The following is a 281,679-nucleotide window of genomic DNA, read 5'->3' as shown; positions in this document are numbered from 1 at the left end:
CATGAATCCCTTTCTGAACCACACTGAGGCATCATGGTGGAGCACATCTTGCTTTATCTGCACGGCTGCTGCTTTTGTTGCCTGCTTTAGTCTTGCCCATCCTCTGGAGACAAGTGAGGTAAGGTACAAGTGCATGAGGGAAAATAGTTTATTTCAGCCCAGCTTCCATTCCTTATGTTTTGCTGAGTAAGTGGAGCCACAGGAGATTTTCTTATCTGCCAGGAAGGGCACTGTCCTGAACATAGGCAGCCTGTCCCACCATGTATGTATTCATTGCCACTAAAGCTTTGGTTTTCAAAGTGAAGGCCAAAGTGAGACACTTGTTGCAATGCATGCAAAATGCTGGTGAACATGAGAGATGTCACAGAAAGAAAGAACATGCGGGAGATGACATTCTTTCCTATTCTGGGTAGTATCCACTGCTGGGATCCTAGTTTTCCCAGCAAATGCAGCCCTTGGCTGTGGCAGTTGCAAAGAGATAAAGAAGATTTGTTTCTCTGTGTCAAGCTGGATGCACTGTGCTACTGGAAGCAGGAATATGAATGAGCAGGAGCTGTCATATGTAGCAGCAAGGGCAAATGTCTTTTAGACCTTTGGACTCTTAACTAGAACCTACAAAAGCTTTCCTGCATGCCTGACTCCATTTTCCTGTCCTTAAACAGGCCATAATAAAACTCTCTGCCCTAAAACACTTCTGAAAGTAAAAAGAGCTGCAGAAGGGCTGCAGCAGCAGGCATGCATATAACACCCTGCACTGTTTACCTAAGGCCCACCCTTCTTTCAGTGCACGCGGTGCTGCCTACCCCTGGAATTCAACTGCTCTTCAGCAGCCCACAACTGCACCACAAAGAGCAAGCGGTTCAAAGGGAACATCAATGTATTGCTGCAAATCTGCAAAGTAACAATTCACTGTTACTCCCAGAATGAAATGAGAGGGAAATACAAGCCAAAGAGCAGGAATTTTCAGGTAAAACCTGATTTGGATCTGACCTGCTGGCACGAATGAAGTTCCCTGTATGTTATCTCTGCTGCTCTTGGTCACCCTGCCAAGGTATCAAAAAGAGTTTGTAATTGCTTGTAGACACTGAAAACAGAGCTCTCCTGATTTTTCTTCAGTTAATCTCACCGATACCTATTACAGTTGGAAAACACAAGTACTCTACCCTCCCCGCCTGTTTTGACATAATAAAATTGAGTTTGACCTATATGGATTTGCAATTTGTTTAAATCACTGCCAGGAACAGAACTGAGACACCCTTTTTTCTCCTGAAAGAGACTCTAGGTCTGAGTTTACAGAACTACAGTTGCACGCTACAGTTTCATGTTGACAAGAAATGCATCAACTACCCCAAGGCAAAAGCTGGATCAAACTGATAGCGTGCCAAATCAGCCACAACAGTTAGGTGGCACTTCAAGGGGCAGTATGGCTCAGAAGTTGTCTGGAGGTCTTCTTCTACTGTCCTACTGATGATGCTTCACTGCCACATAGAAAGAAACCCAAGTTTGGTACAGCAGATTGATCTTAAGGACTGAAATGGTGCTAAGGAGTGAAAATGAAATGAATAGGTGATTTCAGGCTCTGAAACTTCTACCCAGTCCTCCTTCTCCCTGCCTGCTGGCAAGAGCCAGGCCTTTCATGGGAAGGCTTAAAAGAAAACCTCAAAGATGAGTAATGAGAGCTTGAGAGTGCTGCCTTGGGGTCAAGACAGTGCAACTTGGGAGGGGGATGGCTGCTCAGGTGCCATGTGTTGTCTAGGTAAACCAAAAGCTTCGGTCAACACAGTGCCAGGTCCAATAAAGACCATCAGAGGCACAAAATGGAGCTTATGCAGAAGACTAAGTGTCTCTGAAATGCTGGCCTGCTGTCCAAAATTGCATCTGATCTCACTGCTGGTTTTTACTTTAGAGTTCAGGATGTTCAGGCCCAGAAGCACCTCAATATTGAGCAGGCTGAGCTGTTTTTAAGTCCAGATGGAATCACAAAGATGGAGCGTCCTGCATGTCCACAAGCACCGGATCAATCAGAAGCTTTAAAAGCAGGTCTATGGCATGGGGATATGACAAAGTTCCATCACCACTGTGGTGCCCCCACTGCTTTTTCAAACACTGTGATAGTATAGTGGCCTTCCTTCCCCTCACATACATGGGCCTGTGGGGCAAACTGATGGACAAGCTCTTGTCCAGGATGTTTTAGGGCTGAGTTCAGTTCTTTTCTCCTGCAGAGAGGAGATTCAAGCCCCGCTTAGCAAGGAAGTGCCATAACTATGTTCTTCCTCCTCAAGAAAGTTCCCATTTTTGATGCCCTCAGCAGGTGAAGCTTCCCAAGGGGAGGAGGCTACTGAAACACTTTCTCATTTCCAGGCTCATGCAGGGTCCTGGAGGTTTTGCTAAGCTGTGAAGAATGAGAGAGAGCAGGAGCTGATTTTCTTTGCCAGAGAATCAAGACAGAAGTACAAAGCGAAGTGATCAAATACAGTCACAACTTCTGCATCTGTCTTTCCCACAGTTTGAAAGATGATGCCTGTACCGGGTGCCCAGAGCTGCAGAGGGCACAGAAAGATGCCCTGGAACTCTTCAGCACACCCTTGATCACCAAGTGCCGTGATCACTAACCATGCTTTGAAGTGGTTTCTGGCACATACGTGTGCATCTCCCAGGGTACAGAGCACGCCTTAGCCTCGTAAGGCTTGTGGCATGGCCCCTCACAGCCCAATGAGGCAGCTGCACAGGCTCAGGTTTGGGTGGGAAGGGGTCTCTGGAAGTCTTGTGCCCCCTAAGTGACAAGTGGCATCCCTCAGGGGTCTATATTGGCAACAGTACTCTTGAATACCTTCAGCAGCAACAGTGGGATTGAGCGTGCTGTCAGCAAGTTTGCAGATGACATGAAGCTGAGTGGTGCGGCTGACACACCTGAAAGATGGGAAGCTATCCAAAAGAACTTGGAACAGGCTGGAGCAGTAGGTCCGTGAGAACCTTATGAGGTCCAATGGGGCTAAGTGTAGGGCCCTGCTTGTGGGTCTGGGCAATCCCCAGTATCTACAGGCTGGGGCGTGGAGGGATTGAGAGTACTCCTGAGGAGAAGGACTTGTGGGTACTGGTGGGTGGAAGATTGGACACGAGCCGGCAGTGTGCACTTGTAGCCCAGGCAGCCAACCGTATCCAGGGCTGCATGCAAAGGAGCGTGGCCTGCAGATGGAGGGAAGTGATTCTGCCTTCCTGCTCTGCTCTGGCGAGACCTCGCCTGGAGTGCTGCATCCACCCCTGAGGCCCTCAGTAGAGGAAAGACACAGACCTGTTGGAGAGGGTCCAGAGAAGGGCCACAGAAATGATCAGATGGATGGAGCACTTCTCCTCTGAGGAAAAGCCGAGTGGCGGTTGTTCAGCCTGAAAGAGACTGGGCCTTCCAGTTCTTAAGAGGGGCCTGTTGTAATAGGACATGGGGTGATGGTTTGAAACTAAAAGAGGGGAGATTAAGGCTGGATTGGAGGAAAAAAATCTTCAGAATAAGGGTGGTAAAACACTAGCACAGGCTGCTCAGAGAGGTGATGTGCGCACCATCCCTGGAGACATTCAACCTGCTCTAGTGGAAGGTGTCCCTGCTCACTGCAGGGGGGTTGGAACTGGGTGAGCTCTAAGTTCCTTCCCAACCCAAACCATTCCATGATTCTATGACTTCAGGCGGGGCGGGCTCCCGAAGGATGAAGCGCCAAACTCTCTCTGTGCGGCGAGGGGCCGGCCCGGCGCGGCCCGGCATGGCGGCGGCCTCGCCCCCGGGCGGGCGGGCGGGCCGAGCCTTCCCCGTCGCGGAAGGAGCCCCACGGCCCGTTCCGCCTCCTGTCTCCCCGCTCCCTTGCCGAGGCAGCGGCGCGGCTCGGGCACCCGAGGTAACCCTCGGGGTGCACCCGGCGCCGGGCCCGCGGGCACCGTGCCCGCCCACAGCCCCGGCTCTCCGCCCCCTCCGTCGCTCTGGTCCCGTCCCGTCCCCTCCCGGCCGCCTCGGAGGGGCGGGCCGGGGCGGGGCGGTGTGGCGGGGGTTCTTTATGCGGCGGGAAGCCGGCGGCTCTTGGAGCTGCGGGTGGCTGCGGCCACAGAGAGGAGCGAGCCGGGCAGGGGGAGAGGCGAGGAGAGGACCCGAGGAGGAGAAAGAAGGAGAAGAAGAAGAAAACGAGCGGCGGTCCGGGGTGCTGCTATTGTTCCGCACCTGCCGCCGGCCGGGACACGTGGCGCCGCCGCTGAGCCCCGCTCCTCGCACGCAGTCTCTTGACCCGCACGCCGTTGCCCGGCACCATGGGCAGAGGGGTGAGCGGCGGGGCTGGGGGGGGGAAGCACGCTGCCGGGAGTGGGAAATTCAAGGAGCCGGACCATGGCTGTGCCCCATTCCCCTCCGGCTGCGGCGGGCGCGGCTCCGCTTTGTCTGTGTCGGGGAAAGGGGGGTTGAGGGGGAGGCCACGTCGTGGCCGGGGCGGGCTGGTAAACGGTAACGGCCGTTAGAGGGCGTCGCCGGTGCTGCTGCCCCCGAGCAACGCGCCCCGGCGGCCGCCAGCCCGCCCCCCGCCTCCGGGAGAGGAAGTAACGGGCGGGGCGGGACGGGACGGGACGGGAGGCGCGCACGGCGGGCCCTGCCGCAGACATGGCCGCGGAGGGGGCCCGGTGCCGGTGAGCCCGGGGTGGGGGGTGCCAGTTCAAACCCGCCGCCTTCCCCATCGCAGAGGTCTCCCTCAGAGGGGCCTCTAGCCTCACGGCCATGTGGGGCCCGCAGCCCCCGGGGCTGGTGTTATCTGATGCCCTTTTGGAGCTGGGCTGCCGAGCATGGCTGCTCCCGTGTCTCCCTAGGAGTACTTCAGACTTGTTGAGACGGGAGGGCCCGGGGGGGAAGGAGAGTTGTCAAGATCATTAGGGTTAATTTTCCTCTTGGTAGTGGTGATGGTGGTGGGAGGGTGGTGGTCGCCCCTGACTTTGTTGTGCCTGTGCTGTTAATAGGGTGGTAAAAGCCTCGCAGAAGGCCGTGCCATGGTTTCTGCCCTGTACCAGCGTTGTTTCTACCTCCTAGCCCCCAGGGAGGAGTTTTTAGTTAGATCATACCTTTGAACTAACGAAAAGTGAACGTGAAGGCTGTTGAACACAGGAGTGAAGACTTTTTGAGGTTGGATGTTGTGATGAAGCGCCCATGTGTGGAGCAGGAGCACCTCTTGGGTTGCTCCAGTTTTATATTGTTTTCAGAAAGTAAGGACTGGTTTCTGGATTTTACTGTTTGGATGTTTGCTTTTCCCCCTCCATTCAAACACTTCCCTGTGTATCCTGTATAGTTGGAGGTGTGTAGACTTTTATTTACTTTTGGTTTAGACTCATTCCTGGAAAATTCCCAAATTTCTCCGCTCCTCCAGGAGAGGGTGAACCACACAGGGCCTTGAGATGCAGAGGTGGCAGCCTCGTCCCTGCCTGCAGGTGTTCTGTGCTTCCCAAGCACTGTTCAAACATTGACTTGGCTTTACATTGTCCTCATCGGTGTGGTACAACAGGCGGCAATGTTGACATAACTGCCAGAATAGTAGGGGAGCTGCAAGAACACGGCTGAAGGGACAGTTACTTGGAAAAGGGAGTTGTGAGGAGGGAGTGGGGTGGGCTTTTGGGATGTGTTTGTGTGTATTTTTTTTCCTCAGTGAAGTTCTTTTGATGCTTGGCAGCCCAGCATGATGTAGTTCAGTCTGGTGGGCAGCAAGCAGTGTGCGCAGTAAGAGGTCCTCTAAAAGATAAAACACCGAGGGAGGATTTGGTGGTGTAGCAGTCTTCTGGATGCTTTAAATCGTCAAAGAAGCCTTGAGTTGTGTGTGTATGTATAAGGGCATTGCAGAAGGTTTTGGGATTTTTGCACTGCATTGGCTGGACTAATAGGAGATACAGATGCCGTCTTATCCAGAAGAGTGTTAGCTGTGTCTCTTCGATTTCAGCTTTCGTAGGTTGCATGGATAATAAAGCAGCATTTGGCCTGAAACTGAAGTGCCAACACGAGGGATAATTCAACAGTGTACAGCTGCCTCAGGCTTTCTTACAGCAAGTCACAAGATTTAGCAATGAGAATGCATGTGGGTAACTGGGGACCCCCTGAAAAATAGAGATGTGAGAGAGCAAGGCTTGTGAAAAAGGCAGTGTGTAGCTGCAACCCTGAACAGCATGTGCCTGCCCTGAATTAGGGTGCCTGGAGAGGAAACCTCCCTTCCGTGGGAGCCTGGGCTGGAAGAGAAAGTAGGAGTGTTGAGTGTGAGAGAACAAGTTCCTTGCCTCTGTGAGGAGAAGCCGAGCTGGGTGTCTGTTTTACTTTAAATGGTAACGGGACAGGGGGAGGGCTGTGAGCTGCCCAGCTATGTTGTTCAGCCCAAAAAGCAGATTATCCAAGGGGGTGTGTGTAGTGGAGGAAGGCAGACAGGATTTCATTTCTGCTCAGGGCTGCTTGGAAGCTGTCTGCGGGCAGCAGTGTGTTTTACTCCATCTCCCTGGCTGCACAGGCATAGCACACAGTCGTTAGCGGGTGCTTTGAGTTGCCTCTGGGTTTCAGTGCTAACGCTTGAACCCCAGTTATGGTTTTTGCCTGTCAGAAACTAGGGAAGGATTATTGTATAATGGACCAATTGAGGAGAAATGCTACGAATCAAAGCGGTGCTTATCCGGTGCAATTAAGAAATCTGAATAAATTACTCTTCCACCACCTTTCTCATTCCAGCTTTGTGTCACTATGGCTAGAGGATATGCCTTTTGCTAAAGAAAACCCTGGGCCTAGCCAGCCCATGTTTTTGCAAAGTGTGGTGTAATGGGATGAAGGGTTTCTAGCAAGTGGTCTGTCCCCGTGGATTATCATCACACAACCTGGTGGGATCCTGACCTGCTGAAAAGTGCAAAAGGTTGTGCTTCACCCAGGCCTTTGCAAGGGGGAACTGTAGTCACCAGCTCCTATAGAGAACTGTGTCCAGACCACTCATCTTCATGTGTTTGACAACCCCTACAGATGTCTAGTTTGATGGAAAGGTGTACTAATGTTCCAGGCAAAGAACTGTGGGAGATGACACTCTGTAGCTGGCACAGCATTGAAAAGCCAGGAGGGGCTGCTCAGCTGAGCAGTTTGGTACCATTTGGAAAGCCAGCTCTGCACCTGGGTCTTCAGGCAGCTTCTGTGAGAAGTAGAGATGTTTGTCCTAATATCCAGAGAAGACTTAAGGTGTGTGGGTGCTCCTGTTTTTACCCTAATGAGGAAAACGCTTGCAAGGTTTAGATCCCTTGTGTTGGGAGGTAAACTTGTCCTTCCATAATTTGAGAAGTGGCACTGCATCTGCTAGCTGTTGAGTAAAAAGCTGCTTTGTACTGGCCTAGATGCTGGTCAGTTGATGCAGTTGATTAGACTTCTGATTAAAGATAGGAGATTGAATGCAGCTCTTGGGAGGGAGTAAGAAGGATCCAGAGAAGGTATTCACATCCCTTGCTAGGATTGTGTAGGGTCACAGAGTGGTATTTCCAGTCCAATAGGCATAGTCCGTATCATGACTCATCTGGTTAATATATTTACTGAAGACTGTCTCATGAGGCAGCAGGACAGTAACTTTTCTGTTTTCTCTGCACAGTTGATTATAATGACATAAGTACTAGAACAGAGCAGGCCTCCAGAGACAGTGTAATTTGTTTTGGCTCTTGCTTGACGTTTCTTCTTGGATTAGGTGATGTTAGAATAGTGTACTTCTGAGGCTGATTTGCACCCCTCCCTGGTGCAAATGGTTTCCTGGTCAATCAGACCTTGTGTTAAGAACATCAGCCCCAATGGCTCAATTAGTCCAGAGTGGAAAAGCATAAGCTGTGTCTGACAGATAATAGGATTTTCTGGGAGCTGTATGAAACCTCTTACACTGGTAGGTACAAATAGTGTGCTTAAGCCAATGGGGGGGAAACACTCCAAAGCTATGTTGTTTTTTCTGTGGCACTTTTGATGAGTCAGAGTTCCTAGGCCAAGTCAAGTAACAGGGGTGACATTTCTGGTGAGACAGACCTTCCTTTGTGTTCAGGCCATGTGATTATTTCTCAGCAAGATGTGGGTCTGGAGTACCGTAAACCTTCTTCTCATTGTATGGCAGGAAAAGGAGGGAGAGAGCAGGGAAATCCTGCAGTGGTGAGGGGTGGGATGAACCCCTCCTCCCCTGGCAGCCCAGCCAGCGCTAGCCTTTTGTTGAACGGTTGGGCACATCTTGCCAGGAGAGAGGCAAAGGCCCTGAAGGCACAGAAAAGGGGCAGGACTTTGAGGGATGTGTCAAGTTCAGATTTGAATGATGAAGCAGGAAGTTTCATACTTTGTGTGAAATGATTGTATGGCAAGAGCTGAAACCAATGCTACTGACTACTTACCTTTTGCATAAGGGTGAGATGCAGTACTAAAGCAACAGAAGGGAGGAACTCTGAGCTCCAGAAGATGGATTCCATTAAGACTCAGTTACTTGGGTGCTTAAAGAAACAAGTAACTCTGCTTTCTGTCCGGACTGCAGCTGACTGCCGGGGGTTTTGCTCGAGTTTTTCTAAGCAAATCATGCTTAAACAAGAGCAGTGAACCTTTTCATGCTTACCCACTTGTCATTTGTCTCTGTAGCTGAAGGATCTAAATGCCTGCCACCCTGTAAGCTGGGTAAGTTTCAAAGAGCCATGAGGCTTTTAGGTCACTAGGAAGAGCTCACCAAGCTTTTCTTGGGGGAAGGGGGTGAAACTGAAGGTGATGGACTGTTACTCAAGGCACCGGCTCCTTCACTTTCATTAGAAATCATTTATTGCCTCGTGCAGTAGTCAAGAAGCATGTGTTATGTGCAGGACTGTGTTTGGACTTGTCTGCTAGAGCTCTAGCAGAAATCAAGAGTTGTTTCCTTTGGAGACTGAATGAGAGAAATGCTTCATGGTGACTGTTTCTGACTTGCCCCATGGCAAATTTTTGTGATGCTGGCATGCAAGAATCCTGCTGATTTAAATTCTCTGTCTTTCACTTCTTTTTTTAATGAAGTGAAATGGGAGTTTTGGTGCAGGAAAGAGAATGTAAGGAATGCTGACAGTCTGTAGTTGTGTCCTTTTCCTGGATGAGAGGAGGCAAACGGCTCAGCTCCACTTAATTCAGAACTTGTTCCATTGCACAGCTCTATAGCTGTATGCAAGGCTGTGGGAGATGCCAAGCCTGCTCTTACTGAACCGGGCAAGAGAGAGCTGTGCATGTGAGATGTATGACTGTGGCTGCGGTGGTGTGCACAGAACTTTCTCAGAACAATGAAAATCCTCATCCTGATGTAACTGACAGCTGCTTTTAGAAAAGTCATGTTGGGTTTTTTTTCTTTTTTCCCTTTAGTGTCATTTTTGGTTTTGGTTTCTACTTCTCTTGGAGTAAATAATAAAACTTTCCCATGTTTGCTGCTCAACAGTACAGTTCTTGCGTCCTAACAACCGTTTCTGTGTCCAGATAGCTCAGGAATCCAGTTTGTGATTTGAGGTGCTCATGCACGATGCCTTTGAAACCTTTCCTTAATCGTGTTAACAGTTTGACTCTGGTGCCCTTAACTGCTGTTTGATCTCAAAAGACTTCTCGCAGAGCTCATTGGGTGAAAATCTCATCACATTAAACTTGGCAGGGCTGTGGTAGGTCCCACACAGAATGGAAGGAAGGGAAAAGTTGCTGTTGGAGGCTTGCAAGAGGCTGGAAATGTATGGAGTACTTGATGAAGGAACTGCACTGCATGGCTGTGGTGGTGCCTGGTTTTGGTACCTTCCAGGGTAGGGTGTTCAGTTTAGGGTGTCTTGTAGTTTAAGGTTATTTCAGCCTGTAATTCTTCTGTACTTTTTCATCTTTTAAGTGATGTTTATATGTGCTACGTCACAATTTGTCCTTAGGTGCTTGTTTACCCCATCATTACAAGATCTAACTCTCTGCGTGATTTCATGCAGAATTAACCACAACGGAAGTGAATGAAAATCCATCTGAATAAAGAAGCTTTAAGCAAATCATCTGCTCTGTGAAGAGTAAGCAAGATTGAGTGCAGACTGGATTTGCAGAAGGGTACTATGGCTTTGTATACCATTCTCAATGGTCAAACTGCCATAAATTGAAAGCAGATTTCTGTTGCGTAACCAGCCAGCTAGAGTGCCAAATTGAAAAAGAAAGTGTTGGAACTGATCCCACAGATTCGAGCCATCAGAGATACCAGTTTTTATTTATCTTCAGTTGATAGGCTGCTCCCTGCCAGAGGATGTAGAAGATTGAGAGGGGGAAGGAGGAGTTAAAGCCTTGAAGGGAACATACTTGTGCACCCGAGTCTTGGTTTCCTCTGCTCTTTCAGCTTGAGCTGAAGCTTGCACATCAAGACTGACTGAATAGCATGTAGTTTGCTTTCTTCCCAGCTGTACTTGCACAATGTCTGGCTTAATCTGTCAGGGATGCTGTTGAACAGACTTGTCTTCTCACTAGCTTGTGGGTTTTTTCTTGTATTTATTGAAGTGGCTTATCTTTCATAGACTCATAGAATTCTTTAGGATGGAAAAGACCTTTAAGACCATAGAGTCCAACCATTACCCCAGTGCTGCCCAGTCCACCATTAAACCATGTCATTAAGGGCAGCATCTACATGTCTCTTACTTATCTCCAGGGATGGTGACTCCACCACTGCCCTGGGACTTGACAACTCGTTTGGCTAAGAAGTTTTTCCTGATCTTCAGCCTAAACCTCCCCAGGCATAACTTGGGGCAGTTTCTCTTGTCCTGTCACTTCTTACATGGGAGAAGAGATCAGCCACCTCCTGGCTCCATTCTCCTTTCAGGCAGTTGTAGAGAGCAGTAAGGTCCCCCCTGAGCTTTCTCTTCTCCAGACTAAACCTCCTGGGTCCCTCAGTCATTCCCCATCACACTTGTGCTCCAGACCCTTCACCAGCTCCATTGTCCTTCTCTGGCCGTGCTCCAGTGCCTCAATGTCTCCCCTGTAGTGAGGGGCCCAGAACTGAACCCAGTATTTGAGGTGTGGGCCTCACCAGTTCTGAGTGTATGTTCAATCCCCTCATCTGGATCATCGATAATGCTGAGCCCTGGGGAACGTCACTTGTGACCAGCCACCAACTGGGTTTAACTCCATTCACCACCACTCTTTGGGCTTGGCTATTTAACTGGGGGTTTTTTACCCAGTGAAGGGTATGAGCAGCTGTTTCTCCAGGAGAATGCTGTGAGAAACGGTGTCAAAGGCTTTAGTAAAGTCTAGCTCTAGACAACTTCAATAATCCTTAATAGTTTTGTCTGCCTGTCAGTATTGTGTGTATGGTTAGTGGTACTGCTGTAGAGGCTGTTTCTAATGGTATTGTCTTCTCTTTCAGGCTGGAAGAGACAAGTATGAGCCCACTGCTACGTCAGAGCATGGCTCGAAGAAAAAGGGGAAGAAGGAGAGAGACATGGATGAGCTTAAAAAGGAAGTCTCAATGGTGAGAGTGTAGGGCATGGAAAGAGCAGCTTTAAGAATGTTCACTTCCCCCAAAGCCCTGTGCCTAATGTGACTGGTGTGCTGATAACATGGTGTGACTGAAAGCACTGATATCCCTTCTTGTCCCTGCTGTCTCCAAGCCAGTCATGCTGCAAGTGTTTTGGCATCAAGGCAAACACATAGTAGGCCCTGAAACATCACTTCTCAAAAGGCACTTGACACAGAACCCAAGTCTCTGCTTGCCTTGTTACCTGTAGCACAGTCTAAGTGCATTTCCTCACCCAGGCAAGCACTGTCTGGGTAGCAGCAGTGCAGGCTTTATTGTGCTGTCATGTGAGTAAGACTGCTGTTTTCATTCCATCTGAGGAGTGGAGTCTGTACAGCTCCATTTACTGCTGGCCTCTGCTCAGACTGAGCTCAGTATTATTCCTTCTAATCATGTCTGAAGCTGTTGGGAGTGTCTCCCATCCCCATCTGTGAATATTGGGTGATGCTGTACATCTGTCTATGAGCTTCATCCAGCTTAGATCTGCTCTCCTTGAAGATGACGCAGGTTTTGTTTCTGTGCTGCGGTTTTGAGTGTGGGCTTTCACGTTTTTGGACTCTCTCTTAGGATCTTTTAGGGAGAGAGAAATCTAAAGCTTGCTCAGAGGTGAGATTGTGCCAGTAGCAATGTTGACTTATAGTATCTCCTCCCTCCAGTAGAATCTCTTCAGTGAGGCACTGTTCTGCACCAACATGATCCAACTGAAAAGTAGCCTGGCTGCGAAAAGGAGCCTCTCTGGGGGAAGAAACACTGCTTAAGCTGGCAGCATTACTTAAAAATGTGTGAAACTACAGGGTTAATATTCTCTACATTCTGACCTTCCCCCCCAACTCCTTTCCTTCCTGCCCCCAATCCAAAAAAGCCAACCCAACCAAACAAAACTGCTCCAGCAGAAAGAAAACCCAAACTAAAAAAACCCCAACAAAACCCACTGAGGCTTCACAGAGTCTTCTGGGAGTATTAAGGCAGCACTGAGATATAGTCAGTTTGTTTGAAAAGCCATCATGTCATTCCCAAATAATCACAAGAATGCTTAAGATGGGGGACCGCTTAGAGTTGCAGAATGAGATAGAGATTCTCTTCACAGAGAAGATGTGTTAGGGTCCTGCTCTCTCATCAGACTGTTACAAATTGGAAACCTGGGGTGGAGGGTGGAATTGGTGAGTTCTTCCTCACAAACCTGCAGGCACAGTGATTTCTTCTCCCCCCCCAACCCCAACCACTTTCTTGTCTTTCAGGATGACCACAAGCTGAGCCTTGATGAACTTCATCGTAAATATGGAACAGACTTGAGTCGGGTAGGTAGACTTTATTTTCCCTCCCTCCTTCCCTGATCTGAAAAGGAACAGTCTCGGTTCAGAGCGCTTCACAAAGGGAGATCTGGGTGGTCTGCATTTTTATGTTTAATCTCCCCTCCTCCAGTTGAGTTTCCCAGGCTTTGGGAGGACTGTTGAGCTCACAAATAATTCTCTTCATCCTCCCACTGTAGAGCCTGGCTGCAATAATTTAGTGACTTTATCTGAATTGTTCCAAGGTCAAGTTGATTTTTGCGTTTATGTTGGGCTTTTTTCCTGAGGAGTTTGTGATAAAGGCAACTGTTTGTTAAGTTGCAGATGTAGTCTAGTGAGCTAGCACATACCTACAGACTTAATGGTGGTTAGCAGCAGTTAAAATGTTACCCTTTTGTAGTAAGAGATGTGCAAATGGCCTAACTAGCCTCAAAGTCCAGTACGGAAGCACTGCAGTGGCTTTGTACCTTGGCTGTTAGCTTTGCCTAATGCATTTTTCTTTGCATGGTAGTGTGTAGCAACAAGTCTGACCTTACTTTATAGCATCAGACTTGCTTATTCCTGGCAAAGACCTTGGTTTCTGAAAGCTGAACTTCCTGGAAAGCTAATCCAAAGTGTCATCATCTTTACGGCCCCCAGCTTTCACTTGTTCCATAATTTCATAGAATGGGCTGCTCCTCAGATCTCGAGGGCTGCTGCTGTAGCCTTGTCCTGCCCTTCTTCAGTGTTCGTAGCCCTATGGCTCCGCCAGCAGAATTCGGCATACTGTAGCTCCTCTTCTTGAAGAGAATTGCTCCTGCACTTGTGTTGCAGAGCCCTGGCTGTTGTGGAGATCTCCATTACCTCTTAGCATCTCCTTGTTGCTGTGGTAGAACAGGAATGAACTCGAAGCTACTTTCCCCAGTTGGTCTTGCCATGATGCTTATAAAAGGACCCTTTCTTTTAGGGTTTAACTTCTGCACGTGCAGCTGAGATTTTGGCTCGTGATGGCCCAAATGCTCTCACTCCCCCACCGACCACTCCTGAATGGGTAAAGTTCTGTCGGCAGCTCTTTGGAGGATTCTCACTCCTGTTGTGGATTGGTGCTATCCTCTGTTTTCTGGCTTATGGCATACAAAGTGTGATGGAGGAAGAGCCCAACAATGATAATGTAAGTAAAAACGTCTGGTTTACCTCAAAGGCATGCTCAGCAGCCTCTTTGGCTCAAAGCAGATTAACTTCCTTTAAGCATTCAGTCCAGAAGCTTTTCCCATAACCAGGGGAAATTCAGTGTGTGAGCTTAACATGCCTTGGAATGCTTCCACATAATGAAATGAACAGCCAGCTTCCTCTGTGTTGTGTTAACACTAGCTTGTGGACAGCCTTTGTGTACAAAATGTACAGAGACTGCAAGTACCTCCATGCTATCTAATGGGGCACTCAAATACCAAGCCAAATACCATTTATCTGGACGAACTGCCTCTCAGGCAGATCATCCTCTGACTCACTTTCTCTGCTCCTTGTAGCTGTACCTAGGTGTTGTGTTGGCAGCTGTGGTTATCATTACTGGCTGTTTCTCTTATTACCAAGAAGCAAAAAGTTCCAAGATTATGGAGTCCTTCAAGAACATGGTGCCTCAGGTATGGAATACCTTGTTTCCTTGAGATCTGCCAAGCTGTAGCGTGCTCAAGGTTATTAACTGTTTTAAATGTTGACTTCAATTGCAAAAGGCCTGGCTATTCGTGTGGGTTACTAGCTCTTAATTTTGAGGGGTCTGTGAGACTCCTTCCTCTTTATGCTCTGGGTAACTGATACGCCAGGGTACTCTTGGGTTCCACCAGCTTACTAACATTCATAGGACGCTTTCTCTATTGTCTGGGGAGTTCAGTAACTGGTGTGATAAGTACTAAAACTCAGATTCCTTCACAAACAGTCTGTATCATAACTATCTTACTGTCACCTTGGCAACAAGGAACTTTAATATCAAGAAAACAAAAATAGCTGTTTTCCTTAAATAACATGCATATTGGAGATAAATGTCTTGGTACAAGTAGAAACCTCTTAGAGCCATAGCACAACTATTTTAAGATACTCAGATCTTTTAATTCCCTTCTTAAGAGTTCTGTTTGACATAGGTTGTTTCTTCACTGTCTTTCAGCAAGCTCTTGTAGTCAGAAATGGTGAGAAGATGAGCATAAATGCTGAAGGTGTTGTAGTTGGAGATCTAGTGGAGGTAAAAGGAGGAGACAGAATCCCAGCTGACCTTCGGATCATATCTGCACATGGTTGCAAGGTACAGCAGTGACAGACTCTCTGAAAGCTTCATTAAGAAGGGTGATGAGTTGGTCTGGTTTCAAAGAATGTCTCCTATGCTGTCAGTGAGTGATGGAGTGGAAGGGAAGGGGGGAGAGTGCCTAGTATTTTACCTGCTTGCATTGCTGAAGGCATGAGCCTGCTTGTGTATGACAAAATATTCTCTTGCATGTAGGTGGATAACTCCTCACTCACTGGTGAATCAGAACCTCAGACCAGGTCTCCAGACTTTTCCCATGAAAACCCACTGGAGACCAGGAATATTGCCTTCTTTTCCACCAACTGTGTGGAAGGTATGTGACTGTCCTACTTCCTTAAAGTATCAACAATGCTAGTGATTGAACTGCAAAGATAAGCAATGCAAATGGTCTGAGTTCAGTTGGTAGCATACCACGCAGGAGCAGGCTGGAAGTTCCTAGCAAAGGCTTTGCCTGTTCCAACTGCAGTAATGTTTAATGGCCCAAGAAGACTCCACAGCACTGTTCTTTTCTGATCAGACACACAGAGCTATGTAGTGTGTTTTTGAGCATGACTGCCTTACTACAGCGGCATTAAAATGCAATAATGATATCTTATGATTGATAACGTAATACAAAGCAAGACGGTTAAGTAGAGCTGTAAGGAATACTACAGCTGCTGCAGAAAGTAGGAAATTCAAACATCTTTGGCAGAGCTTCCTGTTGCAGCGGAGTATGATGGTAGGCAGTCTTTGTGCTGAAGCCCAGAGCATCTTTTCCCCTTCCACAGGGTGTCAAGCTGTGACTGTTCAGTGATGGTGCGGAGTTCTGTGAGGAGAGGACTCCTATTGTGTTGTCTCCTGACAGATTCTCACCAGCAAACTGTTCTCTGCTTTTTTTTTTGGCCTGTCTTGGTTTAAACCCCCACTTTTCCCCTTCCTGCTCCACAGAGAGATGGGGGGAAGAACTGAAAGAATGTAAACCCAACGGGTTGAGATAAGAATAGTCCAATGACTAAAGTATAATACAAAACTATGACTACTACTGCTACTACTAATAATGATAAAGGAAATAACAAGGGGAGAGAATACAAAACTAAAAAGGGAAGGGGAAAAAACCCAAGAAACACAAGTGGTGCCCAGTAAAATTGCTCACCACCTGCTGACCAATACCCAGCCCAACCTGAGCAGTGATCTGGGCCTTCCAGGTGACTCGCCCCCAGTTTCTATACTGGGCATGACGTGCTGTGCTATGGAATACCCCTTTGGCTAGTTTGGGTTGGGCGTCCTGTCTCTGCTCCCCACTGGCTTCCTGTGCCCCTCCTCACTGGCAGAGCATGAGACTGAAAAGCCCTCGATGGGGCAAGTGCTACTGAGCAACAACTAAAACATTGGTGTGTTATCAGCGTTGTTCTCAGGCTTAAGTTGAAAACACAGCGCTGCACCAGCTACTGAGAAGGAGAAAAATAACTGCTACAGCTGAACCCAGGACACTAACCCTCAAAGAAAAAAAAACCCACAAAAAACAAAATAAGCCAGCCAAACTGAAGGATATTCTTAATCTTTCTCAAGAGCCTGGGGGAGAGAAAATGAGCCCTCTCCTAAAGGAGGGAAGAAGATACTGTCTACTTGAATTTGGCTTCTAATTCCCTGCATTTGGCACTTGATTCCCTGGCATGGAAGGGAGAGGGTTTACAGCTTGACCAGTCACATGAGAATCCTGTGCAACACACACTTCCACGTATTTCTTGTTCTGCTAGAGATTAAGAAGTGCTGCAGTGGGAGACTTTGGCTGCTGTAATGCCTACCTGCAGAATCCTGGGCAAAGTTTGCTAAACTCTAGGACAGGCTGAACAAATTCAGTTTAGTGTGTTTTGGGAAGGGTTTCTGTGTTCTAACACCTCTCTTTTTTCCTAGGCACTGCCCGTGGTATTGTCATTAGCACTGGGGATCGCACTGTGATGGGCCGTATTGCCAGTCTGGCTTCTGGACTGGAAGGGGGCAAAACTCCAATTGCCATGGAGATTGAGCACTTTATCCACCTCATCACTGGAGTGGCTGTGTTTTTGGGTGTCTCTTTCTTCATTCTTTCACTCATCCTTGAGTACACGTGGCTGGAGGCTGTGATCTTCCTCATTGGGATCATTGTTGCCAATGTCCCTGAGGGGCTGCTTGCAACTGTCACGGTGAGTGAAGTTGGGGAAAAAAAGCTTGAATGAGTTGCGTATATGGCTTAGGAGGAGGTGGAATGCTTCATGCTCAGTGTGCATTCGGAGGTAAACACTAAACTAATAGAGGGTGCTTTGTGGTGAGCGTGTAGTGTTAGGCTTTCTAAACTTGGTGTATTCAGACTAGCTGCCCAAATCAATGTCAAGTTCTGCAGCTCTTTATCTAATAAAGATGGGTCCCTAAGCTAGACCTGCACAGAGGCTTGGCTTTGCAGGACTGAAATGAGCAAGACTGGGAGTTCTGGACTTGTCTTTTCTGTGGCAAGAAGGGGCTTTCCTGTTACAGCTGTTTCTACACGCACATGCACACAAGCCCCTCCAACCCTGAAGGGCTGGTGGAGCATCCTGCAAGCTTTGCTCTAGCCTCAGCTTTTGATCTGGGACTTGGCAGAGGTTGTTGTAAATTTGGTTTCCCAAAGACATAGTGTGAGAGACCATAGTGAGAATATCTAGGTGTGCTCAGCTGTGGAGGAGGTTGACAGGGCTAGAGGCTTCCATGCAGCCTGAGGAAACAGAGCAGCAACTGAAGCAAGGAATGAACAGTTGGGAGCTAGAACCAGATAAGAGTCTCTGGCAAAAAAGGGTAACTGGGACTGCTCGTTTCCTACACCAGTAAGTTGCAGCCCTATCACTAAAGCTATTTTGGGCCTTCTCATATGTGGCCTCCCTCCATCTATTTTGAGAATTCCTATGATTAGGGAACTGCAACTTTAACTAAAATGTTACTCCAGGGCATGTTATTTCCTTCCGAATGCCCTGAAAAGTGGGAAACTGCAGCCTGTGAGTCCTTTTTCTGGAAGCTTTATGAGGAAAATGTCATTTAAGCCTAGCAGCTGGGCCTAAATGCTGCTGTTTATTTCGCACTGGCAGGGTGAGCATGGAGTTAGGGATTTGCTGCAGGCACATAAGCGGTTTTATCATTCCATGCCCACAGTGAGTTGGGTAGCACAGTCACATCTAACCTGTCTTACTCCTTGTCTCCAGGTATGTCTGACACTAACAGCCAAGCGTATGGCTCGTAAGAACTGCTTGGTGAAGAACCTGGAGGCTGTGGAAACCCTGGGCTCCACATCCACTATCTGCTCTGACAAAACAGGCACCCTGACACAGAACCGCATGACTGTTGCACACATGTGGTTTGACAATCAGATTCATGAGGCCGATACTACAGAGAACCAGAGTGGTAAGAACATCTCTTTGTGCTTGAGGCATTTCCCTGGGGCTTCTTGTACACCTGTACTTCTAAGAGCCCATGTTTCTCGCTGTCCAGTCCAAGTGAAGTTCACACTGCAAGGACTTCAAACGTATGATCTACAGTGAGCATTAAAAGACTTAAGGTGACACTTAGAAAGCTTGTAATTTTCCACAGTTCTCTTTAATCCCTAAACTCCACATAGGCGTCTTTTGCTCAGAGTTACTCCACTGGAATTTGAGTCTCTTGATTGTTCAGTCCTTTGTTTGTCCTGTGTGTAGAAATGTTTGCTGTTCTGTACTTCAGAGTAGCAGATTATTTTTGCCAAAATATATCTGATGAAGTTGCCCCACCTTAAGTCTTGCTGCAAGTGTGGACAGCAGAGGTGCTGACCCTGGTAATAAATTGACCTGGACGTAGATGGAAAATTTCCCATGTTGAAATAGATGGCTGCTCTTAAACAAGGGTTTTCCCAAAACATCCTGGTTGTGTTTGCAGAGCAGTAGCAATGAATGTAAGACTTCTGCACGAAGTTTCTTCTAGATATTGATAAGAATCTGAAATCTCAATATGCTGTGCAATTGAGAGAGGTATTTACCTCTCCAGAACGGTTCAGTACAACCAAATTCAGGAGTTTCCTAGCTGTCATCTAACTTGTGAAATGTAGTGCTTGCAACACGTTATTAGCATAAATATTTTTCACTGGTGCTACTGCACCCTGCCCCCAACCACTCCAAAACATTGTGCTTGTCTAAGCCACTTTGAAAAAGCTGCTTTATTGGTCTTTAACAGTAGTACATAAATAGTGTTTTTTGGAAGTGCTTGATGTGGGCTTGGCTGCAGTAGAGATAAGCCTGGAAGATTTCACTTCATGAAAGGTGCATTAGCTTACCAACTGACTTGCTGTTCAGTTCATCTCCCTTGAAACCATCTTAAGGGTCAGTGTGAGAAAAGCAGGATCTTTCTTTAAGGACTGTTCCTTTGGGAGCTATTTCGTCCAGTTCCTGGGTTATGGATAAAGTGAGACAACATGGAGATGGAATTCAGCATCCCTTAGTCAGGCCTCTCTGAAAGAATGTTATCTGTCCAAAATTCCTTGGCTTTGTCAGTGTGGCTGCTGCTGGATGCTGCTGTTAGTGAAATCTTGAAAGCAAAGGTGTTCTCTTGCACTGCTGCCGTTCCACCCTCCGGTCTTAAAACAATCAACTGCACATCAAGTACCTGGGAAGGGAGGAGGTTTGAAAGAGATGTAGTGTGCTAACAGGCTCTAAGTGTTCCTGATTTCTGAGATAAAGGCTTCTTGCTCTTAAAACTGTGGGATTTCAGGCTTATTTTTTGAGGGGTGCGTTTTTTGACATTCTTTTACTTTCAGGTGCTTCCTTTGACAAGAGCTCAGCTACTTGGAGTGCTTTGTCCAGAATTGCGGGTCTCTGCAACCGTGCTGTGTTTCAGGCCAACCAGGAAAATATACCAATTCTTAAGGTGAGATCCTAAAAGAAACAGAAGGCCTGTTCCCTACCACTGCCCTCCCATAATGGTAATAAGATTACATCCTGTGGGTGACAGGAACCTTCAAGTAGAGGTATCTGCCACTCTTAGTCTTTACTGCAGTTTGGTACTGTTATAGGAGATGGGACTGGGAAGATACATTTCCCACAGCAGACTCTGGACATCCACTAACAGTCTGTGTGGGAGGTCAGATGCTTCAGACAGGTCTAGGAAAGACAGAAAAGCTTCCCTAGGCATTTCCCAGTGTCTGGCTGTTCCAACAGTCTCTGTCTCTGGCACTTGTACACTTAAAAGCTACAAGCATCCAGTTCTGGGAGCTCAGAGTAGTAGACACCAGAGCTGGGAGAGCAGCAGTCATGAGAGACTGTCTTTAGTCAGTGTGTTCTCACTGGCAAGTCTTGGCTTTTTTAAGCTTTGCTGGTTCAGCACTGGTGCAAATGCCAGCAGAACATCAATTCAAATTCCTGCTTCTGAACTGTGACCCAGCCAGGGCTGAAATTAACTGAATGGTGCTTATCTGTCAAATACTAGTCATGTTGCTTAGTAAACTTCCCAGGGCTGTTCTGGTATTCTGGTAATAGAAATGATGGAACAAACTATTTTTTCTTAGCACTCCTCTGACTGTAACTTCAGGTCATGTTCTTTAGACCTAAGATGAAGAGCTGGAGTTCTTCCCATCTAAGGAAGACTTGGGAGGGGGGAGTTTTGAAAAGTCTTTAGATACCAAAAAGCTGTAGAAAAATGGGAAGAAAGGGGAGGAAGGAGGGGAAGCAAAAACCCCAAAAAAACAAAACCCAGCCAGAAAACACCCCCCCCAAAAAAACCCAAAATTCTCTTGGCTAGAGAGACCAGAAGGGCAAGAAATACTTAGTTTAAAATGCAGCAAAGGCGACTCAAGCAGGACATTGAGTACACACAGATCTCAAGGGCTAAGAACCCCCGTCTACAATCTCTATCAGTGCCAACCTAGTGGGACAAGAGATGGGGACAGATTAAATCTTCCCTGCCAGAGGCTCACTAAACTGATCTTGTGTTAGGGTGGGAGAGCACATGCAAGTGTTTGTATGCATGTCATCAGTCTTCATGTCACGTTTGCTGTTCTTCGTGGCAAGGAATGTACATAGCTGAAGTTTACCTACCAGCTCTCTTTCTCTGGCTGCATCTGGTTATCTGACTTTCTCTGCCCTTTTAAAGGGCTGCTTGCCTTTGGCACCACAAGACTGCTTGTCTCAGAATGGGAAGCCTGGCATTCTGACATGCAGTATTTGTCACTAGATAATACAGTTATTTATTCATGCTCATCCTGTGTTACGTAGAAGCTGAGATGAATACACCTGAGATGAATACATGTTTCTTTAAAAATATCTGATCATCTGTGGTGACTCTGCTGGGATGTACGCATTGATAGTTGTCTCTTTCCCCAGAGAGCAGTGGCAGGAGATGCCTCTGAGTCTGCACTTCTAAAATGCATTGAGTTGTGCTGTGGTTCTGTCAAGGAGATGAGAGACAGGTATCCCAAAGTGGTGGAAATACCATTTAACTCTACCAACAAGTACCAGGTAAGCATGTGCACTTAAGGGAGAGCTGCTATGTGAAGCACTGGTGTAAATCTGTATGCAGTGTGCCTCAAACCTTTTTTGGCACTAAAATCTTGTCTAGCCATTACATGCTTGTAGACTATAAACTTAAGAGCTTCTGGAGCTGCCTTGACACTAAGATGTCAGCTGCTGAGAAAGGACCAAACATGTTTCCAACCTGTGCAGCAGTAGTGCACAGAGAATGGAAGAACTCGAATCTTGGAGTAGGAATGAACTGCTTGAAAATGATCTTAAAAGGTAGAGCTTGGATACGAAAAAGGTCATTGCAACATCTGTGGTTATGTGTTAATGTTAAAGAATGCGTAAGAATTTTCCTTAGTTGTTGAACCTCTTTAAGGTGCAGGTAAATGGAAACTAAAGCAGAATATCACAAGCTGTCCTGAGCTGTTGTAATGGACAACACATTGAGTGATGGAGATTACTTTTGACCTTCGCAGTACGTGTCTATAACACCAGTTTTATTTTTTCCACCCTAGCTGTCTATCCACAAAAATGCAAACCCATCAGAATCCCGTTACTTGCTGGTGATGAAGGGTGCTCCAGAGAGGATCTTGGATCGCTGCAGCACCATTCTTATTCATGGCAAAGAGCAACCACTGGATGAGGAAATGAAAGATGCTTTTCAGAATGCCTACCTTGAGTTGGGAGGCCTTGGGGAGAGAGTGTTAGGTAAGGAAATGCAACCTTAAATTGAAAAGATCTGTCCCTCGTGCTCCTGTGCAAAGTCCCCACAAATTTAGTGGAGGGTTGTACTCTGTTCCTGCAGTGTAACCATAGTGTTGAGTCAAGGTCGCTTCAATGCATGTAGGAACAGTTCTGCTTTAGCCTTTAATCTAAAACGAAGCCTGCAGGGTCTTATCTTGCCCAGCAGCTGAATCCCCTAGATCAAAATGAAGCAAAGCATTTGGGACCTTCAGTCTCCATGGGGCCACATGGATTTGCTCCACTGCATGTGAACCAAGCTGTGCCTGGGCACCTAGCAACACCTATTAGTTATCAGAACATGAGTGTGACTCCTGCCTCAGTAGCCCTGTTATTGTGCAGCTGTTTGCAGAAGCAATAAGCATTTGCTGTCTCTGCCTGCTGATGTGTAAGAACAGAGTAAACATGGATTTGATGTATTACAGGATTCTGTCACTTGGCTCTGCCTGATGATCAGTTCCCTGAAGGCTTCCAATTTGACACGGACGAATTGAACTTCCCTGTAGACAAACTGTGCTTTGTAGGACTGATGTCTATGATTGACCCTCCTCGTGCTGCTGTGCCAGATGCTGTTGGCAAATGCAGAAGTGCTGGGATCAAGGTAGTTTATTCTTGGGTTGACAGTAACTTTGCTCTATGCCTGTGGATATAAATGGCTTTGTTTGCTCTCTGTGTTGCTGTGAGTGAGTGAAGTATTGGTCAGGATTTAAGTACTACTAATTGAGGTTTCATTTCTGAGTTAAATACAAATGATTGTATGTTAATAGACTGAAAATAGAGTTGACTCCAAACTGACAGGTGCTGATGACATAGTGTCCCAAAGCAAGCATGTGATTTGGCTTGAGTGTGTTCTGCATGTCCCCCAGCACTGACTGAGATGAGAGTGCGAAGCACAGGCTGGAAATAGAACTGAATCTGACTTGGGGATTAACAATTTTCTTTGTCTTCCATCCACCTCAATCCCCTGCCTGCTGGTAACAGATCACTACCTGGTACCTCAGGATTGCTCCGTGCCAGGCCTCACTTGTAGAACAAAAGCCACGTGGCCTTTCTGATCTCAAGGGACCTGCCTTTGAGCAGTGTTGCTCTGCAGTACAGGCACGGCTTTCACAGCAATCTGTTTGCATTTCAGGTTATCATGGTTACCGGAGACCATCCCATCACAGCCAAAGCCATTGCCAAGGGTGTCGGCATCATCTCTGAGGGCAATGAAACCGTAGAAGATATTGCTGCTCGACTCAACATTCCTGTCAGCCAGGTCAACCCCAGGTACTGACTGGTGGGGAAGGCCAGAGCTGTTTGAAGAATTAAGCATTTGCCTCCCTGCTTGCCTTGAATAATGCCTCAGCATCTCTCCCTAGACATGAAAAGTTTAGCATCTGCTTAGCCTACCATGTTTTAGCTCTTCAGTGTGTATCATGGGTTATATGAAGAATGCACAAGGCTGTCCTGAGTGTGCGTGTCTCTTGTAAATGGGAAGTAGTTAGAAGTAAGGACTGTACAGAAAGCTGGCAGTTTCTTCCATCGTTTCCCTGCCCCATAGCTGCCTGTCCTGATGGTCTGTCCCTCCACTGGGGCAAGGAAACAGCTGGCTGAGTGAAGTCTTTCTCCATGAGCATTTGCCCTGTCTGGTTCATGTCACAGCACAAGCAGCATGTACTGGCCTAATGTAGCAGACAGGAAAAAAGTATCCGAAGCGGCACAGGAGAGGGGATTGGCTGTTTTGGGACTGTTTTGAGCAATGATGCTGCAGAGCCTGAAATTGTGTCCTCCTGTGATTCCAGATCTTTAAGTAGAGGGTAGGTTTAATTTTGCCATCAAATACGTACTTAGTCAAGCTTATTTGGTGAGGTAACTTACAGATAATGGGAAAACTCTGGTAAAAAGAAAATGGGTTGGTTTAGTCACAATCCAGACTGAATGAGCTACTGAAAGTAAACTGTTTAACTGTTTTATATTGTTCAGAGAAAAGGGCTTCAATGCCTCTTAAACTTGATCACTCAAAGCCCAGTTCTGTCCCTCTTGCTCTCAGACTCTCTTCTTGGTCTGATTGCAGGTGGTCAAAGGGAGCAGGACTAGGACTGGGTAGAGGAATTGACACTAGTCAGTAGCTACAAGCAGAATAAATGTGAAAATGGAATCCCTTCCTCATAGGGGTTAATGTTAGCCTTCCTAGCCTGGTGCAGAACTGAGGCATCCTCAGAAAATGTGCTTTGGCATAAGCAGGCTGTTTGCAGAATGGCTGGGCTGTCTGCATTGCTTAGCTTGACCCAGCCTGTGTTTGGGCTGGAGGGTAGCCATGTAGTTTATGAACTGTGAATAGACACCCTGTAGAATGAAATTGCTTGGGGAAGGCAAGTATTGTGGCTGAATTGTACTCGCTTCTCAAGGGTAACTTCACAACCTAGCAGTGCAGGCTGAGGGTCACTGGGCTGTGTGACTGAGCAGGTCAGCAGCTGGCTGTAAGGGTGGGGAAGGAATTTCCCAGTCTGATGATGTCATGAGCCGTGTGGAGAGTCTCCTAGACCTATAAGGGATGGTATGTTGGGTTGGAGAGGTGGTATTTTGCCGTAGCGTGCAGGGTACCAAACCGGTCTAAATATAACACTGCATGCTTTTGTTGAAGAGTGTGAAATAGTCTGAAGTAACACAGTATGAGCTCTCTGTGAAGAGCCACATGTAGATCATCAGTCTGTTGCAGAAAGGATTGCCTGCAGAAGACCACAGCATCTCTTGTGATGTTGGAAGCCAACAGCCTGAGCTAGGGACTCTTTCTTGCAGAGAGGCCAAGCTGTGGAAACAACTAGTCTGTGCCTTGATTAATTTTAAAAAGCCATAGAGAGAATTAGTCTCTCTATGAATCTCTGGGGCTGTTTGTCTGTTGCTTGGCACTGTCTTTTTCTTTGTGTTTCCCCTGTACCTTTTAAACTTGGATCGTCAAACTTATGTGCAGAGGCTGCCTGAATTAGTATTTAGCACAGCAGGGGCCAGTGTTCCTAGAGCACTGAAGAGCTGTAGTAGGCAAATACAGCTAATGAGAAACTTAGTTTAACTTGTGAAGTAAAATATCACATTGTCTCTTGATTGCAGGGATGCCAAAGCTTGTGTTGTTCATGGCACAGATTTGAAGGACATGAGTAGTGAGCAACTGGATGACATCCTGACTCATCATACAGAAATTGTCTTTGCCAGGACATCTCCTCAGCAAAAGCTTATCATTGTGGAAGGCTGCCAGCGCCAGGTAAAGAGAGGGAGTCCAAGGATTTCATATGGAGAAATCCCCAGTCATATATGCGTGTGTATGTGTGTATATATATATATATATATATATATATTATATATATATATATAATATATATATATACACACACACACATATATATGTGTATATATATATAACTCCTAACCAGTGCTGCCTTCTGAGGTGGCAGGACTTAGTCCTCTGAGTGCCATTGGGTAAAGGGCCAGACTTAGTTCTCAGTCTGTCAGCAGCCACCAGCTGCTGCTGTCAGGCTGCTCTACAATACATAAGGATCTTTCAGGAAAGTATCTTAATTTTGTACTGAGGCTTTCTTCTGATCCTAGAATGTTGAACACTTAATTCCTAAGTGCTCTGGAGGTGCTTGAGAGAGGAGGATTCAACATGTTTATGTATTGTCCAGCATCTCCTTTATCAGAGAACCATGCTGCTCTCCAAGCCTGATCAGAATGGGGAAAAGGGGTGAGGGAGGACAAGGAGAAATTGAGGTCTCCTTCCAACAAAGTGAAGCAGTTTTTTGTGTTTCATCACCTGAAAGATAGGAGAAAGCTTTTCTGCCTGAAACATGTTACATGATGACTTCATTTCAGTCTTTCTATCCCTCTCTTTGTGATTAGGGTGCCATTGTAGCAGTCACAGGTGATGGTGTGAATGATTCCCCAGCCCTGAAGAAGGCTGACATTGGTGTTGCTATGGGTATTTCTGGCTCAGATGTCTCCAAGCAGGCTGCTGACATGATTCTGCTGGATGATAACTTTGCTTCCATTGTCACTGGGGTTGAAGAAGGTGAGTTTATAACTTGTGTGCAGTGGTGGCAAAGTGGCATAATTCAGCAGTGTTACTGATTCCCTCTGGAATAGAGGTTTCTGTAGGGCTCTCCTGTCTGTTGAGCTTATTTCCACAACAAGTGTTTTCAAGGAGGGCTTTCCTCCTCCCTTCAGAAGTCTTCTCCCTTTCCATGGGACCAGCACAAGCCTTTGGGATGGGTAACTGGAGGAAGCAGCTGAGTAACAAAGCTACTTTGTCCTTTTCCCTATCACGTGACCCTAGAGTCATCTTTGCCAGCTGAGTCTTGACACATTTCCCTCCCTGATGGAGCAATAGCTCTCAAACAGGAGCAGAACAGAGGGTGCTTCCAGGGGCTCCTAATGATCCTTAGAGCCCAGGGCTAAATATCCTGCTGCTGTGTGCAGTGAACTCTGATTGCTGTGCCCAGAAATGTTACTCTGTATAGGTGATGCTGTGCATGGAGCACAGTCTCAGCTTTACATGCAAAGGAGCCCCTTCAGGTTGCTGCACTAGCATTTTGCTTTTCAGTGTTAATACTGAAGCTGCCCATGTGCTACTTGGCTGCCTTCTGCTGATAACTAAGAGTTACATTAGTTGTCCTCTCTTCCTTGACCCAGGGCGTCTGATCTTTGATAACCTGAAGAAGTCTATTGCTTACACCCTGACCAGTAACATTCCTGAAATCACACCATTCCTGATCTTCATCATTGCAAACATACCCCTTCCACTGGGAACAGTCACAATCCTCTGCATTGACTTGGGCACTGACATGGTGAATGTTGTCTTTTTGTCTTGAGAAGAAATGTGGGTGTTCTTGGGGTACCCTAAAGAAAGAACAGGCGGAAGGAAAACGCTTAAATAGAGTTTTCTCTAGTGTTCTGATTTAAAATAAGTACCATTTGATAATCCCTGTCTTGTAGCTCTCTGAGTCCGAGGGCCCTTCAGTTCCATGTAAGGGCAAACTGGGAATGGGGAGGAAGGATAAGGTCCTTCCTGAATACTACAGCTATGGTTTTTGGACAATGCTGTTTCTCAGATGGAACATATGGGGCAGGGAAGGCTATATGCAATGGAGAATTGGAACTGTTCTAACAGCAGTCCTACTACCTCCAAAGGTCCCTGCTATTTCCCTGGCATATGAGCAAGCAGAGAGTGACATCATGAAGAGGCAGCCCAGAAATCCCAAAACAGACAAGCTGGTGAATGAGCGGCTGATCAGCATGGCCTATGGGCAGATTGGTAAGCTGGTCTGTTTTCTCCGGTGCTTATTTGAGCTCAGTGGTAGCAGGGGTTATACACCACCCTAACTCAGTGATTGTTCTGCTTACCTTGGTAGGGTTGAGGTTTGGGATGTGTGAACCAGAACCTTGGGCTGTTAAGAACTTGCTGTGATTCTGTCCCCATGCCACATAGCGGTGGCTTGCGCAGCTTGATCCGCTGAATCGCTTTCACAGTAATGTTGTTTAATTGCATAGTGCTGTAAAGGAACTGGCTGACAACCAGCTCTCCTCTGGTTCAGACTTGTTCAGCAAGAACATAGATCCCATTGTTAGTTTAATTAGAAGTAAAGGATTCTCTCCAGCATATCCCTAAACACACAGTATTAGGAGCCTTGATTAAAGGCAGCTACAGAGACGTGCCCAGCTTGCAGGACAGGAGCTCATGCTTAATTGCAGCAGACCTTGGGAACCTTCTTGACTGTATTTTGCAAGGGTTGGGGGTGGGCATGGCTTAATGAGAATACAAAGAGTGTTTTATCATGTGTCCTTGAGTACTGTGCCATCACAGTACGGGGCAGAACAGAACAGAAGTAACTCTGTATGAAGTTGGGAGGAGAAGCTGCTCAGCAAGAGGGATGCAGCTGAGTTTGATGTTAGCAGGAGCTATTTCTATAGCTGTTGCCTGGGAGACTGAGCCCCACAAGGAGCAATTTTTTAGGTGTTTGGGGTCTCATGGAAACTGCTTTCCACTGTAATTGCACTGCACAGTAGCTTCATCAGTCTTATCATCCTTTCTTACCTGTTCAGGTATGATCCAGGCCCTTGGGGGTTTCTTCACCTATTTTGTAATCATGGCCGAGAATGGTTTCTGGCCTTACGGCTTGCTAGGAATCAGAGTTCAGTGGGATGACCGATGGATTAATGATGTGGAAGACAGCTATGGGCAGCAATGGGTAAGTTTTGAGGCACAGCTTAGAGCCTGCCAGCCAAAATACTAATGCCTGCTAAACTTGGTGTAAGTTCCAGAGAACAAAGGCAGCATGTTTGAACCAATGCTCTCTGCTTTGCTTCCTAGACCTACGAACAGAGGAAAATAGTGGAGTTCACTTGCCATACAGCCTTCTTTGTCAGCATTGTGGTCGTGCAGTGGGCAGACTTGATCATTTGTAAGACCCGAAGAAACTCCGTCTTCCAGCAGGGAATGAAGTAAGTCAGGCTGTCCAAGGAGGATGTATTCTCCAGTGCACATTATTCTAGTTCTTCATCCCAGCAGTGTCTGGGCATTTTGGTACAAGTCTTCAACAATCTGGTGCCTTGCGTAGTGGGTAAAAGAGGGAGTGGGGCCCTCTTTCTTGCCATACCTGCCATGGTTGAGACAAAGTGAAATGACTTCTTCTGGCATTGTCTGTGGAAGCTAGCCCACCTCAAAGGACAGTGACATGCTGCATTACACAGTCTTGTGCTGCAGCTGAGCAGCTGATGGATCAAGAGATCTGGTGGCATGAACCTCAGCCTCCTTCTGATTTGTGATGAAAGTTATTGCTGGTTAGTTGCTGACTTGGTTGTGATCTGGAATATCTTTGGAGACAGAAAAGACCTTTGCAACAACTGTGCAATCAGCTTTGATGGCCTGGTAGTCCCCATGTGATGGATTTCTGGACTAGACCAGAGTATCTGTTTCTGTTCATTACCCTGTGGCAACTAGATGGTTTTTTAGGATATCAGCTGGAAAAGTACTTTGTCTCTGACTGCTTTCCTGTTTCTACTAGGAACAAGATCTTAATATTTGGTCTCTTTGAGGAGACTGCGCTGGCTGCCTTCCTCTCCTACTGCCCTGGCATGGATGTTGCTCTAAGGATGTACCCTCTCAAGTAAGTTGCATCATGGTTTTTGTGCAGCAGGCTGTACCACAGAACAGCAGTGCTTGGGTGGGGAGATGGATCCAAGTGGTTATGAGCTTGTGAAGCATGAAACCTAGTTTTAACCCAGAAGAGCTCAGGCTGGAGGGCGCAAGCGATCCTTTGCTATAGTGTGGCACATCAGGGGTTTGATACTCTTTACTGCTTATGGAATGTTTATAGGGAGCCTGCAGTTCAGTGCCCCACTTAAAAAGCAGCACCACCTCGGTTGTACCACTGTGCTCTAGTGCAGCTGCTGTTACACTTACATGGGGTGTTTTTATGGGTAGGGGACTGCATCTCTAAAGACAGTTGAATTGCTCTAAAACATAGGCCAGGTTACTCTTTAACTGATGATGATGGTGTCTTGTGCCTTTTTCTGCCCCCCATAGAAATAGCACTAGTAATGGAGTCTCTGGGAAGATGCTGCATAGTGCAGATGACGAGCTTTCCTAACAGTGTGAAGGGTGCCAGCATCTTAAGCATTGCTCAACAGCATTGCAACATTTCATGACAGGGTTTAGTCTCAAACTATGAACAGCCCCTCTAGCTTCTGTGCCGTGAAACTTTCATGGCAAAAAGATCCTGGTACACCTCGTGTCCCATTCAGAAGTGTCATCTAGAATTTGGTTCTGAAGTGCTGCCCTTTGCCCAATGCCTGCAGCAACTGGATGTTAGCACGTGTAAATCATAAGGGAAATGAGTGCAATTGAAGTGAGCAGGGCTGTGGGCACAAAGGTTATGTGTACTTGGAGGAAATGCTGCTAGATTAATAGGTGGGGAGGTGCTGGTACAGAGAAGCACAAAGGTGCTGTGACGCACCTCATGTTGGAATTAATAGCCAAATAGTGGATTAACCTATTGCAGCAGAAAACTTGGTGGTAATTCTTGGCTTGGAAGGTTCTCAGCTGAACCACAGCTTTGTGGTTGCTGGTGCACTGGCAGGCTGGGACATGCCAGCCTTCCTGCACTTCTCTGTGCCGTGAAGTCAGAGCTCTGCTAGGCACAGAGCATCTTTGCTGCCTGCGTTCTTACTGTCTTCTCTCCCAAACAGGCCAACCTGGTGGTTCTGTGCTTTCCCGTACTCCCTCATCATATTCCTGTATGATGAAATCAGAAAGCTCATTATCAGACGCAACCCTGGTGGTAAGAACATGATGCTAATCTGTGTGTTTCCTTCCCTGCCTCCTCAGGCTGCTGAGCTCTGTAGAAGCTCTGACAGTGCTCAAGGACCCCCAGTGCAGACACTATGCAGTGCTGTGTTTTTCCTTTCTCAACACTAATAGTGCAGTTAGTTCAAATTAAGGACTCGTTGTTCTTCTCCCTGCATTCTTGTGCAGCATACGAAAGTACCAATGCACTGACATAGATGGAAAAGACTTGATAATGCTTCGGGTAATTCTAGACAGCCGGAACAGGGCCTGAAAGCTTCAGCACATCAGCAATTTGGCAAGACCTTTCCATTGTGATGAGTCACTTACTAGTTCAGGTGCTACACTGCAAGTTTGCAGAGCCTAAAAGGACCTCTCATGAACCTTCTAATTACTCTGCTTTAGGACTAACTCTGTTTTCTCCCTTCTTTTCTCTTAGGTTGGGTGGAAAAAGAGACCTACTACTAAAAAGCGCCTGTAAACCATTCCACGCACAGCCCATGCCACCTCTCCACCACCTCCCCTGTGTGCGTACTTCATCTTTGCAAGCGCAGAACTGTGCTTGGGCAGGAGTGAGCTGAAACGAAAGGAAACCTGAAGAAACATGGACTGGAGGAGAAAGCAGTGGGGGAGGTTGGGGTGGGGGGAGTGTCTGACCATCAGTCCATGGGGATGAGAGTTTGAGTAGTTTTATGTGCCTTTTTGTTTTTGTAAAAGGAAACTGAAGATTTTATATGTGGATTTTTACAAATAAAGATGGATTATAAGAGGATGCCCCCACATGGTCTTAGGTGGATGGTTTTTCTCAAGGCAAAAACTGGGTCGGGGCAACCTCCCTTCCCTGCTGAGGGTGTGGTGGTGACCAGCGCTTGGTGCTTCCCTTTTGTATAGAAGGGAAGCAGAGCTGCTTGACCCAGAGACAACAGCACGTGGCTTTTACCAGCACTGGTGCAACTGCCTCTAGCTCAGTGCCTAATGTGATGAACTGCTTCCAGGCACTTGCTTTTCAACGTCTAAAGCTCAGGGAGCCTGCTGGCCTCTCTATCTTGCCTGCTTCCCACTAATAGAGCACTGAGTGGAGAGAAGAGCTGGTGGCTGGATGTCTGCTCTTGCTTGCTGCAGGAGGCTGTGGCTTGTTTGCTGGGCTCAGAATGAGAACACCCTTCCACTGAATGGCACTTGGATCCCAGCAGTTTTGTTCTCAAAATCCTGACACCGATTTTCCTGCTTGCTTTGCCAAGCAAGGGATAATGTTTCCTAGTGTCCTCTGTGCATGCACGTGCTTGCTCTGGCATGGTGCTTGCCCCATCTTGATGCCTGCAGTGGAGCAATGGAAGCGACTGGTCACAGGAACAGGATCCTTCACCTTCCACTTCTGAGGAAGGCATCTCTGGGTTCCAGGTTGGCTCTCTGGGCTCAAGTGAGTTGCGCTGCTTCCCTCTGCCTACTCATTTTACTATGTAATGATGCTTGTCAGGCTTGCTTCTGAGAACGTGGTGGGGGTGCTGGCCTTTTGCATGTGGACAGTCACCATGAAGTCTCATTTCATGCTCCTACTGCTGTTGTGCTAAAGCCACCTTTGGAAACGCTTCAGGCCCCTGGTCCTATTCCTGAACTGCTGGTCTGTGTCCCTGTTAGTATTTACTTCTGCAAAGGATCACTCCAAACTCCAGCACTGAAATGATTGCAGTTAAGACTTCATGTTGTCATCCCTCCTGATTACCTTTTCTTAAGATTACTTTAAAGCCAAGCTCTCTCATGTACTGAACAATATAAATTTAATAGCACTAGGGCGGGGAGAAAAGGAGAGGCCAAGGGTGGCAACTGTTTTAACTTGTCTTGGACACTTCAATGTAGAACCCCTATATTAAAAATAATAAAGTCTTCCATTCACTGGAGTCTGCATATGTGAACAGCTGCATTGATGCAACTGGGCTTGAGGGGAGCCAAGCTGGGAAGGGGAGATGAGGAGCTCTACTGAGGGAGGAAGGAAGAAGGTGGGAGTGGGATGAATTTTGCTGGTGATGATGATGCTTGTTCCACCCAGGCGTGACACTTGAACTTTTTGATTAGTACTTCAGACTTCCTCTGAGTCCTGCTGCGATGGAGTTGCAACATAAGCGTTGCTCGTCTGATGCACAAGAGGAAAAAAAGGAACCTGTTGCTCTTCCCCTTCTATTTCAGCTTTAAACAGCCTTGGCATTGGGCCTCTTGCTAGAATACAAGGTGTGACGAGGGACTCCAAGTGCTGCTGCTTCCAAAGTGCACATGGACAGGCTGCTGATGGCCTTGTTCAGGAGTATTGGCAGGGCTCTCACACCTCTGAGCTCCTGTGCCGGAGCTGAACCTGTGCTTCATGCACACGCTGCTCCTCGCTAGGTTGTCCTTGGGTCTGTAGTGTAGCTGAGGCTCCTTTGCAGCCAGGCCCAAGGCATGTCTTGCAGGAATGTGTTTTGGCTACACTTGCTGCTCAGGAGTAACACCTCACCTGGACATCTCACACCACTCCAGGAGCATCCCTTGTGTTGGCCAGTCTAGTTGCAATCTCCTGAGAGCAAGCACTGACTAACAAAGGAAGCTTCGCCCCACTGTGGCTGCCTTAACGTCCTTGTCTGGATAACAGACTGGGGCAAATAGGGCTCCGATGGTTGGGGAAGGGAGCAGGTAACCAGGGTTGGGGTGGTGGTGAATGCAACATAGGATGTTCTATAATGCCTCTAGATGCTGGCCAACATTTAGAAGCCAAGCAATACGTAGTAATTAGAGACAGTATTTACAGTAGCTTCCCCCTAGCACAGTGGGCTCTTGGCACACAGCTGAGCTCATCCTTTCCACCCTCCGAGTGTGGAATGTGCTGGTGCCAACAACATCTTCTTTAACTGAAACCAAGGAGGAAGGTTTTGCATGATGTGACTCACGCTCTCCTACCAGTGAAGTGACCTGAAACGGAAATGGTCTCTGAGCAGACGGGCACAGAAGGGCCCCCAGAAGGCAAAGTTGACAGAGGGACAGCAGAGGCATGTGGCTGACCCGCACATCTCCTTTGCTGGAGATGGGGCCCTGAGGGTGAGGGCAAGGCATGGGGTATGCAGGATGATGCCCACCAGGCTTTGGGAGCCTCAGCAGACCCCTGAAGAGCAGGGACCTCCTTAGGGCCAGGTGTTTCTTTTTATCCCCAGTAATCCTTTGTTTCCATGAGACCCTCCAATTAGTGAGAAGAAAGGCACCGGTCCCTGCTGGGGACCTGCTCCCAGCACCATTCCTCAAGGGATAAAGCACTTTTCCACCAGACCTGACAGCAGGCAGCTCCGAGCCCCTCCACAGCGGTTGCTGTCCCCTGACTCCACAGCCTGAAACAAGGAGGGCAGAGCACACCCCTCCAACCTGTGAGGCCTCTGACCCAGCCGATTAGCCAGGACACAGAGCAGATTAAGCCCGATTAGGTGGAAACGTATAAACAAACATATTCAGTGAAGCCTTTTGGACATGTTCCCCAGGAACCTGGCTTTGAACACAGCTCCCAGGGATCTCCCTTAGCTCACAGCTTCATACTCCATCAGCTCCCAAACAATACTGATGTCTGGGGCCCCTTCTGTGCTCCCCCATTGCTCCCTGCTGCAGGCTTGCTCAGGCCCTACCCGCACTTGCTTTAGATGTTGCTGTGTCTTCTCCTTTCCTCTCTTCTCCTCCTCCAGCCTCCACAGCCCTCCTCTCTTCCCCTTACTCCATGTGCCACCCCAAGAGCCTCTGGACTCAGGGGCTTTGCTGATGAAGAGTATGGCAGAGAGTGTCTGTCTATGGGAAGTTTAAGCTCCTACAAGGAGGGATAGAAATCCCTTTCATCCCACTCATCTTTTCTCCCATGAGATCTGTCTCCCTTCTTCTTCCATCTGGCTTCCCAAACACAATAATGTCTTCACTTGCCTGAACCTTTTTGAGCCCTCTTCAGCAGACTGGAAAGCCGAAATGGCCACTTTGCCCAGCTCTGGTATCAGCAGCAATAGGATCTTGCATTTCTGGGGTTCCTTTCACTTTAGAAGGCCCCAGATTTCCTGCATGGTACACAAAAAAATCCCCTCTGCCTCCCAGAGGCTTGTACTACTGTCAGGCAAACAGCCAGTTCAAACAGCCCAGAGGGGAGATCTGATTGGGAGGGAGATAAAGAGAAGTGGAATGCCACTGGAACTTTCCTATTACAGTGGAAAAGAGCCGTGCTTCCTAAGGAGCCCTTGGGAAGGTTGGTGCCACATCGGATCCCCAAACCGGTGCAGAGACAAGCCAGAAAGCGAGGGGTGGTTTGAAGGATCGGGGAGGAATGGGAAAGCTCTGTGCAAAGCAGAGCAGCTCCCTCCTCCCCATAGTGCTGCAGAGGGGAGGCTGAATGGCCAGCAGGAAAAAATCACAGTAGGGTTTTTAAATGCAAAGAAAAGGGAAAAAACCAAGGCCTCTTGACAGGATGTCGTGTGCAGGGACTGGGACCGTGGCTGACGGAAACCACAGCTCCATCAGCGCCAACGGGCTGAGAGCAGCCTTCAGCGAACGAGGCCCAAGGTGCGTTGTGAAATCTAACACAAGTGTGGTTTCTATGCAGGGTTATTTACCTTGGTCTCCATACCTGCCGGACTTAAGATACTCCTCTCAGGGTTCACAGCTAAACAGATCTGGGCCTGATGGAGAGATAACAAGACATTGACAGGAGCACCATTACGGAGGCTGCAGCCTCACACAGCTTCTCAGCAGCAGCACCAACCAAAGGAGCTTCTGGCTGTGGACCCTTGCCCAGACAAACTGACCCAGCTGACTTGTGACGGCACTTGGTGACCTGGCTTTCAAACAACCTCCTGAAGCCCTTCATTTGTGCAACCCCTACCTGCTTATCCACACACATACTGGGTGCTATGCGTTAGGTGGTGAGGGTATGGTCATTTGCACCCAACAATGCCAACCTGCAGTATCCATCCCTAAAAATCTGCTCTGGCTGAAGCATGGGAACAGCGTTGTGTTTCTGGTGGATGAGCCAGAGCATCGCATGGTGGCTTCATCCCATGTCTGGGAGGACAAGACAGCACCTGATACAGGATAAAACCAGAGCGGAACAGGCATGAAGCTTGGCTATGGGAGAGCTATTGTCTCGAAAACTCACCAGAGATTTGGAACCAACAAGTTCATACTTATCTGCCCTGTGCACGGCATGGCCGGGGTGTGTTTGATCTCATGGCAGCAGCCCTGCAGTCAGGTTTACCACATCATCAAGCTACAGCCTGAAACGCCTGAGCAAAGCCTCCCCGCAGCTCGGTGCTGCCCCAGTCCCAAAGCGGAGCAGAAAGGGAAGAGGCTTAGCAGGCAGTTGGGTTGCCTCCTCCCCCATTCGGGTGTTCTCCGCAGTCGTTTCCAGCTGTGATGGCAGATCAGCATCCAGGAGCTTCTAGGCTTTTTAGTTCTAAAAAACACTTTCTCAAAGCAAACCAGTGCAACGGGCAGTGGAAACGCGGCTGTTCCCAGCCTCCTCTTTCTCTCATCTGCTTGCCCGCGCACTCTTTACTTCTCTGCTCCTCTGAGGTTTTTTAGGAGACAAAAATAGAAACAAAGAGATTTTTTTCTTTCCATGGAGAGAAGAATATTTCCGAGTGACCTTCTTGTGCGAATTACTCCTAAAGCAGCAGATACTTGCGGGCTCCATAGAGTCATAGAAACAACTTGATTGGAAAAGACCTTTAAGCTCATCCAGTCCAACTGCTCCCCAGCACTGCCAAGGCCACCACTAACCCATGGCACTGAGGGCCTCATCTACACAGTGCATGAACACTTCCAGCAACAGTGACTCCAGCACTGCCCTGGGCAACCTGTTCCAGTGCCTGAGCACCCTTTGGGAAAGGAATTGTTCCTCATCTCCACCTAAACCTGCCCTGGTGCAGCTTGAGGCCGTTTCCTCTTGTCCCATCACTTGTTCCTTGGGAGCAGAGACCAATCCCACCTCACCCCATCCTCCTGTCAGGTAACTGTAGAAAGCGATAAGGTCCCCCCGAGCCTTCTCTTCTCCAGACTAAACCCCCCAGGTCCTTCAGCCGTTCCTCATAAGTGAAGTCTTCTCATTACTGTAGACCAGGGAACAGCTCAGCTGCACTGCTGGCATCCAGCACAAGCTGCTGGAAACAGGGTGATCACCTGGACATATGAAGGCGTGATAGGAAAGAAAACTTAGTACTTGGATGAGCACCCTCAGGATCTGCTGGGGAAGATCCATTTTGGTCACAGATTGAGCAGTCAAGGCAGGATCCTCACTGCCTCCTCTGGAAACAGTCAGTCACAGTTTGCCTGAACCTTCCTCTTTTTCACTCTGGATTTCAGTGTGGTTTTGTAATCAGCTGTCTGAATTCATCACCTTTAACCCTCCATGTGTCATTGCTGGCATCAAGAAACTTGCACTGGTGTCAGCAGGGTCCCTTTTCATACCCTCGTGGTTTCATTTTACCAATGAGGTGATGGGAAATCCCCAAATTGCTACCAAACTTAGAAGAAGAACTAAGCATCTCCTCCTCCTCTCTGTGCGTCATCCTTCAGTTAGCCCCTTGTGTGCACCTCTCCACTCGTACCACGGCATGCACGTGGCTGCTGGAGCTGGAACCCACCTCCCTGAAACACACACAAGTGGTATGAAACAACTGTGCTATAAGAGGGCTTTCCTGCTTGTATTATCCTTATGGACTCTGTCTTCGCTCACATCAGTGGAATATCAACACCTGAACACTCAGGCGAGATCTAGTTGCTTAAATACATGACCACAGATGTCTTACAGGTACAGCTGTATAAATACAGCTACATAAACCCTCTCCTGCCTGACCACCTTTCAGGCTTGAAGAGGCTTGCCCAGTGCTTCACGAAGAGCACAGCAATGCTATTGCTCGCAGGGTGTCAGTGTGGCTTGACCTCCAGCAGCTCAGCATCCCAGCCCTGCCCTAAGGGGATCAGAGCGCTGCCCCTGGATACCCCCCAGTATGGGAAGGACGGAGCAGCCCCAGGGACAGGGCTCTGTTCAAACACGCAGGGAGAGGCAGGGATTTTGTCCAAGGTTTCATGGAATTGCCTGAGTTGCCAGCAGCCCTGGGGAGCAGGTTAGGATGTGCTTGTGGGGCCATATGTATGTGATGGCTCAAAAGCAATGGGGGGAAGCAAAGCCTCCCAAGACAGGTTTGAGAAAGGGACCCTGCTGGAGTCAAGATTGAGGAAGGAAGAAGTACAGGGAAGTCCTTTCCTTTGACAGCATCACCTTTATCAAGCCTCGAGCAGGGAAAGGGGGGTCAGCCCCTCTCTGTTTTGTCAGGCTAACATCTGTGATCCAGCCCTAACAAAGCCTGTCCCACCTTGCTGAGGAACAAATGTGTCCTCAGATGCCATGTGCTGTGTTGCTGTCAGTTCTACACACATCCATGGGGTGAGTTCCTGCACTCACTGTGCATGGTGGGGACACAACCCTCCATTCCCACAGAGGTGAGGCAGGATTCAGGGTTAGGTTTGATGGAAGGAGATGTGGCACGAGCAGGAAAAGAAAAGCTCTTGAGCCCCACAGCAGCCCCATAAGGGAGTGCACAATGCGTCCCACCTCAGGCCACTGGTTCCCCTTGAAGCTGTTCCTCTTCCTGGTGCTCATCCCTGACATCCGGTGGCACATCTTTGGTGCACCCTGGATAGTCACGGTGTTGGATGAGGCTGTTCAGCTCATATCCCTTTCTTGCCAAAAAACGTGAGAAAGAGGATTTTTGCTTTCCTTCATTGTAAAGCACTTGGGAGCAGAGATATTTTTCTATAAATGGCAACTTTATGGGGAAAACGATGTCCCCCTTGGCCTAGGAGTTGAGAGCTAGCCAAATCAGAGATACTCCTCTGTACTCACATCATTCCCAGCTCCCTTAAACTTCCCATCACCAGCCAAGGCTACGCGTTAGGGAACAGAGGACGGGGGTGAGCGGTAGGAGGATAAGGGGCTCTTAGGAGAAGATCAAATCTCAAACCATCATATTTGCATTCATTAGGAAGCAGTAAAGAAGCTAGGCAGGCAGGACAATTAGAGATAAGTGCAAGCAACATGCTGTTCCCAGCCCGAGGTCCTGCCTGCTGGTTAAAGTGGGGGTGCAGCCCAATGCATTCTTGACATTTTGTTCTTCCAACTGATGCCAGGTCAGTTCTTATCACAGATCTCCACGGCCAATGATTTTTCATAGCGGATAACACTGCTGAACTGCATAGGAAAAAATCATGAACCTCTGTCCTAGGCAGCTGAGCAGAATGTTCCCTTCCCGTCCTTCACATGGGGGTATTTGTGGTTTTACCTTTTCCACTCTTCTTCACTTAACCTTTTTCCTGCCTCTGACAGGAATCTGACCTTGTGCATGTCAGCCTGTCCTCCCAGCAGAAGTGGCACATGAAGCTCCCTCCTGAGTGGATTTTGGCTAAGTCTCAAGGATGCTTTTGCTGCTGTTCTTCGTTTACACTGACCTATGTGAAGCTGGGCTTGGTGTCGCTGCGCCGTGTGAGACACCCTCCTTGTTCTGCTCTGAGTCCAGCCTTCTGCTAAAGCAATATTTGGGGAGCTCGGTTCTGTGTGCCGAAGCCGGGGGAGCTGGGGATGCAATCCAACTGCTTCCCTTCAGATTCTGTGCTCCAGGATAAGAAAGCTTTCCAGTCAGCGATCACACCCCGATGATAACGGTGACAAAAGCACACCCTTGCCTAGGTTAACACATGATAGTACTGTTAACGTAAGCAAGGTGCTGCTCTGCCCTCCACCCGTGTGTACAACAGCTTGAGGCTTTTCCAGGACTTCCTGGGATGAGTCCTCGCAGATTAGGCAACAAGGAGCGTGTTAGGTTTGGCTTCAACCTACCCTGGGCTGCGTACCCCAGGGGCTCCCCTTTTGCAGCACACCCACCCTGGGGCACTGAGCATGTTCCTCTGGACACCTTTTCATGTGTAGCACAACTCGCACCACAGCCTGTGCCACCAGGTCTGTATCTGCCAGGCACTGTGCCCAGTGCCACATCTTCCTTTCCAGATCAAACTGGGAGAGCAGCAGCAGAGTTCATTAGTGTAGAGCATCACAGCCAGGGCAACCCACCTGAGCGCTGCTGTTGTTCAGACTTGCAGGGCTCCTCAAGGCCATTGGCAATTGCCCCCAGCAGCAGGGTGTTTGATATCCCCTGTGGGGCACAGGGATCTTGTTCTGCTGTAGCACTTCCCTGCTCCCTAACTTCCGATCCTGGGGGTGGTTTTGGTTTCACCTTCCCTGTCTCTTTGTACTGCTTCAAATCCAGGCAGCAGGGCCTTTCTTTTCAGGTTTCCGTTGAAGGTGATGCCTTCAGGCAGAAACATGCTCCTCATTACCTGCTCTATTGTAACACATATATATTGTGACATATATATTACGTGCATAGTATGTATTTCCCGTCAGCGTGTGTATATATCTATACATACATAAACACACATGTCTACACAGACATACATATACCTCTGTATTCTGTGTTTATACTTACACGCGTGACACTACTTGCAGATTACTAGTTGCTCTGTAGTGCTTTGCAATAGAAGTGATCTCGAAACTGTGATAGCAGGGCATCCAGGAGATGAGCTCCTTGGCAAGTTCCTTCTTTGGGTCTTACCCAGAATAAGTAGGATTATTTTCCATGTTGTCCATTCTTCCATACTGGCAATGATAGGCATCAGCAGCCACCAGTATGAATCTCTTCTGTACAGACTGCTCTACCACAGACCCACTGAGCTGTAGCCAGTCTCATGCATTATCACATTATAGCATCAGATGTCAGCTATATCCAGCCGTGTTTACATTGGCAAGGCTTTCATGGCTTTCCTAGGGCCCGCAGGTCTGTGTGCAGTCATCCTTGACCACACACCTTGGTCCTAACTCCCTTCCTCACAGTGCTGTGGATCCCCAGCTCTACAAACAGTTTCAGGACCCTATTTGCCCATCCATAGCTGTGCTTTTGGAGGGGATGTGCTGTATTGCTTGGCACAGCCAGGGTTAGTTCTGGCTCTCCAGCAGTCCTCCTTGTTTTCAGTTCCTCTGAGGGAGCTGGCTATGCTCTTTTCCTTTCTCCTCCCCTAAAACTACCAAACCTATTAAGCACATCAGCGCCAGTAGGTGTAAGAACTAGGACTATTTCTTGAGGTCTGATTTCCTTGCACCTTGTGTAGTCACAGAGTGAAACAGTGACCTTCTTCTGCTGCTTCCCGTGGCCCCCAAGCTCCAGCGGAGCTTTAAGTGCTCTGTCCTTCTGCTCTGCTGCTTTCTCTGTATGCCTGGCACTGTGTGATCATCAGAGATTACCCAATAATTCAGATACGAATTTGCAGGAGAGGGGCCTGCCTGTGGTCAATAAGGAGGTGCCTTTCTGCTCATTACATGCAAACTGCCTGCCCCTTTTCTCTCCCAGGAAGTGTTTCCCAGCACCTATAACTGATGGAAAGCCTTAGACAAGGGGGGCTTGGAGCAGCCTGCTTTAGTGGAAGGTGTCCCTGCCTGCAGCAGGGGGGTTGGAACTGCATGGGCTTTAATGTCCCTTCCAACCCAAACCAGTCTGTGATTCTGTGGTTCTATGATACAACAGCCTGGAAGCCACAGGACTGCCTGTTCCCAGTTCCTTGCAACAGCAGTACCAGACCTGGGCAACCAAATCACATCCCCACAATTCTTTCCAACCTTACCAGACCAAAGATTTTTTTCCTGGCTTAGATCTGGGCACTGGATTACCCTTGGATGCATGAGCAAGACACAGCAGGGCGATCCTTGAGAGGTTTCCCAGCTCAGCCTGAACACATACCAGTGGCCAATCTCTAGCACTTCAGGTGATAGTCAGCCAGAACTGTCTTGATTTTACAGGAATATGTAGCAACGGGGAGCAGGTAAACAAGTGTCTTGCAGACAGAGACAAAATCCAGCCGGGCTGCATGCCTTCCTCCTGACCAGACAGGCTGTAAGCACATCTGTGATGGAGAAGGAAGCTTCAGAGTGCTCTCTGCACCTCAATCACAGCTCAAGAGCAAGGGGAAGCTGCTTCCGGGCACCAAGTGTGCACTGCTCCAGGTACCACAGTGTGTGAGGACACCAGCAGTCAGATGTCCCTGTGACCTGTCCCCTCTTCTCCTAGACCCCAGAGGAAACTTACTGGTCCAGTGTCTACCTAAAAGCAAGGTTCACTGCCCCGCTCGCTTGGGTGGACATGATACCACTGGTACAGAGCAATGCTGATTTCAGTGGTTTTAACATGAGTTGCTTCTCTGAGGCGTGTGTTGGCAAAAACATTTGATCTCCCAAGCAATATAAAAGCACAGCTGCTTCCTCCAAACTAGGAGGTAAATGGAAGCAAGAGGAGCGAAAGTGTATGTGTGTGTTTGTGCCGCTCGTGCTACAAAGAGATAGGAAATGAGTCTTGGTGCAAAATAAGAGGAAGTGGGAGAAAAACAACACAAAGCAAACGCTGCATCCATTGAACAGGACTTGAATTGGTATCTTGGCTGCTTTTTGACTAACTTATGGTATCACTAAATCCCATTCTCCTCACAGGGAAAGAAACCCTGCAACTGTGCATTGTCAGCGTGACGGAAGAAACAACGGCAGCTGATCCTCGTTGGGTCAGTATTACCCTCAGTCTCACAGGCTGGCCTTTGTTCCCAGAGCAGTGACAAAGGGCTCCCTTCTCTACCTCCCTCGAGTTGCTCATGTTGGAACAGTGTGTGTTCTAAGACTATATTGGCTATGGGTGGCACGCCTCAGCCAGCTCCCATCAGGACCTCAACCACCCCTATCCTTTGGGAGGTGCTCCTCTCATGCATCAGTGCCCTCCACGGAGAGCATAGGCAAAGGCTCATCTCCTTATCATCTGATCAAGCTGTCTGCTCCTGGGAGTCCATTGGTGCTTAAGATAACCCCAGGTAGATCATAAGCTCTGAGCTGACAGGTCTGCAGGTTATCAGGGGTGTGCATAGTGCTCCTACTGCTTTCTGGTCCACATCTCAGGTTACCCTCAGCACCTCCTGAACTTGCCACTCAGGTACTCCGCTCTCCTGGCAGAGCGATGAGTGCAGGAGAAAGAGAGGTGGTGTTGGTGAGTCTTAGCTGGCGTTCATCAGGGTGACCTCTTTCTCCATCTGCATGGAAGAAGAGACTTCAGCAGATTTGTGCAGTCCTGAGAAGGAGCAAGTCACCACTGCTGGGGTAACCCCAGCCTGTGGTGCGTGCTTTTCAAGAAGAGGTAGCCTCTCAGTTGGTGATCTTTGGCAAGAGGCTATGCCCAGCAACTGGCAGAGGGAGAGAATCACAGTAGGGCATTGTGGTGGGTGGCAGGGCTCTTCCAGACAAGGGACTGAGCTGGAAGACACATTTCCCACATTCAGATGTCCTCTGACTGGTAGCCCCTCTGCCTTGGGCCTTGAAGGTCTCCCCTCCCAGCATCTGCATGTTGTAAATGGAGAGCACGCACAGTAGGGCAGTATCATAGAATCACAGAATCAGCTCAGTTGGAAAAGACCTTTAAGATGATCAAGTCCAGCCATTACCCCAGGACTGCAAGTCCACCACTAAGAGTGCACCTGCAAGGCCATTTGACGTGATCCCAGTATTCCCAGTCTGCTCACTCTGCACAGCCGCAGTGTGAGCTATATGTCAGACTTATTCCAGCCATAATTCTAGTGCTATTTATCTTGGATTTCACCTTTATTACATTTCTCATGTCCTTTGTACAGAGGGATGAACCTGTACAGAAACATAAGAAGACACAATATAGGGCCCATGCCCTCATGCATGCAGGTCCTAACATGCAGGAAGACACATTCAGAGACATATACACAGAGCTTCACTTGCAAAACACTGATCTTGCATGCAAAATAGAGCAGTACACATGGATAATGACAGACAGATATGTTTTAGTGCTCTGCAAGTGTCCTTGCCCCCCGAGGTAATCTGGCAGAAGCAGCATAGTACATTAGATTTCAAGTTGATGTTTCGGTGTCCCCCTTTCAGAAAACAGGGCCCCGAGGGCTGCAAAAAGCAGTGTATGGAGGAGCCAACACAGGTGCCACAGCCTTTCCTATACTTTCAATATGTAAAAAGACCTCAGTAGGAACATCACGTGCTGGCCACTGTGTCAGCACAGAGGTCACACCACGGGGAGATGCCTGCTGTCAAATGGCAATCTACCTTTGGCAGCTATGTCTCCAGGTCATGTTTGTACAAGCGTAGCACAACTAAGAGGAGTGGCCTTCCTTGAACAAAAGATGAACGTATCAGGATGGAAGTTAAACAGGTGGAGCTGACCACAGCGGTGAAAAAAAGGGGGCTCGTGATTCATGATCGCCTCCTCTCTCCAGCTCCTCGGGAGCTGAGTTTTCCCCTTTGGGCTGCGTCTGATGCCAGGCAATCACATTTAGCCTAGCACGAGATGTGAGGACAGACCTGCCTCTTGTCCTGAGGCTTCCACAGGCAGCTCAGGAACACAGCTCATACTCTTTTCTGAGGTCTGGGTCCTGAATTGTTCTAGAGTACGGATGGACCAGATGACTTGACATACGTGTAGGGTAAGTTCATGAGGAAAATCAAACGGGAACATAAAAGATACTATGTGTTGCAAGACATCTTTCTTAACTCGTATGTTTTTATTTCCCTTACCTTGTGGGATGCTGCCCAGACCCCCATGAGGAGCTGTGGTAACATGTCCTCTTGTATCAGAGAGTGCACAATGGTAAAGGCTGTGCCAAGCAGGCACATTCTGGGGAGGTCAGCAAAGAAGTTTCTTCTTTATGCTAATAGCAACCACCCATGATTCAGATCCCAGGAGCAATGAGACTGTGAAGCCAGGCAAATGAGACTGTGAAACCAGGCAAAAAACACATGCCCTTATATCTATGACATCTGGGGGCTTTGACCTTCTGCAGCAGGAGTGAAGTTACCTACAGCTTGGCTTCCTACACAGAGTAGGGGGAAGGGCTTAAATGTAAGCTTATTTGAGACTGGTCAAGGGAGAGAGTTTGTCTCCACAGCTTGTTTTTATGGCACACATCTGGAAACAGTTTACATGTGGTTAGAAGGAAGCCTATGCATTATTGTGGTTAAAATGACCTCTTGGTATCTAGTCTCTATTTTAAGTAGGTGATGCATACACATTCTCATGCCAGAGCTCTTCCGTCTTTTAGCTGGAATAGCAGTTCTCTTTCACTGGGATTTACCCGTCTGATGTACTTATAGGCAGCAATCGTATGCCCTCTTAACATTCCGTTTGCTAGACTAAAAATAGCAAGGACCATCTAGGCTTCTTCCATCACCTCCTTCTTTTCCCCCAGATCACTCTAATGCATTCTTTGCACTCGCCACAGTTTTCTCCCTCCTATTCCACCTCCTCTGGATGGTACTTTTCCCCTCCTCAGTACAGGCAATGCCTCCTTGTAATGTCTCTTCAGCTAACATGTTTTCCCCAAGGTCATCAGTGAAGGTATGAAACTAACTGGCGCCAGAACCAGTCCCTAAGGAATTTCATTTGCAATCACCAGCTACTTCATGTTTCAGGGTCTCTTCATTAAACAATTCCTTACCCATTTTTCAGTTCAAGTGTGAATCTCTGCACTCCCCTGCTTTCACAACTTCCCAACCACCCTCTGTGAAACTTGGACTATTTCGTATACCCCACAACTGATGTTTAAAAAACGATCTTTTCTCCCCCAAGCATAAAAATAACTGCAAATACCTTTCCTAGATCTATGTTGAATTTTATTCCACTGTCTATTGCACTTCAGTATCTTTAATCAGTCCTAGTCTGTTCTAGGATAAAAATAAAAGTTGTCCTAAGCCTTTGGCTCTGGAAGTAACCACATCCCTTTTTTTATTCCTAGTTAAATTTAGGTAAAATTGTTAATACTGTGCAATTGTGTGGTCCCCATCCAACCTTCTGGCAAACAGCTTTATTGAACATCAATGCTATTGAATTTATTACCTGATGTGTCTCTGGGAACCTTCTGATCTGAATAAACCTTGCGAATTTTGGCTTGGCCTCTGATGGGACTGTTTCTATTTCCAGACACTTTCAGCTATAAACTTGTGATCCCCTTTCTTTACACCCTCTTTCCTGCAAAGATGAGGCAAACCCTTTGGTTTCTGAGGCATACCTTGACCTTAGCCACACCGTGCAGAGGTCTGATCTCTGGCCTTGTTCTTTTTACCTTTAGAAAGAGCCTCTTTAGAAAGATAGACCTGCCAGGTCTATTGCACCTTGATTTCTGCCAACTGACGTGCCTTTTTTCCCTAAACATTGTGCCCTCTGCAATACAGATTTCTTTGCTGACCGCTCCCATCTTTCACTAAGGGAATTGTTTCACCAAGGAGCCACATTTTCTATGTGCTCTCCCTTCGCTGTCTTCTTGAGGAAACCAGGTTAGCTTTTGTCATGCTGAGTCTCGATGCCTTCCACATACTCGAGACTTTAATCGCCTCTTCGCTTCAGTCCCATAGCTTCTCTGATCATGCCAGTTTTGAGGCTGAAAAATCTTAGATGTGGCCCCATGCTATTTACTCTTCCATTTAATTTATACAGGATCAGTCGGTGAAAAGTCAAGATTAAAAGTTATCTTCTGACACATTGTTCTGTAATGTCTCACCGGTTCCCAAGATCAGGTCAAACACAACCGCAGCTCTGATTAGTTTGCTTCCTCTTTAGTGAGGAAATATGTCACCCAGTGAATCCAGGAATACCTGAGCCCAGCCTATGCTAGTAGTAGCTTTTCTCCATGTAAGAAATTAAAACCTGTGGTAATGACAATCCCTGGTACTTTCTAAACACATTTGACACCTTCATCAACCTTGGATAGTTGCAGCAGAACTACAGCTCTCTTTCCTCAAGGCGATTTGAACCAGACTCTGTTTTATCACCTCTGCTGCTGCCTCCTCCTTCACACTCAAGAATACCATACACAGCCAATGCCACCACACATCCCACTTTGCTCTTCTGAGCAGCACAAATCCTTCAGTCTCAGAGGCCCAGCCATGCCAGTTGTCCATCCTGCCTCCCAGACTGGCATACACAGTTTTATATCCTAGCTCTGCATATTGCTCATGAGCTCCTTGTCTTAGTATTCAGGCATTTCCATTGTTTCTCGCCATTTCCCATGTATACTGGCTATCTGATCTTGGATAGATTATCAGTCTCCTGCTCAAATTAGTACTACACTCCTGTTCTTATACGTTTGTTTAGTCATCTCTGTACCTTAATACCTATGTTCTTCCTCCACCGGCACATCAAAAGCCAGCATGGAAAACACACAAGTCCCAGCTACAAAGCCCGCACATACTCCCAAGTCCTCTTCCCCACGTCTTAGACTAAATCCTGTCTCAGCATTTCGCTCCCAGCAGGCTGTGTTCCTCCACATGCACGCTCAAACTGCCAAGGAGAGCCTTCTTTCTGTGGATGCCTTCAAAGAGACATTGCTGGCAGCAGCTCCCAAGGTAACTGTAATGTCTGAGCTATGGATTTGCTCTTGTCTTTGGACATGTTTCACTGAGGTATGTAAAGTGCCTTGAGCAGTATCTCTTCCATTTCAGTGGGAATCCAGCTCCTTCATTTGTCTCAACATGAAGGGAAATCAGTAGATTATTCTCTTCTCCCGTCAGGCTCTTTTTCAGCTCCAGATCCCCTCTGTAACGTGGTGATGATTTGTTTTAAAGTGCCCCCACTCCTTCAGACATCTTCCGTGGTGCTTCTGGGTGTCTTCAGCTTCATATTGTCCCTTCCCCTTTCCCTTTGCAGCTCCTCCTGCAGCCTCTCTTCCTGAACTTACGCTTCCCTGACCTCAAGCCATTTTCATCTCATCTTTTCATTCTCTTGGGTTGGGTTTAGATTTCCTTATTGCTTTTCCTCCCCATTCCCAGTCCACAAACTTTTTCTTGAATTTCAAATGATGCAGCAGCAGGGAAGAACTTGGTAACATGCCTGATAAGCTCTGCTCTGGTGTTTGCTCAGAAGGGATGATAGGGATGACCTGAGTGCATCCCTTTCTACACTGAAAACCTGAGCTCCCCAAAAGGCCTGTGAGATATCATCAGTATAGAAGCTGTGACCCTAATTTAGCCTGATCCCAGCTCTGAAGTTGCCTGCTGACTTAAAGCAGGAAGAGTGGGCTGCAGCAGCACAAGGCCAGAACATACAGCAGCTTCCACCTCCAGACAGCAATTTCCATTAAAAGCTTTAGTTAAGAATCTCATTTTCCCAACAGGTAGGCAGCTACTACTACTCATATCATACATCACGGTGACAGACAGAGGTTAAGTAACCTGCTTGTTGTTACTGGCAGATACAGACGCTGCTGCTGCCTGCCCCTCACTGGATGAGAGCTGCCAGGGGTGATTTGCCTCTGTTGTATCTCCCCCTGACTGTACTTCCTAGAATCCCCGGTCCTAAACAATTAACTCAGGTGGAGGCAGAAACAGTGGGCCCTAGTCCAAGTGTCATACCTCTCACTCCCTTCTGCTACCGCCTGAGCCACACTTCCCATAGCATTCCTTCCTCTTTCACTTGAACACAATGCTGTTCAGCACGGCAGCATCAGGTAGATTCCTCCTGAGTTTCCTCCGTTAAGTTTTCATCCCAGACAGATAGGGTTGCATTGTCCAGTGCCAGTGACATGATGCTCCCACTTGCTGGGCTGAGAAACAAAGTGCCACAGCACAGCAAAGGACGGCGGCAGCATCACAGGGCTGCCTCCTCTCACCTCCCTTTGGCCTTGTTCAAGGTCATGCTGCATGGCAGCAACACGAATAGAGCTCACGAATGCCACTTCCTTATCCCACTTGTCCCAGGGCCAGGCCTGGCTGGGAAAAAACAACACCCATGCAATGCCAGGGTGGTGGTGTAGAGCTCCAGAACAGGTTAACACTCGTGCTGAAACCCCCACCGCGCACACAATAGGCAGCAAGAGGTGCCAGCTCTGGAAGCCTGGGGACATGCTGTGCTGGAAATGCTGGGGCCCCATCCAGCTGCACCAGCACTCCCTTGCCCGTGGGACTGTGAGTTCCTTCACGGGAAAGCAGCAACGCCCAGCCCCGGCAGGAAAACGCTGATTTACAGACAATACCCAGATGGGATGATTAAGCAGCAGCAATGCATTGTCCAACACGTGAGCTATGCGTGTGTACCATGAGCACACCTGCACTCCCGGCTCTATGTTGTGCTTGTCTTTGGCAAAGGTCTGAGCATTAGGGATGCTTTCCCTCAGAGAGACGAGGAGACAGCAGGACCTGACAGGCTCTACCCCAGAGAAGGGAGATCTGGGAGGGTTTTTAACCTCCCTGAGGCAGCTACCAAATCTATTATAGAACCTCAAGAACTTGAAGGATTTGGGCACCCAACCACTAGGGAGTAAAATAAGCTGCTTTGACTTCAATGGAAAAGATCATGCATCACAGGGTACTGCCAGCTAATGAGAAATTAGTCTGGACAATTAATCAATACACAATCTCCTCCACTAATCATATTGATGGAAGATGAGCTCCATCCCCCAGGAAGGGCAAAAGCCATTGAGCTAAGCCATTTAGCAACATTTATTTATATCCTTGGTGGTTCAATAACTAGTGTCTTGCCCAATAGCATCAGGCCTCTGAGAGCTGGGCAATATTGTCCACCTGGGAAAAAAAAACCCAAACCCCAAACCCTCCAAAACACAACAGGTATTGCTTAAGGGAAAACCAGCCTTTTAGTGGAAATGAACACTTTTAAAGGCAAATGCCTGTAAATTTTAAATTCAAATGCCTCTAAATTTTCAACCACATGTGCGCAGAAAGAATTTCTGAAATACTCTATGCACATTGTCAAAACCAGTCATTTCCTAAGGGGAATACTCAAAAATATATTAGTCATATACTAGGCATATATTAGTCTCAGTGGCACCAGAATGCCCTGCTGTGGAAGTCTACCATGAAGAATTAAAAGCCAATTTGCCCTTCACTCATTCCTAAACCCAAGCCTTCCCTCCAGCAGGCACAAAGTGCTCTGTAAGAAACCTGGCCCTGCAGGTAAGGTATGTTCACACTTGTGTAAAGAGCCTGTGTTGAAACACAGACAAGGGACCATGTCAAACACAGCTGTTTCTGCAGCACAGCTGGTTTCCTGGCTCCCTGATACAAGTCCTGCCCTTGCTGAGCTGCAGTGGTAAAACTATCACTTGACAATTGCAGGTTGTCCCTGCCTGCTGCGTGCGATGCTCAGGCTGTCCCTGCAACAGCCAGCAGAGCCCTCCCATTGCCCCCTCCGCCAGCCTAAGTAACTTGTGGAGAAAGGCATTGGTGCTCGCAAAGAAGCTGTTTACTTACGCAGTTGCCTGCTGGGACTTATTTACAGAGTACTACTGAGAGCCACCAAATCTGCTTGTATAGCTCTGGAGACAGTTCAAATCCTCTGTTCCCAGAGCAGTGATTAATGCTGTATGGAGAGAAGTTAGGATTGAAGATAAAACAGCTTTCAAAACAAGAGGCTCTGATCTCAAACTGAACAAACATTTCCCCCTGCCTGTGTCAGCTGGTTTGATTTCCAATAAAAGAGCAGATTGCTTGGGAAACTGCAGCCATGCCTGTGAATTACCTCCCTCCTAGCCAGAGAGAGCCCCCTCAAGCACCCTTATCCTGCTCTCTCAGTCAGATCGCAGGCAGAGCTCCCTCAGCAAGCAGCTATTGCAAAGTAAGCTCAGAGGTTAAGTCTCCCAGCTCAGATCATGCAGGAACAAGACTACACCCTTTAGAGCCCCAGCTCCTCATAATCCTCACTTACAAACAGCCATAGGGCCAGCGTGTCCTCAGGAGATGCACCTGATCCTGCCGGCAGCAGATCCAAACACAAAGGCATCAATGCACCAGCTAAACTCACCCTTTGAAAGGACTACAGGAGCCAGAACAGGATTTTCTCACAGTCTGAAAGCATCTCTGGACAGGAAAGACTTAATTGCATTGGCAAAGATGTGCTCCATGCAAACAAGGGGCTGTGGCAGCAGCATGCAGAGCACTGTGATAGCAGCAGTGCCTGCATGGTGTGGTCCTCTGAAAGACAGGACCGACCTCCACCCCTGCCCTGTCACACATACTCGGAATGTATGAAACAAAGGGAATTATTATTAACAGCTCTTAAAGGCTGTGGCTTTTAGTCTACATGTAAAATGCATGCAAGAATAGACACACATACGTGCAGGCACACACCGTTGTCATTCATACGCTCATGCTGTGGAAAGCCCATCCAGCCCTCAGCCCTTGCCTCGGGTTCCGCTCAGGTTTAACCTTGTGCTAGCCTTTCCCAGCTGAGCCCAAAGAGAACGCCGCTATTGTGAGGGCCAGGCCCTTTCTGCCATGCCAGCGCACGCAAAGGCTGACGTTTCATAAGCCGCCTGCCATGAGGAGGACAAAGTCCCGTTTAGTGGGCATTGGCTCTGCCTTCCCTCACAGATAGCAAGGGATCAGCTGAACGCGAGGTTGGCAGCCTCCCAGGGCATGGCGCAAAGCTAGCCAAGCATGTGAGGTAGAGTCATTATAGTGCCCTGTTCCTAACGAACTGAAGACATTCGCTTTCATCTCAAACTAATTTCTGTCCCCACTCTTTCCAAGCAGAGGAAGAAAGACACACGCTGTGCCAGGTCCCCTGCTGTGATAGGTATCTCTTCATCTGAAGCTTGTATGGTTATGGTGAGGCCACGGGCCTTTAGTGTCTGAATTCAGGAATAACATCCAGTCAAGGTGTAATGTAGCAACAATAAATAAAGGCTCTTTGGGAAAGAGGGAAGACAAACTGACTTCATTCCATGTGTTTTCCCATCACAATGGCTAAGGAAGCTAAAGCTTGCAAGGGGCAAGTGAAGAAGGCTTGTTCATTCCTTCTTAGGCTTTGGCTGCCCAGAGAGAGTAGCCAAAGCCCTGGTATCTCCTCAGTCACCTTGAACACCAGAAGCAGGAAAGATGAAGCTGTAGGAGCACTCTCAGCACTTTTGTCCTGGTTTAGGGCACAGAGCAGTCAGGCTCATGAGTTAGCCACGATCCTGAGCACATGAAGAGACTTCTTTCTGCTGAGAGTAATCATAACTCTGCAAGATTTTTGTGTGTTTTCATTGTAACTTGACTCTGTGAGCCAGATTCACTTGCAATTCTAAGGAAAAGAACCCACCTATAAACAGTGACTTATGTCTAAGCTGAGCCTAAGTGATATGATGTACTGGAGACACCCTGCTTCTGCTGGGACACTGAATGGAGAGTTGTGCTGGGAAACTGCTTGCATGCTTATGGACCATGAAGTAGTGGAGATGTTGAGAGTCCACAGAGCACTGAGTAGCAAGGTCCTGGTCGTAGGCAGGCAAGACAAGCTGTCTGGTTGCAGAGGGGTGTCTGTTCTTCCACAAGGGTTAGACTGAGACTGACACAGCCTCTGAGCTGCTCAGAGAGAGACAGGAAAAAGAGAGGAGAGGCTACAGTGCTGGGTGGGCAACCATGTGCAGCCTGTGGGGTCATGGGCGAGGAAGGTGGCCACAGCACAGCACTGCAGTACATGCAAGGAGGGGGACACGAGCACACCATGTGCCTCCCATTCAGCCGTGGCTTGGTGTTAGCAGGGCTGTAAGCACAGAGAGCCAGTGTGGATCCAGCCTGGAGCGCACACAGCTCGCTCCTCAGTCACTGCAGTCCTTTCACAGGACGCCAGTGAAGCAATAGGGAAATGGTCAAGGAAAGCTCCTGACAAAAAGCAAGAGCCACCACAAATACATCAGACTGAGCCCAGCGGGAGCAAGCGTGTGCTCTGTGTTGTGCCTTTAAACAGCATTCAGAGAAGTAACAGAAGCCAGTGGCTGGCTCCCAGGAGCCCTGGCTCCCATGGCCAGCCTTGCCAGTCACCTTGCTTTTTGGCTTGCCAAAGCCACAAGGCCTCTGTATTTCTGCTGCCCTGCTATTACAGCAAAGGGGAAGGACTCATTCCACAAGACGCCTGCCCTTGAAAAGAGCAGAAAGAAACCAACTCAACTTTGGCCAGCAAAGACAGGGCAAGCTTAATGCCTGTGTCACATACAGGGGCTGCCTGCCAAAGTGCTTGGAGCACAGACCCTCAGGAATTAAATCCCCAGGGAAATAACCAGTGTTGCCCATCTGTTTTCTCCCAGCCACTATGCAGTGCTTTGTCTCCCCACAGGTCATGAAAGTCAGAGGCTCAGGCATCTCTCTCTGCAGAGAACCTGAACACCACATTGTGGACCTAAGCCAAACATTTTAGCACCTCCTGGATCCTTTAATCTGATGCACCGCACTAAGAGCATCTCAGCTGCTTCCCCCTCAGCCAAGGCCCTTCTGCAACCTGGGGGCATGCCAGCGCTCTGCAGGGGTCTCAGCCCCATGCACCCTTCCTGTCACTGCACATGCCCTTCCAGGTCTTCCCATCCCCTCCAGGTTCAGCAGCCACAGGGCAGAGAGCTGTCCCCTTCCACGTGAGAGAAGGGGTTTCAGACAGGCTTTGCAGCACAGAAACCAGACCAGCTCTCTGCTATCCCCTCCCAAACCTAAGGGGACAAGCTATATTGGTAGAGGACCCCTTCCTAGGTGGCTGGCATCTCTGAATCACACACGTGGTGTATCAGTCAAGTGAAACTAGTCACAGATGGATTTTAAAGTATTGGATGCTTCTCTGTCCCAGAGCCTGTCTCCTCATTTGTGCTGCTGCTTGACAGCCTGCTGCGGCCTCTGCACATCGTGCAGGAGTTAATGCTTTATCTAGAGGTCCAAGGAAGCTTGGTGGAAATCGTGCTAGTCTTGAAATGCCAAAGGTAACTTTTAAACATTTCCTTCCACTCTGAAATGTTGCTCGTAGAAATGTGTTCTGTGATAAGGAAATGGCTCTGGACCCAGGCTAACAGCTGGGGAGATTATTCATGGAAATCAAAGCCACAAGTGTATCACTTTCATCTGTCTTTCCCAAACACTACCTTTATGGAGACCAAGTGCATCACTCTTCTAGCTCTAGGGAGGTGAAGTGACACAGATCTCTAGCTGTGCTCATCCTGGAAAGCCTTCTTTGTTCTCATTGCACAGGATCATTTTCCTACCATGCAGCAGATGTATGTGAGGAACAGCAGTGGCACAGGGAATAATGACTCCCTCTTGTTTAATAATTAACTCACGCTGTCGCCTGGTGCCACACGTTCCAGCAGACACTGCAAGGCAGGCAGGCTGTGCCCGTTGGAGAGCTGAGCACGAGGTGGGGGGTAAGGAAACACTGCTGTCTCCTTCTTCTGCTCACTGATGTTGTGCCCTGACCTGCTGGTGCTTGGGTCTTCCTGTCCCAACAGCTTTTTGAGCACTGTGGGCCCTGCACAGAAACAACTGACAATGTGGTGTGTTATTTCAGTAGAGGACATAGAATTATTTCAAAGAGCAAAGCCAAACTATGTAGCGGGATTAAGACAGGAAGCCAAGTGAAATTCATCTCATTGAGTTCTCCAGCTGCCATCAAGAAGCTCTCTCTTGCAACCCGTCACTGCTTGGTTTGCAAATGGCCGGGAACAGATCTATAGCACAAAGATACAGGTTTGAGAAGTTGCTGGAAACCAAACTTTTCTCAAATGTTAATGCTGGCTCCTCACAACCAAAGAATTTCTGGGGAAAAAAAACTTGTCAGCTTGAAATATTGTTGAAATAGCGTTACCCTTTTCTAAGTATCACAACATATAGACAGTATTTAAAGCAAAAAAAGAAAAAGAAAAAGCTCACCACAGGTTTACAATACTTAATTATTAAAAAACAGAAGGTTAAAAGTTAAATATATTCAAATAGTTCTAAACCAAAACATTTTAAGATTACTGAAATAAAATATTTCAAAAAGGGCTTTTTTTCTTCCCTAGGAAAATATCAGTTCTTTGCAATGTTAGAGATTTTTAACTGTTTCTCCCAATTCAAGATACATCTTTTTCCACCACACCTTGAACCTTTGGGCGGCTTTTAGAGAAGCAGAAAACAATGAAACAGAAAGGAATTTGGCTGGGAAAAAAACCCCAAACAAACCAACATCTCAACCAGAATCCTTTCCTTGAGTGAAAATGACCACAGGGTTAGCCGTGACACTTGCAGCCAAGGCTGAGGCAGCTGCAGTTTTAGCAGCACTTCCATTCATAAACATAGGCCTGAAATGCCAGCAAGTCCCCACTGCCTGGGGCCTGAACTCTGTTCCTGTATCTCTGTCTATTTTAAGGTGTACCCCGTACACGGTCCTTTCAGCTCTTCATGGCCTTTCTAGGCCTTCTCCACCCTCTGCACTCATCAAGCACGAGTCCTGCTGATGGCTTGTGCCTGGTGACTGCTGCTCCATGTCCCTTGGAGGCTGCCAGCCAAGCTTTCCTGCCCTGCTAGTCCAACAGTCTGAAATGACCTTCAGGAGGTTGGTGAAAGTACACAAGCAGATTGAAGCTGGTTGTTCAGCATCCAGGGATTAGAGCAAACAAGAGAAAACAAAGCTGGTTTATCTTCTGCAAGACATCATTGTCTAAAAGTCAGATCTGCAAGCCCCAAAGCAGAAGCAGAGCCAAGTGCCAAGGTAACCCAGACTCAGGGGACTAGAGGACTCCTGTCTGGACTACCAGGAGGAGAGCCAGTGAGATTACAGATCACACCTAACTGGGCACTAAAGTGTGGAACCCAATCAGTGCCCTATCTTTTACAGTCAGTCCCAATGAAATTCTGTATGGTAGCATCATCTTTGATTCAAAGTGGGAGAGACACAGTCCAAACCAGGAACAAACTTCAGTAGTGGGCAAGCTTTAGAAGAGATCCTTGAAAATACTTCCCAACTGAATGCCCTGGTAATGTTCTGGTGGTTCCTGAGAGCCCTGATGCGGATTTTATCTGCCTTGTGACTGCTAAATCATACTATGTTCTTGTACTTACCCCCTGAGTGCTTCCAGAGCACACTGGCTGGGGGGATGCACAACAGCACATTTACACCCCAAAGTCTGCAGGTGGTTCCTTCGGCGGAGGGGTGATTAATCTGCAAAAAGGAAAGTGGGGAGGATATCAACAGATCTCAGGTCCTCGCTTTTTGCTTAGCACCACCACGAGTCCTGCAATACCCCATCCATAAAGGTGGTGTCCCAGCTCAGGAGGTAATAAAGGATTTATGGCTAAAATCCTCCCTCTTCAGTCCTTGAACAAGCAAAAGATGGCTCCACATTCCCTCCCGGGCCCATCAGGCTCGATGATGTGTGACTAACCCTTTCATTGACCAAAGCCAAACCACTTCCCTCACGTGACCTTACATAACTGCTCATCCATTTCGTTAATGAATGGAGCTTGAGAAAATTTCCATTGCCCAAGGCCCTCAGGGCGTGAGCACCGTCTCCACGTTCCGTGTGCCAAGGTGGGATTTTCCTATGGATTGACTGAGTACAGTGATGTTATTTTTCGGCTGCTGTCATCCGCGCCTGGAATGGTAAGCTAGCAGCTGGGAGCCCCTGCCTGAGCCAGAGGAAACAGGACGAGAGACAGGGACATCACCACCATAGCCAGGGACTGCTCCTATTCCCAGGCTGTCTCTGGTCTGCCACAGTCAGGACAGGAAAGTCCAATGCTGGACAGCAGTGAAGAGGCATGATAGGTACCTGTTGGGTGTATCGGCATGTCAAAGGCAGAGACACACCAGCATTTACAGCAGGTAGGAGCTGGAGAGAAGGCAGGGATATCCCAATACTTCTAAAAGCCCATCCTGATGCTTCAGGCTTTCCCATTTTAACTACTTCACTGCAGTGCTGCCTAAAATAGGAATTACTTCTACCATTAAAGTCCTGCTGGTGGAAGGCTGGGCAGGGGAGAGCTCTACCTCTCCCAAAGCAGTGCCATGCAAAGGCAGTTGTAAGTGCTAGACACACGTGATCATCAGAAACGCGATTCATGCTGTCCTCCAAGGATGTACTTTGGAACCAAGCTATTTGTTGGGAGTGCAAAGTGGGCTGCCTGTGGCGTCAGCTACAAAGCTCATGGTTCAGGAATGCTGCTGAAGCTGACAGGATAGCTAGGCTGAACGTGACTGGACTACCATGAAGGGTGGAAGTTGCAGCACCGAGATACAGGAGGATGCTCTTTTCTCTATAAATTTATAGAGAGAAAATGCAAATGCACCCTTAGGCTCTGTAACGCTTGGTCCATGTACAGTGATGAGTAAATATTTAACTGCAGGAAGAACATTCCCTTCCACAGATCGAAGCAGCAGAGTTAATCAGTACCAGACTGAATCCAAGTCATGGGTGTCAAGAGTTCACAGAATCACAGAATCCCAAGGGTTGGAAGGGACCTAAAAAGATCATCTAGTCCAACCCCCCTGCAAGAGCAGGGTAACCTACAGTACATCACACAGGAACTTGTCCAGGCGGGCCTTGAATATCTCCAGTGTAGGAGACTCCACAACCCCCCTGGGCAACCTGTTCCAGTGCTCTGTCACTCTTACAGTAAAGAAGTTCTTCCTGATGTTAACGTGGAACTTCCTATGTTCCAGTTTACACCCATTGCCCCTTGTCCTATCCCTGGATATCACTGAAAAAAGCCTAGCTCCATCATCCTGACACCTACCCTTTACATATTTGTAAACATTGATGAGGTCACCCCTCAGTCTCCTCTTTTGCAAGCTAAAGAGACCCAGCTCCCTCAGCCTCTCCTCATAAGGGAGATGTTCCACTCCCTTAATCATCTTTGTGGCTCTGCGCTGGACTCCTTCAAGCAATTCCCTGTCCTTCTTGAACAGAGGGGCCCAGAACTGGACGCAATATTCCAGATGCGGCCTCACCAAGGCTGAGTAGAGGGGGAGGAGAACCTCTCTTGACCTACTAACCACTCCCTTTCTAATGCACCCTAAGATGCCATTTGCCTTCTTGGCCACAAGAGCACATTGCTGGCTCATGGTCATCCTCCTATCCACCAGGACCCCCAGGTCCCTTTCCCCTTCACTACTTTCCAGCAGGTCACCCCCCAACCTGGGGTTGTTCTTCCCCAGATGCAAGACTCTACACTTGCCCTTGTTAAATTTCATCAAGTTTCTCCCCGCCCAACTCTCCAGCCTGTCCAGGTCTCGCTGAATGGCAGCACAGTCCTCTGGTGTGTCAGCCACTCCTCCCAGTTTTGTGTCATCAGCAAACTTGCTGAGGGTGCACTCAGTTCCCTCATCCAGGTCATTGATGAAAATATTAAACAGCACCGGTCCCAGCACCGACCCCTGAGGAACTCCACTAGTCAAGGCAAGTTCAAAACCTTGAGGATGTTCGAAGTCTTCTACTAGGCCTAGGCAGTTGCTGTTTCTCCCCTGGGATGCTCAAAAGGAGGATCTTTTCACCTGCTGAGAACACAGGATGATTAACTCACTCAAGAACACGTTCCACAGAGAAGTGGAAGGGCTTGAGATGTGGCAAATGGAGTTTGAAGATCTTCCTGTTGCATCCAGATGGTGCTTCAGAAGCCTGGGAGCTGGGCTGGGCTGGGAAAGCCCTGGGGCAGGTCTGGAGACATTTCCTGGTCTGGCAGCACACTGGATGCTCACCTGCAGTGCTGATGACAGAAGCTGTCACTGGTTGTAGCTCTCAGGCTTTGGAAGGTGCTCGGTTCCTGTCAGACCCTACTGTTACACAGCAACACTTTTCCAGTTATTCTTTTTACCCTGTAGAGTTAATGTGCCCTCATCTGCCTCTCCCTCGCAAAGCCAGTCTGTTCTCTTCAGAGATTACACAGTACAAAGAAGGTTGTGAGTACTCATCCCTACAATAAAACAAGCTCCTCCAGACATGATGTAGTTCATATTTTCCTATATAATGTCTGCAGGGCTTGCACTGCGCTCTTGGAGCCTTGGAAAGAGAGCTAGTTGCCAGCATACTTTCTCCCCCCCTGCACCACTGGCTGTCCAGCTGATGAGCTGGGGTCTTGGCTGCTGGTTATCTCTGACTTTTGCTGGTCCTTTAGAGTAGAGATGTCTCCTTGTGGAGGAAAAGAACACTCCAAGAATATAATATTCCTTTTCAGGCCCATACCTCCTCTGGTGTCTCCCCCTTGAGGTTCAAGGTGAATGTTTCCAGTCCTCTGCACCAATCACTGCTCTTTTCTCTGGAGCCCATTTTGCTTGAAAGGACATCGTTTAAAGCTGGGAGGAGAAAGCAGGGAAGTGATTCAGTGTCCAAGTCCATTTGGATGACTGAGCATTGCTCCAGCCAAAGCACTCAACGTTTGCAATTTGGGGTATTTTAACAATCAAAAGAGTCAAATATTTTACCATGCAATTGAAACCTTTCTGTATTATTCAAAGCTCAACTCCTCCTAGAGGAATGACACATCAGGAGCTGTAACGCTAAACTGAATTTTGGCTACAAAAGAAGAAAGCAAAAGTCTGTGTTGCTATTTTTCACCTGGGGTTCAAATCCTCTGGACTGAACAGCCCTCACCAGGCACTGTGAAAGTTTTTCCCTAAAATAAGATGACGGGGGTCAAGGGGCTCACACTAAGCTGATTAGCACAGCCAAAGCCGTATCACATTGCCACAGTGGGGTCATATGATTGATCACTGGGATAAATAATTAGGAAGCTTCCCATGGGAGGGGAGTAACTGGAACAGACCATAGAAGCCAGGGAAAACGGGGTGTAGCCAAGTTCTGTACCCTTTGCCCGCCATAACACAGACCAAAAGAGCAGGGGTAGCTTTTGCTTTGGGTTTCATCTCTCATCGGTTTCCCCTCCCAACACATGTTCTGCTCTACTGACCCGGGACTCACTGCAAGGCAGCCCATGTCACCCTGCAGCCACATGCCACCGTCCCACCAGTCTGCCCTGTTCCCCTCTCCCAGCAGTGAGGAACAGCACAGAAGGCAGCATGCTCATCAGAGAGACAAATGGGCTCACACGGGCTTTGACATTCCCATAGGCAGCGTGGGATGCAGGCCAGGAAGCATTGCAGCGGCTGTCAACAGCCCCCAAACACAGCAGGCACGAGAGCAGCAGGGAGGAGAGAGGTACCAGCCATGCTCCCTCACCCTTCCCTCCACCGCCATACCTCCTCTTCCTCCCCAGGGGAGTAAAGGTGGAGAGGAACCAAGGTGTGCTAAAGTAAATACTCATTTGCATCTACAGCAGGCACCTCCTGGTGCAACCCTGGGGAGTTTTATTCCTCTCTACTTCCAGTGCAGGTGCTTGGGGAGCGAAAGCTTGAACAGTACCCAGCTTAACTCAGCCCCAAGTCATCACCTGGGGCCAGGCTGTGCCCCTCGCTCTGCTGGGGCTCTGTTAGGGGAGTACTGACTGGCCTCAGGGGCTTTGCCCTGTCCATAGCCACAGCAGTGGTCCCCTCAGGGTCTTCCCCCCACTAGTGGAGCTGCAGGATGGCCACCCTTCTTCACAGGCAGAATGCACAGCTTGCGGAGACCTCACTGATGCATCACAGAATGGCTTGGGTTGGAAGGGACCTTGAAGCTCATGCAGTTCCAACCCCCTGCCATAGGAAGGGACACCTTCCACTAGAGCAGGCTGCTCAAAGCCCCATCCCAGGATTAAGGGGAGCACCCCAAGATGGTATGCATTGGTAGGCCTAGGAGGGGCAAGCAGCACCCAATTCTCCTCCCGCTGCCTCTGTACAACAGTATCCTGGGGTGCATCAGGAGCAGTGTAGCAGCAGGTCGAGGGAGCTGATCCTCAAGAGCTCCCTTCCAATCCTAATGATTCTGTGATAATGGTAGCTGGGGGCAGACAGGAGGGAGGCACCACTCCAGTGACCACCGTGGGGCCCCACTGCAGCAACTGGGGGGATTCCCTCAACCTGGTGAGACCTGGGCACCTGACAGGCATGGGAGCAAAGGCAGGGGCTGAGGATTTAAAAGGATAAACGTGAAGGCAAAGAAGCAGTGAGCGACGGGAAGCAAGCACCCAGCCATCCTGAGGAACCTGTATTATAAAACAGGTCTGAAGGCCATCTGCCACCAGCCCTGGCCAGGGGGATGTGATTTCCATGCATGCAGTGCTTTTGCAAACCTTTCCCCCTGCTCAGACTTGATGTTTAAAAAAGAATCCAGCAGCAGTTAACCTTCTCCTTTACCCACAGCTTTACCAGCTCTTGTTTCTTCACTGTTTGTCTTTCCTGCCTTGTTGCAGGCTGAGGTTGTTTGCCAGAAAATAAGACAAAGGCTTGTTGCTGCCAGAATCTGCCCTCCAACAACAAGGAATAGCAGTAAGGGAGCAAGTAGGGACACACAGAGCTGCACACAGAGCAGAAGAGAATAGCTCCTATTATTTTGGTAAGTTGCTGTTGACTTTGAGGCAGGACACTTGGGGAAAGGTAACAGCTGGTGTTAGACAAATGATACAGCTAGGAAAAACAGAGGGGCTTTTAGACACACAAATCCTGCTTCCGAGCTGCAGCAAAAGGCTGTAAATGTCAGCCTAAGCACAGAGGGGAAAGATTTCTTCTAAGTCTCTCTGGGGAAAAGCATGAGGCTCTACAGGGAAAGAACTTGCTCTTCAGCATGCAGCAAAACAGAGGCATGACTAGATCCCTGATCCAGCTCTTCTGCAGTGAGATGATGCTTCCCCACCTCTAGAAGCCAGTGCTGGGTCCATCAAACAAAACCTGTTATGGTGTTGCAAGAGTACTCCTAGCACCTGTGAAGCGCCAGCAGATGCTTTGCCCCACTGCATCGCTGCACACCAGCAGTTTCCAAGTGACACTCAGACTCAGCCTTGCAGTGCTGAGCTGTGATTTACACTGACTCCAGGGATTTCAGGTCAACTCGGCTTTGCTGCAAACATCCATTGTGTTTTACAATAAAAGCAGCAGTTTGCAGGCCCTGGGGAGAGAGATCAGTGTTGAATAGAATTCAGGAACTGCATTAGCACTAAAAGAAGCAGGTGAGTTAGAGAAGGCACAGCACAAGTATCCTGTTGAGCTGCAGCTTAATGATGGCCAGGTAAGCAACTGTGTGCTGCTAGGTTACAGGGTCAAGCAGGAGCTGTATATTGATTAGTGATGTCAAAGTTGCCAGAGGACCTGCCTCATGCAGCAGACAGTGCACACTGTGTTCTGGGGTCTGTATGTCTGCGTTAGGCCATCACTCCCTATTTGAACTGCAGTGCCATTTGCCTTTAGGCAGGAGCCTTGGCTTTGATATTGCGCGGTAGGATTTGCATTCAAGGATAATCACATTGAGTGTCAAGAAGGAACCCAGCCTATAGGCAGCAAACTCTGCTCCTGTGACTGAGGAGGCTCAGCTATGCAATTTCCTATTGCATGCTGTGGACTTTTTCCAACCTGCTGTTTCAGGCCTGCCTCACCCTCTGCTTTCCCTCTGTTATGAAACTCTAGAAATGCTTCCTCTGTGACAACACTTTTGTTTGGGAGACAAAAATGTAGGAGTGAGCATCCCTGCTATCAACAAGCAGGTGTCTTAGATAGCAACAAAAGAACCAGCATCAATAATGGAGAGGGTAGAGAGGGACGGAGATGCAATGAAGTGGAGAGAGGGAAGCCAATCAGCTTAATGAAATCAAGCACAAGGTTAGCAAAGGGCTATTTATAGACTCCAACTGGTTCAGCCCTGTGCACTTAGAGGCTGGTTCGAACTGGCTCTTTAACAACAGTAATAATCATTACAGAAAAGAAAGAGAAAAAAAAGTGAAAGCTTGGAAAATTCACTGCCGGAGGTAAAGCTTTAGAGCCGGAGCTGGCTGGAGTCAGAAGTAACTGCATTACAGAGAGATTGAAAGGTTAATAGGAAACCAGCTGACACTGAAAGGGAACAATTAGAGAGGTTAAGGGGCTTAATATTAGATTAATGGTTGCCTGGAGGAGCAAAAGCAGAGATTTCAGGAAAATGGGAGAACGGTGGGCAGAAGGCTGGTTTTTCATGGACGGAGAGCTCCCATGTTGGCTTCTTGGGTAAACTGGAAGAAGGTGGCTTTGTCATTCCTTGCCAGTCTTGCTCTGTCTCCTGTTTCCTCTTCCTCTCCTTCCACCTGTTTGTCTCTTTAATTCCCTTTGGGTTTGCTCTCCCCACTTTAGTGCTGTCTGTGTGGTCTTGTCTTAGTGTCTTCCTCATGTTTCTCCTCCATCCTCCCACTGTCTTCTTAAAGGTCATAATAACAAAATGATGCTCAGCATTCCTGTGGCTCTTTCATTCCTCTCCTGTGTGCCGCTCTACAAAGGCAGGGGTGGTGGGGATGGACACTTCTATCTGCATTACCCATAACCAGAAGTCAAAGCTACAGAGAAAAACAAAGAAAGGGTTGACAAAGATGACAGGATGACAGGTCTATTCCCCAACTAGATGGACAACACACTGGTAAAGTCCCTAACTACCACCAGCCATTTTAAAAGACTTTTTAGCAGGAAGATGTTGGACATGTTGCAGAGAGTACTGATTAAGCAAGATAGGAACTGGCATGGATCCGTGGTGTCTCCAAACCCTGAAGGGAGGTTGAAGATACTAAGAGGGGATATTCAGCACAAGGAATGAGGTCCTACAAGACAAAGGACCATACATATGCTGCTGCTGTGTGGTGTGCTAAGCACTGAAGAGACAGAAGGTTCAAACACACCTCTTATAGGAAGGCAACCAGAGAAAGGAGGATGTTCTGTAGCTCAGAGGTGCTGGATGTTCTCACAAATCCTTGTGCTGCAAAGAGGAGATAAACTGTTCTCCCTTCCCACACTGTAAGATGAGTAGCAAAGGATTTGGGATGGACTCACTGCACCTGTACAGTGCAAGCTCCCCAGCCATAACCTGACCTGTCCTGTTTCCCCATGGTCACTGTGGTTGCTAACACAGTCTGTCCCCTGAGAGTCCCTGTACCTCAGTGCCAGGAGAGCCTTGTCACATAGCATCACCAGCTGCTGGTCAGGACGGCACTGAGAGCATTGAACTGCTCCTTGCACCACCCTGAGACACCCAGAGAGAAACCCTCCCCTCCTGCATCACCCGTGGCTGCTCAAGGATCTTTCCAAACGCACGTGCTCCTCCCATGGGACAGGGAGAACTTTCCCCGAGTGCCTGGCCCTTGGCGGTTGCTTGTGGACTCTAACAAGCGCAAGCTGGTTGGATCAGTCTGTATCTTACACCACTTTCCACAGTGCAGCCTCCCCTCTGAACATCTCCCTGGCAAGATTAGAAAGCAATGAACTCAGCACTTCCTTCTAGGGCTGTAAAAGCCAGGCTGGGGCTCCAACGCCGCGCAGGCACCTGACACTGAAGTTTCCTCACTTGTGATAATGACAGTGAATGTCCCAGCACAGGTGAGTTGTGGTTGTTCGCACCGTATTAACTCCAAAACACTTTAAATGCAGTGCTCTGGCTTAATGTAACCTATGAGATCACCCATGGGTGTCAGAGGGGAAAAGACCAAGGACAATCCAGCTGGCATCAGAAGGCAACAACCCGTTTTCTTCTTATATCCATGACAGCTGAGCACTGACTTCTTCTTACACCTGGGTCACTGCTGATTGATAGAAAGACCAGAGAGATGCCTAAAGAAGCATTCACTGGATATATTATTTCCTCAAGTCTCTTTCTTTTAAACAGCCACATCTACTTAAAAGCAACAAGCCTGAAGGGACAGACTCTCCTTCCCACCCTCCCATCCTATACAGGTGTATTTCCCAGGTCTAACTTAAACCTCCTTCTTGTGCCACACCCCTGGAGCTGCATTTCTGCTTGAAAAGATCTGCTATCCTCCCAGTGTTGACTTCTGCTAGAGCCCAGGTGTACCCATCACCTCCAGCCCGCAGTGCCCCGGAGTTAAAAGCACATTGCAGCTGAGGATCTTGAAGTGCTGCACGAACAGCCATTAATCCTCAAGCTACCCCTAGGAGCCCGGCCTGTAATTATTTGGCTCACCATTTATCGCTGGAACTCACTGTGCCCGTTCCTCCACCTTGGGAATGAAGGAAGGTAAAACAATACCCGCCGTTTCGTAACAAATGGCAAATTAAATAGAGTGCAGCTCAGGCATTAAGGGAAACGTTACCTTTTCCATAATCACCTCCTGCAGGCAAGACAAAATGTAGAACAGCTATTCTTTAACAGTTAGGTAAACCTGGGCACAAAACTTGAGTGACAAACTCCGAGTGAGACAGCCAACAAGTGGCAGAAGAGTTCTGAGAGCCAAAGTCAGGAATCCTACCTCTTGGCTTCTTGTTTTATCAAGTGAATTGTTTTTCACCACCCCCACTTAAAGATGACCTTCAAAGGAGAAGAAATGCCGCTTATGCCTTTTATGTGCCTTTGTAGTAGATAAAGGAGCCTGTAGGCTTTCAGTCCAAAGGAAAAAGATTAAGTGTTTTTCCACTTGCTTCCTTATTGTTAGAAACGCAGGTCTTCGGGATCCTAAAATTCTCCAGTCTGTCTAAGCCTAGATCATGACAAAACCAAGAACAAATGAAAGACAAGAGGGCAAGAACAGGGCAGAGGAGAGGGGAAATCGAGCCAAACTCACAAGGTGCTGTTTGCGAGCAACAATTGCATAAACACAGGTAACACAATGACGCACAAAGTATCAGTAAGAAATCATGTGCTGCTCAAGAGTTAATTCTCCCTTGGCTCCAGCCAGGGGTGTGAGAATCCCCAGAGGTCAAACTCTGAGCACCCCAGGAGATCTGCTTGGGAAAAAGAAAAGCAAAAAAGAAAAGGATCCTCATACCTTTTTCTTCTTTCTCAAACAAAAGCCAAAAGTGGCATCAGATCTCAAGTAAGACAGACCCAGCCTACAGGAATGGGAAGGACTAGGCAACAAAGGCGAGTAATTTTTATGCCTCCTGTGTTGGCGAGGTTCTTGCAGAGGAATCCCTGGAGAGGAGATGCTGAAGGGAAGGAGCATGGGGATGGGTGGGGTAAGCCGACAATACAAAAGGCAATTACAAAGTTAGGCAGAGGTGGGGAAAGCAGAAGGAGGACAGGGCTGGAGCAAATGTCAGCACGCAGAGGAAATGGTCCCACTTCAGTCCAGAGAGCAGAAAGGTCACTCAGTCAGTTTCTAGCTGACAAAGCTGTCCCCTCTCTGCTCCCTTCCCACATCTCCCTCCCCTACCTGTTCCAGGCAGGCAGCAGGACCACCCCTCTGGTCTAAGCCCAGAAGGCACAGTTCCAGCTGTACCTGTTTAAACTACTCCCGTGGCTGGGACATTTAATTACAGCTAGTCTGCAATGTGCAGGCTTTGCTCTGCTTTAACAGCCTGGGGTCAAAACCTGTGTGGCCAGAGGGTGGAGGGAAGGGTGATGGGTTCATGGTGGTGTTACTGTATTGAAAGAAGCACATTAGGACAGGATCTGCCTGGATGTGGCTGAGGGGTACGCAGACTGTGTTTGCACTTGGTTGCAAGTTATTGGGCACTCCAAGGGCTGAAACCCAAGTAAGTAAAAGCCTTTCCTCAGGAAATCTGTTTTCCCAGTTCTTTGAAAATCCACTCAGATAGTCCCTCCAGAACATTCGAAGCACAGGGCATTAAAGAATAATCTGTTAAAATCACTTCCCTCCTGATCGACTACCTACCAGTAACACTTCACTGCTTACCTACCAGTAACACTTCACTGCTACAGCTGGGTGTACTGAAACCCAGCAGATGTCCAAGAAGTGTAACCAAGTGCAAATCTTGTGGCCACTCTTTCCCTGTGGCAGAAAGTGTGTAAACGCACTCACTGTCCAGCTCACAGCCCCCTCTGGTCATTCATGAGCTTTCCAGGCCAACTTGGTGCCTTGAGCTACAACCACACCGTTCCCTTGTAAAAAGGAGCCAGAAAGGACTGCGAGGAGCTCTGCGGCAAAGCGATGCCACAGCAGCCAAGCAATTGCTGATGCTAGAGCGGTGCCTGCTGGCCGCTAATCAGAAGCACTTTCTACCCAGCCTCACGCCGTTTCTCATCTTTCTCTTTAAGGTTTTATGATTTTTAAGCCAATCCCAATATAATATACTTTGGTATAACTGATGCAGTTTTGCTAATGCAACTCCCTGGGAAAGTTGAGATTCTAGGCAGTGTCATCCCAGCAATCTCCTTTACCTAATGTTCAATGTTAAGATCATAATGCACCTTAAATCACTCATAGCTTCTGAAAAGTCTGGCATTTCACATACCTTTTACACATAGAAACATGCTTAAAATGCCAATAATGCCACTGCTATGCAAACTGGGTGGAATGGGTGCCAAAACCACTGTCCTTATGATGTGCTGGGAGGGACGAATGAAGCTATGGGTAAAACTGCTCTCATCACAGAGGCAGTCTCTTGGATGCTCACAAAATGATGAATACTAAAACAATGAAATCCCAAAGAAATAATCTTCAGAGATATAATAGAATGCTCTTATGACACATTCAGAAATGTATTACAATGTGTTATACTGGACTTTGTCCTCAGCCCAAGGATCTGGAGACAATTTAGGTATGAACAAAAGAAAATAAGTAATGTACTATGTGGTTCCTGAATTTACAGTATGGAAGAAAACAGAGTTCTATCAGAAGACTGGGATCATGTCTCCCCTGAGCCTAAAGCTCTTCCAGCTAACAACACACACCTATCCATACACAAACACACACAGAGCCCTGCTCCTAGGACAGGAGTTTAAAGTGGGTAAGACTGGTAATGGCAAAGGGATGCATCCATCTTCATGGGTCTTCCAGGGGCTGAAACAGTACAGCAAACTCTCTCTTGGATCCCTGTTTTCTCACTGATGGCAGGTGGTGGCCACGGCGTTGGAACTAGATGATCTTCAGGTCCTTTCCAACCCTAACTATTCTATGATTCTCTGTTAAGCAACCTCAGCTAAAGACTTCCCATTCATCACATTTGTTTGCTATTCTTCCACACTTGAACTGTCAGGCTGACATTTTACATCCTCAGCATAAACAGGGCAGATGTAGCTGGGAGGTGGGCAGGCAGACAAAAACAGTGGTAAGGTTGTTAAATGCCTTTCTGAAGAATTGTGTGTTCTCTGCACTGCTGTTTGAGCTTGCCCATGCTGTACATAAACCAAAACATGAAGTTGAATACATATTTTAGATAGACACTGGCCAAATGTCCGGATTGGACCAGCAGCTGCACAGATTTCAACCATTGTACTGTTTCAGCAGATGGAAGCACCCCTCTCCCCGTTTCTGCTGCAGCACAATTCAGTGGAGACTGCTACATCTAGGGAAAATGGACCCCAAACAGTTTACAACCCAGCACAGACACTGATCTCCTGGCAAATACTCTAGTAACTTAAACTGATTGTGCCCTAAAAGCTCCAGTGCATTAAGAGGCTAATAATGTACTTCTTCCCTCCCCTGTGTGAGGAGGTACACAATACACAGATGCACATATGTTCATACATATATGCAGAACATAAACACTTGAACACACATAGAATCATAGAATGGTTTGGGTTGGAAGGGACCTTCAGAGCTCCTCTAGTCCAACCCCCTGCAATGAGCAGGGACATCTTCAACTAGATCAGGCCGCCCAGAACCACATCCAGCCTGGCCTTGAATGTCTCCAGGGGTGGGACATCCACCACCTCTCTGGGCAACCTGTGCTAGTGTTTTATTCCCAGACATCATTGGTCTTCACCTAACAAACAAGCCAAAGCACCAGATTGTACAGCTTATTTATAGAAAACCTTTCTCCTACATGCACTGTTTCTCTCTCCAGCAGAAGGGGAGGACAGGAGCGCAGGGGACACCATCTTCTCTGCTGCCTAAACACATGGAGTTTCACCCAAGCAGAATTCATACATGGATTGCCATGCTGAAACTGTTTGTGCGTTCCGTGTTTCCCTATGTGTGCAATGGAACATCTTGCTAGCGGTTTGAAGCTGCAGCTGGAGGTGAACAGAGCTCTACCTTAACCACATGAAGGCCCCGAGACTACAAGACGCATGCAGAAACACCAAGTCTTAGTCATGTGTGCTCCTTAATCAGTGAACACATCTGAAAGACTTGGTTGTGATCTCAGAGTATCAGTTTGCCCATCTGTAAAAAGACGTCTGCGCCACCACCTGTCTGAGAGCATAGAAAATGTGTTTGTAAATGGTCAAGTGCTATGGTGTTATATTATAACTAAAAAAGAAATCTGAAAGAAAGAGAATTACTTTAAAGTACATCTCAGATTATGTCTAAAAGAAAATGCCAGGGGGCTATGCAAAGTTAATGCAACAAAATCAAATCAAACGTTCATTTACTGCCAGCGACAGGAATCTGCTGAAAGTACTGTCTAATTTCAGAATGCATTAAGGACGGGGAATGACAGAAGATTGTGCAGAAAATCTTGAATTCAGCATTCTGTGGTCTTTCAGCTTTTGGTTTTGTCACTGTAATGAACTTCTGTCATAATTCATTTGGCTCCAGAAACAGAGAACTGAAAAACAACCAGATGATAAATAATTATAAATCTGGAGCCCATTACTAATGATTAGAGTGTTCCAATTCACCATATGCTTGTGTGATACCATAGTGATCAGAAAAGCATCTTAAATGAGTTGTCAGTATGCTTCAGAGTTGAACCAGAGGGCTCTCATACTTAATCAGCACTGTTGAGTAAAACCTGTGCTTCAGAGCCATGACAGAGCCAAAGGAAATAGCAACACCACCCGGACACACAAAGCTTCAGGCTGCCACACTACCACCGAAACCTTCTCACCTCCTTTTCAAGCATGGTCTTCCTGTATCAGTCCTCTGGCTTGGTTGACAGACACCACCACCACCACCAGGGACTTTCCTTGACTAGTTTGGTTGAGTTAGTTATTCAGGTTAGCTTAACAGTCACCTAAAACTGAGAATTTGCAACTGGAAGTGAAACCTCTGAATATGTGTTTCTCAACCAGAACTGGCAGGGAAATGCTAGTGTCAGTGGAAAGGCACGGCTCCTTTTTTACCAGGACTGCAAGATACAGCCTATTGCAGCAAAAGGCAAGCATTTAAAGAAATGATTCAGGGATAAATTTACCCTTTGAGCCCTAAAACCCAGTCTGTTTCGCAGTATTGTACAGAGTTTCTGGACCTTATTTGCATTTACCTCCAGCTACCATTCATTGCTCAGTTGCCCTCGGTTCCATCTCCTGGTCCAACTCTACACTCCCTTCTCCCTTCTCTTCCCCAGGAACCAAACAGGATCAAAAATGTATACTTGAAGACCACTGAATGAAAAGACCAATGAAAAGAAATGGCGAACAAGCCAAAGCAGATATGATAGAAGAAGAAAACACAGTCTAAAAGGGACATAAACGTGAGATTTATAAGGCTAGGAATACATTTTTGTAAGTAGAGAGGCCTAGTTTGTCTCTCTAACTGCTAGGAAAAAAAGGACTCACAGGCCCACCCTCAGATATCCAACAGGGATAAAGCAGAAGGTTCATTATACCCAAGTTTTGACTCAAGTTTTATATTTGGGCCATATAAAACTTGACAACGTAGAATCTTTGAGCATAGGATACACTGATTTCTCCTGTGACTGCACCAGATAAGCCACAGTGGCCCACATGGTGCCCCACGTTCAACTCTACTCACCACCTTTCAAGGAGGAAAGTCCCCTTGAGGTCAACCCTAAGGCAAAGCTCCTCAGAACTGAGGCCATGGAAACATTTCATGTCCTTGTACCTACACCACAGTTCAAACTGCACCCAGAGACAGTGGGAGCACACAAGCTAATCTCCCCCTTTCTGCTTTGGTATTAGTGAATTAACCTGTTACTGCAGGTTGCAAGCCTGTGTTCCAGTAGCAGTGTCCCACATAGGGCATGCCATCAGCTCCTTGCAGTCTGCCACATGTTATCAGCCGCTGGTTTTAAGACATAGACACAAGTCTCCTCAGGAGATAACTGTGCTGTCTGTCGGTGGTCCTGCTGTCCCTGGCTTTTACTACTCCTGGAAGCCAAGTCCTCACAGCTCTGCCTATGGAGCTCTATAGGAAGTTTTAGCTCCTGGGCACCAATGAAGTTTCTTTCAACTCACACAACTGTTTTTACACCGTTAATCTGTCAAGAGATTGTTCCCAGCATTTGTTCAGCCAATGATAAATTTGGGATGGTGTAACTTTCCAACTAGCATAGACAGATCCAGGACTGGGTATTTGCAAACAACCAGAAGTTCCCCTGTGCACATCAGCACACAACAAACCTGCCTTGACACCTGTGGTTTGAGTTTGATGCCCCAAATCCATAACATCAGTTCTACACCAGCAGCTGAGCTCCGATCTCATTTATTCTGGGTTTAATGAGGAGCAACATTTCCTGCAAGCGCTGCTTCTGAAGCTTAAAGACCGTATAAAAAGGAGAGTAAGAAATCAATTGGGGTGTGTCTTTTGACCACAAGTATTCAGCAGCAGCTTCTACTCACTTTGAGTCTCACCATGAGCATGAGATGGGACTGTGGGGTGTCAGAGGGCAGGCTCACTTCTGGAATACAGTCAGCATTTTCTGGACTTCAGTCATACACAAGCCGCAAGTAGCTGTCTGCATCTCAAGTGAGCCTCTACTCTTTGCTATTGAAAACTGCCAAGTTTTGCATTCACTGCAAGATAAAATTTGACACATTTTTCACAGAAAAAAAAAATAATTCTTCTTTAGTTTAGGAAACATTTGGAGAAAGGGACATAGGAATGGCACTGCAAATGCTGTTGCCAGAACTGGCAGGAAGTCACATCAGTTCATTCGCCCAACTGTCTGCCTTTATGTCCCTATGGAGAAAAAATAATCTATTCATCACAAAGCCCAAAGAAACAATAATGCCAAGAGAGCTCTGTGCTTCACTCTTGCTTTGAAAACTGCAAAGCTTATAGCAGCAGATACTGGGAGTTGTAGTTTAAGCCAGGCCAGTAACTCAGCACCACTCGTCTGTTCTCTCACCCCCACTCTGGGTGGGATGGGGAGGAGAATCAAAAGAATGCAAAACCCATGGATTGAGATAAGAACAGTCCAATAACTAAAGTATAATATTAAAATAATAATAATGATGATGATGATGATGAGGGAAATAACAAGGGAAGAGAATAGAAAACTAAAAGGGGAAAGATAAAGTACAATCAACAAGTGATGCACAGCTCTATTGCTTACCACCTGCTGACCAATACCCAGCCCAAGCCAAGCAGCAACCTGGCCCTTCTGGGCAACTCCCCCGAGTTTCTATACTGGGCATGATGTGCTGTGCTATGGAATACCCCTTTGGCTAGTTTGGGTCAGGTGTCCTGCCTCTGCTTCCTCCCGGCTTCCCATGCCCCTCCTCACTGGCAAAGCATGAGACTGAGAAGTCCTTGATGGAGTAAGTGCTACTGAGCAAAAACAGTGATGTTAACTCATCAGTGTGTTACCAGCATTGTTCTCAGACTAAAGACAGAACACAACACTGCACCAGCTACTAGGAAGGATAAAAATAACCGGTACAGCTGAACCCAGGACACTGTGCAAAGTGAGTGGGTAAAAGTGAGACACTGTACAGCCTGTAGTTTTCGGACAGGTGTCAGCCTGGGGTTTTCTACTTTGGATAAAGCTCCAAAATGCCACAAATTACACTGAAGACTTCCAGCAATGGTGGTTAATTAACCCCTGGACCTCCATGGGCTGCAGGGAAATCTTTGCTCTGGTGCCTGGGGCACCTCCTCAGCTTCCTCCTTCACTGATCTTGGTGTCTGCTGGGCTGTTTCTCTCACACATTCTCACTCCTCTGCCTGCTGTTGCATATCAGGTTTTACCCTTTCTTAAACAGGTTACTGCAGAAGTGCCACCACTGTCACTCGTGGGCTCAGCCTTGGCCATTGGTGGGTCCATCTTCTAGCTGGCTGGCATTGGCTCTGTCTGACATCAAGGCAGCTTCTGGCATCTTCTCACAGAAGCCACCTCCGCAGCCTCCGTTCTACCCAAACCTTGTCATGCAAACCCAATACAAGGTATTTGCTGAAATTTCATTTGGATGAGGTCTGGCTCAGCCTTTCATAGGCCAAAGAATGGAATGGCCATCACCTTTCAAGCCACAATGTGCTTTCACTGTATTAAGGAACTTATCTTCTAACTTTCCTAGAGATAGTATAGGGTTTTGCTAATAACTGACTCTGGTAATTTCTTGAGGTTACATTTTAAAAACCAAATACCTATGAAACATACTCAGGGTTGTATTTATTCTGAAGTAGTGTAGCACACAGTTGCATTCTAACTAATCAATCCTTTTTTCAATGGAGACAGGCATCACAGAAGCAGCAGAGATGGTGCTATTTTGGATGTTGCTGTTTGCATAGCAGTTGCAGGAATAGCAGGATTCCTATACATAAAAGGTATGTATAGTACTTCCTAATGGAGATCAACATGCTTCAGGGTTGCTGATCTAACGCTTTGTAGAATGTAATGAAGTTTCCGATTCTGGGATGTATTGTAAACACAGCAGGAAAAACCAGTGCAACCTAGGCAAGGGCAATAGATCCAAAAGGAGTAATAGAGTGGACTTTTTTGCATTTAGACTCTGGGCTCTGTGTACTGGGAAAGGTAGTTCGTATCTGCATATTTCTTCTTCAGACAAGGTGTTTCGTTTACTGTGTGTTTCTGTTTACCAAGTATTTATGGCCTCTCCCATTCCCACCCGAGTGTGCTTTCACTGCCTTTTTTGAAAACATCATAAAGCTGCCTTCAAGATCTATTTATTGTTGGCACTGGCTTATACCAAGGCCTCTTGAATATCTTATGCTGAGTCTAATCTGACAATTTGGTGTGCCCAACTCTTATGTAGGAACTTCTATGCCTCCTTTCAGCCTTTACTGCCACCATCTTGGAGTTCCAGATTCGTTTCTTAGTCCATTCCTACACTGACTTTGAGAATCTTTTTTTCTTGTAAAACTCTGACAGCTTATTTGGAAATGGCAATTGTAGGCTATCACTGTGCATCTCTTGCTGTCACCTTTTTTGGTAAATAGATTGTATGCTAGTTCAAAAAAGAGGTGCACATCATCTCTTCTCTTTGTGTCTGAGAGTCCACCAAACAGGAATACATTGCTTCATTCTAAGTGCTTCTCATTGAAAATTCCTGTTGGCATTTACCACTTCTCTGGGCAGCTTCTTCCAGTGCCTCAACACCTTCACATTAAAGAACTTTTTCCTTATATCTAACCTGAACTTCCCCTGTTCAAGTTTGAACCCATCACCCCTTGTCCTATTGATACAGTCCCTGATGAAGCGTCTCTCTCTGGCATCCAGCAGGCCAGCAACGCTCACCACAAGACAGGCTCAGTACAACAAGCACAAGCTGTAACTGGCTGGGGCTGGACCTGAGCGTGAAGACCAGCTGCAGCTGAGGAGAGGCTGAGGCAGCAAAAGGGGCTGGAGATGGACATGAGCTGCAGCCACAACAGAACTGGAGCCACCCAAGGGCTGGGCCTGAAAAAAAAAAGAAGGGCAGAAACAGAGACTTGAAGCTGCAATTGAGCCCGGCCATAAATGAGCTAGAGCTGGAAAAAAAAAAAAAAAAAGAAAAAGAAGGAGCTGTTGTGGGGGCAGAAACCACTGACCTGAAGCTGCAAATAAGCTGCAGCCATGACAACCAGGAGCTGAAGCCGTTCATAAGCTGGATCTGAACCCAGAGCAGAAACCAACAGGAGCTGTAAATGAGCTGGATCCAAAATTGATCTGGAGATATCCAGGAGCTGTGGCTACAAGAAAGGGGGACCTGAACCAACACACAAACCGACCCAAATCAAAACCCAAACTCAAGTTAAACAAGCAATATCAAAACAAGCAAAACAAAACCCAAACCAGCCAAACGCAACCCAAAAAAAAACCCCCAAAATCAAAATGGGGCCCAAACCCCCAACCTGTGTCCATGTCCACACTGTCGCCGGGCAGGCAGCAGCATCGGCCTCAGCACAGGCAGCCCGGCTGCTTCTGGGGTTCCACACAGCTCCCCGTGTGGCTGGGGCTCCTCTGCTCATCCATGTGTCCGTCCCTGTGCAGGGACAAACACAGCGCAGTCAGCTCCTGGCAGCACAGCAAGGCACAAAGAGTCCCAGAGCTGCTCCCAGGCCAACCCTGGCAGCTCTGCCCGGCCCCACAGCCTGGCCCCGCAGCAGCTGGGGAGGGAGAAGCGGGGCCAGGACCCAGGAATGTCCCTGCTCTCCCAGTACGGGCAGGCGAGAGGCAGGAGCTGGCTGGAAACCCTCCTGCCCCGTGCGGCAGCAGCGGCACAGACCAACCCCGGCAGCCCCAGACTGGGGCCCGCAGCAGCCAGCACCGGAGGTCGGGGTCAGACCCCGACAGCGCCCGCTCCCACCTCCCCAGCCGCCCCTGTGCGCCCTCACCGCGGTGTCCTCTCCACTCCGGGCTGTGCTCCTCGCCGCAGTGGAAACCAGATTCCCCCAGCAGCCTCTCCCACAGTCACCGGTCCCAGCTCTCTCTGGCTGCAGCAGAGCCAGCGCCAGGCTGCAGGGTCTGTCCTCCTGGTAGTTGCTCCAGGAAAGAGCTGGGGAGCAAAAACCAGACACGGTCTGTACCCAGAGAAGGAAGCCCACAACCAGAGCAAGGAAGCAGAGGCAGCTGTGGACAAACCCAGCAGCAGAAGCCAGGCGGAAGCAGTTGAGCCGCTAATGAGCTGCAACTCCCTTTGGTCTCTGCTCCTGCTCTATGGAGACCCCCCAGGACGCTCAGTCACTCATTCAGGCTGGGGATTCCGATGCCAAGGTCATGCCCGGGTGTGCGGGAATGTCCAGCCTGTGCAGCCCAAATCATCTTGGCTTGTCCAGGGCTGGAAGCACTTTGGGTGCGGTGCAGAGAACTCATTGGAGAATGTGTCTCATTGTGGGATGTGACAAATCCAGCAGCACTCGCGTCACATGGGGACATGAAAACACTAAAACGTACCAAAAAGGCATTAATTGCATAACAGAGCATCCCAGACACAGCTCCCACAGCCACGCCACAGCCTGGGCCCCACCGCCACCTACCCCAGCACTACCGGGGCTGCACCACGTCCCTCCCTGGTCCTCTCCGCAGGCCCAGACAGCTCCCACAACCCATGGGGTTTGCGGGGGCATGGTGGGACCCGCAGCTCACCCGAGGCCCCGCTCATGGCAATATCCCCCTTTTCCTCCAGGGTACCCTTGGACCATGCGGTACCTGCTGCCACCGCCTCACACAGCTCCCACCTGGTATTTGTAATGGATGAGCTCCTAGCATTTAGAGCCAGAAATCCTTGCTGCGACATAAATCCTGGCCTCATGCTCAGGATGTGGTTTGATACCAGTTTTACTCTCTGGCCTGCCCAGGCTGTCATTACCTTCTCAGCCAGTCTTTCTGTCATGTGTCACGATGGCACACATCCCCGTGACAGAGCTGCTCGGTTTCAGCTGCAGCACAGCAAGGTTACCAGGATGTCCAGCAGGTCCCGTAGTTACTGGGCTGTTCTCATATCAACCCATGGGGCTTACATTCTTTTGACTCTCCTCCCCATCCTGGGCAGCAGAGAAACAGGGAGGAGAAAAAGTAGAGGGCTCAGGAAGGGTCCGTGCCAAGCTGCCACCCTCAGGACTTACACAGAAAGTTCAGAAGCCACCACAGCAGCAACAGCGTCCCAAACCGCATGTCCTCACACGGCCTGGCCATGCCTCCAGCCTGCTGGCTCAGCCTCGGCTCCATCGCTGCTCCACTCATGGCACTCTCCCCTCACAAGCACTCTCCTCTCGCAAGCACTGCACCACACACGGGCTCCCTCCTCTCACGAGCTCTCTCTTTTCATGAGCTCTCTCCACTCACGAGCGCTCTGCACCATTCACAGGCACTCTCCACCCATGAGCACTGTCCACTCATGACCACTATCCTCTTACAAGCACTCCCCTCTCATGAAAGCTCTGCACTCACGAGCACTGCAGCACTCCCAAGTGCTCTTCATTCGCAAGCACTCTCTGCTCACAGGCGCTCTGCACTCACAAGCTCTGACCCACTCACAAGCGCTCACTCTCAAGCATAGCCCACCCGTTCGCTCCCCTCTCCCTCGCGGGCTCAGTCACAAAGCGCCGCCTGCCCCTCGCCCTCCGCTTCTTCACTGCTTCACTCACTCACAAGCGCTCCCCGCGCTTACAGGCGCTGCCCAAGTAAAGGCAAACGCTGAGGTAGCGCCCTCGCTCTTGGAGCTGGGTCCGCCCCTGAAGCCAGCCGGGCCAAGGTCAGCGGAGGGGATTTCACACACCTGCGGCCCGTTCCGGTGTCTTCTTGGGTTTCGGCTGGCAGAGAGGAGCTGGGGCCGAGGTGATGCTGCGGAGCGGGGCTCTGGTTGGAGCGGTGCAGCTGCAGTCGCAGCGAGCGGCGGCAGCGCACGTTGTTGCGTTGCTCGGACAGCAGGGGGAGCTTCAGCCCTGCTGGCTGGAGAGCTGACATGAACTCACACTGAGGCGCCAGCGCTGGAAGAGAGCTCTGGAGAGCGTCTCCTGCAGCCCGTTACCCAGGCAGGGCCAACTGGTGCACGTTACACGGGAACGGGTTTGGGAGCCCCACAGGTTAGGGGGAGAACAAGTAGCAGCAGCTCACCGCCTCAGAGAACGATGGCCACCCAAAGCCCAGCCTGGTGTTCGACACCGATGGTCCGCAAAAGCCCGCTGTTCTCTTTGGTACCTCCTGAGGGGTGGTCTCGGGGCTAACCCTGACCACGCTTTCCTGCTTCACCCTAGGCTGGGCTGGCTGCTGTGAGGGTGACCGCCACACCGGGGCTCGGGGCTCAGGAGTTGGGGGCTCAGGAAGGTGCCCTGGGGGCTCCTACAGACGATGTGCTCGGGGCTGTCGGAAGTCCTCGGCCTTGTCGGCCATCTTGTGGTACAGGGCCACCTGCCACACGGTGACTGCAGGGAATGTGCTGGGGACACGGTGGCTACAGTGACCACAGATATGGGTGATCCTGGAACACCCTGTGTTCGGGTGTGCGAGGCCACGGAAGCCCATGGAAGTCATCACACACACGCACAGTGCTTTCCTCCCCTTCAACAAGTGCCAGGGTTGAAGTCAGACAGGACCAGGTTGCCCAGAGAAGCTCCATTGATGGAGAGCACTGGAATTCTGACTGCCCATAGTCCTTAGCCACCTGTTTTCATTGACCTTGCTGTGAGCAGAGGAGCTGGGGGCTCTGAGCTCCAGCAGACCCTTCCATCCACAACCAGTCTGTGATGGGTTTTGGTTTTATTTCTGTGCTCATGCAACTCATTTATACCTGCTCAGAAACTCTTGTAGCCAGACTTGGAAGTTTTGATGTTTGTCTTGTGTAGTTTGGAGGTTGGGCAGGGGTTGCTGCCCTCTGAACTGGCAACAACCCTTGAGGTGACGCTGCTTGCATGTCCTTGGCCACAGGCTGATGAGCAGCTTTGCGAGGAGAGGGCACAGTGAGCTTACATGCACATTAAAGGGCTTTGTGTTGCAGATGTGCTCTGTGTGCCTGTATAACCAGAACTGCTTAGAAGCAGCATGTTCTGCCTCCTGGTTATTGCGGGACTAACATGCTTTTGCTCAGATCAGCCCAAGGAGTCCCCACCCCTCTCCCTATATGGAACAAAGGAAACACCAACTCTTGACTTATTATGGCACTTCTTGTTTTGCTAAACTAATGGGTTTGGAGACAGAGGGGTTTTTGGTGCTGGTAACTCCCCACCCCAAAGAGCTTCCATGGTTCAAAAAGCTGAGCAGTACCTCCAAATGCTGTGAGAGGATGTCAGTGGTTATAATGAGAGACTTGCTGCATCTTTAAGAGTTGCTAACATTAGGCTGCAGTTCTGAGCTCTTGTGGAAACTGTATTAGCTGCATGAGGGAAGGACTACTCCCAGGAGGCCAAAGGTTCTCTTAACACTTTGAGAAACTAAAGCATCTGACCAAGGATACTGGCATGAAGAGAAAGGGGCAGCTGCCACATTTTCCTCCACACTAGATGCCTGTGCCAGTTACATACCCATCCTTCACTGTAGCACTAAAATATGAACACAAGCAAGGCATAGCCTGAAACCTGTTTAATGTCTTGTACTTTGAGCCCAGCTCCCTAGCAGGTAATGCACATGCCCCTACCCGAGCAGCTGCTAACTGGAAATGGGAAGTATTTTTGTTGGGGTTTGGGTTTGCCCTCTATCTTTGGCACCTCAGAGCTCTGTTGAAAGCCACTCTCACTGCAGGTGGCTAATGCTACCCAAAAGGTAAAAAAAGGGCATGAGCTCCCAAGGTCTCCAGGAAAGCACATTCTGAATCAGGACATCACTCCCTGCGCCTGGGGCTGAATGCTGCTCTGTGGTGGGGGGCATCTTCCTGCTCCTCCAAGGAGCTCATTCCTGCCCTCCACCCTGCTCCTGTACAGGGAAGCTGCACTTACAAGGGGACACAGTTGGGTTTCTCAGTTCACCCAGGCCAGAAATTATCTATCTAATCAATCTATCTAATCCACCTCACACACTTTCTGCATGGCAAATAATTTGTATTTAACATGCTTAAAGTAAACCCAAGAAGCCACATGCTGACATACTTAGGCTCTTATGCCTGAATTATACTGGGGAGGCCCAAATTTTGTCTTCAGAGGATGCCTGACAGTGCTTTGGAAAGACAGACTGAAATGGATGTGCTTTGTCTTAGCTAGAGTAGCTCAGGTGGTGAAAACAGCCTTGATTAGTATTGCATAGCCTACTGGAGCTTCAGCCAGGCAGCAAACCTAGATATGACACACTGTACATTAAATAGGTTTCAAAATTTATTTTGTATTCATGCATTTACTGACACAGGCAGAATCCACATGCAACTTGTAGAAATAAGACACCATTCCTCCTTGTGTCTCAGAAGTAGGTCAGAGGATCGTCTCTGGTTTTGCCAGTCTGGAAACCGACAAGGCTGGGACCTTGGTTCTCTTGAGGAAGGCTCTGAAACACCTTTAAGTGGACATAGTCGGTATCAGAAACTTGGACCTAGAAACCAAAACAGTGGGAAAGTGAGGATCATGGGTTCAAAGCAGGTTCAAACAAAAGGATACTCTTTATATACTTGGAAGATCTTTGCTCAGGAGCTTTTTAGGTGTATGTCCATTTTTACTTCAACAGCTCTTAACCCAATTATATAGTTGTCGTGGTTTAAGCCCAGGCCATAAATCAGAACAACGCAGTCTATTCCCCCCCAACCTTTCTTCCTCCTGTTCCCAAAGGTATGGGAAGCAGAATTGAAAGAATGTAACTCCCATAGGTTGAGGTAAGAACAGTCCAGTAACTAAGGTATAACACAAATCACTACTGCTACCATCAATAACAATAATGATAAGGGAAATAACAAGGGAAGAGAATACAGTGCCACCCACTGATACCCAGCCCGACCGAGCAGTGAACTAGGCCTTCTGGGTAACTCTCAGTTTACATCCTGGGCATGACGTGCTGCGGTATGGAATACCTCTTCGGCTAGCCTGGGTCAGGTGCCCTGTCTCTGCTTCCTCCCAGCCTCCCCTCCTCCCTGGCAGAGCATGAGACTCAGAAAGTCCTTGGTCAGACCAAACATTTGAGCAGTAACTAAAAACATCAGTGTTATCAGTGCTGTTCCCAGGCCAAAAGTCAAAACACAGCATTGCACAAGCTACTAAGAAGGAGAAAAAATGACTGCTACTGCTGAACCCAGGACAATAATATTAACGGGGAGTTTAATGCCTTAGGCACAAAGAGGTTGTTACATACTTTCTGGTAGCTGCAACATGGCACTATGTTTGTTTTGGTCTGGATTACATCTGAGCTCTAAGCCTTCTGGCAAAATACTAGTGATGTGGAAAATTCAGAAGTATAACATAATGAATCTTGTCACAGAGCTCATCCCAGTTAATGCTAAAATGAGTAACTGTTTCCTGTCACTTGCCAGATTGGGAAAGAAGAGGCAAATAATCCATTTTCAGTGTCATAAATGGATTTCCTCCCAGTTCAGTAACATGTCAATCTTCATTTCTGAGCAGTTTGGTCATGAGGCTTAGCATGGACAGCAGACAAGTATTCTACATTGCCTACATCAGCAGTAAGATGGCATGAAGGGAAGAAACGCAACTGGGCATGACTTCTGGCTTTACTGCAGCCTTCCTGTAAATTGTTCCTCTTCATTACTCAGTACTTTGCCCACAAAAGCACATCTCACAGGACCAAGGGAAGGAAAAACACCACCGATGTAAGTACAACTCAGACTAGTCATATAATAGATAGTCTGTCAATATAATTCATGGTGCCCACAGAGCAGAAATAACTCTTAAGAGTTATTTTCAGGAAGGGCTTGGGAAAGAGGAAGGTTTGGCAGTATCTGTCCTTCCTGGGTTCAACTAAATATGAGAAGTGTGGAGCAAATGCTCATAATGTCAGAAAGCCAGTCTGCCACTAAACAATGCTTTCGAGCTGTCAGTTGCAAATATGCCCAGCTGAAAGCTCCTCAGATCCTTGGGTAAGGTTTTCTAGTAGAGGATGATGCTATCAGAGGGTTCCAAATTAAGCATTACCCATTTTACCTCTGCAACAGAAAGGGGGGTTTGAAAGTACAGGAAGAACTCACAGGCAGGCTGTACCTCTGCAGCATGTGACACAGAATCAGAACATCAACACACATGCTTGCATGAAAAACTAGTCTGCAGAGTATGGGATGCTTGCATTACATTAAAAAAATCACTCTAACCATCCACCAGAGCCTCAGACTGACTTAAAATTCATCATAATAAACACAACTGGAGGACAGTGACCCACCAGGAATGCTACTCTGCCTTGAAAGGATACAGGAGGGCAGAGCTGAGACTAAATATTTTGAGCTGATAAGACAATCCGTAGTCTTTAAGATGATCCTAAGAAACTGACTATTCACATCTGAAGCAGCACAGTGAATTTTTTACAAGTTTTCATATTCCTGTTCTACAATAGTGCCAAATATAGGAATTTTATAAGCATCTGTTAGTCACATCAGGTGGTTTTCTACTAAATTTGCTTCCCTTTCTTGTTATAAGCCACTATGCAAGTCACCTACATTGTTTAACTACAAACCGTAATTACAAAGCTCCTGTAACATATACAAACCTTAATAAAGTAGTTTATCCCAGCAACCACCTGAGTCTTATATACTATGGCTTTAAAGATGCCACATGTCCTGTTTTCCTTGCTTTCAAATTGTGGCTTCACCTGTAAAAAGAAAGGGAAAAACAGTTGGCAGGTTCATATTTCTTTCCTATCTACCACTCCAGTTTTCATCCTTTCAAACCACACCCTTAATGAACTAAACCCAGAACCCCCAAAATAATTCGATTTACACCAAGACCTCCAGCCCTCTCCCCCAGCATTGGCTCCAGCATTCTTTAAAATTCCCCGAGACTTAAGACTTTCTAGCTGATGTAGTTCCTAGGCTATAGGGTTCCAGAAGAAACAATGTTTTGTGCTGACAACATTCACACTCACAGCTCAGATATTTATGCACAGTACCCAGTTTAAGCCCTGTGGATCTTAAAATATGCAGTTCAGATACCTACAGACTGTTGACACAGATATTTCAAAAAAAGTGTTTATAGTTTTTCCTGAAACACACAAAGTGTAGGGCAAGATTTAGGTTCAGCACCAATTACAGTCGTACTGTCCTCTCAGAGATTAAATAGTCCTATAATTACTAGGCTGAAAGGGCAGGGGACTAGCAAGTGAGAAAGGTGTGAGCAGCAGGGCAAGTCTGGCCCCTGATCCTATCAGGCACCACAGAATGGTTTGGGTAGGAAAGGAGCTTGAGATCCTCCAGTACCAGCCCCATGCCATGAGTAGGGATGCCTCACACTAGACCACGTCACCCAGGCTCAGTCCAACCTCGCCTTGAACGCTGCCAGGAATGGAACATTTACCACTTCTTTGGGCTGCCGGTGCCAGCACCTCACCGCGCTCACAGTAAAGAACTTCTTCCTTATATCTTACCTGAACTTCCCCTGTTTCAATTTGAACCCATCACCCCTCATTCTATCGCTACAGTCCCTGATGAAGAGTCCTTCTCCAGCATCCCTGTAGGCCCCTTCAGATACTGGAAGCTGCTCTGAGGTCTCCACGCAACTTCTCTTCTCCAGGCTGAACAGCCCCAATGTTCTCAACCTTTTTCCATACAGGAGGTGCTCCAGCCCCTGATCATCCTCATGACCTCATCTGGACTTGCTCCAACAGCTCCATGTCCTTCTTATGTTGAGGACACCAAAACTGCACACAGTGCTCCAAGTGGGGTCTCACGAGAGCAGAATAGAAGGGCAGGATCGTAACTATTTTACTATAGTTGTTATGTCACACATATATATGTGACACATACACAGTTGTCGTACCACATGCATGTGATCACAAATACAGAAAGGCAACTGCAGTGAACACAACCTGAAAACCTAGTCTTGTAGAAAGCATAAACAATCCTCTGCAGGCTGAGTAACAGCCTCTCCTTTGCACATGACACCCATGCCATCAGCCTGATGCACTCTGGAAGTTGGGCAGAGGAGAGCATCCTTGGCAGCCTCCTCAGGCAGACCCTAGAAGGGACTGGCAGCACCTCAGAGCTTCTCACCACCCTCCTGGTTCACCACAATGGAGACTGGCTTTCCCAGCACATCCACCTCCAGAGCGGCTGCCACTCCCATGGCATTCTTTCCTAGCAAGCAGGTTCCCAGAAGCACCCAAGGAACATCCAGATCAGCTACTTCCACACAGTCAGAAATTATCATCATATTCAGGCTCCTCAATCTCTTACTCTTCTGCCAAGCAGCTTCCCCAGGATTTCTGTCCCTGGGAACTAAGAGCTGTACTTTAAACTCAGGAGCTCCTGACTCTAGCAAAACAGGGAAACTTCCATTTCCAACTCTCTTCCAGCTGGCTGGGCTGGGAGGCTCCTAGAATGCTCTAGCTGCAAAACTGGCAATTTTTGGTACGTATTAGTCTTCTCTCAGCACAAAACAAAATGAAAGGGAGTTCTCTCTAGTTTTACAATCTCTCCCATACTACATCCCCCCATTTGTTATTTATGGAGAGAGCCTTCAGTATAACTAGGCAGGCAGACAGCTCCCAGATCCTCAGATGGAAAAATGCAACGTTCCTAAGCTCTTATGTAACAGGTCCTTAAACCCAAAACATTCCCCAGTTTTAGGCAACAGCTCTAAACGAAGAAGACTGAGTAAATAACATTGCCAAGATAGCTAAGGGTGACTACAAGGGAGACAAGGCAGAGGCTTAAGTAAATAATTATGCAATCGCAAGCGCAGATGGACCTTGGGCATCCCAAGGTCTACAGGTGCTCTTCACAACTTCCCTCAAATCATATGAGCTGCTGCTTTGCTTAGCAGAGCAGAAAATCCCACACAATTGTATCATGAAAGGGTGACGCTGTTATCTGTCTGGAAGCACAGCAGGATTGCCCCAGCGTAAGGTTTGTTCCTGCAGAATATTTTCCTTACAGAATTATATGAAAGCCTCTGTTGGAGGGGTCACACACACACACCCCCCCACCAGTGAGAGCTCTCTCCTGTTTTCAGCACAAGGCAGAAATTTCACCTTGCAGAAAATAAACAGCAAACACTCATTTGTTTTCATTTTCTTGAGGTTACTGAGAATAGAAGAACACCAAAATCAAGATCAGTCCTTTTCTGGAATCACACAGGAATCTGTACATCTGCATTTCAGGTTCCGTATTTGCCTGTACTTTGTGAGCATTAGCATAGCCTGAAACCAGCATTCACATTTTGAAGTGCATTTTTGCTCAGTGACAGTTGAGCACCGTAGTTTCATCTCTGATACACACTGCAATAGATTAGGATCTTTTGATCACCCCTAACACAGCCAAGAATTAAAACCAAAGCTCAGCATCTGGCATCTTACATTGGCTTAGCAAAGTGTTCAAAGGAGGCCCTTAAGGTACTTCACAGACTCATTAGTTAATTTGCACAGTCCCCAGCTGGCATGAAGCATTGCCCTTCCCATCCTACCCTAGGAAACAGGAACTGCAAATATGCAAAGATGCCACAAGTCCCTGCCCAGGGTCTCCCTTCCCGGGTAAAGGGGAATTCCTATCTCTGCAAGGGCTGCTCCTTCAACCACTTGAGCCTGCATAGCAGGAACAGTGATACTGCTCCTGAGTAATTTTATGTGTCATAGAATGATTTGTGTTGGAAGGGACCTTAAAGATCATCTAGTTCCAGTCTCTGCCACGGGCACAGACAACTCCCACTAGACGAGGTTGCTGCAAGCCCCATACAACTTGGCCACAAACACCGCAACTTCAGCTGGCACCATGAAGTGAGAGGACCAAGCACCAATACTTGGTTCAAATCAACTCGGGCAGCCCCAGCTGTGACTGACCAACAAAACCCTACAATGGAAGGTGACTCAGAGCAGATGGGCAAAAGTGACGTGCCAATGAAACTCAGAAAATGCAGGGTGTGACTGACCACAGCCTGTGCAAAGGCTGACTTTATCTCAACAAAAAGGGGACCAGAAAGTATTTGTTTTAGATAAATAGCTATACCAGTTGAGTGGATCAGCTGGTGGTGTAACTCTTGAGTTCATTAAAAGAATATGAACACCTCCCAAAGGTAGGCAGACCAGTATGGGACGAGTGAATACAGCACTCTGCCTGATGATGAACTAAAGAACTTTGAAGACAACAGCAGGTTTGAACTGGCTTCAATCCACATACTCCTTCCTGGTGACTGAGGATGTCTAGTGTCATGACAATGAGTATACTAGAGTGACCACATGGAGATCACATTGGTGGTGTCACACCAACTGCTGTATTCCAACTGCTCTATTGCTAAGATTAATGTATCTGTATTGTGCTACAGGTGTATTTGTATCACTCTGCTAAATCAAAAGCCTCATATACCATCAAATAGTATCAAATAAGTAAATTAGATATGAAACAGTATACCCTCCATATGTGGAATATCTCAAAGAACCTGGTCGGAGTATTCTGACACCAGCCTACACAGCCTATTTACAGATATCTCCCAGTGGCTCTGGCCTTCCACAGACACAGCCCAGCTCACTTCAAGTTTGGTTTCATCATTGCCTGGTCTCAGCCCGCAAAGTAGCAGGAGACATGGAATGGTGCTGGTGCAAACTCTGTCCTCTATAGCACAGCAAGGGAGGAAGCTGGGAGCCCTGCACATAAGGCGTGTGCAGCAGTATCGGCCAGTATGTTCATCTTCACTACTTCCTATTTTTATTTCCTCAAGGAGGGCATAAATTACACTTCATGCAGTTGCCAAAGAGGGATAAGCAATTCTTCAAGAGCTGGGAGGGTGAAGGTGATTGGTTGGGTGGGTCACAAAAGGAGCCTTCCCAATCCCCTCCCACTCCTCAGGACACACTTCATACACTTTTATGAGCTACGGCACTGCAGGGCATTAGAGGATCTGCAGAAGTGTTGCTCACACAGCTGCTTCCAGAGCGTTGACTGAAGCAACCAAACATCATGCAACTAAACTCATGCTGCCAGGCTCACTAGCGGGCTCTGCATCTTAGCTGTGACTCCAGAAAACAATCCAGAGATAAAAGCAGAGAACATGCCATTTATCCATAGCCTTGTCATGTATGTATCTTTATTGCATACTACCACATGGTTTGTCCTATCCATGTCCTTCAGTGAGGAATTAATTCTGCCAAGGACAATCTTCCCCTCTCAAATATACCAACTTTAATTTCAAACAAGTGACCTCAGTGCTGGCATACCACAGCTGGCCTTTGAAGTACACATCAACATTATTAACTGAAGGAAGCCAGTTTTACTACCCCTTGCAAGGATGAGACAGAGAAGTGGTTCACCTCAGTCTTACCAGAGCACTACCTATGAAGAATGCTGAGAAAATACTGGCAGGCAAGGGAATTCACACGTTCAGCACTAGCTTCTTCACTTTAAACACTGGATCATTATCACCACCTGGTCTCCCAGCCTTTACACAAGCTTCTGCCCTTGGCAGACATTCATCTTTAGATAGGTCACAACTCACCTGGTTAACCATATGCTGGACTTCTGGAGTAGCAGGCTTGGTCTCAGATAAGCCCCCAGGCATCATAGTGGCAGGTAACTTCTCTGAAATGCTGGGTGGTTCTGAAGAGGGAAGTTTAGTGCAGTCTGAGCAGAGTCAGCAGGCATCTCATATATATACATACACATGTGTCATGGAATCATATGACCTGTAACACATGGAGCCTACCATTACTTAACTGGAGGAGACAAATGGGGAAAAGGGGGGAAAAAAGCAACACAAAGCACTGATAATACCAAATGTAAGAACCACTTTAAAATCTTAAGTGTGTACAGGCTCCATGTCAATAAGAAAAGCAAACAACAGCCCCCAGCTACCCGCATCTTAAGACAGTTGGTTTGGGCCACAGCTAGAACTTCTTGCCCCTCCACCCATGTGCAGGTGATTAATCTCTGTGCTTAGGAAATGGATTAGAGTCACACCCGGTATTTCCCAACACTATTCAAGATCTGAAGAACACATGCAGTAATTTCCTGAAGTTCTACTCTCTCAATATCCTTGCAAGCGAGAATCAGAATCAGATAGCATTTTAGTTTTAGTGACTATACTACCCCCTGCCTAACCAGAAAGGTGCCAAGGTAGACAGCAGAAACAGAAGGGGAAAAAATTAAATCCTAGGTTCAAATACTGCAAATAAGTTATTTCTACCTCTTTCACATCAAACCTACAGCTGCAATCATAATAACAACTGAATATGCAGTACTATTCACAGGTTTTTATGAAACTCTTGTGCCAACTTCCCAGCAGACAAAGTATGATCCCTCTCACTACAGCAGTTGTGTGTGCACAATAGCTGCTCAAGGTATTTATATTTCATACAGAGCTGAAATTTGTAACAGTTACAGTCAAACATATGACAGTCACATTCGTGACCATACATGAATGTACAAAGCTCAAAACACAATCTACTGCCGGCAACTGTCAGCAGCCCTACTTGGTAAGGAAGGACCAACACCTCAAGACCACAGAAAAAACCTGCTCCTCTTCAGTATTCCTGCCACCCCCCTCTCCAACAAGTGAGAGGAATGCTGTTCCAGAGGTAGGACCAGAGAAGCAGCAAGAGACAAGGCAATCTTAGTCCCTAGGGGTGGGTACATGGGAGTATGTGCTGCACACAGGCAATGGGCATTTCTACTGGAATCAGCATTAGGGAATTTCCTAGGAACAAGCATGTTCATGGCCACAGCAATGGTGGATGTGTAGCACAGACTTATCGGTGTCCTAACCAGGTTCTCAATGCTCCTCAGATGACAAGCAATGCAACAGACTGTAAACAAATCCTTCATATCTAACTTCAAGGCCTGTTCTTGGTACAAAGGACCCAAGATTGAGAAACTGGGGCTGCAGAGGACCTAAACTCAGCAGTATATAGATCAAAGTAACAGCATGTTACCGATAAAGATAGTGCAGAACTTCCCAAACTCTGAACAGCAGTGATTGTGTCAGGAAAGCGCATGAAAGGCATTTGAGAAAAAACAGTTGTCCTGAGAAAACATCTTTCTGAACAAAAAGTGTTCCCAGCCCTTGCAAATGAAGGGAAGTCTTAAAACTGTGATTCTGCCATATTCTCCAAATTCACTGATTGAGATCAGGAGTTCCTCACCACCCAGTTCAGGGAGTTAACAATTCAAGCTGATGAGCTCAAATGCCTTGCATTGCACAAGACCCTGCTGATTCACTCAATGCTGATCATCTTCCAACATGTCACTACCATGCATCTTCTTCACACGGGAGGACAGATAAGCTAACTAACTGGAAGAGCCAGCTCACCTTACTGAGGCCAGAAGCCATGAGATGTTTCAAGAACCACACGACATCAGTGCTACACCAGGGTGTTTTATAAACCTCTCCACTCACCAGGATGCGGATCTAACTCCCTTGGGAAGGGATGCTGACAAGATCCCCATGGCAGCACTACTTCCCAGGAGAACTCTTGATTCTGATTAGTAGGAAACACACATGAGCACAGACTAAAATAATTCAATTTTAACCGTCTAGGTGAGAAACCAAGAATGTTAATGTTGTATGGAAATTATTCACTGGCTATTCTGTATTTCTGGGTGATCCAGTGATATTTCTAAAATTTGGATGCAGTACTCATCCTGCACGTGTAGTTCATGAAGTCACTCTGAAATCCTGATGTTTCAAAGACCTGCTATCAGAGATGATCAGTGGCAATGGACTATCTGAGGCAACCTCATCTACACCTCTCTCTAATTATTAAGCTTTGGATGTACTGAAACAGCATTTGGAAGACTGCTTTGAGAAGAACAGCCATCCCCATTCCATCTCTTGCACAACATCGACAAGCCAGGGAGTGTCTACACTTCGGTATTGGAGACCTGTTTAATGTTACATACCATTTCAGCCTACATTCACCACTGGCACAATGGCAGCTTCTCTTCACATAACCGTACTGCTCTTAACTTGGAAAATCCATGCTGGGTGAACACCACTTTATAGTCCTAAAGCTGAGTAACATCTTGCACTAGCCCAGTAATGAAGAATTAAATGTCTATAGCTTGCAGGCCACTATTCTCTGGTCCTGTATAAGCAATTTTAGGAAGCAGAAGTTACAGGCAATAAAAACATGAGTACAATACAAAGCAAACAAAACCCAAATCCCACGGTTATGAATTTATGAGTTATTTTTAAATTAAGAAATTAAGAAATTAAGAAATTAAGAAATTAAGTCAGCTCTGTAGGAATGATTGTGAAAGCTAAGTCAGTAGGTCAGTCTTCTGCTTTCACAGTGACAAGGCATGTAATTGTGACTGGATGAAATTACACAGTCTGCACCATTTTAAGAGCTGCCAAAAGAAAGCAGCCCTCTGTCTACCAACTGAAGATCTGTTTGTCATCATCACAGTAACAACAGCCTTGACTTCCAATATGCTGCTCTGCAAAAAAGGTTCCCCCTCCTGCTACTCACACTGATTTCAGATTTCTAATGCTGTACATCAGGAAGGACTAATAGCAAGCTGAACTTCAGCAGCACAAAACTGTCATATCCCAAAGACTGCTGAGCCTCTTGTACCAGTGAAGAGCCGCTTCCCCTCAGTGTGCTCCAAGACAACCAAATTCTATCCTTAAAAACTTTCTGTAAAGAGGTTACCTATTTCATCAGTCTCCCATGCCTACAGGCTGCAGAAGACAACAGCACTGAGTGCCAGAAAAAACACATCTCTATTTCACAGAAGGAAAAAAGCAGCTCACACTTGAGAGGACTTCCCAAGCAAACAGGATCTGCTCACCTGTATTTACCAGGTCCAAGCAATGGGAAAGCCCCAGCAGTGGGGCAAACCACCTGCAGGAGATCTAGCCTTTGGGGAGGGGCATCAGTTGTGCCTTTACTTGCAGAAATAAGTTAGAATCAGGAAAAAGATGAAATCCTGATATTTGTGGGGTGTATTCTCATATGACATCAAGCAGCCCAGTAATTTTGTGACTACCTTGATGGTACAGTTGAAGCAGGATTCAATTGCAGATTAAGCACAATCCTAGAAGGGACAGGGGTCACTAGACAGAGATTTTACCTGCCTTTGTTTAGTATGGCCCACAGGTCTTACCAGTGCCATTAGCATACGAACACAAAACATCCCCCTTCACAGGCAGATCTTAAGTACTCAAAAAAAATAGTAAAGTCATTTTCTCTTTCCCTGTGTTCCAAAGCATGGCATGCAGTTCCAGCAACTCACCTTAATGTTCCACTACGTTCAACAGCAAGACTCAAACAGCCTCTGATCCATGTGATTTGCCATGTACTGTAAGAGATATCCCTCTGTGCTCAGAGCAAACTAAACAGAGTAATTCAGCTTCTCAGTGCAAACCTCTGTATACATGCTGCAAACACCTGCAGAAGGGAGGTTTGGGACTTAGAACTTACGGTGTCAGAAGTTCTTCATATATAGGTTTGTATAGGTCTACTTGTTTGGCCTTATATTCAGATGAAAAACAGTGCTACATTTGGGTTGGGTTTTTTTGGTTGTTGGGGTTTTTCTCATCGTTTTCTCATAACAAATGCTAAACTGGGCTACTGAAAAAAGAGAGAAACAAATCTGGGTATGTATCACATCCATATCACAGGTCATTTTCACAGCATCTGCTTAAGTGAAGAGTTTTTTCCACAACAGCTGAGCAAACATCTGGATGGGTAGAGGAGGACAGTGATTAATTCTCATTGCAATCTCTAGTTTGAACAGAAATACAAGCATGAATTTCGAGAGTATCGATGCCAACTGTCTGTACACACTGGCAGAAGTTTCTATCATACAGCTGACTTGAAGGGAACATTTATCCTGCAGTTGTAGATCCAGGCCATGGACAGAATAAATATTTTAGACACCTATGTTAGAGGTCACTATTGGAGTACCGACTTTTTAATCAAAACTAGCTGTTCTCAACATCTCATTACTGGACCATCTCCTGTGCAAATTAGGTTGGTAGCAATTCAGCCCACAGTTCTGAGCAGTATTTGGCTTCCACTTTGAGGATAAACAATTGTAAGAATTTATCAGTTGAAGAACAAACATGTTTTCTGCTTTCAAGAGTTGCAGAAAAACAATGAGGATACTTCGAGAGCAAGACTAGCATTTCAAATGGAGTAAAGTTCTGCTTAGAGCAGTTGCGGTATCTTGGGTTAAAAAGAGAAAAATAATGAAGTTTGAAAATTAGGATTTATAGCCTCAGAGACTTAAATTACATTTCTGCCCCATTCTCAAAGGAAAGTGAGACTTAATGTCTCTGCTGCCTAAAAATAAATGCCACCAAGTCATGTGAGCCTCTACTGGACAAACAACTATAAACCAGATGATGCTGCACAGGTTTTTGCCAGCTTTCCAGTAACACAGGTACATTCCTACATTTACTTCCCACCACCCCATATATGCACACAGCTTTTAGGGAAGTGGGAGTATACAGTAATTTTGGTACTGTTACTGAATTCCAAAGCATTTGTAAGATGGGGACTGTATTTTTAAGATTCTTCAAGTTAAAGGGCTCTTAAAGACTTAGTGCTAAGTAATAAAACCAGCTGGCAACCACATAGACCTTGTTATGTGACTGTCAGCCAGTTAGTTAGCAAAACATAAAGGTATAATTACAGCAATTCTGCTTTCCTCATACTTATCCACTTTTAACTGCAGAAGTGTTGCACTAAAGCTTTCTAAATATACAGCTATGGCCAGAAGCAACAGGACCAGGTATGCACAGCTATTTTGCCAGTTTAAATGCAATTCACCTATGGGATTACTTTCAAATTTCAGAAGGAGGGATAGTGAGCTGCCTCATTCCTGAATGAGACTTTTCTTCACTCCAAAGTGGTCTTAATTGACACCATGTTCCCTATTTAAAGAAAAACTGCAAAACTTGGGAATGCAGACCAAAGGCCAGTATGCGACGCATGCTGCCTGTCAGCATTGTGGGAGCACTGGCAAACCTGCATCCACATGCAGCTCTGAACCAATGCTGCCAATGCTGAGCAGTTCAGAACAACGGTGACAGCTTCTTCCTTTCAGGGCTGCTGAACTTAGGCTTGCTGATGATTCTGCAATGTGTAATTTCCTTTCAGATTTTAGTGTATTATTTGCACAAAGGCACCAGTTCAGGGAGAGCCCTGTCCTCCCTGCTCAGAGGTGGTTTTTACTGTTTCTTTCTCTCTAGGACTGTTGAAGCTGTAGAAGTACAAGAAAAATGCCAGTTTCGCATTCCATTTGAAAATTATTTTAATACTATAAAATTCATTTGTTCACATATTTTGTACAAAAGATGAGTTGTTTTCTCTTAATTACAGGAGAATCATTTCAATCTTGAAATTTCAGCTAAGTAGGTCCAAAACAAAACAAGACTGGGTTCTACTGGTTCTGGAGGGTCGCAACACAGCTCACCCAAGGTCTCTTTCCAGTTTGGCTCTCATGGTTATGGACCAACTTGATGGAAAATACCTCACATCATTGACTCTTCGGAGGCTTGTAGTGAATTCGGCAACGTTCATTAAATACCTGAGACACCAAAACAGAAGAGCAAAAGCGAATCAGCCCTCCTCCAGGAGATGAGAAAAACTTCAGACAGCTCCCTCTTCACTTAGCACCCATCTCAAGCTACCCAGTCCTGCTGTACCAATAAATGGTACTTACCAAAGCATCTGTCTCCATTCACCTTCTCTCCTGGCTCTGGTGAATCCAAAGTTTGCAGCCTGATGCTGGGGGACTGCACAGCACTAAAGGTGTCCTCCCTCAGATAAGGCAGGCTCATAATCTTGGTAGTCTGTTGTCATCAAAGATGCTGATGCCTTTTTTCTTTTATTTTAAAGGAGGGAGGGGAAATCACCAGTGGAAGGCTACTGACCAGCTGTGTTCTGTAAAGTTCACTCTGGCATTCAAATCTGGATACTGTACTCTTCTCTTTCCTCAGCAAATGCATTTTACATTGCCACAATAGCTAAGAAGAGGTGCAAGGGCTCTTGGAAGCCACGTTCATACTGTTAGTTATCTGAGAGCAGGTCCTGATGCTGCCTATGCAGAGGGCACACTGCTCTTGCCTCAGTCACCTCTGCACCTTCTCCGAGTTAAATTTAGTATACAGAACTAGAGACTGAAGATCACATTTATTTAGCTTGAACTCTGGGCCTTGTCAAGCAGACTGCTTACCCTAACAAATGTGACTATTTAAAGTCAGGCAGTCTGAATCTAAAGTACAACACACAGGCTCACAAAGTTACAGGTGCTCTGTACAAGCAATGTGGTTACTGTTTTGGCTCTGAACTTTGTCCAGCACATGTCCTGAAAAGCGACACGAGCACCACCTAGCACCAAGCTGAGGCAGTTACCAGCTCCCCACCAGCACTCCTGTTTTCAAGGTGTCCAGGCCTTTTCAGATCCAAATGCCTATGACTGTCGGGAGATCAAGTTTCATTAACTCTCCCACTGGCTTCACATGCAAAGTGAGTGTGACAGTGATTTTGGGGAAGCTATGTATCACTTCATGTAAATACATTCTTTTAAACTGTATCTTCCTAGCACCTTCTACAGCTGATGTCCCCCTTCAGAGTTCAGAACCTCTGGCAGCTTCAACAGAAGTGAAGTCTGGAGCATGCATCAGCTTTAGAATTGATTCTTACCAACTTCTGAGTCATTTTCAACTTGTTTTCAAATGTAATTTACATTAAGAAACAGACACGTATTACAAACAGCTTCATACTGCAGAAGAACGAAAGCTGTGATACAGTTTCTTTCACACACACAGACAGCATGTCACATTATGTTACCACAGGCAGTGGACACCTCTGGATCAGTGAAGAATATGCAGTTGTCTGAGATCAGTTAAGCAACAGAAGGAAACTGTAGAAATCAAGAGCCATAAAGGCTCTTATTCAGAAGCATTCAAATTCTTACTAAAATAAGCAAATTGCATCATTTTTGTCTACTGTCTGTCAAAAGATGTTTTAAGGGTCACTGGGAATACACTCTAAAAGACTGTAAGGGTCTCTTGCATCCAACAGCACACCAGTTTGCTTGCTATCATGCAACCTTTGAAAGCTTTTTTAACAGTAACTCCGCAGCATATGGAAGGAAGATCGACGCTACAGTCCTACTAACACTGCCTCCTACTATTAGGATCATTGACCCACAGATCTCAGTGTGTTATTCAGGCCACTCAACTCCATTGTCTATCTGTGAAGAGCTATTCTCATTTTTCAGACAGGAAAGACAGTGCCTGAGAAACCTTAGCATTCATGTTACTATGCAGAAACTTGACTTTGATGTCTTTTACATAATAATATAATACACTTCAAGGATAAACTCCAATGGGGAGGTGATACCTCCCAGAGGCTGATGGAAGTATCTTGTTTTGGAAGCCAATTCCTTGTTTGGCATTAGCCAAACAAAATTCTGCCGCATGCATTTCTATCCAGCAGCATCTTTCTGTATGTCACTTTCGCTACAGCTACCCAGAGCAATGTTGGCAAATACCTCTTTCCTAGCCAGATTTTTCCAGTCACTTTTCAGTTGGTTAGGGTCACTGTAAATACGTAAATGTACTTTCCGACTAGAAGTCTGCAACAGTAAAAAAGAGTGGAGGTCCTCACCTGCAAACCAATAAGCACTTCCATGTTACAAATTGCATTCGGTCCTCTACTATGACTGATTCTAATTCCTTCGGTGACATGTTTTTACAGGCAGCTAAATGAGACATTTCTGGCTGTATTCAGAGGGAGACAAAAATCCTTTTTGCATTTGGAGAGGGAAAGAGGTTCTCTATACACTACTGAAAGCTCTGAAAAACTACAACAAACCAGAAGAAGATGTGAAATGTGAAATGCTGTAGTGACAGAATAGAGCCACCTCAGAATTTAAGCTCAGTGTCAAGATCACTTTATAACAAGACAGCATCTGGGGCTATCAATCCAGATGGTGGCGTGCCCCCTCTCTTGACACATGAGAGCAACAGCAAGCCTGCCCTTTGAACCTTTTCCTGATGGAACTCCCTGGTGCAACTTCCACAGCCCCCTCTTCCTCTGGCCTCTGCCCAGAAGCACCATCAATACCACACAGCCAAATCTGAAAGACTCATCTCTCTGACACTGTTGGAGGCCCAGCAAAGCTTTTCAGATAGGCCACCATGGAAAAGTCTACAAAGTACTTAGGGACTGGGCAAGGAGGAGAAAGGGAGCTGCACAAGGAGTACTCCACAGTCCTTCCTCCCCCCTAAACTAGATGCTTTTCTTTCCTTTGCAGTGCAGAACATCATCACTATTTTAAATGACTGAGTACCTTCCAGCTTCTGTCGTTTACCACTTCTTCAACATTCAGTTCCGACTGCATCAATTTCAACTGCAGAAACAGATAAAGAAGTTATTGTCAAACAGTAGACTGTGTAGTCTTCAATATTTTCCACTATTCCAGCTTCCTAGATCTGCAGCCTTGAGTTGTCATTCTTCCACACATGCATTATTAGAGGAAGCTGGCAGCAAAGCTAGGACTGAGCACAAGTCTCAGAATCAGATTTAGAATTCAGATCATAAATAGATCCTCTCCATTTCCTTTACTGTCTCCTCTGTGTACTGACCAAAAAAGGGTCTACAAGAACAGATCATGTATGTTCATGATATATGAACCAGTTAATACATTATGTGATCACAGTAGGACAGATCAGGTTTACACAGATGCAAAAGCTCCAGCAAGAACTACCACAATATACAGTTCTTAAACACGCACTTACCATAAGAAATGTAAGAATCTCTTTGATTTGCACCCATCAGAAAGCCCAAGGGGCAGGTGTGACAGTTGTGTTCGGGTAACCTGCAGTAATCTGACCCTGCCATGAGGCCCTGAAGCAAGGGATTTAAGAACCATCTGCCTTTTTTTGCCTATAGTTTAGATGTATTTTTGTTGGTGTCTCAACAAACTAAGGATCAGTGTTTATCCATTTTAAACACGTGGCTCCAGTTAGAGGTCGTGAACAGATGCAAGCCAAGACAGAAATCCCATCAAAAACATTCCAAGTAAAATGTCCAGACACACACAACTACTAGAGTTGCTGGATGCACCCCTACCTACTCAGCAGGACTTCAAACTGAAATAACAATCCCGAATGTACAGAGTAAAGAGATAATCCAGACTAGTCTTTGTAGAAGAACCACTCAGAAGATCCTTAGCAGTTCAAAGAAAAGTTTTTCCTGCTGGCGCATGTCAGTGGGTTTACAATCATCTTGACTGTAACACTGTAAGGAAGAAGTTCTTTACTGTGAGGGTGGTGAGGCACTGGAATGGGTTGCCCAGGGAAATTGTGAATGCTTCATATCTGGCGGTGTTCAAGGCCAGGCTGGACAGAGCCTTGGGTGGCATGGTTTAGTGTGAGGTGTCCCTGCCGATGGCAGGGGGGTCGGAACTGGATGATCTTAAGGTCCTTTCCAACCCTAACTATTCCATGATTCTGTGATTAACTGCCTTTGACATCAAGCTTAAGCAAAAATATTTTAGCCTTTTCCTTGGAGCTGCAGAACTGAACAGCAATATAGTATCAATCAATATGGCTATACAGTGGAATTTGTTGTTGTTTTTAAAGCATAACCTGACATTCTGTCCTGGGTTCAGCTGTAGCAGTTATTTTTCTCCTTCCTAGTACCTGGTGCAGTGCTGTGTTTTCAACTTTAGCCTGAGAACAACGCTAATAACACACCAATGTTTTATCTGTTGCTCAGTAGCACTTACCCCCACCAAGGACTTTTCAGTCCCTCATGCTCTGCCAGTGAAGAAGGGCACAAGAAGCCAGGGGGAAACAGAGACAGGACACCTGACCCAAACTAGCCAAAGGGGTATCCCATACCACAGCACATCATGCCCAGTATAGAAACTGGGGCGACTCACTCGGAAGGCCCAGACTACTGCTCCGGTCAGGCTGGGTATCGGTTGGCAGATAGCGAGCAATTGTATTGTGCATCACTTGTGTTTATTGTTTTCCTTAATTCCCCTTTCAGTTTTATACTCTCTCCCCTTGTTATTTCCCTTATCATTACTATTGGTGGTAGCAGTAGTGGTTTTGTGTTATAACTTAGTTACTGGACTGTTCTTATCTCAACCAGTGGGATTTACATTCTTTTGATCTCCTCCCCATCCCCAGGGGAGCAGGGGATAAGAAGGATGGGAGTTAGCAAGCGGCTACGTGGTTCTAAGTTACCGGCTGGGCTTAAACCACGACATGTTTTAATAAGCTTTACTAATTCACTTGCTAAAGCTGCCAATCATTATGCTGTATGGTTTGCATTTCCAGGATTTATTTGGTTGGCTATTTTCTAATAATTCATTTAGGTAAACTAAGACAATAACAAATTAATACAATAATCAAATGATGTTTCAATGTAAGTAGATTAAAAGATTTAGCTGCTAGACTGACACTACTCCAAGTTTTCTTATTCAGTGACACAGAAGTAAAAATTTTGGATAAAGTCCTCCAATTTGTACCATTAGCAGGATGAGAGAAATATAAATGAGAAAGCAGGTCTGTATTGCAACCAAGTGAATATATATTTGAAATGCATAATCTTAAATGTAGGATTTGTTCTGTCAAGACAGCTTACTGGAGTTGCAGAGAAAACACCACTCTCAGAGAACTGAAAAAATCCAAAAAGGGGATGGGGGAGATGCACCTCATAAAGTGAAAATTTGAGGTCATCTCATCAAAAGCTTTCTGGGATGTTTCCAAATCATGGATTGCTCTTAATATTTAAAATCACTTCCAACTATTCAACATTATCATTGCAATCCTCCCAGTGATTTCAGTGATAGGTTCTGGGCTCAGTAACTAAATGATCTGAGAAATCGGCTCTGCAAACAACATTTGAAGAAAATACCAAGCTACCATTCTAGTTTTCCAAACTAGTATGGATGCCTGTTAGCAGTTCCCTAAGTGAGGCTTTAAGAATAAAAGCACTCACCTGCCACCTGGTTCTTAAATCTGAGCTCACGACAGAGCACTTCTCTGAAAAGCGCAACAACAAACATCTCATTCACTCAGTGCCTGGGAAAAATCAGATGCTTGAGTTCAAATCATCCCCTCAGGAAGTTCATTTACTACAGCTGCATCAGCATCCAACTGCTCTTTGAAAGCAGGGGCTACAAGTGGCTCCTCTTGGAAGCAGAAGGATAACTGGGGAGGTTCAGGTTAGATATAAGGAAGAAGTTCTTTACTGTGAGGGTGGTGAGTCACTGGAACGGGTTGCCCAAAGAAGTGGTAAATGCTCCATCCCTGGCAGTGTTCAAGGCCACGTTGGACAGAGCCTTGGATAATACGGTCCTGTGTGAGGTGTCCCTGTCCATGGCAGGTGGTTGGAACTGGATGAGCTTAAGGTCCTTTCCAACCCAAACCATTCTGTGATTCTATGAGGTAGCTCAGCACCACAACAGCAAAATTTTAGGACTGGTCTCTTCAATTCTTTTATTATTGCAGCAGGGAAAGCCACACCCAGCACACAGGACCATATATATGTATATGTGATGGTGGGATATCTGGCTGTTATGAGAAGAACTCACCCTTGTATTGGAAACCCTGGTTATGACAGTGCTCAGCAGATAAGGCTCACTAAACTGCTGAACATAACACACACCTAGCCAGTGTAAGCAAAAAATGAGAAAGCAATAAGCAAGCAGTCTTGTTATGTGATGCAAGCATATGGTGTGGAAAAGAAGCACACATGAGCCATACAGAGCAGGTCTGGAAGAGAAATCAACGGAACAGCTCACATCCCAGCTAATCTCCACTCCTAGTACATATGCAGTACCTTTTTGCCTATAAAGGAGAGCCTGGAACAGGGGCAAGAGAGTGGGGTTCCCTTCTCCACTTCTGATGCTCCATCTAGATCACCTCTGGTGAAGTACACTTTCCATCCAGAGGCCAGAAGGCTGAGAGGGTGTTTGCACATTAAAATTCCCTATGCAAACCCAGAAATCTCTCACACACCATCATAAGGTACTCAGAAAATGAATCCAAGAAATACTAAAGAACGACAAAGTCAGTTACGTGGAATTCAAAGTTGCCTGAAAGCTCCTCTTAGAGGACAGGAATTCCACTTAATACACCAAGAATGATGCTTCTTAGGGTGACAGCTTCAACGCTGCATAACTGTGTGGTGCAAGAGTCATAGAGGAAAGCCATATTTCATTATCTTCTGGTGTTTGCATCTTAGCACCCATACTTGCTGTTTGCAGATATACTAGTTTTACAATATCTCAAAGGTCAAAATGAGCCTTCAAGCATTTTAAAAGGACTAGGCAAGCCATAGTTAAGTTATATGCTAAGTGGTGTTAGCCAGTGAAGGTTAGAGCCCACCATGGGGAAGTACATAAGTTTCTTCTATGGCATTTGTGTAACAGGATCTCAGAAAATGCTCCACTTGCAGGATAAAAGCAGCTCTGTCTTGAGGGCTAGGGGAAACTGTTCTCACATACCCAGCCAGCAAGAACCTTGGAAAAGACTGCCCAATCCAGATCCACTTCAGGTTCTCTCCATCACACTGGTCTTCCCATTTGCGAAAGATCAACTCTTTTTCCTCTCTAAGTAATCTCTACAAAGCTCCACCACTCACCTTTGTCTGCTCTTTCCTGAGTTGCTTTAATAACGCTGCATCATCCTGGGCCTTTTCCCTCTCTTCTCTGAGAGTTTTCACTACACTGGAAGTCTGAGCAATGCAGTTTTTGATGATTCTCTCCCTGCTGGTATGAGCATCCATCAACTAAGTGGGGAGAGAAAGAAAGTCACAACAACTTGGCAGAGAATAAAATACTCTGATTTACAAGTTAAAAGAAAGACTTTCTAAAGTCAAGGCATTGCTGTGCCTATAGAAAACCTCCTGATTCTACATTAGAAGTAACACTGTTTTTAGTAACAGGTAATAAGTTGATCAAAAGTCAAAGATACACATGAGCAGGAGTCTTGCAAAGAAAGAAGTGGACAGGGCTAATACCATCCACTGAGGCCTGAAGTGCACCTCAAGTATCACTAGTGCAGAACAACAAAGTTCCCCATGTGGTTTTAAACTGAAGTAACTGTTACATGCATGCAGTTTAGATGTATAGAGATGTCAAGCATGCCTGTTATGGGTATATAAAGCACTGGTGAGGCTGCACCTCGAATCCTGTGTTCAGTTCTGGGCCACTCACTACAAGAGAGATATTGAGGTGCTAGAGCAAGACCAGAGAAGGGCAATGGAGCTGGTGCAAGGCCTGGAGCACAAGTGTGATAGGGAATGGCTGAGGGACCTGGGGGGCTTAGTCTGGAGGAGAGAAGGCTTAGGGGGGACCTTATTGCTCTCTACAGTTACCTGGCAGGAGGATGGAATGAGGTGGGGTCGGTCTCTTCTCCCAAGGAACAAATGACAGAACAAGAGGAAACGGCCTCAAGCTGCACCAGGGGAAGTTTAGACTGGAGATGAGGATCAATTCCTTCCCCAAAGGGCGCTCAGGCATTGGAACAGCTGCCCAGGGCAGTGCTGGAGTCACCGTCCTTGGAAGTGTTCGCACACCATGTACACACACTGGCCCTCAGTGACACTAGAGGATGGACTAAATGGTGGAACTGGCAGTTCTAGGGTTGGACTTGATGATCTTAAAGGGCTTTTCCAACCTAGTTGATTCTGGGATTCTAATATATCAGCGTGGTGGTTTCCATAGAAACTGGGGATGCTTTACTAGCCTATGCACATAAAACATCCGTAAGAGGGCAAACAGCCAAAAGAGAGCACACTCACAGACTGGTACAGCTCTTTACACGTCTGGCTGGCATCAATCTTCCCCACAAAGGAAGCTGTTGGAATCGTAGTGTTTAATTCGTGGACAATTCTGTCATCGATCGTCCTCATCACCCTGAGAAACTCCTGTATTTAAAAAAATAATAATCATATTTGCTTATATACCTGAGAAAAACCTACTACAAAAACCGTGCCTTAGAAAACTAAGTGGATTGCTCACAAACAGCAACAAAAAGCCCTCACCAAACGCACATCTGAAGTATGTGCATGCAGCGTATGCAGCAGTATGCGCTGCAAACCGACTAGTCTCCTCAGCAGCAAAGGCCAGAGGGGAGACAGAGCTGGTGAGCGCCGAGCAGCGCGCACCCCCCGAGCCCCCAGCCTCCCTCTGGTAACCCCCCCGCAGAAGCTGCTGCGCAAGGCCCCATCCCCACCGGTCCACGCTTCCAGACGGGAAATTGGGCACAACCTGCACCAAAGTTCGAATTAACTAAAGGAAACGCCTTCATTAGGGTACGGTATTTAAAGAACGGCCCAGCGATCACCGCCGTCCGCACCGCACGCGGGACGCTCCGCTCTCCATTAAGAAACGTGCGGGCGCTCACGGCGGCTCCATGGCCCGTCCCGCGGCCCCCTCTCGGCAGGCGGGCCCCCCTGCTAGAGGGCACCGCTCTCCCTCGGCCGGGGTAACCGGAAGGCCAGGCCGGACCGGGCCGGGCCGGGTCCCCCTCCCCGCCGCCGCATCCCGCCCGATGCGGGGAGCGGTGACCTCGCCGCCGCCCCCCAGCGGGGTGCGCGCTCCCTCAGGGCCGCACACGGCGGTGCCCGGGGGCGGCGGCAGCGCGGCGATGCGGCGGCAGCGCCCGAAATCAGCGCCGGCACCGACCGGCGCGGGGTACCTGGAACTCGGCGAAGTCCTCACAGCTCCCCGCTCCGCCGGGCGCCGCCATACTGGAAAGGCCGACGGCGGCGGCGCCAGCCAATCCAGCGGCGAGGCGGGATGACGCGTAGGGGGGCGTGCCCTGCCCGGCTTCCATGCGCGTTTCGCCGCTCTTCTCCAGTCCCAGTGGCGGCCCAGCAGTGGCGCTGAGGGGCGCCCGCCAGTGTCTGCCCCGCGGGGCTCGGGGGCCGTCAGCGGTGTTGGCAGCCCGGGGATGCCGGGCCCGGTGCCGTGGGGAGCGGGGATCCCCCGGGCGGCCCCGGCCCCGGTGGTGCGGCGGGGAAAGAAGCGAAGCTTTGGCGACTGTGTGTGGGGCTGGCGGCCCCCAGACTGACTGAAGAACGTGAATGGGTTTGCACCTTTCCTTCCTTCTCTGGAGATCCGGGAAAGGGTTCGGTTGGGGCTGTCCGCCTATAAACGTAAACTTTGCAGGAGTGGAACGTATTATGCATAAAAAATGAAGGGCGGCTCTTTTTCATAGGAGAGACGTTTTCAGCCACCATAAAGAAGACTTAAATTCCTGTTTAGAAATGCTCTTTTGTCTTTCAAAGTTGGGGTGGGTTTTGTGGTTCCATTCTCCCATTTAAAAGATAATACCTTCTTTCTACTATACTGATTTGGCCCCTTTGCTTCCCCTGCTTTCTCTTCCAGGTGGGGCTGTTGAACTTCTGGGAAGAAATATTCCCTCAATTCTGAGAATGACTAAAGGAATGGATCCAAATATAAGCAGAAAGCTTTGCATTAAACACCATGAAGAAGGTGAACATCAGCCAAAAAGTAAGAGTTTCTGGTAACAATCATGCTGTGTTTCATGATACAACATACTTAGATATCCAGGCTGCAGGCATATGATCAGGAATTGGACTGGCATAGATGCTAATATTCCTGGGTTTTTTTGAGAGGGAATTCTGATCTTTAGGCTGAAAAACTGAGCATTAAATTCAGCAATAAATCCTTGGGTTTAAACAAAGCCAGGGGTCACTATTTCTGCTTGTGAGAACACAGCTTTCGCTTTGTAGCAGGTCACTAGTATCTTCTCTGGTGTGCAGTCCTGCATTGAGGGTCTTCAGTTGTGCTCTAGAACAGACTCTTCAACCCTGAAGTAAACTATCAACGTTCAGGAGCATCACATGAACTAAAATACTTCTGCAGTTGTTCTTAGTACAACTAGCTCCAGCCGTTCAAAAAATTGTGCCTGCCCTGCAGGAGTCAGTCTGAATCATGGACTTGGTTCATTTGCAAGCATGGAGCTGGTCAGATAAAGCTCAAGCCATTAAACATTTGTTCCCTATGTATGGGACAGTTCTGACAGATACTCTAATCACACTTCCCTGTCAAACAGGCTCCCTTCTCGGTCTGCTGATGCTGGATAGAAGAAGCCTACAGGTCTGAAGCATTTTGCATATGTCTATGTTAAAAACATAATGCAACTGTACTGGGTAAGACCAGAGGTCTCCTCAGCAGTGTGATGGCTCCAGCAGTGGCCAGTAAAGGAGATTGCTTGCATTTTTGTGAAGCCTAACAGGAATGGTGAGCAATAGCAAGGATCTAAGGAGGACTATTGGAAGAGGGCAGACATAGTGTCTCACCCCTGGACTACTGTCCCAGAGGTGGCATTTTTGTGTTTAATGGTCTTCACTGCATTTTTATTTTTCATAAATTTGCCCATTCTCCTTAAGCAAGATGTATTTTTAGCCTCCACATGCTCTGAAAAGGAATTCCTCATCTGAACCATTCTGTGAGAAAACATATAATCATGTATCTGTTTTTTAAACCCAGTGTGTGCTTTTTCCAATGTAAAGTTCCCTTATTCAGTACCCCTTCCAAAACGGGTCCTGGTCATTGTAACCCACACTGTTGATGTTACTTAAGATTCTGGTGCCCTCTGTTGTGCTGAAAGGAGCTTCAATTACAGCTTGTCCAAGCCAGTCTCGTTCTATGATACAGCTGCTTATATGGTGCCCATTCTCTACCTTTGGTCCTCCCCACTTTTCTTTGTGCCAGTTCTATTTCAGCTGTTTCTTAGATGAAGGATTTGTACTTGACATGCTTTTCAAAATGCTGAAGTTGTGGTTTTATACAATGGCATATTACTGCTTTTGTATTTGCCTGTGTTCCTAATCATTGCTAGTAATGCATTTCCCTGACTATTAGTGAATACTATGCCAAAAACTCTATGAAACCCTGAGGACTTGCTCCTCAGCAATAATGGTTAGGTTAGAGTCTGTCCTTTGTGTGTCAGCTGGAATTGCTTCCTGTTTATACTCATGGGCTTTCACTGGCCAGCTCATTGACTTAAGATTCTGAAGCTCTGCGGCTCTCTGCATGCAGCACTCTTCTGTCTGGTTTTCAGTAACTCAGTGCTGTCAGCAAACTGTATCCACCCTACTTCCTAGATAATTTATGATGCCATGAGGCACACATCCATTCAGAATACCTCCTGTTGTTAAAAAACCCCCCCAACCTGTCCACCTTTGCACTTTGTTTGCTGGATTTTAATATCTTATGCATGGAAACCTTCCCCTAGTATGAGTATTTATATATGGAGTTTGAAAAAATGAGCTGAAAATTAAGGGTCTGATCTCTGCTTATGGTTGCTTATGCCTACAGATAAAATTTTACACTGCCTGAAAAAGTTAATATTCTGTGATGTAATAGTGCAGCATATTTGCTTTTCTGTGGCAGTTCCATTTGGTTTATTCTTATTTTTTTAACCTAATATAATGGGAAACCTATCACAGCACCTTAGAAAGCTTAGATGTTGGAGTAGGTTATGCAAATTTAAGGATACAAATACTGAAGTCCTAGACAAGATTTGGCTTTCCTTACATGGCCTCAGTTTAATCCCTATGTACAAGTTTGTTAATCTGATTCTGATAGACTTTTTGTCCCCTAACCAACTCTAGCAATCACACTTCCGCATTGCTCACCCTAACTGGTTTCATTACAGCTGTGGCAATTCAGCTTCTCTGACTATTGGTTTTAGTGGTGTTTTGGCTTTGTGCATTTTGGTGGTGTTCTTTTGGGTCGGTCTACTTTGAGGGTGCCTGGACACAAGCCTACAGACTGGGACAAAAGATTTTTGTTGTGGGCAGGCCATTTCAAAAAAACAGAGGATATACCAGAGACCGTCTCGTAAGTGCCAGTTTTGAAGCTGTAAAAGAGACATTGTCCATGCAGGAATAAGTTACTTGAATGCAATTCCAGCATAACTTTTTCTTAAATGGAATGGGTTTTCACAGCTAAAAAAAACATCTTAGACTGCTGTGTTTGGTTTATTGTCTTATAGATGAGGTGACCTGAGCAATTCCGTATTGCTGAGATAATCTACCCCTTTGGACTTCTTTTTTCCTGAAAGCATGACCAGCATTTATCACTTGTTTCACTAGAACATCACAATCAGCAAAATTTTTACTCTTCTCTCCCAATCCAAAAAGCTTTTTGCAAATACTAGTGAGGTTTTTCTAGCGTTTTAATTCCTACATCAGTCTCCCCTTGTGCAAAAACGTTCATGATATACCAATAAAGTAACTGAAACTCATTTAAAATCTTTATTAGTGAACATCTAGAGCGCATGGGCCAGCTTTGTTCATTCGTGGAATTTAAACTAACAAACAGTGGAAATGCTCCCTAACAAAAAAATATGCATAGTCCAAATTTCCCTGTTGCTGGTGGAGCTGTGTCAATGCTTTGCCCTGTGTGAAAAGTAGAAAATAAACCTGGATCTTCTAGTTTGCGTACCTGAAATGAAGATGAAACTTTAAAAGGAGAAGTCTTTTTTTCCCCAATGATTGCATTGTTTTAACTCCTTGATTTTGCTGATGGGCTGCAAGAAGTCAAAAGGAAAGAGCACCTTCTGTTGTGACAATCTGGTGGGCAGGTAAAGGCTCCTTGGGCCAATGGGGTCCATATAGTGACTGTATGGACCTATTACAAATGCCTCTCTACACACTGCAACACCTGTATACTCAATATAATGGAAATAGCAAATGAGTATGTTTCTCCACAGACAAGACATGAGAATACTCAAAAGTATTTTTAAACAGTGAAGAGATGGTAATTCTGTACCCTTTACCTGCATTAGAAAATAGTTTAGCGTGGATGGAACAAGTTCTCAAATTATTAATGACGGTTGAATTGGAGCACTACTTCATAGAAAAGTTCCCAAATCCTGGAGGTACTGAGCATTCTTCACTTGCATAGAATCTGGCAAGGTATCCAAGCTCAACATGCAGCAGAACTAGGTCTATGATTTAATTTGCATCATATTAAGAGAGTGAGTATAAAGTCTAAGATTCCACGTGCAGCACAGGCTAGTCATGCTTTAATTTTATGTGTTTTCAACACACTTGGTGAACTATTACCTTTGAGGTATTTCTGCAAAGAAGCAAGGAACATTTTTGTGCACTGAAGCCAAGCTAAAGCTTCTCAGCAGCATTAGAATTCAAGTCAAGGAATGCATATATAATCTGTGCACCTTATTGTCAAGTTACTTTGGATAAAAAGCACAGTGGTAACAGAAACAGAGTCCACTACATTCTTCTACAGATGACTGAAAGCAGAAACCCCTCAGCTTAAAGCATCTACATGGGCAGAACCTTAGTTGTGTGCTGCCTTTCTCTGAGGCAGTTCTGAATAACAGTGTTGATCTTCTTTCTATAGCCTACTAAGTGTTATAGAGAAACCTTAAAACTAGCAAGAAGCCTCTCAAACCCAGCACTGTGAACTACTGATGACATTTCTGTCAGCATTTGCCCATCAAAATGAAAAGGATGCAGCACTCTGAAAGGTAACAATGGAAAGGTTTTTTACCATAAGAGACTGAACACTGACAATTCCCAGAACATTTTCCTCTTGTACTGGGGTAGTATGAATGCAAACACTGGAAAGAGAGGAGGACAGCTGCTCTGGGATCCTTGTTTTCACAGCAGCAGGAATCTATTATGTTTCATTTTTGATTTGTTTACAGTACCTCTGACTTCTGAAGACCAGAGTATTAAATACTGACCATATATATTCTAGTGCCTTAACAAAAGGCACATTTAGGTACATTTATTCCTACAGAAGTAATGGGTTTAAGCCAAAATAGTCTCTTTTTCTTTTAACCCTTTCTCACCTGGCATTAAAGCTGACGGAACTGTGCCTTGAAAAGGATAGGTCAGATATTGTGTGAACTGTTGATTCATGTTTTGCACCTGTGGTCTTTTAGGTGATACCTGCTCTTGCTTTGTCACTATCTTGTAGGCTGTAAAAAGGCATGAAATTCTTACAAGCATAAACTTGGAAAAGAAAGCACAATGGAGAGAAGAAGCTACTCAGAGCACATCTGCTAAACCTTAAAGGAGGAGATGAAGAGACCATGTACTGGGGAAGAAAAGCTGTCCCTCTTGGCACTGGAAGAACATAGTCACATCTTTCATGTATGTTACTTCTGTATTCTCATGTTCAAGAAAATTAATACATTATCCTGTAATCATTAAAACCAGAAATACTTTACTTTTCCTAACGACCTCCCCTTGCCTCCAACCTCTCTTCTTCATGGTTAGCAGGACAGGTGAACAAAGTGGACAGACAGGTGTTTCCCACATGTGCTATGCACTCTTACCACTTACGAGAAGATAACTGGGACAGAAAAGGACACCCCCTTCGGTTTCGACTTGTGCATCCATACTTGTAAAAATGAAATAACCTTCACTGGGCAGTCGTTAACTCTCACTCGCTATTTCAGGTGCCTTGAGGAGGAATGGTGCTAGATGTATTCTAAGTTGTTACTGGGTGTTTCAAATATTCCATACATTCCTCTTTGTGCAAGAGAGAACAATTATTTAGAAAGCCCTTGAGTCAAGAATTGCATGACCTGCATCATCAACATCATCAAAATGACCGTAAGTTATTGGAAAGTCTGCTTACCTGCTCTAGGTCCAGTATATTCAGGCCGCATTTGTTTAAGTGAAGGATTACTTTTGTGAAGAACTGCTTCCTTTGATAAAAAGAGGAGGGAGATTGATAGTGAAATGGCATTTCAGAGAACCAGTGTATTACAGATGATAACCTTTTACACCAGAGCTGGTAGTGAGGGAGAATGTCCAAGCAAAGGCAACAGACATAACTATTTTTAGGAATACGGAGCTTCAACCAGGGCTATCAGATTTACTATTCAGAGGCACATGGGTATGGGAAAGTCAGGCACTCCTGCTCTCTGCTGCAGAGCTACTTTTTGCCAAACCTCCTTTAGATTTATTTGCATTTTTTCCCCTTTAAATCATGATCTGTGCTTTTATAGTAGCCCACTTAAAGATCATGTGCCCCAAGTTTTAGAAGCAGCAGACCCTGCAACACCTGCACAGAACAACTCCCAAGAGCCACACACTGTTTGTGCTCAACAGCCTGCAGCAACTGGAGACATTATTTTTCTTCCTCCTTTCAGTTCATTTGGAGGGAAATGTAGATTGGAAGTGCAAAGACTATTTAAAACTATGTTACTTCCCAGGACTGCCTGTTAAGTGGGTGTGAGGACCCCAGAAACAGAAGAGGCATTTGTATCAGTTTGACAGATTATTTTTCTTGAAACCTTCTCCTGATCCTGGTTTTTTTTAATCTTTTTGTTGTACTACTAAAAATTAGCACTATTGCTGAATAAATTAAAAGCCCTACAAAAATGCAGGGTAAATCTTGAAAAAAGCCTTGAAAAGAGAAGCACTAGTGCGTTCCTCCCTAGTACTTTGCCCTTCACTTGGTCTAGAACTAGAAAATACCTGCTGAAGTCCTTCTTTCTATGAACTGCATTTCTGGGTACCACTCACATCGACAAGATGCAACCACTCAAAACAAGTTGTGCAGTCATTCCACCACAGAACTTACAACTTTCAGGTGATGCCACAACCTGGTTCCCTGTAAGGCAGCTGCCTTGAGCAGAGCAGGCTTTCAGAGGTTTGTCTGCTCATTTAGCACTGAATGCAAGTCATACTTAGTTCCACTGCAGGTATGTGAACAGATCTTCCATGAGAGCTCTGGTTCTTTGCCACACCAGTAGGCACACAGGTGGAAACCAACACCAAAAACTTCCTGGATTGTGTGCCTGTGCTCATATATGTATTCAGTGAGACCAAAAAGCACATGCACTTCAGACAGTATTTCAGGCTACCGAGAGAAACTTGTGACTCATGCTTGATGATGGCAGAGCTTAAAACTATCCATCTCAAAAGCACCTGCCAGTGCACTCTGAGCAGAACTGGCAGGTAACTCATCTACTTTTGGAAACAACTATTTGGACTCATCCAGCCGTTAAAAGTATTTCAAATAAGAATTATGTAAAATGCCTCTTAGAAAGCAACACCTCAAAGCAGCAATGGGCACCAGGTTTTCCTTTTATTTAAATTTCTCTAAACTTTACGCTGTTTACTCAAAAATTGGAACTCCAGTCCGGTGGTTTGACAAAAGCTCCATGGAGATGTCATATATCCTTCCATTCTAGCAACTCTGGTATCTCCACCATTTCAGTACTATAAAGACTGTGCATCACTGCATACCTTTGTGTTTTCTTTCAGCTTCCACATAGGCTCCAGAGTCTCAAATAAAAGCCTGAGCCATTGGACTTCGTGCTGTCTCCAGCTCACTCCCAACCACTGCAGTATTTTCTTCGCAAGTAGTTGGCTACTAGAAAGATGATGTAAATCTTTCCCAGAGAGGCAATGAAAGAAACCACCACTTTACTAGTGTGATGGCTTCCAAGAAAGCACTTCTAAACACAGGCAATGGTTTAAAAACCAGCACACGTTTCTGGCCTATGCAGCCAGTTTAGCTGTCTGGAACACTTCTTAATAAACCTCATATTGCCTGATTTAACTGATAGTTTTAGTCTATACTCTTTTAACAGTGCCTGATGGAGAGGAACATACTAAGCCCTTAAACAGTGTTTCCTTTTCTTTCTCCCCTTTGGCTTGGGGAGAGAAGAACACAAGAACTCCAACAGCTCCCTGGCCTATCCTGCACACATGAAACCATGCTGCCTCCTATTTTCACAAGAAATACAGAACACAGCAGGACCTTCACAAAGTGGAAGTTAGAGATGTTAACAGTTCCCATTTGAGCAGCCAGCACATCCTTTAGGAAAGCAAATACTGGCTTCAATGTTCCTAGCAGGGGACACAACCCTTGTGTCAGTTTAAGAGTGCCTCATTTCTCATCTAAACGGAACTTGCCACCTTTTTACAGTCCTTGCCGTTCCCAATTTCGTAGCATCCCTTTTTGACTGATAACAATGAGTGTTCCTGTAAAGTTTCACCAATGCCATTATAAAGTTAATATAAATTCCCCACTTCTACTAAAGATTTATTTTTGTACCTGTGAGCGTTACGGTAGCCACACAGTGACATGTTAGGAAGTAGTGTTCCAGCAATTATGTAGAATGATGCTCAGACTTTCAGCAGCACTTCTCCAGAACAGAGTCCTTCACCTGTGGCCTGAATGTTATTTATTAGATGGGTAACGTTACACTACACGTTTGGCTCTACTAAAATGCAAACAGGTTACTTGCCCTTGGCATACCAAGTAATTCTGATGAGTTTGTATCAGCGAGCTACTGTTCCTTTCATCATTCACAAGTCTGCTCTCCCTAGAATGCACAACCTTTGTTAGAAGTGGATTTTGTTTCTTTTCAACCTATTAATAAGGCTAAGTAAAGCAAGGCCAAGACCTGGTTGCTGGAAAATCCTGATGGAAATATACTCATTAAGCAGCATTTAAAATTCAACTGAGACCTATGAATTAGCCACATTTTAATCCATTTAATGTGTGCCATGTTGATTTTTGTATCGTTTTAGTTTTCAGTCAAAATATTATGCATTACCAGTCAAATGCCTTACACAGTCTAGGTATATATGACAACAAGATTACCTGTGTCAACCAGGCCTGTCACTTCAAACAAACATACCAAGTTTAAAGATTTATACTTATCTGCTCTGAATTCACATATCCACAGCAAAAGTAACAAACACTGGCCAGGCTCCTTACACAGGAAGGCACACCATTCAGCTTCAACGGACTCTCTTTTAATTCACTCATTTAGAGGCAATTGTCATTATTTTCTTGGGGGGCAGGGGAAGAAAACGCCAATGCACCACATTGTTTTCACTAGCCTGGAAAACACTTATATATATATATAGATATATAGATATGTGTATATATATACACACATATGCATGTGTGTACATATATAGGTGTGTGTGTATATATGTATATATACACACTAGTGTATATATACACAGAATATACATATATGAATATACAGAATATATGCACACACACTTTGCTCAGATTTGTTTACAAAATATGTAGCATTTTTATACCATCCAATAAGAGGTACATGATTTTAAACAAATCTTATAGAAATGACATGTTATTGGAAATTTACACGTAAAAAAATCCAGCACAAAAAAATCCAAAAGCTAAAACAAGGTTTTGCTACTAATCAGTGCTTCTATCACCCTTCAAGAAAAGAGAAACACAGTTATTTATATGTGATGTAAAGGCAACATTGAGGGGTTTTCTTGCTCTTTTTTTGTTCCTTTTTTTTTTTTTTTTAAATTAACCACCAAATTTAACCCCCTAAAATTACAAAGAATCAAAGTCCATTTACAGATCAAGTGCAGTAAACTAAATGTTCCTTCAGCACAAAGCAGCACTAGAGAAAGTAAGTGGGAGAGGGAAGGTGGAGGCCAACTGGCTTAGCTAGGGAAGCAGCAGGTGGCTGCTGCAGTATCCACACAGGTCAGAGTCTCCATCCTGAAGCACAGACAGAACTGAAGACTGTACTTAAATAATGGTCACACAGAGCTGACATTCAGGCCTTTGCCTAGCTTCTTTCAGCAGTTTGACAAGTGATTTATATGTTTTTATCATTCTGTATCCAATGGGCTGGTTTTGCTTTTGCAGTGGCTTGTCACTGAGAGGAGCCAGAAGGAGGATCTTGCAGACAGTTCTGCCACTAACTTTTACCACAGGTACATGACACTGCTGTTGTTAGTGGTGATTTTGAAATGTTTACACTGGACAAATGTGGTTCCAAGCATCCAAAAGGGCTTGAAAGAACATAGCCCGATGCAGGGGGGAGCGGACGGCCTGGACAATCCATTGCATTAACAGGAATGGAACCGCCACTTTCAATCACATGGCATCTCTCCAGTTGCACGCAGATTCTGGTGCCAATCTCAGCTGAAGTCAGTGAGGAGTGGCTGGCCTTCGCATCAGATGTCTGTGATCCAAGCGGGTCGCAGAGCCAAGAACATGCTGCTAGCAGAAGGGCAGTCTACAGCTGCAGATGACAGCTGTCATGCAGTCAGCGATGCCTTATAGATGTCACCTGTAGGAACCATGCGTTCCATGCTTATTTATCTCAAGTCCAGTAAACAGCAAGAGGGAAAACTGAAAGGGCCAGGAGGATCTGGCTGTAAGATTATTATCCTTTGAGCGTAGTGTCATTTGAGTTGTTAAATAAGGGCCTTGACCAGGAGGACTCTGGTTTTATCAGGTGAGCTGGAGAAGAAGCTCTTGTCTCATGAAACTCTAACGCTCCTTGTGCTAAATTTTACAAATTCAGATTTCTGTGTTCAGAAGGTAATTTTTCAGAAGATAAATCTGTTCAAGTCACACTGTGTAAAAATGTAAAGAGGCAGACAAGAATTTTTCAGCCATAACTATAATACCAAGGACCAGACTCTGGAGCATGAAGTCAGAAAGGGCTCAATTTTTAAGGAAGGCCCAGCTGGATCATACTGTGCCAGCAAGCAAAAGTGGGAGTAGTTTCTCCATTCTAGAAGCTGGTTTGGAAAGTCATTTGGAAAGTCATTTCTGGGGAGGTGGTAAGAGTGACCTATTCACAGGCTCTTTTTTTGTGGATAGAGAAGAGCAACTGGGAAGTCTCCACAGTGGTCTGCAATCCAGCTTGGGAGCTCAGTGTTGAGAAGGGATAGGGCCAGATGTGTTCAGTATTCTTTAAGAACCAGAAAACATGTCCATTGCAGCTTGTTGTTGCAGGGGGTAGAGAACTTACTCCATTATTTGTAACATGTTCTATATGCCAATAACCCCAGCTGGCACATACAGCAAAGTAGATACATTGCATGTGAAGATATAATGCATCTCTCTCAGCCATCCAAAGAGGCATCCAGGGAAGAATACGGGGAATTAATTCAGCTACGTTCTCAGAAAGTCTGAATGTTTCCCTGGACTGCAGGCACACACTGCAGCAAATAGAAGAGAAAGGCAGCCTTATCTTGGATGCCAGGAGAGGGGGGGCTAGTGGAGGAGGGATTATTTTCCTGTAATAAGAGCAGGGAATATCTCAAGGTATAGAAAGGTGCCTCAACTCCACAAAGGTGACAGTGGAGAGGTTCAGAATCTAGAGCAGAAGGGTGATTCTGGTGACCCCTTGCCAAGGAGAGGGCATCCTGCCACGGAGAGCCAAAAGTTTTCCAGACGTATGTAAGAGCATGTGCACAAGGCAAGCGAATGAGCGCAAACAGGATTATGGAAAACATTGAGAGAATCACTCCACAGGTGGCTTGTGGCTCGACAACAGGACTGGTTAGGTAGAGGAGCACACAGTACAGGGGCACCTCAGAGCTGGAAGCCTTCCATGGGAGCCTCACACTGCTGGAAGATGTACTGTTGCTGGCTGAGATCCACCTGTGGGGCAATGCTGCTGTCTTCATCCTCTGTTCCAAAGTAGTGCTCAATCAGATCAAAGGCCTTCTGATAAATCTCTTGATTCTCATGGCTCTGCAGGAATTCTATCTTGTCCAGGCCTGCAAAGAAAAGCGCATAAAAGTTACAGCTTGGTGAAAGCACATGACCATGACCATTTTCAGTCTGTTGTGAACATCAAGTTCTATGACAATTCTCTTCCCACCTTCAGGAAGAGCAGCTGCCTCTATGTCCTTACCCAACTTACACTCTCCATAACCAAAGTAAAACAGGTTGAACTACAGAGTTCCCTGTAACTGTGTGATGTGTTTCATACTTTGTATCCTTCCACTGAAAAAACAAGAATCAGCAAGATTGAATGCGTAAAGAACACAGCCTCACCTCAAAGAATTTTTCTGAAGAGACCTTTAGGACTATGTTTCCTGAAAGTGTGTTCACAGTGCTCTGGTTACAAGACCATGACTGCAGAATCACGTAACTGCGAGTTGGAAGAGACTTCTGGTAACCATCTAGTCCAACCTGCAGTCCAGCCCAGCACTACTACTAACACCAGGTAAAGTCAGCTGTGCCCAGCAAATCTTCAAAGCTTAAAAGGATGGAGATTCCATTATCTAATCTGTACCACAAGTATATACAATGCAGTTAAACTCATGCAACCAGTTCCTGGGCAGACATTAAGCAGATGGGCAAACTCAGGCCTTGTAGTCAGAAACAAATGAAAAGAATGCAGCAAGCTAAACTATCTTTAATACCTAGGAATGATAATATAATGAAATCCAAGTCTTAGCCACTCTAGAAAATCTTTTAATATTGGGAATTGCAGCGGCTTTCTTGTCTGCTCCTTTTACTAGGTATGAAGATTACAGGAAACAAATCTCTGATACTCTGTAGACATTTCTGTAACACTGACATGAAAAGGGAAGTTAAAACATAGAAGCAGGCAAGAAAAAAAATCCTACTCTGATACAACTCCTCCCTGGAAGTCAAGGTAACCATGCAGGGAACTATGGTTCAAGAAGCCCTGTTCAGTGATACTATCTTCTTCTATACTGCTCCCAGTAACCCATTTTTATTTTTCTTAATAAAGGACTTGCCAATCAACAAGGAAACTAACCTTAAGAGCAGCAGTACCTCAGAACTAGGATGAAATCATGCTGGTACATGCCAGAACCTCACCAGAGCAAAGGCAAACAATGAAGCTGGGGCTGCTGCCATAATTTTACAGGGAAAGGTCTGAAACCTGAACGATAGATTAGAGCATCCAAAATTTAGTTTGCTATGCAGGGAAGATCTCAGTGCCTGAATGACACCCTGGAGGCTCCTTCAGGGTCAGAAGAAAAGATCTGCACACACTGTCTCAAATCTAACACAAAGATAATATACAAATGGAGTACCTTGGCACATGGTGACTCAACAAAAAACAGTTAATGTTCAGGTAATAGTGATGAGGAAGGTAAGGAAATTGGGTATGCTGAAACTCTAACGGGTTTGTGACCATTGCTTTAAGCCCTGACTTCCACTTTAACCCATGACTTCCCCTAACTATATTTTTCTCATACCATATGCTTCTTCAATAAGAGCACAGTAAGGATTAATGCCAGTGTCACTGTGTTTGGATTCCTGTTCTCCAAGCCTCAGGATGTTCTCCAGCCCATTCAATGCTACTTGCACAATCTTTGAGTCCATTACTGTAAGGAGGTCACAGAGTGGTTTGATGCATCCCAGTTCGACTAAACACCTGGAAAACACCACATGAAGCCAAGTGAATTTTCTGCAAAATTATAATTGGTGTAGCCATTTAAACACTTAAAGGCATGAAGGTCTAAGAACAAAACCAATCAGATAAAATAGCAACTTGACTGGAGAAAGTATAGATAGCTATTTGTATCTAGTCAATACACATTTCTGCTGAAACAAAATAACTTTAAGATACCTTCTCTGTCTCTATGTAGAGATTAAATAATTAAATTTTTTATTTTTAATTTATGATTAAAATACAGCTATAGTTTATAGACATTTTCTCTTGATACAAACTATATTAATTTAATGCATTTACAACTTCATGGGTTTGGTTTATGCAAAATTGCATATAATATAATCATAATATACTAGTGTAAGTTGAGCAGGAAAAACAATACACAAAATGCCCATGATGAGCCATTACTCTCCAGATTGCTAATGCATTTTGTTACACTTTACAACTACCACCAAGAAATTAGTTTAAAAGTTGCATTTAGTTTTTTTTTCACATAAGAGAAATAGTTCAGTTAGTTAAATGAGCATTGTGCTGCCGAAACACTTATGTGATTTCTCCCTAAAGGAATGAATGTCTCATTCACAACTCAATACAAAGACCTGGCTCGCTGCATACAACACTGAAAGCATACAGAATGGGGTTTTTTTTTCAGTTTCTAGGTTGAGTTTGACTTCTTGCACAAGCACTACTTCAGTCAATTGCATTGAAAGATTTGAACTATTACATACTTGATCTGTTCAGCAGAGCCTCCAGATGTTGCATTTGTAATTGCCCAAGCAGCTTCCTTCCTTGTCCGAAACTCAGCCGTTTGCAAAATATTTATAAGAGCTGGAAAGATATGGGCATCTATGACCGTCTGCAAAAAGAAGTAACATCTCATGGTTATAACAAAAATAAGAAATAACTTCCTTGTCCTGAGACAGTCAATGTCTATGCTCAGCACAACACATTAAACAATTAAACACTTGTTATCAAGTGGTAAAAATCAGTTTTCAGCTTTGCATTCAAAACCCCAGTTCTGCTGGGGCCTGTGTTTATCCCAAAAGAATTCAAAACGCATTCAGACTGAAGTGACTGCCAGATCTAATGTGTTACTTAATTATATTTTGACAGCAAAAGAATGCCCATACTTCCCTTATTCTTCCAGATAGTAGAGCATTAAGCTAGTAAGTCAGTAATCCACTAAGATCCCCTAATGAGAGAAAAAGACTTCATAAGCCTGTCATACTACATCTCCAGTGGGTGAGACAACAGAGCAAAGAGGGAATAAATTCTAAGATCTCCTCAAAACAAGCAAGAACCAATCTATTTTTTCCTGGTGAAAAGACAATGAATGGTTCAGTAGGATGGTTAACCGCTTAGCTCACCAAACTGATAAAAGTCAAGTGAATATTTAGTCAGCAACTAGTAACGTCCTCTGGAAAAAGCCTTTTGCAATAAGACAAATGAAACTAGTTTAGTTACACAAGTATTAGGACCTGAAGCACATTCATAAGGATCATTCAAAGAAGCAAGAGCTTACAATAACATTTTTAAACTACGGTTTCAAAAACATTAAGTCATCATAGAATTGATAAAGGCAAATTCAAAGAAAGCCAAAGAGAAACTTTTCAAGGGACTCCGCAGAAAATTAACAATACACAGCGCAAAAAGCTACAGTCAATTGACATTGTGATAGTTACCCAGTGAAAAAACCCTGGTATTTATTTTACCCTTCCTGTTTGTCTGGACACCCACAGTGCATCTACTATATAAACACATATCGCCTATCAGTTGTATCCACAGTCCCAGGAACGCTGTTTACCACCGAATCTGCACTTCCAGTACAGCAATCTGGAGCCCTCAAGGAAAACCATTTACACTTCCATCATGCCACGTTATATTAGATTTATACTTTGCAAAACGTATTTAGCAAAAAGCCCTCAACTGAAATCTTTGAACATGAATGCTGGAAGTGGTAGGTCATAAACAGAAGCCAGCTATTAAAAAAGACAAAAGATAAAAGAAAGTATCTTCAAGAAACAGAATGTACTCCCCTTCCCCAATGTATTTTAATAGGAAAACACAATTTTTAAAACTATACAAAAGCAACACACTGTAAGGGTACATGGCATGTGACAGCATCTGCTTCATTAAGGTTATCAGCTCAAGGACCTTTTCATATCAAAGTAAGATAAAAACAACAGGAAAGTAATAAATAAAACACACAGTGACAGAAACCCTATAGACAAGGGATAAGAGACAATCACAAAGGAGGAAAGGCTACAGTCAGTAATCTGCAGAGACCCAACCTGGACTTCCTAAGTTGTAAGACAGGGACAAGTGGGACTGTGCAAAACTTCATAACAAATCTTTCAACTGTCTCACCACATAACCTCCCTCGCTAGCCTGTGTGAGTAAGAGTGAGGTGCTAACAAGTGAGATCGGCATGACTGAATCTGAGTCAGGGATTGAATAAGAAACCCCTGTGTTTGTGGGATCAACAACTAGAGTGGATGGGGGGGGTCTCAGCATGAGTAGCTGTAGGGGTGACTGAGGAGGGAGAGCATGTTTCTGGGGTGCCCAGAAAAAGGTGAATTCAGGGCCAGCAACCGGTGTCAAACCTTGAGGGGAAGGGCCCCTACAACAGGAGCAGGTGAGGGTCCCAGCATCAGCCACTGCAGCAGGATCACAGTCCATAGGGCCTGTGTGCCTAGAGGGCAGTGGGTGAAGTCAAGTGAGGATCTTGACTTGTCAGCTGCAGTGGGGCTGTAGGTCACAAGACAATGTGCCTTGACATCAGCTCCATGCAATGCGGCAATTTACATCATCCCCAAGTGTGGTGGTGGGAGTGAAGGATCATAGTGTACATAATTTACTGGCAAACTGGACTAGGTGGCAAACAGGAGGTCCAGGATCCAGGCATGGACCCTCAGTCCATGGACTGAGGGTCCATGCCAATAATCAAGGGGTCTGTAAGCGTGGGGCTGCTCAAGATGAATGTGTGCATCTGTTTGCTAGCAAGAATGAAGCTGAACTAACCAGTGAATAGGAGTCAACTATAGCGAGTTAAGAGAGCTCACAATCCAGCCGTGGACAACAGATGGGCAGAGAGCCCACAGTGGCATTCAACAGATCTGTGAACATGTATGTATGCATGCTTGTGGATCTAGAGAGTGAGAGGATGCATGTTTTCACTAGTGAACTTCAGTCCTTATCAGCTAGAGAGGAGAAAGGAGACTTCGCAGTCTACACTTCACGTTAGTCCAGAGTTGAGGTGAAAGCCCTTGTAAGAACAGGGTGTTAAGGGATGTTAAGTATTCTTTAATGAAAGAGCTTGATACAGATCTACAATAGGATACACCAGGGCATTAGTATATTACTATTCTAGCTAAGAACAAGTGAAAAATCTCATTATCACATCTTAATTCCTCCCTCCAAAAGAAAACTTTTACATGAGATTCATTTCCCTGAAAAGGGTCTTCTTAAAATCTACTTCTTTATTAAGTACTAAAATCAGAGTATGTTACATGATAGAATGAAACTAGGTCAGTAATATGCTTTGACAGGCAGTAATATGCTTTGAGCCTTCTTAATGCCAGAAAAACCTCAGCTACCTTAAAATACTTTAATTTAAGCTTGTAATGTAGTAGGAGAATTCTAGAACAAAGGGAACTAGTAATGGGAGGGCAGCAGCTGGAGAATCTTGAACAACTTTTATTGTTTTCCTTCTGGCTCAATCAATTTTGAACTCTTTGATTCAACGCAAAGACTGGTGAGTAAAATTTCTCCTCCGAGAGTGGAGAAATGCGCATTTGATCCTTTTCAGAAAGAACTGAATCCAGATCTCCCATCTCTTGGGTGAGTGTTCTTATTTCTAATTCCTCTTATTTCTATTTATATCTCTCTCTTATTCTATCGTATAAAAGGCTACAGGCACCTTGTTTGCTTTCTGCTCTACAGTGAAGTTGGCTGTCTCTACCCAAGCAGAACAGATGTAAGCAGCCTTTCACAAGGCGCTTCACTGAAAGAGAGTGGCTCAAGAAGCAGATTATCAATCACCATACTTTTATGTTTCCTATTGCTTGACATGCAATGTAAGTGTTGTCACCACCTCACCCTAGCACGAGTCCCAGTCAAAGGGACTTAACTGTCCCTCTGTAGTACAGCAAAGTTTTTCAACTAGCAGGCTGTTAACAGCTGAAACTCTCAGAGCTTAGATGTGTGAAAAAAGAAAACCAACCCAAATAAACCAACTAACCAATGCAAACCATTAACTAGGTCAGAAAATAGTTTGCTTTAACCTTAGTATCTTCACTAGGTTTCTAAAGTCCAGTTAAGCTTAACAAGGGTGGTAACAATAAAGCATTAATACAGGCAAAGTGCTAGCAGCATCTATTATTTACACTCTATACCTTGCACCCTTGCCCACAACAGTTACTGTTGACAGCAAACTAGAATGCCTAAGGATTCCTAGCTCTATGATATTTTATGTGGGAGCAACAGTTATTGTGGAAATAGGCCATGTTTCCCTTCCACTTTCCATCTAAGTGATAAAACAGTAAACTACTAAAATAGAATTTTGGGTTTTTCCTTGAAGGGAAACAAACCTCAGGCAGAGCAAAAGCCTAAAGGACTGAAGCAGGATGAGGTGTTTGTAAGTTCTGAGGATTTAAAAAGTGTTAAATCAAGTTTTTTAGCATTATTGTACTGTCTGTGCCTCTCATGTGGAAGTGTGTTGAAGACTTGCGTAGCGCAAATAAAATGCTCAAGACAAGCATAGCTTTCAAATAAAATGAACAGTTAAGAGATTTCATTTCAACAAGAACTCTCAAAAGATGTGAAAGAAATAGAAAGGAAATGAAAAGAAAAAAATCAGGTTGTAAACTAAGGACTGATGTACAAACAGATCTCAGTCTTTGCCACCTCTTCAAATGTTCCACTGTTCCTTGGAAAATGAAAAGTGCCTTGGCCATTCATGAAAATAAAAGAGCAACTTCCTCATACATGCCATAAAGCAAAGGATGTTTAAACATTCTTTTTGAGCAGCCGATGCATTCTAATGCTCTAAACATGACTGGAATTTTTCAGGGAGTATAACAGCAGGCCAAGAGGGTAACCAAAAAGTAAAGAAATTCCAAAACCTACCTAATTTTAGCAATTTTATGCATGGATTTTTCAATCCAAATTACTCTTGTGAGTGCATGTAAGAACAAAGCATACTAACATCCTCCTTCCAAGAGCAATCTACAGCAGATGCACAGGAAAGTGTAAATTCTAGTCATGTTTACTTTTCTTTTTCTCCTTTTTTATGTATTTACAGTTGCAGCACTGCGTTACAGGTAGACTACACTGGGACAAAAAGCTATGTGTTTGTATGTCCTAACTAAAGGCAGCACCTCTTTAATTTCTTCAATGTCTCTTCCTTCAAGGCTTTTGCTCAAAAAAACCCCAACCATTCCTCATTGACCTTCTCAAATGCCCCTTGTGTTTCTACAGTATTCTGCCACACCTCCCTTCGCTTGTCTCGTAGTCTACAAAGCTATTCCTCATACAGAATCCAGCTGATGTTTTGTAGTCCCTCCTTACCACTCCACTCCTAGCATATCCTTTGAAGACAGATCTACATACAGTGAAGATTTATTCCAGAACAAGATTCCACTTTTGATCTTTTCATCCCTTTCCTGACCATTTCTAATATTCACATTGGTTTTAGGCTGCTACTACAAGGCACTGAGACAGTATCTTGACAACACATTAGAAATCTCTTTTCTGCATAATAGGCAATTCAAAGCCCATCCTTTAATACATTAAACACTGAAATTTTTGCCCAACTACACCCATTCATATTAGTTGGAACTGAAGTCCATTGGACTTGTAACTAGGAGTCTTTCAGAAAACTAAAATTGAATTTTCATTGAAATCTCAGTTTTCAAATTTAATTTGAAATGGAACTGAATTGTAATGCTCAGTCCTTCAGCAAATTTGGCCCTCACTTCCAAAGTGTCAACCTTTTTTGTCTTTGCTTTAAGACACAAGTATCCCTGTGCTATGACCCTCCAAGAGGGTTGCCTGTCTCTTGGAAACATTCTATCCTTGTTTTAATCAAGCTTCATCACTTTACAGGATTTGATTTTTAAAGAGTGAAGCTAGATAAAAGTCAATTATCAGAGTTTTATTACATCGGCAAGGATGTTGAATCTAAATGCACTGTAGCCACTTAGGGAGCAGGTCTTCAACAGTAGTATATTTAATTAGTATTTTGAGCTGGTCAATACCAAGTGAACTTGCTTCCCCTCTTTTTGGTTCCCATAAATAAATCACTTAAGGCATGCAAAAATACACATAGACATTTAGTATTCAAGTGCTATCTACATACGATTCATGACATAAATGTGAAAGCAAAAAAGTCTTACAGCATGACTGCTTTCCTGCTCCTGCAAGCTCTCTCATTACCTTTAACAACTCAAGATTAGTCACCACCCTATCTGGCAGGTGTGATACAGCACTACTGCTTTGAAATCCTCCTGGCTAGAAATTTAAGGCCATAGAGGCATCTCAGTTATCTGTGTTCCCAGTTCCCTTTTTACCGATTCAATTCACAACTGCTTTAAGTAACATAACAAATACTTGTAAGCCAAAGCTATTTAACATGATGGCATGAGTACAAAATCACTGCCATTTGAGAAGCAGGAGGAAAGCACTTCAAATCTCAGTTCTAATGGGCTTTTAAGCTATTGATACAGACACCTAAGCCTAGATACTCCAAACTGTGTATAAAGCAAATTTCTAGACAGTTTACAGTAGGTTGCTCCTACTGACAGGAAGAGTCTGTACTATAAAGAATGTTGAGGTTTTCAGGCAGAACAAAAGAAGTCAAGGCAATCTAGCTCTGCTGCCCTCAATGTGCTATGATGTATGGGATTCACCACATGCAGAAGCCTGAAAACAGATTTTGTACAAACACAAACTTAAAACTGAGACTTTCATTGGTCCTCAAACAAATACGACCTTGTCAGCAATGACATATCTCGCTCCTAATTTAGACTTTTTGATGTCCTGCCACCACAAACAGCATGCGAAGATTTCAGACCACTCATGCAAACTATGGCATAAACCAAGCACACTTTAAGTGGTCTGATCCACAGCTTGCCTGTGTAAAGCACAACTCTTTGTGAACTACATCACTCCTTTTCCATGTCCACAGCATCACTGTGGTCTTTTTGGAAAAGAGACTCTGACGATTCTCTGCTTGTATCTTTACTCCAACTTGTAAAAAATATGGTTCGTTCCAGAGTGTTTAAAACTAACAGGCAATGTATCATTTGCTATGCTGGCTCATGTCATGTTTCAGCAAGGACAGGAAACTCTAGAGGAGAAAAAACATGGCATAGATCCTGTTGCTACCATGCCTAACCATACTCAGGTTTCCCAATGCTCTTGTGAGAATTTAAGGTATATTAGAAAAGAAGTTATAAGTTTCTTAACCTGTCAACAGGAGAGAACTCCTATGATGTCTTCACTGTCAGATATGGAAGATTGTGTCTGATGTACTGCCTTTCATAGCTTTTCAACGGGTTGCGACCCCCTTCAGAAGGGCCGACAGTCAGGATTTAGCTTCAGTTGTGCAGTTCTCCTTCTGACTCCCAGGAAGATGTAGCTCCCCTTCTCCCTGACTGGGGAAGCTATCCACTGAAGTACAGCAAAGCTGTATACAAACTAGGAAATTAACAAACAGAAACTATACTTAGTGACAATCATGACTGCATCAGGATATACACATCCAACCCAAACCTTAAATGCACAGAAATAAAGAGGGGAAAGACTGCTGTATTCCACCACACTTTTCTGTTGCCTAGGCACTGCTGATAACACACTCTGAAAGGCTTTCACTTCCACCTTCGGTGGAGAAAAGAAAAACCCCAAACCTCCTATGCTTTAATATAGGATTATTAAAGTTTAGCATTTACTTTCACACATTTCATGCATGTTAACTTATATTGCCTTAACACCAGAGTTTACGTGACTGTGTTTGAGTGTAAGTCTAACGGCAATAGGCTGCTGCCTTATCTTTTAGAAATGGCAGTGAAAGCCTTTGGAGTGTGCTACCAAACAGCATTGCAGGCACTATGGAAGTGGAAATGAATATAGAAGTCCTTCCCTCCAACTTTATATTTCTATACTTTGGAGTGGGTGGATGCAGGGAGTGTAACCCAATGCAATCTTAAACAACACTAAATATAGCTCTGTCTGTTAATATTGGTTAGGTGAAGTAGCTAATAGGTTTGGTTTTACTTTCTTGCTGTGTGGAAGGAATTGCTAGATTGTGGCTTGAGCACTACCCAGAGTTTCCATGCTATTCTAACATTCTAACTGCTCTGGAGCAGCAACCCACCAGTTAGATCAGCTGGTAAGTGACCATAATGTGGTTACTAAGCCAGGCAGACATTCGGGAAGAAAAATTAACACGTGCTGACATCATTCTTCTCTGATCTCTGGCCAAAGATTGTGCATGATTCTACATTCAAAATCAAGCGAGTATCATGGAGATTGGAATAGATCTTGCTACAATCTATGACCTCTAGCAGGAACTATAGAGCAACACGGAAGGACTGGGGAGAAAGGAAAATCAATTATTTAGTATAGAGCTACATCTAGTATTTTAGAATTCCTTCTGTAAGGAACACCAATTCTCAAGAAAAAAATATTTAAATTCATCCCAATGTGAAATTAATTTAGAGAAAGAAAAAAACCCTGAACCCCTCAAAGATGAAAAGGTTCATCCACGAACTTAGTTAAATCAGATATTCTTCCCAGATGGGAATTACCCTTTGTCCTCACAGCTACTAAGAACAGACTAGGCTTTTATTCTCCATTTTAATATATGACCACGTTTGAGAAACACTTTACCAAACAACATCTTCCAACTTCAGAAATTATTTTGAAGTGGTTTTCAGCTTAAATGTTTACAACAATTTTAACACTGAGTAAGTGTTGTCTGAAGTAACACCTCAGAGAAGAGCAGACATAGCAGCTCTGGAACTGAAAGGAGGTTTTATCACACCTTGTATCTCACATGACATTTTCCAGGTTGAAACTAGAAACTAAAAGAATTAAAAGCTTTTCTAGAATTTGTTACACATCAGCAATAAGAGCTTCCCTTCAATACACAATAATCATTGTAATTATACCTGCACTTGCCAATTGTACTTCCAAGAGAGAGTGGCCTCAAGATCTCCGATCAAGCATGTTGTAAACATTCTCCAAATGTCTTTTACTTCACAATTTTCCTCTAACAGTCCTTTTGCAGGTCCAAAAATCTAAGCCTCAGATGGACATGATGGACATGATTCACAGTATGTCAGAACTGCCAGGATAGTTATCGCCTGATCAGGATAAAAACCACTTTTTTTAATCTCATTTTTATTACTGCCATTCTAGATTAAATTGGATATGTGCTTATGACAGTGTTCTGCTATATAGCATTTGTACGCTCAGAGCTCAAAGGCAGTTTAGTTCCTCTGAATGGAGCCTGAGAAATTCTTAAATGAACCATAGATATAACTTCTGAGAAGCTGCTTCTCACATTTTTTTTCCCTGGACTCAAGTAATGCATCAACATGCTTCCAACCTTGTATGTGAAATATCCTAAGGCTGCTTTAAGCTGGATTCTTTTAAATCTACATGTATTTTGGGTGATTTGGTTGATACCATGTGTTCTTCCTGATGCAAGAATCTTGAGAAAGCAAGCTTCTACCCACACAACCACAACAATTTTTCTATGCAGTTAAGGGTTTTATACTTCTAAAAAAATCACCTTCTAGAAATGAAGGTGCAATGTTAATGGCTCACAGCATTATTTTCCCCCACCCTGCCTTCCCACATAACCTTTCCAAGTCACAAAGGAATTCTAATATGCTCTCAGTAGAAAGGACGTTGACCTAAACTGGTGATAAGGCACCCCAAACCATTTTGAAACTACTGACTACACATGCAGAGAAGCACCTAACAATATTTTGGTGGGGTTTTTTTGGGTTTTTTTTTTTAGGCAGATTAGGCAGATTTTGTATTAACAAAGGAGAGGTTATTTTATCTTTACTTGTTTTCAAATAAAGACATAATGACAACAGTTTAGAAGACACCAGAATACCAAGGGTTAAGACTCTCCACCTAAAGCCTTACTTCTACATGTTTGAATAGTGGATACCAGGTGTAAGAACACTGTGCAAACAAGGACAGGCACTTACTCCTTCACTTGAAGGCATGGTACAGCAGATACTTATACAGAAGTCACAGAAGTGAATACACTATTGAAATAACTTAAGTTCTAGTGCACCAGAAGCTACCTCTAAGACTCTTCACAACTGCATCTTCAGTAGATCAAGAATATGAAAATAGAGATCCTGAAGTTTTGAAAAAATGCTCAAATAACAAACTGCCACCTCTGATACATAATTCTTTCTGCAATTACTTCTATGGATGTCTGATTTTGACAAGCTCTTGTTTTTCTTAAGTCTCCAATATTACTATACGATCCTGCATCCTGAAGCAACTCTGATAGACAGGTAAAAACACGAAGCTAGAAAAATGTAGTAGGCTGAAATGTTCCTCAGAATACATTCTTAACGCTTCCCAGGGAAAGCAGAAATGGCCTTCTAGAAAGAAAATACTGCTGCTCCCTATTTCTAAGGTGGTAGCAGCATAAAGCAGCCAAAAGATTCTTCACTGCAAGAAAAGGCAAAGGCAAAACCATTTTTATCTCAGTATAAGCTGCCGTAGCTACCTTTTCTACACTGCTAATTGTACAGCAATAAAAACTGCTGAGGTACAAAAAACAGTGGTACAGTTGCTGATTTTACACAGCACTAATTGTTAGAAATTCAGCTAATCCAGATTAACACACAAGCAGCAATAAAGGAATAACCAAAATTCTTGGAGCTCTGCCAAGGTTAGATTAAGAAACCACATCGTTCTCTGTATCTGACAACAAACATGGCAGAAGTAAAATCCTGACTGAGGAAGCAGGAGCAAATGCAACTGCAGCAGGTTTCTTTCCTCACAGTTCTACTTCCATCTTAGTCACATCTATACATTAGACAAGAAGGACCTACACAGCTCTCCCCCTTTGTTTTCTTGCTTACTCGTTTCCTAACATAAGCATCTCTGAAATCAGATAAGCATTCGGCTCTTAATACCCGGACACTTAGGAGTTACTTTCCACAAAAGTATTATTTCCTATGCTTTCTGAGATGAAGACCTCATTCAAGGTATTAAAGCTTTACACTGTCCCTTCAGCAGCTGGATATTCTCTGTATAGACGTACAGATAAGCAAAAGATTGCAAGTGCCACCTGCAAAGGATATAATACACTTTTTAGTCAGGAAAAACATGCAGCCTTTTCACCATCTTCTGCAAGTTTTCTGCAAAAACAAAACCAAGAATTCCACCCTTTGGGTGAAGAGGGTTAAGTACTTCATGCTAATTCTGATCATTTAGAAGGAATAATCCAGAGTCATCAGATCTAAGACTAGCAGGTGGCAAGCTGCCTTGCAAGGAAAAGTATATGGAGAAAATAAGTACTCCTTGGCCACTGTTGCCAGTGTGTTACGGGACTTGGGTTATTTTCTGTGCAAACGCGCATTGTTTCTGCATGGTCACTAATGAGTGACACAAGTATTTCTAATGTCTAATATTTGCTACTTATTTCTCAAAGAACAGGCATGTCCAAGGGGACTTCCACGCATCCTCTGCAAGCTCTGAAAATACTCTCTGCCTCCAGTGAGGGAGAAGAGCACTGAGAAACCTAACTTCAGAAAAATTATTTTATTCACATGAGACTTCAATTCAACTGTCTTGATGGGATCCTTTTGTATTTATCAGATAAAGCCTGGTTTCACTACAATCTGGTTTTCCATTAGTTCTCAAGAAGAGGAGGAATAAGGCATTGCTGTTGAGATCCAAGCAAAAATTCCCCTAATACAGCTGTTTAAAAATGACAGACATATCCAGAGAAAACAAAATGTATTTAGTAGTTTCTCTTTCATCTAGCCCACAGAAACTTTCCTCTGGGAAAGAGGTGGTCAATCGCTCATTTACACTATCTGGAGACAAGCCCTGAGAATTCTTCCCGATAGTTGACACTAACTCCAGACTCAGAACAAAGATGTGGCCTTTTGGAGACCTACTGGTGAAGACTGACATAACGGAGCCAAACTTTTATTTGCTTCTGTGTGCTGTCACTTGAAGGGTATAATCAGAAAAGATAAATCCCACTGCAACATGTTAGATATCCTCCACTGCTACTCAGTTTTAGTAAGCAGCAATTTTAGACTTGGCTAAGCACAACTGCCAGTATCAGGAATTGTAAGAAAATATAAACAGGAATAAAAGTATTTTATAATGTAGGTGTCTGCATCTGGTAGTGAAATCAAGGACCACGTAAAGTCATGAGATTTGCCAAGTTTGTAGCTTACTCTTTTTGTACTCGAGAATATTTATCTTAGTGACTGTCGAACGCATGAAGATGACTATTTAAGATTACTGTCTAGCTTCTTATAATCTGTAAATGTGTATATTATTAAATCATTTGAATTTGAGAAATGACTGGACCATTGAAATACTCTAATTACGCACACAGCCAATAACACACTTCTGCTAATATGTAATTATGTATCTGTGTATATATACAAATCTGCACTTTATACACAAAAAACAGTGTACAGCCGGCGTTTCTTCTAGCCTGCAAGACAAAGGTTACTGATCATAGCCGTGTAAGTTACCTGGATCTGGGCTCTGTTTCCAGCTGTTATATTAGATATTGTCCAGCATGCTTCTTTTTTGATAGATTCTTTTGGGCTGCTTAGCAAGTGCAGTAAACTCTGCAGGGCTGAACAATTCAGAATTACCTGAACACAAAAGAAAAACACAGCAAACAACCATACCTTAGAGGAAATTTAGGATAAAGAATCACAAGAACAAGGAATACAATGTCTTCAAAATCTAAAAAGCATCTCCCATCACATGGTCCCAGAAAAGTTAATAAGGAAAAACAAAACACCAACCACCACCAAAACCACAAAACAAAACAAAAAGCCCAGCAAGAACTAAGAAACCAATGTCTGCAGGAAAGATAATGAGCAAAACAACTGAGTTATTCAGGTAAGACATCATGACTTCATTCTGATTTCAGTGCGACCTACCAGAAGATACTAAACCCATCATGACCAAACCAAACTAAGATAACAGTATTGTCGTGTTGTCTTGTTTTCTGTGATTTTTGTATACTTGGAAGCTCCAACTCCTGTTTTACATATTGGCCAGCACAGTGGGGCAGACTGTTGTCAGTGTTGTGTCCAGTGACATTATGAATTCTCCTGGTTTTGGCTAGAACAGTTTAGTTTCCTTCTAGTAGCTGTCTTTTGGCATTAGCCTGGGAACAATGATGCTACCACACCAATGTTTTAGTTGTTGCTAAGTAGTCTTACCCTGATGATCGATGACTTTTCAGTCTCTCATGCTCTGCCAGTGAGGAGGGGCATGAGAAGCCAGTAGGAAACACAGACAGGAGACCTGACCTGAACTAGCCAAAGGGGTATTCCATATCACAGCACATTGTGTCCAGTTTAGAAACTGGGGAGAGTTATCTGGAAAGGGCCAATTGGTGCTCAGAGACAGGCTGGGAATCAGTCAGTGGGCAGTGCACAGTCGTACTGTGCATCACTCCTTTGGGGATTGTGGGGTTTTTTGTTTGGATTTGTTTCACAACCACCACCTGTTTTGAGGCAACTAGTGCCACCAATCCTTCACATTCAAATGCCAAAAGGAACAAGAAGAGGTGTTTGTGAACAGGTTACCACAACAAAAAAAGATGAACTGCAGTACAACACAACAGAAATTGAATCCGTACCTGGGTCTGGATATCATCGCCTGTGACAATGTTCCCAACAGCTCGTAAGGCGGGAGATACAACTTTGTAGTCATTGTGCCTAAAATTACCAAGAAAATATCTAAGTGTTAAACATTCTGAAGCATCTCCATCCTTACATTCTCAAAGAAGGAACATGCATCAGCCAGGAGAAAACTTCCCTGCTAGAACTGACTTAACTCTCATTATATAAATCAAAACACTCTCTGATTTTAAACTGATAGCAAGTCTTTCTAGGGTTTCTAAATACCGAGGCCTTTAGACATCATTCAGCAGCATAAAGACAAAAATATGAGATTAAAAGAATAAAGTACTTCAGAGTATAGGCATCCTTGGGAGGGAAAAAGTAACCAGCTGTAGCTGTGAAACACACTTAATGTAGCCAGCACAAAGCTAGAGAATGAGACTGAGGTGCAGGGGAAAAAAAAATCTCTTAGGAAATAGCAAAACTAGTACAAGAAAAGTCCCATTCTTTCTGTTACTCATGATATGTAAAGATGACTGAACAGACAGGTAAAATTAAAACTCAAATACTTGCTTTGCTTTCAAGACATATCTAATTAAACTTCTTACTGCTGGAACCTTAATCCTGGGAAAAAGAGTAGATAGTAATTTGCTATAGTGGATAGAAATTTGCTCAGAACAAATTTCTTACATCAGCAACTCCACAAGTCTTCTGCAGACTCCTGCATCAATCACAGCCTGGATTTTATCATTGGGGCCATCAGACAAGTAGGACAAAGCCCAGCAGGCATCAGCTAACACATCTGTATCGTTGACAAAGAGCAGCCAGGAAAGCACACTAAGACAAGGTGAAACCTGTAAGACATTAATAGTTACATAAATTGTGCAATTAAAAGGCCAGAAGATCTAAGTAACATGTCATATACAAACTTAACTGACATTACAGGACTGGGCACTAGCATTTGAGGTTCAATACTCCAAAAATTTCAGACCTAGGTAGCAGGGTTGTAGCCACACAAGAGCAGCATGTCAGCAGAAAAGCACTATGAGAGTTCTTCGGCCTCTACAGTCCATCTGGCAACTTAAGCTCATACTTGTCTGCTAAGATGTGCCATACTTTGAACTACAGCAGCCAAGATGCACAGTTTTGTTCTACTGTGCGATGGTCATCTTCAGTACAGGAACAGTAACAAAAAGCTAGGAAGCAGCTATATTACAACAGTGGTTATGAATACCCGCTGAAAGGACTAAACACCTTCAAAACCTGCATCTGTAAGAAGCCCATATATTGTTTTAGAGGAATTCCTAAATCTTTCTGCTATTTAGTTCAAGTTTCACCACCCTCGTTGCTTATTTGGCTACCACCACCTCACAACACGCTTCCTTTCAAACGTCTCTTACCTTGGCAAAATCTGGAGGAGGGTTTTTCCCTCTGCAGAGGTTGGATAGAGCCCACACAGCATTTCGGGTCATAGTGAGACGGTTCTGTTTCGAAAGCAACCTAAAACAAACCAACAAAAAAATTCTAACCTTTGCTTCTGAAAAATCAAAGCCAGGCAACCATGTAGGGTCAACTGTATTCATCATTAAAATAAACTCAGGCCTAGATTTTCACATACACCAGGGCAAAATAAGCCAGATTTTTCTTTTTCTTTCCTATAACAATATATCATACAGTGCTTGATGGCTGGATACGACTACACGTGCTAGACACACGAATCCTAGTATCCCAACAAAAACAACAACCATTACACTGAAAGTGTGTTCATTTATTGGCCTAAATACTGATGTAGCAGATCAACAATCAAAAGGCACAGGAACTGTGACAAAATTACTCAAAGTAGAAGGACCTGCAGGTAGTTTTGGAGAACACTCTCCTCATTGAACTGCAATTTTATGTTAGTCTCAAACTATCAGCCCCACTTTTACATTTCTGCATATTAACTAGAGAAGGAGAATAAAAGACCCTCAGAAAATGTGTATAATCAGGTTAAGGGTTTCCCAGACATTCAAGACAGTTACGTATCTCACAGCAAGCACTGCCTACAGACTTTCTGTGCACGCTGGCTCCAGTCCTGGCATAAAAGAGCCTTGCCCGCTGCATTCTTGTTATAATGAAATCCTGTAGACCACCCCAAACCAGTCTCTTCCTGCAGCTGTTAAGGGGTAGCATCCACACACCAGCTGCAGGGTTCAAACTCTGCTCCAAAAAAACAGGACGCTCATCTATGTGATGAACTGTAATACTGGCATCTTCATGAGATCTGCATATCAAAACTGCCCTCTCACATTAGGATAATCACACTTGACCAAAGCTGTATGAGCCACTGTGACACTGTGAGTCCCCTTATGTGTGGCACTGACAAAGGTGTCTGTGGAGCTGGTTAATTAAGTCAAACACAGTGTGAAGCCTCTAAACAAAGCATTTTCTTGGTAGTTTAGAAATGACTAGTCATAGTAGCCTTTAGCCTAGGAGGAACGCAGTAAGGCAAGACTTAGTTTTTCCACAACTGTAACAACTCAGTTTCTTTTTCTCACAGTCAGTCCATGCTGTACCAATGTATTTCTGAGTGCTGTGGAGAATTCCACTGCCTCAGCGTCTGCAAAGGACAGAGACTGAATAATCCCAATTTGGACATGACAACACAAGGTGGCGTCACTGTTGCAGCAATAATACAGTCCTTCAGCAGAGCGCCATCAAGATAATTAGCAGACAGGAGAAATTACACACAATAGGAGAGTTAAGAGACCTGGGTTTGTTGAGCCTTAGGAGACAGCTGTGTAAGGGAAAATTATAACTGCTGCCTAACAACAGTTTAATGAGTACATATAGAAAAGAGCACATAGTGACAGGACAAGAGGCAACTGTCACAAAGTATAACACAAAATTCTGATTAGGTATCAGAACGTTGCTTTTCATAATGCCATAGTCAAATACTGCAACAGGTTGCCCCAGGCAGCTATGGAATCTACCTCTGGTGTTCCAAAATCGACTAGTTAAGCAATCTAATCTGATCTCACCTGCTATGAAGAAAGCCTTTGACTAGATGACCTCCAGACGTGCCTTTCAACTTATATTATTCTATGACTCTATTATATTAAGGCCAGGCATCCACCCATCCCATAAAATAAAACAATTCCATCTTAACTGCTTCTAAAACATGTTTCCATTTTACAGCTCCATTACAAAAGCAGTTCAGTAGCTACATTAAAAAATCTGATTACTCCACAATAAAAAAAAAATCATTATTATTCTTCAAGGCAAAAAACAAACTTCAGCCTTACTACAGAGGCTCAAGGAAAATTCTGAAAAACATATCAAAAGAGACTTACTGCAATAAAGGGGGCAAGATATTACAGTCCAATACGTAGTCTCTGCACATAGTGCTGTCTCCAGCAATGTTGCCAAGAGCCCATACTGCCTGCAATGAAAAAATGATAGTAATTGCTTTCATTTTTCCAATTCAACCAGTTTACTGCATGTATTAGAGTGGAGACATTCTGTTTTCACTGTCAGATCCTGGACAAAGGACAGAAGGGGAATGCATGCTGGTTAAGTATTACATATATACATCCAACCTCATTATATGGTTCAGAAATATTTACAGATCTAAGAGGAATACCAAAACAAGAGGTGTGCCTCCAAAGACTTTGCAAGCAGACATAACCTTACTCTGTCCACAATAGATGAACTTATCTCCTCAGGCTTAGTAACATACTAATTCCACAGTCCTCATTCAGAGCTGATTCAAGTCCAGATGTTCATAGCACAGGTCAAGCAAGTTTGTATCTACCCAGAAACATTTGTGTGGAACAGCCTATATTAGTATTTCCTAAGAAGCCATTAAAAGCATGCAGCTTTTCCACAGACACATTAAGAATGCTGACCCCAGCTAAGATGAAAATGAGAATCTATATGCAAGATAAAACAATATTCAGAATCAGAGTTCAGATGGGCATTGGCATATATTCCTTAAAAGAAAACTATACAAGACAGAACCAGTGTTGCCTATTAAGACATACGCATGGCAAAATGCAAGGACATCTATTTTCTCCCTTGGACATCAGTACGACTGTAACCTTGCATTTTGAGAAGAAAGTATCTAAAATGCCAGATGATAATTAATGAAGCACGAAATCCATCTTCTGTAGTATGATGAGAATAGAAGATGTAATTGGTTTTGATTTACACGCTTGGGTCAAGTGGTGGTTTTCACATCACTGTCCACTAGTACAAAAGCTGTAACAAAGGAAAAAATAAAAGTTGTCTACAGGAAGTATCAAAGCCATTTTATGAATTCCATGTGATTTACAGACAGTATTTTGTCAGAGAAGGAAGTGTATGAAATTCCAAATTGCTATTTATTTCAAGTTATCAGAGGGATAATGTCCTATCAAAGAGATACATTCATCTGCTTATTTGGTAAAACCCATATAATATCTACACAACCGTTGGAAATAGTTCCGATAATGCACATTACAGAGAGGACAAAAGCAATTCTATTTATTGTGCAGAATGTCCTCCCCAGATTTCTCTTCAGTTGAGGACTATGTATTTCTTTACAGTAAAATGTGTTATAGCGCATAACTATTTCTCTAACTGAACATAAGTAAGTTCCCAACACAAAATAAACATGTTTTTCTCTCCGTATCTCTACCTGAAATAAATGATTGCCCTAAAGCGATTGACAGGATAAGCCAGATTTGTTACCTAAGGGAAATTCTCCAATCACCTGAAATAAATTTATTTGTTCATTATCAATATGATGTCAATTGATTTGCTGCATTCAACTTCCACTGTAACACTATTTTAAACAGTGGCAAAAAGAAGCTACTTTAAAAAACAAGACTCCAGCCACTGTAGAGGTCCAAAACCACTGGCAAATCCTGCAAGGTTAATCAGCTAAAGCCTTTTGTATACACAAAATGTAGATACAGATGACAGCTTGCCAGATTCAAATTAAAAAGGACTCCTCCTCTGTACAAGTATTGCCACAGAGAGATAGATCAGAAGTCCCTAAACTCCCAGTTGTTAAAGACACCAGGAGACTATTCTGGGAAAGGATTAGTTTGTTTTATTCCCCTACAGTTTTCTAGGCTTCTGCTGCCAGTCACAGAGACAGAGCACAAGGCTAAACTGACTTTGCAGAGAGGGACGTTTCATCAGGGACCGTAGTGATAGGAAATGGGGCAATGGGTTAAAACTTAAACAGGGGAGGTTCAGGTTAGATGTAAGGAAGAAGTTCTTTACTGTGAGGGTGGTGAGGCACTTGCAGAGGTTGCTGGAAGAAGTGGTGAATGCTCCATCCTGGGCAGTGTTAAAAGCCAGGCTGGACAGGGCTTGGAGCAACCTGGTCTAGTGGAAGGTGTCACTGCCCGTGCCAGGGAGTTGGAACTGGATGTGCTTAAGGTCCTTTCCATCCCTGACAATTCTATGATTGTACACAATGTCCCCCCCAAAACTTATCTTCACCATAAAAATTATTTTTCATTCAAATTCTTAGTATTTTCCAACTGTTATGACAACACTTTGTCTGAAATAAAAGTATAACCTTGAGTCTGGCAGCCTCATAGACTCAAGATGGATAAGGCAGGAAAAATTCAGCTTTATAAAACAGAACATATACCACCTCCTGCAAAATGTCATTTGTATTAGAACTGTAAGAAGCCGCACTTGTCGCCCACTGCAATGTTTGTGTTTCTGCAGCAACAAGAAGACTGTTAAATAAATCAAAGATCTCAGCTGGTTTCCAAATAAACTTGTGGATCCTCTAAACAACATTTAGGGATTAAATAAATTTGAATTATCAGTAATTTCCTTTTATTGAACATGTGTGTAACTTTCTATGAAGATACAATCTCCTTGCCTGGACACCCTTACACACATTAAAACACCCCTGGAGGAAGTATTTTACTTGTCTGTGGACTTTGCTTCTGCCACTATAGCAACATTATTTTTAGGGTTGACAACAGTGATAATCACTTAAGCCAAGAATCCATTCTGATCCTGAGTGACAGACTCACTTTGCGACAGGAAATCTCACATCAAAAACTCTGACCAGAGAACTCAAACAGCGTTTTTCTTTGTTGCCACTCTCAATTTTTTTATAGCAAGAGAACTCTGGCCCAGTAGTAGCCTTGTATCACAGGGCCTGGTAAGAGAGGATGCTGCAAGGAATCCTTGTAATACTAATGACTGATAGTACACAAGATGCAAAGAAATTGAAGTATCTTCAGAAAAATATGCAAGGTTTCATTCCACGAGGAAGATTTCTTTCCTTAAGGCATTACTTCAGCTCTTCACATAAGTGAGGAACATAAGTCAGCCTTATTTAAACTCTTCTCATCAGACACTGCTAAAAATACAAAGCTCTGTCATGGTTCCCACAGATAACATGCGCACAATGACAAGCTGCTTCAGGTTTTGTTTGTCTGAATAATGTTCGATGATTTCCACTGCTTCTTTTGTGCACTCCTCAAGATGCAAATGGACTTTGAGCAGAGTAGGGACTGTTGCAGACCTCGAATTTATTTTACTCATTATTAAACTCCAGTGTTTTTTCTGTAGAGCTCGACAACTTCTTAAGTCAGTAAAGTACAAGTTTTGTAGAGTACTGCTGAGCCATATTGTGCCTTCTGTGAATAATCCATGTGCTTTCTTCAACCCTCCACTTTTCCCTGGATTCTGAAGGCTCTTAGCCACTATTTCACTAGGCCTTTGGATATTTAAACTAACTTCTAAACCAGCCATCTACAATGCTCACAGTCTGTGCCTCTCAGTGGAGAAGCAATATTGCAAAGTGAAAATCAACACTTTGTCTACTTTTAGCTGCTGATTTGGAAAATTTATCTAATGCTGGGGTGAAGACCCTGAAGACTAGCTTGCATACAAGTGTGCTTGGGTAAGTGGCCAAAAGGAAGGATACCAGAAGACCAAATTCCCAGGAGATGACTTCTACTGTGCCCCAACACAGAAAACACCTTTCTTTTCAGTGGCTAGGGTGGTCATAGCTCCTTATTTCTCACATCTTATCCACCCAAACAGAGAAAGTAGCTCATACTCCTGCCTCAATTGTTTTTCCTGATTTGATTACCAAGACCTAGTTAGCAGGACTTCTGATGTAAAAGCCAAACAGAACTTCAACACCAAACTCACAAATCATCTCTGCCAAACAATGGTTACCAAAAGGAACCACAATACAACTAGAAATGGAAAAATACTGAGGGAGAAATACACTAGTTGCTTTAGCTGAAAACACAAATGCTACCAAAGGAGAACAGGGCAGCCGGGGATGCTCCTGCCAGTGGCTGCCTAGCAGAACACATACCTGTCACTGTGAGACAACCTCAGTCATCTCAGACAGAGAGCATGATGCCTTTGCATGGCTTTTGACAGGATTTCAATGTTCATCAAGGAAACTCAAGCCGACATCTGAGTTTGAAATACCTCAGCAAGGGAACTCAGAAAAAAACTGCAGCTAAGACATTGCTGAAGCTAGATCAACCTTAAGCATGTCTAAAGGGCTTTGATGAAGTCCTTCAATGTAAATAATTGCTGGCTGGCATACTAAATTTCTAGATGACTTTTGGAAGAAACAATTGTGGTGAGTGGAAGAAGGCCAGGACATATGCCACAGACTAAACCTCAAAATCAGTACAACAAAACCATAAATGGGGGAGAGGTGGAGAGATGTAGCCAAAGTGGTTTTAATAAATAGTGGAGATGTAGCTTCTGTAATAAACTCAGGTTTTCTGATGGGAAAAACAAATCCCAAATGGTTTGACCACTGACCAAAGAGAAAGAATGGTAAGACTGATATACAGTGCAAACAATGAAAAAGTTAAAGGACAGTAGGGTAATTAAATGTCAGCCTGCATAGCTTAAAGGGAAACAGATCTTGTAAAAAGATTTAAGACACACTATCATTAAAATACATGTTGTTTATTAAACATAGCTATAAAGATTCCTTTACACAGACGTTTATAAAACCACTGAATTAGAATCACAATAGAATCAGAGATTAGCAAAGAGAAGCAGCGCAACACATTAGATTAAAACTGACTTATAAATATGAAAAAATAACTGAGGAAAATCATGATCCGATCAGACGAACATGGATTTGTTCCTCAACCACTGCTAAGGGAAGTTTGAAATAATCAAATTCAATGGCGTAAGGCTGTAAGGCTGACTTACTGCAAGACAAAAATCACTGGATAATGATTAGCCAAGTACATAAAATTAAAATACTACTTTTTTTTTTTTGTTGTTTTGTTTATGCTGTGCTACGCATTCTAAGTTACTAACACTTCCTTCCACAGAATTACAATGCCACTTAGCACAAAGAATGACTTACTAAACAGCCTTCAATGTAGCTTTTTTTTCCTTCACCTTTTAGTATATGGTAATAGGGCTTTTGGCCCATCTACCCTGAACATGTAGGTTTATTTTCTGTATTTTCCTGTATTTTTTTAATTTGTTGCAAACGTAGCAAGAGTTGCTTGCAAATAATCCTCTTTAGAGTACTACTGTGAAAGAAAGTAAAAGTCATCATTTTACAGGGGAAAAAATTATGGCTGAATATCTTCCAGCTTGAGAAGTCCAGGACCAGATCTGCTCAAAACACAGACCGAACTACAAAAGTCCCCTGAAAACGCACTGAGTTGTCTTCAACAGGAATGTTTCACAGTGAGCATTCAGAACACAGAACTCGTATCCACTTACTGAAAATTAACACAAATTGTCCAGCATCAGACACTAAGCAGCGTAACATTATCTCAGAAACCTGCAATTGCCTTAATCATAGGATCTCTTCCTTTTCCTCCTTCATTCACTATAACGTGGGCCAACTTTAACAAACAGGGCCACAGCATGACAAATAAAAGCCTCCTCTACTACCCACTGATTTGTTACCAGGGCAACAATCTGTACGTCTGACTGAATGAGACCACAGTCATCTGGCAAGTACTATGCAATTGTGTACTAATGCTACCAGTGCAGAAGTACAAGAGCTAACTTTCAAGTGGTTATTGCTTTTAATTGTTGTTTTAGTAGATATTATGGTGACATGTTTGGGTTTTGTTAAGCTGTTGGATAAACCCATTTCTTTCTTGTTGACCTGCATGAAACCCAAGCTGTGAGCAAGGCTGCAATCTCTAGACCTGCAGCATAGAAACCCACTATGTAGGTAGCAATTCACAGTGGTGCATTTTCCTTCTTTAGTACAGCTCACTACAGAGCAATGTGTAACTAGTATTTAGAGGCTTACTGGTAACACAGAGATCATGGATTCATCACCTGAATTGCATAGGGAAGTATTTTCCAGCAATTACAACGCATTCCACCTGCCTGCAATCTGAGCTTTAACATGTCAGCAGTTTATTATGAGGCAGACAGGGAAGGAGACAGATAAACTACTTAACTGTGGCCCCTAAGCTCTTCTGTTAATTCAGACATGTTAAGGCTGAGGGCTGCACAACTTATTCTAAAGAGGTTTGGTCTTCCCACCTGCTCTCTGAATATCAGCAGGGATGATAACCACCACCTAGTAAAAAACACAAGTTAGCTCTTGTACTGAAGATAATTAGGAGCAAAAAACAAAGGGAGCAGCCCTTATCACACTTAAAGCACCCATCATTCTGCAGGAACAGCACTGTACAAGTGATCACCAAATCGAGAAACTAATACCACCAATTTCAACACCCAAAAAAACCCAAAACATCTAAAAAGCACTGTATAGCTAAGTCTGGATGGATTTCCATATGGGCAGAACCTAGCATTTACCTGCCATTTTGGCAAGCTCCCTATCCCATTTCTAGTTTCTACAACAACAGACTCATTTCCTCAAAGAAAGTTAAATAAATAAAAAAGACAATCCCCCATGTTATTTCCTTTAATATAATTTCATTTTTTCAAGCAGCTGAATTAAGTTAATCTTTAAAAACCTTTTCAAAAAAAGATTCAGCCTGAGACAGACTAGCGAAAATGGAAAGTTGCAGAGTGGAAGAACTAGAGAGCTATAAGCAACTTGGGGGGGGGGGGGGGGGGGGGGGGCGGGAGAACCTATGTGTCTTGCAGAAAATGTCAGGCAACTTTAAGTATGTGTGTTCTTAGCCAGCTGTAAGAAAGACAGACAAGTAACACAGAGCAATCCAATGCTTATGAGCTGGGACTCTTCCAATCATGCATCTCAATACAGTCAAATGCAAGGTCAGACATCTAACAACAGAGAACAGAGGTCACACAGGATGGAGAACTGAACCCTGGGAGTCAGTGACTCTGAAAAGAACAATGGATCAGACTGGATAATCAGCTTAACCTGAGCTTGCAGCCAGCTTTTGGTCAAAGAATCCACAAAGATATCTTGGATATTTACACACCAAAGTATCAAGTAGAAATGAAAATTAAGTACTATCTCTGCAAACAGCACTGTGCTGGAAGAGTGCTACTGGAATATCCAAAGCTTATAATTTCACCACCATGAAAAGACATTGACCCAAAGCAATGCTCAGAAAAGGGTCACCAAAAACCAAACAGATCATCACAGAAATACCCTTATAATGAGAATTTAGAGCTCAATTTCATTTCCTTAAGAAAAGCTTAATCTCTGGACCACAAGTTGCTATAGGAAAAAAAAAACAACAGAGAGCTTACTGATTGAGTGGACAATGAAACAAAAGAAAATACCTCGACCCAAAGCTACTCAAATTTGTACAGTACAGGTACGTACTTTCAAGTCAGGATTAGTATTACCTGAAACTCTATTCGTTAACACAATTAATATTTCATCACCTTAAGTCTTCAAAGCGGAATTATGTGCCTGAAATACATTCTTGGTCAAACATAAGTTATGGACCTCATGCAGAAATTACTGAGTCACGTTTGCTCTGTGCTTTACACTGATCCCTTTGGGCCTTGAAGTATATACATATACTCTATAAGGAATGTAAAGAACAAACTGTAGTTTTCTCTGTAGAGAACAAAGTATTATTTCCACTCATGCTTTATCTGCAAGAGAAACAAACATGAACTTTCTATCTCTAAAGTAATTTTTTTAAACAAGGCTTTTTAAATTCTTCAATACACAGAAAAATATTAACCTGTTAAGAGACCAAAACGCATTACCTCCTTGGTAAAATACAGGTTAAATGTTAATGATGGTTAAATACATCATTTCCAGAAAAATACTTGCTTAGATATCTTAACACATACTAGGTACAAAGACAATGACATTTCCTCTACAGGCTTTCTTACAAGTCAGCCTTGTTCTATTCTGGGGATGGAAGTAAAATATACACAAACCCACAAACCACCAGACACACACATTAACAGAATACCCAACATCATTTTCTATCTTTACCTGTTCTTGTACATCTTCAAACTCTGAACTAAGCAGCTCTATGAAGATGGGGACAGCTCCTGCTTGGATCACTATTCGAGTCTGAAGGGAATTTCCAGAGGCAATATTTGTCAGCACCCATGCAGCTTCAAACTGGAAAACAAGCACAAAAGGCAGTTTACGAGGAGCCTTCCATGCCACACCAAAACTGAAGACCAAATGTCTTAAAGACAGAAAGAACTGGTGTAGGGAAAGCATGACATATTAGTAATTAACACAGACAAAGTTTTAAAAATCCTGCCCTCCTGACGAACTAAAGGAGAAATTATCTCCTGGTAAAATGTGACCAGAATAAACGATTCCAAAATATATTGTTGTAATACACAAAGTGTATTACAAATGTGTAAGTAAAAAGTGTAATATACAAAGTGTATGTAGGCTGCAATAAAGCAGAAACATACAATGTCAAAACTGCAACGCTCATCATTCAGAACTCAAAGCAAAATGTTTATGCCAGAGCTTAAGGACAACAAAGTGTATGGGCTTTCCTGTAATTTTACTTTCTCTGAAGCACCCAGTGTTTTGTGAGGCAGTATAACAGGATTATTAGTCATCTTTCAACCACAGAGTTTTCTTATTCATATTTGAGAACTTGCCCTTTGGTTTCCTAATGGATGTCACCAGGCTGAACCACTCACAACTTGCAAACTCACATGGAGAAGAAACACCATATATAAACCGTTTAATCAAATTTAAGGCGAAATAGCATATACTTCTCACTTAAATCTGTACTTCACTTCCAATATTTATAAAGTAAGTCTGGATTATAAACTAGTCGTAAGATCTCCCCGCCTTTTGTGAAACAAAGTTCTGTTAATTCTAATTAGGAAAAGTTCACTTTAAGGGCGAATTTCATGATGCCCTTGTGTGAGTACCGCTTAACATTTCAGACGGTGTAGGTTACAGAAAGGTCAGCAGAGTGACAGTTTTTCTCTTCCCTCTTCACAGCTGGATACCTGACGCTCCATGATGTATACACTAAGGAACAGCCATATGCAAATGGCAAAGGATGGAAAACCAAAATACTTTGACAATTGAAGTTCATTAACAGGAAGAAAACCTCAACCAAGGGATGATCATGGTATCTGTGTAGTATTGTTCTTTTCTTAAGATTTCCATCTCCATCACAAAAAGATTTTGCACTTCAGACAAATTTACTTGTTCACATAAGGCTTCAGTAATCATGGAGAAGAGGGGACCTTTTTAAGTCTTAAAATTGCTTAGTAAAAACTGTACAGAGAAATTCCAGACAAATTAGGCTTTCCTACCACTGATATCAGAAACCTACTTTTTACCAGATATTCTCATTGCCAACACAGGAGAAAAGCAGAGCATAAAGCCATATAAAGTTCCAAGTTCATCAACACAGAAGAGCTGCCATATTCAATTCACCATACCAATACCTATAGTATCTGAGCAAAAATATAACTTCACTGTTTTCAGAATGAACTGAAAAATCTTGTCCTTCTACAGCCAGGCTAGACACTGAAATGCCTAGAACAGCACACCCAATCTTTGCCTGTGCCAAGGAACAATTCTAGAAACACTGACAAAGTAAAAACAAGTATTAAAAAGTCAGGTCAAGAGGAACTTCCTAATTGTTCACAGCAAAGAAGTTCTACCTGCAGACCCTGAGCTGTCAAGCTGTCAGGCAAATTTGGCAAGACAAGGGAAAATGAATCAGTTGGAATGGAATACCATGAAAAATGTATTCAGGTTTATATTTTAAATGCTTTGTTTCAAATTTTAGGACAAGCTTGGAAGTTTCAATTTGATTTTTGCCTTTTCTGTGTAAAAATTAATACAATACACATTACACCGGTAAGGTCATGGTAATTTGCCTCAGTCTACAATTGCTTCTGAAGTTTTTTTAAACTAGAGATATATCTGCATTTGATGAAGTATCCTCTACCTTTATTTTCCCTTATTATTCAAATATGCCCTTCAAAAAGGGGAGCTTGTTCCCCTTTATCTGCCTGTCTTGGGTTTCCATGCTAGACTCCTACCAGTAATAAAAGGCATTCCATCATTTTTACCACTTACAAACTTTCTCCTGGAGTTGCAAATCAACTGGCTTAAATCTGATACATACTCTCAGTTACTTCCAGACTCTTCAAAGGTAGCTAACAGACGTCTGCAATTCTGTGGATATCAATTTGAAAAGTAATTCCTCTAAATGACACTTCTTTTCTACTGTTCAAGAAAAAAAAAGTGTCCATTTTTTTGTGTATCTCCACTCACCAAAATTTGGACGTCACATGGCATTAAAAAATGCCTTATGCATTTTGAAAAACACTGACTCTAACCTCTGTATTGTATTTAATGGTTACCTGTTAACATTTCTTTTCTTTTACTAAATTATTCCTTTTCTTGCATTTTCTACTACCCCAGAAGAAAGAACTCTGACCAGAAAAAGGGACAGCTGGAAATGAGAAGCAAGACCAAGACAAATTAGCCACCACTGTAGCAGATACAATTTAGTTTTTGAAACCAAAGCAAGTTTCAAGGTTTCTATATTTATCATTACAGATTCCAATTCCAAACTTCATTTAATCAAAAAATTAAGTCATAATTTTAAAGATATAAAATTGTTTTTAATTAGAACAAAAAAGGCAATCACTAAAGTTTAGTTTGATAGCTTTTCATCTGTTGAAGTCCAAATTTCAAACTCTGTTTTTGTTACATGATGAAGTAGAAAGACCCCACCCTAGCAATCACACAATGCAACTCAAGATGCCTATCTCTCAGTCCTGTCCCCAGAGGTCTTGCTACAAAAATTCCACAGTTAGAATAGCATTTTTAACCTAGTGAAGAAAGAGAGAAGTAAAGCTAATTAAAAAACTAACTGATTTTTTTTTCTACCTACTTTCATCACCAAATAACTTTCTAATATAGAAAGACATATTTATATTTGTATACCTGTAATGTACAGTTTTCTTTTCGTTTGAGGAACTCCACAAACCTGGCCACCACTCCTGGTGTGCTTATGACTTCATCTATTGGGGGATTTGGTTCTGTGCAAAATAAAAAGCAAGTCAGATACATTAATTTATTTGTAGGGAAATTCTCAAATTATTTCATCACAATAATATCCAGTGACATATGAACTACTCCTCTTTTTCAAAAGTGTGCTCTTTTTCTACAATATACCTTTACTAAAAGGCAATGGATTCCTATCTGTCACCACAGGAAGACTCCAGACTGAATTCTGAGGTAATGAAGTAACATGACTAAAAACACTAATGCACTCAAAGCATACCTACTTCACAACAGCAGTTCTGCGAAATCACTCTGGCATGCATACATGCAGAGAAACATCACTATATCAGCATATTTTAGCCATGGAGACACCACCTACAATATTTAAATTTACATCCAAGAGTAGACATCATGTCTGCATCACTTAATAGTTAGTCAAGAAAAATCACAAGAAAAGAACTATTACATACATCTCGCTGACATTTTGCAAAACAGAGCTTCACCCAGAAAATTCAGTATGAAACTCAGTCTTTATTGCTGTCAAAGTAAAAACACATGGCAAAGTAAAAACACATGGGACATTTTGACATTTTCTTCCAGTAATTTCAGCCCTTACCTTTAGAAAGAAGCTTTCGGAACTTCTGGGTGGCTGAAAGCTGTTGTTCTGGACTATTGGAGAAAATCATCTCAATCATATCAGAGGTGATGACAGCACTCTAGGATTCAGATGGGGGAAAACAGAATGAAAGTGATAGGGAGCAAGAGGGAAAACAAAATCAGAAATTAATGGTAAAAAGGTTACAATGTTTGCTAAACCAGTATTAATTTTATCTCTTCTTGAGAAAACACTTACAGAAGACCATTATGAAAAATAAATGAGTTTAAAATATAAATAAATTTACATTACAAATGCAGTTATTAAAGTACAAACTTATTTACACCAACATAAGCAACATCATTCTTAAATGTAGTCTTTTCTTTCCGGAAGCCAAAAGTCAAGTTTTACTTTACATAGAGGGAGAAAAATAAATAAATAAATAAATAAATCACTCTTCAGAATGTCTCACCAATATTCTCTCCCCTTTCTTTCCTCTCCCCCCTCCTCTAAAACTAATGTGAAATTGTTCACTTTGACACAAGGTAGTTTAAATTGGAATAGCAATTACTGCTATGCAAGATCACCACCTCGAGTATGCTATTGTTTAGATTTCTGAAACATGTACATTTTGACTCATTCTCTTACACCAAAATGTACAGGACCTGTCACTTTTAGAGGAGTTGACAAATCTAATGCTTGTCATCATTATCAAGAGTATTAAATTTTCCATAATACTGATGCTTCCACTGAGAAATCTAAATTAAATCAGTGACCTTTCTTATGCCAGGTAAAAATCTGACATTCTTTTCATCGCACACATAAACCCATGTAAGAAGAATAAGGAAAGTCGGAATTTTTTCTTCCACTTCTTTGTATCTAAATCCTTAAGGTAGATCTGAAGGTAGTGCTGAAACACTTAAACACTGTCTGTAACAGCTAAAAGCTCCAACTATTAAGACCCTGAAATGAATGATATTTGAAATAAACTGTATAATGGTAGCATCACAATTAGCTAGGATCATTTCCTTACTTTTACTAACTATTCACTTAATCATTTGTTTGGAAGCATATATTAAGTGGTATTTAGGACTTGTCTGACATATAAAGGCTATCTTGAAAGGTACACTAATATATTCTATTAGTGATCTATCCCATTGTTCATAGGCATTTCTCTGTTACTGTGTAAATTTTCAAGGGTGGTGCAACAACCAACAGAAACCAAATCCAGCCTGATTTCTAGGAAATCTTTTTTATACTCTGAATAGAAACAAAAGCGTGAAGACCAGTAATCAGACTTTAAAGTGAGGACTGCACTTTCCTTAAACCTCTCTGGTATAGTACAAATCCCTTACCATTTTTCCTTGTAGGGAGAGAACCATGGTAAAGAAACAGGGAGAAAGCAAAAAGTCTAATTTCCACTAAAGTTTTTCCACTAGGGAGAAACTGTGGCTTGGAAGGGAGTTTAGGACACATGCAGATAGATAAGCTAGGTTTAGCTGCATTTCCAACACCCTGGCTAAAAATGGCTGCCCCTCAATGTCCACTAACAAAGACTTCCACTGAGCCTCCTTTTACTTTGTAAACAGCAATAACACATTATATCTGGTTTGTATTTTCAAATTTCAAATTTCAAGCATTATCAAACTCAGATTAAAAAAAAAAAAAAAAACAACCCTGGGCAACAGTTTATCATCATAAAATATTATCCATAATCACTCATAATGGAAGTAATCAGTCTGCCTGGAACAACGACTTTGTCTTTCGTTTTCTTGAAAGTATATCCGCCAAGCAACCACTATCTATAATATTTTTCTCTCATGTAATCTCTTTTAAGGCAGTTGACTGAGACAGGTGTTTAAGAGTTGTCTTCTAAATTCCATTCCACTCAAGTCACTGCACAGCAGGCCTCCCCAGTTTCAACAAACAGTGTATTCCTTTCTCATCACTTACAGAAGTCATCTCCATGTTGTTCATCTGAGCCTCATGGAAGCCACCATCTGACATCACTTCCTCCTCCGCCTCTTCCTCAGCTGTTGCAACATTTCGGCGTTTAAACAGCTACAGAGAGAAAGTGTTTAAGATATAAAGTAAATATTAGGCTGCAATAAAAAAGATGACATATGCTATCACCTGAAAGAAGCTCATACACTGGCTACAAGACTCCACAGTAATGAATTAAGTTTAGTCATGGAGTAAATGAAAACAGCAATGGGCTCCACCTATGAGACACCTATAGCTTCCAGACAATTGTTTTCTTGCTGAGGGCTCAAAAGACCTGAAAAACTGCAGTGTGTAAACTCCCAAGTCTACAGCAACACTAGATCAGTGATAGGCATCCTTACAGAATGCTATTCCTTCTAAGCTACTGTATGATGTGCCCATTCGAGCTCAACAAATGTGCTCAAATACAATTTTAAACCAAAATACATACAAACTTCAATCAGCCATGTGCCAAATACATAAAAGAGAAGCAACTATACAGGGTCCAAAATTGCAGAGCTGCGGACTCTGCTTGCGGCTCCACTTCTACTCCACTGTTAGTCCAGTTAGGACTAAAAACTTTCCTTAACAGAAGGAAATACTGCCACAAGTTTTATTTAGCCAGCCTGTGGTTATCTGCTCCACAGAGTTCAGAGGCACAAGTAAGACAGAAAATGACTCATCATTTTCCTAATTTAGTATTATGTACAAAGACCCATGGCATTCTGTGCAACCAATAGTCAGGAAATACTACCTGCACATACTGAGCAAAATCAACAGAAAGTATTTGAATTCCTAGAAATCCCCCTGCCTCGCCTTGACAGTATCTCGTATTGACACTCTGAAAACAGTATTGAACGGAATAGATTAGACCTGACCTACCACTGAAAACACACTATCTTCATTCTAACTCCAGAAGCCTCAACACTGATAAAAAGGGTTTCATTACAACTTTATTTGAAATTGAACCGATTCCTTAAAGCTTCCAATGAACACAACTAAGAACAAAAAGAACTGTTCAGTGCTACCTGTTTTTATCACAAGATGCTTTTCATCATGTCTTGTATCCTGGTTTTGGTTGGGATAGAGTTAATTATCTTCCTAGTAACTAGTGCAGTGCTATGTTTTGGCTTTAGTCTGAGAACAATGCTGATAGCACACCAATGTTTTTGTTGTTGCTAAGTAGCACTTATTCTGGTCAAGAACTTTCCAGTCTCTCATGCTGGTGAGGAGGGGTACAAGAAGCCGGGAGGGAGCAGAGACAAGACACCTGATCCAAACTAGCCAAAGGCATATTCCATACCACAGCACGTCATGCCCAGTATAGAAACTGTGGGGAGTTATCTGGAAGGGGCCAGTCGGTGCTTGGGTAGAGGATGGGTATCAGCAGGTGGTGAGCAACTGCATTGTGCATCACTGGCAGGGCAGGGCTTATTCCTTCCTCTCTCTATTTCCTATTATTATTATACTTTTACTTCAATTATCAAACTGTTCTTATCTCAACCCATGGGGTTTTTACCTTTTTTCTGATTCTCCTCCCCATTCCAGTAAGGGGGAAGGAGAGTGAGAGAGCAGCTGTGTGGTACTTAGTTGCCAGCTGAGCTTAAACCATTACACCTTGTTAGTGCTGCTGCTTCCTGATAAGATAGAAACCTGCATAACACCTGCCACTTGGCAGTGTGAACAAAGTTGTAAGAACCAGCAAGACATGAGGAGGCAGAGAAGATTCTTTTTACAAGCATCTTCTTCTTGATCACTCTGCATACAAGATACACTAAATCCACTACTTAAGGTACCAGCCTTATGAGCATAAACATTGCCTGAGCTTTTTTTACTTCATGAACTGAAACTTAAAAAACTGAGAAGAATCAGGTCAATAACTTATTTCTTCCCTCAAGAAAATCATTACTGCAACTTATAAGGACTTGGTCAGGCCTTCTGCTCTTATTCTAACTGCAAAATTTCACCCCAGCTTCCCACTCTTCAGAGATTAGAGACAGCACAACTCAGGGGGTGAGGGGAAGAAAAAAACTGCCAAAACCTAAGCAAAAACCAAACAAGACTCACAAGTCGCCCTCAGTGCAAGCTGTGCAAGGTCAGACAGCTTTGTTTAAATCATCTTTAAGCTGCTCTAGCCAGTCTCCCACTTGAGTGAATGAGCAGCACAGTTCTGTAAAGCCTGCAGAAGAGGCAGTGAGGTCTGCAGGTGACAGATTTCAGACTATGTATGAATTTCACTGGGCAGGAACAACTAACAAGGGGCTTGGGAGAAGCAAAGAGCCAGAGACAGTGCAAGACAAGACTGTTTAAGGACTGGTTACAGTTACCTCAACTGGAATACAGTACCTGTTCCTCTCTCTTTTGCTTCCGTAGCTGAAGACCCTCTTCCTCCCGCCTGCGACGCATCTCATCAGGATTTAGAGATTTGTTCTTGTAGCTCTTCAGTCGGAAATTCTCTTTTCCTGAGGTCGTCATGGTTCCTTTACAATGCAATTAAAAAAAGAGAAGTCAGAAAAGAATTCCTATTCAACAATACATCATTTTATATTCTGTCTTCATCTCAATCTGTTAGCCAAGCACTTCCAGACACTTCTATATCTCATCACTTATCTTACAATAACTTGGAAGGTGTAAAACAAAATTTCACAGAATTCTCACTTTGATGTGCTAGTTCTTCACATCAGATCAACAAATCTTCATTTTACTCTCCAAGGCTGCAAGGCATCAGAAAGTGAAATATTTTATTACGAAGGAACTGAGATCCATTAGGCAGAGCACACAACCTGGGCTTAAAAGAAAACTGCACTAATAAATCTTAACACTTCTCCACACAGAAAATTAGGCAAACTAATTGTATAACCCACATTCACTCAGAAATGAGGGGGTCTTAGCTTTTTAGTTTAATTCAGTTTGCAAGTCAGTACAGCGGCCTTTTTTCCCCCCTCCAAATCCACACTTTAAGTTAATTTGCCACAATCCTGTGTTCCTTCTACCTGGACAATGCCTACAAGAAAAATTAAACTGAGAGTGAAATTTTATGGGAGGATGGTTTAACCACTGAAAATGCTCACTCCTGCAAAGGCAGCAGTACTGTTCTTCCCCTCCTCCACACCTGCAGCCTCTAATCCTGCCACTCACTGCTTATCCAGAGGGGCCTTTTTTCAGGCACTGACTTCCAAGTATTGTCTTATGTAACTCAGTAGATCAGCATTTATAGCTACCCATGATGATTTTCACATGTACAGTGCTGCACTTTGGAGTTACTTAGCATAAAACAGTAGCTGTAGAACTGTGTGGAAAGACTGCTCCCCTACTCCCCTTAAATCAATGGGCTGTGTATCAGGTCTCAAAGTGCTCCATTCTGCTGGTACTTCTCTCCTTACATCCCCCCTTTAAATCCAAAAAAGACTGGGATTCCCATGCACCTTCGTACAGATACAGAATCTCCAATACACTGCAAATATCTGCAACTCTGTAGCACAAGATTTAGGAAACTATGCTATGTGGCTTTTAAAGGTCTTTTTACGAATGCCCTAATGTGTTATATTAAATGTGTCAGCTACCTCTTAATTCCATAAGCACAGAATAACCAGGTGATAAATGATCTCCTGTGCACTTTTTACTTTAAAATGGAGCAACACAAGTGTATACAGACTCTCATCAGCTTAGGTTTCCTATTTAAAATACATCAAAGGTGTAACTGAGTCTACAGCTCCTCTAAAGCTCCTCTTCTTTCAGTTAGCACAAAGAGTTTAAAGAGATTAAAAAAAAGGATACCCAACTGTGCTTCTTATTAGAGCCTCTTTTGACATTGCTGCTACCCGACAACCATTTGTAAGAATTCCGAATGATCAGAACTGACTTTCACAGAAGACATAACACATCACTTCAAACATTACTGGATTCTGCCAACTGAGATTTAAAAAACTTGTAAGGGACACAAAACTACTGTGTTCAATATCAGGCAGTCACAAATTGCACCGAATGAAAGTGAAACATAAAAACCTGAGCATACAGGAAAGTAATTCAGCCTGATTCTGCCGAAAAGGCTCTTCCTGAAATGGCCTTTTTGTTTTTTTTTAAATAGAGGTCCTAAAAACAGATAAATCTCATAAGACCAGAAGTTCCCTACATCATTCTTTAGAGCTTAGGGACCACTTTCTTCCCCCCCCCTTTTTTTTTTCTTAGAGTCTGAGCTGACAGTGCCTGTGCTTCTTGCAATATGCTTGGCAGTAACATTTTCTTCCATTTTTAGTTTAACTGACTACTACCTGTACATTAAACATGCAAACCATTTGGGGAAGCCTTGGATTTTAACAGTAAAGAGAAGTTCAGGCTAACAAATAAAATATTTCTTTTGTTTCTAAAATATTTTGAAAGAAATGTTTGATATGTCATAGAATCAGCAAAATTAACTCAAACACCAGATGGGACAACCATGAGCTCAAAGGACATGCCTAACAAGAAAATAGTTTTGCAGCAATCTGCCCTTAAATATAAATAAACACAGGCACAAACAGCAGCACAGATCAGGCTTTCTGTGAGCCCAACTTCAGGCTTTCTGGGACACTATTAGTAATTATAGTCATAGAATGGTTTGGGTTGGAAAGGACCTTAAGATCCTCTAGTTCCAGCCCCCCTGCTATGGCAGGGAATCCTCACCCCAGACCATGTCACCCAAGGCAACATGTCCAACCTGGCCCTGAACACTGCCACGGATGGAGCATTCACCACTTCTTCGGCAAACAGACAACCTGTTCCAGTGCCTCACCACCCTCACAGTAAAGAACTTCCTCCTTACATCTACCCTGAACTCGCCCTGCTGAAGTTTAAACCCACTTCCCCTTATCCTATCACTACAGTTCCTGATGAAGAGCCCCTCTCCAGCATCCTTGGAGGACCAATCCTCCATTTTTGCTTGAAACATGCCTTCTCAAACTCACAAGATTGTATTTGCCATTACTGGGGACTGCAGGACTTTGACAGCTCCTGAGATCATCTGTCACCTTCTGTTTCAATCCCTAAATTTCTTAATTTAAAGAAATCTTTGATGGGGAATATAGTCATTTCTTAATACTGAATTTCATCTCATTTCTATCATGTAGCCCCTCCATATAATGTCCCAGTGCTTCTGAACATCAATGACACCATCCAACTCCACCATCAGAATGTCCTAAGCATATTCTTCCTCACTGTACCCATTTTCCTCATCTCCCAATTTTCGTGTTAGTTTCTCTCAATTTTTCTTCTGACTTTAAGGTAATAATTTTCATTCTCCTCTGAGCTCTATCAGCCCTCTCCTGTTGTACTTTACAATGGTTCATTTATTGGCAATACAAGCACAGGATTACTTAAATGTTCTGACTTTACCTTAGCCCCTCTACCTAATGGCCTGACAAGAATGATCTTCTTTTGATTACACCTTTTACAAGCTTTAGATGCAACTTTTGGCTATGCTCATTTCTGACTTTCAAGACAACTCACTTTGCTGACTAATCCCTTCTTCTGAGTAATGTGTACACTTAAAATCCTTTCAAAACAGTGCACTCTGTTTTACTCAGGAGTAAAGCCTTCCTATCAACTCCTACCACTAAATAACTGGGAAGACAGTTTTTTCTATTCAATCCAACTAATAATGAGTTCAATAATTTATTTCATAGTATAAACCCCAACATAGTCACATACCCATTTTATACGCCTGCCTATCTAACCTGTATACCTATTAAAGACAGTTGTTTACTAAAAGCAGCTTTTGTAATATCGTCAGTATCTCCTAAAATCAATTCTTCATCATTACTTTTACTTCCTTGACTACTGGTGAAAAATTCAATGACCACATCAAGGAGTTCATCCAGCCCACACCTTTAGACCTACCCAGTGTGAGCATACAACAATCCAATGCTATCTGTTACGGTCATCCAAAGACTGTTTGCTATAAATCTCCTCTTCTGTTTTTCGGGATGCAGCCTTTCCCCCAAACTAAACCACAGAGGCAAAGGCTTCAAATTGCCTCACCCGCTATCAGCAGCTTTGTTGTGGCTTAACTGAAAAGCTTTCAATGGTCACTTTACATTCACCCATGGTAATTGCTTCCTAGCAAATAGCAAAGGCTGGATCTTCTCTGCGCTATCAAAATTAACGCTACTTCTGGTGAAAGTCTGTGGTCGTCATGGAAATGTTCTATCCACCTATACTTTCCTAAACATAGCAGAGTATTTTCCACAATTTTGGATACACCCATCTCAGATAAATCCTCTGGCAACCCAGTGAGTTTTTGTGGTGTATTCTTTGGGGCTGTGTGCAGCACCTCTCAAACCCAAACACTTTCTCCCCCTCAGTTTAGCTGCCATGAAAAAATAATCTGTAGTAAAATTAAGAACACCACCTCTTCCTGAATGTCTGCATTAAAATCCCCAATGGTTTTTGCTGATCAAGACAAGTACTCTACCAAATGTAGATGTGTTCTAAGAGCACATTTCTGGGAAAAAGGAAAAGCACTGCATGTCTCCATGCTCATCAAGTCAAAGAAATTCAGAGGCACTGCAAAACGCAGTCACTTCCTGCGGTGACCTACCTTGTCCCAAGCAATCATCTAGATAGGAACAAAAATGAACTCCCTGCCTTCTTAAATCAGATATCACTCTCACTAGACGTAAGGGCTTTGCCAGAAGGAATGCCATGTGATTAATACTCTTGGATATGCCACACGTCAGATATCCAGATGTAAAAACAAAGGCCCTACAAACCAAGAACTGCATAATGGTATATATAACCCAGACGACTGAAACGAAGATTACCAAATACTCTATGGATATTAAAGACCGTTTTAGACAAACTTTCCTTCTTTGAAATCAGGACTGGGAACAAGAAAAAAAATAATATTTCAGAAGTGTAGACCTGTACAAGAAATTCTCCCTTCCAGTGGATATACATCAGAACAAGATGACTTGAAAATTAAAGCTGAGAAGGAAGTTGAACAGAAACGGTGTGATAGAAAAAGTGTTCCTGAAGATCCATGATCCGACCAGTCTACATTTCCTAACAGAGGCAGTTGTCAGAAGGAAAGGACTCACTGGAAGCATACTTGTGAGCTCTGCTGTACCATCAAACTGCTGTCTCCGCTTTAGATTGCTGCTACAGCGACAATGAAAAGGCACTGTCAGCCCTGAAAGGACAACCCATGCTGGAAACAGAACTGCCAAGACAGAATTCCAAGCAGAGAGAGAAGCTGGAATTATTCAAGGGAAGAAACAGTTCAGCTATGCTACAAAACCTTTACTTCCAAGGAAATTTTTGTTTGCTTATTGGCTCTGCCACAGGACTCGAGACCTCTTAGAAAATTAAAGTTGCCTCACAATCATGCTTCTTGACATCGCTCCGAACACCTACAGCACAGCCTGGGCAAATGTTTGAGTTCTGGTTACAGGATGCATCATCTTCTGACAGTCTTAGTGAGAGACTAGAAAGACTATCCAGTTTTTAAAACTATCCTGAAAGCAGCACTTGGTTATCCATTACTCTCATTAACGCACTTCCCTAAAAATCCATCATTTTGATCACAGATGTGTTTGGGTTTTTCCCCTAAGTGAAGTGTACTTTGTAAAGGTCTTCTAATTTTTTTTTTTTTTTTTTTGCAATTCTAAGGCAATATTTCCAGGATGCTAAAAAAAAAGTATATAAATCTTGTGGAAGTAAACTGTCAGCTTTCTTGAAGGTGACAGACAACAACAGGTCTTAATAATAAAGTCACCAACTGAGATTAATGTTATCTCCCTGGAAAAACTCCTAGAACATCCTACATTTACCATCATTCCAGAGAGATGAAAACACATCCACCAAGTCTCTACACTGCTGACAATGTTGTTTGAGGGGGAAAAAGAGAAAGAAAATCAGCAGACTGACTTCTACTGTCACCTCCTGTTGTTTGAAAAAATGGCTCAACTAGATAAACATTTTGGTGAGGCTGTATCTGCTTCTTTTCGAAGTTATTTGCCAAAGCATACTGACTTACAGAGGTCTATGATAATACCCATCAGTGGAAACACCCATACCACCTCAAGGATAGGAGTGCTAACTTTCTAATTTCAAATGTCTTCAGACTCTTGTGAAGCTCAGAATACCCAGACAAAATGATATACAATCTCAACTACAAAAAGCTATCTTTCATCATTTGAAAACTTGAGCTTAACTTCCTCTAGCCGTAAAATGGGATTGGGAAACATGTCTCAAGCCGTACAAAATTAGCAGTTACACCATTTGTAAAGACCTGCAAAGTTTTGCTGATGATACATCAAAACCTAACACTAACAAGGAAACAAAATGATCCTGTGGATTTCCTTTCCTGTGGCTTGGGAAGAAAGCTGCAGAAGTAGGCATGAATGCTATTCACCAGCAGGAACAAGGAACAAGGCACTTCTCCCTCTGCAGAGCAGCAGGGACCCACACTCTTAGGGCAACCATCACACAAGAACAATAGAGAAGAAAAAGAACCACCGCCTCGTGCTACCTGAAAGGCCAGAAGATTAAAGGAGCTTCAATTTTAGCATAAAAGTCATAGCTAAACATGGATACAATATACAGCCTTGAATCAGGGTTCAAACTTTTAGAGACTTTCTGACAAAAACTGGAAGAAGGGGACTTCTTCATGGAATTGCTGCCCATCTCTGTATCTTTCAAATCTACTTTATTTTGCAGGCTTCCTAGTCCCATTAGGTTTTTCCATGCCCAGAAGTAGACCTTAATTCACAATTGTTTCTGGTTTAGCACATTTATAAACCTTTGAAATAGCAAAATAAGTAATTATCCATCTAATCTATAGCAAATTTGGCATGTTCTAGCTGTAGACCACTTAACAAGTTGGACTGATACTTGCTTAAAAAAGAGAGCATCTCAAAACTTAACTAACACAAGGCCTGAAAAGTCATGCAATTTTGTACAATATGGAGCATGGTATCACAAATTAAAACCCCTCAATATTGACTGTTGCTCAAAAGCAAGCAAAAAAAAGGAGAAAATAAACTGCATAATCTACACAACATTGAGGACAACTGATGTCGAGTTTGTATATCTGGTCAATGTAACCTCATCTTCCACAGAAGAACAAAAGGGCTGAAAAGGTGGTTAAAATAAAAATAAACCACCCCCATACCAAAGCTATTTCTGCAAAATGACTAACCTTGAAGAGTCAATTGAGTATACCCTCAAGTAACATTCAGAAAATCTTCACCAGCACCCTGATCTTCCTATTCGACACTCAAAAACACAACCAAAAACCCCAAACACTATTAGAAACCAAATTACCTGACACTCGGTGGTGTCTCAGAACCCAATCTGACACACCAGCCTGCACTAGCAGCCAAGTGCACTGACAGCCACGCCACTGGGCACGTAAGTCAATTTGTTGAAAGTTTAAGGATTACACTTGTCTTAATCCCTCCCCCTTCCCTTTTTTTCTTTTGAAAAAGCACCACTGAAGAGATTAGGTAATAGTACATTTACCATTTTTGTTGGAAAACAGTTTTACCAAGGAGGGCAGGAGTGTCATAACAGATTAGACACAGTGTATCCAGCACTTCACTACACATTTAAAATCAGTGTGATATTTCCAAGATGTTTTGAGTTCCATTTTTTCATAGGACCACTTTGCCTTAACAAGGCAGCAGATACAGCTTTCAAAGTTCCAGAAAGCTTTTAACTTGAGCAAGAGCAAAAAAACTGATTCTCAAAGCCAGGTCTTAAAAGGAAAGCATCTACAAATTTTTTAACTGAGCCTTTCTGATCTGAGTTGCAAACACAAAATTCCTTTACTGCATTGAAAGTCATTGCAGTGCAATAAATCAGTTTAAATGAAAAGACCCTCACCCTAATTTCTATAACCCCAGAGTTCACAGTTAACCTGAAACCAAAAAGTTCCCACAAGTCATAAAACAAAGCTACTAGTGATGGGGAATTAAAACTTTTCAGCTGCATAGGATTATATTAACAGGAAAAAAAAAAAACACAACCTCACATTAACATGCCCATCTACACAAATAACAAGTTTATTTGTGTGTACCGAACTAAAACGTAATCTGCCATTTAAAGCAGAGATTCATTTTTATTTCTATTAAGATTACAGCACGTCATCTCTGCACTCACAGAACAGGATGACCTACAACATATTTTCTGTAAGGTCATATCTAAAAAAAAAAAAACTGAGCATTTGAAAAATAAGAGGCATCTCTGTCATTTGACAGTCATCATCTGTCAGAAAACAGAAATCATACTAACATTTCTAACATGGCCTAAACATTTTTTGCAAGAGAACAACAGTGCACTTTTCAGCATTTCATACCACGAAGGTAAGAAATTCCAGACACTTTAAAACAAATCAGGTTAAAAAATAAGCCAATTATTAATTGACTTTGTAGTTTCAAGTCACTTCTGTTTGAGGTTGTGAATATCAGCAGGCACTGAAACCAAATGTACCTCATGCCTCCCCTGATGACAAATTAGCCTTCAACAAATTTACTGTGACTCAGCATTATGCAAGATAAGTGTGCAAAAGAACAGCAAGTCAAAATTCTGATTTCATACTAGCTTTGGACATTAGCACCCAGTCAGTCACATAATACTGACATATTAGTCACATCAAGCCAAAATCCACAATAACTTTAAAGCTTGATGATGCTCGTTCTGCCTCCCTTATCCCATTTACACCTAGTACCCCTTCTATCATAAGGTCTCAGACCCAACACTCAGCACATCCACAAAGACACCTCTTTCCCTTCTGATCATTTCTCAATACAAAAACAGAAGGTAAAACAAAAATATATAGACAGTTAAAGAGCTGATCGTGTGGAAGCTATACGAAAGAATTCTGCATCTTTTAAGACGCAATCTCATCCTGCTTCAGGCAAAAGACACATCACAACAATCTAATTATAATTATATATATTATATAATTATAATTATATAATATATATAATATATATATTATATAATTATAATTATAGCATTATTATCTGACTATACTTAAACATAAGTTGCGGTTTGTGTGCCATCAAAAGGTGGCTAGTTTGCCAAAATGACATCTTCATGTATCAACAGGTGAATTTGCTTTCAAACATAAGCTCAGCGCTAGATGTGGCTTACAATGCCTTGTTTTGAGATAAATACATTCAGGATGTTTAGCCACAGGATATTTCTAAAAGCAGCATATCTCTTGGGTCTAATCTCAACTTTATACCCAGACTGTAAAACAAATAAACTAAATAAAGGTCTGTGTGTGTCACAACGGTTTGTTTCTCACGGAACACATGAATCCTCTCTCTGAGCCTGGTAAGCAGTCTGAACAATCAAAAAGAGAAAAAGAATACTTACTCTAGATCATAACTAGGTTTTCAGCAGCTAGTAACTTGCTAAATCTTATAACACACTCTATTATTCCTTATATACATCCAGGAACATAGTCATATTTCTTTCAATTCTAATGCCTTTAGCTTCTGCCTCCTCACAATACCAAGCATTAATTATGTTTCAAGAAAGTATTTACTTTATCCCAACTTAAAATTTCTTCTGTCACTAAAATCCATTTACTCCTCCCTCACAAGAATGGATCAACAGAAGCAACAATGCAATGTCCAAGCTACCATTACTTCCTACCACTTTTTCATACCCTCCTACTACCAACATCCTTTTAAAACTAATTCTGATGAGATTTACTGGCTGTCACGTGCCTTCAACTACCTCTACTTTTCATTCATAAAATTCATTATTAAGGCTGGACAACATTTAATGCAGTTAAAGACATTCATGACATGGTACAATATAACATCCAGTCCTACTGTTCTACAGATTTTATATTTAGCAGAGGTTTTCAACTGAGTGGTTTGTTTAAACTTACCTCTGATGGTTTTCCAGAGTTCCTCTCCCTTCAAAACAATTTCAAGGTACTGATATTTCTACAGATGGAATTTTATCTTTTCTTCAAAGCAGAAAAAAAAATTACTTGCTATCATATCCCTGCCCCTTATGTCTGCAATTTACATCAGCTTTCTATTATATCATTCAAACAAGGACTGTCATTAAGCTTTAGCCTCTTAGTACGAGGCTGGATAATTTTCCTGCCAGTTCAGCTTATACTCTTGTTCTCTGAGAAAAGAGGTGGTCTGGTCTTCCTAACTTGATGCTTGTCCATTACATCATTCCAGAACCTCCTGTTTAGACATTTCAGCCACTCACAACATTTCATCAAGTGAGTAATTCCTTTAATGTCTTTTTTTTCCTGACTTGCTCATGGCCTATGAGGCTCCATCACTATTCCCTTTGACTTTCAGAAGTATTTAAATGAATCTGTTAAGTTTAGCTATTTGCTGCTACTCTTCTATTTCCCTTTATGTTTTAAATTTACATTAAAACCCTTACCCCTAATTCCCATCACTTTCTTTCCCCCCCTTCTCTTTATTCTGCTATGTATTATGCTTTTGCACATAGACTTGATTCCCATTTTTCTGAAGGGCACTGTTGTACATCCATTAACCTCCCACCTCTTTCTACAAAGTTATGTTTTCCAACCTAGCAACTTCTTTACAGTTGCCTTTAAAGGTATGGTTTCCTTTTGTATTCTTAAGGATAAGAGTTAAGCTCCCTATTTGCTCCCTCTAGGACTTGTAAAACACTTCAGAAGAAAAATTCCACTATCTTGTGGAGAAGCAAACAGAAAGATATTAAAGCAAGCCTGCCAGATACAAGACAATCTAAAACAAAACATACCATTCTGTTCACTTTAGCTTATTTAACAGAAGGAGGGAAGAGGGGAAAGAAAGAAGAGTACTGTATTGAAACACTGAAGTGGAAATAAGACTATCAAACAATCTGCTTAAACAAACATTTGCACTTAAAAGTCTCTATAAAGAACCTTTCAGAAACTGCTACAACATCTGACTGTAATACTTTCAGTTCTTGTAAGTGTCCTTGCTCAGTGCTGCTGACATGGGCTGTTTTTCCCTTTCTAAATGACTTCTCCAGGAACCAGCACTCAGCTGAATCCACAGGACCACATAAGTAAATCAGCTCTGAAGACAGGACACAGAGAACATAACAGCAGAGAGCAACAAAAAAATATCATCAGATTGCACACTGACAGCAAAAGGCTGTCATCCTGGTACAGTATTAGAAGGAGAGCTGGGATATAACAAAGACTCCATTTAAAGGCTGGGAGGGGGGGTGTCCCAAGCCCCCAGAACAGCCAGGTTTCCTGGAATTGAAACATCAGTGTATCTGCTTGCAAGATTATGACAAGGGAACCCATGCTGAGAAAAGCCCGTACTTCTCCTGTCATCTTATGTTACTATGCCTCAAGCTACGCTTCATTTCCCTGAGCCCGTGGGTATGTCTAAAGGATAATTAAAAGGTTCAACCACACTTCAAGTAGAAACAAACTTGTCTTGAATGAGCTAGTTCACATGTCAATGCACATGCTGCAGTAAGAACAGTTAAAGCCAGATACACCAAAGATTAGCTTGATTCAAATTACAAATTTACAGCGTTCTATTAACTCTTCTAACTATTAACTGCCACAGATATATTCAAAATGGCTTTAAAATAACTAGTTTATGGGGATAAAATTGAAATCCCAATTCCGTATAGCTCATCAACATATCCCGACTTTGTTAAATCTTTCATCAACATTAAGCAGGGAAAGCAGAAAACACGCCAGCAGACAAAAAAAACCGGACATACGGCAGCTTGACTAAGGGATAAAGGGAGCGTTAAACACAACCATTCAGCACCATTTGGGAATTCTGCAGAAACAGCAGCCCGGTACTTTCACAGCCCATGACGTATCTTTATAGCTTGGAGTTTCAGTTCTCGTGAAACGCCCTCGTGAGGCAAAGCTTAAAATCATCGTTACGTGTATCCTTGTACGAGCAGCACAAACCGAAAGATTATGAATGGGGTACGTTTCGGGTGGTTATTAAGGTCTAGAGGGACATGACAGCTGGAAACGGCCACCACGGCTACCGAGAAAGCGCAAAAGCCTCATCGCGTATTAGTCGATGAGATGACGGCGCGGCGGGGGTAACACCAGGCTACGGGTGATGCATGCAGGGAGAAGGAACAGCTTTTGTAACATCAAAAAGACGGCTAAGAAAACACAACCGCACAGTCTTGGGAGACCCAGAGAAAAGTTTCCCTTCCCCGCCCCCTCGAGCCGAGGCACTGCCACTCCTCGCAGCCCGTGCCCCCGGCACGAAGCCCGTCCGTGTGGCACGGAGTTCTCCGACTCCCCCCAGCCGCACGGGGGCTGCGGGCGCGGGCCCTGCCGCTCCCCGGGACTCCCCTCCTCTGCTCCGGCCCCCCCCCGGGGCGGGCGGGAGTGGAGCCGGACCGCGACTGCGGCCCACGCGCGCGGCTCCCGCGGCACCGGCTCCGCCCCGCCCGCGCGGCCACAGCCTGTTGCGCGCGCGCGGCCCGCCAGCTCCCGCGGCCGGCGGCACCCCCAAGCCGGGCCTCCCGCCGCCCGGACCCGGGCCTCCCGTCGCGGCCCGCTCACCGCCCGGCTGCCGCTCTCCACCGTTACCCACAGCCCCTGCCCGCTCGCCGCGCAGCCGCCCCGAAGCCGGGGCTCGCCCCACCCCCCCCAGTACCTGCTGCCGGCGCGGCCCGGCCCGGCGCTGTCTCCTCTCGGGCCCTAGGCGCGCGAGCGCCGCACCCTCCTTGCCTGGCCGGCGCTGGCTGGCGACGGCAGTGCGCACGCGCGCAGCCCGCTGCGTCACTTCCGGCCCTCACCGCAGCGCCCTCTGGGAGGCAGAGCCCTTCCGGAGGACCCGCGGCAAAGGCGCCCTCCTCAAGATGGCGGCAGCGGCGGGCCTCTGCCGCAGGGATGACTACAGCTCCCGGCATGCCCCGCGCCCCCCGTGCAGCCGCAGGCAGCGTGCACCGCTCCCGCCGGGACGGCCGCGGTGAGCCGCGGGGCATGCCGGGAGTTGTATTGCAACAGGTTGGGGGGGGAGTCCGGGCGGCTGGCGACGCTGCCGCCTCCTCGCCTGAGGAGCGATGGCGGCCGGGCGCTACGCTGCGGAGCCCTGCGGCCATGGCGCAGTGGTGCTAGGCCGTACCCTGCTTCGTGACCGGCAGCGGTTAAAACGGAGACACCCCCTTCTCCAGGGGCGTTTCAAGCCCCGGATGATCTAAGGAGCTGATGCTTCCACTTTAATTGGTGCTCCCACTGTCGTGTCACCACAAACCGCATCGCAACAAGCTGCGCGCATTGAAGTGCGGTGGAGAGCGAAGCCATTTCGCAGTTCAGCTGCTGATTGTAAAGCGCAATGCGGCGGCGTGGCGGGCACACGTACAGCGGGGCTGCAGGGCGTATAGTTATCACAAAAAGCCCCAAGAGCCACTGCTCAGCGATGTTGTATGCTGAGGCAGATACGTGGTGTAGTCTGTGTGCTAAAACCTCGTTTGCACACCCACAGAGGAGCACAGGGAGATGACGGTCGGGGGACCCCAAACAGTACCTGCTGAGCTGCTCTCAGGCCCATCCCAGGTGCCATCCAACCACGGAAGCAGGACGGTGGCAGCTGGGAACCCAAATTAAGCACTCAGAGGAAGGGACACCCTGGGACCCTCCCAGGAGACCCTCAGCCCCAAAGTGCCTTTAGGGCTGGGGGGTCACTGTGTTCAGGGGTGTGAGACACTTGGTGGGATACAGGGGCAGAGTGTTTGGGGATTGCACAGGATTCATTAGGGTGTGTTGAGGGGAGGAACCAGAGGTGGGAAAAGGATGGATGTAGGTGATGTGCGCAGGATCAAGTGTGGGAGAACAGGGATGTGGGACTAAAAAGGACTGATTGCATGTAAATGGTTTGAGGTGGTTTTGCTGTGTCCGTCCCATCCTCTCATTAAACTCCTTTGGCACGTTGCCCAGTTTTCCTGTATAGATACATGTATTTGTATACATATCATACGTACACATAGACATTGATGACATATAGGACAGACATACATGATATACATATCAAATACATAAGTGTATTTCATAGGGTGCCTATATAGCGCAGCATTCTTACCCACAGAATTGGGGTAAGAGGGATTAAAGTAGGCAGGCAACAGCTTTCTCCCAAAGCATTTGCACCAAAAAAATAACTAAAACTTACACTTTTCTGTCAGAGATTTCAGGCTTCTCGCATCCTACCAGTAAGCACATCTGTACTGCAGCAGGAGGTCTGGTTACAGCACTGGTTGGCATTCCTGAGATACTTTGAATTACATTAGCACAGGTAAGGGCAGCAAGCTGGGATATGCAAGTCCTCCTGGTTTTGCTGAGAGCCTGGTTTCAGATGCAGCTGAGCTAACACAATGGTGTGCTGCGGGTGCAAGGATGAAATTCATGTTTACCATTGCCTTCACTCTTCTGCTCCCTTCTCTCTACCACACACACATTTTCATTCACAGTGAACTATGTTCATTCTGCATCTCTTGTAACACCCTGCCTTAAAAGGCCACCACAGATGATGCCTTTTTGGAGTACAGCCATCACCTGCAGGCAAGGATCTGCAAAACTTGGAGGTTTGTGTTCCATCAGGCTGTGAGGCGGCGTACCCAACAGTGTGAGGCAGGCCCAGGGCAGGCTGCTTGGGTCTGTGTGATCACCAGGCAACACACAGAAACCACAAAAAGTACTGCCAGGGTTCAGACTGTCTGTAAATGCAGTGATCTAAATCCAGCTCTTTCTGAAGCTGCAAATATTTTAATAATCTTGATCAATTCAGCTGGAGGGAGTTTACTCCTCACCAGTAATACAAACTTTTGAGAAGAAGTTTTATTTCACATAAAGTGAGGCACACAAGCAGCTTGGTTTTAAATGCAGTCTAAAAGGATGACGACAGCATTGAAGGCTGAAGAATGACCCTGAACCAACTGGAGGCAGGAGAGAGGAGAAGTGGACAGGGTAAACAGATCAGTGATCATGTTGTGATTGGGTGAAATTTGCGTTTAGGCATATTACCACTGGCCTATTTTCCCCAGTCCAATAGGATGACAGAAACTGGTATCACGATAGTACAGCCCTTTCTAAAAAAGGCCATGGAGCCAGACTGCTAACCATATTTAGCACTACTAAATTACAATTGGCACCAGCAAGCCTTGGTTGTCACCTGCTGACATTTTGTTCAGCCCTAAAAGCAAAAACACAGTTGTCTGCACTGTTTCAAATGATGAGAATCACTGAGGTCTCGCAGATATGGAGAGAAAGGTAAGGCAAAGTAACCAGTTCATTGTGACTTAGGATCTCAGAGCCACCACCACCACAGCCAAAAGATGTTCTGTGTTTCTCGGGTGCTAAAAAGTGGTCACATATGGCAGCAGGTCACAGGAGGTGTCTTTGCAGGGTGAGCACTGACCAGGGAGAAGCAGTGCATGCCCCATCTGCACCCCTGAGCCCCACTGACATGTAGTGGTACCCATATGACTGTACTCACCATGGGTATGAAATGCTCATCCATGAAATGCTTTATGAAACTCACCATGAAATGCTTTAATGGGTCCACACTCAGTAAAATGTGACTGCTCTCCTTTGCTTCCTCAGGTTTGGCTGAAGAAGGGTGACACTGGGAGATCTGCCTGGCTACTCAGCCAGGTGACACAGGCAGATCTGCCCGGCTATTCAGCTCTGCGCTATTCCTCTTCCTTTCTGCCCACCCCTGCCTAGGCAGAGCAGAAACCCGCCATCACTGTCTGTATAAGCTGCTCGTGTTGGTGATGATGGGAGCATGGGCATGGTGACAATTCTAACAGCAGAAAGCACAGACTGTTGTGGGCACCAAGGGGAGTTAAGTTGTAAAAGGCAAACCTCCACCAGAGAGTGACAGGGAGCTGATACAGGGCTCTGGGAAGTGGCTGGATCTTTTTCTTCTCATGGAGGGGACACAGAACATTATTGGTTCTGCTTCTCCCATCTGTGTGAAATATCACTTCAGAAGTGACAGTGTTAACAAATACAGTGGAAGAGACTGCTCTGTAAGCTGAGCTACACAGTCACATGCACGGGGTTTTATTTTTAACATCCCAAAACTGTTCTGTCTGGGCTTGCTCCGTGTTCTCCCATTCTCTCTTCTTTCTTTGCTTGCAATTCTCCGTTTCAACCTTATTTCAACCCAGCTGAGCACAACCAGGAGAGCAAGTGTTTGATACACACACAGGGACTCTATGATTAAGGTAAGGCTTTGTAAATAGAGTTGGAGTCTTTACATTTATATGTAAATATAAACCTATATTTATAAGCTCAAACCTTATGCAGTACAGTGGTTACTGTATTGAGATATGAAAATCAATACATCCTCAAAACAGCCCTAGTAATTAAGAGGAAGTAGAATAATCAGAGACAAGGTGTCTTAAATGACACCCTAAAACACAGGAAGCTGGTAACTATGAATGCTTCTGTGACAAGCTACTCTTAAAATAATAACAAGCTCCATCATGTATTCAGTGGATTAGCCATAGTTTGCAGCACTGGGGTTTTAAAAGACTAAGAATCTGATTCTAAGATGAGAGCTTCAGCAGCAGGATAGATAAGAAATTGAAACTTCTATTTCTGTAATTTCCAAGAAACTCTGAGAGAAGTAAGAAAAGGAGATACAGTAAGCGGCAGAGGAAAGGCAAGAGCAATCTTGTGGCCAAAATGCTAAGACTTAGATCTGGTGAGTTTTGTAGATTCAGACTGCATACTTCGTGTTGGTAATCCAGACTGAATGAATGATGATGATGTAAGATTTACAAGGGTTACAGGTACTACTGTACCATTTAGAGTCGTGGCTGCTTAGCAATTTTTATTCAGGAATCTTTTCACTTTTGTTTTTTATGACTCAGACCTTCACCAGTAGCTCTGAAATTCTCTGTGCTGGGCACCTGCCTTCGGCTGGGTTTCTTTTGATTTGCTTAAAACGATTGACTTTATTATCTCAAGAAGTTTTCAGAAACATATGTTAATGAGATTGTTACCATTATGCCCATTGTTAGGGCATAAAATAGAACCTGGGAAAGAACCCTCATACTGCAAATAAACTGGAGGCTGTTATTTTAAAGCACTTGCTGAACTCAAACCAAAACCAAACTAATTTCCCAGCTATCGATGCAAAGTGTGTCTGTGAGGTTGTGTCTCTACCAAGGACAGCACAGGGACCCATCACACATACAAGGAGCAGCAGAGCAGCTCCATGTCACAACCTCCTCCTTTTTTCCATCTTGCCTGTCTCCCACAAGACTCCCCAACATGTCCAACACAAGACCCTGCTGCTGGGCTGCCCTCCACTGTACCTCAAGCCCATGGGAACACTCCAGCACCTGGAATTCTGAGGGGGGTTTGTCTCAGGTGAGCTATGGCTACATTGCACCACATAGGAAGAAGCAAGTAATATTGCTCATAGGAGGGAGTGCAGCATGGGATTTCTACCAACAGTGCCCTGTGTAGCCTGTGCCTCACTACTCTGAACCTTCCCCTGCTCCTCCTTTAACAGCACTAGTGCAGTGCACTGAACAGAAATTGCACAAGCAAGTGTCAGTGCCACTTTACTCCCTGTGTGCAGCACAGATTTACCAGGTGAGGGGAGCTCCTGATGGTGAGACAGCTTGTCTTGAGCTCCATGGCCCTGCCTGCCAGGTTCAGGGAGCTGAAGAGGAGCTGATGTGCTGCTGTAAGAAACTGAGCTGCAGGCATGCTCTGGAAGAAAAGCAAGGAATGTTGATTGAAGTCTTTGCCATGCCGATGCACTACACTGTGGACCTACTCCATCCCTGTAATTTTAAAGCATATTTTTTCCACTATAAAGCAATTCCAACTCATTCAGTAATTCTGAACTAGTGGTTATTGCCATGAAACACCATAGCCCCAGCCAGCAGATCCTCAGCTAGAAAATACAGGGTATGTCCCTAATTGTCACAGCTTCATCCTTCCATCTTTGAGTTTATCTGGATCAGTTGTCTCTCAGAAAACCTTTTCACTCTGTATGTCTTACACTGAGGATTTGAGGATCACCAGAAGGACTGCCCTGGAATCAAAGTGCCCCTATGAAATCCATGTGAACTTGTTCAAGGTCTGAGCCTCAAAGGAACTGTCTTGCACATGCTTGCTAGAAGGTTATTAGTGTTATTGATAGAGATTTAATCTACAGCTTTTATTCTCCCTTTCCACCTGCTGAATATGGTGTACCATATTCACTGCCTGACGCATTTAAAGCTTGGCTGGCAATACGTATACGCAAGATCAGTCTGAATGGCAACTGTAGAGCAGGTGTGCCATGAAAGTGTGCCATGGAGGACAGTGACCCACTCTGCCTAACGCCAAGACAGTCACTCAGGCTGTAGCTGTGCCTGCTGTGGGTGTTGAGATGTGGGGCTCAATTAGCTTAGGGGTCACTGTGATTCCAGGTGGTGGCATTCTTGGATTCACTTTTTATTTTTCTATGGAAGGACAGGACTTCAGAAAACATAAGCTCCCAAGGATCATGTACAAATGCCAAACGGAATGGTTTCCAATGGCATAGTGTTTTCTTTTTCAGCTGCAAGAAATAAATATATCTGTTTAGTAAAAGGAGACCTGAGCCTGATTTCTCACTGAGGTTAAGTATGTAGTGATTGAGGAAGTGCACTGCATGAAAGGAGATAAAAATCTCTAGTTTAAGGATTTTTAGATGTTCTCCTAGCAAATATGATTCTACATCTGGCTCTGCTATGGTTTTTGTGCAGGGAGCATACAACTGCAAGTGAAACATCAGAAGTTCAACATCACCATGTGTGGTGTGTATATAGTTATTTATTTGTATAAAATATTATGTTCACTTTATTTTCATCTTTCTATGTTTTAATTGTACATCTGACAAACAGAAATAATAGTATCTTGATCTCAGGAGAGATCATACTGCTAAGATAAATTCATTATTGGTTGCAAACCTCCCTCAGATACTAAGATAATAAATATATTTTAAAACCCTGTAAAGAAATTAGTAATGCTGTATTCAGCTCAGGATTTACATATCATGATAAAACAGAGCGAAACACCATATACTGGGTACAAGGATTAAAAGAAATGGAGAATATCTTCTGTCTGCTCTGTAAAGTTCACTGAAAGTACTCCTTTAAAATATTTTCCTGTCGTATCATCATAGGTAAGTTTAATATTTTTGGCTCCAGCATTTGGATGCAAACTTTCCTGAGATGTATTAATTGCTCCTTATCATGTTTTAAAGCTTAGAAAGACTGTGTTCTGTTTGTTTGCAATCTCATCTCAGAGGCACTCTTTCAGGTAGTGATCTGGGGTTGCTTGTGGCCCTTTTTGATGGTTCTTTAAAATGGGAGACTTCCCTAGATTCTGTGCAAAGAGTTCAGATAATATGTATAATCTTAATATATGATCAGTCACATATAGCAAATACCAAATAAGAAAGCAGTTGTGTTGTTTTGACTCACTGACTGCAACTGATTTATGTATCTATTTACTGAAAATAAAGTGTAATTGGTTTATTAATGTGAAGTTATTGTCAGTGAACAGATCTGCTCCAGACACAGACGTATCTGCAGCTAAAATAGCAGCTGTGTATTTTTAAACCTTACTTGATTTGCTGTCATGACAGTCTAAAAATAAAGATTTACCAAAGTGGACAGACTGTGGACTGTAATTCGCATCTTTTCTTTCCACGATAGTTTTAGCCGGATTCAGTTAAGCATTTCTGGTTTCATTTTTGTGTGTTTTCCTAACCCAGGTCTTAGGAAATTTTGCAGGTTTCAGGGAATCAAGAAGTACACAGGTCTAGAGAAGCGTTTCATCACCTACCAGATCTGTGTGTCCCCTGCCTCTGGATGTTAAGTATGGAACTTACTGAGGCAAGAATCTGTAAACTTTCTGCTCAGGGCTCTGAAAGTTGTAGTTTGTGTACTGACAATAACTAACTGACATCAACTAAACCACAGGGCTAGCTAGGTCATCACTTAAAATACAGAGCTCCTGATAACTGATATGTTGGAACAGAAGCAGCATTCAAACCTTGATAAATATCAGAAGAATTCTCTGTCCCTTCTTCGTGTCCTCTAGCTTCACAGATTTGACAACGAGAGGCATAGAAATCATTTATCTGAAAAGCACGACATATACAAGTTAGAGATGAGCTAAACTCAGCTGACAAATACCTGAATAACAGTGAAGACTGATTCTGGATATGAATGCTCTGATACAATTGGTTTTCTTAAACAAAGCATGTATTTCCTTTCTGTACCCATGATATGGATGGAGTTCATTTGAGCATACGGCAGTGTGAAGGCAGGCTCCATGCCAGAAACTTTGTAATCAGTCCTTTCTGTGTTTTGGAGAGCCATAAGGCCTGTGCCACTGGTATATTTTTATTTATCAATTGTTTCTCTGTGAGAGTTACTTTTGCAGTGGAAAGTATTGTTCACACATTCATGTTTTCATTGCGGTGTAATGTACCCAGCCCTCGTCTGACCTTCGGCAAGTCATAGCTGGGACTATTTTTAGAGATTATATTTGCAGCAAAATGTTACAAGAATGAGAGCAGCAAGGATGCTGCCAACATGAAATAAATCCATCTGTATCTTCTGCTTCTCTGAGCCACATAAAAGTAGATGTAGCTGAACAGCTTAAAGCAGGACAGATACCACCATAAACCCCATGTATTTAAGGGGTGGATGTGGCTGGGGCCACCCTGGTGTCACCCCTGCACAGAAGCCAGTGCTTCTCACGACAAGGCAGGGAATGTTGTAATGGGTAGTCACAAAATACGGTTTTTCTTCCTTGCTGTCTCAAGCTCTTTTCATGTGAAGGTATGGAAAGAGCCTTATACTTCAGAGTGTAAGTTTGTCCCTGGGTAAAGGGACACCAAGGACATCTTCCTTTACTCTATAGGACCCAGAGGGAATGGGGTTGATTCATTAGGAGGTGTAAAGGGGTATTGGCCAGCATTGGAAGTTACAAAGGATGGAACAAGGATGTGTTGAGCAATTAAATTCAAACATCAGCATGTGGTCTTTAGTGAGTGCAGGAACCAACAAGCATTGTCTTTCCTAGAAATCTTTCCTTCTCCGGCATTTTTTGTGACTTCCATTGCTGGGGCATGGAACTGCAAAAGATGAGAAGTTAAGACTGTACCTTCAAGAACCAGAGGGGAAACAGCTCCATGGAGCATCTCTTCCCCTTGAGTTTGAGCCTACTTCCTCTCAGCACAGCTGTCCTCAGGAATAAGTCACTTAAGCCTAGGGTTGCAAACCCACTCACATCTAGGTAAATGATACTACTGTGTTCTCTTTAACCTTTGGAAAAAAAACAAAGTCTAAATTATTTGGCAAAAAATGTCTATTTTTCCCAGAGCCAAATGAGTCTGCTGGGCCTCTGGTAGTTCCTACTGCATAGAAAGCGTGGTGAGAAGACTGGAAACAGAGCTCCAGTTCTTCCTTATCATTAGCATTTTCCCTTCCACAAAGATTCACAGTAGGCTGAACTAAGCTGGAACGCAGCCCATGTAGGATCAGAAAGTCAGGAGTTTTCTAGTTGCAGCAGCTCTTCTTTGGGCCAAGTTACTGATATCAGTTGAAGGTATCCAGGGAAGTAGCTCTGAGTAGTGACTGAGCAGCCTCTAGTTCTCTAATTTAACAACTATGTTTGAGGGGAAAGGATCACAGGGGGTCCTACATGTTGCTCCTAAACAGCATCTCTTACAGATATTGTTGAAGAAGACTGACAGGCTGGGTGGACCATTGAGTCTGACCCAGAATGTAATTTCTTATGTTCATCAATTTTTTACAATAGCAGGCACACCTTATACTCCATTTACTTGCTCTTGGACTCTGTGCTTCTGTTTCCCCATTGTTTAGGAAGGCTTAACAGCTATTGACAAGAATTATTGCAGTATTAGAGATACTATGATCAAGCAGTACTAAGAACTTTTGGAAGCAGGCCTCAGAAGTGCATTATTTTTACATTAAACTGATTTAATTGGCTGGGAAAGATCCCAGTCAGTAATTAAACCAAAGCCAGTGGTTCATTGTGACACAAAGGTAGTAATCTGGTAGAGATAACATTTTATTTAAGGATCATCATACGTCATGTTCTTGTACTTCTTTTTGTTGTTGTGCCTCAGCAAAATTGCATGACCTTTTAATATCAAAGGTTTTTAAGGGCAGGAGAGGAAAAATTCCATATATTTTGAAACCACGTTAATACGGAAGTGTGAGAACAGAACTGCAGTCTTCCCTAAGGAAACATTTAACGTGTTTAGATAATAAATCTGGTTGAAATTTCTGGAGCATTTGGTTTGGCAACTTCAATTTGTACTTCTAATCCAGTCTGTCAGTTGCAACATGTTGAATTCATGGAGCTACCTGGGCAGCTGAACAGACAGAGACTGATATTCTGTATTGCTTACTGCCTGGGACTTCTTTATCTTCTGTCTCTTTGTGGTGTCTCTAACACCTTAATAAACTGAATCTAAAATATGATCAGTCCAGGCTCACCTCCTCAGTTCCGGGCAGTGCTTGACACTCACTTGTCAGAAGGGTGAACTGAAAAAGTAGAGCGCTGGTGATCATTTTTTGCAGGATCATGCTCTGAAACAAATCCCAAAGGAAGAAAAATTGATTCTTTCTCAAAGAGACACCCTGTAAGAGTCATTCTCAGGCTGACTTCTCTCTTACACCATCAGAGGAAGGGAAGAGCTCTCATGAGCTTAGTCTTGTGTCACTCTGCTCCTACTCTAACTACACACCATGGTGCTGAGCGGAGCATGAGGTAAACCCTACCTGCCCTCTTTTCCTTCCTAGCTGCTTGGCATTCACTGGTGACAGGAAGGGGAAGAAGAGTGAAAGGCAGTTTGTAAAAAAAAAAAGTGAAAGAAAATGAATGTAACTGGGTGAGATTAACCTTGCAACAAGCCTCCACTGCACCCTGGAGCTTCTCTCCAAAATATAGACCAAGGCATCACCTTATTCCAGATTTCAGCACCTGAAAGTAGATGTGGCAAATAACCTGCCTGAAGGAAAGTCCCCTGCAGCCTCTGTTCCAGAACTTGCAGGCATCATGTAGGAGCCTAAGGGTAAATCAGGAAAGCAGAGTAAAGAAGGCCAAGCAAATTAGGCTTTACCCAGACTGCTTTCCACACTGGGAACTGGGATCCTGAAGATAATCCTCACTCTCAGCCTTGCTGGTATAGACCAAAGGGAGGTTCACTTTTGTAACATTGATTTCCTGCTGGGGGAATGACAAGACATGTGGGCCAAATGACCAGATAACTTTTCTGGAGAGGAAAAATAAACTTCATCTTTCCTACTCAGTGTTAAGGAAGTGGGAAGCTCCTTCACTGTACCTCTGGCAGTCTTGACTTCTACAGCTTGGAATAGATAGACCGAGTGTAAATACCGGGACAGAAAACAGCTTGCTCCCAAACCCTGGCTGTCTCTGTTGGTGTAATGCGTAAGGACCTTATCTATACCCGTGATGCTGTGAGGCCACGCTGTATCATGGGGATCAGTGCTGATACATATGGGGCTAGCAGCCATTTGACCACAGTCTTATTCCCTCTAGAAGTGCATGTGAGCACCTAATACAAAAACCATGCATGGGCACAGAGGGTCTGTGGCCATTTGTGGCTCCTTCGCGCAATAACTGTTGTCTTCTTGTCTTTGCTACACACAGCACCGGGCTCAGAAAGCTCCCCCTGGGCAGCACAGGCACTGTGAGAGATGTTTCAACCGGCACTGCCACGCACCGATTGAGCCCTCCATCTCCTGCATGGTGATCAGCTGCCGCTTTCACTGTGGGGCCACCTTCCACATGTGCAAGGAGGAGGAGCACCAATTGCTCTGTCCCTTAGAGCAGGTCTCCTGCCTCAATTCAGCCTATGGCTGCCCTTTTTCCATGGCCCGCTTTAAGCTGGGGAAGCACCTCCAGGTCTGTCCAGCCAGCGTTGTCTGCTGCTCGATGGAGTGGAATCGCTGGCCCAACGTGGATTCAGACACAACCCTCCACAAGAACATTATGAAGGAGACCTTGAATGAAGAGTGTCTGGACACAGCCTTGGCGCTCAGAGACCAGAAGATACTTTTCAGGACTTTGAAAATAGCTGATTTGTTTCCAGAGTGGAGGAAAAAGGATGAAGTGCCAGAGCTAATGGACGAAGCTGTAGGTGGGGAAGAAGGTGCTGTAGGAGGAGTAGCCTGTGGTTCCCAAGAAGGCAACAACCAGTTGTCTGAACTCAGCCAACGTGAGCGTGAAGATCTGGCGAAAGACAAAGAGGGAATGGATCTGGGGAGTTACAAAACTTGGGAGAATATGTTCAGCAAAGAGCTCCTGGCTTGCAAGGTAACAGGCTCAGCAGACAGCACGGGACAAAAGACGGAGGAGGCTTCCAAGAAAACAGTGTCAGCCCCGCAAGCTGCCAGCTCCTCAGAGCAGGCAAAGGAAGTACCTGGGAGTGCAGAAGAGGCAAAGGACCAAAAGCCTGAACAAGTAACACCAAATACAGAAATGACAGGACTGGCTCCCTGGCAAGAAGGGGTCCTGGAGAGGCTGAAGAAGGAAGTTGGTGTAGGTGATTACAACATGTATCTGGTTCACCATGGGGGAATGCTTATCCGCTTTGGCCAGCTAGCTGCTTGCACTCCCAAAGAAAAAGACTTTGTCTATGGGAACTTGGAAGCTCAGGAAGTAAAAACTGTCTACACCTTCAAAGTGCCAGTTAGTTACTGTGGCAAAAGAGCACGACTAGGAGATGCACTGGGCCACAGGATGGCAACTTCAGACAAGTCAGTGGATACCTCAGAATTGGGAATAAACCTAGAAGATCTACCTAAGGCAAATATAGTTGAGGCCACACTGCTGTGTGCACTGGAAAAAGAGCTGAAAGGCCATGAGATCTCCGAAGCAAGGGGTATTGATGGACTTTTTGTGGATTTTGCAACACAAACATACAGCTTTCCCCTAGAGCCCTTCTCCTCCAATGCTGTTCTGGCAGATATTCTAGATGAAGAAAGCCCACCAGAACTGCACGTGGAGCTCTACACTGAATGTGTAACCAGAAGACACAACAAAAGCAGTTCAGCTTTCACATTCACTTGCAGTCATTTCTTCAGGAGAGACGAGTTCCCATCCCACTTCAAGAATGTGCACGCTGATATCCAGTCATGTCTGGATGGATGGTTCCAGCATCGCTGCCCACTGGCCTACTTGGGATGTACTTTTGTTCAAAATCACTTCCGTCCTGAGGGTCTTAAGGCCAAGGTTATATACAGCAAACCTCTCAAGTCATTTGCTATTAAGCCAGAGGTAGACACTGTCCTTGCTGAATCAGGAAAGTTCAATCCCACAGTGGCTAATCGAGGGAGAAATAAGGACTTGCTGAGCAGCCTCCCTGTGGAAGTGCTCAAGTACATTGCGGGGTTCCTGGACAGCTTCAGTTTATCTCAGCTATCGCAAGTGTCAGTGCTGATGAGGGACATCTGTGCCACTCTTCTTCAAGAGAGGGGAATGGTCCTGCTGGTCTGGGAGAAAAAGAGATACTCCCATGGTGGTACTTCATGGAAAGCTCGCAAAAAGGCAAGTGACTGTGATGCTGGGGAAAAGACAGCCATGGGTTCTCTCCAGGTAAAACACACGCATAGCAAGGGATGCTGTGTGTGAACATGCAGATGCGGGGAAGGTTCATGAGGTTTGGAATTTGCACCATAGTTATCAGGGATCAGGGCTGTGAAATGTAGTACATCTAGTGAAAACAGGAAGTTGCAAATGGATATCTTCAGACTAGTGGGAATCCCCCACTCAAGCTTGTCTTGGGTAACCTTTTTGCATGTGCACTGTTTTTAGGCCTCGGGAACTGGGAATTGCTGATATTTAAGGGTTACACATGGAGCTTTGAAGAACTTGGTGTTCATACTTCTTTTTTGGTTGTTCTCTACAAGCCTATCTAGGGGATGTCAAAATTAAAACATGCTTAAGAACACCAAAGAGGTAAAGAACGAGCAGCCATAGCCAGGAAAAGTGTTTGCGTCAACCCCCAGAGTCTGACTCTTGGGTTGTGAGAGCCCTGAGGAAGCACCATGGGGATAGGAAGCTGCCCTCTACAAAGCTGGTCTCCCACTGTTTGTGCTGGAAAGTTACCACCTTTATTGGCTTTTTATGTAGTCTAAAAGAAATATATAAACACAGCTCAGTCTTAGTCCTAGTTGAACAATAGTTACTGCAGATTCTTTTCTAACCGATAGCTCTGTAGCTGCTCCAACAGAGAGCTGTTTGAAAGAGTAACACGAGGGACTTCAGCATGACTGAGCAGACAAGACGGAAGTCTAGAAACAAATAATTTTGAGGTCCAGGGAAGACTCCCAGAAGCTGTCTAAGGACCTGGCTTTCAAGCAGAGCCCTGATGATCTCCACCTATTGATTCTTATCAAATGGAAGCTTAGCAGTGCATGACTATTTATTAAGAGAGAATACATGAAGCATGATGAATTCGAAATCTGTGTAACAAAGTTTGGTGGCTGCAAGTTGAATTAGCCCATTCCAAAACAGGAATTAGCCACTGAAATGATTTACCAAAAGATGTGGCTTCCTTCAGTAAAAGGAAGACATTCCAGCTGAGCAATTATATAGCAATTAACTTCTGCTACTGCAGCACAATTTCAAACCAGCAGCATTGAATTTAAGGACTGTCAATGCTTTTCATGTTAGCTCTGTGTACTGACCACAGGAATCTTTTTTCCAGTGCAGACTCCACTTGAAAACTTTCTCTTTGTAACCAGCCTGAATTTCTGGGCTACTGTCTATAATAGCTATGACTACTTGGGACTAGGACAGAGTCAGCCAATCTCAAGCACAGAATCACAGAATCATAGAATAGTTACAGTTGGAAAAGATCTTAAGATCATCCAGTTCCAATCCCCCTGCCACAGGCAGGGGCACCTCACACTAAACCATGTCACCCAAGGCTCTGTGCAATCTGGCCTTGAACACTGCCAGGGATGGAGCACTCACAACTTCCCTGGGCAACCCATTCCAGTGCCTCACCACCCTTACAGTGAAGAATTTCTTCCTTATAGCCAATCTAAACTTCTCCTATTTAAGTTTTAACCCGTTGCCCCTTGTCCTGTCACTACAGTCCCTAATGAAGAGTCCCTCCCCAGCATCCCTATAGGCACGCTTCAGATACTGGAAGGCTGCTATGAGGTCTCCACGCAGGCTTCTCTTCTCCAGTCTGAACAGCCCCAACTTCCTCAGCCTGTCTTCATACGGGAGGTGCTCCACTCCACTGATCCCACATACTGTCCTTCCCCAGGAAGAAACATTTTCAAGGAGAAGAAATCTACTATGACTTTAAAAATTATTTTGATTTAATGGTATACAGCAAATATCAAAGTAATCTAATCACAGTCTTATCACTATATGCTAGCTTACCACTAAACGGTACGTCGTATCACTGCAAACAGAATCAGATCTTAACTGCACATTTCTATATTTTACAAGCTTGTATGTCCTCTAGGAATAACTTTACCCTTAGATTTCCTAGGCTGCTTCTTGGGTGGGGTAACAACAGTGTTGTAATGTTAATTACTTTCAGGTTGCTGATAGATGCTTTGGAAGGCAGGTTTCTTTGAGATATGTATCACACAAGCATGCTGCAGTCACTTTGCTTTATAAACATCTTGCGTCAATCACTGTACATGTGATGGAGTTTTCTCCAGAGGCGCAGTGTCGAGTGGCCTGGATTTGCTCTCGCCCTGCACTGGATTGACACCAAAAACTGTAGAAGGATACTTTCCCATTAAAAATGGCAGATGAGGATTAAAGCAGCAAAACCAGGAAGTACAAGGTCCACAACAGTACAGACCCCATTTTTACTTGTTATGCGAGCCCTACACAATCACATGTCCACTAGCCTGTCCAGTACAAGTGATGCACCTCCACTACAAGCGTATATAGATTTTCAAACTCCTATTTTTTCCAACATCCATTCTCTCTCTGCCCAATTTCTCTCCCCTTTCCCATATTAGATCTGGCAGTTCAGCAGCTTGTTCTCCAGAGTTAACAAATGGCAGCGCAACGACGTCGTGTGCATGGCGGAGCACCTGAAGAATTGTCCCTTCTACCAGGTGGAGCACAAGACGGACCCTGTGCTGCTGACGGGCATGTGTGAATCAAGAGAGCAGATTCAAAAGACTTTGGTTTCTACTTTCAAGCGCAGAGTCTGAACAACCTGCTCCGCCTCTGCCACACTCCTTTCAGAGCCCTTGAAAAGAAGATTTGGGAATTTGGGTGTAAAGATTGTTGCTTCCAACCCTCCTTTGGACGTACAAAAATGGCTTCTCCCCAGCTGTGTTTGAAACATCCTGCATATTTTCTTCTTGTTTTTTCCTGTATTGATTTCATTGTTAAAACTTCATCCACTGCTCACTGATAGCACGTGCTTTCTGTTTGTTTCCATTCCTTGCTGAATACAGCATCCCAAAATATAAGCAATAAGGATCTTGCTTGAAAACAGCATCTTTGCAACCTTGAAGGTAGGCTACTGTTCTTGTACCACGTCCCTGAGAGAAGCAAGATCAGTTAATGTACGTAGTTCAACTAGGTCTGAAACACCTTAGTTTTGGGGTAGAAAGCCAAGTTCTAAGAGCCCAGGTAGATGCCCTCCTGCCTGGCAGGCCTAGGGGCTGCTAATCTAATTCTGAGACATGGGCAAAAGAGAAATGACCCCCCAGAATTAAGTGAATTAATTAGAACTCCAGTGAGGACTCAGGAATTCACTGCATAGCCACAGACCATCATTTAGGACCCTGATTCATCCAAGCGTGCCTAGTTGAGCGCAAACCTAAAGCTGAGCTTTCAATGCAAACTGAAGCAGACAAACATGCTCTTTGTTAGAAATAACCAAGTAGCAAACCGTTTTAGGGGCTCAAGTGACTTCTTGTATTTTTCAGTTAATAACTTCCTCTGGTTTATTTCAAAATACATTGGAGCCATCAAAGAGTATTCAGAGTAACTTTTAGAATTTCTTACCTACTCAGAGTTGCAGTTGTACACTGCAAGTTGTAATTGCGAACAACTGTGAACAGTATGTCAAAAGCATTTTTTTCTGTAAAAGAAAAGGCATTCAGCAACCCATTCAGTAATGGTACCGGTAACATTTGCTTCCGTTAAATTGGTTTCTTTTTTAATAAATACACTGATTTAAAACCAGAATGTGATTGTCGAGGCAACAGATGAAAAGAAAGCAGGCACGCTCCCAGGAGCATCTGTCTTACTGAACTATTTAAACCCATCTCAGTGGTGTTAGTTAGAAATGCCGTGGTTGTGGTGGTGGGTGGGATTCCTCTGAAATCGTCATAAACTGATTTGACAGCTTAAAGCCACTGCACAGCCATAGAGGCACTGACTCACACCCCTTTCCTTTTAAGCTGGTAGCCAGAAGTGCGAGCTTAGGACATGAGGTCTGGCTTTCATCTCACCGTGTCGGGCAGGAGAACCTTGCCAGGAGCTAGGACATCTGCTGGCCTGCACCACCGCTCTCCTTGCCTGCGCTGGCCGGGTGAAGACTGGCCTGGGTGGATGGACACACACCGCATTTGCTATCCCTGGTCTCGATGCAGATCTGGGATGAGGCAGCTATGCAAGAAGGAGCCTTCTGTTACCGACAAAGGCTGCTGATGAAAATGACCTGAGTGCTTGGTAATCAGCGTGGTGACCGAAACCACGCTGAGTGCAGCTCATCCTTGTCTACACTTGCATCTTAAGTGGTCCCTGTGAGATTTGTAACCAGAAAAGGATACTTTTCTTCTCCAGACATACACCCTCAGGAACATATTGTCTGAATTGTGGGGACACAGGATTGATCCCAGGAGCAGGAGTAGCAGCAGTCAGTGGAAGGCTAAAGCCACTGCACAAAACCAAACCGGCTATCCTTTAAAGTTGCTCACAAAAAGTCATCTGTCCTCAGAACACCCCATATAACATCAGTCACCTGATATTATCACTGCTTGACGCAGGGAAGTTGACAGAGGTGAGAACATCCAGGCAGACTTCCTAGACTGGTCTCTACATCAGGATCTCATCCTTCGCATATCATGTACCTGAATTTGAAAGATGCTGAGCACCCAACTGTAGCTGCAGATCATGGTAGATGCGAATGTATGTCCAAGTATTGGGTGCCAGTATCTATGCTGGGTAGTTAAACATGGAGCAATCCAAAATTATGGATAATTTCAGGAGTGAAAAATCCCAAACAAAACAGATGCTTAAATAATAGGGTCTCAGAGTAACTCAGTGTTTGAGGAGGGTATAAGAGACCATGAAGTTCAGTCTGTGAACCATATCTCACCCGATCAGCCACTTTTCTATAAATTGGTGTAACCGCACTGAAATTGTGGCTTATGTTAGATAAGAATTGGGCTTGTTTTACCTTAGTGGCAGTGTCACTGCCACTGCTGCTATTACACTTCTGGCCTCCTTCTCTTCATGACAGAGGATTTCTGTTCTATCTCCCTGCTCCTGGAGATCTCATGACTTCAGTTCCAGCCTTATTACCACTGATCCTGCTTCTTCCCTGTGTTTGAGGTGTCAAAGTCTGACTACAGGGAGGATGCAACCTTTACAAACATGGTGGTTTAGAGTGCGGGTCAGGGACAGGAATATCGCAACCTCTCCGTCTTGGGATCAGGCAGGATGTACATACAACATCTAGGAGACTGGATCATTTTCCTGCTGGTACTGCGATGGGGTATGCTGGAGAGACACAGGCAGAGGCACAGGAGAGAAAAAGACACATTCACCCCTGTGAATATGTAGGTATACTTCTGTAAAATGTAGATTTGGTTAAGTAACCTTCAGCGTATACAGTGGAAGCTGAAAATCCACAGTCATCTTCAGATTAGTCTAATTAACCTAATTCTGGAAGAGGGAAAGCTGTACAGCGAAGTGGAGATCACCCTTATGCCAGTGTGTAACCACCTGACAACTTCTTACACTATCTCTCACTTAACACTAGTGGAGAGCTGTGGGCTGTTGTCCTATGCAATTTAATTAATCAGAGGATGCAGTTAATTAAAGGATGCCAAGCTAGCTCGATGTTGCTGGTCCTGCTCATTAGCAGAGTCAGCAGAAGCTTTGGGGAGCTGCAAGGAACTATATCTGCCTGCCCTTTTTATCTTGGTGAGCACAACTCTGGCTTACTTGAAAGGTGAGAGGCTTTGGTTTGAGTTCAGCAAGTCCTTAGGCTCCTAGTTTAAGGCCTTGACCAATGGAAAGTTAAAACTCTTCCTAAATTTCAGCTTGAAGGACTTGATTAGAAGAAACTGGACATTTGGTGTTTTTCAAAACAGGTCTTAACACTGTGGTGGAGTTTGGACTGGAAAAGGGGATCCAAGTGCAAAGAGCATTGAGGTTGCTCTCTGTCCAGATGCCATACTCTGGACCTTCACAGCTCTGGTCATGTTTGTGCTGCCCACAAGTCTCATGAAGTGCAAGAACACTATTCCACGCACTCCAGGCTGTCATGTTTTGTGGTCTTTCCTCTTGTTGGAAGAATGGGAACTGAAATGGTGGCATTGTGGAAATCAGAGAGGCCAGAGCAGAGCAAAAATAGTCAGGATAAGAGAGCAGAAAAATGGGGAAAAGGAAAGGTAATGGATTTGGATAAAGGACACATGCCTGATTGTAGGTGTCATGAGGAGAGGCAAGTGGAGACAAGTAAAAGGGCACAAGAATGAAGGGAAGTAGGATGTGGAAGAGATGATGCAGTTGCAAATGGTTTAGGAAGAAATGGTTCAACTCAACAGACACCAGGAGGATAGGAGTGATGTTTAGGAGAGCAGAGACATAAGGCAAATGGAGAGTATATTTTACCTGGTTTCTACTGACTAAGTAAGACATCTGGGTGAGCCTGGTGAACTCAGTGAAATGCAGAGTCTGTTTTGAACTGTAATTCACACAATGGCTTTCTGGATAAATGCTCCTCCTTGAGGAAAGAACTGGAAATTCCCTGTCCATGTTATAGAGTAACATGGGGCAGATCATAATTCTTAAGGGGTGAAAGGACAGATAACCTACTGACACGTATAAGTCTGGGCTGGGGGAAGAAATTACTTGCCAGGCCTCCAACTCCCAAAACCGAGTGAGCACAGATGAGGTGAAGTGTAAGTGAACAGTGTTTGTTATTTTGCAAACCTCTGTAACTCCTTGCTGCTTTTATATGAATAAAAACTATTATGGTTTAAAACAAAACAAACCACCCAGCAAAATCCAAGTCTTCATTTGTTTGTCTAGTTTCATCACATTCATGTTTGCTTTGCTTTCAGATCAGGTGTGGTAGTTCCTGTACCCTCATATTCATTATGCTCCTTTCCTCTGCACCACTATTCGACGTCATTTTCCTGGTTGAAGACTATTATTGGCATTTATTATTTATAGTTACTTTATACCTAGTTTTAACCATTATTTTTTATTTTGACCCCATCCTCTTTGCATAGCCGCTTTCTTCTTCCTGGGTCAGTTATTTACTTAGATGATATTCTCTTCTTTAAAAATTCATTTTCCAGATTGACATTACGTTATATCTACAAACCTGTAAAGAAGAGTTTTCTTTGCTTATCCCTCTCCCTACCCTTCACTTTGTGGCTGTTCATCCAGGTAGCTACAGATGGATTTTTCCTTCTTTACTTGGGGTGCAAGTTCCACAGCCACTGTGCTTCTCTCTCAGACCTTCTGGGCATTTTTCACATCCTTACCGTTACAGTCCGTATTAAAGAGTTTTCTTAATTCCTGGGGTTTCAATTTCTTTGGAAACAAAACCTGTGTATACAGTAGAGGCCTATTCTTATTCAGCTTTCCACTTTATTTATATATAAGGAAATTATGATCACACACTCCACATTTATTTTTGATGACCGCCTGCTCCATGACTTAATTGCTATTTACAACTAACAAGTCTTTTGTAGGCTCAGTGATGGTTTTATGAAGGAATTTGTCATCTGTCATGTTGAGAATTATAGGCCTAAGGCCCATGATTATCATGAGAGATTATTCTTTGGTTTATAACTCTGAAGTTAGTTTCCCCATGGCAGCACAGTTCTTACTGGGATTTATCTGTTTTAATATTAGCTCTCTCCCTGTATAGCCAGTTATGAGCTTGAGCAGATCACAGCTGACTCTGAGCTGCACCAGAGAAATGCCTCTTTAAACTTTCTTTCATCTGAACAACTTGTAACATCATTCATGTGGTGCTAATTCACTATCTTTATCTTCCTTTCTAGCAGTCCTGAACAGCAGAATATTTTAATTCCAGAGCTAACTTTTATTCTGCCATATTTCTGTTACTTGCATGATAACTAGTTTATACCTCATATTAGTTGCCCATATTTCTTCCTTACCGATATTTGTAAGGTAGTCACAAAGACAATGGAACCAGTGTCTTCTCAATAATAGCAGGAGATATAACAAAGGGAATTGGCAACAAGCTGAAGCTTGGCAGGTTCAAGCTGAACTTCAGGAACAACTTTTTCACCAGAAGGGAAATGCAGCACTGGATCAGGTACCCAGAAAGATGGCAACATCTCCACTCATGGAGGGTTTCCAGACTTGGTTAAGCAAAATCACAGTGACCTGACTGAGCCACAGGTTGGATCAGAGACCTCTGGAGATCTCCTCCCACCATCACATCTCTGAGATTCCCTGTAGTACACAGGCATCCCCAGCCTCACCTGCTTCCCTTAGCTGAACTTTGGCTACCAGTATCGTGTGCAGTTTCTCTCATCACAAGTGGTATATTCTTTCCCTTGTTTTCTAGCTCCTGCCCATCAATACCTCCTTATCTGTCATCACATAGTTATTTAGCTGGTTTTCATCTCCCTACATAGGAAAGCAGATACACAGCCTTCTTCCAGCATTTGCAGCATCCTTGAATGCGATACCTACATGGTAAAGCTACGTTTACTACCAGGCTTGGTAAATTGCTCAACTGTTTACCAGAGCTATTCCTTTCAGCCAGGCTAATCCAGCGTGCAATGCATTGCAGCTCTGGAGAATGGAAGGGTCCCAGCTTTAGCAGACACCTGGAGGGATTTGATTACAAAGAACAGTCAAGAGTGGATTACTGTGCTGCAAAACAAAGTCTATCACAACTGCTGCTCCTGAGCCTCTTCACAGGCAGTGACCCAAAACCTGTTTCACAGCCACAGCACAGGCTGCAGACCTACTCAGCTCCTCTGAACAAACAGCTAATGGGCAAATCTGCTGTCACTCCTGAAGAAAGCTACAATGAGTTTTTTAATAGAAATTTCACTGCTGGAAGTTTACAAGATGGAAAAGATCTGCCGGTTCTGTAGTTGTGAAAAAGGCAGACGTGGTTAAATGCTTTTCCTGCCTAATTGGGAATTTGAAGGTAACACTTAGAAATATTCTATATAACCAACAGGGAGGGAAAAAAGGCAGAAGGAAAGTGTGGATGGAAAGAAGGTGTATGGCACACAATAAAAGTGAGAATTTCTGAAGCATACGAGGTGATAAGGAGAGTTCAAAATAATCTGGAAAAGCTAGATTGCTGCAAGTGCTAATGGGACTTGGAAGGAGTTCTTTCAAAATACATTGAAAACCAAGAAATGCCAGTGATGGCCTAGGCTCTTACTGGGTGCGTATAGGAAAACTGTTGATTGAGAAGATTTTTGATGTAGGCGTTTTGATACAAAGAAGTTAGCTGTTTGTACACAGAAAGAAATGGAATTGTCTATTCATACTAAGGGAGGATGGTAAACAACTTCCTGATCTATTTGCAAACTAAGGAAGATTTTAACAGCATCTATGAAGTGTAAGTATTTTCAGATCAGTAGCCAAGAACATTTGCATCTTAGACTCATAAAAGATTTGGCTGAGAAGGCACCTGGCCTAATGGAGTTAAGTATTTAAAAATCTTATTTAGAATATTATATATTAGTATAAAAAATTAGTTATAAAATTAGTATATATTAGTATATAAAATTTTTATATAAAGTTAGTATATATTAGTATATAAAAAATCTTATTTAGAATAAAATATTTAGAAATCCCAAGATGTCAGAAGGGTGTGCTGTGCCAGTGTTTGCAGAGATGACACCAATGATTGTTATGTGGTTCCATAGTAATAATTACAGGTAAGAGAGTGTGAAGTTACTACGAGTTAACTAACAAGGGCTTCAACGATGAACATGACAATAATTTAGCATGTTTAAAAAAACAAAAGTCTTTGACAAAATGAAACATTTGGTTGATAAAAGCACTGGTGCAGATTTAACAAACCAAGAAAATTCCAAAGAAAAATAATAGTGTATGTGTACACCATCATTTGCATTGTATGGATTAATTCCTAACAGACAAATGGCAGAAATTCATGATCCAAAAAGAAGCAGCAATCCCTGCTGAAAGAGTGTGCTTCTGTGCAAGAACTATGCTGGGTTAATATTGGCATCAGGAGATACAACTTACCAAAACCAGTGTTGATCAGATTTGCAAGTGGCAGGATCAGTAGCTGAAGCAGAGGGAGTCCTTCAGCTCAACACAAGTCCCCTGGCCAGCTGAACACACTCAAACAAGATAAGGTGCTCCTCAGGTACTGGACCACCAAGCTGTTGATCCACAAATCCCTATCAGTTGCCTGGCCTATGGGAACACACAGAAGTGACCATGGGCAGAATGTAACTGCTGGTGGAAGCAGTTTTTGCTTGTATCATTTCATCTTTATGGAAAGGGAGCGGCAAGGGACCCTTGGTGTCAATACCGTCATGAACTTCATTGGTGACCACTGGAGAAGTCGCTGTCACCCATGACTGCCAATGCCGAGTTGGAAGCCCAGCAAAGCCTGAATCTGCAACACCTCTTGGTAGTCTAGGCACCCACATGCTTTTTAATTATGTTGGAAACCTGGAAGTGGTCCACAGCAAAATGACAGGACCGACTGGGAAGGTCAGAAAGCATTTTACATTGGGCACTGAACCAGTATCTCTCAATCACACCACAGAAAATAAAGTACCAGAGTACTGGTGCACTAACCTGCAGGGAAAGGCGCAGCAAGAATCAACAGCTGCAAGTTATATTTAGGCATGTTCAGAGTAAAATAAGACATAATACACTCAACAATGAGGGAAGAAAATTAATGGAAAGATGAAAGAAATGCATTAAGAGCGGCCCTATTCCTCGCAAGGAGAAATATATGATGGCACTCAATTTGATTAGCTGCTCTATGATGTTCCCCACTGGAGTTGCTATGGAGAATTCATTATTACTGTGTCCCTGAAGGTCTCAAGCTTAATTTAAACCACAAAACCAAGTAAAGCATATGCCCTAAAGCAGAAAAAGTAATAGTTATTGATATACAAAGTGACCTTGAGTTACAACATTTCTTATATTTTACATATAAAACACTTATTACAGAAAACATCACTAAGAGACTAAAAGTTCATCAAAGATATACTCGATTGCATTAGAAAGACATGGATAAATAATATGTTCTGCATCTCTGGGAGACAGCCATGCTGCCTTCCAAGGTCAAATGTGCTGTGGCCAAATGCCATGTGGCAACACTGCCTGGCCGTGTGAATTGAGAAGCAGGAATCTGGTCATCATCTGATTAGCTGCTAGGCAGATGAACCCATTATAAGGTACACTCTGTCAGTAGAAATAAGTATTAAAGTAGGTGTTCTAAACTAGTTCTGTAGGAGAATTATTACATAGAAGGCATTAAATTTGTTATGGATTTTGTCACCCTGCAAAACATAAGATTAAGTTCTTTGCACTTCAGTCAACACAAGATTACTCAGGGGCTGTGGCTGCATTGTATTGTGAATATAGAGAAGCCAAAAGTTCTAATGCAGTACTGGAGGAGGAGCAGTCATTCTGCAAACAATGAAGCCAGACTCAAGATTATCTTTTCCACATAGGTTCCCCTTGTTTGATTATGCCTATGCTTATACAATTTAAGCTAGCTAAGTAGATTCATCAGTCTAACCACAGTGGTTTAGGTTCACTTTATGAACATAGATGAAGCTCAGCTGGTACTTGCCTCAGAGAGAACTTGCATTAACTAGAAGTAAAGCATTTGAATCATGTTAGCTTCAACCTCACATTGTATCATGATCACGCATTCTGCAGCACTTCCAAAGCAAACGTGGACAGTGCTTCCCCAACACATCCCAGACACCTTGTTCAGTCAAAGCCCTTCTCTGGAACATGACAGGCACATTACATGAGAGGCCAGGCTCGACCCTGGAGGTCAGTGTGCAGAGCTTCTCCAGCTATGCAGCTGCAACCTACACACCATAGGAATTCAGTGTAAGTGTCCCTGTTGCAAGGCACCCCACTAAGGACAGGCTTAGTAAGGGTTGCCTTTTAAACTGTAGAGATGTCAGTCTTGAAACATTTGAGAATGACATCTCTGCACACATCAGTCCTGAGAGCTGTGCTCACCCTTACACACAATTGCCAAACTCATCACAGAATCAGACTGAGAAGAGCCCTTCTTTTGTGTCAGAAGGGTTTCAATGATACAGCTCCCTATAGCAGGTAAAGCTGTCCTTTATAAAGCTTGCTCCCACCTTGGTACTATATGCTTAGGCCGAGAAACTTCAAATTCCACCTGTCACCCTCAGCCTCTTGAAGACTCATAGTGAAGTGCCTAATGCACAGGAATCATTCAGAGCTAAAACCCTCCTCCACCAGGCAGTGACAGACAGTAAATCATTCAAGCCTAGCATGCATCAGGAAACAGATATCCACACTGACCATAGACATGATACCAAACTTCCCCACAACTCCCCCATCTTGGTCAGTGAACTGCAAGGAATCTCTGCCAACTGCTTGGTAGGGATGGGCCGGGACACAGCACCAGGGCCAGCATTCATGCTCTCTGACTGTACACTCGTTCCAGATCAGAAGCTTGAAGCAGCAAGCTCTGTTGCAAGAGCTTGGCATCACAGTCCTTGGTTGGATCAGCAAGAGGTTCACACGTATACGCAGTAAGATGACTCCCACGTGGCTGCAGCTTCTTGAAAGCCCACGGGCATCAGGTAGTTCCTCTCAATAGCTGGATACCTCTTTTCTCAGAGAAGGTCATCACAGCTACAGAACGGCTGCTTCTCCTCCCTAGCACGGCCCACAGGAACACTGCTTCAGGGCTTCTCTCTGTAAACAGAGTATGGAATGCTGACCAAAGAGGTGTCTTCACTAGTGCTGCACATTTGTTTTTCATAGTAACAGCAATCTTCCGCATTTATCACCTTCTCTGACCACGTATCCTTCATCTGGACTTCACTGACATGAGCAATGATAATGCTACAAAGGGTAATGAAGCTCCTCTAACATTCTGTACTCTCTCAAAAAACCCCAAACCAACCCAAAGAAAAGAAAATCAATCGAACAATCAAATAAAGACAGAAAGGAGAAAGAGGAAAAGGGGAAAGAGAAAAGGGAAAGAGAAAAGGGAAGGAGAAAAGGGAAAGAGAAAAAGGAAAAGGACTGGGCTTTTCTTTTCTCCAAGCTTCCAGCTCTATTGCAACCACCCCCTACCCTATGTCCCAGGCAAAAGCAGGGGACGCATGCTTCCCTCCAGCGCCTGATGTGTCACACTAAGTTAGTCCAGCTCCTACTCACTGCCAAAACATGCTCCTCCTCACAGCTCAGCTGACTCCCAGGTCACTCTCCGCTTGAGCTTTAAAACGTGGCATCACATTCACCACTTTCCGCTTTCGGCAAGCCTGGGTTAACACGCTGCTCGGAGAAGCTCAGCTCTTTTATTCCGGAGTTCCTTTAAGACTCTTGGACAAACGCCATTGCCCCCAGCAAGCTGTTACTGTTTGCTTTGTCAGTGTGCTGAACAACCTTTTCCACCGCTGCTTCAGTTTCAGACATGTTCATTGGTGAACCCCACCCTGCTGAAGAATGGGTCCTGCCACGCTGATCTCTTCACTCAACCCTTAACACAGACGCAGGGATTTCTGCAATGGCCTTATCTCCCCTCTGGCCTCCTCTCACAGCCTGGGCATCCATCTGCCCCTCAGAACATCTGGCAGGTTCCTGATACATGTCAAGAAAGATCTAATGTCAGGTTTGATTCCTTTTGCTCGTTGTTCCTTGAAGCTTTGCTTGACCTGACTGTCTTTCTACATGTGAGGTGCTGAAGTTCGTATACTTCTCTGCTCTTCCCATAGTAGCCAACTTCAGCTTTTTTTGATAGATGCTTTTTTCTGACTTCCTTTACTCCACTGAGCAATGCTTTCTGTTCCCCACATGAAAGGTGTTCATCCCATTTTTCGTGAGCATGCCTGGTTAAGTAAGGATGGGAAAGGGTGACAGGAAGTGAATTCAGCTGATGGAAATGAAAATTATAAGGGGTGGCATTTTTGGACAGACAGAAAAAAACAGTTGTGGTAGGTGCTGGTATAGGCCATCAGTGCAGGGCGACAGGTCAAAACTACAAAGGCTGCCAAAGCACAATGGGAAGAAGAGAAGGCTGTTTCCAGAAGGCTGGAAATCAAGAGGCAGAGGGCAGGAACAGTGAAGACATCAAGTGAGAAAACGGGATTATGACCCTGATCCCTGGATGTCACATTGAGAGGGGGTGAGAAGCAAGAGGGATCAGCAGCATTGCCCCAACAGGTATATTTGATGTGCTGATGTAGCGTTACAACAAGAGCTAGCAGAAGGGATTAAGGGTGATAGTAGAGAGCAGTTGCACAGGATTGTATGGGATGATAACACTGACATGTGGTGAGTCAAAGCAATGATTGTCAGTGAAGCAGCATGGGACAATGCTGATGGATAACCATGAAGAGGTCCAAATCCTCCAACCCAACCAAATAGGTTGGGCCAATGATAACAATGTGCAGCAAAGGAAGGGAAAATTACTACAAAGGCAGGAAAGGCAGCATGTCATTGTTTTAAGACTGTGGAATAACTTCAGCCTCCTGTGCTGCAAACTGTCTGGCATGAGTCATCTTCTGGGAGACATATAACTTGCCAGCACATATTTCAGTGTCACTAGGCAATGCAGGCCCTCCCACCATAACCAGGCGCAGCTCATGGGAAAGGAGGGCACAGTTTTCTTCTCTGTCTGAGTTCATTTGCCTCTGTTCTTTCCTTTCAGCTCCTGCTCCTTCCCCTGTTTTCCACAGTATTTTTCACCATTTTCTTTTCCCCTTTTTCAAACGCTTCTGAAGTCATGGGTTTGCTTAGTACTGATTTCTTTATGAATTGCTGGTTTCCTCTTTTATACCTGTGCATATACCTGAATCATTCTCACAGAGCCCCCCCCATGAAATACCATCAGCATTTTATTAAGTCCTTAGCATGAAAGATCAATTTTCCTCATCTGATAAATATGCACGGACTCATACCAGGAGGTATACTGCAAATACTTTGAGATCCTTTATTTGCAGAGGATTGGGAAGGCAAACAGCCCTATGCTCTGTGAAGTGGGCCATTTTTCAAACTACAGGGGAATATTCTTTCTCTAAAACACTGCCCAGCAACGTCTTGTGTCTTACTTGAGGAGAATCCCTTTCTCACCCAAAAACTTGCCGGGGGTATAAACTTCTTGATACAGGAGATGTATCTGAAACAGCTTAGCAGTCTTGAGGTAGAATGACAAGAAGAGGTGACAGAATAGGACAGTGACTATAATGAAGAAATCCCACTCTTCTCAGTATCACCAGAAGTGGCCACATGGCTTGCCTAAGGTTCGTGTTTTGTTGGCCAGCCTCTTCAGGAAAGAAAGAAAAGGGAGGGGAAGGAAAGGAGATATTAATCCAGATATTCTAGGCCCTTTATTTACAGGGGATAAACCTCAGATTACTTCATTATAAAAGACAAGTCAATGCCAAAGGGTATCCAACCACCTAATCCTTAACTTGAATTTATCAAGCTACATCTTGAAAACAACATTAGGTTCTTTGCCTCATGGACCATTCCGGAGCTTCACATCACTGCTAGCCTGAGATCTTGAGAGGGAAAACATGAGACCTCTCAAGCAGAAGAATTAATTGAACGCGTCTGAGCAATTAAAAAGGAGATGGGAAAGTGGGGTGATGCCTTCTGCTCTGCCTTTTCAGAAGGGTGTGGTGGGAAGTGTTCCCTCAAGCCATTTGGCGATGAAATCTGGCCTTACCCATAAAAGAAATGGGGTTTATAGACTAACTTCTCTTCTTAAGGGCTTAATTCCCTATGGATGCCCTTTTTTGGCGTAACTTTTGGTTTATAATCCAGAGAAGGAGACATCACCAGAGCAAAGCCAGGCAGCAGAAGCAACATGAAACCACCGAGGCAGGAGTGACTGAGGGGTGCACCTGGGGAATTACCTGAGGCAGTATCAAAAGCGGAGGTAAACATAAGCTGGGTTGTCCCAACATCACCTCTAGCAAAGCTCCAGGCTGGCAGCAGCAGGCGTGTGTGTCTATCAAGCAAATGCTTGCTGTGCTGTGCTAGGCTCAGAGAGTGACCAGACCCAACCCTGCAGGTGTAGGTATCAAAACTGGTCTGAGGTGGCTGCATCTGCCTCCAGGTCCCAACAACAGGCAGGAGAGATGAGGAAAGGGGTGGGGACACAGGGGAGTCATGTGGTTGTGATAATAGTTATATTGTTGGGGCTGGAAGGAGGAAATGACAGATTTCAGCTGGGGAGAACAGGGCAGGTGGGGGGAACCTTAAGGAGGCTTCATCTTGACCGCTCTACTTAGTAATTGCCCCAGAAATCAGTCCTACGGTGTTGCTTGCTGCTGTTTCAGCCTGGACTGCACACCTAGCTTCCAGATGGGCATTGGGCTTGGCTTAGTTATGCCAGTGAGTAGGAATTTTCATCTAGCCATTTCCAAAGCCCATCCTATTGCAATAGGACTGGACTGAGACTGGTATCTGAGGAGTGGTCAATCCTACATGACTGTGGCCTAGTGATCCTAGATGAGACCCTGAATTTAGGGACTGTGCAGCAGAAGCAGAGCTTGAGGGCCCATTTTCAGTGATTTTCTCATGGAGGGTGGGTCACTAAGCAGCAAACTCAGACAGCTGACTCAGACACAAAGTAATATGGCCAATGTACCACGGGGTCTGGTCACCGGGCTGCTTCAGCACCTAGGCTGATTGAGCATTTGCAGGAAGCAATATCCCTCGTCCTGCAATGCAGACAACAGATTGGAGTCGCTACATTTTTCAGGAGCTAATTCAGATATTCCAGCAGAGGCAGAGGATGAGGAGCCACTACCCAGGCTCTCCCCTGGGGTTCATAATGCATTGCAGTATGTAAACAGCAACAAAAGAGGATCCACCTAGGTCTCCTGGGGTCTGCTCATACTGACTTCATCCTCCTAGGAAGAGAGGCTGTATTCCCTCCACACAGCTCCCAACAGGATTTGCTCAGTCGTACAATACCATTGTCGTGAGCTGTACGCTGTAGTCTCCCACTTTTCATGCTGAAAGACAGGGATAACACACACTGTTCCATTTCTCCCCTAGGACTCCCTTTTGTGCCACCAAAACAGTTCTCTGCACCCACTCTGCTCCTACAAGGTTAAAAAAATAATAGTGCATTGAAAAGCAGCCTCCTTGGGATGCAAGGGAGTGGGAATGCATACATGGACATACTCTTGCTGCTGTAGTATCACTGCTTGTCTGGGACAGACACCACTGCTGCCTGGCAAGTTACATCAGCAGCAAGGGAGAAAGCGTTCAACAGCCCGTTGGATTGGTTTGCAACCCCTGATGGCTTTTTAATAATGATCCTCTTTAGGGAACACCACCTCTGCCTCAAGGAAGTCCGTGAGGCCTGGGTAAAAAACTCCCTGCTCAAAAGCAACAGCAGCACAAAGTGTAGCCTCGTATCTGCCCATCTTTATCAGCTACTAGGTGGGGCCTCTTTGGCCACATACTTCAGTTAAACTTGTAGCACCATCCACACTGCTATTCCTTGACTGTCTAGTGTCTGGGTTGCTAGTTTTAATGGAGAAAAATATAATCAGATGTACAGCTGATTAGTTGGAGCTAATCCAGAAATAATCACTGGTTTCTATCTTGCAAACAGGAAATTACATATACAGATATACAAAAGAATTAAACTGATTGGAGGTCTTTCAAGTAGTTTAAAAACACGGTATCATTTGCTACACTTGGAATCTAGACCAGATGGGAAGAGACTTCTCTTTTTTCCCAGCACAGTAAAGGTGTGTTGAAAAAAAAGGTTGTTCCATTTTAAAATGTTGTGTGCACACAATGTGTGATCATTATCACATTCCTACCTGGGCAGATAATAGATAGAGCTGGTAAGGAAACATTTCCAATTTGATGCCATAAAAAATGATTCATGTTTACTCAAAGGTTGTTCAGGAGCAATAAAAAGCAATCGTGCATTCAGTTTGTGAAGATACAATATACAGAAGCACTGCCCAGAACAACAGGGTGCTTCCCATTTCAAAAGGGAAGGACCTAGTGACAAGCATCTGAGAGAAAAGGATCTTTTCAGTATAAAGCTCCTTGGATTTAAAATGTTGTCAGAGATGAAGCAAATACTGTGAATCAAAACTTCCAGCAAGGATTTGCATGGAAGATCTTTCCTCCTAACGCAAGGCTTGGGATATCAGAAGACCATTTGTCCCGTAATTGCTGAGCCTGATTGGGGGTGGGGGAAACTACCATCAGTGTCAAAACCCAGTGACATCTGGTGTGACTCACCTTGATAGGTCAATACACCAAACAATATCCAGAAGCTTGTGGATGAAAAAAAACCTCAAAAGACTCTTGTGGTGAGGGACACTTGAGACAGGGGTGCCTCTAATCACTTGAATTATCAACAGGAGTCTTCCGCAACCTACACTAATAATGCCATGTCACTATCTTCTGTTACACTGAAGTGTGGCTGAGGAAAATGGTACCATTTATGACCGACAGGCTCGGTCAGAAGATGGTCACTTGAATGATCCAGTTCATTTACGCATTGGCAAAAAGCAGTAGAATAAAAAGGGAAGATGCAAGTAATAAAAAAACCCTGAAGAGTTATCAAATTCTGATGCTGCAAATGGAGATTGCGACTGGCACCTGAGAAGGCAACAGATTTGTTGCTTGCATTGTTTCCAGTATTTGGGGAATCAAGCGGTAATTGTGGTTGTGAGCTGGCAATCAATCAGCAGCCCATCTCTGTGACCAGGAGAACGTAAGGAGATTTACAAAGCCATGGCCAAAGCACAATATTCCCATGACTGAAGAGACTGGAAGTCACCCCAGGGCTGATACGTGCTCTGAGGTGTGCCACAACAGTAGATAATGTATGGCAGCCGGAGCAGCAAAGCGGCATGAGAAAGAGGGAAAAGGGGAATTGCTTAGATCAGGGCCGACACGGCAGCTGGCAATGGTGGAAGAGCCAGCAAGATGTTTGTTTAATTGTTTCCAAAAACCAACCCTATGGAAAAAGTCTTCTGAAACATAAAGCAAATATTTATCTAGATGTGCATGCATTTTAGACTGTCATTCAGATACAGCAACTCAATCCAGATGTTTGAAGTTTTAAGTATTCCTCAAGTCAATAGAAATACAAAAATACAAGTTACCTTTTTTTCACACCCAGCAAAAAGGACTGTGTTTCTGAACTCAGTTGCAAAGATCAGTGGAAGACTGTTTAAGATGCTTTAAAATACTGTGGAAATCAGAGAATGCCCAACAATTAGCACTGCCAAATTCAGCTGTAGTTGTTTTGTGGGTGCTGTTGACTTAAATGAGTATAAAATGGGCATTTTCAAGGGCAAAATCATGTTTGTTATTGCATTAAGACAGAGGCACAATTCCAGTACGAGGGAGGTGGGTTTTGGAGGATGGGCAATTGGAGTAGGAAATCACACTGATGCCAGTTATAAACAAGTTATAAACATGCTCTCTATGAAGTGACTTGGTTACATGTTACACTGGTAGTTGTAAGCACCAATGCTTCGTAATTGTTAGTACAAGTTAGTACAAGTGTATGTTCTCAGAGTTTAATGCATAGGCTACAAGGCTGATTCAAAAGGCTGATGTGCATCTTCAGGGATTCTCCAGGTCTACCTGAGTGCATAAAACAGCATAAGTCAGGAAGAGCTCACACCCTCTGCTAAATGGCATCTCCTACTGGCACTGCCCAAGATGGGATGCAGAGCTGCATGGACCATCAGTCCAACCCAGAAGGGCATTTCTAATGCTCTGAAGAAGCTGCTTTGTAACTGGCATTTAGTAATAGTAGTAATAGTAATAATAGTAATAGTAATAATAGTAATAGTTCATCCCCAACCCATCCCTCCCACATTTTTAGATACAGATTGAACATAAGGAAGAAGCTCTTCCCTGTGAGGGTGCTGAGGCACTGGCACAGGGTGCCCAGAGAAGCTGTGGCTGCTCCATCCCTGGCAGTGTTCAAGGCCAGGTTGGACGGGGCTTGGAGCAACCTGGTCTAATAGAAGGTGTCCCTGCCTGTGGCAGGGGGTTGGAACTAAATGGTCTTTAAGGCCCCTCCCAACCCAAACCATTCCATGATTCCGTGATTTTGCAACTCATCTTTGACGAAAGTTCAAAATAAATCATTTGAGACACAATTAAGTTTAGAACTGCAGAAGAGGTGATGCCTTTGCTTTGCGTTGCTGTTTGTCACAGGACGGAGCTAGAGGAAAGCTCTAAGTCGTGGCTGTAGGTTTGTAACAAGCATCTGTCACAAGGCTGTTCCTGGCACGCTGTCACTTAACTGCCAGCCTCAAAAGTGTACAGCTTGCCATTTTCAAGCATGGTATTTTGCAATATGAAGAGGTAAAAGTGGCTGTGTATTTTGAGTCACTAACCAAACCATTGCTTGCTCCAATAAGGATCAAAATTCAGTGGCAGACGACTGGTCTGGAGGAGGTATTCATTAAGGAGAGAAAGAAGTGAAAACCTCAGAGAGAACTAGTTTGAGAGAAAAGCATTTGGAAAAAGGCCTGGGAAAGAGGTTCCAGTGTTCTAATGGCAGGGGGGTATTTGGGACTTCTGGTCACTTCTGGCTTTGGGTATTCATTTCCATGGTCTGAGGAAACACTGCAAGGCTTTGGATAATACCGGAGGCCTTGATTTTCCGGGCACAGTGAGACAAGCTCCCACTCATGGCTGGGCCGGGTAGTTCTGGTTGGGAAACGAGTCTTTAATTAATGAAGCAGCAAGGCGATGCTACCTCATGCGGATCACAGTGCCGGCACCAGCCTTCTCTGCCCAGCCCAGCCCTCTTTGCAGATCTCACCCCAAACTCTCCATCGCCCTCAGCTTTGCCCTGGGAAAGCACAATTTGGCTCTTAAAGCCACGCAGGAGCCCTCACCCTGCCTCCCCAACAGGGTGCCCCGTCCGCCCGGCGCTGCCTCCGCGACGAGCGGTACCAGCTTGCTTTCTGCATCACCTCGGCTCGCTGCGACGCCGCGTTTCAGCAGGCTCAGGGTGGGAGGAGGAGGAGGAGGAGGGAGGGACCGGCTGTTCCGCACCATACCTGGCCGAGGCAGGCTCCCCTCGGGGGCACCGGGTACCCCGCCGGGAGCGCGGCGGCCGGGCCTTGACCCCCCCCCCCAGGCACCCCCGGCGCCGCCAAGGTCACCGGCCCGGTGCGTCCCCAGTGCCTCGGCCGCGAGCACTTGAGAGTTTAAAGAGGCTTTTCTTCCTCGGGAGCGGCGCCCGGGGGGAAGGGGCAGAGGAGGGAGGGAGGGAGGGAAGGAAAGGAAAGGAAGAAGGGGCGGGCGGGGAGAGGCTGGCAGGGCAGGAGCCGGGCGGGGTGCTGGCTCCAACTGGAAAGGAACCGGTCCCAGCCCAGCCGGGGAGGCTGCGGGAGAGCCGGCAGCGCTCGGCGAGAGCACACCTCCGAGGGAGCGGTCCAAGCAGCCACCGGCGGCCATGGGCGTCAGTGCCGGGGGGCCGGGCAGGGGTCGTGGCTGAGGGAGGGCAGCGGCAGGGACGTGGGGCTGCTCGATGGCTGAGGATCTGCCTCCGTCACCTGAGGGAGAGGAGGGCTTGTGGGGGAGGGATAGGAGCGGGTGCATGGAGGGCTGGCGACCTTGCAGCCTGGGATGGGGTCGGGAAGGAGAGGATGAAGGCACCGAGTTTTTGGGAAGATAGTGATGCAGGGACAGTTTTTGCACCGGGAAAGGTTTCCTGGAGCCACAGTCTTGCAGGGCTAGCCCTTAATTCTGAGTTTGTGCTGTAGGGTGGATCCGTGAAGACAGGGAAGATGCCAGAAGGCGAGAAAACAAGGCAATGTAAGCAAGAAGAGGAGCAGCAGCAGAAAGAAGAGAAGCAGGAGGGTCTCATCGAGTTCTACAGCTCCTACCAGGAGCTATTCCAGTTCTTCTGCAGCAACACAACCATCCACGGGGCTATCCGCTTGGTGTGCTCCAAAAAGAACAAGATGAAGACAGCCTTCTGGTCTGTTCTCTTCTTTCTCACCTTTGGCTTAATGTACTGGCAGTTTGGGATCCTCTACAGGGAGTACTTCAGCTACCCTGTCAACCTTAACCTCAACCTTAACTCCGACAGGCTGACTTTCCCAGCCGTGACGCTATGTACCCTCAATCCCTACAGGTAAGAAATAGACTGTTCTATAGGCAGCCCCAGAGCTGTTAACTGTCTTGCTTTTTGCATGCATAGGATAAAAGCAGGTGCTCCTCCTGTTCTTCTCATGGTCCTTGACTGTCCCCTTCTATAGCAGTGCCAGTGGAAAGGACACTTTTCACGGGCCTTTACTGCTGCAGGGCTTTCACAGTAAGGCGTGTTACTTTAGGCAACTATTTGGTGCTGTATGTTAGCAGGCTGCCCTGTAAACCGCCACAAGGCAAAAGCAGATGTATTTACTTCTCTCCTACAAGGACAGTAGCCTCCAGCAAGGGCTTGGATTTGCAGCTGGTGGCAAGAATGTCCTGAATCATCCCAGCCAACTTTGCCGAATGTCTTATTCAGAATTGTTTCTGTGCATCCATCCCTAAGCCTCCAGGCTCCTCTTTTCACTCCCCGTATAGATACAGCGCCATCCGGAAGAAGCTGGATGAGCTGGACCAAATCACCCACCAGACACTGCTAGACCTTTATGACTACAACATGTCTTTGGCACGAAGCGACTGGTCCACGCTGTCCACACGGAAGCGTAGCTCAAGGAGCCTGCTCCATCATGTCCAGCGCCATCCGCTGCGAAGGCAGAAGCGGGATAATGTAGTCAACTTGCCAGAGAATAGTCCCTCAGTGGACAAGAACGACTGGAAAATTGGCTTTGTTCTGGTGAGATCCCTAGATGCCTTGTGTCCTATCTACTCCAGTCTCTGCCTAGATACTTCCATCTTGTTAGAACCTAAGCCATTCCTTTGCTTACATAGAAGTCTTGATTGAGCTGCACTGGCTTTTGCTAATGGCAGATAAAGGTAGAGCTGAATCTTTTGCTCAGGGCAATCCTGTTCCCCGAGTCCTGTCCCTGTTCATGCAGGCTCCAGGTGATTTGTCCACATGAATGCCCATCCCAAGTGGAGCAGGGAAACCTTGTCATTCCTGAAGACATCATTAGCCTTGCACTTGCCTTTGGAGAGCCATTTATGAACCTCAACCTCAGTGTTGCTCAATAATAGCAAAGGAGAAAGTATTGAATGGCTGTGGGTCACATGAAACAGTCATGGTCACACTTGCTCCTAGGGAGCAGCTTCTTCACCCCAGGGTATCTGTGTTTGCATTTGAAAAGAAAGGCAGTGAAGGACTGAAGCTGATCGCTTACCTGTTAAGTGCTGTTCCCACAGGATCACAAAGGTTTTTCTGGACACACCCTGAAGGAAGGGCTCCCCCACAAGAATTTAAAGCTTCTGGGTTTATAACATGTAGAATTTATGTGCAGATCACCCTGACACCTCACTGTAACTTGCTGCCTCTTGGGGTTTAACTCAGCTTTGCTCATTCTGCTGGTGTTTCCCTTCCTCCAAGCAGCTGCCCTGGATTTGCTTTTCCACATCTTGTTGATCACCTTTTGGTTGAGCACAGGAGCCCTTTGGAGCATTTCCACTCCCTGCCCATGCTGAGGGCACAGCTAATCCACAGGCACAACCTTGCCTCCTGAACAAGACTTCTCTGACACAGCTGGTTTTCTTCCTTCTCCTTTTAACAGTGCAGTGAAAACAACAAGGACTGTTTCCATCAGGCGTACTCCTCCGGGGTGGATGCCGTGCGGGAATGGTACAGCTTTCACTATATCAATATCCTAGCGCAGATGCCTGATGCGAAAGCCCTGGATGAGTCTGACTTTGAGAATTTCATCTATTCTTGCCGCTTCAATGACGCAACGTGTGACAAGGCGTAAGTGCTGGAAACATCCCACTGAGTCTTCCTAAAAACACCTGTATTTTGTGCCTTGGTCTAGAGGGAATCAAGGAATCCACATTAGAGAACCTCTTTCCTATGGTGGGATCTTTTCCTTGTTTAGATCCCATTGTCTCAAAGGATGTTTCTTGAGTCTTTCATAGAATCATAGAATCATAGAATAGTTAGGGTTGGAAAGGACCTCAAGATCATCTAGTTCCTGTGGCTTGTGCTCACCAGGGCCACAGTTTCTGTGACCCAAAACTATGGAACTCAGAGGATGGTTTTGCCTTTTCCTGGATCTCACAGAAATGAAATACACCGGTACAAACCCCAGAGTGGGTCCAGATACAAGTGTAGAAGTATACACTGATAGACCGGTAAAGTGATACACGCAGGAGAGGAGAGACTGGTTACAACAAGATGGTAAAAAATATCCCACTTCTCTTCTACTGTTATTGGTCAAAAAGCCCCAAAGAGGAAGTGGAATGAAACCCATCAGCAAGGGAGGTAAAGAGGTGGGAAGAGCTAAGAGTTTTGTCAATATTAGGAAGGTTATACAGTAATTGCTAGGACTGCTAAAACCCAGTTGGGCTCTCAAGAGTTAGCAGTATGACAAACCTGGTGTAAAAACCCGGCCAGCTCCAGCACATTTTAATTGCTTTTCCCATTCAGGCAAGTTTATGTAACAAATACTGCCCATCTGCTGTAAGCCCCTCTCCCTGCAGGTGGAAAACAGTTGCTCCTCTCAGAAAGCCCTTCCCCTTGGTCTCAGCCCTTTGCAGCCCTTCTCACCCAGAGTGAATGTTTCTGTTCCCCTCTCAGGAATTATACTCACTTCCATCATCCCTTTTATGGGAACTGCTATACCTTTAACGACAACAGCAGCAGCCTGTGGACATCCTCGATGCCTGGGATCAATAATGGTAGGTGAGAGGCAGTCTTTGGTAAGAACAGCTCAGCTCTGTCTTCCCCAGGAGTTAAAGGCATCCTGTTGTGCTTAATGCTGGTGGTGGCAGATTGCAGCTGTGCTCTGTCTTGCCCAAGTTCTCTTTTCACCCATGTGGAGATGGCTGTCTCATAAACATGGCTGTCCCTCGCTGATGCCCCACTGAACTCACTCTCTTCCATCAGCGCCTGATCCTTACATTCACTGCTCCCTATGGACCTGTTTTGGCCCTTCCTGAAGTCACCAGTTGAGTTGTAATGCTGTGCTCCTGAGGTCCGGGTCTTCACTTTCTCCATTTTCCTGTTTCCAGCCACTGGCCTGTTTGTGTTCCCAACCCCTCTGAAACCTCTCTAGGCAAATTGTTCAGGCTTTTCTTCTATCCAGCTCAGTCTCTCCACAAAATCTCTTTTTCCAGGTCTGCTTTTCTCTAAGCCACAGTGAAGAAATACAGTTTTCGCTGGGTAGTCCTGGAGCCTCCAGCTCTATCTCTGGCTTCCCTCCAGCCACCCTCAGTTGCTGACCAGCTTCACTACAACATGGTTGAGGTTTCTCTTCCTTTATCTCTTATGGACTCATTCTAACCATTCTGCTCTCTCCCCTCTCCCACATGATGGCCAGCCATGACCTCTCTTCTCTCTGACATTCCCTCAGGTCTCTCTCTGGTGGTACGCACTGAACAGAATGATTTCATCCCTCTGTTGTCCACGGTGACAGGAGCCAGGGTCATGGTCCATGATCAGAACGAGCCAGCCTTCATGGATGATGGGGGTTTCAACGTGCGCCCTGGTATTGAGACCTCCATCAGCATGAAAAAGGTGAGGAAGCAGCAGAGATAAGACCTGAGGTTACAGGGGAGGTTCAGCTTGGTGAATAGATATAGGTGGGTTACCATGGAGCCAGGGTGTTCTAAGTGAGGGGATTAATCACATGGAGTGAAGGGAGTGAAGAAGAGCAGCTTACTGGGCTAGACAAGAAGCATTTGGCTGCAGTTTATCAGTGAACAGTTAAACGGAGGAAAGCAGGTGAAGCTTCATCCCAAGGAAAGCTAGGAGCAGATACTGATGGACAAGCAGCGTGTGGCATGGAAGTGTTGGAGAACAGCAAAGTGCCAGTCATTCTGTGCAATGACTGTTTGATGTTTTAGGAGATGACTGTGCGTCTTGGGGGCAGTTACAGTGATTGCACAGAGGATGGCAGTGACGTGCCAGTGCAAAATCTGTACTCATCCCGCTACACGGAACAGGTAACTCATCATCGGTGGTCCCATGCCACCTTGTTTCCCTACTTTCCTGAAATGCTTCCGTCCCCTAACAGCCATGCTTGCCTGTGGGCTCTGTAATACTATGATGTGATACACGTTGTGGTGGGTTTGGTTCCCTTTTCAGCCTTTTCCACCTTGTATGCCTCCCAGGTCTGCATTCGCTCCTGTTTTCAGCTCCACATGGTAGAGCGCTGTGGCTGTGCATATTACTTCTATCCCTTACCCACTGGAGCAGAGTACTGTGATTACACAAAACACGTAGCCTGGGGTAAGTGGACAGAAGGAGTAGTAAAGCTCATGCCCACCTAAACCTGTCTGGTCCACCTCATATACATCTCCTCATCGTCTTCAATGAGCTTCCTGGTGTGGGACATCCAAAAGACGTTCTTGTCTTAGGCGGTTATGCCCTCTGAGCTTGTGGAAGGAAACCTTCTCTGCATTCCCCTTGCTGTTGCACATCACCTTTTGCATGCAGATACTGTGAGCTTACCTGGATTTACTTTCTCTGCTGTTTAGGCTACTGCTATTACAAACTCCTGGCTGAATTCAAAGCTAACGTGCTGGGCTGTTTCCACAAATGTCGAAAACCTTGCAAGTAAGTTTGATCATCAGTCAGTCAGGAGGACTGGAAAATCTTTATTCCTGGAGTTGTTGGAAGGCATTCCCTGACCAGAGCGAAAGCTTGAGTCAATAGCTGAGCTGCAACCCAAAATGGTATTTCTCCCATCAGGAAGCCAAAATGGCTGAGGAGCATCAGTGTCGGCTCGGGAATGAGCTCCCGAGGACCGTGCAGAAGCATGGTGGGAAGTGGGCAGAACTTCAGCATGGGAGGGAGCTTCCAGGTGTGCCTGGAGATTGAGAGACCTGGTCTGGTGGCCTCTACAGCTTCAGCAGCTAATACAGCCTCTTGTCTTCCAGAATGACACAATACCAGCTCTCAGCTGGATACTCCCGCTGGCCGTCTGCAGTCTCAGAGGTAAGGAGAGCCCTGGTCTCACCTCCCATTTAGCCCTTCCTCAACTAAACCTACAAGAGGTGACTGTGATGATGCAATGCAATTGATTGTACTCTCATTTCAGGACTGGGTTTTTTACGTGCTTTCACAACAGAACAAATACAATATCACATCCAAGAGGTGAGAGCGCCTGCACAGAGGCTGTGTCCAAACCAGACACTATCCCAATGGAGTGTGTGTGTCGGGGAGGGGCAGAGTTAAGATTAAATCACTGATGCGAAGAGATTAGGCACGGGACCCATGGACAAGGCCAGTGGATTTGAATCAAAGTGGAGATAAACTGAAACTTCAACAAGAAAAAGGGAACCCAGGTGGAGAATCTGAAAAGGGTCAGATGCTAGGATGAAAATAGGAGGCCCCAGGTGGCTGCCCTGCGGTCTGGACTCACAGGAAGGGCCTGTGGAAGAGTGGGAAGCAGAGCCATGCAGGATCTTGTGCTTAGCCAGTGTAGGACACCACATACATTGGGTTTCACAGTGCAGTCTCAGAAGTGCACTGTAAGTACCAAAGTGTGTATCTTTTGCAGAATGAGGGAACTGCAGAGATTGGGAAAAGCCTGTCTGGGTGGTGTATGTGGGAAGAGAACATGGGGCAGAAGGGGACAGAGAAGACAATTACACTTGGTGAATAAAGGCAAGGATTGTGGATCTGGGGTTACTAAGCCTCATTTTATTTACAGGAACGGAGTTGCCAAAGTGAATATCTTTTTTGAGGAGTGGAACTACAAGACCAATGGGGAGTCTCCAGCCTTCACGGTACACACTTTACTGTCATGTCCTCTCTAGCGACCCATTCCCCCGTGATGTATGGAATATTGGCAGGCATTTGTTCCAGCATTGTTGGCTATCGAGTCTCTTTTCCTGTGGCAGGGTGGGAGGAAGCCCCCAGCACCACAGGGCACTGCTACTGGGAGCAGGCAGGGAGGAAAAAGGCTCAAACAAGGGCTGTCCTCACTGGCCTTTTTCCATCTCTTGCAGGTAGTGACTCTGCTGTCCCAGTTTGGGAACCAGTGGAGTCTCTGGTTTGGATCCTCTGTCTTGTCTGTGATGGAGCTTGCAGAGCTGGTTCTGGATTTCATTGCCATCACCTTAATCTTGGCTGTACGCTGGTTCCGTTCTCGGCAGCAGCTCCCTCCATCGGGACCCCCTCCAAACAGTCACGATAACGCTGCTTTCCAAGATGAGGCACCAGCTCTTAGCGCTCCACACCGCTTCACTGTTGAGGCTGTAGTGACCATGCTGCCATCCTACAACAGCCTGGAACCACGTGGGCCAAGCAGAGATGGTGAGGTGGGACATGAGTGAGGCACTGGCTTATTCCACAGTTCAGATGGGTGGCAGTTGGAGCAGACGCTGCGCACTTTGTCTGTGGGACCTGCATTTCCTTCTTTCTGGGTTCACTGCTTGCAGGTGTCTTCTTCAGTCTCATAAAATACTATTGCTCCGGGAATCACCATGGGTGAGAGCTGATCTAGTGTATGTATGGGGGAGACGTCCACTTAGTTTCCTTACACTCCTTGCCTCTGCACACCTATACATGCATGCTTTCTTTTCCCTGCAACAAGGATGCTGCCACAGTTCTGGTCTGTCATTCATTAAAGAGGTTTGGCAGGCATGACTGGCCTCCTCTCTGGTATGACAAGGGATGGGAATGTAGTCTCAACAGGCTGAGCTTCATTAAGGTTTCCCTAAGATTGGAAACTGGCTGTTCTTTCCTAATTCTTAATGTCCAGCTCTGATTCCAAGACCAAGCCACTCACCCTCTTCTACCCGAGGAGAGGCTACTTGTATAGCAGCCCTAAGAGATGATAGCCACTGATACAACCTCCATCTATATTACACACAATACTGTGGGGAGGTGGTTGATGCTTGCTGACACTCTTGGGTCATGACAAAACACCCTGGTAGAATAAGGTCTCCTTGTGCAAACTGGGTATGTGGCTCTGGTAGATCTTGGTTGCTTGGTTGACAAGCAGTCTCCTTCCTTGCAATACACCACACGTGTGTGTCCAGGTATTTAATTGTTTGCCAAAACGTCCGGGATAAACTGATCTCTACAGTTGCTTGGCTCTCCCTGCTTTGAGGGGGGAAAGCAAAGATGTCTTTGGCAGAACTATGCACACCCACATGAACAGTATCTCTGTTGCCATGAGGTCCTGCAAAAGAGGATCATCCAGGTCATACAGTGCCTGCTCTGCTCCACTCATCCCTTCCCTGGTACACACACAGAGGGTTCGCTGAGGACTGTAACACACAGGAGAAGAGCTGCATGCTTTCATCTAAAATCCTTCCTGAGCAAGCTTTAGCCTATTGGAACAGACCACATAGGCAACCAAGGCTCGGACAAAGATAAGGCTCAGGAACTAATTTGGGGATCTTCACATAAGAGCACACATCTCTTGCAGTGAGCTTGCAATAGTATTTTTTACAAATACTCAGTCTTTTACTGCAGTGGTGTTTACACAGCACTTTGTGGGGTCTCAAGAGAGCAAGGGTGATGTCCTTAACAAACAGGATTATTCACTTGACTGGACTCAAACACAAATACCAGAATCCAAGTGTATAGTTTAGGCAAAGACCTGTGGTACCAGGGACCCAATCACATTGCAAACAGCCTCTTTTTCTTATGATTAACTTGGTTTTAAATTCAAAACTTCAGGTATTTTAAAAATTAAGGTAGACACACTGCCCTTGGGAAGATGGAGGATTTTACTGCAGTTCATAAACTGTTGCCTAATTCTTCCCTTTAAGATGCTAAACACATACTTGGACTGCTTTTGCTTGATTAGCTAAAGGCACTTTTCACTTCCCAGAAGAGAGTGATTTTCTTCCTCCTCACACCATGTTCTTTATTACAGAAACATTTATGGGTTTTCAAACTTTACCCCAGTGCTCAGCTGATGACCCTTGTTGGAAGGTGAATATGATGTCTCTGCTGGGAACAGAAGCGAGTGAGTCAGGGGGTGTCATTCAGCAAGGAGGGCAGCCCGAGCAGGAGGGAAAGCCCTGCAGCCACGGGCACTTAGAGTTATGGGAACACGTATTCCCATGGGAGGCCACCACTGGAAAAAAGTCAGGACTTGTAAAAACTTGATAAAAAATCCACTTTCTGTGTTTATGGGTGATTTTAAGGGACGTAGAAGAGAGTGGGTAATGAAAGAATGAAATCTCCAACTTGACTTAACAAAGGGACTTTCATGTTCTGTAAAAACACTGCCCAAGGAGCAGAGTTAAAAGTCGGGGTTAGTGGCTAAAGCAAAACCAACTTTGGTCACAATTAAAATAAGACAGAGGAGTTCAGATGTTGCACCCAGAGCCTGGTCCTGAATCCAAGTACTACAGACTGCCACCTTAGGTAGTTTCTAGCACATGAATGAACCAAAACCTGACACTGAGCACAAAGCTGCTTCACAAAACCACCTCCAACTCAGGATAGGAGAAAGAACAGGTGGAACCTCTCAAATGGTCTTTGCATACCATAAATGTATGATGATTCACGTAGTGAGCATGAGCTTTCCTCAATATCCAAAGAGCAAGATATGATTCTTCACATCACACAGTAGCTTGTGATAACCATAAAATTGATATGACCCACTGCATTACACCTAGTCAAGTGGGTAATTATAAAGGAAGATTAATCAGAGGCATAACTACTTGACAGATTATGTTCTCTTCAACAGCATCCAGAAATACAGCTGTAGAAGAAGGTGATGCATTCCCTAGGGGAAGCTTGCACCATGTTCTCTCTCTCTTTTGTAAATGTGTCAAAATGCAAAAGAGGAGCTTTGACTGATGAACTCAAAGTAACGGCCCCATTCTGGGTAGCTGTAAATCCAGCCTGTACAAACAAGATGTAAGACAAGTTGGTAAATAGATTAGCTCTCCCTGTCCTGAGGATCAGTGCAAAAATTGCCATCCTGTGAGAAAGCAGGTGGTCCTCCCCAGAGGATCCCTGCATTTATGTAGGTTGACAAGACCACAAATTAATCAGCTCAACAGATGTGTAGTGAGCTTGGTCTGGCTGAAAACAGGAAAGTCCAGCAGTGCCAACATGAGAGTGCAGAAAACGGAGTTTTTCCATTGAGAATGTCAAATATTAGAGGAAAAGGGGGAAAAGTAGGTGTTTAGAGGGATCTGTAACTCAGCAAAAATACAAACTAATGATCTGAGGTGGGCTGAATTTTTACAAGAGGATTAAGTTGAGTGATGTAAACGCTTAGGAGTTGTAGGTATGTTAGAGGCATAGCACAGTTATCTGGAGGACATGGAAAACATGCAAGGAGTAACTGTAGGCTGTAGGACACTGAAGAAAAGCAAGTTGCATCTTTTTGGACGGAGAGGATCTGTCATACTGGGGGAAGGCAGAGAAGTAAGGATACAAATGCTTGAAGGGGGAAGTGCAGGAGAAAACTGATTTTGTGGATAAGTTGGAATATTAGGGTGGTTTGTTCTGCAGGAGTAAGCAGCACAGAAGTGTGTAGCTCCACAATCTTAAGAGAAAGAATGATGAGGAGAAAAAGGAAGGTTTATATGATGGGGAAACCACAGAAGAAGAGGGATGAGTGTTTAGGAGCTTAAACACAATAAGGAGGATTTGTGGAAGCATTTGGTAGTGTTGAAATACAAGGAAGGAGAAGGGAGCTTGGCAAAGATGTGGAAGAACCCACAGAGACAGGGTATAAAAGGCCCCAGTGTCTGTGGGACTGCAGTGGTGGCAGATATTTGCAAGCTGATTAAGGGTTAAGAGCATTTGGAAGTCATGTGATAGCAGAAAAAAGGGAATCAGTCTGGGAAATCTAGGGACACTGAAGTTTGAGGGCTCCAATTCAGATGGATTTGGAGCATCTGAGAAACTCTGAGGAAATCTAAAGTATAGGGAGACTGGGGGAATTGAAAGTACTGGAAGAAAGGAAAGAATGGGTCAGCACTTCCAGGAAGGGGGAAAACTAAGGGAAACTAAGCACAGGATGGTTGAGAAGGCAGGGAATGCAAGGATGGGCAGGCATCTCCTGCTATGGTCCTTCACAGTGTGACAGTCACAGTTTGACAGATACCCAAACTATATTTTTTTTTCCTATAAGAATTAAGGTAATACAAGAAATACATGGAGCACCTCCTGTATGAAGAGCTCGGAGCAGCTTCCAGTAGCTGAAGGGGGCCTACAAGGATGCCAGAAAAGGATTCTTCATCAGAGACTGTAGTGATAGAACAAGGGGTAATGGGTTTAAACTGAAACAGGGGAAGTTCAGGTTAGATACAAGGCAGAAGTTCTTCACTATGAGGGTAGTGAGGCATGGGAATGAGTTGCCCGAAGAAGTGGTGAATGCTCCATCCCTGGCAGTGTTCAAGGCCAGGTTGGACAGGGCCTTGCATGACATGGTCTAGTGGAAGGTGTCCCTGCCCATCAAAGGGGGCTTTGAACTAGATGATTGTAAGGCCCTTTCGAACCCTAACAAATCTATGATTCTATAAGCAATACATTTAGAAGAACTAACAAGCAAACTCTGCTTGCTGGAGTGCTTAGATAAGCTGTACAGATAAGTGCGAGGTTTGTCTGCACAGACTGAGGCCAGTCCCAGAAGGAATTTGAGTAAAGGGTTACCAGGCCTTTGGGACAGGTTCAAGAAAATCCAAGGGGTGGAGATGTGCTACATTAAGAAATGAAGAGGGTAGCAGTGCTGTTGGTGAAAGGACAGGGGAAGTACAGAGTTCAGGAACATACAAGCGGAATGGCTATGTTCAGTCTTGCAGTTCTTTATACTTACCAATGTGCAATATTTAAAGGGGTCTTGTAAACATGAGAGAAGAAAGAGCCTTCAGCTTCTGATTACATGCTTAAAGGCAGTGAACTATAAAAAGCTTAGTAACTGGAGATTATGGCAAAAGAGTACAGTTACTTAAAAAGAGTACAAGGACTTTTGGAAAAGCCTGGCAGGAGAGAACATTAAAAGGTCCTTCTAGCCTCAGCAAGAACCATTTAATGGGTCTGTGCAACAAAGGAAAGGATGTTATTGGGCTGTTCACAATGGAAACCCAAGGAACAAATGAGCACGTTCTGAAAGGCTCAGGCTCTGGCAAAACAAGTCAGAAGATTATCAGGAGCATGGAGGCTGAAATGCAACTTTATTTTGGCCCGTAAACAGGGGAAGTTTTGTGGAGGAACCCAACTGCTTCTAAGAGGAAGCACTGTAGGATACCAAGGAGAAACACTGGGCTGAAATGTATCCAGCACACACGGCTGAGTTGCCTATTTTTGTAAAACCTATATCCTTATCTGTTATATCTCTCAGAGTAATTATTTACTTAGAGATCAGAACAAAAGATAAAACCTCTGTACTTCCTCATTATTGCTTCTCTAAGTTAAGACTTTTAACCCCAGTGGCTACACCAGAGCGGGGACCTCTGTCACTTCACAAGGAAGCCAGGTCCATTAAACAAGTGTTGCTGCATTTCTAATCTGAAGTCTTTAGTCTTTCCCACCATTGAGTTACTTTACAGTGGACATGAGAAAAAACCTCCCCCACTGATGAAGGAATGCAGCCTACTTTGACCAGTGCATCAGAACCTCAGGAAAGGCCAGAACAAGACCTAGGGCATCTAGAAAACATGAAGGTTTAAGACATTTTAGGAGCAGCATAGCTGAGACATTTGCCCCCCTGAATCTGAAGGTGCTGAAACAGGAGCTGTATGTTTGAAGACAGAGCTTGATTTTCTAATTAGACACATAAAGAATTACTCCACCAAAGCTTTGGCCTTGCTTTTAGTGGACCTTTACAGTCATGCTTTGTTCAGGGTAAGACTGCAGGAATAGCAGCAGTGTTGATGCTTTAAAGGATGGCACCTCGGGAGGTGAGCTCCCAGCAGACCATGGCATTTTAAATGCCCACATGAGGATTTATGGTTAGACATACACCTCTTTGCAAACACACACAACATGACTCTTGAGTTGGGCACGGCCCTGAGGCAACTTTCCACAGCATGTTCAGCCCCAGCTTTGTGCTCCACATCAGCTAGCCAGCTTTAGCAAGCAAGCACTCAAGTCCATTAGTTTGGCTAGGGACTCAGAGACATTGAAGTCAGTCTGGACACACATCTGTTCCACTGAAGAACTTCTCCTATCTCCTTACATGAACAAGGCTGAGAACTAACAGGAAGACAACACACAACTTGGCAGGAATTGTAGCATGACTAGTTCATTCAGGTTGTGCAGGCTGTACCTGTGATGTAGTTTAGGCTGTACCTGGTGCTTTGATCTAAGAGCCAGTCCAGACACCCTCCTTTCCCAGCAAGGCTTTTGTCTTTGAAAGAAATAGCCTATCGGCACTGCTCCAAATTCACCATATTATGGTTCAAATTGGCCATACATTTTCTGGTATAATTTAGTGATGTTTAAGACCAGAAAATTATTGATCATAAGGAGAGCACAAGCCACAGGGGCAGATAAGAGCATAAATACTTCATTTTAAAATAAGCCTGCATAGGACAAAGTGCATTTTCAATGGGCATTTCCTTTTAATGAGTTTCAAGTGTACAGTGAAGCAAAACAAGGCACTTACCTCTAGTCCAGCCATGTTCCAAGATATGCTGTAAACAGCATCCTACTCTTTGAAGTCTTGGAACTAGATGATATTTTACCCCAACATCAACATACAACTGTTTTCTGCATTTAAGGATCTGACAATAGCTCATCGAAACCCAAAGGCAACATACACTGCGGAACTAGAGCTACCAGTAACACACCCTCCCATTCAGGGAACTACCTCCCAAAGCATCACACGTTGGCTGGACATTTGGCAGCTTGAAGCAGAGTTGGCTTGGGCAACCTCTTCCTGCAGAGCTGCTGGTTCATACATCTTGTTACAGACTTAACATAGAGTCAGTCCAGTACAAGGTTCCAGTACAAGTGCAGCTACCATCACTGCAATGGAAAACCAGCCACTGCTTTGAGGGACAGAAGTTCAGGTGTATGTGTAGAAGTGACAGACAAAATAAACTGTCCCAAAACCAGTCTGGCATCCCAACCCCTTCCACCCAATGACAGACCAGGCAGACTCAATAAGGTGGTGAATTGTGTTTCTTAGAGACCATTTAAAGTACATGAGCTGATAACTAGAACATGCCAGAGGAAATTACAGTTGTGTTTCTAGAGGAAGGAAATAAAACTGCACGTGCATGAGTGGCTGTAATGCTATGGACAGCAGAGTCCCTTGTTTTTACTCAGAGGGCCTTGGTGATCTTTTTCCCCCCATGCACAAAGACACAAAGGAAACGAAAGGGAGCAGAAAAGGCAACATACAACATCTAAGAGAAAGAAATGGAAGAGACAGCCTATGGGCACCTCAGCCCCCCCCCCCCCCAGAGGAACAGGAGGAATGGGGCACCAAAGGCTTGTTTAGAAGAGTTCAAGAAAATTTCTGGTCTGGGGTCCTCAAGCTTGTATGCCCACCCCCTAAAATGACAGCAGTAAGCAGTGCAAGCAGGCCCTGGCTCCTCTTCAGTAGACGCACTTCTGACCATCCATCACATCTCAGTTCCACAGGGAATTAGGGAAGTGCTCGGGGGACAAGGGCTGCTTCACTCCACATCTTCATCTCTGCCCTCACTCAAGGTGGAGAGGGATGGAATTGCAGGGAGATGAACTTGATGCAAATGAAACGCCGGGGCATGGAAGCGAGCATGAGAAACCTCGCCCCTTCCCAGATGCCCTGTGAGGAGGAAAGTGGCCTCCCTCCCACGCTCAATGAAACAAAAAGCATCTGCTCCTCCCATCTCCTGCACTTCACTCCTATCTGGGAACTCCATTGATACTCTCTCCTGTCTTCTCACATTCCCTTAAACCTAGGCACACCCAAGGCAGAGCTTCCTAAATTAAAGGGGTGCCCTCTTTACAGTCTAAATTATAAGCTGCAGCTCAGCTTGTAAAGAAGAGAAGCACATTCCTCAGAAGACTCTGCAGAAACTGAGGAACAGGGCACATTCAAGCAACTCACAGCTCTTGTTAATTGTGATGGAGGAGAACAAGGGGCTTGCTTACAGAAAGCCACAGCATTCCATGCTGCAAGTTTATTTCCAGCAGAGACCACCCTGGATGTAAATTCAAGAGAGCCCATAGGAAGTAGGAGGATTTCAGTTTGATAGGCAAGATCTCTATAGAGATCTAAGCCGACAAAATGGGACGTCTGTTGTCACTTTGCAATAGCTATGCCCAGAGCAGCATTTCCCTCCAAATCCCTAGCTAAACATTCCAAGGATTTTCTAACTCCTGCTGGAAGTTAGGGCTTTGTGGTAGGAGAAACGGAACAGGTATTCTTAATCAGAATGCTGTGTGGCTCATTCAGCCTCATCTGGAATACCTCCAGGCTCCTTCAGCCCCATCTGCTGCAGAGTGGATTTCCTTTGACATTCAACCAGTAACAAAAGCAGAATACCCATTCCCATTCTGCCACTACCCCAAAGTCTCCCAGAAAGCTACAAGCTAGTAGAAAGCCACAGCATCCTGGCTTGTGTCTGCATAGATGAAAGGCATATTTACCACCCTGCACTAGACTCCTTACCACTGTTATTTTGTTCCTTCTGGCAGGAGATTTTACTCCCACACATGCCTTTTAGATAGTAAAAAAACCTCTCCTTACTTGACTGTGTGCAGTCTGTTGCACTTCACTGAGGTAATGATGTAGGCTCTCCTTTATCATAACTGAAATGGCCACATTCAGACAGCAAGTCATCTGAAAATAAGGACAGACAGAATCTCTCAAGCTCATCTCTCCATGACTAGAGAAATCTAGATCACTGTAGAGCCTGGTCAGATGGCTCAGTACTGGCCAATGCAAACTAGCCTTTATTTCAGAAGCTTGATGAAAAGCTTAAGTCATGCTGCCACTCTTTTTAGGCAGAACACTAAAGAATCTCACATGCTGAAGTCCTTCATCCCTAAAGGCACTGCATTAAGGCATTCTTATTTTGCTAGAGTCCACACAGGCACTAGTTGACAAACAGCCAAAAATAAACCAAAGAAATTCCCTACAGAAGAGCAGGAGACCTGCTCCTCCTCTACTTCTCTTTCCTCTAAACTCTAAAGCTGCAGCAGCTGTTTAAGGCTAACCATGTTCAGTAGAGTGCTTCAGAGTCATACAGAGAAGACTAATTAAAACCAATAAAGAAATCAATGAAGAAGCTAGGTGGAAGGGAAGGAAAGGTTCAGGGATAAGAAGAGACAGGCAAGGTGACAGGACAGTAGGTTGCAGACTGAAGGAGATGCATTCAAGTAAAAAAGTAGACTGGAGACAAAGCAATACGGAAAGAAAAAGGAAAGAACAAGAGGGCAAGTTACACCAACGGTCGCTCGAAGGCCTCCAAATTCCCCACCAGGGAAGGAACTTGCCAACCCACCCAACTCCAGGGTAAAAACCCCTCATACTTACAGGTTCACCTGACCTGGCAGACAGAATTTCCCACTTCTACAATGATGGCCACCCCCAGGTCCTTCTGTTACTATGTAAAAGTATACAGTTTCTAGTGTAAGTGCAGGAGTTCTTCTAGCACCACCACCTCCCTTCCCCAAGGACTGAAGTTAATACTTATGCAACCAAGACCCTCCAGATCTCAAATCTAAAAGAAAGAGTATAAGGTACTGTAGAGTTGGTGCTTCTTCACTTTTGATCCTGAGCTTTTCAGTACTTACTTGCAATCACCACCACCACAATGGCACCAATCACTCCCATCATGATCATCATCTGGGGAGAGAGATTGTTAAAGAGTAATACTCAGACCAGACTGACAAGTTCACATCTTCTCAGACAGCCAGGGAACATAAACCAGACCTTGAAGGCAGGACAGCCAAGACCTCAAAGTCTTTCCACACTGAAAAAATCCTAACCATTTGAAATCATTATTACACCCCAACTATCCTTTCAAAGTTCTGGAGAAGACTAGCCCAATGTTCTTCTGATGAAGGAGATCATGGCAACAGAAAACTCACCTTGCAGTTCTTCCACCAGTACTTCCTTTTGAGTTTTGCTGCACTACTTTCAAATTGTGAGGCACCAGCCTGAAGTGCATCTGCCCGGTCATCTAGCTCTGACAGTTTCTCATCTCGTTCCAGCACCTTGTCTACATTTACACACATTATATCAACAACCTGCAGAAGGAAGAACAGTAGCAGCAGTTGCACTGGTAAAGAGAGTCGAAAACAGTAAGAGCCAGGAATCTAACACGGCGATGTTAATAAGCAAAAGCCCTAAACAGCGGAAAAAAAGCCAGGATAAAACATGGCTTTCAAGCCACTGTCTACTCTGAAGGAGGGAAAAACTGCTGGCCTCCCTCCACACCCCCACGTTAAAGTATCAGTTCAAGTACACTTAAACGAGGTCTTCAGCCCTGCATTCTCACCTGTTTTTAAAGCTCTCAAATGCAGCAAGCCTAAGCCACCCCCCTCATGAGAATAATGGTATGCTTACTCTCTCGTTATTGCAATGATTTACAGCTACATGTGGCTGCCCCAGTGAGGCATAAAGGCGTTACTACAGGCCAGCAGCCACGCTACAGACACCGACCCTGGAAAGTCAGGCAAGGCTTCCCGCACATCACACATTGAGACTGCACACAGACTGCTTGCTTGAAACAAAAGGGCAGGGATCGAAACCTCTTCTGGACGCACTATAGGAGATACCAGAAAAAAATCTAACAGGTCTGCTCCTTAGAAGTCATAGCTGGGATAAAGCTGGTTTTAAACATAAAGCAGTCTCTCCTCCAGTCTCTTTATAAGTCTGCCACCATGATATGATTCTTACTGCGTTTCTGGCACTAGCACAACAAGACTAGCCATCACCCTCAGCAGCAGGTGCCTGTCAAGAGCATCGCTGCTGCAGAGCAGTAGCAGAGTCCAGGCAGTCTATAGGAAGCCAGCACACGGCTGGCAGAGCTACTGACCTCCTTCACCTGGGCCTGTGTCTGCTGCAGTCGACGGTTACTGCTCTGATTGGGGGGTGCCCCAGCGGGGGCCCCACCAGGAGCTCCCCCTTCGGGGGCCCCGGGAGCGGGTTGCTGGGTTGGGTCAGACCTAGGGGAACACACATAGGCAAAGAGAAAACCTAATGAGACGCTTACGAGAGAGCACCCTACCCCCCAAACCCATCCGAACCCCACTGCCCCAGGCAACAGGAGCAGCCCCAGGGGTCCACAACCCGCCTGGATCCCCCCGAACCGGGAGCAGGGGAGAGCCCAGAGCAAGGGGAGGGCCAGGGGAGCGGGAGCCCGGTGGAAGGAGGTGGAGGCGGCAGCTGCTGCAATGCGCCACTGGGCTCCACCGCCGGCGGTGGCCAGGCCAGGAGCTCTGCACCCAGCGGCCGGCCCGCCCGTCATTATCCCCCGCCCGCACCTCTCCCCTGCTCCCCGCCCGCCGCCAGCCACTCACATCTCCAAACCGGACCAGGACCCCCGAGCACCCCGCAACCAGCTCCGCACCGGCGCTCCCCACCGGGAAAACACTTATAGAAGACGAGGCCCCACCCCCTAAGAGCAAGCAGCCAATCAGAAGTGGCAACGAGAAGGAGTCGCAGCAAGCAGCAAATCAACACCGCCTTTGGGTTCCGCCGCAGCCAATCAGCGCTCCGCGACCCTGGCAGAGCAAGGTGCCCTGAGAAGACGGTGATTGGTCGAGCCCCTCGCTCCGGGCGTTCGAGAGGAGGAGCAGCTGTGACTGAGCCTCGGGCCACCCAATGGGAGCAGAGCCCGCCCCCACGCGCGGCTGCCCCGCCGGTGAGTAGCGGAGTTGGGGTGCGCGGCGTGTCCCTTATGGCCAGTGGTCCCGGCCGCTTTGAGGGACGGCATCCGTTTGGGTGACGCAGGGCCTGAGCGTGGTCATCTGCCCCGTCCGGTTTCCCCTTCGAGCCCGTGCCGTTACAGGTGTAGTTGGCTCTGTTTAAGCCACTAGCCTCCTCCTGCCATAGAGCTGGGGAAGCCTGTAAGAGGAAGACCCAACAAGTCCCCAGAGTAGGTGTCTTAGAGACTCCGCTGCCCGCTGGGGTCGCCAGGCTCCAGCAGCAGCCCCAAGGACAGTTAGGTGTTCCCCTATAAAGATGTTGAGAAGCCTGCTGGATCAGAAGGATGCTGGATGCTTCTGTTCAGGACAGAAAAGGAGGTAGGAGAGTACTGGCACAAGAAGTCTCCATGCAGCACTTGGTGTGGTGAGTAGGGTGACAGGTAGAGGTTTGCACCTACGCTGAGCTGCCTTTTCACTTCATAGAATCAACCAGGTTGGAAAAGACCTTTAAGACCATCCAGTCCAACCATTCCCCAGCACTGCCAAGGCTGCCACTAACCCACGGCACTGAGGGCCTCATCTACACAGTGTGTGAACACTTCCAGGCATGGTGACTCCATCATACCCTGGGCAGCCTGTTCCAATGCCTGAGTACCCTTTGGGGAAGGAATTGTCCCTAATCTCCATCTAAACCCCCCTTGGCACAGCTTGAGGCCATTTCCTCTTGTCCTATCACTTATTACTTGGGAGAAGAGACCAGCCACCTCCTTGCTCCTTTCAGGTAGTCCATAAGGTGATACAGACCATTAATAAAACCTGGGTTTTTTTTTTTTACATCAGATCTAATAGATCAGTAGATACAAATGACTATGTTACAAATTATAGCCTGGGAACCAAAAGACCATGGCTTCAAGGAAGGCAAAGACTTAATACAGCGTTGAGACAAGAGCAGATGGTTTGCAGGTATGACTGTCGAGGGTTAAGGAGCAGCCTAGCACTAGCCTCAGCAGAACTGCAGGTTTTTAAGCTGTGCCTTCAGACAAGCTGCCAAGAGACAAGTCACGGAAGAAACTTCTGTAGCTTGGCGACCTTCCTGCCGCAGTCTGAGAATGGTTCCAATAACCATTGCTAATAACAAGATAGAGCTATATGGATCTACTGGCCCACAGAGCCCTTGCCAAGTTGGTGCTTAAGGACCAAGAGGTGACAAAGGATACCAGGTACCTTTCTCAGACACTTTCCCAGTTTCTGACATACTTTCAGGCAAAGATTTGCTACACCCAAGGTTTTGTGATAACCCCCAGGTGCTCTCTTCAGGTGCTCGCTCAGTCTCTGCTTGGACACACATGCATTTCCTGAATCCACGGGTCTGCCACCCTGCTCCTGAGAACATGGACTTCAGGTGCTTCAACAGAGACTTTTGCTACAACCACCCTAAGGATTAAAACTTAAAAGAAAATTCCTTTCATTCCCTGCCTCTTCCAACCAAGCGCTTTGGAAGACCGAGTAGCATCGCTCAATAACAAGATACATCTCATCAGGTAAACTCCACAATTAGCTAGCAGCCAAATTAACTACTATGGGAGAAGAGAGGCAAACACCCACTCATCGTTCTGATGTTTCTGAAGCGTGTAACAGTCTTTGTGATGCTGGACTAGCAGGATGCCAGCTTTGACTCACCATAACTTCTCTTCTAAGGGAACCAATAACAGTTACAGAAAACTAGAAGCTAGAGGTTTTTAAAGCAGTTAAGTGCCCGAGTTTCTTTTGCAAATCCTAACTAGATTAGAAACAAAAGGCCACTTGGTCAGTAAGCATTATTAGCATGGGGTTAAGGCATCATCAGTGTGAAAGACAAACCTGTTCTTAAGACAGGTTTTGGTGCATTTCAACTAATATTTGGATCATTGACACTTAATTACACATAAATGGAAAGGGAAGGGGCAAGCAGGAAAACATTAGCAGACACTCTTGGCACTAACTTGAAAATTCGGTTATGAGGAAAAATATCTAAGCTGGAGCATACCGAAATTGTCAAGTAGGACATCAGACCCTGAAGCTCAGAGACTGAAAGCGTGCAAGAAGCATGGCCAAGAACTAGAGGACTCTCAAGTCAAGTTCAGGGATGCAGGCTGGAATAGGTATTTGTGAGGATTATGTAGGGAAACGATTGAGGGGCCAGAACTTGCACAGAGGAGCTCAGGCCTGGAGCAGAAGCAGGACCTTAGGACCAGGCCAGAAATATAAAGGTTGCAGAAAGCCCTGGGAACCCAACTGTGTGAAAGCTGTTTTTATTCTGACCACGGCAGCACAAAACCATGCTGCATGTATCAAACCCACAGTCAGTCCTAACGGTGCTTCCCAGTGCGATTGAAACGCTTGTACAAGTATCGGATCCTCTTGTTGAGTTTGTGGTAGTCCTCCGTAAACATCCGATCTCCCACCATCTTCTTCTTACGAATGCACCTCTGGAACTCGTTCCCCCGCCAGCCTCGCAGCCACGTGGGCCCCACGATGAGTTTCTTCGGGTGCAGCTGGAAGCCACCTGAAAACGGGAGGGCAGGGCAGAGCAGAGAGGATGAAGCCGGGCCGGGCTGTTCCAAGGGCAGCCGGCTCCAGCCCTCGCTGCCTGCTCGTTGCCGGAAGAGCCGCTCGCCCGCAGGTGGGTCCAGCCTCCCTGCCCTCAGGCCACAGCGCAAGGCGGGGTGTCTTACCCAGGATCCCCACGTTGTCGTAGACCCCGAACAAGGCTCGTTTCTCCGTCCACCGATCCACCTGCTTGCGCTTCTGGGGCTCCCTGATGCGGATAGGCCGGGTGAGCCCTGCCAGGGGCGAGGACAGCGGCACGGGGAGGCCGGGCCGCACTGGCCCGCACAGCGCGGCGCTGCCGCTGCTAATGCTCCGCCCGGCGCGGAGCAGGGGCGCGGCGCAGCCCAGCAGGGCCCGCCCGGCCGCCCGCACCAGCGCCGCCATCGCGGTGACCCGCGGGCGGAGGAGCGGCCGGAAGGGGAAGCGGAAAGACAGGGACTGGCGTCACGCTAACGGTCGAAGGGGGCGGGGAAGCCGCTGATTGGACGAGGCGCTGGTCCTGCTGAGCCCTGATAGGCCGGGGAAGGAGGCGGGGCCAGGCGAGCGCGGGCCTCCCGCGTTGTTTGGTGTGCGGGGCCCCCCCGGGTAGGTAGTGGCGATCTGCGGGGTTGTATCGGGGACCATGGTGGCCGTCCTGGAGTTCCACTTGCCCCTCGTCCCCGCTGACCTGCTGCGGGAGAGCAGCCCCGGGCAGTACGCCGTGCAGGAGGTGCTGCCCGTCCGCGACCTGCCGCCCGCGCTTACAGGTATGCAGCCCCCTGTACCCCATCTTCCTTTACCGGTCTGGCCCGGTTCCCGGCCGTGACCGTCCCTCTCGTTTTCTCCCCGCAGCCTTCCGGACTGCCTTCCGGGCGCGGGGCGCGCTGGCAGTGCTGCAGCACTTCGATCCCATGTACAGCTTGCTGCAGTGAGTACGGAGCAGGGAGAGGGGAGGCGGGTACACCTGGGAGCTCACGTCTCGCCTCTCCCTGGTGGTGTTTAGTCGCTGCTCTCACGCACTGTGCTTGCTCTGTAGCCATTTCCAGGCTGTGGGGACTGCTGTCAAGGAGGATGCCCTGGAGCTGATGACGCGCGGTGGGTATCTGCTGTTTCTAGCTGAAGTAGGAGTGATGGAGAGGTTGCTCTCCTTTGGCAGCTCAGTGATGATATAAAGGCTAATGTGACTTGACCAGCTGGGTTGCACCCTCAGTCCATTCCAGTAATACGGGCCTGTAATCTTGGTGGACAATGCTGAGCTGTGCATGTTCGCTGTAAGGGCAGGCCGACAAAAATTCCCCTTCTCCGCATCCCTGGAAAATACATCTTTGAGATGCATCAGCTCTGAGTGAGTGTTTGCATGAGCTGGCAAGGGGCTATGGGGATAGGACAGGCTAGTGAAAAAAACCAGGTTTGGGTTGTAGGGGGCAGCCCACATTACAGCTGGTAAGATGTGAGCACACATCTTTGGTAATCTGATGACTGCTCTAACTCTCTGAAAGAGAGGATAGCTGAGGGGCCTGGTGAGGAGTGCTCACGATGTTCCGCTTTTCTTCAGTGGTATCCCATCATTCAAATGAACTTCCCGCCATCTTGGGTGATTCTGGGCTGAGCCATGCAGACCGTGTTGCTCACCTCAATGCTCTCAAGATGAACTGCTACTTGCTGATTGGCCTGATGGACGCCTTTGAAATGGAAACCTTCAAGAGTGGTTTGTTGGAGGTGTGGTCTGGGGGGAAAATAAGGTCATAACGTAGAAAACATGTAAGCTTGCTGGACTCTCTGGTATCTGTCCAGTGTTGTATCAGAGTGTGATGCTGTAGGCTTAAATTATAGGTTTAAACTAACAATAATGTGTATGACTTTAACATAGTAAAATACAGCAAACTGTTCTAACTTGCTGACATGAAGGGAGTAAGAAATGTTCATCTGGCAGAGGAAGGGACATCATGGCACTGATAACTAAGGAGGCAGTAAATAAGACCAAGGATGCTAGCCTTCAAGATTACAGAGACTGGAGCAGAACAAAAGCAAGGACATAGCACTAGGTCAGGACTAGGACACTGCAGGCATGCACAAGCACTGAGGTCAGTCAGTGAACACAGCGAGGAGGATTATTGGCGACCACCAGAGAACCCCGCTCTGCAATAAAGAATGCCTGCTTTCTAAAACATCAAGTCTTAAAGAGTTTCTCTGACCAACTTTTGCAGTAACAATGCAGAGTACTGTTGTTTCTGTGAAACTGTACATGGAAAATAGCTAAAGGGACAATATGTATCCAAACACCAGCAGGGACTCAGATACCCAGGCCTCTCTTTTTCACTTTTCAGTGTCTGGCTGGTACTTAGTGTACCGGTATTTTCTCAAGACTTCCTTTCTGTGGTGAAAATGGTCATTTGATATGGGTATATAAACTTCTCATGCATTTCACTGTATGTCTCTTAATGCTTTAGAATAAGCATCATTTGCTTTATCATATACTTTAGAATAACCGTCATTTTCTTTTCAGAGGGAAGCAGGGTGGTGATGGTGTTTTTCCTGGTGTCAAGCTGCTGATGTATTGCATTGTGTAATCTCCTTTCTAGAAGAAGAACCGTCCCAAGACCTCTGGATCCTTATGGGAAGAGGAGAGGGAGCCGGTCTTACGGCTGCTCACACAGCTGCTGCAGCTGGATCTCCGTCAGCTTTGGGGTGGTTTCGTGGTGGAAGAAGAATTTGTCAGGTATGGTATGGAGTGGATGTAGAGGTGGGATGAGTGGTTAGTTTTCTGGAAGGGGGAGTTAAATGTTATATCTGCCACTGAGGTAGTATTACAGCCCTCTGCAGGGTGCAGGTCAGTGGGAAACTGGGAAAACTGTCTTGAGGCAAAAGCAATATGTTGAGGAACCACTCCCTTTCCTCAGGCAGGCATCTCAAATTTAGATGTTATTCCTCAGTTTTTTAAGGATACTGGAAAATACCTGGTTCAAGAGAAATGCATTGTGCTAGAATGATGTTGGTGCAAGTTGTGATTGTGAGTTTTGCTGTCTCTCTTCTGTGACTTTAGCTTAATAACAGGAAGCTCCTACCATATCCTGGAGAATCCAGGTATCGGTCTTCAGAAGTACCGGGCCACACGGGAGGCTGTGACACATCTGCTTGCTGCAGCTCTGGTTCACTATGATCACATGTTCAGTGAGTTCCTGCTCTTCTGCCTTCTTCCTGAAGATATTCCCAGTTGCTTTCCCTGACCACTTTCTTCCTTCTCACGTACAAAAGATGCCACTCTGAAGATTACACAGATGCTGCAGCACTTTGAGCATGTAGCCCCAGTGTTTGCACAGGCAGTAAGCCTCTGGGTTAAAGAGTATGGTCTGAAAAGCCTGGTGGGTGAATTGCTAAGGTGAGAAAAATACCCCAAGGCTTGTCCTTCTATCCCTAGCAACTTGAGGCACCCTATTCCTTATTTCGTTTTTCTTTGCAGGGAAGTGGGACAGAAATGTCCTCAGGATCTGGCTCATGATGCTTCTGTGATCAAGGGTTATGCTGTCTTTATAACTGAACTGGCTGAACAGATTCCAGCTCTGGTGCTATCAAACATGAGCGTTCTCCTGCATCACTTGGATGGAGAGGTACATTCCCACTTCCAGAGAAGTCAATTGGTGGAGATGCTGCAATCCAGTTTTTCTGTCTGAAAACAGAACCTGTTTCACAGAGATCAAATGCCAAAGCACGCCCTTACCTAAAAGATACAAAGGAGCAGAAACCATGATATCTTCTGTCTGATTGTCACTCTTGCATATCAGGGAACAGGAAACTGCTTACTGTGGGAGATCCCAGCTGCTCTCTCTTGTTTTTCAGTTCTTAATGAGTTTGTCATTGAGTTACTTTTTCTTAAACTGTTCTTAAAAGCCATTAAGTGTTTCTCAGTTCTTTGCTTCTGTGGACCTAGCTGGACAGCAGGGTTGGATTACTCTGTCTTGCAGGCAGTCATGTTCACCCAAAATCTGTAATGGAGAAATTCACTTAAGGCTGGGGCCTGGGGCTTAGAAGGCCCAAATTCTGTGCCATACTTTCCCTTGACATACCAAGTCAAGTATTTTTGTCTGTTCCTGGTTCAACAGCTCTTCTTTTTCAGAGTTACATGATGCGAAATGCCATTCTGGCAGCTATGGCAGAAGTGCTGGTGCAGGTGCTGAATGGTGACCAGCTGGAGGAAGCTGCCCGTGTTACTCGGGACCAGTTCCTGACCATGCTGCAGGCCCATGTCTGTGATATCAACAGCTTTGTACGCAGTCGAGTGCTACAGCTCTTCACTCGAATTGTTCAGTGTAAGGTAAGTCTGTGCTAAGGAAATAGTCTTGCTTTAGTCATACCTTCCCCTGCTGTGCTTTCTAAGGAATTTCTGTCACCCTGCTCTTTGTTTACGGAGGCTGGAGTTTAACAGAGAAGGGTATTGTCCCTGTGTAGTGTCGTGTCAGCGGTATCTTTTTCTCAAGAGACCAAAGATCCTAGGGGCGAGAGAACTGGGGAATGCAAATTAAATGCTGCTCTTCATTAATGGGACAGACTAGAAAGAAGAGCACAGTGTACAAGCTGGTTTTGGACATTCGTATGGGAAAACATCACCCTTGCTAGGTAGGCTAAGACTCAACAGATAACATAATTTAAGTCCTTGCTTTCAACAGAGGTTGACCAGAAGATATCCAGAGATCCCTTCAGACCTAGACATTCTTATATAAATCTATAATCTATGCCTTTTAGTACATTAAGATGTCTGCAGTAAAATAACTTTTTTTCTGAGTCTCTCAGCCTTAATAACCTTGTCTCTGCTCTCATTTTGTATTAGGCCCTGCCTCTGACTCAGTTTCAGTCTGTGGTGTCTCTGGCTGTTGAGCGTCTTAAAGACAAAGCTGTGGTAGTAGTTAAAAATGCGATCCAGCTCCTGGTTGCGTTTTTGTCCAACAATCCCTTCTCCTGCAAGGTAATTCTGACTAGAATGGATAGACTAGGTGTCTGTATACAGGCTAAATACCTGCAGTGTGCTATAGCCAGAGCAGCAGCCTTTCTGTGTCTTGTGGGAGGGACAATGTAGCCTTTGATTCTGCAGGTGGCAGCTTTCTGGTTCTCTCAGGCTCAGATCTCGCTCTCTCTGGCTCTGTCCTCACTTGGTGTAATTGGTAGGTATGCTGAAGGTCAGAAAGGATGTGTTTATGGAAAAACCTGCAGCAGTTTTATTTGAATCCACTGTGGGGTTTCTTTCCTTAGGATCAGAATTAGAACGCAGCTGCAGCTGTGTGTTTAGCTGTACTTTCTCCTGGGCTTTTGAGCCTGGGCCTAGCAATTTGCAGCCATTCCCATTCTCTAGGATGATTGACAGCGTCTACTAATCCAGTTTCCAAAAACAGGGTTATCTGAAGGGATTGACAACTTAAAGTTGGGGAGTGAAAGTGGAAGAGAAAGGAGAGTTACCTCCTTTCAGGAAAAGGAGGATAAGTAACATATTTCTTCTCTTCCTGGCATCTTCAGCTGAGCTGTAGAGACTTGAGTGAGCCACTGAAGAAAGAAGTGCAGAAGCTGCAAGAAATGAGGGATCGTAACAGATCCGCAGCAGGTAATTCCCCTTCTTCTTCTTTCTTCTTCCCAGGGCATGCCAGGGTTTATTTTTGCTCATCTTAAATTTTCTCCCGGGTTGTGGTGGCTCCGATCTCTGATCTTACTGGTGTGAAACGGTGAGGCCAGATAACCGGGATTAAGCTCGAAACAGGTTTTCATACTGTAGTGTTATAAAAGGGCAATATCAGTATCCATATATAGATCAACAGTCTGTTTATGTAAATATCCTATTTTCAGGGTAAGAATTGAAATTACGTATGAACACCCTCCCAGGTTTCCATTTCCAACCATTCAACAACTCCCTGAGCCATAATTTTGGTCAGATAATAATTTAAGCTTGATTAACCTTGAACCTGGTGCTGCCTACAAAACAGCATCAGATGATGGTTCTCTCTTACCTGTCAGGTTTTTTTTGCCCTTAGTGGTTTCTTTTTTTCTTTCTTATTTATTCTTACTGCAGTGTGGACAGTGAATAGTGCCTGCTGGGGGAAACAGCGAATAGTGCCTCCTGGGGGAGGAAAGGGAAGCAGAATTCCTAAGTTTCAAATTAGTTTCTTTCCCCATTTAGGGTGTCATCTGAGTCTCTGTGTTCCTCATTCCCTCTGTCGGTTTTTGTTTGTGGTTTGGTTTTTTTAATAGGTCCAGTGATCACCCCAGAGGAAGAATGGGAAGCAATGCTGCCAGAAGTTAGGGCTGCCGTACAACAGCTCTTTCAACCACTGCAGGAAGAGGAAGAGGAGGTGCTGGAAGTTGAGGAAACAGTGGAGAGTACATTGAACCAAATCACTGGGCTGCTGAGGAGGCTGAATTACAAGTAAGAAGGCTCTGTATTTTGAAAGAGTGTTTATTCCAAGGGATGTGTTGGCTTCTTGTTCTCTGTGTAAGAAGGCTTTGGAGCTCGAGGGTAGAGGGATGATTTCCATTAACATTACTCTGTAGGAAAACACTGGCGTGGGCACCCAGCACAAGATGTGGGCAGGAGCTGCTTTCCCAGGTTTTCAGGGGAAGTTGGATGGTTTCCCTTATGTTGTGCCCTGACGGGTTGCTGATGTTCTTCTCTGGGCAATGTCATTGTTCAGGCGTGCAGCCCGCCTCACACAGAAGGCCCTGGGTCACTTCCAGGGGAAGGAGCCCTTCAGCAGCCTCATGGAGGAAAATGAGGAGGCAACAATCCTGGGTGTTCTGAAGAGACTTTACACAGGTAACTGCTTCACATAGCTATGTCTCTTCCCTAAGACTAAGCTGATGCCAGAGCTAGACCAAAACCCTCTGCAGTGCCCTGTCCTTCCTTCTGACCTGTGGGGCATAATCTTGTGTGCTTGACAGCTCAAGGTAGAGCCGCACCATCTCTGGATTATTTTCTTCTCTAGTGGCCTGGCATTTTGGCTGGATCACATAGTCCTGATGCTTGATTTTTGGTCTTAACAGTCCCATGTTCCCAGTAGAAGTGCATTTCTGATACTAGGGAGTACTAGTGCTTGCCTTCTCCCTACTCTGCCCTGATTCCCTTTTAAAGCCTTTCGGGACCTGTCAAGTTTGGAGTAACCCATTCAGCATTTTAATGGTGTTTACCCCAACTGGACTATTCCTGTCTCTGCCCCTGTATTAAGCTGGCTTTTCTGTGGTGCCATTGTAGTACTGGAACTTGCTCTACAGTATGCTGAGATTTTGTCTTTGTAGCTAAATCTGATGGCAGGATTTGGCTTTTTGTCTCCTGGCTCTTGGAAGGTGTCACTATGGAGTGGAGGGAGAAGGGCAAAAATGCCCTGAACCATGTCTGTTTCTCTTGTACCTTCAGTACTGCTCACAAAACAAGTGTTCATGCTGTGCAGGTTCGTGCCCAGATGAGAACAGTGAGGATCCTCCACATGGCAACAGTGGTCTTGAGAATGAAGAAGCTGTACCAGAAGAGCAGCCTCAAACAGAGCTGATCAAACAGGAGATGCTGGTGCAATACCTGCAAGATGCTTACAACTTCTCAATGAAAATCACAGAAGCCCTGAGCCTGATCAGCAAGTTGATGTATGAAAACTGCGTCTCAGGTGTGTGAAATAATGACGTGGCTCTTTTCCCCTGTTCATCATTTCCACGTCTTTCCCCTTGCTGAAAAGGAGATATAGGAGTAGCGCAGCTCCAGGGGAAGGGGAAAAGGTTGGAGGAACTACACCTTATGGAGCAGATGTCCCAGGCACATCCAGGATATTGGAAAAGCAAGCACTGTCTAAAAGGCTGTCATGAAAGGGTTGTGTTAGGGCATGAACAGGCTCTTTAGGAATCCATTTTTTAAACATCAAGGTTAAAAATGTTTTTGAAAGCCAGGTGACCAAAATTACTTAGCTTATGGAAGCTTCATCTCAGCCAACATTCTCCCAAGGTTATCATGGCCGGTGAAGCTGGGTTCAGTTACCTGCTCAGTGCCCTGTTGCAGCTCCAGGTGTTATGCTGGCCACAAGAGGGGAGCTGGGACCTCATCTTGTTCACCTCACCTTTCCTTACAGTTTATTCTGTAGCTGAAAGTGATCCTGATCAACAGGTTCTAAGGCCTGCTCCTCTTTAGTGCTATAGTTGAAGGTAGTTAATGAGTAGAACTTTTAAATATGGTCTCTTTGCTCTTCCTCTAAATGTACTGCATGAGATTTAGCTGTTAACCTGTGCCCATTTCCTCCAGAAAATCTGTGTGTTTGTACTAGTGACCCCTTTCTGACTTCAGCAGGCGGTAGCAGTGATCTTAGATGTTTGTAAGGCTTGCTGTGAGAACAGTATGCCTATGAGTATGTTTTAATGGGCTCTCGAACGGGGATTAGGAGAGAACTGCACTAATGCAACTGTTCTTCTCTCTGCAGTGGTGCAGGAAGCCATTGAGTTCTTTGTCACAGTCTCGCAGTTTGGTGTGCCTGAAGCACTGTCTGGAGTTCGCAGAATGCTCCCCCTCATATGGTCAAAAGAGCCTGGAATTAAGGAGGCTGTGCTGAACGCCTACAGGCGGCTCTACCTGAGCCCCAGTGGGGATTCAGAGAGGTATGGCTCTTTGTAAGTATTCCTCCCCTCATTTCTACTGGGGAGCTGTTGGGAATGGATAGGAAAAGAAATCAAATTTGCCCTGCTTCACTCTGAGCAGAAATGTAAGGTTAGATATCTGAGTATCCCAGTCTTCCTTGGGTTCTACTGCTGAGCTTCTGCTTTTGGTTTGTTGCAGCCTTCGTGTGTAGGATATATATGCAGCAAAATTCCATGTGAAACCTTATAAAAGGAGAAATGGAGAATTATTTTAAATTAAACTGTTATCAGACACTCACAGTTAATATTCTCATAAATGCCATTTTTATCCAAAGCACTGCACCAAGATACATGTGCCCAAATTATCTGGGTAGGGTCTCTACATGATGGGGAACAAAGGGTGTCAATTATGAATGTTCATCTGGTCAGCAGGTGTCCTGATTGGCAACAATAAACTTTTCTGGACAGCTCTTTCAACCTTTTGGGTTGATTATTTGGTTGTTGATTATGGAATCATTCCATGTCTTAAGTCTTGCATACTTCTGTGGGCAAAGTTGTTGCCTAAAATTCTCACATTTTGTGTTTCTAATGGCTGTAGTCACTCATTCTTTGGGATAATGAGTGTTATACAATGTGGTCTAAAGTTGGAAGTATCTTTCTGTTACCAGAGCTGGCTTTTTGCTGACAAGTCATGCATGCTGTGGCCTTATCTAAGCGTAGACATTCTGTTTCTGATGTACGCAACACGTTCCTCAGTGTTTACTGTCAGTTGTGTTCTTAGTTTTTCAGTATACGCTATTTCTTTATCCCTCACCCTGTACAAGGTTAGGTGTCATCATTTGGGTGCTTTCACACACATTGCTACTTACATTTCATTCAGACCAGTCTTAAATTTGTTTGCGACAAATCTCTACACATGGTAGATGTGAAGATGTTAATGGGGTCTTTGTTACTGATTCTTATTGAGGATTTTTGGGGGGGAGCTGGGTACCACTTGTATGCTTGCTTCTTCCGCACTAGACAGGAGCTGTGTCTCTCCTCACTTGCTCTTTTTTCTTAGCATTTGCCCACGTATATAATCCTGTTGGACACACATGCTCTATGTGTGATCCCTGGTGAGATGCACCTTACTTCACCCCTATTTGTACCATAAGCGCAATAAAAAGCACCTACTGCTTGTCACTTTTTCGTGATAGTATTGCCTGAAGATGACTCTCCCCCTCTTTGAGCTCTGGCCTTATTTGTTCATAGACAGACTTTCAGTTTCTTATGTTTTAGGGAATAGTACTTCGACTTGTGGTTGAGAGCAAACTGGCAAGTGGCTGGTGAGTGCCTCTTGTTGGGTTTTTGAGCACTGAAAGGAGCAGAAGTGCACAAGGAGCAGACTGCTGAGCCTGTGTCATGCTTATTGGCACTTGAGTTGGGAGACTTGAAGATCTCCAGCTTGTGGAGGGGGAAGTTTTCCTGTCCCCAGGGATCAGCTCTGTTATCTCATAGATTTTCTCAGCTCTATGAATAGGAAAGTAATTGTGACAGCTGCTTTTTTTTTTTTTTTAACATATATTTTTAATAGTTGTATTTTCTTTCCCCCTCTTCAAAGGGCCAGGGTCCAGCACCTGGTGCGTTCTCTCTCTCTCATCATGGTGGATGCATCGCTAGGAACAATACAGTGCTTAGAAGAAATAGTGAGTACTTGTCTTGCCCAGGTTTAGATTGTATTTGTGATCTTAGATGTTTATTAAAATGGTAGTCACTGCAAGTTAATGTCTTTGTTGGCTTGAAGTCCATTCTCCTCTGCCTCTCCCTACTTGTTACGTTGCATAGAATCAACTTGATTGGAAAAGATCAAGTCTAACCGTTCCCCAGTACTGCCAAGGCCACCACTAACCCATGGCACTGAGGGCCTCATCTACTCAGTTTCTGAACACTTCAGGGATGGCGAATCCACCACTTCCCTGGGCAGCCTCTTCCAGTGCTTGGTCGTCCTTTTGGGGAAGGAATTGTTCCTAATCTCCAGTCTAAAATGTCTCTTGCAGATCTCGGAGTTTGTGCAGAAAGACGAAATCGAGCCTGCTGTGATCCAGCTGCTTTGGGAGCAGTTCACGGGAAAATCTCAGTGCTCCTCTCTGGAACAACGTGCTGCTGTGATGCTGCTGGGGATGATGGCACGGTGAGTGCAGGGACCCATCTGATTATGGCAGTGGGAGGATATAGAGGGAGTTAATTTTTATTAAAGAGCTGTGGGTGCTGCATCAGCTGACTTTTCGGTTCTGCAGCTTCAAAAGTAGTAACTGCATCGTAGGGTAATGAAGCCTGGAAGTAAACGTAGTTGTGCTGGGTCCCACCAGCACAGTCTCTGAGCACAGCAATGTTACTTCTGTTGTGTTCTGAATGTCCATCCTTTCTCAGTGCTTACTGTGTCACAGCTTTGCAGCTTTATGGGTAAGAACAGTGAGAAGCTCCCACATAGAGATATCCGCCTCCCTTTTTGGGGCAAAAGAGAATAACTGCTCAGTAAGGTTTTCCAGCTCAGTAACCCTTTGAGGGTGGGAGGTGGGTTTTGTGGTGGTGGTATTTTGTTTCCACAGTAGGGAAGGAAGTCGCACACGTCACCAGTCCTGAGCTGTTGGACTCTCTTCTGTTTTGCAACATTTTTCTTTGTCTTACCCATTTCAATTTTGCTCCTTTCTGCTAACAAAAGAGTCAAGAATCTTCTTCCTTTACAAAGGGAGAGTGTGCCCAGTGTTGTTCACTTTAGCAAATCTCATCTCTTAGTGGAGTGTGGATTATATTGGCTCCTGTGGAATATTGCTTGCTGCTCTTATAGCTATATCTTGAGTCATTGCATGGAATTTTTATCCCCTCAAATCACTGCAAGACACAAGGAGTATTTCTCCTGATTATCTATAGTTCTGTAAACTTTCAGCAGCAACTCGAGCAATACCTCTCCCCCTTCCATTCCACAGGGGGAATCCAGAGATCATAGGTAGCAACCTGGATGTTTTGATGACAGTAGGGCTGTCTGAGAAGGTATGTGAAGACTATCGCCTGGCTAAAGAAGTATGCAATGCCATCTCCAAACTTGCCAGGAACACTAAGGTAAGACTCTTAGTTTGCTCTTGAGGTCATCCAGAAACAGTGTTATCCAGAAAAAAAGATGGGGGGAAATGGTTTGTACTGAGAAGGGGGGAGAAGTGATTACATTTTTACTGATTTTAAAATTAAGTAGGTTGGGACCATTCAGCAGCACCTGGAAAGCTCGACACACATCAGTGAACATCTAATAAAAGAACTTCCATTAGGTAACAGGTTGAATTTGATTAGTAAAGACTTCAGTGCACAAGAAAATCTGTTTTCCTTTCAGCTCTCTTCTTCACACTCTCAGTTCTAAACTGATTCGTGTTTTCTCAGCCATGAAGCCCTTTCCTCTACTGATGTGATTCTTTTGCCCTTCATATTAGTTCATATTTGGGAGTTGTCAGTTGTACAGCTGAACATAAAACTTGGAAGGTTTTCAAACCTATCCATGTTGTACTTGCAACATGATGCTCAATGACTTGTCTGGGGAATAATTTATACTTTTATTTTAATGTACTTGGTGAGAGGAATTCTTTGGTTTTGACTCAAACAGTTAGGGCATTTTAGTTTAGGGATTTCAGCATAAAACCAGCCCTCCTTCACACAGCACCATCATTCTATGTTTGCCTCTTCCACTGGGGACATTACTGCAAGACCTTAAAGAATGTACCACAACATTAAGTGTTTTGAAGGCAGTTGTAATTCAATTTTAGGTTGACTTAACTCTGCACTTAAGTTTGCATGTGAGAAGGGACTGAACTGTAGATACTTGAATGACTATGGTAACTCTCCCCCAACCAGAAATTCAGTACAGAGAGCAAGACTGTAGTGAACTGAGGAATTCGGTTTCCAACTACTGAAAGCTTTTAAATCCTCAAGTAAATCCTTTGTTTTGGTCAAGTATACCTTGATCAGCAGACGCAGATGTGCTGTGATATGTTGGGCATTGTCATACTTGGTTTAGTATTTCTCTGGCTTACCTTATTTCCAACTTAAACCAGAGAGGAACTGATACAGAGTATATGCAACAGCCTAAGTGTGAGGTGGTGTTAACAACCTCACATTGTCCTCTGTAATTTCTATTGGTGATATTTTGCTTTTAAAGAAAACCTCATGGTTCTGGAGTATCCCCAGGCAAGGACATCTAGTTGCCTTACAGCTGATAACCCTGAAGATGCTCTAAAGGTTTCTCCCTTCATTCATTGTGGAGAATGAGTAAATAATATCAGATCTTAAAAGAGTAATTTTGAGATTTCAAAAGAGTTACTTTGATGGAAGTTAAAATAGTGGAACTGCATGAGTTGGCCTGGGATCATCATTTGGCTAAGCTTTAAATCCATGCAGTGCTGCCACCATGCCTTCAAAGTGACAGTGGTGTTCCTGCTGTGTATTTAGCTGCAGGGCAGTACTAGATGTCCCTGCCATGGGCCCAGCATGGCTTTGATTAGCATTGTTCACACAGCAAAATTAAGTATGGGGAAGGGCATGGGGGGATCTCTTAGGTGGAAACAGTAACTCATTTGTTCTCTCTTGCAGCAAGCACTGGGGAAGAACAGTACGCCTTTTCGACTGCCACAGAACCACATGCTCTTTGGCTGCCTGAGTGAGACTGTGATTAAAGGTGAGCTGAAGTCAGTAATAGGGTTGGAGGAGATGAAGTTGGGCTGTGTGATGTACCTACCACACATCAGCCTGTGTTGTTGTTGATGTGTGGAACATTGCTCTCTCTTCTCATCAGGCTTTGCCCAGCCAAGTTGCCACTGGATCCTCTTCATGGAGGCAGCAGTAACACTCATCTATCAGCTAGCAGAAGGGGCAGAGGAGATATGTGCTCACATTCTGCAGGCGTGCAGTCAGCAAGCTCTGGAGAAGCTGAAGGAGGATGATGGGCAGAAAGCTGGTGAGGAAAAAAGCTGATGAAGGAAATCTGTAGCCATGGTTTCCAGTGCTGTGACTGGGTGGCCTACAGTAACTGCAGGAGGAGAACAGAGCTGAGGGGCTGGTGGAAGGGTGCAAATGCTGTGAAGGACTCTGTGAAGCATGGAGATGGGTTATACAGTGGGACTTCACAGTAACTGATGGGGGAAGAGATCTAGGTCAGCACTGAACTGTAGCAATTTTTCTCCGCTAGATTCAGGGGATTCTCCCAGCAGAGTCTCTGATGGTGCTAGCAGTCTCCCCACATTCCTGCTGATGCACCTGGTGTCCCTTGTGGGGCAGGTGGCACTGCAGCAGGTAGCATATTTGGAAGTGTCAGTGAGCACAGAGCTACGCAGACGCCGTATGCTCAGAGACGAGAAGACCAAGAACCATTCTGACAGAAGCACGGAGAAGCAGAGACCCCAGGTGAGAACTGAAGGGGTTTTGTTGGTTTTTTTACTCATGGGAGCTCTTCTGGTGTCCCAGCTACTGCTACAGCAAGCTTCTGGAGAATGAGCTCCTGAGGGTGCATGAGATCCAGGGTAATGTGTGCTTTGGGAATAGAGATGGACAGGATAGACAGGGAGGTCCTGAAATGACCCTGCTTGATAAAGCTTTCACACTGGTCTTGGGTTTTGAAGAGGCAGAGGGGAGGGAATGCAGGGTGATGTTTTGGCCATGTTTATCTTCCTGCTTCAGACAAACACCTTTCCATTCATCACCTCCTCTCCTACCAGTGCAGTCTTTTGCAATTGCTGATAGTGGTGAGAAACACCTATCTGTGGCCTGAGTTCTGGAAAAGGGTCTCTGCAGCCTTGTTCCATAGGGCTTGGGGGTCCTATCCTCTCTCGGGTGGTAATGATGGAAGCTCTTCCTCCCTTGTGTTGCTTTTGCCTTGCTGTAAGATTTCCTATAATCTTGCTCACAAGACCAGCAATTCAAAAGCCATTTTGAACTTCTTGCTTTTAGGATCTGCATGTTCCTTAAGTTGTGCCAGGCTTGGGCATGGATGCCAGATGTGTCTTATGTCTGTCTCTGTTACGTAGCTGCAGTAGCTTGGGCTTCATTTTCATTAGTGTTCTGTGGCATGTGGACTGGCAGATCCTGGACTACCTTTCATTAGCTTCATTCAGTTCTCAGGGTAAACCTCCATCAGTCTGGATCTTCTCAGCTCTAGCCATGCTGCTGGTAACAGGCACGCACCTCTTTGTGAAGGAAGGGGTTATTTTTGCCTGCCATTTTTTTTACAGTCTTCCTTTCTGCACAGAGCACAGGAAATGAGACCACTATGGAGGAGGAATTGGGCCTTGTGGGAGCCACAGCTGATGACACCGAGGCTGAACTCATCCGCAGTATTTGTGAGACAGAGCTTCTAGATGGTAAGTGTGGCTGCCACCAAGGAGCACTTGCTCTGCCTGCCTGTGAAAGAACAGGTACAGTGAACAACAGATCCAGAAGGAGGAAGGCTGTTTCTGGCCGAAGAAAACACTCTTTTTTTGTCTGGTGTCAGTTTCTACGTAAGCTGTCTGTTTCTTTGCTCTGCCTCTCTGGAGGTGGTTTTTCAATGGTGAAAGTGAGTCAGTCAGTTTCTATAGTTTGCAGAAGTTGTGGGATAAATGGAGTAATTTTTCTTAAAGAGGGATGCACAGACAATGGTCTCATACTTGCTGTCTTTATCCCCATTCCAGGGAAGCATCTGTTGTCTGCCTTTGTTCCACTGGTGCTCAAGATCTGCAACAACCCTGGGCTCTACAGCGATGCGGGGCTCTCAGCTGCTGCAGCCCTAGCTCTTGGCAAAATCTGCATGATCAGGTAATGGCCAGTCCTGTTGGTGTTCTCTTCCCAGCCTTCCTAGTAAGTACTAAAGCTCAAACAAACAGTACAACTCCTTTCCTGTGGAAAGAACAAACAAAAAGGGGCATCCACAGATAGTATTTTCTGTGTGTGTCTGCTGTCTGTGAGATAGGAATTTGGTATCTATGCCTTCTTTTCTCTACCCTTTCTCATCAGTTCTGAGTTCTGTGACTCCCACTTGTGCCTGCTGTTCACTATGATGGAGAAGTCCAGCCTGCCTGGTGTGAGATCCAACCTTCTTATTGCAGCAGGAGATCTGGCCATCCGTTTCCCCAATCTGGTTGAGCCTTGGACACCGCATCTCTATGCCAGGTAATGCTAGACTCATTGCTGGGAAGAGGACACATGAGAGCTCTGTGGAAGGCACTGGGCCTCCAGAAGGTGAGAATGACCCAGGAAACCAAATTTGAAGGTGGCAAGAAAGGCACGCAGATGTAGGCTGTGGAGTTAGGCTGATGTGGGTATCAGTAACTTGAGATACTCGGCTGCTTTCTGTGGTAACTTTACGCTTCCACCAGGTTGCGGGACCCCTGCCCAAGTGTGAGGAAGATGGCTGGACTGGTGATGACTCACCTCATCCTCAAAGACATGGTAAAGGTGAAGGGCCAAGTGAGTGAGTTGGCAGCTCTGCTTATAGACCCGGAGGAGGCAATCGTGGGAGTGGCTCAGAACTTTTTCACTGAACTCTCCAACAAGGCAAGTGCATGCTTTGGGACCTTACTTCACAAGAGTGGGGAAAGGCTGGTGGAGGCTGGGTCAACACACAAGACTTGAGTGTTGGAGAAAGGTGTTTCAGTGGTGTATAGCAGCTGTGTGTCCTGCACTGCCTAAATGAGGAGAGAGAAAAGAAACTGCAACATGAGTTTTGTTTCAACCCTGATGTTGCTGAATTTGACCTCATCTGTTCACATCGGAAAGCAGGTTCCAGACCAGTGTCTTGTCCATTTGCTTTCTTGTGTATGCCTAGCACAGGGTTGGGAACAGTTTTCTGCAGCTTACCTTTAGGCCTTACAACAGAGTTCCCTGACCTTATGGCTCAGGTAGTGCACAATCTCTGAAACCCTTCAAAGCTGATTGTGTGACATCAAGATACTTAAATTGAAGTAGCTACAGACCAAGCAGGTAAGAACAGTAGCAGAGTTACCCCTCTATGCTGTTCATTCAACATAAAGGCTGCTGTGGGGCCCTCCGAGTTTGAGATCTAGTGCCTGAGAAGCTGCAATGATACTGGGGCATTACTGTCTTGGCTTGCTGAGTTAAAAGCAGAGCTGCCGCCCTGGCTGCACTCCCTTCCTATCCCTGCAGTGATGACAAATTTATATGACAAAACCATGTAAAAGCATTGGCAAAGGGAATCTGGACTGGGCTGTTTCAGGCAAGATGGAAGGCAGCTCCTTGGGCTCAACTGCTCTGTAAGTTTCCTTTATCAGAAAGCTTTTTGGTTGGGTTGCAACAAGGCTGGAAAGTGAAGAAACTGCATCCAGGTCTGCCAAAGAGCAGAGCTCTTGCAAAACAAGGGTTGCAGTTGGTATCTTGTTGATTGGTTGTTTTTTCACCCCTTAACTTTGGCCAAGTAGTCCTGGATAGGTTTGGTTGGCTGTGTACAGCTTGTTTCAAAAAGCTGATGCTTTCAGACAGTAGATTTAGGGTGGGAAGAGATAATTTTAAGTGGGCAGTTTATTTGGCTTGACTTTAGCTGTCCTACATAATTCCGTATCATGTAAAATCTTGTATTCTGCACAGGGTAATGCCATCTATAACCTGCTTCCAGACATAATCAGTCATCTCTCAGATCCTAACTGCAGCATAGAGGAGGAATCTTTCCGAACTATTATGAGGTATCCTGGGGTTAAAGAAATCTCTTTTGGCTGGGACTATGTTTATGCAAAGAGGGTTGACAGATCCAGGGGAGAGAAACTACAGTGACATGTACAAGTATGCCTTTTCAGTTGTTTTCCTTCGTCTGACTTTTTCAGACTGTATCTGAAATGGAGTCATGCTGAGGGGAATTAATTCTAAAGGCACATAGTTGGGGGTGAGGAAACTCCGCAGAGAGTTTCCACTATCTCATTCAAAATGATTTTTCCTTCCAGAAAAGAAAAACGGTTGGGTTTGCACATAGGAACATGGATATGCAACATTAGAATGGGACAGATTTTAAAGACTCTGGTGCCTTTGTCATTTTGGTGGCATACTGGCTTTTTGTAAGCAATTTTAGCAAAGCTGTAGTTCAAGTAAAAGGTTTGGGGTTTTGGTTTTGTTCTGGGGTTGTGGGGTTTGGTTTTGTTTGAATGGGGGGGGGGGGCTTGTTGGTTAGGGGTTTTTTTTTTTCCCCAATGAATACTCCATAGTATAGAGACATACTGGAATATTTCAACCTGAGGGTACCAGTTGCTCACAGACAACACGAATAGTGTCTTTAGTGGTAAATGACAGAAATTTTCCTGTCCTTTCTGAAACTTAATCACATGAGGGTTTTTCTGAGCTGCCTGTGTCCCTGTGGATGACACAGGGGAGTGCTAGACAAAACAAAAGTATCATTGTTGCTGGAGAGAAGAACAATAACAATCTCCAGTGATTTTTTTCAACTAGTCTTTCTGTCCATGAGAATTCAGTACATTTAGGAAGAGGGATGGAATTTTGGACAGGTAGGAATTGCAAGAAAGGCACAGAAAAAGTCTATTAGTGAGGCTGAAATTGAGACTGAAAACAGTTTATGGCTGCAAAAGCAGATAGGAAGACATGGGATCAGGTTAGCATTTAAGTTCTGTTAGGCTTTGTTCCCACTTTAGAGCAAAGTAACACTTGCATTGATCTGAAATACAGCAACACACCTTCAGCAAATTAATAATGAAAAAGTCATAAGAATGGTTTTGAACAGGGGAAAAACAATACTGCATGCCACCCCACTCCCTTCATGCTAGTCTGCCAGCACTCTTGTGAAGTGAGGAGATTGTCTGGAGGTGCATGCTCTTAAAACTGGATGGAAGGAGTGGTTCAGAAGCCAGCACTGCAGCCTTTTTGGCATCCCTCCTCCCTCAGACCCCACACAGATGTTCTCGCTCTATACCTACAAGGGTCTTTGCTTTAGCTGGATTTCTTAGTTTCATTCTAGGTAGGTGCTGTTATGCGAACACACAGTTTTAGTTGTACATTATGCCATACCAGCTGTCCCCCAACAGGGACTGTGATTATTATTTGAAATACATATATGCTTATAGCTTCTTCTGAACCAAGTCTGAGGCATGCCAAGCTCTCGTGTCTTCTTTTGGAGGACCACCCAGCTGATCACTGGATAGGATAGCTGCAAGCATCCCATGGTGTAGGCAGAAATGGGGGTACCCCTCTGTGCTCTTAACTTGGCCATTTTTTCCCTTTGCAGACATCTCCTCTCATACATTACAAAGGACAAACAGACAGAGAGCTTGGTGGAGAAACTTTGTCAGCGATTCCGGACTGCCAGGTGGGTCATAATCCTAATTTTTCTGACCAGCAAGTCTCCTTCTTAGGAGCTGTTAGGAGAAACTAGCTTGTATATGCTGGTTTTAACAGGTTCCCACCATATTCTTCACACAGCAAAGTAACAAATGCTGATACAACCTGGATTAGGTGTGTCCCCCACCTTTTTCTTTCCTATCTTCCTCCTAAAAGCACATACGCCTTCACCCCCCACCTCCAACTCCATAAAGAAATAGACATTTATCTGTTCCTCTATCATGTACTTTCAGTGATATCTTCACTTTACCTTCCACTGGATTTGGTGCACCCTGCCTTACTCTCTTCCTGTAGGTTTCCTCCTCCATCATTGTGGCTTTGCCCTTGAGGTTTAAGCTGTGTCTGTTTATCTTGGCCACTTGTACACAATGCCTGGGCATGTGACCTGCTCAGTTGTTTCAGGGAGTTGCATATTCCCCAGAAATAGTTGGAGCCTGTTTCCTGAGCTGGGACGGAGAGTGGACACTCCCTCCAAAATTGCCACTCAGGAGCACTGATGAGCTCTTCACATTTGTAAAGAAACATCTGTGTGTAAGCCATGTCTAGCCTTTACTAAATTGTCTTAATATTTTTGTTCCACAAAGATGATCAGTTTAATGCATGCTAGTGGTAATGCTAGAGCAAGACTCTTGCTCCAGGTTTAAAACAGGAGTTTATCAGAAAAGATTGTGCATCCGCGTATCACAGCCACCATCACCCTCCTCAGCATTTCTGGAGATTTAAACTTAGCAACATGCCAGGTAGTGTCCAAACTTTAAATGTGGAAACACCTGGATGCTGCAGCTTTGTTCTTCGTCTGCCTGTGTTTGGACAGTGCATTCTGAGAGAGTATATGCAGGACAGACTTCTGGCCCCTCCACTTTCTATGTATGAATAACAGGGGCTTTGGCCTAGCTTTTTTTCTTCCCACTCTATCACAGAGAGCTACATTAAGGATATTAGTTTGCCTTTTGGGTTTTTTTTTTTCCTTTCTTTTTAGTAGCTTTTGCTGGGATTTGAATGTTGTCCTTCGATACAGCCATTGTTATTTGTTCACCTTATCTTAGTGAAAACTGCTTTCTTCATGTAACTGTCCAGGAAAGAGAGAGAGAAAACATCAACTACATCTTCTGCTCGAGACTATTTCAAACATGAAAAAATAACCAGCCAGGGGATTTTAATTATTCAGTTGAAATAAGGCCCTTCATCTTCACCTCACTGTGTTTAGTTTTTTTTTCCTTGTAGCCAGCAATAACTTGTGATGCTTTTTAAACAATTGACTGTGTTCTTTAACAGTGAACCTTCATTTTTTTCTGACAGACACTGAGTCAGTGTCTTTGACATAATACAGTGGTGGTTGTGCATGGTGTGTCATGGCAGGCTGTAACTGACCTGTAAAAGAACAACCTGAATCTCATGTTCTGCAGGGCAGAAGCACCTGCAGGAAACGCTTTATGCTCATGTGCTGTAGTTCTAGGTAGCATATACTTATCCTTACACACCCCTTTTCATAAGAGCTGATGGCAATCTTTGTCTTTCCCAGAACCGAGCGTCAGTATCGGGATCTGTCCTATTGCCTTACTCTGCTTCCCATCTCGGAACGGGGCCTTCAAAAGCTGCAGGACAACTATGACTGCTTTGCAGACAAGCTCCAAGACCCAGCTGTCTACGGTTGTTTCCAAACTGTGTTGGCTCGATTCCGCAGAGCAGGCAGCAAACCTGAGGCTAAAGTAAGGATGGGGGGCGAGTGTCCAGGCCAGGAAAATTATTGGAAAGACCTGCAGGTCTCCATTTAAGCAGGCTACTCCTCACCCCCAACAATTTATCAAAGAAATTTATGGCAATTCTACTATGGATGTAATTATTTTTTTTTCCCTTTTTCCCCTGTGTTCCATCTCCATCAGGCTCTGGCTGAAGAGCTGGAGCAGAAGCTGTTTGCCACCCATAACCGAGGGCTGGATTCAGCAGAGACATGCCAGAAAGGCAGTGCAACTCCAATGCCAGAGTCAGCCAAGCGGAGGCCAATAGGAAGTATGTTCCTTTCATGAGGCTGCAGCCTTCCCCCAATCCTGCAGGTCCAGCAGGGACACCTAGGGACACTTCCTCAGCTTGATAAACAGAATGGCTACTAACTGTCTTGTTTTGTTTCTTTTCTTGGCAGGTTCACGTCGCCAGCCCCTGAGCACAGCTAACAGGGATGAAGATTTTGTCACACCGCAGCCTCACAGCCTCCGAAACCAGCAGCGTGCCAGAAAGCGCCCTCCACCCAAAAAACCTATTATCACCTTCTCCAGTGATGAGGAGAACAGCTCTGAGGATGGTATGGCATTGTATGTGTATGCTTTGAAGGTGAAAAAGGAGAAAGACTATAGATTTAGTCCAGGGGTGTTCCAGAATGTGTGCAGGGCTTCAGCGCACTGCCTAAGTTGCCTGTAGATTTCTCTGCTCAAAGCAGCAGAGTGCTGGTTGTTGACACATTTTACTCTTTTTAGAGCTATTGGCAGAATTAAGAGAGGAAGAAACCCCCACCAAAACAACTCCCATCACCAGATCTTCAGCCCGCCGGCTGCGCTGAGGAAACCATCTGCCACTGTCTTTGACTAAAAATAAACCTTGTTTTATGCAGCAGTCATCTCTCTTGTCTGAGCTACCCCGTAATATGACAGTTCTGTAAATGAGGACAAAATGGTAGTTATACACCAGGCTAAAGCAATTCCAATCCTGTCTTTTGGTATCCCTACAACAAAAGGCAGTGATGAACACAGGTCACACAATGGTTGGGGTTGAAAAGGACGCCTGGAGATCACCTAGTCCAACCCCGCTGCTAAAGCAGGTTCACCTAGAGGAGGTTGCACAAGTTTGGATCCTGGCGGGTTTTGAATGTCTCCAGAGAACACAGCCTCTCTGGGCAGCCTGTTCCAGTGCTCTGCCACCCTCAGTAAGGAAGTTTTTCCTCATATTCAGGTAGAGTAACTTCCCGTGCTTCAGTTTGTGCCTGTTCCTGGGCACTAGTGAAAAGAGTGGCCCCTGACACCTGCCCTTAAGGTACTTGTATGCATTGATAAGATCCCCCTCAGATGTCTCCTCTGCAGGCTAAACAGGCCCAGCGCTCTCAGCCCTTTCTCATAAGAGAGATGCTGCAGCCCTCTGATCATCCTTGTGGCCTCCAATGGACCCTGTCCAGTAGCTCCTTGTCTTTCTTGAGCTGGGGACCTGGGAACTGGACAAAGTACTCCAGATGAGACCTCAGTGGAGCAGATTAAAGGAGGAGGACTACCTCACTTGACCTGCTGGTCATGCTCTTCCTAATGTGCCCAGGCTACCATTGCCCTTCTTGGCTGCAAAGGCACATTGCTGGCTCATGAACAACTTGTCCACCAGGACTCCCAGGTCCTTTGCAGAGCTGCTTTTCAGCAGGTCACCCCCTGACCTGAACTGGTCCATGGGGTTATTACTGCTGCAGGAGCAGAACCCTGCTCTTGCTTTTGTTGAACTTCATTAGGTTCTTCATCCAACTCCAGCCTGTCCAGGTCTTGCTGAGTGGCAGCACAGCCTTCTGGTGTATCAGCCTCTCCCAGTTTTGTATCATCAGCAAATCTGCTGAGGGGACACTCTGCCCCTTCCTCCAGGTTGTCAATGAACAAGTTGAACAATGAAGCTAAGCTGCTCTGATAAAAAATCTTTGTAAGGAAGCCTTTTTAAGAACCTCTCTCAAGTTCTTAGAATTCTAATAGAATGTTCATTCCCTCCACATTTTGTATGCGATTATAAGTACAGCCTTCAGCTTCTCTTAACAGAGGGCTGATATATATGATTTTGCTGGCTTTAGGCCCTTTTATGTTTGATTTTGGAAGCTCTTGCCCTGCAAAGCCCAGCAAAGTTTTGAGGGGAAGTTACCTGCATCGGTTTCTTGTGTCTATTTCCTCAAAGAGTTGAGGGATTGGGGGGTGAGGAGAGAAAGGCTGACTTAGGCTATTGTGGAGGATTGGCTTGTCGAAAAAGGTCAAAAGGTCACGCTCCCATCAACGAGCTGAAACAAGACATCTGTGTAGAACATGGTGCAAACCTCTCACACCAGATAATGAGGAAATGAAGGACACCGGCAAACAGCAACATACTATGACCAATCACAGCCAAGGACACTAAGTGATAAGTGCATGAGAAGGAGGATGGTGGGGGGGTGCACGGTGTAGCTGCAAAAATGTAGAAGCTACAAACCAATGATCTTGTAACATGTAAAAGCTGTAAGCCAATGAGCTCTCTGTAACCAAACTATAAACATGCAAGCAAGGTATATAAGTATCGATCTGCTTAGCAATAAACGAGACTTGTTGGTCATCATCTAATGAGCTCGTCTCCCGGCGATTCCCACAAATGGTGACCCCGACGCGATCCCTCGAACACCACGGTGGGACGACGTAAGTTCTGCTCGGGTCCTGATCGCAGCCACAGGACGGTCAAAGCGCCAAGATCTCAGGATTTTAAGCGCCGGACCCTGGGTGACCGTATAGACGAGCCCGGCCGATACGCGCCGCCGAAACCTGAAGGGGCTGCAACAAGCGCGCTAAGGTATGGAAAGGCAAGCGGCGTATGATTTATTTACTGCCTTCTTAGAAAAGCGGCAGGTTAAAGGGATCGACCTGCAGAAAGAGCTGCAGGGACTGTTAGCTTATGGACAGTCTAAGGGATGTTTTGTTAACCCTCACACTGTCCATAAATTAGCAGAAAGGCGAAAATTTGGAGATAAGATTTGGCAAGCTATATATAATACCCTGTTAAAACAAAAGGCTGGGAAGACAGCAGGGATCGGGAAAGCTCCGAAGAACGCAGCCACAGAAGGCAGTGACACTGTGAAACATTTGTTGGTGATTTGGAGAACTATTTTAGAGATGTTAAAGTCAAAGTTAGGTAAATTATGGTGGGTGGTACATAATGAACTTTTACAATATCAGGCAGAAAAGAAAGCTGCCGAGCAGGCACTCACGGCTCAGGCAAAAAACAGGAGTTATGAAATTGACTGGCCTTCCTCCATTCCAATGCCATCTGCTTTTTCACAAGTAATGTTGCCATCTCCACAAAATGCAGATGACACCGGAGCAAGCCCCTCAGTTTCGGAACCAACAGCTCCCCCCACCACTACGACTCTAAAACCAGAAAAGCCCTCTGTTAACCCTCTTTCAAGCAATGAGCCTATCCCTGGGGCAGAAAGTGACCTAGTGGAGGCCATAGCTAAAGAAAGAAGGGAGGCTTGGGCAGCGGTGGCTAAGGACAGCCTTGAAAAGGGGGACAATGAGGTGGCGACCTCCTTGGCATGCCCGGTGACTTTTCAGCAACACCAGGGTGGTTTGATGGCAACTGTTACCCCTTTAGATTGGAAACTGTTATCACAATTACGAGCGACGGCCAGTCAATTTGGAGTCACCAGTGAGCCGGTAAAGCAGATGTTAGATTATATCTGGACTGCTCATATCTTGCTACCATCCGATTGCAAGAGTATTGCTAAGCTTATATTCTCACAACATCAGCAGTTACTTTTTAACGCTCATTGGCAAAATCTGGCTCATGGATTCGTAGCTATACAAAGACAACCTGGGGATCCCCTTTACGGGGTAACCCTGGATGAGTTAATGGGTACAGGACCGTTTTTTAGAACTGAGGCACAAGCTTTATTAGGACCTGATAAGTGTAGAGCAGCTATGAATTTAGTACGGCAAGCTATTAACCAAGTTAAGGACCCAGGAGGTGTGCCTTTATATATGGCTATCAAGCAAGGACGAGACGAATCATTTGGGTCCTTTATAGACAGAGCTGCTGCAGCTATTGAAAAAGCAGGCGTCCCAGACTACATGAAGGGAGCCTTGTTAAAACAATGTGCTTTACAAAACTGCAATCCCATTACCCGAAATGTTATTCTTACTTTGGGAGCTAATTGGACTATAGAGGAAGCATTAGAAAGAATGGCCTCACAACCAACAGGGCCGCAAGCTATGGTAGTAGATGCCATAAAACAGCTAGCTGAGGGAATTCAGAAACAAGCAAAGGCTTCACAGACTCAGGTGTTAGCCGCTCTTGCACCCCTTCAAGCGTCGGCCGCACTTGGCCAGCGTAACCGCGGCCCTCTACGCTGTTATCGATGTGGAGGAATGGGACATCTCCGCCGAGAATGCACTGTCTCAGGAGTGTGGTGTCAGAAATGCCGAAACAACTCACATAACACCTCTATGTGTCGGCGAGGTTTGGGAAACTGCAACAGGAGCGCGTACACCAATGGCCGCATGCAGAAACAAACTGCCGCTGTAGCTCAGATGATTCCACCCCCTTGCAACCCGCAACCAGCGGAAGCCTCGGCTTGGACCTGGCAACCTCTGTAGAAATAACACTTGTAACTTCACAACCTCAAAAGATCCCTACAGAAATTAAGGAAGACAGAGATGAAAACACTCTTTTGACCCAGACCCTATTGACCCCAAGAAAGAGCCTGTGCGTGCTCATCAGGCTGCTGTTGCTGCTCCTGAAGTTCTGACGCCTGTTAATTCTGATGCTGACCTGGATGATCCTTTTGACATGGAGCCAGAAAAGAAGCCTAATTTATATCCCCCAGATCCTCATGATAAATGGACAGCTGTAAAGGAGAAGCGAGATGGGTGGGGGATGCAGATGTATTGTGTGCTTTCCCTGTGATGTATGTGCTGGATCAAGACCCGCGGTGGGAAGGTCTCTCGTATGCCCTTATCAGGGGTATTGGGAGGACTGTGGCGGACTGTGGCGGACCGTGGACTTGAGGCCCCATATACAACTCATTTGATACAGTCTCTCTGTGATACTCATGTACTAGAAGTTAGCAAATGTCTATGATTCTATTGATGCTTAGAAACCTTTATAGATATTGCTGGCCACTTCTTCTGACATAGACTGGCCACCTGTGTCAGAATGAGTGTGCATTTTGATCAGTATAAAAGCCCAAACCTCATGCGATGTGAGGGAGGCAGAGCCTCTGCGGGGATGCTCGCTAGGGCTGAGCCTGCCACCTCACACTGGGATGATGCTTGTTGGAGCTGGTTTCCTGATGGTCTTCACAGAGTCCTTATGCCACGTTCTGTACGTGGAACTGTGTAGTGCGAGTAATGATTGTCTGGATTTTGTGTTTCAAATATTGTAGTTGTGTGAAATGTGCTTGTGGGATCCCATATGCATACGTCTGTGTGTGTGTGTGTGTGATGAGAGCAGATGGTGTTCTATGTATTTTCTTTGTTATCGTGTTCATGTAAAAGTTTTTAACAGGTAGTGGTTTAACATTTCAGGCAAGAAAGAGTTAATGCAAAAGTGTGGTTGCTGACAGGTATTTATGGCTGCTGCTGAAGCAGGCAGGCAGCTGTAGCTGCTGCCGAGCAGGCTGCTGTTTGTAGCCGTGCAAAGCAGGGTGAACAACTTTTGAAAAAAAAAAAAAAAAAAAAAAAAAAAGGGGCGGGGAGAGAAGAAAGGAAGGTAAAGTTGCAGTTCAGCGAGGCCAGGGAGATCCCCTGATTGGGGTGCAATTACAACACCTGATGGGAACTGGACAGTTCTCCACTAAGGAGGCTCAAGTCCAGCTAGGTCCAGAATTGTTAAAAGAATCTATGAGACTAGCCTTGCTACTGGGGAGATCATCATCTGCGTTGAAAGGACTATTCATTGTTCCAGGTGTCATCGATGCTGATTATATGGGTGAAATTATGTTAAATTATTTATGCATCTTTGGTGATGAACAAACTCCAGCGGTTATTAAGCACTTTGTACAAACAGAAGATAAAGCCTTCTTTTAAGGTGTACTATCGAGATCCTAATACAGATCTGTGGCAGGGACCGGCAGAAGTAATGTATCTGGGCCGTGGTTACGCCTGTGTTTGTGCTCCTGCAGGACCCTTGTGGGTACCATCCAAGTGACTACGACCGGCTGCTGCAGAAGCTCCGGTGACGGTGTCTCCAAGCTAGTGTATGGACCCTGACTCGCAGGCCCAGGAGGAGCGTTGCTTGCGCTGAGCGCTACAGCCACTAATAGAAGAACTTAACTCCTTAGTCAACACAGAGCTTTCGTTGAGCACGGTCGCCCTCCTAGATCCGGTCCATGGCCACAGGCATATAGTGGTACAACTGAGATTGGTGATACAACAAGTGCTTCGATAACTCTGTAGTTTTGTCATCAGTGTGAGCCTACAGTAGAATTGTATTGTGGTTGTCAGTCTATAAGGCATCTTCGCCAGAGTTAGCTGAAACAAAGACTTTTTGTATAGTCTGTTAAATTATCTTTTATGTAACCTGCTTATAGCGCTTCAGAAATATTTAGCTGATTTTAGAAGTTTCACTTCATAGAGCTGCATATACGTTTGCTTTACAAGCTGCTTCGCTGTTATAGGTCTCATAGTTATAGGGGGTTTGTTACTTTGTTATGCTTTGCAATGTTGTTCTGCTTGTTTACAACGACTCCTGACTCAGTCCTTATCCCTTTATAAAGAAAAAGGGGGAATTGTGGAGGATTGGCTTGTCGAAAAAGGTCAAAAGGTCACGCTCCCATCAACGAGCTGAAACAAGACATCTGTGTAGAACATGGTGCAAACCTCTCACACCAGATAATGAGGAAATGAAGGACACCGGCAAACAGCAACATACTATGACCAATCACAGCCAAGGACACTAAGTGATAAGTGCATGAGAAGGAGGATGGTGGGAGGGTGCACGGTGTAGCTGCAAAAATGTAGAAGCTACAAACCAATGATCTTGTAACATGTAAAAGCTGTAAGCCAATGAGCTCTCTGTAACCAAACTATAAACATGCAAGCAAGGTATATAAGTATCGATCTGCTTAGCAATAAACGAGACTTGTTGGTCATCATCTAATGAGCTCGTCTCCCGGCGATTCCCACAGGCTATAACTCTGGTGCTTCAACAGAGCATATGCAAAGTCAGGAGGAAAAAAATACAACTCTTTTTAAAAGGTTTAAAAGAAAACAAAAAAACACTAAACATAAAAGCTATAGAATTCTTTCCCTAACTCTTAATTTGCTCAGGTTACCAAGTGTACTGGTCATGTTGGTTGTTTCACTGCACTTTTTGGAGTATGTTTGTTGGGAAGCCAGTTGTGTTTCAAATAAGACTGGCACATAAGCTCTGTCCTTCCAGGAATGCCCCATCAGTGCTCAGGTTGGTCCTGGCACTCCTTGGACTGTCATGTGAACATGAAGTGCCCTAAATGTGAATTCATGTTAATCACACAATCTTTAACCTCGTGCCTCACTGGTAAGTTGGCAGTTGTTCCAGAGCTCTTAGCACAGAATTATTTCCTCTTACCTATCAGTCACCTAGAAAGCAGGCTTGTCACTAGCTGGGCTGGAATTGGAAGGGCCCTCCTATCAGCAGGTTCCTGCTGGTCTTCCACAGTCCCTGTCTCTGGGGATCTACCAAGTTCCTGCAGTTGTCGTGGTCACCCTTGGTTTGCCAACAAGTAGAGGCTGTGGCTCAGTTCTCCTCTGTCCTGGCTGCGCAAACAGAGATAAGAGACTGCTATGGACATAAACATGGTTGCATGAAAGAGTAGTCAAGAGACTGATGGGGTGAAACATCTACCCTATCCCCTTGCCACTATTAGTGCAATAGCCAGATACCAATATAAATACCCTCCCAAAATCAGAGGACCCCAGTAAAGAGACAATCATGTGAAATAAAAAGATCAGAAAGCTACAGCAATATTGTCCCTCTCTCCCATCCTGCCATGTTGACCAGGAATTGCTACGAAAGGAATAATCCCACTCCCTTGTTTCTGAGGCAATGGGAATACTCAGTGCCAAGATCAGTGGTGCCTCCATTCTCTGACCATGGTGGGCTCCAAATTCCTATGCATGGTATCAGCGGAATGATGTGATGCTCTCCTTGCTTCTAGGGTCCGCAGAAACCATCAGCCCTTTCCATCACCTTGGGCTGAAGTACACTTGGGTTTTCGCAGGGTACTTCAACCAGTTCCTAGTCCTCCCACTCTCCAGTTGCCTTCCTCCTGTCCTTTATAAGCAATTGTTTGTAAAAGACTGATTGTGATTCAGCAGGAGACCAATTTTCTGGTGCTATTGCAAGCTCTAGAAGCAGTGCCTCAGCATCAGAGGGGGAAGGGGTTTTATAGAAGAAACTTGTTAGCACCAGAGAAGAAAGAAGGACAATAACCTATTTGAGTCTGTGAAAACTGGGGCAGTCGGGGACTCGTTGTCTGCCAAAGCCTTTTCACTTCACAGTCATGGGCAGCACGTGTCAAAGCAACTATTCAGTTCAACTGCAGTCCCAGCAAGGATCTGGGACACAGAGCAATTGCAACTTCATGGCACCTTAGTCATCGAGGACCTGGAATTTATTCAGGCCTTGAAGGATTTGTGAAATTGCAAGAAAATTTGCAAATTTTCTATAGTCTCAGAAGTTTCTTGCTTGATATGGGACAGCGATTAATTCTTCCTTTTTGCTAGCCCAAGCCTTTGCTGGACCAAAGGAAGGGACCTGCCACTTGAGAGCTCAGAGCCTGTCCATCCCTGCAGGGCTCAGTCTGCGTGCAAGTGGGCTGGAATTTGGAGCAGTTGTAAACACATATCTGGCATTCTTCTTGCAGTATGGGGGCCACCACATTCAAGGCATGCCAGATCAAACCACCACAACATTTTGTAGGTATAAAGTGGTGTTGTTTTGTACTTACCTTTTGCTCAGGAAAGAGCTGACTCCTGGAACCAGTGCATTCAACCGGAGATGGATCGGCCTGCAGCTGTCTTGCCGGGAGCACGAATGCTCTAGCACACTGACTCAGCTGCTTCTGGATGGTCAAATGTGACTAGGAAGTACAGAATAACATCCTCTGAGACCTCTTGCATGTGGGATGAACACGTGCTCATATCCCATCCTTCTTCCTCTCTTTCCCACCCCTCCAAAATTTCACACTGCAAAGCTCCATACCCTGCCACATCCAGCACATGGATGCTGTGTGCACATATCCCACACTCTGCCTGTGCACAGGCACCCCATCAGAATCCCCACCTGAGCAGCACATTGCTTGTGCTTTGTAGTTTAAAAGGCTGGTATGGAAGCAATCCTGTTCCCCATAACATGTCTCAGTGGAGGCTGTTAGCCAGGGACTAGGGAGCACTTCCATTTGTTGGCATGCCCTGGATAGCTGTCCCAGGCGAGGGGGTGACAGGGCACTACCAGACAGCATCACCAGAGCATTGCTCTGGAACCAGGAGGGTCACAGGTATCAAGTGGAGCCAACATACTTGGATGCCCCCACTTATGCGAAGTCTCTCCTGCATCCAGCATCAATATTCCAGACTGAAATCACACACTCACTTTTCATAGACTGGACGAAAAACAGTTCCTAAAACTTTTGGGCTCCTTGGGCAGGGAAGAAATCTGCATCTATAAATGCAAGATGCTGGGAGGGGAGGAGGGAAAGAAAGATGGCAAATATCTGAACTGTGATTTTTGTTATCTCTGCAAAAGACTTTTTTGTTATTATATTATTCCCTTAAATAATAATTTCCACAAAAGCAGGCAGCAGAACACTGCCTGTCAAATTTCGTCCCAATTGTTTTGTGCAACAATACTGAAGAAAGGGAAGTGTAAGGTGTTATTAAACTCACCCAGCACACCCACTCCTAACCCTGTTCTGGGGTACAGTCTCCCCATTCTGCTCCCCTGACAAACTTTCCTGATTAGTTTCTGTCTTCATACCCAGGCTGACTTTTGCACCCTGATCTCCAAACAGTGACCTCATTGCCTTGTTCAGCTGGTGAGAAACTACAGTAAAATGGGAGAGGTAAACAAAGGCGGGGGGAACTAATGGCCAGAAGATTTAGGAGGTAGGAATCTGCTCCTTGCTGTCCTGCTTCCATTGTGCGCCTGGGCTTGAGAAAGTGCAAGCTGAGCCTCAACGAGCTCTTTTCTTGTCCTGGTTCCTCTGGAAACTCAGCCCAGCCCTCCAGATGGTGACTCAGGACAGCCAGCCTGCAAGTTACATGCCCGCTAGTACTTAGAGCCATGCTCCCATCACCACTACAAATCCCATAGAGTTAGTGCTGGAATTCACACACCTTCTGCAGAAAGAGCTCTTCACTCCCAGGCCAACCAGCTCACCGAGATAAAAGTATTAAAAATTAAAGCCTTTATTGTCACGGAGCTGAATTTGTGTCAGCTCTTTGCAGTCAGCAACGTGCCGACCATTGTAGTGGTTGCTCAGGCTGATTAGAGAAATAGCATTAACAGCGTTCTCACTAGAAAGAGCGTGTTCGCTATCATTATACAATGCAGCCTTCAATATCCTCCTTTGGGATATGTTTAAAAATGTCACCCTGTTCCTGACCCTGACAGATACCTCCAGGTCCTGGCCAGCAGCAGCTCAACTCACATTCGTCTTTCCAGACACTCAGTAAACAGCTTTGTGTCTTTTTTCTTTAAATGAAGGGGTCTTGCTGAGCTCACCCTGAAATATATCACCCTGGACAAAAGGGCTGAAAGGTTAAGGAGCTCCGGGGGGTGGTTCAGCGGAGAGCTGGGGGCCAGGCGCCTGCCAGAACCAAAGCTATAAAGGCAAAGAGGGGCAAGGGACTGCATCTGACACAGATGCTGCAGGTCCTGCCTCACCTCCCACAAGCCTTGGGATAAGGAGAAGATGCTGGGGTTCCACTCGTGGCCTTGCTCGCTTTTACTCCTCTTAGTTCTGCTCTCTGCCAGCGTTCAGACTGTGTCCTTATCAGGACAGAGGCTACAGGTAGGAGGGACTGGGAGAGAGCTGAGGGAGGTTTCAGGAGTGGAGGGGCAGTTTGGGGAGGTCATGTTTGAACATGGAATGGCGGTCCCGAATTCCAGCTATCAGAAGCTGCTGTCTGTTCTCATTGTTCCGTCCCCTTCATCCCAACAGCCTCAGCTCTAGAATGACGGTATCTTTATAACCCAGCTCTTAAGTGGCACCAGCATTACAAGGCAGCTGGCAGACAAAAGCATTTTAGTGCTCTCTGGTCTGGGGCTGGCTGCCTGCGGAACTCCCCATGTTGCCTGCAGAGGCTTTTAACCATAGTCTGGTCCTGTCTAACTCCACCTTGTGTCAGCAGCCACTAGAAATTATAGCCGTGCCCCTCATTACGTTCAGTGCCTGATTCTGAGGTTTCAGAGGGAAAATACATCCTGTTAGGCCAGGATTTTCACTCCTAAGCTCTGTACTACCCCCCAACAGCCCCTCTTTAAGACCAAGAGCCCCCTTCCTCCCTCAGGATGCCATCTAAGGGCTTCTTTGGGGTAAATCTCTTATCCTCAGCAATTACAGCAATAACACTTTCATCTTTTGAATTTAACCGGCTCCCTCTTACCCAAACCGTAATCTTGAGCCCCAACACCTAGCCTTCAGGTCACGCTGGGAAAGCTACAGGGAAGTAGTTAGGAGGTGAGGTAAAATCACAAGACAGATCCTGCTATGACTCACCGCTTTCACTCCTCGCTCACAATGCCAGTGTCCGCTTCAATTAACTCACTACCGAAAAGAGCCGCACGAAAGGCATCTTCAGCCTTAGCTCAGCACCCACGTGAGGGACAGATGTGGAATGGCTACCGCAGGCTGCTTCCCTGGGCGGCCATGCCATGCCTCCACTGCGCCAAATGCACCTCCCAACCCTTGCCTCCCTACAGCCGGGGGCTGTCAGCAATGCTGGGGGTGTACAGTCAGCAGGCGTCCACCAGCACAGATAACCTAGAGGATTCCCAAAAGATGTAGAGTCCCCTTCCCTCCCACCTGCTCTTCTCCTGCCTCCCCCCCATCTTTAGCAGCAGGAATTTGGGGCAGGTCTGTCCTCCACACCAGCCCTCTGGATACAAGGAAATGCCACATAGCAGCCTGAGCACACAGAGGTGCTCAGCATCAACAGAAAGAGCAAGGACTGAAGCCTGTTACCCTCTGAGTGTTGGGGACACACACAAGAGCAGGACAACCTGCACGCAGGCAGAGGCTCACAGCAGCTGGCTGGCTGCTCTTTTGGCCAGCAGAATCATTCCAGACAGCAAGAGCTGCTGGTCTAGCCCTTCCCTGCGTCTGGATGCAGTGTCACAGGCACAGCGCCTGTGTGCGGGCACCATTTAGCGTCCTGCACATGCTGTGAAGGTGCGTGCAGTGCGGCACAAGGGGGTACAAGGCTTTTTGCCAGGAGCACAGGCAACTCTGCCCTCACCCCCCTCTCCTCTCTGTTTATCCCAGATGCTCCTTTCCCAGTTGCTGCCCCTGGAGCCCGAGTCCACACCGGCTGAAGAGGACACGAAGGAGGGGTCCAGTTTCGGCCCTCAGTTGCTCTCCTCCACGCTCCCCTTCCTCCCGTCTGGGGCTAGAGCTGCCCGTCCCTCTCTCTGGCGCAAGACCCTCGCCAGTCGCAAGTGGGCACTGCCTCGAGATTGGGCCTGGAAGGCCGTGCCCAGGGGTTGCTTTGGGTTGAAACTGGACCGGATTGGGACCTTCAGTGGTTTGGGGTGTTAGCCTTGGAGGGGGCTCTGAGGTGAGCGGGCCAGCAGTGAGGGATTGAATAAGTGGGTAGGGAGAAGTAAGGGGAGACTGGAGAGCACGGGTGCTGGGGAGCACAGGAGCGAGAGGTGGCTGCGGGGCCACCTCTTGCCTGCAGCCGGGGCAAAGGCTAGGACAGAGACCCCCTGCGCTCCCGTGGCCGGGAGCGGGAGCAGGCAGCCGCACGCCGCTGGGCGGCTCACCAGCCCCGCTTCTCCACAGCCCGAGGAGACCCAGGCACCCACAGGCAGCACCGCCATGGAAACCAGCACAGCCCGCTAGCATCTGCCCTGAAGGAGAGCGGCAGCGCCATGAGGAGAAGCTGCCCGGTTCCACGGCTGCTTCCTCCCTCCTCTCCGTGCCCGAGGGCTCTTGCTCATTAAACAGAGCTGTATTAACCTCTGCATCCACGCTCATCAGCAGCACCGCTGCGTGAGGCCACGGCTGCCCGCAGGCCGGGGGCCCATGTGCGGGTGCAGGGCTGGCAGCAGCGGCAGGGCCCCCACGCGTGGGGCCATGTTGGGTGCACGCCGCCATTCCGGGTGGGCCGGGCGGCACGCGCAGTTGCAGTGCCACGGCAGAGCGGGGGGGGTGACATATCGACCGTGTGCTCGGGCAGCAGGGCCGCGTTGGCTCATCCCAGCCGCACTCTGCCCCCCGGGGCTGCGGTGTTTGCCGAGCAAACACTGGGGCCTCCTGTTTGTGCAGAAGCTGTCCTCAAGAGCCGTGCCAGCCCCTCAGTGCACCGCGGCTGGGGCACCACAAACCTTGGCACCCCTCCTGCCCCACTGGTGTACCGCACTAGCCATCATCCCCTGGCCTTTAAGAAAAGGTTGTAACATCAGCTGAGTCTAAACTTAGCCACAAGCCCCTCGGCAGCACCGGGAATAGCCGTGCTATATAAGAGTTGGGTTACGTTCGAGCTGTGTGACCCCTCTTGCCCCCCACCCTGCTATCTGCATGGCTCCCCCACTCCGCTTTTTCCTCGTCATCCTCAAAGCCCTGCTGAGCGGAGGAGCCAGGGGGATAGGTCTGCTTCCACCATCCCCTGCCAGCCCGGGTCTGCACCCCACCTTCCGCCGGGACCCTCTCCCCATGGGATGGAGGATTCTGGCCATGCTCTGAGCCTTGTGCCTAATGCACGTTCATCCCATCGCGCCTGGGCTGCCCAAGCCCCACACCAAGCCACTGGCACGGCTCAGGGAGAGACCCCAGCACGGGGAAGTGGGGGGGGGGGGTGCTGCAAGGTGTGCAGCAGCGGCAGCCATTCAGGGAGCGCTTCCTTCGCAGCGGCAGGCAGCAGAGGCGGGCCGAGGCGGCAGGCGGGCAGGATTTCCGCCGTCACGTCCCGCGGGCAGCAGCAGTGCCGCAGTGCCTCATTGAGATGGTGTGCACGCTGCGGCGCGGGGCCTGCCGGGGGAGAGGCCGCCCGGCAGACCCATTCACATCCCGCATGGCTGAGCTCACCTGAGGAGCCCAAAGGTGGCGCGGGGTCCCCAGCCTGAGAGAGCTCTCTCAGCCAGCTCCTGCTGCCTCGCGGTGCTGGGGGAATGTGGGATCCCTGCGGAGCCGCTGCTTCCTCGGGGAGCCTCCAGCAACTCTATAGCCCCTTTGCCCCCCACCGCCATGCTGGGGCGCAGGCTGCAGCCGGGGGACTGGGGGTGCCTCTCCTTTGTTACCAGGTGACAGCAGTGCATGCCGTGCCTCGGGGTGCTAGCAGCGGGGAGTCCCGAGGAGGCAGCCCCTCACGGGCCATCACCGGGGAGCCCTTCGCGCTGCCCCAAACAGTGGCCCAGCCGCCCTTCCCCGCCCTGGGGACATCTCCCCACGGCAGGGACAGGACCCAGCTTTCTCCGGCACCAGGGTATCTTATCACCATCACCATCACCACTGGTGGCAGTGCAACCCCCACCCCACGGGGACCACTGTGGACCCCACACGGCCCGGCCTGAGGCCTTTGTTACTGACGGGGGGGGGGGAATGGGGACCGATGAGGCAGGGGGGATTAGGGGGGGACCGCGGCAGCCGCACCCGCAGCGCGGGCGCACGTAGCCCAGCCCGGCCCCTGCGTTCCCATTCGGCGCCGGCCCGACGGGGCGGGCCCCAGCCCTTCCTGTGCGCGGGTATAAAGGGCGGCGGAGCGGCGCTGCGCCACCTTCTCACTGCGCGCTGGGGCGGCTTGGAGGCAGCAGGTAATGGGGTGGGGTGCGGGGGGCAGCGGAGGGGGTGTGCCTGGATTTGGGGGGGGGGGGGAAGGGGGAAATGCGATGGGGAGGAGGGAGGCGGTGGTGGGAGCCCAACAGCATCACCCCACCGGGGGCCAGTGCCGTGGCGGGGCGTGGGGATGGACGGAGCGGCTGCAGCAGCCCCCCGGCGCGGAGCGGGACCGCGTGGCCGCGGGCACAAAGGCGGCGCGGAGCGGAGTGCCCCAAGATGGATGCGGGCTGGCTGGGGGGGAACGGGCCGCCTGAGGGGGGGGGGAGGCGGGGAGGAGGGGGGGGGCATACATAGGCCGCCTGAGATGGGGGAAGGGGAAGAGAACGAGGGGGGGCGGGTTCTGGGCGCGTGCACACACGCACATCCACATCCACAACCCACCCGTTAACGGAGAGGCGTTAACGGTGCCCGGGGGAGGCGAGGCGCTGGTGCTGGGGGTGGTGACCGGTTCCCTCCCGCCCCATCCGCGCTCCTCACCGGTGGTTTGTGCCCGTAGGAACATCCCGAAGAGGCGAAGATGGTGAAAGTCGGAGTCAACGGGTGAGTGCCAGGGCCGAGCTGTGGCACCGGGAGGCGCCGGGCGGTGTGGGGGGGGCAAGGTCGGCTCAAGGGCGCGGGGGGGGGGTGTGGATTTGGGGTGGGCATAGCCGGTACCCGTTATGGCCCCCCGTGCTGCACGGAGGGGCTGGGGTGCAGCGGCTGCTGAGTCACTTCCATACGGGTTTGGGGTGACTCACCCCGGAAGCGCAGCCGCTGCCCGCCTGGCCCGATCTCCCCCCCCGCCCCCCCGGGGGTCCCTGCACCCCACCGGAGGGCTTCAGCCTCCTGCAGAAAGGTCGTCCGGTGGATCGTGTGTCGGTGGTGGCCCCGGGAGTGTGCCTTATCCCCCTGGCCTGAGGAGTAACCGGATCCCCGGGGCCCTCAGTAAATTTAGCGCTTGACCTTTTTGGTGCGGGGGTTGCTCTTAATCTTTAACCGAGGTGCATCGGCCTTTGGACACAGCTGCCTGCCTCCCTGCTGACCTGCAGGGCAGGGAAGAGCGGATCATGCTGTGGGAAGGCAGTGGGTCATGCCCAGCCCGGCAGGTTCCCTGTTGCTCTCTCTCATCCGTGTTTGTCTCTCCCCAGATTTGGCCGCATCGGCCGCCTGGTCACCCGGGCTGCCGTTCTCTCTGGCAAAGTCCAAGTGGTGGCCATTAACGATCCCTTCATTGATCTGAACTACATGGTGAGTTGCTTTGCAGTGCCCCCTCTGGGCCTTTCTGAGTAGGGCTCCTCTGGCTCTGTTCTAGTAGCTTCCTGGGAAAACCGGCTGTGAGGTAGAGGACACAGAGCTGGGACGTTCAGCGCAGCCAAGTGCGGCACAGTGGTTACACAAGGTCACTGTGGAGGTGGGAAGCTGAGATGGCAGCTAGGGTGCCTGACTTTTCCTCCCTCTCTCCTTGCTAGGTTTACATGTTCAAATATGACTCTACTCATGGTCACTTCCGGGGCACTGTCAAGGCTGAGAATGGGAAGCTTGTGATTAACGGGAATGCCATCACCATCTTCCAGGAGTAAGTATCTCTCTCCCTCTTGCCCCCCTGGAGGGTGAAAGCAGGTATCATGCAGAGCAGCTCTGACAGTTTTGTCACTCCTCAGGCGTGACCCCAGCAACATCAAGTGGGCAGATGCTGGTGCTGAATATGTTGTGGAGTCTACTGGTGTCTTCACCACTATGGAGAAGGCTGGGGTAAGTACATCACAGTAGCACACAGAAGAAGGGATACTGCTGTTTCTGCCTGTGGGATGCATCACTGTACAGAGTTGCTCAAAATGGGGCTGGGAGGGAGGAGAGGTTGTCTGGTAGAAGTGAGCTGTTGGAGGTATTCTGAATTACCTAATCTTCTCTTTGTTTTTTCTTCCAGGCTCACCTGAAGGGTGGTGCTAAGCGTGTTATCATCTCTGCCCCCTCTGCTGATGCTCCCATGTTTGTGATGGGTGTCAACCATGAAAAGTATGACAAATCTCTGAAAATTGTCAGGTAAGGAGGAAGGAAGATGCTCTTTGGCCTGGGGTCTTATGTTGCCTCTGTAGATGTGTTGTCTCTAGCTGATGTGCTTTTTTTTCTCTCCAACCCAGCAATGCCTCTTGCACTACTAACTGCCTGGCGCCCTTGGCCAAGGTCATCCATGACAACTTCGGCATCGTGGAGGGTCTTATGGTAGGTCTGAAGCTTGCTGCTGAGAAGAGTGTGTTATCCACAGGTCCCTTCACATGAAAGGGAAAGCATCTGTACTCCCTGTGTCACTTGGATGCTTTTTCTGGAGACTGTTGCCTGTGTTCTTATTCCTTGCTTTCTTCCCAGACCACTGTCCATGCCATCACAGCCACACAGAAGACAGTGGATGGGCCCTCTGGGAAGCTGTGGAGGGATGGCAGAGGTGCTGCCCAGAACATTATCCCAGCATCTACTGGGGCTGCTAAGGCTGTGGGAAAAGTCATCCCTGAGCTCAATGGGTGAGTGTTGTCCCCTGGGTGTCGGGAGGAGGCAGGCAGTGCCTGGCCAGCTCTGAACCATTCCTAGCAGCATGGAGGGCTGGCAGAGGTGTGCTGGCTGCTATTCCCTGCTGACTTGTGTCTCTCACAGGAAACTTACCGGAATGGCTTTCCGTGTGCCAACCCCCAATGTCTCTGTTGTGGACCTGACCTGCCGTCTGGAAAAACCAGTAAGTGATGTGGACAAGGCTCTGAAAACCTGAGCTGCCCCTGCTTCTTCTAAACTCTGCCCTCTCTGCATCCATCTTGTCCGTAAAATGTGATCTTTGTGAAAACAGCACCTGGCATGGTGCTACCATGTAGTCTCCTTACTACCTCTGGTGGACATTTTTTGTGAGTTGGGATCTGACCAGCTTAAATTTGTCTATTTCCAGGCTAAGTATGATGACATTAAGAGGGTAGTGAAGGCTGCTGCTGAAGGGCCCCTGAAGGGCATCCTGGCATACACAGAGGACCAGGTAAGTAATCCTTCATATTTTGTCCTGTGGTTACTGGTGGTTACATCATTTTTCTGATGGCGCCAGCCTTGCTGGGATCCTGGTTTGGTAACTTCTGCTTCTGGCTGTGGATAACAATATGTATTACAATTTCCCTCTGTTGCAGGTTGTCTCCTGTGACTTCAATGGTGACAGCCATTCCTCCACCTTTGATGCGGGTGCTGGCATTGCACTGAATGACCATTTCGTCAAGCTGGTTTCCTGGTAGGCAAAGCCTGGGGGTGGTATGGGGAAACTGGGGGATAGGGGCTGGCACAGACAAGTCACAGGCTTGTGTTCTGTTCATCACTGCTGGATGGTGATGGATGCACAAGACCCAGGCTGAGGAGGGTGGCTCCAGTGTGTAACACTGGAGTGAGATTGCTTGTTATCCAAAAATATACTGCTCTTGCCTACTGGAGCATGGAAGGGGTGCCTAAGGCTAACTTTCCTGGAAGTGGATGGGAAATTGCCTGATTCAGTTGTGTAGGATGGAGTGGAGGAAGAAGGCATTCAAGAAATGTGTCAGTCCTGACAGCACTTCTGTTTGTCCCCAGGTATGATAATGAGTATGGATACAGCAACCGTGTTGTGGACTTGATGGTCCACATGGAATCCAAGGAGTGAGCCGAACACACAAGCCCCCCTGCTGCCTAGGGAAGCAGGATTCTCCTGCATTGGAGCCCCTGCCCTTCTTCACCACCGCTTAGCTCTGCATCCTGCAGTGAGAGGCCAGTTCTGTTCCCTTGTCTCCCCCACTCCTCCAACTTCTCCCAGAGCCTGGGGGAGGTGGAGAGGCTGATAGAAACTGATCTGTTTGTGTACCACCTTACATCAATAAAAGTGATCACCATCTGAAATGCCTTGTCTGTGGAAAATGGGAGAAAGTGGGAGTTGAGGGTGTTCAATGAGCAAATTTTACATGCTTGCTTTAAGAGGAGCTCTCCCAGCCTGGCTGCAGAGGCTGGGCCAGCTCCTTTGAAGCAGTGCTGCATGGATGCTGTGGTAAATACAGGCAACAGAGACAAGGAAATGCCTTAAGATTTGCTTTGGACAGCTTAGATCATGCATAGGCATAGCACAACCTGGGCTGCCTGACTTGAAAAGAGCAGCCAAGCACCTAACAGCCTTGAGTGCTGGGCTGCTGCAGAGAGCAGAGCTGTGGTATGCAGACTGGTGGAGCTACCTCTGCCAGATGTGAGAGCAAGATTTCTGCCCCTCAGCCAAAATAAGGTGTGGTGCAGTGCTGTGCTCACCAGGCTGCTGTGTGGCAGAATGAAAGGCAGCTCTCCATCTGGCTCCGGATTTGCTTGTCTGAGCCATGTATGCAGAATGAAGTGCTGAGCAGGTAACTTTTTTTTGCATTTGGTTTGGCAAAGGGGCACAAGAAGCAGCAATTACTTCTTTTCCTTCCCTCTGCTTTTGCAGAAATCCTAGAAGCAGGATCGTTCATTTGCTTTTACCTCTTCAAATGAATCAGCTTGTCCTAGAGGAAATGGCTGCCTAGGGACGTGTCGGCAGCCAGTGTTACCATGGTGGTAGCTGGTCTTAATTCTGGCTTAATTCTATGCGTAAGGAGGGGCAGTTGCAGTTAAGCTTCTGAGCAGCAAATCTCTGCAAGGTGAGTGTCAGCCCTTTGACAGGGACTATGTAACCTTCCCCAGGAAGCATGAATGCTGCTGGGCAGAGGCTGAGCCTTCTCTGGGCACTAGGGGTAGATAAGTGATGTGCTGCATAAAACCATGTGCTCCATTTTTAGCAGCTCAGTTTACTGTCTCGGCTGTGATGTGTTGTCCTCTCCCTGGCAGGCAGGGTTGGAGCTGTTGTCTGGACCCCAACTGCTTTAGACCCTGGAGCAAAGACTTAAGCTGGAGGACTTAAACTGTCAGGATGAGGCGATGTTGGACATAGTTTCCCAGAGCTGCTTATCTCCCATCGGCTGGGCTGCATAAAAATTACATGTTTACTGGACTACAGGGCAATGACTCAAAGCTGCTTTGCAAAGAGGAAAAGGTTGAATAGCCTGTCTCTCTATAGGAGCTGGGGCTCTGAGCAGCTTGCTAGCCCTAGATCAGCAGTAATACCTAGCTTGCTCTGTAAGTGGCCCTGCAGGAGCTTTAGGTAACTCTGGACTTAAATGGGAGCTGCCTGATGCTGGGGCTAACTGGATGCAGCCTTTCCAGTGGAATTCAGTTTCTGCTGGGGAGAGGTGTAACCTGCAGCCCTCCTAGGCTTACAAATGAGTCTTGGGTTGGTCCCATCCTGTCCTAGATTGCTGCGCTTGGGTGCTTTGAATGGATGTGCTGTGTGCTGCTGCCTGCATACTTGTGTGCATGCCAAGGAGCGCCTTGCTTGGTAATCTGGAGGTGCAGAGGCTACTAAACACCTTGTTGGGAGGCTGCCTGTTTTCCCACGTATAACAAAGATATTTTGAACTGGGTTTAAAGTAGGAGCATTTCAATGAGCCACGCTCTTCCTCGAAAAAGCCTTGTGTTTGTTTCCTAAGCAAGATAAGGCTGCCTAGAAAATCACTTAAAGCAAAGAACTCTTGTTATTCAGCAACAACCCTATTGAACTTGAGATCAAATTGCTGTGGGAATGAGCAAATTCATACAGCCCGGGGGGTTGGAGGAAGAATACGTGCTCTCAAACCAGCAGTTTCTGGGAAGGTCTCAGATAAAGGTTCAATTTGCTTTTAAAATACTATTTCAGCTGGTTTACAGTCTTGCTTGAAATTCTTGGAAAAGCGATAGGGTACCGATGTGAGGTGAGCCAGGAATCACGGTTACTCTTGTATTGAAACAGGGCAATCGTGGCAAACAAGTCAGGCAGCCTTGGACTGCCTGGAGAGCTTGGTTTCCTCTCTCATGCAAGCTCCTAAAAAAGCAGAGCTCTTCCCTTAACTCCTTATTTTACATCCAGACATTGTGCCTGCAGATGGCACCACAGCAAGGCCCCTCTGGACAGATGGAAAAGCTAGCTCAGTGGCCAGACTGACCAAGAATGTGCAGTCCTGGCCTAAAAATCTTCTCTTTGTTAATTTGAAAAGCTGAGCTCTATGACTGCAGATGGCATTGGGTAAAGATGGGAGACCTGCTGTGGCAGCTGCTTATCGCTGGAGAAGAGTTTTCTCCTAAGTAGGGGAGCTCTAGGCTTGTTCTGAAAGCATTTCTAAGGAAAACTGGTAGAAATGCTTGGTGAGGGAAGGCTGGCACTCAGGCAGACATAAAGAGGCTCTTGCTCAGCAAAGGAACTAAAAGCAATTGTGCCACCCTGCTCGGACCAACTGGCTTCAGGAGCAGCTGTGACAAGCCAGAGTCAATCCTGGTTTATGAACACCTTGCAAGGGGAAGGTACAGAGACACAGATCCCGGCCAAAAGCCCTTCTTCCATAGGCCAGGCATCAGGGACCACTGTGCTGGTGCTTGGCCCCTGGAAGAGGAGAGGGATGTGCCTGCAAGATGGGTTCAAGCCTTTGCAGGGCTGTGCTGACACAAAGCTCTCTGGCTGACCCAAGGGACGATGTCTCCGATGGGCAGCCAGCCATTTCTAGGGGTGGTAAGCTGCACCTTTTGTTTTCTGTTTTTTATAAGGCAGAGGAAATTCAAGTGATGCTGCAGCAATCAGCAGTGGTGTTACAGGAACATTCCCTTTTATAGTACCTTTGAATGTTTAGATACATTATAGTCCATTGGCATTTTTACACACTACCATACATGCATTGCTCCCCCAAGAAACAGCTAGTTGGCCTCAGACCACCTTCTCAAGATGCCAGCATGAAACTTCAGCATTAAGATGCCACGTAGTGAAAATCACATCAAAATGTAACAAAATGGCGACTGTAGAAGGACAGCAAAAGAAGTCTTGGACATTTAAAACATACTCTGTCCACTTCTGAATTAAAGGAGTCTTTGAGCAAAGCAGCTGACATGACCTGTGCAAGGAAGGGGAGATATAGGTCTCTGGTAGGACAGACTGTGACACAAGGAATATATTGCACAGTCGCATAAGGAAAACATCTTGATGACGTTCCAAGCTCCTTTGTATCAGATGCCATTTGCAAAATGCAGGTTCATGACTTAAACTCGGGGTACTCAAACACCCCTGTGGGCACTGGCAGGACTCACAGCACTTCATCAAAAACAAGCCACCCACCTTTGGGCAAATAATGTGTTACTCTTCTGAGCTGAATGTAATTCCTTACTACGGGACAGCTAACTTAATATTATCTTACTATAGAAACGTCATCTTCTTGAGGGAGTTATTCTCAATTAAATGTTCCTAGAAGGAACAGCAGTACTGGGTTATTCTGCATAAGATTTGAAAAGGCAGCTGTCAAAAAGCTCTAGTCAAACGAATATAGAAGAAAAACTCATAAATAGTAGAAAATTACACTTTAAGAGCCAAAAAAAAGGCAGACGTTTTAGGAAACTGGGACAAATAGAAAAGGTAGTATGGAAACCTTTTTCAAATGTATCTTGGAATGCATGGAGGAGACAAGAAAGCTGCCAAAAAGCTGTATGGGAGTGATTAGGGGAGATAAGGACATGGCAGAAGTGTAAAACTGATCTCCTGCCATTACAGGAGCTTTTGGGTTATTTCCAGCAAGAGATTTTCCTCAGCAGCAGTGAGACAAAGCCACTGCTGCAAACTGAAGAATCAGGACTTGAGAACATGAAGGGCAGCAAACCCTCAGTACCAGGTGCCAGATGCAGATGCGGTCTCCAGCATGAAATGGATGAATAGGTAAGTGTGTGCTGTAAGTAATCTCTTGCATCAGCCCCACCACACACGACGAAAAGCAACTGGATTCAGGAAGAAACAGACTGGCAAAGCCCTTCAAAGGACCTGAACTGCCCCAGAACAGGGAAAACCACCCTCTTTAGGCTGAAAACAAGTGGCAAGGCTGATGGTGACTGAGAAGGTGCAAGCGGCCAGTGTCTTAAGACATCTGCCCCAGGGTTATTTCCATCCAACACCTTCAGAGCAATTTAGAGCACGGGCTGCCAAGACTTGTTGTTTGTGCAAAATGATGCAGGCCATTCAACATTGAATCAGCCTGTGGAAAGGTGCAGAAGGATCTTGCGACTGGGTTATTAAAATGCTGGGTGAAATTCAAGGTTGCTAAATGACAAGTAATACATGTAATGGGGGAGACAACTGACATTGGAAATGTGCCCAGCTCTCCCTCAAACAAGTGAGCAACCTTTTCTGGCCTTGCTCTAAGTCTTTGGACAGAAAAAAGCCATAGGTACTTTGTAACCTCCAGGTTTTTAGTTACCAAGTTGCTGGTTTAGGTGCTGGACCCCAAGCAGATACTGAAATCTCACTGAACGCACATGGCCTCCAGCTTCCCCATCTCCCCAGACCCCTACAATATGCCTTTCTCAGCCTGACTAAACTGCCATCTAGCCCATCATCACGAAGCAACCTTACGCACTGGGCAAAAATGCTCGCTCGCCATTTATGTTTTTAAGGAGCAAAATAACTAAAATTTTCCCTCTCAAAGCATTTTTCTCCAGCCTGGAACCATGGTGAGGAGTTTTTGCTTCACCTACTCTGATTTGTGATGCAGAGCAGGGCAAAGCACACGAATGCTTGAAGATGTCATCAGCTTCAGCATCTGGCTGAGAAGTCACATGAGGGTGCTTGTGAGCCCTCCTGTTGTACAGGGTATGGTTAGTCACTAGTATTTTTTGCTCTTAGAGGTATCTATGCACAGTTTAAACATTGGCTATATATATATATATATGTACGTTCTCACTTTATATAAAAATATATTTTAATGCTTCTTGGCATTCTGGACAGAGACATTTACTCCTTTTGAGCCTGCAACATTTCCATGCGTCAAAACCGGTATCGGTTTTGTCTGTCAATTCCTTCTCCCTCCACAAATCTGTGCAGATTTTTCCCATTCCTTCATGATTTCCACCCTCCTCCTTCCCCCTCCACTGGTTTCTCATTGGTTTTCATACGTGGCCTGGCAGACACATCACTGACGTCACCTGCTCACCCGTCCACTCAGTCTTTTTATAACTGCCTTCCCCAATGCATTTAAAAACCGACACCAGCAAACCGCAGATTGCAGCAGCCAAAGCTTTCTCACCACCACTGGGGTTAGTGCTTTGCAAAACACTGGCTGCAGGAGCACAACAACAGCTCTCTGCTTTTTCCTCAGCATCACTTACCCCAAGCAGCCTCAGGCTTTGTGAGGAGCCTTTTCACCCCCATAGCACCCCCTGCACCTCTGCATTAGCACGCTCTAGGTCACCTGTGCCTGGAAATGTGGAAGGGTTTATTCCAAGAAGATCCTATCAAGGATCCTCCTTAACTGCTAATGGCCTGCAAAGTGCTTCATCATTCCCCTCTGACCACATTCTTTCCAAATACAGAACAGACACAGCTGGTGAGTACTTCCCCTTTTTTGTGCCTCATTTTGATATTTTTTCCAGTTTCAACTAAGTCAATAGGTTTATATTACTGCTGGGATTGATTTTTCTTTAAATATAACTAGAACAACTTGTTAGTGTCCTTAGACATGCAGGTATTATGAGGTTTTTTCCTTGAGGTGATACGAGTAGCTGAGGACCTTGTTTTAGACAGCTGAATTATTCTGTCCCTCTGTTCCCTTTTGACCCAGCCACACTTGGTGCAGTCGTTACAAGGTTTATTATTACTAAGTAGGGTCAGCCTTTACTATTTTCATTAGTTATTCTTGTTTCTAAGTACTATTGTCACATGGCCACTTATTCCAGAAGTAGCTTACTGACTGCTATCTTCTCATGTGGACTAAATCACAGCTTTTTGGATAACTAACTGGAAAAATTCTCTGCTTTCCAAAGATCTCCATTTTTTAATACTTCCCTTAACTTCACTGTAAGAAATGGCTACATTAACACCATGCAATACTCTGTTATGGCATTTTGTCCTGGGTGATATCTTGACTTGTTTCTCAGTTGATCCCTTGTCTTTTAGGCAAGCATCAATCCTAACCCAGTCTTCATCTGTCATAAGGACACCTAACATCATTGCCTTACTTGGGCATGCCATCATTTCTAAGTTGATCAGCAACTCCACAGCACAGCATATTCTCCAGCATCCCCAGCCAAAGACTTCCATGACAACGCAATTTGCCTTTTCACACAAAGCAGAGAGGCACTTAGAAAATAAATCACCACCTTTTGTTTAGGAATTCAGATGTACATGAAAGACCTTTCAAGGCCTTGACACAGCTGTATGTCAGAGCACATTCGTGGGGCTCTGATTTTTAGCACAGGCTGCAACCCCAATTCACAATCGTTCTTGCCCATTCCACCTTTACCCAACAAACCCGACTGGTGAGCTGGCAGTTCCGTGATGCGGCTGTGAACATTAAAAATACCCATTACCCACATTTGCTCCTACCCTGAGAACTTCCATTTCCACCTTCTCCAGATGCAGTCTGCTGCTGAAGGCGAAAACGCTGCCTCTTCCCGTCTACTGTGATACTGGTCCAGCATGATGGTGATGCCTTTTGGCGGCTGCTTGAACTCCTTTTCCACAGTGTTACCTTAGAACCTTCCCAGGTCTTACAGCTGTTCTTCAAGCGGGGAATCTGTAACCCCCGCTGCCAGAGGACCTACAGCATCCTCTCCTTGTTCCCATCTTAAGAGAAAGTGTCCCAAGCATTCAGAAAATTCACACCTAAAACACCTCTCAGGACCTCATAGGAGGATTTTCCATGGTGACTGGGCTTCCTTAAAGCTGTCTGTAGCATGCGCCAGTTCTCCATGCTGTCTTACTACTGCTCCCAGTGTTATTTACCATGCATAGAGGCTTGCCGAATGTTTTCTGAGGCCTGTCCGTGCATCATCCATACACCTCCAAGGACACAACACTCCACTGTGTTCTGTGCTAATTCTGGCCTCTCAAAAGGAGAGCTTCTTGCCTGTAACCAGAGTATTTGACATCTTTCATCATGTGCAAGTTCTGGGGCACTCTGTGCCACAGGTACCTGAGACAGCACAAACCATAAAGAATACGTCCTTCTTGAGAACAAATGAAGCTTTGTAGCAGAGGTACAAGGCTTAGGAAAACCAATCTCACAGCTCAAAGCTGGAAATAAGAACAACTTGCTATGCAGCTCTGATCTCTTCTACCTCTTGGTTAAGAAACAGGATAAACAGAATCATAACGTTTATCAGGGAAGCCAAAGTTGCTCCAGCAGAGGCTGTCAGCATCACATTCAGGTCCCTCTAAGGAATCCTGGAACAGGGAAAAGCTAACCCACATAAAACTGAGCCATGTGGGACAGCACCTTCAGTGGAAAGGTGCTGGGTGGGAAACACAGGACCTTAACTGAGTGGATGGACAAGTCAGACTTTTACAGTTCTGAGATATGATCTAAAATAGATGGGATCCAAGACTGAGTAAAGGCAGGGAGCACGCTTGCTCAATACAGGGAATGAGATCTGGGCTACTTAGTAGTTAGTCTGACTGACCTCTCTCTACAGCCACTGAGAACATTCCACATCCACACGATGAGGTGTAAGCAGGGTGATGCTTCCCATCCCCTCTGTGGGAAGATCTGATAGTCTTCATCTACAAACTCAGTGGTGCTGGTCTCAGAGACTGTCTATTGCAAGATAGCTTTGAGAATGAGAGTTCACCTTTCAGATGAGTCTTAGGGAACTTCAGTAGCGAAGGGGCAGGGAAGGCCACTCTGCATCCACAGGATCAGAAACACATTCAGCAGGGAGCCAGGGCTCACTTCTGCAAAATGCCTGGCACGGTCTGACATCCGTTGCCAAGAGGCTGATCTCAGCACAGGGGGCATGGAGCACAGTGGCCATGGCAGCAAACTGCGTCTCTCACCCCCAGCTCAAAGGCTGATTGTCTCCCTCCGCATCTTGTGGAGGTAGGATGCTCACAAGTGGGTCTGTCCCAGCCCAGGGACAGCTCTTGCCTCAAGGGAGGGGTTTTTGTGACACTCACACTGCTGATACAGAAGTTGTGCTGGTCCTCACCTACACACAATGGTCCAAGTGCTGTGGAGGGAGAAGCCAGAACAATCACTAGCATCATGGCTCCAGACTGCTCGAGTAAGTCTCCACCAACATGGACTTCTGTAGGGTGGGGAAGCTGAATCACCCTGCCTAAATACTCAGTGGGAAGACCTCACTGCCAGTCCAGAGAGAAGGAATTCTGTAAGGATGGTCTTGGACAAATGATCATGGAGGTCAACGGCAGCAGCCACAGTCCAAAGACAGATGCTGACAGAGGGATGGCCTGAATGCATCCTGCCATTTAACCCCATTCACTAAGACATCAATGCATGGACTGTACTTGGGCAGTAAACATTAACGTACTTACACCAAGTGAGACAGGACTTAGTCCCCTGCGTGTCAGGGTCTGTGCTGATGCACTAAGGACCATATCAGACTCAGCTGCAACAATGCTCATGGGTAAGCATGGTCAGCTGGAAACAGGAACTCTCCCACTCCTCCAAAGTTCATTTCATCAATTTATCATCTTGATCAAGAATAGGAAAAGGTCCACTCCATCCATGGCCAAGCTGCCCCTGCAACCAAGTCTTTCAGAAAGCCTAGGCCAAACAAACATTTTTGAATGGGCTGGAGCCTAAGGGGAAATGAGAAACAGTTATTGCCTGTGAGATGAATACAGACCAGGAGGTGTTCAGAAAGAACAAGCAGCCATGACCTGGGTCTCTGCTATACAATTTCTTCTGATACCGCTTCCTGAGCAGAGGTTGCCAAGAAGCATCCTGGAAAAGGGATGAGGTTAGGGATGTGAGAAGCAACAGTGCTGAGCAGTTCTTAGGCTCCATGGTTCCCAGCAGCGCTCCTGGTAGAGAAAAGCAGGCTAGATACTCCCCCAGGAATGAAGAGGAGCCCACAGAGAACAGATGGAAGGCTCACATCTCCTCATATCCTGCATCAAAGATACGGAGTCACTACTGATGGACAGATGGAGGAGAGATGGTCTGGCCAATACCGGAGGCCTTGGGCTGTGCTTCTCATGCTGAGAAATTGCTGAGGCAAAGCATGAGCATTGCATGCCCTGCCAGTGAGATGTCAGGGGCTGTCACACCGGTGGGGGAACTGAGCCTATTGCTGATAATACAGAGAATACACGGGTGGAGTAGGTCCCGGCTCCCCTGCAAATGAAGCTCTGACGAGCAGTGCGAGGCTGGGGTCCCCATGTGTCCTGGTACACAGGCATCTGGCAGCACCAGTCAGTCCTGCACTTCACACTTGAAATCTCTCAGGGACCACGCTCTGCAGTCCTGTGGGTTTCTTAAGAAGTACTGAGAGGGCAAGGTACACATCATGGGTTATGCACAGGGGAAGGCAGGCTTAGCCAGCCACTCACAGGGATCTCCACAGCAGACAAAGAACAGAAAATGCTGCAAAGACACGTACTGGAACGCGATTTGCATGAACCAGAAGATCCTTCAGGCAGGACAGAACGTAATCTCTGATCTACTGTGCATGAGGCATCACCACTCGAAAGAAAAGGCCGGATTACAGTATTTGCTCTGGCTTTAGCTCCTTTAGGAAGAAAAAGGGAAGAGAGAAAGAAGCAGAAACAGTTGGTAAGGGGGCATGGAGGGAGGTGAGGAGACGAAGACCCTGTCTCAGGGTGGGCAGAGGCCCTCACCTCCCACCCTCTCCCACAGCCGGGGCAGGGAGTACACTTCTGCTGCTATCCTGCTGCTCCCGTGGCTCCCCTGAGAGGTGAAGATGGCACTTGTGAGTCGGAGCCCAGCGCAGCAGGCCTTTTGCTCAGGAGCTGCGCCCTGCCCTGGGGGTTTCCTCATGTCTCCTGCCTCACCCCGTGCGGCTGTAACCAGCCAGCTTAGCCCACGCTGAAATGCCAGCACATGCCTTAACATGTCTTGCAGGCACAGGCAGAGCACCTCACCCTGCCCAAACACCAACCATCTGCACTGCAGTGTGAGGATGTGCCTGTGCTCACAGCTCAAGTGCACGCCAGTGTTAGCTACCCAAGCCAAACCTACAGAGATAAAACTGTTGCATCCCTCAGCCCTCATTTTACCTTTCTTATCTCATCTTAGAGACGATCCAAAACCTCCCCTGTCATCTACTTTCTCTTCCCTTCAGGACCTTGAGAGAAGCTTTTTTCTGTGGAGTGTTGCCTACCTTGGCTGTACAGCCCGGGTCAGCCAACAGCCCTGCAGAACACTGCCTCTCAGCAGGCTGCTCACCCACTCCAGAGAAGGTGCAAGGCCCAGCCAGGCAAATGCCAGAAGAGAAGGTGGGACAGTGGAACCCCCACTGCGGTTACACAGAAGCTGGATGTGGGGTTGAGGGCAAGCAAGAAGGTGCTCTGGGATTGATACCCTGGTGTGGCAGAGGAGACCAAGTGCTGGGAGAGGAAGGTCCACAAGCTGTGAGCCACATTTGGCTTCATTTTCAATCCCACAGCCTCAGCATCAGCGATGATCCAGGTTAAGAATAAGGCACCCAATGCAGCACCAGTGCTACACATGGCCATCAGGAGCCAGTGGCTCCCAGAACAGGGATCTTGCCCCATCTAGCATACCCAAAGGACAGGAATGTCCCATGGGAGGTCCCCCCTGATGTGGGCTTGGGGGTCCGGCGGAGGACAACCCCAACCTCAAGCCACGCAGCACAAGGAAAGCCCATACCCAGCCAAGCTGTAGAAAAGGAAACTGTCCCATTTAATGACCCCTTGTCCCTGTAACACAGACGTGAGCGCACCGCCAACGTGCGGCAAAGCAAAGTGCACCGTGAGCGGGACTCGGCCCCTGCCCTGGAGGAGGCAGGGGGGGATTGGGGTGCTTGGCTCGGCACAGGGACCAGCCAGGCACCCGGCCAGCAGCAGGGACAGACAGCGTCCCAGGCGCGGTCCAGTTGGCACCAGTGTCAGGTCCAGTTTGCAGGAAGATACGGCTCTTGTTCGGCTCCATGTGGTGCAGGGAGGGCAGGGGGCAGGACAAAGCGTACCAGGACGGAGGAGGTGGGTCTGGAGGAACCTGGGAACAGGTCCTGGCGAATGCCACCGTGGCAGGTTTGGAGCCTCCCTGCCCAAACCGTGGTTTAACTGAAGCAGGGAAAGGGAATAGAGAAGGGGCTGGAGGCTGAGCAGCCCCAACAGGGGCCCTCAGGTCTATCTAGCTATTCCCATTTGCGAGATATCTGGTGGCAGGGGGGTGCGGGATCTGCCAAGCTCCCCAAAACGGGAGTGAGCCTGGGCGACAGATGTTTACCAGCAGCTCCATGGCCCTGACAGTCTCTCTCAGGCATGGCTCAGGCACCCCTGTACCAGGAAGGGTGTCCAACAGAGCGGGGCCTCCCCTCATTATCTGATGGAAGCATCACTGGGAGGGTCACGGTCAGACTCCTCACTCTCCTCGTTCGGGGCTGACTCGCTTGTGGAGGCTGGGGTGAAGGCAGGAGACTTTCTGTGGAGAAGAGTAAAGGGCAACAGTCACAGCACTGACCAGAAGGAGGGAAAGGACCCAGCTCGCTGTGAGCAAGAGGCATGAGAGCAAGGAGGAGAGAAGCTTTAGCGTCTCCTTCACTCCTTTGGGGCACATGTGGGAATCCTTAGAGGTTGGTGAGGGTGTCCCAGAGGACACCAGCAGTGAGGTCCAGAGCATGAAGCAGAGCTGGTGCTGGAGGGGTCTGCCCAAAGGAGGACCCTGCCAAGGCATGTGAGAATAGGGGTCGGTGAAAGCCCACCACAGAGGGCCCCTGCCTGGAGCCACCCTGGCTCCACATGCCTGTGGGGACTTATATGATGTCCCTGCACAACAGCAGCTCCTCTCACCAGCTGGGGTGACAGCGATGGCTTCACCTGTCAAAACTGACTCCCGTGCACAGCCCACCTTCTGCAGAGGTGGCACCACGACCTGTGTGGAGGCTGGTCACCAGGAACCCAACAGCCCCTGGGGTCTGCGCTCTCCCTGCGCCACACCAGGGCAGGGCACAAGTATTACCCCATGGAGCTCCCACTCACCACCACCCTGGCTCCAGCCCTTGCCCAGAGGACGGGAATCCCAGCCCTCCCACTGAAGCTCACCGGTCCCCAGACTGGGTGATGAGCCGCCGGCAAGTCTCCATCTGCACATCCAAGCCTCGCTTCATGCTGCACATCTCCATGTACTCGTGCAGGTGGCGGTTCATGTCGTTCTTGGCTGTGGCCAGCTCCAGCTGCACAAGGGAAATGGTGCAGAGATAAGCCCAAGGCACAGTGCGGTGCAGGCCAGGGGGCATGGCCAGACCCAAAGCTGCTGCCCCCCATCACCAACCATCAGCTCCAGCATGGTGTCTCCCTCCCTGGAGATCCACTCCACTCCACCCCCTTCTGTGCCATGCCATCCCCACTTCCTCCTCCTACCTCTATTTGGTCAATGGTTTCCTGGTACTCCTTCTCACGGCTCTTGAACAGTGACTCTGTGTCCTTGATCACCTTCTCCAGGCTGTCATCTTGCTGTTGGAGGGAGGAGATAGCACGTTTAGAGGCAGGGAGGCATCCAACATGAGGAACCAAGGCAAGGGAGAGAGAAATCAGAGAAAGAACTGGCAGCACTGAGAAAACATAAGCAGTGCAGTATAAATGAGGCACAAGCCAGTTCTGCCAACATGGGGCAGAGAGACCCAGGATTTGCCACACTGGACAGTGAGCACGTCAGACCAGAACAAGCCCAGCCATTGCCCAGAAGCTTTGGAGAGCACAGGCCACCCCCAAGTGCAACACATCCCATAGAGAGAGAGAGTGCTGAGGGCCGAAGATGTGAAATGGTGAGGAATTTGGCCAGACATTGAGGCCTCTGTTTGGGCAGAGCTGCTGCACAGTGGGCAGTGGGCTGGAGAGCCCACCAGAGAGCAGCCCAGCCAGAGGAGGTTTGCTCTACTGGGAGGGCTGTGTCTCTCCCCACATGTGGGCCATGCCCTCAGCACATCTTTCATGCTACACATCCCCAGTCTGTCTAACAAGGAGACCTTCACAAGGATGCAGTAACATATTCACGTAGAGAAGATGGGATGTAGAGAGGAAGCATCTGTACAGGCCTGCAAGGGATGGAGGCTCTGAAGTCTGGTCTTTGAGGGAGCATCTTCCCAGGCTCAGGCAGGACCGAGTGTCCCAACCCAAGGCTGATTCACTGAGGGGACCTGACACCACTGTTACCTCCCCCTGCACCTCTGCGGCTGCAATGGCGTATCCGGAGAAGTCCTCCCAGAGGAGCAGCGTTTCTTCTGTCTCCTCCCACGTGAGGCTGTCACAGTCATCCTCAAAGTCATATTCCCTCCTGGGGGCAAGGGAACAGCGTATCAGCACGTAACAGGAAAGCCCAGCAGGCAGAAGGCTGCATTGGTGCTGAAAGCCTTGTCCCCGCTAACAGGCAGAGCTGCAGCCCTTGGAGGTCTGGCCAGGGTGAGCTCGAGGGTGCCCAAACCCAGCAGTAGAATGGGAAAGGGCTGGTCAGGAGCCCTGGAAAATTCAGGCAGGGACTCCCAAAAGGTGGGAAGGGGGCAAGAGGAAGGGAGCTGGACCAGTTTCCACCCACAGCATGGGTGGGCTCGGGTCTCCTAGGTGGTGAGTCCCACTGTGCTGTGGAGCATAGGGTATATGCACCCTGCAGCAGCATGTCCCATCTCACCCTCCCTGCGAGGGGAGCCGCAGCCCTCCCTGCCCTCCCCATCCCAGGCAGCAGCAGGGAGCCTGGTGCTGGAGCCTGGCTCTGCGCCGGTGGCAGAGGTGCGGAAGAGCTGCACTCACAGCTGGTTCAGCATCCTCTGCATTTCCTCATTGATACTCATGGCCGTGGTCTCGTCCTCCTCTTCCTCTTCAGGTTTCCGGGAGGCATCGCTCTCCGACAGTGAGGTATCTTCGTCGCTGACCTGCTTGCGCTCCCGCTTCCGCCCCACCGAGGCTGGGACCTTAACGGGAGACAAGTGCAGAGACTACAGAAACGAGGCCGGGTCCGAGGTCGGGAGCAGGCAGTCAGGAGGAGATGGAGGGGAAAGGAATGGCGGAGGGACAGAAAGGCAGGGAAAGAGAGAAAGAAAGAAAGGAAGAAAGGAAGGAAGAAAAGCAAGAGAGAAAGAGAGAGATGGGCTCATTATGATCAGGTTAAAGATGGTGCAATGGATAAAACATGGTTTCAGCATTTCCTAAAATTAAAACTAAGCAACTAAAGATGGGATCTATGAATCTGATGAGAAAATAACAATGTGGCTTTACTGCAGAAAAACTCAAATCACCCACCAGCCCCGTACAGAAACAGGGAAACACAGTGACAGAAACAGGAAAAAAGACAAAAGTCTGAAGAAGATGACACATGTCAGTATTTACAGTCCGACCTTATTTACACAAAGTTTAAAATTTGTACACTTTCCCAACTGAATGGAACTAACCAATTGCTTCTGTAAGGACAAAGAGAGCGAGACAGAAAGGCAGCGACATCCAGAAAGAGAAAAGAGACAGGGACAGAGAAGAGAGACAGAGAGAAGATGACGGAGAGGGGAAGGGGAAGGAGAGAGATGGAGTTAGAGGCAGACACTCAAGCAACTCATCTCCCTCCTGCAGCTGCTCCCCTACCACTGCGGGATCCCCGGGCCCAGAGCAACAGGTCAGCAAGAGGTTGAGGGGGCTCTTGGTGCCCAAAGCAACATCTGGAGCTTTCCACCTCCTCTCTGTACCCTTTCACCTGGTCCTCCCAAGAGAGACAGAGAGCAAGGGACTGCAAGGAGCAAGGGTGACCAAGCGTCTCCCCTAGCAGGGGGCTGCTGTTGTCTCTTCTACCTCCTTCAGGAACTCTCCTCCCCAGAGCCAGTGGCTGAGCCTGGGGCAGCAGCAGACGCTTCTCACCTGAAACATCTTGATCATGTCCTCACAGTTTCGCTGCTGTGCCACATCGCACAGCTTGGCAGTGATGTCAATGCGCCGGCAGATGTCCATGTCCACCTTCATGGCCTTCTCCTGGATCTTGGTGTCCAGCTCCGTGATGTTCTGAACCCACAGCACCATGGGAGGGAGACAAAGGAGGAGCATTAGGCAAGGCAAATGGCAATCCCCACATTATCCCCTGTGTTGCAGCACTCCATCTGCATCCCCACTTTGCTCGCTGCACCCTGGACCAACCCTGCCAGAACACCACTGTGCTGGACATGCTCCACCTAAGAACTGCTTTTCTCTGCAGCCCCACTGCTTGGGTAGGGCACTGCTGCTGGGTCGGAGAGGGGTTAGGGACTCACATTGCTCATCAGTCCCTTGAAGACAACAAGCTCTGCCTTGAGCTGCTCCACCTTCATGGCCAGCTCCTCCTGGCAGGCTTCAGCTTCCTGGGCTTCCTGCACGGGGCAAAGGGAGATGTGCAAATCAGCGTCAGCACAGGGCACCTGGGGTGCAGGGGAAGGAGGGGGACAGTGATGCTCACCTCCTGCAGCTCAGTCACCCGGTCCTGAAGCTGGACACGCACCGTGTACTCCTCTTCCCATCTAGGGAGACAAACACACTGGTCAGAACCCACGAGCCTTGCCAAAGACAGAGGGAGCGGCAGCTGCTCACCCCAAAGCTATCCAAGAGGGGGTGATGATAGGAAGGAGAACGTGCCCAGGAATGCATCACTGCCTGTTTGCAGAGGACGGCAGCTGCCAAGCCCATCAGCCCCCCTCCCGGCCACAAACCCTGCCCCATCAGCTCTCCACTGTCCCTGCTGGGGGCTGGCCAAGGGCTGCCTCCTCTGCAATGGGGGGAGCTGGGGACACCAACCATAGGCTGCATGCAGCAGCTGCTCTGCATGCCCTGCCACCGTGGGGCTGGCCCATGGCCCAACACATCCCCACCAGCCTCTCTATCTCTGCCCTAAGCCCCTCAGCCTTGGGTCATATTAGGTTCAGCTCTGACACTCAATAGCAGGACTGCAGATATAGCAGGACTGCAGATATAGCAGAGTTGCCCCCATCTCCATCATATCTGGGACCACATTTGCACGGCTGCAGTGTTGCAGTTCGGGCTGCTCAGAAGTACAAACCCAAACCTAATACCAAGCCATGCTGCAGCATGATGTGCACCAAAATGAAGGGCTGCTCTTCTGCCTGTACCAGTGCAGAGGGCTGCCCTGCGCCAGGCCACACTACCCAGAACAAGGCACAAGTCCCCTTGACTGTACTGCCGCATAACAGGTTGCATTAAAGAACACTGTTCCATCCTACAAGGGAGCAGGATGGACTGTCCCAGTTTGTGCCAGGTTGGCCGGCAGGCACTGTATTAGGCTCTGCAAAAGACTGAGCTTCAAGGTGCCCGGCCTTGCTATATACATCACCTAGCAATTATTATATTTCAACTGGGTGAGATCATCCTTTTGGCCCATGCTGCGGTGCTGGCCCAGTCCATCATCTGCTGGGAGGCCACCAGGCTGTACTGCTCTTTGCTAAATGACTACCTCATGGAGCAGACAACCCTGGCGTGCGAGCTGCAATGTGGGCCAGGGCAGGGCTGCTGCATTCTCAGCCGGCTCTTCTGGGAGAGCCAGGCTTCTCCAATAAAGTGGGATTTCTCTGGGAAAGCAACCAGAGCTGGGCCCTGCCCTGTGCTGTGATCTCCGGGTTCTGTTTCATGCTTGCAAGCACCAACACAGGCACCGCGACCCTGCACACGGATGTGAAAAATCTCTCCTCTAGCTGACTCGCACCAAGTCCGAAAAATAAATCCTATGGTCTAGGAGACCAGACAGTGCACGAAAAGCCTTCCCACTTGCTATATCTCGGGGTATCCCACAGCTGATGATGTGGGACAGTCCCAGCTTATGAATTTCTAACTCAAACAAAGACAAAGTGTGCAGTCCTCTTGATGGTTTGGCTCCACAGCGCAGCTACAGATGGGGAGTCAAAGGGGGCTCCCATCCCTCTGGGGGAAAAGGAGATAGAGAGAGAGGGAAGGAGAAAGATAAAACCTAGAACTGCCCTTATATGGGAACTGCTCAAACAAGGCCTCGCTCCCCAGGGAGAAAAACGTCTTCCATCGTAAGAAGTAATTTTTACCATCCTTCCCAGCGTGGCACTTCCTCTCTTTTTTGGTCCCCGCCTCCCTCCGGGTCTCTGTATAGCCCGCGCTGACTGGGGAAGTAAAGCACAGCTGCTAATCCTTGGAAGAATTCATTTCACACAAGCACGGATCAGATAAACGCCGATTTAAAGGCAGGAAGCGGCAGCGATTCACCCCGCCAGTGCTGAATCTGCACGTCCACCCGGTCCAAACCTCTCTCCACTTGCCTCCCGCCTGGCTCCTTCTTCCCTGCTCCCTCCTGCAATGCACCACTCCTAATAATAACCTGCCTGCAGCACTGCACCCACGGTGCTGCCCAGTGCTGCCAGGTCGCTGCCGGCTGGAAGCAAGGACCCACGCAACCCCACACCGAGGGGAGACACGCGTCCTTCCTGCACTGCTGCGAGACTGCAACAACCTGCCTGAAGGCTGGGACACTGGGAGAAGGCAGAGAGTGAGAGCAGGAGGGTCCCAGCAGCAGGCATACCCGACCGTCTTCTTGCCAGCTACAGGGCAGGCCTCCCAAAGCAGGGGATGTGACAAGAGGCAGTGCTGTCCGTACAGCCGCTACCCATTCCCCCAGGTGTGTCCTCTCAAGAAGTTCACTCAGGAAAAGGATCTTTAAACCCCCCTGTTTGCTGCAAAAGGCATTGGGGTGCCTCACTGCCGGGGGCACGCTTGAAGCTTGAATGTTTGAAGCTTGAATTTGGGGCTTGAAGCTGAACTTGAAGCTTGAAGTTTCCCCCTCTGGCCATGTTTGGACTATGTTTGAGCTTCATCTTAATGGTGAATGCCCTGCAGCTTGGCGTACCTCCTTGGAGGGTAAATACATCAACGAGACCTTCTTGCAGCCTCTCAATATATAAAAAAGGCTTATCAGAAAGATGGAGAGAGACTTTTTACCAGGGCCTGTAGTGACAGGAGAAGGGGCAATGGTTTTAAACTGAAATGGTAGATTTAGATGGGACAAAAACAAGGGGTTTTTATGATGAGGGTGGTGAGACACTGGAGCAGGTTGCCCAGAGAAGTTGTGAATGCCCCATCATAGGAAGTGTTCAAGGTCAGGGCTTTGAGCAACCTGATCTAGTGAAACCCCACGGCAGGGGGCTGGATTAGATGATCTTCAAAGGTCCCTTCCAACCCAAACCATCCTGTGACTTACACACTGTGCCGTAACACTACTCGCCCCACACCTCCAGCATGTCCTTGTAGCACTCAAGATAGAAACTACTTGAGAATACAGATGTAGCAGACAGCACAGACCTGATGAGACTTTCAGATCCCCAGCACTTGGCAGCTCCATACGACACTCACAGGCACCATTTGCCCCTCTGCAAGCTACCCAGCCTCAGTCCGCTCCTCCCAAGTACGGCTCCTGCGAGCCTCTCTCCTGCTGCTGCATCTCTTCTTGTCCCACCCTCTTGCCCTTGCACCTCTCCTAGATCCCAGACTGGAATTCCAGGCCCTGCATATGCACAGAGAAGCTCCTCTGTGTCAGCACTCCGAGTGCTGTAGGGTGCAAGGTGGAACACTGCCCTGAAGCGCAAGCTCAAGCACCCAAGCCATAGGTCAGCAAAACGGGAAGTCCTGTGTTAATATGGCTTCTTCCCTCTGCTCCCAGGCATGTGGAAAAGGGATAACACCAGCTACTCCGTCCCAGGTCAGAGCCAGTCGTGGCGGGGAAGTCTCTGCTCCCCGGTGTCAGCCCTCAGCACGGGGAAGCGTGTGGAAACGGGATCCTGTTCCATTCCCCTGTTTGGGACCTGGCTGCACCCATCAGAAAGCTCCCGGTGCTGGAAAGGGTCTGGGGGTGGGGTCTGCTTTCCCCCAGCTCCTGGTAACACAGTCCAAAAATAGATCCTACCAACAACATTGGCCCGCAGCAGCCTGTGGGGCACTGACCTGCCCCCAGCATCCCTGCTCCCTCCATCACCCCCCTGCAGCCTTCCCGAAGCCTACTTGCCAGAGCAGGACAACTCCAAAAAGCTCCCCTTTCTGCCAGAGCAGCACCAACAAACCCAACTTGGTCTCCTCCAGCTGGCCAGCTTTAAGTCTTAAGCCCTCCTGGCCAAAAAGCTGGCTCCAGCTCTCTGCTATTTGATCTGAAAGCACAAGGCAAGAAGAGGTGCCCAGCCCTGGAGAGGGAGCCTGACCCCTGCCTTAACAATAAAAGGCTGTAGGTACACACAGCAATTGGTGGGAAGGAAGAGATGCCAGCTCTTCCTTTCCATGAGCCTTGCTGAGTGCCTTTGGAGAGTCCGACAGTCAAGTCTGCTCAGCCAAAGCCTTTATAAAGCCACAGACATAAGATGTCATGATGGATCCCATGCCTTGATCTTAGCACCAGAGCCCATGGCTGTGAAGCACGGGTCAGCAGCACAGCTCCGGCAGGTAGAGCACTCCTTTGGGTACACAATCAGTTACTTTCAACTTGCTTCTAAAGCATCCTAAGGTGACTCTCTTCTGAAGAAGCAGTCACTTGGGTACTCGCCAGCGATGGTCTCACTCTGTCCCGCACCCTGACCCAGCGACGCCAGCCCCTGCCTGATCTCATCCTACATGTGGATCTGGAAGCAGCTTTGGAAACCGGGTTGAAACAAAAGTGATGCGAGAGCGGCGGCTGCCCAGCACAGGAAAGAAGAACCGGCCAAGAGATTAGGTTTGCATTCTGCTTCGCCCTCCTCCGAGGCACGTGCCAAGCCACAGCTATTTTGGGTCACGAGGAAAGCCCCTGAGGAGTGGGGTGCTCCCACACCGCTCACTGCTGCTGAAGCACTGCCTGAGGGAGTACTGCAGGTAGGAAGGGCCTGGGGGAGCCACCCTGCTGAGGGGCTTCTTGGCACCTTCCTATATACCCAAAGGCTTCCCCCAGCAGCCTTTTCCAACCCAAACCCGCTCACCGGTGCACATTCACCTTCCTCACCTACTTTCCAGCTGCTCCTCCTTCCTCCTCCACTAGTGTTTCCAGCTCCCCTTCCCTTTAAAATGCCAGCTCCTGGAGTCATGTTATTTCTTCCCTGCTTGGAAAGGCATTTCTAGTCCCTCGTGCCGCGTCGGCAAGACGGAAAAAGGCTCAGCGACCATCCCGACGGGGTTCAAACACCAGGAGGAAAGCGAGGAGACCCGGGCACAGATACACGCTTTCAGGGCTGTGTGGTTTTGCCATAGGAACCCACCTCTCGCTGCCTGGAGCCTGCGCTCCCGGGAAGCCAGGCCAGGGCTGACTCTCCCCCTCCCACACCGGCGCCCGCCCGGTAGAGCCCCGCAGCCTCCCCGGCGATGGTTTCTGTCCCTCGGGGGCTGCACCTCGGGCCCCTCGCTCCCGCTGCCCCTTCTCACCTGCGCTTGTACTCGTCGCGCTCCCTCTTCACCTTGGCCAGCACGTTGTAGAGCGCCCGGATCTCAGGGGTGATGGTGTCGATCTGCACGCCCACCCCGTCCGGGTGGACCCAGGAGACCCCCGGCCCTTGCACCAGGGTGGTCTCCGACCCCGGGCCTAGCCGCCGGGCTTGCGAGAAGGACCAGATGGTGCCGGGCATGAAGCGGGAGGCGGTCGGGAAGGGAGACGGCTGTGCGGGCGCGCCGGGCCGGCAGCCGGGGGAGCCCAGCGCCCGGGCCGGCCCCAGCCCGAGCCCCAGCCCCAGCCCCAGCCCCAGGGAGCGGATGGGGCCGATAAAGCCGGTCTGCACCGCCTGGTCGCGGCGCGGGGGTCCGCGGCCCCGGCTCCCGCCGCCCTCCTCCAGCGCCTGCTGCAGCTGCTTCTCCAGCTGCCGGTTGCGCCGCTCCAGCTCATGGACCTTGGCCAGGAAGCATCGGAACCGCAGGTTCAGCGTCTTCAGGACGCTGATGTTGGAGCCCAAGTCGTTGCGGAGGGCCATGGCGGCGGGCGGCGGGGGAAAGGGAGCGGCGGGCGGCGGGGCTGCCAGCTCCCCCCCGAGGGGCTCGGCGGGGCGGCCGGCGGGCGACGGCGGCAGCTCGGGGCCCGTCAGCCCCTGCTGCTCCTGCGGCAGGAGGAAGAGGTTGGGGCCCAGCAGCGGGTTCATGGCGGCGGCGGGACGGGGAGCGGTGCCAATCACGGCCCCGCCGGTGGGGCGGGATGCGCCGGGGGCTGCGCCCAGGCGGCCCGGGCGGCGGGGGTGCGGCTTCCGCTGCGGCGGGGATGCGGCGGGGCCGGAGAGACGCTGCCCCCGCCCGGCCCCGAGCCCCGCCGCCCGGCCCCGGGCGGAGCGAGCAGAGGAGGGGACAAGGCGAAAACCTCCCTTTCTTCGCCCGGCCCGGCCCCCGCCCCTCCTCGCCCGGGGGTGGGGGGGAAGCAGCGCCTGCTCCGGAGGGTTTCGGGGCTGCCCAGGCAGAGCGATGGGGCACGGGCGGGCAGCGCCGCCCGGTCCGGTCCGGTCCAACGGGACTCCGGCGTGCGCGGCCCGGCGAGGCTGGGGCGGGGGGGGCTCCTTCTCCAGCACCACGAGCTGAAGTCCCACCGGGCGCTGTTTCCCGTCATCAGTCAACCCAGCACCAGCCCGGTGTGCCTGCGCTGCCTCTTTGCGTAGCTTTCGTGCTTTCCCCAGTGCTGCCTCCTTAAAAAGGACATTACTTTCCTTATGCACCCCCGAAACCCCCCTCGTTGTCCTCACTCGAGCCTCCCTCCAAAGGCAGCCGTGCCCCTGCTCCATCAGCAGTCGCCTACGGAGAGCTGACACCGGACAATGGCGAGCTAGAGGGCAGAGGAGGATGTGTGGAGGCAGCCAGGCTCTCAAATATCTTGCTTGGCTTGCGGCTGGCTTTCTCCTTTGTTTTTCACAAAGCAGCCTCGGGTCTTGTTTCCTGCCCCCTCTTTGAGGTCTTTTCCTACAGTCTTTCCCCCCCTGGCCCTGATCTCAACCCCAGGTCAATGTTGCAAGGGGCACTGGCATGGTCCCTCACCCCGTTGGGATGAGACTGCACACATCCACACTTACGGATGTGGACACCTGTGTTACCTTGCTGCCTGCGTGCTCATGACCCATTCCCCCAGGACTTCCCCTGTGCAGCTGAGCATGGCATTTGCACAAAGCAGCCTCTAAGATCCCAGCTGAGCCGCCAGCAAAGGATAAGCGAGCAATGGGTTTGAATTAAAGGAGATGCCCGGCACTGCCCTACATTGAACTCTGTGGCAGGATGTGGGCAGGCTCCAGTGGGCTGCTGCAGCCCTTCCCTTGGATCTGGGATATGGCTCGGTCAAGAAACATCCTGGACTCACGGACGGTAACCAGCTTTGCTAGTCTTGACTGGGAGTCTGCCTATTGCGTTTTCTCTGCTGCCTCTCCTCCAGGCCTACAGAGCTTCTCCAGGCCTCCATTACTCATTTGCCTTCCTTGCCTGGGAGCAGACCAAATGAAATTCATTCCCCTCTCCTGCCCTGCTGTGTCCAGCATCACTTTTGTCCTGTGACCTGCCTGTCTCCCCTGTCCTGCCTGCAACTCTCAGCTCTCCATTTGCATTTTTAACATCTCCCACCAGCAACGTGGCTGCATCCTCCCTGGCACACCCATGACTCCCATGGGTGTCATCCTCCCATCACACCCATGGGATTTTAGTCCCACCCGTATGGGCTTAGGGTGGGAAACGAAGTGAGCTTTCCTTCTCCTTCTGTCGCCTCCTTTTTAACACTTCTCCTCTTCTAAAGCAACTGGCCAGAGAGGCTGAGCTACTGCAAGCAATGCTTTTGTCAAGGGAGAGGAGCACAGGAAGGCTTTCCTAATGGACAGGAGCAGATCTCTGTCTTCCAAAAACCCTCGCTGCAACAGCAGCTGGAGCCATGCACCGAGCAGCAGTGCTGCGAAATAGAGAGCCAGGGCAAAGGGAAGGACAGAAGGACAAAAGGGATCCTGCTCCTTCAAGAGGCTTGTTTTGAAGCAGCAGCTCCAGCTCCGAGACCTCCCAGCATGCGCCCTGGAAACCATCGCTGGCTCCCTGCTGTCACATGTCACTTTGTTCTCCCCACATGCACCGCAGCCTCCGTGCCTATGCAGCAACCCATGCTCCCTGCCAGCATCCTCCCTCACGTACCCCTGATTTTACCCCCGTACCTGCCAAGAGCAATGCCACAAAAAATGTGGAGCAAACGCTTTCCTCAGCCCTGCTTGTCCTGCTTCTGTCCTGCTGGGGAAACCTGGCAAACAGAGCTGATTAATGAAGTGCCAGTGGAGGAGGGCATCGCCATCCATCAGGAAAAGCTTTTTCACTAGGAGGCCAGTGCAGTGCTGGAGCAGGTGCTGGGATCTCCATCCTTGATGGTTCTCCGGGCTCAGCTGTGCAAAGCCACAGCGATGTGACTTAGTGCCTGCACAGTCCTATTTACCGAACGGGGCTGGGCTACAGAGCTCCAGTGCCTCTTCTTACCAGCACTCCTCCTGTCTCCTGGAGAGGCCAGGGTGGTGCGGAGCCTCATATTTTTACTAACTTCCCTTGCTCAGGATACTTACAGAATCATGGAATGGTTTGGATTGGAAGGGACCTCAAAGCACATCCAGTTCCAACCCCCTGCCACGGGCAGGGACACCTTCCACTAGAGCAGCTTGCTCCAAAGCCCCATCGAACCTGGCCTTGACCACTGCCAGGGATGGGGCAGCCACAGTTTCTCTGGGCAACACACAAGAACTTTCGGGCACTGTGCTGCCCTGCAGAGCCAGCAGCCCACAGATAGCTGTCTAGATTTGGGTGCGAGTGGGGAGAAACTGGCACAGAGGAGCAGCTGCCAGCAGGCTCTGGGATCACCGCACTGACCCACACACCAAAGTGTGCCTGTCTAACAGCAAAGGTGGGAATAGACTTTCTCTTAAGAAACCCCAAACACCAGTCCAGGAGGGAGTTCTGTAGGCAGGTCGTGCATGCGAAGGTTGTTTTAGGTACTACAGCCAAGAGCCAGGGTCCTAACTGACCTTACTATTCTCAGCAACTCCCCTTTGACTGTATGAGGCAGGTGGGACTTGCAGACATCCTTCTGGGGGCTCTCCACATCCTCCCTAGCAGGATGGACAGCTTGGGGGAGCAAAACCTACCGATGCGAGCTGGGTCATTTGTGGATTCAGCCCCTACAGAAGTGTATACATCTATGGGGTTATGTGCAACAGAGCGTGTGCTCGGTGATCTACATTTTATACCCAGGTCCCTGAAGTGCAGGATTTCAGTCCCTCCCTCTGGATGCAGCCCAGCATGGGACAACACCACTGCAGGCTGCCTACCCAGCACGGAGCAAACATTACGGCACATGGCATCACTGGAATTAGTGACCAAGCTGCATTGCTACTGGAGTCTCTTCTCTTCCCATTACACATTACTGTCCACAGAAGTGTTCCTTTTCCGTCTTCCACCACACCGGGGGTGCAGCAGTGCCCTGCCTCTCCCCCCCGTCCTCCCTTCCTCCCTCCCTCCTGGTTTGCAGACGTGAGCTGGCAGCACTCTGGAGCCGGGCGGGCAGGAGCTGGCTGCCTCACTGTGCCCTGATAAGGCTTTTCTGATAGACTCATCCCCTTTCATGAGAGGAGAAGGATTTGAAGAATCCCCACTGAATCCATGGTCTTACATGTGTGATACTTCTCCCCCTGTGCTGGCAGTCACGGACACAGAAGCTCACCTCTCCAGGGCACCAGGTTTGTTTTGAACACTTCTGGCCTCCTTTAGCCAAAATAACTTTACAGCAGGTGGCAACAACTCTATTCGATAACTGCCTACCCTTTTTGTTTTTCCCCTCCAAGTCATTAAATGCCACACCTGTGACATCTGTGCACAGCAAAGAGGATCAGATACAACACATTGCACTGACTTCTCTCAACCAGCTTCTGATTTATAACAGCATTTTTCCTCCTCCGCTCTGCTTCCAACCCTTGCTTTGCCCCAGTTCTTGCTTTGCTCTGCCTCGGCTCTCGCAAGCCACGTTGTCAGATATTCAGCTGCATTGAAGGAAAGGACTAAAACATTACCCAGTAGTCACGTTTTCCAAAAATCTCATCTTTCAGGTAACAAAAGATCCCAAAGAAGGCAGCTGCAGACACGTCTGCTGTGAGCAGCAGCCGCATACCAGAACACAGAGGGAAGCCTGGTTAAAAGCAGCATCTATTCGCACCTTTCAGAGGGGCCTGACATAGTCTGGAGATCCACTAGAAACCAGACGGTTACATTGGGATCCCAACCAAGAACTTTCTGTTGCTGCCGCTGAGGTTATCAAGGTAAACTGGTTATCAAGCCACGACTACACAGGGATCTCCATAGGCGGCAGCAGCAAAGCGTTAGCGGTGCTCTGAAAGGACAGGCTCACGGCTTGCCAGAGGTAAAAGTCCTTCTAGGTACGAGTCACCTATAGCTGGAAGACTGCCATATGGCTCCAGTTCTGAGCTGTATGCTAACATCCTGTATTTCACTCCGGGGGAATTCTGCTAGAACTGGAAAACATACAAGGCTGGAGGAGCAGAGGCAGGGCTCAGCCTATCTGGAGGCTGCTGTTGCCACAAGCAACACAAGCTTTGCCCAGCTGAAGGACGCAAGGTGCTAAGCAGAGCTCAGGACTTGCCTTGGGAGCACTAAGGGACAGGCGCAGCAGTGGGACCACCTCCTGGGGACACAATTGCTGCTAAGCTGGGTCAGAACAATGGTCCCTCTCAGCGCAGGAATCAGTGTCCAGCACAGGATGAGGATGGAGGGGATTGCGGCCAGGGCAAGTAAGCAGCAATCTCTCCCAGCAGTTCATGGCTCGAGGATCTTCTGAGCCAGCTGTTTACCAGCCTCTGGTGCATACAGCTGGGTTTTCAACCTGCTTCTAGCACCCGCCATACCCTGCAGAAAGGAGTTTCACGGCTACCTGCACCATTGGTGGATTTGATGGGTCCTGGGGGTTTGGTTTTTGTGTTATTGGAAAAGAGCAAACAGTTGTTCCCTGTTCATCTTCTCCACAAACCGTGCCACAAACCGATTTTACACACTGTTATATCACTTCTTTCCGCACGGTCTCTTTTCCAGGCTTAGAGGCCTACATTCTAGCAGTTAC

General features: G+C 46.3%; 13 protein-coding genes, 4 long non-coding RNA genes and 1 other non-coding gene across 43 annotated transcripts; 8 read left to right on the top strand and 10 right to left on the bottom strand.

Annotated features, from left to right (window-relative positions):
- Window positions 1–4,032: 4,032 nt before the first annotated feature.
- Window positions 4,033–31,376, top strand: ATP1A1 (ATPase Na+/K+ transporting subunit alpha 1). Of its 2 annotated transcripts, none has more exons than XM_065676319.1 (23): window positions 4,033–4,299; window positions 11,364–11,468; window positions 12,752–12,811; window positions 13,749–13,952; window positions 14,308–14,421; window positions 14,940–15,074; window positions 15,270–15,387; window positions 16,968–17,236; window positions 18,263–18,461; window positions 19,843–19,952; window positions 21,404–21,538; window positions 22,054–22,246; window positions 22,705–22,880; window positions 23,412–23,548; window positions 25,370–25,520; window positions 26,156–26,324; window positions 26,945–27,099; window positions 27,443–27,566; window positions 28,355–28,500; window positions 28,623–28,753; window positions 29,317–29,418; window positions 30,500–30,591; window positions 31,036–31,376. In XM_065676319.1, exons 1-23 carry the CDS (start codon window positions 4,288–4,290, stop codon window positions 31,062–31,064), a joined length of 3,066 nt encoding a protein of 1,021 aa, XP_065532391.1. In that variant the 5' UTR covers window positions 4,033–4,287; the 3' UTR covers window positions 31,065–31,376. The 2 variants fall into 2 exon arrangements, with proteins under 2 accessions (XP_065532391.1, XP_065532392.1); XM_065676320.1 differs by lacking the exon at window positions 4,033–4,299 and adding an exon at window positions 9,959–10,063.
- LOC136013060 (uncharacterized) lies at window positions 25,926–28,961 on the bottom strand. Its single transcript, XR_010612121.1, has 2 exons — window positions 27,656–28,961; window positions 25,926–27,151 (listed from the first exon to the last, which is right to left on the bottom strand). It is a non-coding gene; the product is annotated as an uncharacterized LOC136013060 (long non-coding RNA).
- Window positions 31,377–43,299: 11,923 nt separating the features above from the next.
- LOC136013059 (uncharacterized) lies at window positions 43,300–50,999 on the bottom strand. Of its 2 annotated transcripts, XR_010612120.1 has the most exons (3): window positions 50,830–50,999; window positions 49,954–50,062; window positions 43,300–44,448 (listed from the first exon to the last, which is right to left on the bottom strand). It is a non-coding gene; the product is annotated as an uncharacterized LOC136013059 (long non-coding RNA). The 2 variants fall into 2 exon arrangements; XR_010612119.1 differs by having other exon boundaries at window positions 49,954–50,999.
- A 2,997-nt stretch (window positions 51,000–53,996) lies between these two features.
- LOC136013058 (uncharacterized) lies at window positions 53,997–65,645 on the bottom strand. The gene is made up of 6 exons (XR_010612118.1): window positions 64,783–65,645; window positions 64,627–64,644; window positions 60,643–62,865; window positions 58,659–58,768; window positions 55,540–55,639; window positions 53,997–54,167 (listed from the first exon to the last, which is right to left on the bottom strand). It is a non-coding gene; the product is annotated as an uncharacterized LOC136013058 (long non-coding RNA).
- A 7,068-nt stretch (window positions 65,646–72,713) lies between these two features.
- LOC136013057 (uncharacterized) lies at window positions 72,714–76,860 on the bottom strand. 5 transcript variants are annotated; one of them, XR_010612114.1, is made up of 4 exons: window positions 76,782–76,860; window positions 74,899–76,047; window positions 74,113–74,270; window positions 72,714–73,981 (listed from the first exon to the last, which is right to left on the bottom strand). It is a non-coding gene; the product is annotated as an uncharacterized LOC136013057 (long non-coding RNA). The 5 variants fall into 5 exon arrangements; XR_010612116.1 differs by lacking the exon at window positions 76,782–76,860 and having other exon boundaries at window positions 74,899–75,446; window positions 75,873–76,528; XR_010612115.1 differs by lacking the exon at window positions 76,782–76,860 and adding an exon at window positions 76,129–76,528.
- Window positions 76,861–79,292: 2,432 nt separating this feature from the next.
- CSTA (cystatin A) lies at window positions 79,293–88,377 on the bottom strand. Its single transcript, XM_065676318.1, has 3 exons — window positions 86,560–88,377; window positions 81,629–81,730; window positions 79,293–79,516 (listed from the first exon to the last, which is right to left on the bottom strand). The coding sequence occupies exons 1-3, from the start codon at window positions 86,623–86,625 to the stop codon at window positions 79,388–79,390; spliced, it is 297 nt and encodes a 98-aa protein (XP_065532390.1). The 5' UTR covers window positions 86,626–88,377; the 3' UTR covers window positions 79,293–79,387.
- Window positions 88,378–92,303: 3,926 nt separating this feature from the next.
- On the bottom strand, window positions 92,304–101,847 carry MIX23 (mitochondrial matrix import factor 23). Of its 2 annotated transcripts, none has more exons than XM_065676317.1 (5): window positions 101,740–101,847; window positions 100,841–100,966; window positions 99,680–99,826; window positions 95,370–95,429; window positions 92,304–92,597 (listed from the first exon to the last, which is right to left on the bottom strand). In XM_065676317.1, exons 1-5 carry the CDS (start codon window positions 101,788–101,790, stop codon window positions 92,547–92,549), a joined length of 435 nt encoding a protein of 144 aa, XP_065532389.1. In that variant the 5' UTR covers window positions 101,791–101,847; the 3' UTR covers window positions 92,304–92,546. The 2 variants fall into 2 exon arrangements, with proteins under 2 accessions (XP_065532389.1, XP_065532388.1); XM_065676316.1 differs by lacking the exon at window positions 92,304–92,597 and adding an exon at window positions 92,605–94,797.
- On the top strand, window positions 101,847–109,689 carry LOC136012675 (protein FAM162A-like). Its single transcript, XM_065675743.1, has 5 exons — window positions 101,847–102,131; window positions 102,432–102,557; window positions 102,867–102,882; window positions 104,823–104,910; window positions 107,025–109,689. Exons 1-5 carry the CDS (start codon window positions 102,128–102,130, stop codon window positions 107,118–107,120), a joined length of 330 nt encoding a protein of 109 aa, XP_065531815.1. The 5' UTR covers window positions 101,847–102,127; the 3' UTR covers window positions 107,121–109,689.
- KPNA1 (karyopherin subunit alpha 1) lies at window positions 109,130–160,804 on the bottom strand. Its single transcript, XM_065676315.1, has 14 exons — window positions 160,690–160,804; window positions 148,406–148,539; window positions 146,030–146,137; window positions 144,098–144,197; window positions 143,422–143,516; window positions 140,464–140,595; window positions 132,440–132,528; window positions 130,508–130,607; window positions 129,798–129,961; window positions 129,125–129,203; window positions 127,998–128,123; window positions 115,968–116,095; window positions 115,043–115,221; window positions 109,130–113,584 (listed from the first exon to the last, which is right to left on the bottom strand). The coding sequence occupies exons 2-14, from the start codon at window positions 148,532–148,534 to the stop codon at window positions 113,397–113,399; spliced, it is 1,617 nt and encodes a 538-aa protein (XP_065532387.1). The 5' UTR covers window positions 148,535–148,539; window positions 160,690–160,804; the 3' UTR covers window positions 109,130–113,396.
- Window positions 160,805–164,015: 3,211 nt separating this feature from the next.
- On the top strand, window positions 164,016–177,269 carry FBXO40 (F-box protein 40). Its single transcript, XM_065676299.1, has 3 exons — window positions 164,016–164,260; window positions 171,738–173,636; window positions 176,084–177,269. Exons 1-3 carry the CDS (start codon window positions 164,252–164,254, stop codon window positions 176,279–176,281), a joined length of 2,106 nt encoding a protein of 701 aa, XP_065532371.1. The 5' UTR covers window positions 164,016–164,251; the 3' UTR covers window positions 176,282–177,269.
- Window positions 177,270–184,514: 7,245 nt separating this feature from the next.
- On the bottom strand, window positions 184,515–213,106 carry VAMP1 (vesicle associated membrane protein 1). 12 transcript variants are annotated; one of them, XM_065676304.1, is made up of 6 exons: window positions 213,022–213,106; window positions 212,538–212,667; window positions 211,588–211,746; window positions 211,291–211,342; window positions 211,031–211,100; window positions 202,614–202,765 (listed from the first exon to the last, which is right to left on the bottom strand). In XM_065676304.1, coding segments are annotated over exons 1-6 (456 nt in total). In that variant the 5' UTR covers window positions 213,024–213,106; the 3' UTR covers window positions 202,614–202,722. The 12 variants fall into 12 exon arrangements, with proteins under 12 accessions (XP_065532375.1, XP_065532386.1, XP_065532374.1 ...); XM_065676311.1 differs by lacking the exon at window positions 211,031–211,100 and adding an exon at window positions 210,242–210,334; XM_065676312.1 differs by lacking the exons at window positions 202,614–202,765; window positions 211,031–211,100 and adding exons at window positions 202,781–203,541; window positions 210,242–210,334.
- SCNN1A (sodium channel epithelial 1 subunit alpha) lies at window positions 194,821–202,224 on the top strand. Of its 2 annotated transcripts, XM_065676301.1 has the most exons (14): window positions 194,821–194,958; window positions 195,263–195,480; window positions 195,592–195,636; window positions 196,071–196,326; window positions 197,195–197,382; window positions 198,211–198,311; window positions 198,986–199,149; window positions 199,479–199,577; window positions 199,746–199,863; window positions 200,112–200,190; window positions 200,514–200,571; window positions 200,675–200,730; window positions 201,290–201,365; window positions 201,588–202,224. In XM_065676301.1, the coding sequence occupies exons 1-14, from the start codon at window positions 194,953–194,955 to the stop codon at window positions 201,912–201,914; spliced, it is 1,791 nt and encodes a 596-aa protein (XP_065532373.1). In that variant the 5' UTR covers window positions 194,821–194,952; the 3' UTR covers window positions 201,915–202,224. The 2 variants fall into 2 exon arrangements, with proteins under 2 accessions (XP_065532373.1, XP_065532372.1); XM_065676300.1 differs by having other exon boundaries at window positions 195,263–195,636.
- Window positions 213,107–215,644: 2,538 nt separating the features above from the next.
- On the bottom strand, window positions 215,645–216,379 carry MRPL51 (mitochondrial ribosomal protein L51). The gene is made up of 2 exons (XM_065676295.1): window positions 216,084–216,379; window positions 215,645–215,914 (listed from the first exon to the last, which is right to left on the bottom strand). The coding sequence occupies exons 1-2, from the start codon at window positions 216,340–216,342 to the stop codon at window positions 215,718–215,720; spliced, it is 456 nt and encodes a 151-aa protein (XP_065532367.1). The 5' UTR covers window positions 216,343–216,379; the 3' UTR covers window positions 215,645–215,717.
- Window positions 216,380–216,486: 107 nt separating this feature from the next.
- On the top strand, window positions 216,487–237,480 carry NCAPD2 (non-SMC condensin I complex subunit D2). Of its 3 annotated transcripts, none has more exons than XM_065676293.1 (31): window positions 216,491–216,704; window positions 216,790–216,865; window positions 216,974–217,032; window positions 217,493–217,656; window positions 218,520–218,656; window positions 218,981–219,108; window positions 219,193–219,316; window positions 219,398–219,545; window positions 220,052–220,249; window positions 220,763–220,897; window positions 221,443–221,527; window positions 222,169–222,343; window positions 222,609–222,730; window positions 223,362–223,571; window positions 224,373–224,547; window positions 226,127–226,211; window positions 226,563–226,696; window positions 227,493–227,625; window positions 229,141–229,225; window positions 229,343–229,504; window positions 229,736–229,950; window positions 230,792–230,903; window positions 231,213–231,336; window positions 231,535–231,690; window positions 231,897–232,074; window positions 233,122–233,216; window positions 234,761–234,841; window positions 236,396–236,582; window positions 236,757–236,883; window positions 237,014–237,172; window positions 237,345–237,480. In XM_065676293.1, the coding sequence occupies exons 1-31, from the start codon at window positions 216,581–216,583 to the stop codon at window positions 237,425–237,427; spliced, it is 4,176 nt and encodes a 1,391-aa protein (XP_065532365.1). In that variant the 5' UTR covers window positions 216,491–216,580; the 3' UTR covers window positions 237,428–237,480. The 3 variants fall into 3 exon arrangements, with proteins under 3 accessions (XP_065532366.1, XP_065532365.1, XP_065532364.1); XM_065676292.1 differs by having other exon boundaries at window positions 224,373–224,559; XM_065676294.1 differs by lacking the exons at window positions 236,757–236,883; window positions 237,345–237,480 and having other exon boundaries at window positions 216,487–216,704; window positions 224,373–224,559; window positions 237,014–237,123.
- On the top strand, window positions 217,093–217,418 carry LOC136014216 (small nucleolar RNA U85). The gene has a single exon (XR_010612559.1). It is a non-coding gene; the product is annotated as a small nucleolar RNA U85 (small nucleolar RNA).
- A 10,042-nt stretch (window positions 237,481–247,522) lies between the features above and the next one.
- LOC136013048 (C-type natriuretic peptide 2-like) lies at window positions 247,523–249,737 on the top strand. 2 transcript variants are annotated; one of them, XM_065676297.1, is made up of 3 exons: window positions 247,523–247,621; window positions 249,095–249,386; window positions 249,614–249,737. In XM_065676297.1, exons 1-2 carry the CDS (start codon window positions 247,523–247,525, stop codon window positions 249,365–249,367), a joined length of 372 nt encoding a protein of 123 aa, XP_065532369.1. In that variant the 3' UTR covers window positions 249,368–249,386; window positions 249,614–249,737. The 2 variants fall into 2 exon arrangements, with proteins under 2 accessions (XP_065532369.1, XP_065532368.1); XM_065676296.1 differs by lacking the exon at window positions 249,614–249,737 and having other exon boundaries at window positions 249,095–249,445.
- A 1,629-nt stretch (window positions 249,738–251,366) lies between these two features.
- GAPDH (glyceraldehyde-3-phosphate dehydrogenase) lies at window positions 251,367–255,481 on the top strand. Its single transcript, XM_065676291.1, is given in 13 exon segments — window positions 251,367–251,561; window positions 251,563–251,583; window positions 252,105–252,148; window positions 252,736–252,835; window positions 253,057–253,163; window positions 253,249–253,339; window positions 253,515–253,630; window positions 253,729–253,810; window positions 253,955–254,106; window positions 254,237–254,315; window positions 254,520–254,603; window positions 254,749–254,846; window positions 255,179–255,481. Coding segments are annotated over 13 exon segments (1,224 nt in total). The 5' UTR covers window positions 251,367–251,381; the 3' UTR covers window positions 255,249–255,481.
- A 10,821-nt stretch (window positions 255,482–266,302) lies between these two features.
- IFFO1 (intermediate filament family orphan 1) lies at window positions 266,303–276,866 on the bottom strand. 4 transcript variants are annotated; one of them, XR_010612112.1, is made up of 10 exons: window positions 276,000–276,866; window positions 271,051–271,111; window positions 270,869–270,964; window positions 270,483–270,623; window positions 269,391–269,575; window positions 268,800–268,920; window positions 268,008–268,100; window positions 267,690–267,820; window positions 266,875–267,069; window positions 266,303–266,708 (listed from the first exon to the last, which is right to left on the bottom strand). XR_010612112.1 is itself a non-coding variant. In XM_065676287.1 (9 exons), the coding sequence occupies exons 1-9, from the start codon at window positions 276,701–276,703 to the stop codon at window positions 266,967–266,969; spliced, it is 1,635 nt and encodes a 544-aa protein (XP_065532359.1). In that variant the 5' UTR covers window positions 276,704–276,866; the 3' UTR covers window positions 266,303–266,966. The 4 variants fall into 4 exon arrangements, 3 of the variants coding, with proteins under 3 accessions (XP_065532359.1, XP_065532360.1, XP_065532362.1); XM_065676287.1 differs by having other exon boundaries at window positions 266,303–267,069; XM_065676288.1 differs by having other exon boundaries at window positions 266,303–267,069; window positions 268,812–268,920.
- Between the last annotated feature and the right edge of the window lie 4,813 nt (window positions 276,867–281,679).

This window comes from Lathamus discolor, chromosome 4 (assembly GCF_037157495.1).
Source record: "Lathamus discolor isolate bLatDis1 chromosome 4, bLatDis1.hap1, whole genome shotgun sequence".
Taxonomy (NCBI): domain Eukaryota; kingdom Metazoa; phylum Chordata; class Aves; order Psittaciformes; family Psittacidae; genus Lathamus; species Lathamus discolor.
The sequence above is the reverse complement of the archived record's forward strand: the minus strand, read 5'-3'. Positions and strand labels throughout refer to the sequence as shown.

Bases quoted from the DNA above. Each gene is read 5' to 3' on its own strand.
- IFFO1 (XM_065676287.1), bottom strand. From the start codon at position 276,703: ATGAACCCGCTGCTGGGCCCCAACCTCTTCCTCCTGCCGCAGGAGCAG. The intron at 268,921-269,390 runs GTGAGTGCAGCT...CCTTGCCCCCAG, and splicing joins CAGAGGATGCTGAACCAGCT to GAGGGAATATGACTTTGAGG. The intron at 267,821-268,007 runs GTAGGAGGAGGA...TCCCTTGTGCAG, and splicing joins AAACCATTGACCAAATAGAG to CTGGAGCTGGCCACAGCCAA.
- LOC136012675 (XM_065675743.1), top strand. The intron at 104,911-107,024 runs GTCTCGTAAGTG...ACTATCTTGTAG, and splicing joins CAGAGGATATACCAGAGACC to GCTGTAAAAAGGCATGAAAT.
- CSTA (XM_065676318.1), bottom strand. From the start codon at position 86,625: ATGATGCCTGGGGGCTTATCTGAGACCAAGCCTGCTACTCCAGAAGTC. The intron at 81,731-86,559 runs GTGAGTTGTGAC...TTCTTTTTACAG, and splicing joins TCCAGCATATGGTTAACCAG to GTGAAGCCACAATTTGAAAG. The intron at 79,517-81,628 runs GTTTGTATATGT...TTTGGTTTCTAG, and splicing joins GGATAAACTACTTTATTAAG to GTCCAAGTTTCTGATACCGA.
- MIX23 (XM_065676316.1), bottom strand. From the start codon at position 101,790: ATGGCGGCGCCCGGCGGAGCGGGGAGCTGTGAGGACTTCGCCGAGTTC. The intron at 100,967-101,739 runs GTACCCCGCGCC...TTTTAAATACAG, and splicing joins AGGACTTCGCCGAGTTCCAG to GAGTTTCTCAGGGTGATGAG. The intron at 99,827-100,840 runs GTGAGTGTGCTC...CTCCCCACTTAG, and splicing joins GTAAAGAGCTGTACCAGTCT to TTGATGGATGCTCATACCAG.
- VAMP1 (XM_065676302.1), bottom strand. The intron at 211,343-211,587 runs GTGAGTTTTCTG...CTCTCTCCCCAG, and splicing joins ACTGGTGGAAGAACTGCAAG to ATGATGATCATGATGGGAGT. The intron at 202,766-211,290 runs GTAAGTACTGAA...CCTCTTTTGCAG, and splicing joins TGTGGTGGTGGTGATTGCAA to GACCTCATGGCAACAGAGAT.
- SCNN1A (XM_065676300.1), top strand. The intron at 196,327-197,194 runs GTGAGATCCCTA...TCCTTTTAACAG, and splicing joins GGAAAATTGGCTTTGTTCTG to TGCAGTGAAAACAACAAGGA. The intron at 201,366-201,587 runs GTACACACTTTA...CATCTCTTGCAG, and splicing joins GGGAGTCTCCAGCCTTCACG to GTAGTGACTCTGCTGTCCCA.
- FBXO40 (XM_065676299.1), top strand. The intron at 173,637-176,083 runs GCAAGTGACTGT...TTCCCATATTAG, and splicing joins CATGGAAAGCTCGCAAAAAG to ATCTGGCAGTTCAGCAGCTT.
- LOC136013048 (XM_065676297.1), top strand. From the start codon at position 247,523: ATGCTGGGGTTCCACTCGTGGCCTTGCTCGCTTTTACTCCTCTTAGTT. The intron at 247,622-249,094 runs GTAGGAGGGACT...TGTTTATCCCAG, and splicing joins TATCAGGACAGAGGCTACAG to ATGCTCCTTTCCCAGTTGCT.
- NCAPD2 (XM_065676292.1), top strand. From the start codon at position 216,581: ATGGTGGCCGTCCTGGAGTTCCACTTGCCCCTCGTCCCCGCTGACCTG. The intron at 221,528-222,168 runs GTAATTCCCCTT...TTTTTTTAATAG, and splicing joins TCGTAACAGATCCGCAGCAG to GTCCAGTGATCACCCCAGAG. The intron at 224,560-226,126 runs GTAAGTATTCCT...CCCTCTTCAAAG, and splicing joins TCAGAGAGGTATGGCTCTTT to GGCCAGGGTCCAGCACCTGG.
- KPNA1 (XM_065676315.1), bottom strand. From the start codon at position 148,534: ATGACGACCTCAGGAAAAGAGAATTTCCGACTGAAGAGCTACAAGAAC. The intron at 146,138-148,405 runs GTACTGTATTCC...TTCTCTCTGTAG, and splicing joins AGCAAAAGAGAGAGGAACAG to CTGTTTAAACGCCGAAATGT. The intron at 113,585-115,042 runs GTATGAGAAAAA...TTTTCTTTGCAG, and splicing joins TCTTATTGAAGAAGCATATG to GCCTGGACAAGATAGAATTC.
- ATP1A1 (XM_065676319.1), top strand. The intron at 11,469-12,751 runs GTGAGAGTGTAG...CTTGTCTTTCAG, and splicing joins TTAAAAAGGAAGTCTCAATG to GATGACCACAAGCTGAGCCT. The intron at 26,325-26,944 runs GTGAGTTTATAA...TCCTTGACCCAG, and splicing joins TGTCACTGGGGTTGAAGAAG to GGCGTCTGATCTTTGATAAC.
- MRPL51 (XM_065676295.1), bottom strand. From the start codon at position 216,342: ATGGCGGCGCTGGTGCGGGCGGCCGGGCGGGCCCTGCTGGGCTGCGCC. The intron at 215,915-216,083 runs GTAAGACACCCC...TCCCGTTTTCAG, and splicing joins CGACAACGTGGGGATCCTGG to GTGGCTTCCAGCTGCACCCG.